The sequence below is a fragment of the Filicampus tigris genome, chromosome 13, assembly GCF_054856515.1.
Source record: "Filicampus tigris isolate MCC_2025a chromosome 13, RoL_Ftig_1.0, whole genome shotgun sequence".
In the NCBI taxonomy this organism is placed as follows: Eukaryota; Metazoa; Chordata; class Actinopteri; order Syngnathiformes; family Syngnathidae; genus Filicampus; species Filicampus tigris.
Window position 1 is genome coordinate 22,464,118 of NC_141229.1, and position 288,358 is coordinate 22,752,475.

The 288,358-nt window shown below is 42.8% G+C and overlaps 3 protein-coding genes, 2 long non-coding RNA genes and 1 pseudogene across 26 annotated transcripts in view; 2 read left to right on the top strand and 4 right to left on the bottom strand.

The window, feature by feature from the left end:
- Positions 1–40,220: 40,220 nt before the first annotated feature.
- Positions 40,221–41,443, bottom strand: LOC147137964 (syncytin-1-like; annotated as a pseudogene).
- A 3,318-nt stretch (positions 41,444–44,761) lies between these two features.
- On the top strand, positions 44,762–163,516 carry ankrd6a (ankyrin repeat domain 6a). 13 transcript variants are annotated; one of them, XR_015089337.1, is made up of 14 exons: positions 44,762–44,909; positions 51,010–51,114; positions 51,210–51,308; positions 80,170–80,268; positions 95,258–95,374; positions 95,469–95,546; positions 100,229–100,327; positions 100,445–100,603; positions 137,254–137,364; positions 137,617–137,769; positions 152,010–152,123; positions 154,645–154,924; positions 156,539–157,326; positions 157,619–157,760. XR_015089337.1 is itself a non-coding variant. In XM_086049756.1 (14 exons), exons 1-14 carry the CDS (start codon positions 44,898–44,900, stop codon positions 160,524–160,526), a joined length of 1,887 nt encoding a protein of 628 aa, XP_085905882.1. In that variant the 5' UTR covers positions 44,762–44,897; the 3' UTR covers positions 160,527–163,515. The 13 variants fall into 13 exon arrangements, 12 of the variants coding, with proteins under 12 accessions (XP_085905882.1, XP_085905884.1, XP_085905883.1 ...); XM_086049756.1 differs by lacking the exon at positions 156,539–157,326 and adding an exon at positions 160,341–163,515 and having other exon boundaries at positions 157,619–157,893; XM_086049758.1 differs by lacking the exon at positions 156,539–157,326 and adding an exon at positions 160,341–163,515 and having other exon boundaries at positions 51,258–51,308; positions 157,619–157,893.
- Positions 128,072–169,186, bottom strand: LOC147137966 (uncharacterized). Of its 2 annotated transcripts, none has more exons than XR_015089340.1 (4): positions 168,598–169,186; positions 160,334–160,522; positions 156,534–157,778; positions 128,072–136,577 (listed from the first exon to the last, which is right to left on the bottom strand). It is a non-coding gene; the product is annotated as an uncharacterized LOC147137966 (long non-coding RNA). The 2 variants fall into 2 exon arrangements; XR_015089341.1 differs by having other exon boundaries at positions 157,559–157,778; positions 168,598–169,163.
- Positions 169,187–181,712: 12,526 nt separating this feature from the next.
- Positions 181,713–188,495, bottom strand: LOC147137967 (uncharacterized). The gene is made up of 4 exons (XR_015089376.1): positions 188,190–188,495; positions 187,353–187,536; positions 183,175–183,524; positions 181,713–182,975 (listed from the first exon to the last, which is right to left on the bottom strand). It is a non-coding gene; the product is annotated as an uncharacterized LOC147137967 (long non-coding RNA).
- A 4,899-nt stretch (positions 188,496–193,394) lies between these two features.
- Positions 193,395–288,358, top strand: part of gja10a (gap junction protein alpha 10 a) — a 150,212-nt gene continuing 55,248 nt past the window's right edge. For 4 of the 7 annotated variants that reach the window (XM_086049777.1, XM_086049775.1, XM_086049776.1 and 1 more), the window contains exons 1-4: positions 193,395–193,562; positions 232,423–233,886; positions 236,378–236,477; positions 254,546–254,645. In XM_086049777.1, the coding sequence (XP_085905903.1) occupies positions 232,462–233,886; positions 236,378–236,416 (1,464 nt within the window). In that variant the 5' untranslated portion in view covers positions 193,395–193,562; positions 232,423–232,461 and the 3' untranslated portion in view covers positions 236,417–236,477; positions 254,546–254,645. Of the gene's footprint in view, positions 193,563–232,422; positions 233,887–236,377; positions 236,478–253,502; positions 253,709–254,545; positions 254,646–277,843; positions 279,070–288,358 lie in introns of those variants that run through there. The other 3 variants (XM_086049774.1, XM_086049773.1, XR_015089339.1) reach the window with 3 other exon arrangements.
- Positions 239,458–288,358, bottom strand: part of LOC147137969 (transcription regulator protein BACH2-like) — a 52,614-nt gene continuing 3,713 nt past the window's right edge. The window contains exons 2-6 of one of the 3 annotated variants that reach the window (XM_086049754.1): positions 277,793–278,069; positions 261,986–263,398; positions 254,522–254,728; positions 244,820–244,864; positions 239,458–243,426 (exon numbers count right to left, since the gene is read on the bottom strand). In XM_086049754.1, the coding sequence (XP_085905880.1) occupies positions 243,322–243,426; positions 244,820–244,864; positions 254,522–254,728; positions 261,986–263,398; positions 277,793–278,053 (2,031 nt within the window). In that variant the 5' untranslated portion in view covers positions 278,054–278,069 and the 3' untranslated portion in view covers positions 239,458–243,321. Of the gene's footprint in view, positions 243,427–243,684; positions 244,865–254,521; positions 254,729–261,985; positions 263,399–277,792; positions 278,070–288,358 lie in introns of those variants that run through there. The other 2 variants (XM_086049755.1, XM_086049753.1) reach the window with 2 other exon arrangements.

Genomic DNA, 288,358 nt, shown 5'->3' on the forward strand with positions numbered 1-288,358 from the left:
TTCCTTCTCATGGAGCTCCTCTGAGAGACGACGAATATCCCTTCTTAGGTCAGAGATTGTCTTATTTGCCTTCTCCAGCAGGCCATTGTGTTCGTCGCTGTCGTCTGAAGGCATTTTAATACACTGGCTCCAAGCTAGCCCCGAGCTAGCCCGTTTCCGTCTCACGCTAGCTGTATGCTAGTCCGCGAGATCAAGCGACCCAGAGATTAACAAAAATTTAAATAAATAAAAAATAAGATAAAAATAGTCTCCAAAAATTAAAAAGAGTAAAAACGCAACGCGCAGGTGAGGTAGATTCGAAGGCGAAAGTGCAGAAGTGCAATCGATACCATCCACGTCCAAACTCTGACGTGGCAGGAGAAACGCAAACGGAAGTGACCAGGGAGACTTCGGAGTGGCTCTCCCCACTCTAGCTAATGTCCCTGACCAAAATGGCTGCCGCACCGGGAGACCTCGGTGTGAGTATTCCCATTGTAGCTTATGTCCCTGACCAAGATGGCCGCTGCACCAGGAAAATGTCGGTTTGAGTATCCCCAGTCTAGATAATGTCCCTGACCAAGATGGCCACCGCACCGGGGAGGCCTCGGGGCGAGTATCCCCAGTCTCGCTAATGTCCCTGACCAAGATGGCCCCAGCACTGGGAAGACCTCGGGGCGAGTATCCCCACTCGAGCCAATGTCCCTGACCAAGATGGCCGCCGCACTGGGGAGACGCCGGAGCAAGTATCCCCGGTCTAACTAATTTACCTGACCAAGTTGGCCGCCGCACCGGGGAGAACTCGGGGCGAGTATCCCTCGTCTAGCTAATGTCCCTTACCAAGAAGGCCGCCGCACAGGGAAGAACTCGGGGCGAGTGTCCCCAATCTATTTAATGTCCCTAACCAAGATGGCCACCGCATCGGGGAAACCTCGGACGAGTATCCCCAGTGTAGCTAATATCCCTGACCAAGATGGCCGCCGCACCGGGGAGACCTCGGGGCGAGTATCCCTAGTCTAGCTAATGTCCCTGACCAAGAAGTCCGCCGCACCGGGGAGACCTCGGGGTGTGTATCCCCAGCCTAGTTAATGTCCCTGACCAAGATGACCACCCCACAGGGGAGACCTCGGGGCGAGTGTCCCCAATCTAGCTAATGTCCCTGATTGAGATAGCCGCTGCACCAGGGAGACCTCGGGGCGGCTATCCCCACTCTAGCTAATGTCCCTGACCAAGATGGCCGCCGCACCGGGAGACCTCGGTGTGAGTACCCCATTGAAGCTTATGTCCCTGACCAAGATGGCCGCTGGACCAAGAAAACGTCGGTTTGAGTATCCCCAGTCTAGATAATGTCCCTGACCAAGATGGCCGCCACACCGGGGAGACCTCGGGGCGAGTATCTCCAGTCTAGCTAATGTCCCTGAACAAGATTACCGCCGCACCAGGGAGACCTCGGGGCGAGTAGCCCCAGTCTAGCTAATGTCCCTGACCAAGATGGCCCCCGCACCGGGGAGGCCTCGGGGCGTGTATCCCCAGTCTAGCTAATGTCCGTGTCCAAGACGGCAGCCGCACCTGGAAGACCTCGGGGCGCGTGACCCCAGTCTAGCTAATGTTCCTAACTAAGATGGCCCCCGCACCTGGGAGACCTCGGGTCGAGTGTCCCCAGTCTAGCTAATGTCCCTGACCAAGATGGTCGCCTCACCAGGAGACCTCGGTGTGAGTATCCCCTCTCTAGCTAGTGTCCCTGACCAAGATGGCCGCTGCACCGGGGGGGCCCTCGGGGCGAGTATCCCCAGTCTCGCTAATGTCCCTGACCAAGATGGCCCCAGCACTGCGAAAACCTCGAGGCGAGTATCCCCACTCGAACCAATGTCCCTGACCAAGATGGCCGCCGCACTGGGGAGACGCCGGAGCAAGTATCCCTGGTCTAGCTAATGTCCCTGACCAAGATGGCCGCTGCACCGGGGAGAACTCGGGGCGAGTATCCCTCGTCTATCTAATGTCCCTAACCAAGATGGCCACCGCACAGGGGAGACCTCGGGGCGAGTGTCCCCAGTCTATCTTATGTCCCTAACCAAGATGGCCACCGCACCGGGGAGACCTCGGATGAGTATACCCAGTGTAGCTAATGTCCCTGACCAAGATGGCCGCCGCACCGGGGAGACCTCCGGGCGAGTATCCCTAGTCTAGCTAATGTCCCTGACCAAGAAGTCCGCCGCACTGGGGAGCCCTCGGGGTGTGTATCCCCAGCATAGCTAATGTCCCTGACCAAGATGGCCACCGCACAGGGGAGACCTCGGGGCGAGTGTCCCCAATCTATCTAATGTCCCTAACCAAGATGGCCACCACACCGGGGAGACCTCGGACGAGTATCCCCAGTGTAGCTAATGTCCCTGACCATGATGGCCGCAGCACCGGGGATACCTCAGTAACGTGTGAAAGCCTTCGCCTTCACGCGTAGATAATGCAATTTCTGGAGAAATTGCGTATGAAGGCGAAGGAAGCTCAAAAGAAACTGCGGAATGCATTGGAATAAAGTTGAATAAAGTTGAAGGATACTGAATAAAGTTGAATCAAGTGGAATGAATTTGAATAAAGTTGAATGAAGTGGAATATAGTCGAATGATGCTGAATAAAGTTGAATTATACTGAATAAAGTGGAATGAACTCTATGAAAAATATTGGAATGAGCAGGAATCAAACCAGCGCTGCCCACTTGGGCACAACTCAGCGTTTGTACCACTGCACCATCAGGGACTTAACTTGAAGGATGTAAATCTGAAATGTTGAATGGGCAAGTGCGACTGAATAGTGAATTTAATGTGTTTTAGGGTTGAATAATTTGAATTTTTGGGAAGTATGAAGTTGAATGAGCTGAATGTTGTGAATTTGAAATCTGAATGGTTTAAATGTGAAGTATTGAATGTGCCATTGGGAATGAATGGTGAATTTTTTGAATGTTTTTTTTAAAACTGTATATCTGAATTTTTGCTGGGTATGAATTGCGGGTGTGTTGAAATGATTAACCAATGTAAGTTGAATGAACTCTATTAGAAATATTTGAAGGGCCAGGAATCGTTCAGCGCTGCCCACTTTACAACTCGGCGTGTTTACCAATACACCATCAGGGACTTAACTGGAAGAAAGTGTAACTGAAATGTTCAATGTGCAAGTGGGACTGAATGGCGAATTTAATGGGCGTTTTAAGGTTGAATAATTTGAATTTTTGGGAAGTATGAATTGCTGGTGTGTTGAAAGGCTTAACCAATGTGAGTTGAATGAGCTGAATCTTGTCATGTCATGTCATGTCATCTTCCAAACCGCTTATCCTATATAGGGTCACGGGGAGTTGCTGGAGCCTATCCCAGCCGTCAACGGGCGAAGGCAGACTAGACCCCGAACTGGTCGCCAGCCAGTCGCAGGGCACACATAGACACTGTCACTAATCGGGAATCGATCCCACGCTGCCCGCACACAACTCAGGCGTGTGTACCACTACACTATCAGCGGACTGAGCTGAATCTTGTGAATTTGAAATATGAATGGTTTAAATGTGAAGTGTTGAATGTGCCATTGGGAATGAATGGTGAATTTTTGAATGGTTTTATTAAGGTTGAATCATTTGAATTTTTGGTTAGTAGGAATTGTGGGTGATGTGAAATGTGAGTTGAATGAGACAGCGGAACCCAGATGGCTTCACTGACCCCACCACCTGAAGTGGTCTTTGACAAAGAAGCTGCATATTCAGGCTGGACCCGCCCCGGCACCCCCTTCCCTGATTTGTCATCAGCAAATACATCTCAATCTGATGAGGTACAACTAATACCATGGTCTGACCATGAGCTCTCAAACAACTCATCAAAGACTGTGACCCCTACTTCCTCACCTTCAAAACCTGGGTCTGTAACCGATGATGACAAACGTCACATGACCTGGCTCGATCCTCCTAAAGGTTGGATCAATACAAACATAGTGTTTTGTATCAAATTGACCATACTCTACCTTCTCAAACGCTTGCTGAGAACCTACCACAAGAGCGGATGCTTTGCTTGTTCCTTAAGTCACATCATCGCAAACACTCATAACTGTCTAGAGCTAGACGAACCTTATTATATGGTTAGACATTACCAACGTATCATTCCGCTCCTTTGTAACGACCATTTTCTGCCTGCTATTCACTACATGTTGAACCTCTGTGACCTCACAACAGATAAAGAAACCGACAAACTCATAGCAGAGACCTTACTCGGAGTGTTAGAGTCTGCTTATAAAATAACAGAGAGAATGACTGAGTTAGGGAACAGACGCAGTGTACAATTGGTTGACGGTAAAAAACGACTTTTGCTGGAGTCTTACCTCAAATAACATGCTTAAAAATGGGTAATGTATTTCAAAAGCTTACGATTCCCCGCTATGGAACCTATCGATGGCTAGATATGTTAGATAGAACCATTCGATACAATCCGAACGTGGTTAAAGATCCCTCGATTGAAAAAATAATGACATTAATGCAAAAAGTGTGTGAAATGCACTTCAAGGTATTTCAAACATCTTGGGATGTTTTTGTCAAACTCGTCATAATGACGAGTGAATCATGTCTATCCGAAACCTTTCAAAACATTTTAGAAAGTTGGGAAAATGAAATGAACTTAGGACACGTGCTCACCATACTCACTCTTTTTAACGATGTCATAAGATATCAACTACACAATCAGCAACCTGTCGATATAATGTGTGAATTGAAGACCTTCGAAAGGATGTTGCAGTCAAAAGTACAACCTTCTTTCTTATACCAGATCAATAGTTTGTATTAAGTGGGTATGAAGGATGTAATGAAACCCTATTGTTTTATTTATCAATATTCATCTTATGTGTATTCATTATGCATGTCTCATTGTTATTATTGCTATATATGTTTATGTAATGCTGTGAACCAATAAAAACATGTTATTGATGTATCTATGGCATTCTGGGGTTTTTTGGTTTTTTTTTTTTGGAGGTTAAGATAACGTGTCTCACATCAAACAACATCATTAAACAAAATGAGTGAGATGTATGAAAAAACCTTACTACGATCCAGCTCATCCAGCCAGTTTTGGAGGGGTAGAATGCCTTCACTTAGCTGTGCAGGAGAAACTGGGTCGAAAAGTAAACCGTGATATAGTCAAGGCTTTTTTATCAGCGCAAGACAAATTTCCCCACTGTGGGATCAATAAAGGCATTCTTATTCTTATTCTTATTCTTACACCTAGCATAAAATAAACCTGCTTGAATTCATTTCCCAAGAAACTGAATTTTTGTATCAAAACCTTTGAATCAATTTCAAGCCGATCTATGTGACATGCAAGCTCTGGAGGAATACAATGATGGGTTTAAATATCTACTCACGGTCATAGATGTGTTTTCAAAGCATGCTTAGGCCCGTGTCTTGAAGAATAAGATGGCCTCAGAGGTAGTTAGAGCCTTCGAATCCGTTCTATTCCTTAGCGGTACCCCTGAAAAGTTACAAACGGATAAGGGGAAGGAAATTTTCAACGTACAATTCCAAAAGCTGATGAAAAAACATCACATTAATCATTTTGCCACCGATAGTGAGTTGAAGGCCTCGGTAGTTGAAAGATTCAATCGAACTTTAAAAACCAGAATGTGGAGATATTTCACAGCAAAAAAACATGCGTTGATATATTGACGTTTTACAGGATCTAGTAGACAGCTACAATGAAAGTTATCAAGTATAAACATGAAACCCAATCAAGTCACTGCTGGGAATACCTTAGAGGTATTTCAAAACCTGTACTGTACCCTGCCCCAAAGGGTCAGCGAAAAATTAAAAATGAAATTTGAAGAAGGAGATCTGGTTAGAATATCTAAATTGAGGGGCATATTTGATAAGAAATATGAGCAACGTTTTACCAATGAATTATTTACGATAGCGGAATGCGTAACACGTTTCCCACCTGTTTATAAACTGAAAGACTATGATGGTGAACCCGTACAGGGTACCTTTTACGCACCCGAACTCCATAAAGTCAAGATATCAAAGGATGAAGTCTTTCATGTGGAGAAGATTGTTAAAAGACGCATAGTCGGCAGACAGAAGCAATTCCTCGTACGTTGGAAGGGGTGGCCTGTGAAATATAACAGTTGGGTACCGGCCTCACAAGTGGTAGATCTATAAAAATGTGATCCGTGCGTGACTTTAGTCATAAGACATCATGGATCCGAATCTTGAAGGAGGATTCTATGTCACCCTGCCCTCTAATTCAAGTTCAGAAGTCTTTATAGATAACATCATACCGCAATACAGAATGAATTTAGCCCACCATATTAATCTGGAAGGGCGTTGGGAGGTGGGGCTGAGTGAAATATCCTACCCTCATACCTGGTTCAACGTACCTGAAGACCATTCATCTTTTGACTATGTGGACACGTGGCAGCATGGACCTCCGAAACCAGGGACTTAGATACCAAGAGACCTAGATGAAGACAAATTCACAATCCAGACGTTGAACTTACCCGAGGGTTATTATGATAATATTGTAAAAACTGGAAATGATGTGGACGCGCTTCACAAGAAACTCCATCCTGATATCCAAGTCGTATACGCCGCTTTAAAGGGGAGATTTTTCTGGTCAGGGAACGGACGTTTTAGGATACGGTTCCACCCCCCTTTAGCTTACAATTTTGGCGCTAAATTAAAAATGAATGGATTAGCTGTGGACCTCATTGGACAGCTACCTCTCACCCGGCCGATATAAAAGCGGGTATGTATCACCTGTATGTTTATACTGATGTAGTACACCACCAGGCGGTAGGTGATGCTTTTGCTCTGCTCTTGAGAACTATACCTATAGAACGGGTATATGGAAACATTGTGTTTAAAGCCTTCAACCCTCTTTATTACATGCCAGTTAGTAGAAGGCATATTGAAGACATAAGAATTGAAATCAAGACGGACCAGAATCTGCCGGTGAGGTTTACTCGATCGAGACACACCCCGATCTCTAGCGTTTTGTCAATTATTATGAGAGTCAAGCGGGTGGTAACCTACCAGGCTTTCATGGACTACCGTTTCAACATGGACCCAGATTGGGATCCGTCTTTGCCAAGTTATTCCGTTTTGTTATGCCATTAATCAGAAAAGGATTTAGCATCTCCAAACCTCATCTGCAGATGGCTGCTAAAAGCATTGCAACGGATGTGGCGGGACGTGTGCTGGAAAGAATACATCATAAAGCTGAACCTCAAGAAGGCTCGGGATTAATGGTTCTGGCACGAAGACCTGCTAAGAGACCCATTGGACAGCATCTGAGACCCCATAAAAAACGCAAGCGCCTCGCTAAAAAGAAATCAGTTGCCAAAATAAGACGTCGAGGAAACAACACGGACATTTTCTCTTAGAAAAAAAAAAAAAAAGGGTACTTCCGACAATGATGGCTCTTTTACATCACAAGTCTGCAGAGTGTACAATGACAGAGTTGTATCTGTTTACCCCACCCATGACCCAACTATCGATCGAACAAAGCCAATACGTAGAAATGATGCCTCTTTCCGCACTTACCGATGATGGTCCTGTTGAGTTCTTTGTCCCCGGGGATGGGTCCAAATACTTGGATCTTTCAGATACATTGCTTCAGTTGCAACTCAAAGTGCTCAACAGGGATGGTACCAATTTACTGGTTGATGGACATGTGGGTATCATTAATTACCCTCTTAATACAATATTCTCTCAAGTAGATGTAACGTTAGGCGATCCAGACCTTTCACCTTGATAGGACCCTTACACGCTGATATATCTTTGGTGAGAGACATCTTCTCAATAATGTGGATTTGAGAATCAAACTCATCAGAACCAACGATAACTTATGTTTTATGAGTCCTCCTGATACGAACTACCGTCTGAAAATCATGGCCGCTTCTCTCTTTGTGAAAAGAGTAACCGTCTCACCGGCCATCTCTCCTGGGCATGCAGCGGCTCTCAACAAAGAAAATGCTTTATATCCTTTGTCGCGAATTAACGTGAAAACGTATTTATCCCCCAACACTCTCAAACCTGTCAACAAGACAACCTTCTCCTCGGACAAACACCCCGTTATGTGGTGTTAGGTCTTGTAAATCACCACGTTTTTGTGGGTAGAAAAGATCTCAATCCTTTTAATTTCTCTCATCAACATTTAGAGTATTTAGCTCTATGTCAAGAAGGTAGGCAGATCCCTGCCAAAGCCTTTCAACCTCAATTTAATGCTGGTAACTCTGTTCGGGAGTTTCACAACCTGTTTACATCGACGGGTAGACATTTGAAAGATTTACCTCTATGCGAGGACTTTTCAGGGGGATACGCTCTGTACGTGTTTAATTTAAATCCCAACGATGATTCGGGGGCTCTATCACCCGTCTCCAGCGGCAGTTTGAGGTTAGAGATGAGATTCAGAGTGCCACTGCCTCATACGACCACCCTCATCATGTATGCTTGCTACAATTAATTCAGAGACAAGTCCTGGTGGATTTTTACTGATGAATGGCAGAGAACTGGAGAACCTCATAAAACGTCTGCAGAGTAAATTATTCGGGGGGGTGTACACCTGAGATGAGATGAAATCTTTACTACCTACAACACCAGTATTCTACATCGTCAACACACATCCACGCAACCTCCCAGGCGAGCACTGGTGGCTCTCACCCTGGAAAAGGATGGAACAAGTACTGGAAACGGATGGAACAAGTACTTTTTTCGACGCTTTTGGTTTTCCGCCTGAATTTGAATATTACCACAGACCATAAACTTTTTCTTGGAAAACCATTCCTATCATATTTTGTACCATAATCGTCGACTACAACATGAACTGTCTATCATATGTGGTCAACATTGTATCTATTACCTGATTCTTAGAGGTTGTGGTTTGTCCTATCAGGATGTATTAGTTTGTTACAATGATGATTTATTAAAAAATGATGCGATGGTATCTCGTTTTGTGAAACAATATCAACAGTTCTTACAAACCCCTTGTAATCTTCAGACATCGTGTTCTTTTCACAAGTTTAAAAAATGCCACTGTTCGTCATCATTTTTCAATATTTTTATTCAATAAGAAACAATCAGAATGTAGAATCGTCTGACGTCTTCATTCTAAAACTAAATGGAATAACCCAACCATTTTACAGAAACGGGTTTTATTTTCCTTCTGGTCGTCCTCTTTTTACCACTGGATGTTGGTGTTCCTAAGTCGTCGTCTGAACTTAATGAACCTTTGAGTTTCAGTCGTCTGTATTGATCATGGGCGTGTGGGTTAACAAAAGTGGTTTCTGGAATATTGAGTTCGTAGAGGGTATGCAGAAACTCTTTCCAACCTCTGGGGGCTCGATCCGTCGTTTTCTTTTTAACGACCACCGTGAGATGTCTGAGTAAATCCGTCATATGTGAACCTTTTACAAGTTTATCTTGAAAGACAAATTCGTGGCGAGGGGTCCAACTTCTTTGACCGTCCTTGAGTTTCCTTAAAACATAGTTGGCATTTTTACGATAACGCAGGGGGATGTTTTGCACGATATCTTGCCAAGGGTCCGCATCCTCACCCGCTATTTTATCTTGAGCGTCATCTCTCACTTCAGCCTTAGAACACTTGGGTGTTGTCAAAACCTCGGGTGGCAGTGTCAAGGTGAGGGTTCATTCTTCCCTTTCTCCTTGCTTAAGAAGCGTTAAATATCGATGCATCAAAGATTCATATTTTTTTATTTTTTCTTATTGAGTCAAAGAACGATCTTCTAAAACCTCCTTCATCTTCAAATCCAGATCCTGTTCAGCCGTCCGTCTGATGTTTGGTTCTGGTTTGCTCAGACGATCCAGTTGTTGGGGTGAAACCAGAAACATTTTATGGGTGGTTCTCAAACTCATTTATTTATCAGTCCGCCCACAAGCACTACCTAAAAGAGGGGCTATGGCTCCCAACAGAGGTAGAATAAATCCACCACGTTGAGTCAATGCAGCACGTTTTTTTCTTCAGAATCGTTTTTTTATGGGCTAGTAATCTGATAATTCTCTTGTGTTTTTTTAATTTCTTATGTTGTGTCGAAGGAAGAGGTATATGTCCTTTCAGCAGGTTGAAAGCGATTTCACAAAGTACCTTGATTGGAGCCGAAGGACCTTTTTTCAATATGTCTTTACGCTTCTTGGACGTGGCATGAATCAGGGTCTTGAGGAGTGGAGCGTTTCTTTTTAAAAGTTTAGACATCTTCGCTTTTAACAATGTTGACGGTCGGCCACTGCCCTGGAAGTACACCAATCCTCAAATGGAATTGTTCTGGGCACTTTGGATGTAAATCAACCAATAAATACCCATGGGCATCTTCAAAACTCTCTAAAAATATTTTTTTCTCGAAGTGAAAATCTGATGAGCCAAAACATTGGTTTCTAATTTATCTCGTGGATTTTTAAACAAGACCATATAGTTACTGTTCAGACTGATAGTACGACTGTATTTAATCTTGATTAAATACATTCTGAGTGAGCATCATGACGCTCATGTTTCTATGATGTCTATACTGTGTAAAGATTTTTACCACTTCTGGATGATCTGAGGCTTGGAAGATGAGATCGTCAAGGATGATCACATGAGTCTGATGTAGTGGAAACAGGTTTTCATCCTCAAAAGAATCAGGAAGTCCTTTGACAAATTTAATCTTTTTATTCACCTTCTTAAGTTCATCATACATGGGTTGATACGAGGTATAAATCCACACAATATCATCACGTGATTACAATCCTCCAAAACACTTTTTACAAAATAGGTCTTCCCACAACCGCTAGGGCCTGAGATCAAGCACGAAAAAGGGACTCTCAATCGTGGGTCAAAATCTACCTGTGCCAATTCCTTTCTCTAATTGCCAAAGGGGAGACTTTTACCGTGCCTTCTTTTAACGTACACGACTCTGAACTTTTTGACGAATGAGGCGTTTTTTAGATGAAACCCCTTTTTGTCACGGATCATAGTGTGCTAAGGTGTTTCCAATGTGCCTGTGTGACCCCGTCTAGTGTCGATGTAACCCTCCACCAGGTCTTTGACGCTGTCGAAATTGATGTGTTGCGAATCGAAAGCTCGTGCATTATGGGCTATAAAGGTTGTGCCTTTATATTGGGGGCTTTTGAAATGTTTGATGAATTGGACGGCACAATCAGGGCCTGCCCAATGTTTTTCCACCCCTTGGAGTGATTTTGTACAGACTAGAAAGGGGATGTGTTTGTTCTCCTGATCCGCGTAAGTTTCAAAATCATAAAAGATGATTTTTTCGCAGGGAGTTTTTTTGGCAAGAGGCTGAATGTAACATTGATGCCGATCGTTAGCTACATCACATTCTTTCAATGATGTTTGACAAGATAGACATTTGACGACTGGACATTCGTGATTTGATGTTTGTCTACCCTTGGCGATGTAGTAAGCAAATCCACATTTGGGAATTTTTTTGTATCTGTTCCAAAAACTGGCAATGTTTTCACCGGGTGTTTTATGTTTGGTGAAACAGCTCATTTGTACAGGTCCTGTTACAGTCTTTACATCGAATAGGATTTGTAGGCTGGCTTTTACACATCGGATCTGTACAAATAGCACAATGACCATTGCATCGATGACCATTTTTGTTTGTATATCCCTTGTAGTAATACCAGCAGAAGTAACTGCTTCCTAGTAAACCCGCTGGTTTTTTTCACACTGTGGAAGTGTTGGTTCTGCAAATACAACACCAAAACATTTGGGGATTTTGGATAGTCCGTCTCAAAATGACTGAATGGCCCATGTTTCCCCTCTTTTCTGTACAGAACCACAATTTTGCCTTTCAAACATGTCTCGAATTTATGTATCATCATTAAATCCAACGGGGATAATTTCATCCAGTCCCACAGCTTTTTAGTACTCGAGTGCGCGTTGATGGGCCGTTTTGTCTATTAAATAGGCTAATGAGGTCGCAAAACACAGTTTAGTGTTTGTGAGATCGGTTGGCATGAACAAGAACTGTCTTTTCTTGTCGATTATTTCATCATCCAGGAGCTCTTATAATTTGCGTTTGTACCCCGCCACCTCTTTCTTCATTTACTATTTGAATGATAAACTCGATGTCTGTGTCCAATAAGACTTCGGAATTGGACTGTACAAGTCGATCAAGCAGATTCTGAAGCGCATTTGTGATCACCTCATTATCACCAGTCACATGAACCGTTTCATGATGTCATACATTATCACCCACCATCTCCATTTGAATCATATCCCCTGGTGCTGTGGCTAACATTGCCTCATCAAGCTGATCATGAATTGAATTCAAGATGTCTGTGTAAAATGAGGCGAAATTAGCCGTATCATCAAGGGATGGTCTATTCAAAGGAATCCTGATTTCTGTATTATTGAAATGTTCACGTATGGTTACCTGGTGCCCACCTGTTTGGAGGTTTGAATCCGCTGATATGGGCGCCATTAATTGGTGTTGATGTATTTGTGAAAGCATGTTCTGTATTGTTGTTAATTGTCATTAATTCTACTTCGTCAGTTTGGATGTATGAATCCTCGGGAGTTCGTAAAATAATTAATGGATAAGAAATATTTCAAATTAAACGGAATTTTAAAAAAAAAGGTTTCAGAAGAAATAAGAACAGGTGTTGTTTGAATTTAATGATTCATCACTAGAAGTATATTTATTAATGTATTCTTAACTCCTTTTGACCTACATGCATACATGGGATGCGATTCTCGTGACAACCAGCAGAGAGAGGTGTTGTATACATTTTTGAAAATCACACTGTGATTCTCGTGACAACCAGCAGAGGAAGGCCTTTTATATATTTTTGAAAATCACACTGTAGTTCTCATGACAACCAGCAGAGGGTAGCATTATATACATTTTTGAAAACCACACTGTGATTCTTGTGACAACCAGCAGATAGAGCCATTTTATAAACTTTACAGTTGACAAGTGCTCACATGCACGCGCATGCGCACAAGATGTACTGATTGCTCTTGCTCCTAAGACACAGACACGCAGCACAAGGAGAGAGGTGGGGGCAAGGGTTGGTATGTGAAGTAAAAAAAAATAATTAATTAATTAAAAAAAATAAACAATGAGAAGAGTGGCCTACTTGATTTTCCCAACCGTTGATGGCTTTAATTGTAAACTAACCTGATGACTGTATGGGGAAACATTCTTACAAGCTGTATTGAAAAAAAAAAGGGGTGCTATTCGCAGTCATTAAAAAAAAAACATAACCAAGCATGCACACATGCACACACATTTTTTCAGTTTCTGACATTCTCCCTTTTCACAATACTTGCTTCTTTTTTTTCACAACAAATAACACTTCATTCAAAATTGTCTTGACAATTTCATAGAAAAGGCGTTCTTGAAAATATATTAATTTACCTGCATGCTGATCTATGATGGAGAATGGCTTCTCATCATCATTATCATCATCATCATCATCATTTTCATTTGCAGGAGAGCATTAGGATGGAGAATTTTCATTTTCCGTAAAATGAAAAATAAATGTAACAAGTCTTGCTTTTTTTTTTATAACAAATAACATTTCATTCAACATTGTCTTGACAATTTTATAGAAAAGACGTTCTTGAAAATATATGAATTTACCTGGATGTTGATCTATGATGGAGAATGGATTCTCATCATCATCATCATTTTCATTTACAGAAGACCATTGAAGTGAAGAATCTCAGTTTTCTTTAGATAATAAAATAACATTTTTGCAAATTCTTCTTTATTACAAACCGTTTGATTTAAACATCAAATAAAACAAAACAGGCGGCACGGTGGTCGACTGGTTAGCACGTCCGCCTCACAGTTCAGAGGTCGTGGGTTCGATCCCGGCTCCGGCCTCCCTGTGTGGAGTTTGCATGTTCTCCCCGTGCGTGGGTTTTCTCCGGGCACTCCGGTTTCCTCCCACATTCCAAAAACATGCATGGTAAGTTGATTGGATACTCTAAATTGCCCCTAGGTGTGATTGTGAGTGCGGATGTTTGTCTCTGTGTGCCCTGCGATTGGCTGGCAACCAGTTCAGGGTGTCCCCCGCCTACTGCCCAAAGACAGCTGGGATAGGCTCCAGCACGCCCCGCGACCCTTGTGAGGAGAAGCGGTACAGATAATGGATGGATGGATAAAACAAAACATAAAACATATTTACCTAGATGATCTATAAGAGATGAAAGGATTTCTCATTTCATATCCACTTGTGTGAAAGTGTCTCTGGTTTGAGTGGCTGTTAAAAAATAATATATACATTTAAAAAAAAAAGTATAAAACTAGTATTATGAATACTCTATAAAATTTGAAGAGAATAATGTATTTTGTATATACACTATATACACTAGAATCAATAGATTCATCATCTAGAAGCCTATCTGTAAAAATATCAGATCTAAGTATATGAAAAAAATGGATTGATTACACACATTTGTTACTCATGAAGCTAGGTAGGGATAGAAGTATTTTAAAATATGTACTTACAGTCCTTTTTTTTCATCAGTGATCTGTTGGTCTCAGAGTTCTTGTCGCGCTTCTTATTCTGTGGAAAGTCTTCTTCGTACATATAGTTGTGATGGACCATAGTGCATCTGACTTCTTAATATTTACGATTTGAAAGGTCAGGGTCATTTTGGATGACTGAATGACAGAGGGCGGCACGGTGGTCGACTGGTTAGCACGTCCGCCTCACAGTTCAGAGGTCGTGGGTTTGATCCCAGTCCCGGCCTCCCTGTGTGGAGTTTGCATGTTCTCCCTGTGCCTGTGTGGGTTTTCTCCGGGTACTCCGGTTTCCTCCCACATTCCAAAAACATGCATGGTAAGTTGATTGGGCTCTCTAAATTGCCCCTAGGTGTGATTGTGAGTGCGGATGTTTGTCTTTGTGTGGCCTGCGATTGGCTGGCGACCAATTCAGGGTGTCTCCCGCCTACTGCCCAAAGACAGCTAGGATAGGCTCCAGCACGCCCCGCGACCCTTGTGAGCATAAGCGGTATAGATAATGGATGGATGGATGAATGACAGAGTTTTCTCACCTATCGCGATGAGTTGAAAAACATATGTATAGGCCTATACCCCACATTTCCTTCAAGGCTAACTTCATAATCAACAACCTGGATGTGAAAGTATGGCCACTGGTGGACAATGAACCTTTTTGTACGATTCACACACGATTTACCTTAGTACATACAAACATGAGTGAGGCCTGTCTGGCTATATTTTAAGGAGACATTTTGCATCCTACCTCAGGGCAAAGGTGGTGTGGGGGTGGACTGGGGGAACCGTTTGTTGAAAGACAGCATAAGAATTAAAATAGAGGCCTTTTTATGAAACAACCGTAAACTTTTCCCAACCTGTGATGGCTTTAATTGTAAACTAACCTAATGATTGTATGGGACACGTTCTTACACGTTATATTAGAAAAGGAACTTTAATTCAGACTCATCCGTTGACACCTTCATTTTTTATGACTTGAAAGGTCAGGGGTTATTTGGAATGATGACTGGTTGGGAGGTCAGCTCCGTATTGGAATGATCAGGAAGCAGATGGGGTACGCTTCAACTATAACACATTTTTGTGATGCATATTATGGTGTAGCACACACACACACGCACACACACCCACACATTCTCATGCACACACACACACACATACACATCCTCGCGCACGCTCATGTTCACAAGATGGTCTGAACCTCTGATTCGATGCCTGCCTGCTTGCCTGCCCTTTTTCTTAGGGGTTAGGGAGAGACTTGAAAAAGGAGGGGACTACGTTGTTCTGATGAAACATAGTATGAGAAAAAAAGCTTTTTCTGAGGCCTGTTTAACTTTCCAAACATGTGTTGCCTTAATTGTAAACTAACCTGATGATTGTATGGAAATCAAGGTACATAAAAAAAAAAAAGGAGGCGCTATTCTCAGAAAATTAAACAAACAAACAGTAGAATAAAAACAGAGCCAAGCATACACTAAGGTGTACGGGTGTAGTTCTGCTGTTTCCTAGGCATATGTGAAGATGACGTGGTATTACGCATTACGTGGATTCAGTGGGCGGGTGTTGTCTTCTTTCCAAATAAATCCTTGATTTTTGATGAGTGTTTGATCCACAGCCTTTACGAATATAAATACATGTTCCTTCAATCATGATGCAGTCACGAAGATGTTTTACTTTCTGTTTAGACCCGAGCATATGTTAGCATGCCCTTAAGATGAGGGGCGGGGGTCTTAAAAAACATGCCTGGACAAATACCCGTGGTGATACAATGATGTTCATGTTACAGGGCCTAAAAACCATGTCTGTACTTGTTCCTCCGTTACTTTGAACGAGGCTGAAGCATGATATCATCTATATCCTTATTTGGACATGCCGGAAGGACCTACAAACATGGCGGCCATCCAAACATGTCTGAAGAGGCCCGGGGTGACATCACCGTTCAAAACATGCCCGGGCATGTTCTTCGTGATCTCCGCTGAGGCGGAAGCATGATGTCATCAATATCCTTATTTGGGCATGCCTACAAACATGGCGACGCAAAATGGCCGACAGGACGTGACGTATGGCAACGTAAAATGGCCAACCGGAAAAAATTATGCATGGCAACATAAAATGGCGGACAGGACGTGACGTATGGCAACATAAAATGGCCGACCGAAAATGAGGTCACTGATTGGGCGTGGCTCGGGGCGAAATTTACGGATTACAAAATGATTTCACTTCCTGGTTGATTTGGACTACAAAATGATGTAAGGTCCTGGTTAAATTGGGACTACAAAGGGGCGGGATTTAAACCAGATATGATGTCATTAAGGGGCGGGACTTATGGCCTACAAAATGATGTCACTTCCTGGTTAATTTGGACTACAAAATGACATAATCGGGGGCTTAAAGCGGATCTGAAGTCATAAAGGGGCGTGGTTAAGGTGGGACTTCCTGTGATATCACACCTGTCAAAAGTTTGAAGAAAGGAGGATAGTCTATTCTATTAGGGGCAAAATAAAAACCAAATTTTAATGGCATGGATTTTTGGAATAATTTGAAATCGAACGGGGTGAATCGGAAGAAGTATGTGGAAGTAATTACAGTTTAAATTTGCCATTGGAAATGAATGGGGTTTTTGGGGATGAAAAAAGTTGAATTTTGGGGGAACCATAAAGGTTAGGGGGGAAAACAATGTTATACATTTTTCGAATGGTTTAAAGTTTGAACGGGGTGAATCGCATGAAGTATGTGGAAGTTACGGCGCGCCAAAAAAGTGGGAAGAATAAGTTGAATAATTAATAAAGTACTAGAATAACATATGTGTTCGCCTTCACACAACGAGAGAATGCAATATCTGGAGAAATTGAAGAAGCTGAATGGAAACCGTGGAATGTGTTGGAATGAAGTTGAATGAAGTAGAATGAAGTTGAATGAAGTTGAATGACCTTGAAAAAAATCAGAAGGGAAAGAAGAAAAGAGGAAGTAAGGAAACAATAAAAAAAGGAAGTCAGGGAAAAAAAGAAGGAAAACAAAGAATGATGGAAGCAAAGGAAGGGAGGAGGCAAGGAACCAAGATAGCAAAGAAAACAGACAAGAAAGAAAAAAGTAAGAATACAAAATACTAGGAAGGAAAGGATGAGGTGAATAAATGAGGAAGAAAGGACACTAGGAAGCAAGGAAGGAAGGAAACAAGGAATCTCACAAAGGAAGGAACCTGGGGATGAGAAATCGGGGTGTCCCGATACTTTTGAACAACATGGCCGCTTCATTAGGGACACCTGGGATGAAAATTCTGGGGGTCCCCAATACTTTTGAACAACATGGCCGCTTCATTAGGGACACCTGGGGATGAAAATTCTTGGTGTCCCAATACTTTTGAAGAACATGGCCGCTTCATTAGGGACACCTGGGGTGAAAATACTGATTGTGCCAATACTTTTGAACAACATGGCCGCTTCATTAGGGACACCTGGGGATGAAAATTCTGGGTGTCCCAATATTTTTGAACAAAATGGCCGCTTCATTAGGGACACCTGGGGATGAAAATTCTGGGTGTCCCAACACTTTTGAAGAACATGGCTGCTTCATTAGGGACACCTGGGGATGAAAATTCTCGGCGCCCCAATACTTTTGAAGAACATGGCCGCTTCATTAGGGACACCTGGGGATGAAAATTCTGATTGTGCTAATACTTTTGAACAACATGGCCACTTCATTAGGGACACCTGGGGATGAAAATTCTGGGTGTCCCAATACTTTTGAACAACATGGCCGCTTCATTAGGGGACACCTGGGGATGAAAATTCTGGGTGTCCCAATACTTTTGAACAAGATGGCCACTTCATTAGGGACACCTGGGGATGAAAATTGTGGGGGTCCCAATACTTTTGAACAACATTGCCGCTTTGTTAGGGGACACTTGGGGATGAAAATTCTGGGTGTCCCAATACTTATGAACAAGATAGCCGCCGCACTGGGGAGATCTCGGGGTGAGTATCCCCAGTCAAGCTAATGTCCCTGCCCAAGATGGCAGCCGTACTTGGAGAGACCTTGGGGTGAGTATCCCCAGTTTAGCTAATGTCACTGCCCAAGATGGCCGCCGCACTGGGGCGACCTCAGGGTGAGTATCCCCAGTCTAGCTAATGTCCCTGCCCAAGATGGCAGCCGCACTTGGAGAGACCTTGGGGTGAGTATCCCCAGTTTAGCTAAAAGTCTCTGTAAAAGATGGCTGCCGCACTGGGGAGACCTCGGGGCAATAACACTGGTCCACTGGAAATGAGTGGTGAAATTGTGTGGTTTTTTTAAGTGTACATGAGTTGAATGTTTGGGAAGTAGGAATTTTTGGGTGTTGAAAAGCTGAATGTCGGTTGAATGAGTTGAATGACTTGAATTTGTGGAAATTGGAATGGTGTAAATGCTAAAAGTTAAATCTGCCAATGGAAATGATTGGTGAATACTTGAATTTTTGTGGGTTTTTTAAGTATGCATGAGTTGAATGTGTGGGAAGTAGGAATTTTGGGGTGTTGAAAAGATGAATGTGAGTTGAATGAGTTGAATGACTTGAAAAGTGTGTAAATGTGAAAAGCTGTATGTGCCAATGGAAATGAATGGTGAATAGTTGAATTATTGTGGGCTTTTTAAGCGTGAAAGAGTTGAATGTGTGGGAAATAGGAATTTGGGGTGTGTTGAAAAGCTTGACCAATATGAGTCGAATGAGATGAATGTTGTGAATTTCAAATTGGAATGATGTAAATGTGAATTGTTGAATATGGCAATGGGAATGAATGGTGGAATTTTGTGGTTTTTTTACAGGTGAATAAGTTGAATTTTTGGGAAGCAGGAATTGTGGGTGTGTTGAAAAGCTTTTCCAACGTGAGTTTAATTAGGTGAATCTTGTGAATTTGAATTTGGAATGGTGGTAATGGGGAAATGTTGAAAGTGCCATTGGAAATGAATGTTTTTTTTCAGGGTGAAAAATGGGAAATATTGGGGAAACAGTAAATTTGGGGAACGTAAAAAAAATACTATCCCAGAAGGCATGAATTTTCTGAATGTTTTGAAACTTGAATGAAGTGAAAAATGTGGAAGGAGTCGCACGCCAAAAAAGTGGAGTGGAATAATAATAATAAACTGTAGGAATAACATGTGTGAAGGCGAAGGATCGGAATAACATATGTGTGAAGGGCTTCGCCTTCACACAATAAAGAATAGGAATATTATGTGTGAAGGCCTTTGCCTTCACACAATAATTAGTTTAAAGCGTAGGAATAACATGTGTGAAGGCCTTTGCCTTTACACAATAAACTATTGGAATACCATATGTGTGAAGGTGAAGGCCTTCACACAATAAAACTCTAAAACACCGCAGGGGCATTGGTCAAACCAAAAGGCATGACTAGATATCCGAAATGACCCAATGGAATCTTGAAGGCCGTTTTCCACTCATCCCTTTCCCTAATCCGAACTAGATGATACGTACTGCATCAATCCAATTTTGAAAAAACAATGGCAGATTGGAGAGGGGCGAAAGCGGAGTCTAGCAACGATAGTGGGTTTTTATTCTTTACCGTGATCTCATTTAGTCCTCAATAGTCTACACGCCTTGTTCTTCTCAATAAAAAATAACCCTGCCCCTAATGTCGACTTGGAGGGCCTAATGAGTCCCTCTGAAAGCAAATTATCAATATATTCCATCAGAGCCTGCTGTTCGGGCTGAGATACTTGATCCCACAGTGGGGACATTTTCAGCGTTACAGCAGCAACAGGTCACACAGAGACGGTGGCATAATGTAGCCGTTAGTGTATAACATTGACAGCAAACATTCAGAATCAAACCTATGTAAATATAAGCAGTAACCATGTGTATGTGTACACACATTTATATACACGCCAACATACATCTACATATAAAGTATGAAGAAACACTCATAGTACAGAGGAAAAATACTGCAAGTGACAGTGCTGCAGTGCTGCATTGAATTATAAGGAACATCATTGTATAAAAATAAAAATACAGTAGTGGGGAATGTTGAGTATTGCACAATATAAACTCAGATGCAGGACTGCACAATTGTACTAATGTCCGCCAGTTTGTAGAGACTACCCAATGTTCTTGTTAAAAAGACAGCAGCAGGCAAGAAGGAGCGGCGGAATCTCTTCTTTGCACAGTGAGGGTGTTACAGTCTGTCGCTTAAGAAGCTGTGGAGTGCTGTTCGAGTGCCCTGGAGGGCGTGGGCCGGGTTATCCATCATTGATGACAGTTTAGCCATCATCCTCCTGTCTCCCACTGAGTCCATCGAGTCCAGGGAGCAGTCCAGGACAGATTTCCGGCCCTCTTGACCAGTTTTTCCAGCCTCTTTTTGTCCCGGGCCGAGACGCCGCCTGCCCAGTAGACCACACCCTGGAAAATGACCGATGCAACCACCGAGTCATAAAAGTTCCTGAGGAGTGTCCCCTGAACCCCAAAGGACCTCAGTCTCCTGAGTAGAAAGAGTCTGCTCAGACCCTTCCTATAGAGAGTGTCTGTGTTGTCGCTCCAGTCCAGTTTATTGTTCAGATGAGCACCCAGGTACTTGTAAGTTGAGACTCTCTCAACATCTGTTCCCCGGATATTCACTGGTGCAGATGCAGGTTCAAACTGGCATATCTGCTCCCCTCAGCAATAGTCATCGAATTGTCAAGAAAACAGCATTTTTACATTTAACCTCCAACAACTTGAGAACAAAAATAAACAATGGGAAAACAATGCTATCTAGTGGGCAAAATGAGACAGCTCACTGAGTGGAATATATATATATATATATATATATATATATATATATATATATATATATATATATATATATATATATATATATATATATATATACATATATATATATATATATATACATATATATATATATATATATATATATATGTATAAAACAAAGGCAGAAATTTGACATAGAAGAAATACATACCTGCAGAAGACAATACAGACACACATCGCTCCCTAAACACGGAAAATACTGTATATGAAACAAATTCTTCCTCAGCGTTGGTCCCATAACAAAACAATATAATTCTTGGAGAAATCCCTGACTTCAGTGAGAAGACCTGCATAAGGTTCAGCAAGCAGCCTGTGACCAACACTCTCTTTGACAAATGGCACACGACTCAAGGCATCGGCAACAATATTCTGCTGACCGGGAACATACTTGATATCAAAGTCATAGCTCGCCAACTTGGCTACCCAGCGTTGCTCACAACAGTCCAGCTTTGGCTTTGTCAGTATGCGTGTCAGTGGGTTGTGACCAGTCCAGATTGTGAATTTGTGGCCTTTCAGCCAGTGACTAAACTTGTCGCAAACTGGCTATAAATTCTAACCAGTGAGCTGGATAATTCTTTTGAGACTGAGACAATGACTTACTGGCAAAAGCAATCGGTCTAGCTCATGTTTCACCTTTTTGGACCTGAGAAAGAACAGCACCGATGCCATCGAGAGATGTATCAGTTGATAGCATAAAAGGGCGTGTGAAATCAGGAAGAGCCAAGACAACACTGTGTATTAGCCTTCAGGTCTTCAAATACTCGCTCCTCTCCAGTGTCCAGTCAGAAGGGCGCAATTTTCTGCTCGGACGTGCATTGCCTATGTGTTTGCCTTTCCCTTTCACACCCTTCAGCACATTAAACAGGGGTTTGGCAATGACAGAGTACCTGGGCACAAAGTGCTGATAGTAGTTCACCATGCCTAAAAAGGATCTCACTGGCTTCTGGGATGGAGTCACACCATCAGACTCCATGAGGTCAGCAGCTTTCATATTTGTGATGTTTTTAACCTTACTGGTTCTGTCGACACACCACTCTCGTCAATCACGTGACCAAGAAACTTAACAGACCTTCTAGGGAAGAAGCACTTTTATTGAGCCAGCTTCAAGTTATAGCTATGGAGTCTCCAAAACACCATTCCTAGTCGTTGCAAGGCAGTTTCCTCGTCAGGTGCCAACACCAACAAATCATCTAAGTAACAGCAGACTCAGATACTTCGGATTTGGTCTCCAAAGATGCTGGTCATCATGCGCATGAAACTCCCGGGGCTGTTGCAAAGCCCTTGTGGCAGATGGTTGTACTCATACAAGCCCATGGGTGTGGTGAAGGCTGAATACTTCCTATCATCCTCGTGGAGTGGCATGTTGTAGAACCCAGAAGTTAAGTTAAAACTTGGACTGATGCAATATGTGTTTTATCACATTCGTCCCAAGGATTAACATCATGTTGTCCTGGAACGAGTGTGTAAAAATTACATTTTACAGCCATATACTTCCATCTCCACGTCAAAAGCACACTTGGACTTCACACTATGTCCACCACATCCGACAAGGATTACATCCTCATCAACTTTTGTCTGGTCCATTTCATTGATGCTACAGGCCATCGAACCGCTATCCAACATTCGACCTAATTTCAGAGTCCCACCCACATCAACATTTGTATAGAAAAGGCTGTCGCTGTTGCCCACTCTATGAATATTTTGATACACGACTTTAGAATCATTACATGAGTCTCTCACATCTGAGTAGACCGTCTCAGCATCGGCCATGTCGTCATCTTGGGAGTTCTTGGTATGACCTTTACTGCCTCCCTCTGAATACAGGTCGGCTAGTTTCCCTGAGACTGGGATGGGGAGGAATTATTAACAGGACAGTTCAGCCTGGTGTGACCAGGGTTGAGGCAAGCAAAGCAGTCTCTCAGACATAGTGTGAAATGGTGGTGTGGCTCGTGTCATCACAAACTTTACAACTTGCTTCTCGTTGACGTCTGTCACAAGGGACACGTTGGAACCGCAAACCACGATTTGGATGAGAAGTATCGCGTTGTTGCATTTTTGCCATCATCTCTTGAAACATATCAACCATACGAGTGAGAAGATTCTCCTCCGACTGTTGGAGATTTTGCGCAACAACTGGAACATAGGCTTGAACTTTATCATGTTGTGACACACCTTGAACAGGGACAGAAGCCGTAGAAAGGCAAGAACCGTGGCACACGTGGTTTTGGGCAGGGAGAGAGAAGGGTGATGGTCCAGGGGTGCAACTCTGCTCAGATGCTGCCAGGCACAATGGTGACGGACTGGGCTGCACGAGCTAATGGTGGTTCTTCAGCTGTGCAGCATGAGAAATTCTGCCCATGGCCCTCAACTCTCTCTGATAATCATCAATCCTCAGCTGAACATCGCGTGAGGTCCACTCATAAATTGGTATACATTTCAAAATGCTAGACAACTCAGGATCGGGGCAATGTTTGACAAACATTAGAGCCATCATTCATTTTCTCAGTGTGCTTCCCTTGTCTGCGTAGGCCTTCAAGAGCAATATCAGCCACTTTGTTTAGCCTCAACCAGTAGTCAACTGGGTTCACCACAGTTGGGCAGAGTAGCATAAAAGTCAGCAAAGGGGAGACATGAAGGTGCATCACTAAAATATTGTAGAAGTACATTGTATATTAGATCAGGCGTCCTTTTGACATCAATAGCAGTATCACTACGGAAAGCAATCTTGACAAGGTCCCTGACCTTGCCCATCAACAGACTCATTATCTCTTCTGCCATTTATGTAGTTGTTGGGCAATAATTTGCTGTATTCTAAAAGTGATCAATGGTTTCATTAAGTGTCACACTTCATTTATTTGCTATTCTTTTTTATGGCTCTGTGAATGTCCGTGGCGTCAGTGCAAAGTTACAAATACCAGCTGATTGTCATCTGTTATTTTACCTGAACCCTCAATCAGGAGGAGCACATAGCGCGTTGGTATGTAGCGATCTCGTTAGCAGCGCATTGAGCCAATAGCACTATGCAGTATGAGTGATGTAGTAGCCCAGGAGTCAGGACAAATAAACACCTTTTTATTCTGTGGTGGAGCAAATCATGCCACATTCCCGCAGGTAATTTAGCAATCTCCCCCATACAGAAGCTGTCTCTGCACAGCTACGCCACAGTGCCGCTTTGGGTCTCATTAATAAAAACCCCCTTGCTACAACAGACAATGCAGAACGAACAAAGTGGGGTCAATTTAGATTAATATTGCACAGAAATAACCCTTGAATATGTCCAATTTTGAGAATGTTCACAAAATTAAAATAGCAAAATATAAAACAAAATATTTACTGGGCTACATCTGACACAGCCTGCTAAAAGCTACAAATACCGAGACAAGAAAAAAAGAGACTAGGCTTGGAGAACCGTGAGCGAGGAGCTTATTATACCTGCACTGTAAAAAAATGTTTGTGAAATTAACATTAATATGCTGTAAAATCCGAGGCAGTAGCTCTAGCCACAGAATCACGTCGGGCAGTCCGTCCCGGGGCCGGACCGGTCGGACCCTCCGGCCCAGCCGAATGCCCATTTTTGGGGCAGACGGTGGGTCTGACAAATTTTTAAAAAGGGCTCAACTAAGCATGGCTGGAAGTGGATTTTAGTCTGGCCCACTAAACGGCCCTCATGCGTGTGATGTGGTCATGAGGCAGCCAAATTTCATCTCAGCCTACTCAGTGAAAGACTTCTGTCAGGGAGGTCCACTTGGAAGACCGAGACAAGCCTTGTTAGAGGACTGTAAAAAGCAACTCAGACCAGCCAAGATTGACTTTTCTTACGCGCGGGACAGTGGAGGCCACTCGAGATGTGAAATTTGTTAAAGTGTAAACCTTGTGATTCAGACCAGTGATTAGTTCGGTGTGCTTATACGTGGTAATAAGAAAAAGGTAACCTCTTAATGGCAACTTAGTAAACGCTGCGCTTATTTTCATCTCATAATTTATCTGGATTCTGGCCGGTGATCGACTAGTTAGCACGTCCACCTCACAGTTCAGAGGTAGTGGGTTCAATCCCGGCCCCAGCCTCCCTGTGTGTAGTTTGCATGTTCTCCCCGTGCCTGCGTGGGTTTTCTCCGGGTACTCCGGTTTCCTCCCACATTCCAAAAACATGCATGGTCAGTTGATTGGACTCTCTAAATGGCCCCTAGGTGTGATTGTGAGTGCGGATGTTTGTTTGTCTCTGTGTGCCCTGCGATTGGCTGGCAACCAATTCAGGGTTTCCCCCGCCTACTGCCCGAAGACAGCTGGGATAGGCTCCAGCACGCCCCGCAACCCTTGTGAGGATAAGCGGTATGGATAATGGATGGATGGAATATTTCTGGGTTAGCCAATTGCATCAAAATAAACAGGGGTGTTCTGTGTAATTGGAAGTTTTGAATTAGCACTTCCCAAATCTCTTTTCGCTCTGTGAGTACTGTTAAGTGTCACCACATCATCATTGACAACATAAGAGGTTGTTTGCTGGACTTCAGTAACATATACACCAGTTCATCATTGTCCCTGTTTTGTCAATCAGGAGCTGTAGATTTCCCAGGATAGAGGTAGACAGCAGTCAACGACTAGGCGATTGTTCATTGTTTGTGTTTTCTTGGTCACGAGGCTGTGTGCCAACTGCCACCAGGCACAGTCGTGCAAGGATGTAAACAGCGGTTGGCTTCCGGCCTGTAGTCTGCTTCATCTTCCTGAGAGAGGTGTGCAAGCACGGAAAACCCTCTCTCCAACTGTGGTCTTTCGACGGTGCGCAGATTAGCGCACTGGGTGCTGAGCCTACTTCGAGGGACTGGCGTCGCTAGGCCCGTCAACAGGGAACCGAAGGAGCTTGCATTGCGACTGGTGGATCCAGCCGTCACGCCCTTCGACCTTTACAGCAGTTGGACTTGCTGCAATCACCTGGAAGGGGCTATCCCAGCATTCACTGTCCCAACGGGGTCGTCTCAGCATCTTTGAGGAAGACCAAATCTCCAATGTGGACCTGACACGTCTGTGGAGCAGAACACACTGGCAAGTCATTTTGCTTATGCATTTCTTTCTGGTCAAACAGCCTTTTCATGTGGACAGGGATAGAAATCCCTGCTACTGGTTGCTCTGGGGCAAGGTCAGGAAGTCTATATGGTCGTCGATACAGAATCTCATATGGAGATAGAGTTTTTCCTCCTGTAGGTACTATCCTCATTCTTGTGGCTACAATGAGAATACAATCTGGCCACTGTCTCTTTGTTTCTTTCATGGTCTTAATGAGTCTGGCTTTGACTGTTCCATTGGTTCATTCCACAAGTCCTGCTGACTGTGGATGGTACACACAATGTCGCTTCAAGTCAATGTTTAACAGTTCACCCACTCTGGTAACTGCTTTGTTCACAAAGTGTGTTCCATTTTCACTTCTGATTCCAGATGGAATTCCAAATGTTAGAATTATGTGTTCACATAATGCCTCTACAACAGTTTTCGCATCATTGTGGGTGCTTGGAAACAGTTCAACCCACTTTGAAAACACGTCAACAATAACAAGACAATATTGTTTCCCTTGTGTTTTGTTCAATTTAATATAATCCATGTGTATTGTGCCTTGTTTTTTTAACAAATTTGCAAAAACGTTTTTGAATAGTGCATAAATCCATGTGTGTGGTAGTGCTGGTGTACCTATGATACCATTTCCTCCTGCTGACACATGACTCAATCCATCCATCCATCCATTATCCATACCGCTTTTCCTCACAAGGGTCGCGGGCCATGCTGGAGCCTATCCCAGCAGTCTTCGGGCAGTAGGCGGGGGACACCCTGAATTGGTTGCCAGCCAATCGCAGGGCACACAGAGACAAACAAACATCCATACTCACACTCACACCTAAGGGCAATTTAGAGTGTCCAATCAACCTACCATGCATGTTTTTGGAATGTGAAAGGAAACCGGAGCACCTCACGCAGGCACGGGGAGAACATGCAAACTCCACACAGGGAGGCCGGAGCCGGGATTGAACCGACGACCTCTGAACTATGAAGCGGACGTGATAACCAGTCGACCACTGTGCCACATGACTCAATCCATGTGTCAGTTTTGTTGCCCACTCATATCAGGATTTAGGTAGCCATGGTTTACTGCCGGCCAATTTCCTATTCCTGTGTAATCTGGTTTTGCCCCCTTGTTTTCCCAATATTGTTGTTCTGTATGTGGTGCTTGTTTTTGTCGCGACTTCAAAATGTCTTGTGTTGTGTTCTGTGTTTCTGCTGCAAAACGTTCGTGTGCTAATGTTGTGTCAACTGGGGAAATCCCCTGGGCCGCTTCCTTAGCAGCTTTATCAGCTAAGCGGTTGCCAATTGTGATTTGGTCATTTCCTGTCAAATGTGCTCCACATTGTACTGCTTCTGGTAGCTGTTGAAGTAATGCCTTGTTGGCGACTTACTTTCCTGTTATGGTTTTGAAGCCTCGGTCTGCCCAGTGTTGACAGAACACATGGACTGAACCCCAGCCGTATTGATGTCTGTCCAAATGGTTACATCCTTCCATTGAAACATTTTGCATGCTTGAATCAATGCTTATAATTCAGCTGATTGTGCTGAGCACATTGACTTCAACGTTCCTTGAAATAAAATCTTGGTCTGGGTTTTAATGGCATATCCCACCCTCTTTGCAGCCGTCTTCCCCTTTGCTAACTGATCCTGTCAACAAAAACACATTCTCCAGTCGGGAGAGGTATGTCTGTTAGGTCTGGTCGGGGTTTGGTGGAAATTTGGACTTGGCTACCATAGTCGTGTGACATGCCATTTACTGGTGTGGGCAGAAGTGTCGCTGGGTTTAATGCGCCACACCTTATGATGTTAATGTGTCCCTGTGATAGGAGAAGCGCGGTGCAGTGTAGGTGTCATGCTGGTGATAAAAATGGCATCTTTGTTTCCAAGAGCAGTACAGAAACTGCATGTGGCACCTTCAAAGTTAAAGGACGGAACAACACCACTTCCGCTCATGCCTCAACCCCAAAAGCTGCAGCCAACACTGCTTGTACACCTTCAGGAGTAGCTCTAGCCACAGGATCACGTTGTTGTTGAAGGGTTTTATTATTAGTTTGTGAAGACATATACATGTATGGCTAGTGAAGGGTTTTATTATTAGTTTGTGAAGATATATAAACGTATTTTAACCATTTATTAATGATTCAAAGTTGTATTACAAATGAGTAGAAGTAGAGCTGTTTCAAGGTTGCAGTATCAGGGGAGCGGATGTATCAGCGGAACACAATGTGTGGGAGGTTTGATGGTACCAGGTGCCGCCAGTGAAAAAACAGGGAGACAAAGGCGAGCCACAGTTTCTCTGAAGGCCCCGGCCTCTTGGAATGCAGATAACTTGGTGTTTTCAGGAGCTACAACCAAGCGAGTCATGTGCACAAGAAAAGGCGTCATCTGAGACGGCGGGGAAAAGAGAACCAATCAGCATCTGAAGAAATATATTGCAGATACCATGTAACTAATGAAATGATAGTGGCTAGTGTTTTTGCTGTGTTTAATTTGCATATTGTTTTCTATAACTGCTCGGGGCAACTCGGGTGTGGTGTTGCTCTCTGATGGCCACAGGAGCGCACAGATCTGTATGGAGAGGGAACCGAGCCCCAAATACTGTATTAGCTTTTGCTGTTAGGAATAAAATCTCGGTGATTCGGCTGATTGGCTTTCTGGTCTTCTCTCTTACGGAACGAGCACGCATAATTGTTAGGTAAGGTGAAGCTAAGGTTAATGTCGGTTCAAATAATAAATATACGGTAAATAATTTGGAGTCAGATAATTAGGGTAGGCGGCACGGTGGTCGACTGGTTAGCACGTCCGCCTCACAGTTCAGAGGTCGTGGGTTCGATCCCGGCTCCGGCCTCCCTGTGTGGAGTTTGCATGTTCTCCCCGTGCCTGCGTGGGTTTTCTCCGGGCACTCCGGTTTCCTCCCACATTCCAAAAACATGCATGGTAAGTTGATTGGATACTCTAAATTGCCCCTAGGTGTGATTGTGAGTGCGGATGTTTGTCTCTGTGTGCCCTGCGATTGGCTGGCAACCAGTTCAGGGTGTCCCCCGCCTACTGCCCAAAGACAGCTGGGATAGGCTCCAGCACGCCCTGCGACCCTTGTGAGGAGAAGCGGTACAGATAATGGATGGATGGATGGATAATTAGGGTAAGTATCGTGATTTAGACCTTAAACCTAACAATTTTCTGGTGACCCCGACGTGATCCTAAGGGATAATTTCGGCGGACTTCAGGACACCAATCGGAGTCTGGGACTCTGTCTCCAAGGTCTGGGACCTTTTGTTGAATTGTGTGACGTGCTGACAGCTGGCCATTGGTGTGACACTTGCTTTCTCGCGAGATCAACGAAAAGGTAAGCAGAATACCTGTTGTCTATTCAAAATTATGCATATTGGCTGATTTATAAATCTGAGGGAAGTGTTGTGTCAATTGTTGGTTTGTCATATTATACGGTAGTGAAGTCTGGGACTTACGTATAATATTTGTGATAGGATTATACGGTAGTGAAGTCTGGGACTTACGTATAACCTTTGTGATAAAAGTGTATGATAGTGAAGTCTGGGACTTGCATACACTGTGTTGAATAGGTCAGGGACCTAATGCTTCGTCGTGGTGGACAACTACAGTGACGACTGTAGTTAAATAACTGGAGTGTAGTGAGATCTCCGGGAGAAGTGAGGCCTCCCAAAAATAAATTGGTGAATACGTAATCCTTCTGTGAGAGAGTTGATTGCTAACATTGATCCAAAATGAGTGACAAAGGGGTAAAGAATGAATGTGATGTTGAAAGTGATAGGGACAGGAATGAATGGGATGAAATAGAAGGAATGTATGCTGAATTGGAAACGCAAATATTGAGTGGAATTGAATGTAACAAAGTTAAAAGAGACAGAATAAAATACCGTCGTGCATTTGCTAACTTGCAGACAGTTAAATTGTTTAGTGTTTTTTCTGCCCCTGGGATTTGGAACGTTTGGCCAAACAATTACGCGAGGAAGTAAAAGCGGCAAGCATTTACCCCTCTTTGGAGTTTGAGCCAAGCGCCCCACTCATGCAGGTTACTCACACTCAACCCCCACCATATGGCAATGCGGGAATGATGGCTCCTGTGGTGATATTGGGTGGCCGTGTGGTGATGGACATTGATGGTGAAAGTGAGCGGGCAGACACTAGTGTGGTTCAATTGATAGAGCAGTCACTGAACAGAGAAAAGAGACGTGTGTTTGCAGGACATGAGGCGGAAAGAAGTAGAGTAATTACGTCTACGCCATCCGCCTCAAAACAGATAACACATGACTCAGTAATAGGAAGTCGAGAAAGAGGTGACAAGGTACCAGAAAGTGTATTGTTGAGAAGTCAAGATAATGATTGGGAGAGTAAGTATGAGGATGTTGGTGGAACATTGAGACAGCAAGAGAACATAATGTTGAAATTGGTGACTGGCCAGGGGTGTTAGGGGAACTCAGCGGCCAGAAGAAAGGACAAGCTGAGACAAGAAGATGAAGATAGTGAGAATGAGGAAGATACACAGATAGCGCAGCAGAGACAGATGTTGAAGGAAGTCAATAGAAGTGAGAAGAAAAGAGAAACAGGGAAAAATGATGACAGGGTGGCTGTGTGTGGCTATGATTTAAGAGGGAAAAAGCATCAGATGATACAAAAAGAAAAGTGTGAGGTCATGTGTCCTATGGTAACTACGGCAAGGGGTGTTCATTATGAGCCTGTGGTGTTACGTGATTTAACGGCAATGATGGAAAAAATGCCCCCACTCCACAAAGGAGGAAAGGCATGGTTGTCTAAATTTTTGGCACTCATCAGTGGACAAAGCTGCGCTCTGGGTGATATTCGTCAAATGTTGGCTGGTGCTTGTTTATTGGTCCAGATTGGGGCACTGGAGGAGGCGGCTGGTACCTCCCATTTGGGGGGGGGACACACCGCTTCCCCATGTGGCAGCTCAGCTTTTCCAACAAATCAAGCTGACTTTTCCTCAGCCAACTGACTTGGCACCTGCAATGTTGCCATATGACCGCAAGATGTCTCCCGCACAGCATTATTTGACATGTGTGGAGAATTGGATTGAGTCTACAGGGAAACACCCTAGTTTCTTCCGCACAGCTATTACAGATGGATTACCTTCAGAGGTCAAAATGACACTGATGAGTGATCCAGATATTTTGGTGTGTCCAGAACAAAGGTTTAAGCGCCATTTGATGCATCATTGCCGTGCATTTTCTGAGGAACAAGCTAAAACTGAAAGTGAAGAAAATAATCTAGCCAAGCAGCTGCTCAAAATGCAGCTAGCTAAAATGCATGGTGAGGCTTAAGCTGAAAAGAGTAAGAAAAAGGAAGTGCAGATGTTTCAAACTCCAGTGGCGGCTGGTAGGGGCCGTGGTCAGTTCCGTGGTGGATACAGGGGAAGGGGAGGGAATACCCTGCCACAGCAACGAGGATTCTACCTGCTGGGGACATGCTTTTTGTGTGGGGATCCAAACCACTGGGCCAGGGAGTGCCCTAACAACGCCAACGGCGGGTCCCATTTTGCCTCCCGCGGAAGAGGGACACATTTGCCCCCACAACCCATCCCACCCAGCGGTCCTGTCCAACCTGGAGGGAACCGTCCATGGCAGGTGCCCCAGCAACCAGGGGCCCAACCACAGGGAGGTCAATACTATCAAAGTATTAATCAGTGGGATGGACAATACGAATAGGGAGGCCTGGGAAGCTCGGGAAGCAGTGGCCAGGCAGAGCCCATGCTTCAACTAACAGTGGCAAATCAACCCGTCGAGATGCTAGTGGACACGGGCGCAACATACTCTTCCATTAATTTGCCACTGCCTAAAGCAGCATTGTCCCCTCGCAGTACAACGCTGGTCGGCTTCTCGGGACAACCACAGACTCTGCCTTTCACAAAACCTCTTGAGACACGAATCAACAAAACTGGACAGCATTTATGGCATGAATACATTCACGCCACAGGAACCCCCATTAATTTAATGGGGAGAGACATGTTGATGGCAGTCAAAGCACAAATTATGTGGGGACCAAAAGGACTTACAGTCACGTTTCCGGACGGGCAGACCATTCAGTGTCAACAGGCGCTGCAAACTCATGGCCAATGGCTAATGGCCCCGCTTCCAGCGGAAAAAAACACTGCAACCATATATTGGGTCCATTTGAATCCAGAGATTCCATTTGGCGGTGGTGTCTTTTCTACTTTCCTCATGTGGAAAACGTGGATTTGTTCCATAGCCCCATATCACCCACCAGTGGATCCCCTGCATTGTACATTGTACTATGACAGGGAGCATGATGATGTCTATAGAGATTCATTTGAAGAAATTGAGGGAAAAATTTGGACGTTGGCCTCTTCATGTATTTTGATTGGTAAGGAAGGCGTAGCAGCAGCTGTTGATTTGGCCCCTGAACAAATGGCATGGTATAAAATGACGTCGGAGGGCGCTCCTCATGTTTCATTGGCAGTGGCACCTGAACATGAACCCCGCCAGTTGGGCCCCATGGTGAAACGATTGCTTCAAAGTACAGATTGGCGTGAGACTCACATCCCACATTTGTTTTGGTCACCATCAAACAAAGCATACAAAATTATGCAAATATGAAAGATGAAGGGAATTTGGAAATGTTGTTGTCAAGGACACATGGCAGAGAGTTTACAGATCACGAACAAGCTGATGAGATGCTAAAATGTTTACCAGAAGAATTGTGGTCCAAAGGCCCTTTTGATGTTGGAGAGTGTCATACTGTTGCCCCCATTCAGTTGCAAATTGATGAAAATCAAATTGTCCGAAGGCCCCAGTATAGATGGCCTAGAGAGGCAGACGAAGGCATGGAAGAAACTTGTGGGCTTGTGGGATGCAGGCGTTTTGGAAGAATCAATTTCACAGTGGAACACCCCATTGAGACCCGTTCAAAAGGCTGACAAAAAGACATATCGAATGGCTCATGATTTGAGACCAGTCAACAATGTCACATTGACCCCAGTGTTACCAGTACCAGATCCTCACAGGATTCTGATAAGTTTAAGTCCCATGTACAAGTGGTTCACAGTGATTGATTTGGCCAATGCGTATTTTTGTGTGCCGTCGGATCCTAACATTCGTCATGTGTTTGCATTTTCTTACAAAGGGTGTAAGTTCCTTCTTGCCTGCTGCTGTCAGACTCTTTAACAAGAACATTGTGTAGTCTCTACAAACTGGCGGTCATTAGTGCAATTGTGCAGTCCTGCACCTGAGCTCGTATCGTGCAATACCCAATATTCCCCACTACTGTAATACCGTGCAATACTCAACATTCCCCACTACTGTTAGTCTAGTTTTATTTTTATCCAATGCTGTTCCTTACATTTCACTACAGCACTGCAGCACTGTCACTTAGAGTATTTTTTCCTCTGTACTATGTACAGGCCGAAATGAGTGTTCCTCATATTTTTTATGTAGATGTAGGTTGGTGTGTATACACATGTGTATATACACATGTTACTGCGTATATCTACATAGGTTTGATTCTAAATGTTTGCCGTCAATGTTATACATTAATGGCCACATTATGCCGCCGCCCCTGTGTGACCTATATCTTTGCTACTGTAACAACGAAAATTTCCCCACTGTGGGATCAATAAAGGCATTCTTATCTTATCTTATCTTAAAAGTTGCAATACACCAGATTGCCACAGGGGTTCAAGAACTCCCCTGGCATTTTCAACCAAGTTTTGAAAGAGCTTCTGGGACCATGCGAGATTCCTGAAGGCTCCATTTTGTTGCAATATGTGGATGATTTATTGATTGCAGCAGCCAGCCAAGAAGCATCTTTGGAAGCTACTAAGAGGCTGTTGACCAAACTACATGAGTTGGGTTTCAAGGTGTCAAAGAAAAAGTTGCAATGTTGTAGACAAAGGGTTACATTTTTGGGAAAAGTGGTGTCCCCCATTGGCCTTGCAATGTCACTAGAACACAGGAATTCCATTCTTCATCACAAACGCCCAACCACAGTCCAGGAAATGTTGTCATTTCTGGGCTTATGCGGATACAGCAGAAATTATATCCCATGTTTTGTGGACAAAACAAGTGTCCTTCGTGACCTTGTCAAAGTGAAAGGGCCACGAAACCTCAAAGCACACTTAAGAGTGGACTGTAGAAGCTACACAGCTTTTTGTGACTTTGATTCAAGAACTCGCCTCAGCGGCTGCTTTGGCGATCCCAAATTATGTCAAGCCATTCCACCTAGATGTGTCAATCACAAGCCAAACAGCGAATGGTATTCTTTACCAAAAAGCACAAGGAGGGAGAGCAGTCTTAATGTACTGTAGCGTCCCATTGGATACTTTTGAGCAAAGACACCCAGAATGCGTTCATTACGCAGCAGGCTTAGGTAAAATTTTACAGAAGGCTGCAAATTTGGTCATGGGACATCCACTGTATGTCCTCACGGAACACTCTGTGTCAGCCTTTGTGGCTTCAGGATCATTTGTATTGACACCATTGCGTCAAACCAGACTGATGAAAATTTTAACAGCACCAAACATCAATTTTGTTCACAATGGTATCAATATGGCAGACCAATTTTTGGTTGGCCCACATGAATGTGCATTAAAAATACAGAACCAGATCAAAGTGAGACCCGATCTTTATGCCGAACCACTTGGCCTAGGGCGAGTTGTAGTCACAGACGGTTGCTGCTGGCGCAATAAGAGTGGTTCTCTCCACGCGGCAGCAGCTGCAGTCGAATGGCGAGATGGTTCTTTCCAGCCACTAGTGACGTAGAAAATAACAGAACGTCCATCTGCCCAAGCGGCAGCAGTACTGGCACTCACTCTGGCGCTCGAACAATGTCAAGGTGAGGCAATCACCATCTATTCGGATTCAGCATATGCAGTTTCAGCCGCCCTTATTGACCTCAAGGGATGGCTCCAAAATGGTTTCATGACTGCCAAAGGCACACCAATTGCCCACCGTGACCTCATGCTCAGATTACATGAGGCCTTGGCGCAACCATTCCAAGTAGTAATTGTTAAAGTCCCCGGACATTCAAAAGCAGACACCACGGTAGCCAAAGGTAATCAGGCGGCTGATTCGCTGGCCAAACAGGTTGCGGGCTACACTGTTGAGGTAGGAATGATGGTCAGTAATGAGGCCATCATTGTTGATGGTGAACATCTAGATGCAGCTTTGCCACTCCCACCCACTTATGATGAACTTTGTCATTTGCAAGAAATGGCGTCTCCTGAACAAAAATCCATGTGGATAGCAGCGAAGGCCGTAAAAAGACCTGATGGGCTGTGGGTTGGCCCGAGAGGCCAGCCCACTCTCCCAGAAGGTGAGTTTATGCAATCCATCTTGGCTGAGGCTCACTCAATTGCACATACTGGGCCTCACCCAATGATGGTGAAATTAAAAAATTGGTCGCACACAAAAATGACAGATGTAGTTTGGAAATACGTTTCAGAGTGCCAGACATGTCAGACATTTAATGCAAGACCAACTTTAAAACCAAAACCAGGTATTTTTCAACCAGCTCCGTGGCCTGGTGCTGAAATTGTGATTGATTTTACTGACATGAGTGAAAGAGTGAATGGCAAGCGTTACCTTTTGGTGATGGTTGATTCCTTCTCCGGGTGGCCTGAGGCCTACCCGTGCGCAAAGGAGGACTCGACCTCTGTCATTAAAGCACTGGTTAACCATTATATCCCAACCCATGGTTTCCCGGCCTTGGTCCGGTCTGATAATGGCACACACTTTAACAACAAAGCCTTGGCCAAGGTAGAAGCCATGTTGGGGCTCCAGCATCGGTTTGGTTGTGTGTACCATCCTCAGAGCCAAGGTAAAGTTGAGCGAATGAACCGTACGTTGAAGGAAAAATTTGCTAAAATAATGTCACAAACCAAAATGACGTGGCTTCAAGCACTGCCACTGGCGCTATTAGCTGTCCGACAGACGGTCAATAAAATGACTGGCTTTGCGCCTTTTGAGCTCCTCACGGGCCGTTTAATGCCAGGACCGGCATCAACATTGGTGCCTCCAGAAGATGTGCCGATGCCAGATTTAACACATGCTGCGTATTGGTCATACCTTAATGCTCTTGTGTCCAGTGTTTCTGCTCAGGTTGTGGAGAAAGCAAAATCATCAGCTGCTGAAGATACCTTGGAATCAGACCTCACCCCATACGTGTATGTGCGAGTCATCTCCAGAAAGTGGACTGAACCAAGGTGGAAAGGCCCATTCCGTGTCCTAGCGAGGACAGCCCACGCAGCGCAGCTTGGTGACAAACGGCAAAAGTGGTATCATTATTCTCAATTGCGTCCTGCTCCTGACTTTAACCCTCAAAAATGAGGGTCCAGTGGTTTGGCCGGGTCGATGACCCGGCCATGAGAGGGAGGGTTAGACCCCCACATTTACAATTTTTTCGCTTTTTGCAAAATCCAGTATATGTAGGAGTAATAGTGAGTGTTGCTTTTGTTTTTGTATGGCTTTTGATGATGATCGACACGGAGGGGACTGACGGGCTATGAGTGACGGAGGACAGCGTTGACCAGGACTATCCTGACTATGCGACCCAGAAGTCGTATCTGACGTACACCTGCAAAGGACAAATGGTGTACAGGGCACCGAAGGGCTCCAAGTGGAGAGCTGACCCAGACAGAAAAAATTATACTTGATTTATCATGCCTGTTGATTTTCAGACTATTGACGATCCCTGGGACGGACCAATGAAGGACTTATTCACTCGACATAGATGTGCATCCCCAGAGTGGATGGACAACAATGACCTGACCTATATTGACGCAATAGGAGTCCCAAGAGGGGTTCCAGATGAGTACAAACTGGTAAATCAGGTGTCAGCAGGATTCGAAAGTGTGTTGGTGTGGATCACTCCCAATAAAAATGTTGACCGAATTAATTATGTTCATTATAATGTACAGCGTTTGGGTAACTACACGCACGAATCATTGGCTGCAGTGCATGAGCAATTGGCTGCCACGTCACTTATGGCGTTCCAAAATCGCATGGCCCTTGATATGATATTAGCAGAAAAACAAGGTGTGTGTGGGATGTTTGGCAACACCTGCTGTACATTTATACCCAATAATACTGCCCCAGGAGGACGACTGACTAGAGCGCTTGAAGGACTACAGACACTCAATAAAAAGATGAAAGAACATTCAGGTGTGGACAATAGTATTTGGGATACTTGGATGAAAATGTTTGGTAGTTGGAAAGGGTTGATTGCTTCCATTTTGCTTGCTGTTGCTATTTTTGCAGCTATTATGGTACTTTGCGGTTGTTGTTGCATTCCATGTATTAGATCTCTCACAGTAAGGTTGATCGAGAAAACTGTGGGTCCCTTGCCTCCGGGTGGACAGTATGTCTTGGTACAACAGGCGGATGCAAGCGTGGGGCCCTCCTATGACATCACTTTAGAAGCGGCGGTGTAAGTACATCCAGCACACAGACATTAATATGTGGTATGGCCTCATAAATGAGGCCATGAGAGGGAGTGTCACCCCCTACCCTCACCCCTAAAAATGTGCGTCTGACCGGTCCGGCTCTGGGATGGGCTGCCCAGCCCTGGTAACAAATGTGCTGTGGGCAGCTTTTAGACCAGATAACACACTAAATGCCATTAGTATTACGATCAGGAGTTGTTTACCTTTGTCAAATAGTTCTGCTGTGGAGTGGGCGCAAATGGACTGAAGCAGCGTGGTTGCCGAATCCATCGTTTCGCCACAACGGTCTGCTGGATGGTGGCTGAGAATTGCATCCAACGAGTCGTACCACTCTTGTTGTTGTGGTCCTTCACTTTGTTATCATCTTGTTTGAGCTTTTTGAGTTTTTCATGGATTTTTTTTCGCCGTGTGCGTGACGTTGAGCTCTGCTAACCTTAACTGGATGAGCAGGTAAACCTTGTCATTTCGCTTTGCTGATTCAAAATTCCGTTGGATGTGTTCATCCGAGTATATGCTCAAAAGAGCACGCACCTCATCATCTGTCCACCTATCGTATTGCTTACGCTCCATTATCACTAACAATATAATGAGAGGGACAGGAAAACAATAGTACCGCACACAGGCAAAAGAAATGGCGATGTTCTCATTGGCGCCAGAGGCCGATTTGAAAAGTCACCCCAAAGTTTGATCTATCAGTCAGCGTTCGTCAGCGCAGCCCGCCCCCGGGAAGAGTTCCTGCTGGCCCATTTTGGCCCTGATATCCGAAAATGGCCCTGGGCCAATTCACTACCCTGATAAATTTTTTGGGTGGAAACAAAAGGTGGAACCACTTTACCAGGGTAAAGTGAAAGGTTCCTCCACAGGGGCAAAGAAAAGGGTCTCTTGTTATTCACCAATTAAAAGAACCTCATTTAATGAATGAAATGAAATAAAATTTATGGTCCCTCAAAGGGAAATTTGTCTTGGGCATATGGTGAAAATTCAACTGCACACATAACAATATTACAGAAAAGACAACAATCCAATATGAAGCATATGATTTGTTTGAGTTCAGAATTATCTCTGGTTAATCAAATCGCTTAGCAAAATTACCATCATGACAAATAACTTTTTTTTGTTTTTGTAATTAACGGGGTTTAATGGGGATGATCACAGTCACATCTCAACCATTCCATTACTGACAATTGTGTAGCAATTGCAGAATACATTATTTTTAGATGTGATAGGGATCTTTTTGGAGATGGAGTGGCTGTTTACATACAAAGCCGCATACCTGCTAAGATTAGAACTGACGATGGATTGTTGCATTATGTTTGGATGGGCATGTTCCTCATCGTAGACCAATAATTATCGGCTGCGTTTATAGGCCACCATCGTCAAATGCATGGTAGGTACAGTAGATAAAGTATAACTTATGCTCACAAATATATCAGAGTTGAGTAAGGGAATATGTATATTGGGAGATTTAAACATTGATTGACAGTCTAAAAACTATTAAATTGACACAGCATTTATTTGTAAATGCACATATTTTATACAAAGAAAGCACCAGAAGGAAGGAGCGACGGGTTTAATTCCTATACAGCTTGGAAGAGAGCTTGTGAGCAGGCATGTGAACACAAAGATGAAGAAAGAACAACTGCTTAGACAACAGCCTCCTACACCTGGCCCAGGGAAAGGGCGACGTGTCAGGTGAACTGTAGATGCAGACGCAATAATGCTACTGTACTTTGTGTTGGATGTTATAAATACACATGTGGCCAATGCAGACGGAAGATGCCATGGCAATGCCAGGTATGTTGTGATCACGCAAACATTGAGTGAAGGTCACTGAAATGCCAGTGACACAAAGAAGGGCATGCCAGGGCATGACATTGACGTCAGGAGCCCAAAATATGCGGGCGGAGGGATCACTGCTGACAGCGGGAAGATTGACTCCTCATTTGATTTGGGTAACAGTATTGACTTTAAATTGGACTTTAATCCCACTTGCAACATGAAGCATAAAGTTGACATTTATGGTGATAGTCGTAATTCAGCCACGGTTCGATCGGCTCATTTTTTTATGATGTGCGTTTATGATGTGACGTCACCTTCGGTGACGTATCCATGAAATGACATCAAAAAAGCCTTGCCTCATCATTTCCCATTAATTATTCCCGTAGACATGTGGAGGCTCAAGGAAAAGATTACCAATGGTCGTTACATAATCACCTTCCTCATCATCAGCACGATCAGCGCCACCACTATCAGCATCGTGCCATAGAGCGGGGGGTAAATTTCATGAATTTTAGAATTTGTAGGGGCGATAGCAGACGAGATGAGTCGGAGAACCATTGCGCGAATGCAGGGAATACAACAACACCCACACAACATAATAATAAATGCAACCACAGTTATAGAAACCAGGATAGAGAAGACCACATGCTGATATTTGCCAAACATGTTTTACCACCACTCGGCCCAGGCGGAGGTGGACACGCCCAAGTGCTCCTTCATCTTTCGGTTCAGGGTGCCCTCAATGGCCCTTGTGAGTGACCCATCCGGGGCTGTGTTGTTAGGAATGAATGTACAACACTGGTCACCAAACATAGCACAAACACCACGTCTTTCAGCCAGGAGCATGTCGACCGCAACGCTGTTCTGGAACACCATGAGTGATGTAGCAGCCAATTGCTCTTTTACGGCAAAGAGGCCCGCTTATGTGTAATTACCCAGCTTCTGTATATCGTAATGGATGTAGTTGATTCGATCCACATTCGTATTAGGTGTGATCCACACAAACACGGATTCCCACCCCGCTGCAATCTGGTTGACCAACTTATACTCGTCTGGAACACTCCTCGGCACGCCAATTGCATCAATGTAGGTCGTATCCCGATCCTACCAAGAAGCATGTTGTCTTCTGAAGAGCAAGGAAGGGGAGTCAAGTGTGTAGGCAGCCAATTTGATATCCCTCTCTCTCAGAAGATGGAAAAATAGACACACGCATCAGCAATGACACGAGCGCACAGAAGCCGGAGGTATTGCGTAAAGAATCGTATAGTTTGTTACCACCACACCACCACCACACATCGCTGCGTGGCAGCAATGCCCCCGTCTGGTACACAACAGTCCTGCACCACGTAGAATTTAGTACTCCCACTTTATTAGTAGTTCCTGTGAGGTTAACGCAAGTAAAATTAGCAACTGTAACATCAGTGGAAAAAATAGGCTTGTCCTTCGTCGGTTTGGTTATAGGATACACAGAGTTCCAAGATGAGCAAACGGTGTTTGGAGTAACCTTAGTCATAACCTCCAGGAGACATTCCTGTGGAATGTATGCTGTAATTACCCTCAACAAGGGTCTAGGACCATACATGCAACACAACTAAAATTAGCAGCTTGTGCTGCAGCCTCCGTTAACAAAAGCCAATTGTTACCTACTTGCGAAACACCAGTGACCGTTAAGAATTTGTCATCAACAGAAAATGTCTCAACTTTATCAAGATGTTCGATTCACAGGGACTTGAACAACTTCTAAGGGGTCAGCCAGAACATAAGACACGCAAACAGTAAGGGTCTGGTCCATGGATGTAGGAGTTTAAATACAACGTAATACAAGGGTCATTGCCATTTTTATCATTGGTGCAACTCCAATTAGTGGTATTTATAGTCACTTGAATACCCATGATGACGTGAGTTAACTTGATATAGGGGCGAAGAATTTTTGCACAACGGTCAGTAGTCCAATCAGTCCAATCCTCCCCCGTTTCCACTACCACAGCAGACCATACTCTAAATCTAGCCAATAAGTACCAAACATATGACGGACCATAACTTTGTGTGTTGCACACATGAGCCTTACCATAAGAATCAAGACCGGAATTTGTCAAAGTAATCAGAGACGGTTTGACAAAAGTCGTAACGTTATTAATTGGGAGGCAAACAATAGTCTCCTTTTCAGGGACAAGGGACAACATCATTTCGAGTGCAAGTAGAGAAGTTCTTATTTTTAGGATACTTATTGTACGTTACCAACCCTAAGTTTGTACCCGGCTCCCCCAGTGACCGTTTAGCACGGGCGAAGCCATCATAATCTGTCATGGTATAATTAATGAATGGTGTTTCTGTGCCGCCAATCCCTGTAGAGAATTTAGTACTATTATCATCGCATATGAAGGGTTTTATTATTAGTTTGTGAAGACATATACATGTATGGCTAGTGAAGGGTTTTATTATTAGTTTGTGAAGATATATAAATGTATGTTAACCATTTATTAATGATTCAAAGCTGTATTACAAATGAGTAAAAGTAGAGCTGTTTCAAGGTTGCAGTATCAGGGGAGCGGATGTATCAGAGGAACACAATGTGTGGGCGGTTTGATGGTACCAGGTGCCGCCAGTGAAAAACAGGGAGACAAAGGTGGGGGCCACAGTTTCTCTGAAGGCCCCGGCCTCTTGGAATGCAGATAACTTGGTGTTTTCAGGAGCTACAACCCAGCCAGTCATGTGCACAAGAAAAGGCGTCATCTGAGACGGCGGGGAAAAGAGAACCAATCAGCATCTGAAGAAATAAATTGCAGATACCATGTAACTAATGAAAGGATAGTGGCTAGTGTTTTTGCTGTGTTTAATTTGCATATTGTTTTCTATAACTGTTCGGGGCAACTCGGGTGTGGTGTCGCTCTCTGATGGCCACAGGAGCGCACAGATCTGTATTGAGAGGGAACCGAGCCCCCGATACTGTATTAGCTTTTGCTGTTAGGAATAAAATCTCGGTGATTCGGCTGAGTGGCTTTCTGGTCTTCTCTCTTACGGAACGAGCACGCATAATTGTTAGGTAAGGTGAAGCTAAGGTTTTAATGTCGGTTCAAATAATGAATATATGGTAAATAATTTGGAGTCAGATAATTAGGGTAAGTATCGTGATTTAGACCTTAAACCTAACACATATAACATGGAAAGGCCACCGAGAAACCATGTGTACAACACTATAGCAGTTGCCGCAAAAATGAGAAAATGTCACTCAGATAAGACTTTGCTCACCTTCCCCTTTGGTGGGTAACTCAGTCGAAATTACCTTCTTACAATGCGTGAGATGTATCCACGTTTTTCTTTCTGCAATTTTTTACGGCGGTTGGCGTGGTTAGCAATACTTGACAAGGACCTTCCCACTTTGGAGACTGCAAATGCTTCCTTTTGTCGGATCAGTACCCAGCTGCCTGGAACAACCAGATCAACCTGTTGGAAAGAAGCAGTCATCTTCGGGCACTTTCAATTCATCTTTTTTTCCAGGGATTTTTGCATGTAATCAGCTAGGTTGTCTTCATTATCCAACCCCCACTGTGTACTAAATATAGGTAACTTATATGGTCTGCCAAACAATGTTTCAAATGGCGTGAGACCTGCGGTACTTGTAATATTGATGTGTAACTTGACCAGGTCTACACATTGTGTCCACGGCCTATGTTTCATCCATGCATTTTTTTCAGTCGGTTCTTAATTGTACCATTCATTATTTCCATCAGTCCTGCACTTTGTGGGTGATAAGAGCAATGTTTTTTTAAATTAATATGGAACATATGCCCTATTTTTTCAATTATTCTATTAACAAAATGTGTTCTGTTATCACTATATATAGTTTCAGGGATGCCGTAGTGTGGTATAATGTCTTTACATAATGCTTTAGCTACTGTCAGTGCATCAGGTTGTTTTGCCGGGAATATTTCTACCCATTTTGAAAAGGCATCAATGATGACCAAACAATAATGTTTCCTTTCACTTTTGTTAAGTTCAATGAAATCCATATGTATTCTCTGGAATACATACGTAGCTTGAGGAAACTGACCGCACTTCGGACGCAAATTTCCTTGCGGATTTTGTCGAGCTAAGGTCAAACAAGCCTTACAAAAAGTTTTTGAAAAGTTAAACCCATAGGTCGTATAATGCCTTTGTACCATGGACACCATCCCCCCAGGAGAGACATGAGAATTCCCATGACTCAACACCGCTGCCCACTTGAAAAGATTTTTGGGCAGGATAGGCTTTTTATCTATGCTGACACAAAACCCCATTATCCAATGTAGCTCGTTTATTTTGCCACATTGTCTGCTGTAAAATGTTGTCTTGTAGCTTACACTCAGCAGTACCCAAAAAGGCCCTGGTAGCTGCTTCTTTCGCTGTTGTGTCTGCAAATGCATTACCTAAGGTGATGTCATCAGTGCCTGTTGTACGCGCACTTACATATCGCAATCTGATGTCGCAACTGAACAGCATTCAATAAGTTTGTCAAAAGTTCAGCATGTGTAACAGGTTTTCCCGTGGACATTATCACACCTCTATTTTTTCAATATTGTTCAAATACATAACACGTACAAAAGACATACTGACTGTCAATATAAAATGTAACAGCTTTTCCTTTCATTTACTTGCATGCCTGTGGAAACCGGGTCAAAATGGCTCTTTGAGTGTAAATGGTTGCCGACCCCTGGTCTAGTGGATACAGTATGGTAATTCATGGGGAACATTGTAAATCACAATCAACACAATTTTCTGTTGATTACAATACAGCTATTCTCTTGGGTCAAGCTAGACAAGTGTGAGCTTGTGTCACTCTGATTTCTAGCTACCAATTTACATACAGAAATGGAAAAAGCAGATGGAGTCAAAGATTCCCATTGGCCATCTCTGACCATAATCCTAAGGGATAAAAAGCTTTTGAGAAAGAATCATCAAAGGCATTCAGGGTTAATAATATGTGTGTGCACGTGCGAGAATGTGCGTAAGCAGGTGTGTGTATGTGGTGAAGATGAGCAATGGATCAGATGACATGCTTTTGTTATAATTTGGCAGCACAGCTGAATTGAAGATGATTAAATGTTTTAACATGACAGTGTGCAAGCATGGATTAAGTATTGGGTAGATGTACATGCAGTGTCCCTGACGCACACTCTCTCTCTAAGCTGTAATACACTACAACAGCTGGCATCCTTTCAGTACACTTTCACAGATGGAGCAGCCATTCAGATGTTGGCGCAACAGTATCATCCTCTTACATAGCACAGCCACTCGCTTTGAAAGGTTTTGGGGAACATTTTTTTAAATGCGCATTTTTTCTACAGCCTAAGGAGAAGTCTGCAGCGTATGGAAGCTAGGGTAAAAGAATTTTAAATAATAAAACGGAACATTGACTTGAGCATGGCTTTCCAAACTGGTTTCCTGAAGTTGTCTTTTCAATTGTCTAAAAACATATACATTAACTCTGTTCATCTAAAATGGCAATTCTGTAGAACTGTTTGACAAGAAAATATTTATTGAGTCAATGTTTCGTCTACTGAGTTTTGTCTTTTTTGATGTCGTATGTTTAAACATGCATACACAGTCAAATGCATGATAATCATGTTTATTTGTCTTTGTTCTTGCTCACTGTTTTCCTAGGTTATATGCAACTGTGTAATGTATTAAAAGATTGGAATTATTTTTTAGTAATAGATGCACAACTGGGGAATTTAACATTGCACACATCTATGTAGAATTCTATAGAAGAATAATTATTTAAATTTGAAGGCATCTTAGCAAAATATTCACAGATGTGTTAACCACTTGCACGCTGTGCTGCCTCCATAAAATAATCATAAATAATAAAAAAGAAACAAGTAGTAAATATATGTACATTTTATTCATTTAGCACTTCTCGCAGAGAGGACTCACAATCCTTTAAAGGCTCAAATATTAATTAGATTACAGAGTAAAAAGAAATATTATTTAGAATTCAGAGTAAAAACAACACAAGAAAAAAACAAATCAAAACAATCAAGTCCTAATGGAATGGCTGCCTTTTTCAACTGTATTTTCTTTCAATGTTTACATTTGACTGGAGAGGCAGCCACAGCTCTGTGACCTTTACTTTTGAATCTTGAGTAAGTAAAAGGCAGACAGTCACCTAAAAGGACAAATAAAATCACCAGAGAACCAAATTTGAGGGAGCCTGACCATTGAGGGCAATCCAACAGTTAAACTTGTGTGCTGAATCCTAAAATCAAGACAGAGCCACTGAATTTAAGGGATCTAGGCAAAAGCCTAGTGGCAGCGTTCTGACCTTGTTGAAGATGGTCTAAAGGACTCAACGATTTTTTCCCCCCAATACCAACACACATTTCCACGTAATGTGGTGTGAAATAGGATTTCCTAGGTCCTAGGCCAGTTAGTATTAGACTTGTGAAAATAAAAATTTAATTAATTAAAATTGATTAATTAATAAAAAACAACAAAATAAGATAAAACTAAAGCTGGGAGCAGCTATAAAGGGCCCTCGCAACCCTGGCCACATTGGGGTACCGGCACATATGAAAACAATAATTATGAAACACCTTTAAACACACAAATTTTGAAGTTGATTGGATCACATCTCTGGCAGGAGTTTCTTAAACTAGGTAAAACCATAAAATGGCAATTACGGGAAAATATTTGAAAACAAATTAAAAATGGTGTGAACTTCCTGTTCGGTTTAGCATGTAGGCTCCAAGAGACTTTTTTTTTGTCGGCAGTTACATACTGTATGTTTCACAATATTCGTAAATCTAGGTGAAACATAGAACCGCGATACTTTGCTGAAAAATTATAGTGAGACATATTTAAAAAAAGAAAGAACGAATACACAATAACACTCTAAAAAATATATAAATCTTCTTGCCAAACCTGACGTGTGTGCAAAGTGTTCGCCCAGGTTTGATCCTGCCAAAAAAGCTTCATTTTTCATTGCAAACAGTGCATCGCCATGTAAACAGTATACAATGAAATAAAAAGCTTCCAACATTGAAGATGATCGGATAAAATCCCTAGGAGGAGTTCATTAAAATATGATCTCTGTAAAAGACCAAAATGGGGCCAAATAACAAAATATTTTTAGAATGGCGGATTTGCTGTGTGTTCCTCTGCCTAGCCGATGTGACTATGTGTGACTCTATGGTCTTAACTGAAATCAACCAATAAGTGTGCCAAGGATGTCATAGAAAAGTGAAGCCAAGTGAAAGCAAGAGAAAAGTGAAGCCAAGTGAAAGCAAGAGAAATAAAATAAAAATAGAATGGAGACAACAACAGGCTGAACGGTATGCTTCCGTTACATTACACAACGCCCCCCCTCAAACACCCGCAAGCCAAGTTGCCTCCGTCGCGTAACGCTGATAAATGTGTCCATATAAATCAAAATAAGAAAATTGTGCGCTTAGTGCACATCATTTACACTGAGCTACGATGGTAACATTTAGCTTACATTCACACATGTAGAATTACAAGAAAGTTACTGTAAAGTTAGGACTGTATGTGAATTTGGGGGGATTCACCGAAGCGCCTCATCCAAACACTCACTCAAATCAAAGAGCACGACCGGACACAGTCATAGGGAACAATGTGGCTTCAGTAGCACTCCAATCCATTCCATAGAGCTCAACAACTAGCTCAATCCCGGCGCGTAAACGACGACGAAGAGGCGCGCATCTGCCGCTAGCCGCTAACAGATAACAGACTCCAAACATCTCTCGTTAGGACCCCTTAGCTGTCCAACAATATGCCCGACATAAATCAACGTAAAGAAAGGACCCATTGGCTGCCCCAAAACATGTCTGGTGTAAAACACACAAGTTAAACAGTAAACAAATGCCTGTATAAACAAAGCACTAATGAGGAATTTACAACAGGTATGTCAGAAAGACTGGGGGGAACCAAAGTTTGGTTCCGCCTTGGTGGGTTTCTTCCGTGTCCACAACACTACAAGGTAATCTAACTTTAAACTCACCAAAAACGGTTGTAGATTGATTAAATAAGTCTTTTATTTATCGCCGACCATGTATAATGTTTTCAAGTCTCCAAAAGTATTTATGTATTCGGTCGTAATTATGTCTTTGTTTTCTCCGCACCGTGTGTGTAAGGCTCTTATTTAACAAAATATTAGAATTTAACTGTTTAAATTATCCATGCATTTTAATAGCGTCAAGGATTTAACTTTATGTTTCTTTATGTGAGTCGCCTTCAGAGATTCTTGTGTTTCATCACCACGAGAATGCTTTGCGTCATCCAAGAGTGGACCAATCGTCATGCACAGGAAACAGAGGATGTGAATTGGTCCATGACCCTCCCTGAACTGATGGCATTTATGGCCATCATCATCTTGCGGGGGGTTAACAAACTTCCATTGATGCAAGAATACTGGTCAGAAGAATAGGGAAAACAAAAAATCATGGATATCATGCTCCGAAAACGATATCAAGACATTATGAAACACCTGCCCTCTGACAACAAAAACACCCGCGGTGAACGAGTGCAGACTGACAAGTTTGCAGCAATTTCCAGTGTGTGGGGAGCTTTTGCCACAAACTGCAACACATCTTACAGCCCTGGTCGATACATCAATCAATCAATCACATTTTATTTATATAGCACTTTTCATACATAAAAATGCAACTCAAAGTGCTTTAAAACATTCAAAGCAAAACATAGAATTATCTTCAATCAAAAGAAAAGATAAATTATTTAAAAGTTGTTGAAAGCCAAACTAAAAAGGTGTGTCTTGAGCTTCCTCTTAAAAATATCAACAGTCTCTGCAGACCTGACATCCTCTGGCAGGCTATTCCAAAGGTGAGGACCAAAACGGCTGAATGCAGCCTCGCCATGCATTTTGGTCCTCACCCTTGGAATAAATAAAAGGCCGGCGCCAGAGGACCTCAGGATCCGCGAGGGCTGGTATGATAAAAGCAAATCAGATAAATAAGATGGCCCAAGACCATTAACACATTTATAAACTAATAAAAGTACTTTAAAATCGATCCTGAAACACGCAGGGAGCCAATGCAACAATTTCAAAACTGGCGTAATGTGCTCCCGCCCTCTGGTTTTCGTCAGCACCCGAGCGGCTGAATTCTGCAGTAGTTGCAGTGGTGAAATGCTCTTTTTCGGGAGGCCAGAGAGCAGGGCATTACAGTAATCTAAACGACAGGAAATAAAGGCATGCATCAGCATTTCCGTGTTAGCCTGAGAGAGAAACGGGCGGACTCTGGCGATATTCTTAAGGTGATAAAAACCAATCTTGGTTACATTTTTAATATGAGGAATAAAACTGAGCTCAGAGTCAAAAATGACGCCAGGTTCTTCACAGAGTGTGAGGGATTAAAAATGTGTAGTTTTGGTAAAAGCTTCTCTCTCTGACCTTCGGGACCGATAACTAAAACCTCAGTCTTGTCCTGATTGAGCTGTAGGAAATTATCTGCCATCCATGACTTGATATCTAAAATGCAATTTAAAAGGGTATCAATGGGTCCTGTGTCATCAGGAGACACGGCAATATACAGCTGCGTGTCATCAGCATAGCTGTGAAAGCTGATGCCGTGTCCCCTGATGACATCCCCGAGGGGAAGCATATAAAGATTAAAAAGTAGGGGGCCTAAAATCGAACCTTGAGGAACCCCACATTTAATTTCATGAGTTTTAGAGGAACAAGTATCCATACTTACAAAGAAATATCGGTCTGTGAGATAGGAATAAAACCAGTCAAAAACAGTACCAGAGATGCCCACTAGATTTTTAAGTCTATTTAATAAAATTTGGTGATCTACTGTATCAAAAGCAGCGCTTAGATCCAGTAGCACCAAGACTGTGAGTTTTCTCACGTCTGCAGTGCACCTAATATCATTTAAAATCCTTAAAAGAGCAGTCTCCGTACTGTGGTTCATCCTAAAACCAGATTGATATTTCTCCAAAATATTATTTGTATTTAAAAAATGATTCAACTGGATGAAAACCAGTTTTTCTAAAATCTTACTTAAAAACGGTAAGTTGGATACGGGTCTGTAATTATTAAAAACGCTCGGGTCAGAACCGCTCTTCTTCAGAAGGGGCTTCACCATCGACGAACAGCTTTTCCCGTCGAAGACCCGCTGCCCATTCCTGCAGTACATCACAACGAAACCGGACAAGTTCAGGATCAAGTTTTGGGTGGCTTGCGACTTGAAATCCAAGTATGTCTGCAATGTCATCCCATATCTTGACAAGGACCCTAGTTGTCCCAATGGAGAGAGACTGTCCGAAAATGTGGTGATGCGGCTCATGGAACCATTCCTGGACAAGGGCAGAAATGTAACAACGGACAATTTCTTCACCTCACTGTCACTTGCCATGAGTTTACAAACGTAATCTTATGACCCACTGTACAAGAAAAAGAAAATGGTAAGTGATACATAGTGATCAGAGCATTTACGTTGTGATGTAAAACACATTTTCTTCATTTCTATAGCTGCTGGCTCTCTGCCCTAACGTACTTCTAGCCAGACTTCTGTAAAAAGATTATGATACACATAAACACTTATTTGGTGTTTTTCCCGACTCTGCACTTCACTTTAGCGGGGGGCCAAAAAGTGGTATCAGAACAACACTGGTATATATGTTTGCGTTGTATTTTGTGTGCGTGTGTGTGTAAAATTACTGTGAAATAAACTATTTTTCTTTCTCTCATTTATTAGGTGTTTTCAACAACTGGTGCCACGCTGACAGTGTATGCTCCCAAAAGGAAGAAGATTGTGTCTATGTCTATGTCTAGATGTGTGGAACATGCAAAACAGAAATGCCGTGGGAATGCGTACAGTGCACTGTCATTCTGTAACACACACATACGCACGCATGCACGCACACAGACACGCACACACACTGCATGAGGAAAAAGTATATTTTTTAATTATATGTGGATGTTTTTTGTTCTGTGTTCAATAAAACTCACAAAAACTCCAATATGTGATGATTTCTTGCAAAGCTGTCGTCTTGGGAACAATGCAAAAAGCAAACAGTGCAAAAGGTGCATGAACAAACCCAACTACTACTGGGAAGCTTACAAAATGTTGGATTCTCTTCCAAAGAAATGGTAAATGAAGTGGTGGGAGGGGGGTGGTTGATTGCATTGCAAAGTAGGGGGTGGCTTCTCAGGTTACTACACTTTAACATAACAATAGCTCGGCTAATCACCTGACACACCCCGTCGCTGGGTTTAAAAATCCGCCATGGAAGCCCTTGGGGGGCTTCAAAAATCCTGGTATTGCTAGTGTTAAAATGACAGGTGGACCGGCCTATAGGCAATTACTATTTGGTCTGGCCGGAGAAAAAGGCAGATAAACAGACCACAATTTTGTAATAAAATGCCCACCTCTGCTATATTTAAGGTTACATGTAATGATGTTGAGGCAAAAAGTGTATTAACTCTCCAATATTTTGACAGCTGCCAGGTTACCAGACAGCATTGCATCGAGCTGCCGTCTTAGGAAATAGTGATGCCATTTCTGCTCTCATTCAAGGTGGCTGTGCACTGGACCTCCAGAACAGAGTGAGTTGTGGACGTTAACTAAGCAACAAACATTTACATTCAGAAGACTGCACATATTTTATGTCCAAATAAATAATTTTCTGGATTTATTTGAGGATGGCAACACTGCTCTGCATGAGGTGTCATGGCATGGTTTTCTTCAGTGTGTGAAACTACTGGTTAAGGCTGGAGCTGATGTACAGGTCAAGAACAAGGTATGATATAGTTATATAGTGATATATAATAGTTATATATCAATACATTTAAAATGCTGTGTCAAATTATTCCATCCGTCCATTTTCTTCCAGTCATCCTATTCAGAGTCACGGGTGAATTGGGCCCTATCCCGGTTGTTTCCAATCAATGACAGGGCACTTACAATCCAGACAAAAAAAGTTTACACTCACTCCAATGAACAAATGAGTCATAATTTAGGTCTTTGCTTAACATAATTTGGGTAAGACATGAAGTACTTCACTCAAATGCACAAACACGGTAGGTTCAGAAAAAGATCATTTAGTGAAATGTTTGCTGGAGAAGCCGAATTGACAAGAGGAGTCTGTCCTAGCAGAAAATGAAGATCATGTCCAGATGATGAGGGACAATTGGAGTGAGGCAGTCAGTAGTCAATCCAATCCAGTTTATTTAAATAGCACATTTCAACAACAATACTGTGACAAAGTGCTGCACATACTATCTGTTTGTGAAATCACAACTAATGAATATATGAAGATATAAAATACATAAACACTGAAAAATGAATACATAAAATACAATTAAAACACACAGAGGAACACACAACTCACGCCGTGTTAAAAGCCAGAGAATAAAAGACGAGACTTAAAACACTCGACTGAGGAGGCCGGTCTAATATGGAGCGGCAGAGCATTCCAGAGTCTGGGGGCAACCATAGAAAAAGCCCTGTACCCCCGGGTTTTAAGGTTCGTCCTCCTCTCCACAAGAGGGTGTGGCCCCCTGACCTCAGTGTGCACACTGGACTGTGAACCTTGATGAGTTTGGGGTCGGTCCATTCAAAGCTTTAAAAACAAATACAATTTTAAAATCTATTCCGAAAAAGTAACTGGAAGCCGGAACTTGGCGAGGAGCCGGCACGGGATCGGGGAGCTGCACCTCAGCCTGCCGCCACAGAGGTTGGGGAGAGCAAGAAACACGAGGGGCCGAGACTACAGGTACCAGGGAAGGTGGACTACACAATACTGGTGATTTGGGACGAGGTGAGGAAGGTGGCGATGAACCAAGTGAATCAAGGTGCAGAAGAGAGCTACATAAAGAAGTGTAACCCTTACCTGGGCGCCGTTGCTGATCCCCCCGTGGAGGCCCACAGTAGATGGCTAATCAAGTGCCCAATTAAGGGTTCGATGAGCGGGATTCAGGGACAGACTCATCGGAAAAGGAACATGACAAAAGCTAAGATAAGACAAGATAATAAGGCCTTTATTGATCCCACAGTGGGGAAATTTTCAATGTTACAGCAGCAAAGATATAGGTCTCACAGAGACGGCGGCATAATGTAGCCATTAATGTATAACATTAATGACAAATATTCAGAATCAAACCTATGTAAATATACGCAGTAACCATGTATATACACACCAACATACATCTTCATATAAAGTATGAAGAAACACTCATATTAGCATGTACATAGTACGTAAGTGACAGTGCTGCAGTGAAATATAAGGAACGGCATTTTATAAAAAGAAAACTGGACAAACAGTAGTGGGGAATGTTGAGCATTGCACGATATAAGCTCAGGTGAAGGACTGCACAATTGCACTAATTTCGCCAATTTGTAGGGACTACACAATGTTCTTGTTAAAGAGTCTGACAGCAGCAGGCAAGAAGGAGCGGTGGAATCTCTCCTTCGCACAGCGAGGGTGTAACAGTCTGTCACTGAAGGAGCTGTGGAGTGCTGTTAGGGTGCCCTGGAGGGTGTGGGCCGGGTTGTCCAGCATTGACGACTGCTTGGCCACCATCCTCCTGTCCCCCACTGAGTCCACAGAGTCCAGGGAGCAGCCCAGGACAGAGCAGTTTGTCCAGCCGCTTCTTGTCCCGGGCCGAGACGCCGCCTGCCCAGGTGACCACTCCCTGGAAAATGACCGAAGCAACCACCGAGTCATAAAAGTTCCTGAGGAGTGTCCCCTGAACCCCAAAAGACACACAGTCCTGTGCCCTCACATACTGTGGCCATACGGTTTGTGAGGTAGTCGTGGATCCATGTGGTGAGGTGGTGGGCCACTCCCGCCCACTCCAGCTTGTCTCCCAATAGGGTGGGCTGGATGGTGTTGAAAGCACTGGAGAAATTAAAGAACATGATCCTCATAGTGCTCCCTGCCTTCTCCAGGTGGGAGAGTGAAGTGCGGAGGAGGTAGATAATGGCATCATCCACATTGATGCCAGGCTGGTATGCGAACTGGAGTGGGTCCATTTAGGAGCTCAGCAGGGCGCGCAGGTGGATGAGGACCAGTTTCTCCAGGGTCTTCATCAGGTGATACGTCAGCACCACTGGTCTGAAGCTGTTGACCTCCTTCGGGTGGGGGGGTCTTTGGCACCGGGACCAGGCAGGATGTTTTCCTCTGCCCAGCTTCAGGCTCAGGTTGAATATGTGCTGGACAATTCCACACAGCTGGTTTGCGCAGGATTTGAGGAAAAGCTGACTGGGTGACGGGAAACAAAAATCGGTGTCTGGTTCAGGTTCTAAATCACAATCAGAGTCTAAAAAAACATGGGGGGAGAGAATAGTGAGATAATCAATCATACTGTGATTGGACAAAATGGAGGAAACAGGGTACCAACACGAAGGGTTTGGGGGTGGCTGGCAGGCTGAGTGGGGTATCATACAGGTCCTGCGGTGTGAAGTCCATTGGCGCCCACCGTGGGCTGGGTCCGGTTGTGGTCGGGAAAAAAACTGTATTAGGCAGTACCAGTCAAAACCCTTTGACCTAAGCCATGATTTGTTGTTTTTTTTTATCAAAGATCATAGTCATAAATATTATATTTGATAGTAATAGTTTCCGGGACATATGGAAGTGCTAAAATTTATCATACACCTTAGGGTTACTATCTTATGTGCAGTAATTAAAAGGTCAAAGTAGTATATGTCAGGGTATGTTTGAACATTATTGGATATATTTATTATGGTTTGTTTTAATAGATAGAATGTATCTTACCTTGGGAAGTAAGAAGGAGGAGAAGGAGGAGGGGGTGAGCGCGCGCCCATGGGGGGAATGTAGAGTGAGAAGGAGGAGGAGGAGGGGGTGAGCGTGCATCCATGGGGGTGAAGGTAGCATCCTTTCACACACACACACTGTAAACAGCAGAGGGTGTCCAGAAAGGTGGGGGTATGTCTTGAAGAGTGGACAGCATGTGTTTTTTCTGTAATATCATAAAAAAAAGGTAACTCCAGGAATTTGAACGTTCAGGATTCTAAACAGGGAGATGTTTCCTTTCACGCATGCACAGGTGGTCTACCCAAGGTAATTAAGCAACGTGTTTTTTCGTAGGCTCATAAAAAAGCTGACTCTGGGGTTTGAACGTAAAATCAGTCAATGTGTTTTATGGGAGGCACAATAGCACGGTTGGGTGTCTTACTAATCAACATGTGCTTTGTCTGTCGGCTCATAAAAAAACTGACACTCCAGGTTTTTTTAAACATAAATTTGACATTGGTTTACGACCGTGAGGGTTATATGTCAGGGCAAGTTGGGGGTATGTCCAGACAAATGGTCAAAGGCTGGGTGTTGGAAGGAAAAAATGAGAAACTCGTACAGAGCTTTTAATCGGGTACAAAGTCTTGAATAATTGTACAATTGTATAGTTTGTATGAGCGATCGATAAAATAATTTAAAAAGCATACCTGTGATTCTAGTGCTGAGGGTTGGTGATAGGGTGTGATGCCTCTAAAGCGCGCTGGTAAAAAAAAACTGTAAAAATTTAAAACACGTGACATACAGAGGTGTTGTTTTAGACTTGAAGTGTACTCGTATAAAAAAAAAAAGCCAGTCATTTTTAAAAAGAACCACGACCTCACCAAGGAGTGAGCACCCCCATGCATATGGCATCGAGACAGACGGACTCTTAAGAAAAAAATATATATTTCAGAGACGTGTGTTACTATCCACGCCAGCTTTTTAGGATCGGCGACTACACCTACGACCCCGCACAAGAGGCAAATGTTCTTAAGATGGCTACAACAACCACCGTTGGAGAATCTAGAGCAGTCCTGGTTGTTACCGGATGGTGCATCATGGGGGTACCGATTCTTATATCAGATAGGTGAGATATCTCTATATATGATACATGAGAATGACACCCCACAGGGCTTTGGATCTCTGAATTCGAACGATTGGGGGGGATATTAGTCAGATGGTCCCAAAGGTCACGACTGATTACAATCAATCAACATCTACATGGTCAGATATTACTTTCACCTGGGTGTCACGTCCACATCCACAACACCACACACAGACTCCATTCAGAGAATGTTAACAATCATGGCAAGAGTAAGATTGTTTTCACAGCCCTTATTTCATAGATCATGGATGGAGATTGTAAGAAGCGTTATCGCAATGAATAATTCATGTCTGGCCGAAAAAATGGAATTGATTTTGAACGAGTGGAATGGTGATATTAAACCAGGACATCTGGCTACCATTCTAACGCTTTTTATCGATTGTGTGATATATTGTCAACAACATGACATACCTGTACACTTGACATGTGGACTAGAGATGTTCAGAAATGCAATCGAGTCAAAAGTAGAGTTTTACCGATGAGGTCTTTACGATATCAGAATGCATCCCGCGTCAGCCCCTGGTCTACAGGCTGAAAGATTACGATAGCGAGCCGCTCGATGGCACATTTTACGGACACGAGTTACAAAGAGTAATCATAACACGAACACGTGCATACCATATTGAGAAAATTATTAAAAAACGTAAGATACACGGTGTAAATCAATCGCTAGTGCGCTGGAAAGGCTGGCCTAGCAAATTTGACAGCTGGCTTCCTACATAAAACATTCTGAACATTTAAAGAGGACTGCGCATGAGCGGGTGACGTATTCAGTATGGCAACCGTTGATGAAAAAGGTTTCTTTGTCACACCAGCATCAAATGCTAGCATTAGCGTATACACAGATAATACGATATCCGAATTCAGAGTAGCGTTGGCACAACACATTAATCTATTAGATAATTGGGAAGTAGGATTAACCAAGATATCATACCCTCAGACGTTACACACTATTCCCATGGATCAGACAGCGTTTTATTACAAATTGCCGGCCTACCCAGGCCCCAAAGCACGAATACCGGCGAGCGAATAAACAGTAGATTATCTTTTACCCCGACAGCTCCATGTAAAACCTGGCGTTCTTAACAACCCGGAAAGATTGGGTCATGATGTACAAGCTCTTTTACAGGCGAAAATCGGTAAAGAGTTTACCGTCCAATCCGATCCACGAGAGTACAAATTTCACTGGTCCGGACCCGATAATCATAAAGTCATGTTCAAGCCCCCTCTAGCGTACATTCTCGGTTTGAAGTCTGGTCAGTGGTTCACTATAAAACAGAGATTAACTCCAGCTCCCTGCTATGTAGATAAAAAGGCAGGTAATTATCATTTCTTCATATACACCGATGTGATTCAACATCAGCTGTCGGAGACGCATTTGCTCTTCTGCTGCGGGCAATACCAATTGCAGGGAAATACGGTGACGTTATATATAAATCGTTTAAGCATACATACTACCTACCTGTGAATAAAAGACATATACATCATATTGGAATCAGCATCAGAACTGACAAGAACAAACCTGTTGATTTTAGATACGGTAAAGTTATCATCGTCCTACACTTCAGACCGCGATAAAAACATGGTTGTGTTCACAACGCATCAAAACCCGAAACGCTTTGTAAATTGTTACGAATCCCAGGCCGGCGGTGCCTTCCCAGGTTTTCATGGCAGCCCCTTACAGTACAGATGTGGCTTAGGATCTGTCATGTCATGTCATCTTCCAAACCGCTTATCCTATACAGGGTCGCGGGGAGTTGCTGGAGCCTATCCCAGCCGTCAATGGGCGAAGGCAGACTACACCCCGAACTGGTCACCAGCCAGTCGCAGGGCACACATAGACACTGTCACTGAGCGGGAATCGATCCCACGCTGCCCGCACACAACTCAGGCGTGTGTACCACTACACTATCAGTGGACCTGGCTTAGGATCTATTTTCGCTAAATTATTCCATTTTGTAGCACCCTTGGTAAAAAAAAAAAAAAGGGTTCACCATGGCCAAACCGCACCTCCAGACAGCCGTAAAAGGCATCGCTGGTGATGTGGCCGGTTGCGTTACTGAAAAAATACAGCGTAAAGACGGCGAGCAGCGTGGATTGGGACTTGTTGTCATAAACCGTAGGTGGATTAAAAGGCCGGTTGGCGTGCGCGTTAGAGCCTTTAAAAAAGGCGACGCGTCGTCAAAAAGGAATCATTACCCGCTAGACTAGGCGGTCGAAGCATTGTGGATATATTCTCTTAAAAATGGCTCTCATACACCATAAATCGCAAGAATACACAGTAAGTGAATTAGATTTGTTTACATCACCGATGACGCAACTGTCCATCGACCAGAGTCAATATATGGAAATACTCCCCCTGGGGGCTATAGTGGATAGTGCGCTTCTGGAATTCTTTCTACCGGGTTTTTCATTCAAATACCTAGATCTCACGGTACGATGCTGCATTTACATTTAAAAATCGTTCATAAGGATGGCTCATACATCCCACCGACCGAACATGTGGGAATAATAAATTACCCATTGAATACCATATTCAGTCATCTGGACGTAACACTAGGAGATAGATTGATATCTCAATCCAGCGCGACACACCCCTCCAGAGCTATGATTGAGACTTTGTTAAACTTTTCCAATGACTCGCTGCATTCACAATTCAGCGCATCTATGTTTACTAAAGACACAAGAGGGCAAATGGATTACATAGCTTTTGAGGGAGCCAACGTCAACATAGGCATGTTGCAAAGAGCGCGTCAAATCGAGGGGTCACGTGACTTTGAAGTGATCGGTCCTTTACACGCTGATATTTTTTTCTGTGAGCGTTATCTTTTAGATAACGTCGATCTAAGGCTGAAATTAACCAGAGCCAACGACGATTTCTGCCTGAGGAGCACAATGGACAACGACGCCTGTCTAAAAATATTAGGAGCCTCACTTTATGTGAAAAAAGTAACTGTTTCCCCACCTGTCGCGTTGGGTCACACGGCAGCACTTCAAAAGGGAAACGCACTCCACCCACTCACCCGTGTGAATGTCAAGACATTTTCTGTTCCATTAAACTCGCGGATCTGTAATCACAACAATATTTTTCTCGGACAGGCTCCTAAGCAAATAGTTCTGGCTATGGTTAAGAAGAGATTCAAACCCTTTCAATTTTGCTCATCACAACATTGAATATCTGGCTCTCACGCAAGAAGGACGACAAATTCCCTCGAAAGCCTTCTAACCCAGATTTAACACCGGAAATGCGACGCGCGAATTCCTCAATTTATACACGGCTACGGGGCATTATATGAAAGATTTACGGCTGTGTATCGATCAAGAGGCCTTTAAACATGGTTACGCCCTCTTCGTAACTTTAACCTGAACCCCGCCGATGATTCAGGAGCTGTTTCACTCGTCACATCGGGTGTTCTGAGGTTGGAGTTACGCTTCAGAGCGCCTCTAAAGCACACCATGACGCTCATAGTTTATGCGTGCTACGATTCCATTCTGGAGATCAACTCGAAAAGAGAAGTGTTGATGGACTATTATTAATACAATGAATGCCGCGGAATTGAATGTCATTACGAAGCATCTACAGGGCGGGTTATTCAGCGGGGTATACGCGTCAGATGAATTGACGGGGGAGAGTGACACACCCCCTAAATACTATATTGTTAACACTCATAGACGTGGCATGCCGGGGGAATATTGGCTGGCTTTAACGATAGAGGGTGATGGCATCGCAACTTTTTTTCACCCTTTTGGATTACCGCCTGACTCCGTTTATTACTCTACGAATATTAAATCATTCCTCGAAAAGCATTCTAACCAAATAATATATCATAATCATTACAGCATGTGTTGTCGGACGCATGCGGTCAACAATGTGTGTATTACTTAAGCCGTCGGGGGTGTGCGTTGACGTGCCCGGAAGTGTTAGTGTTACAGCGACGACGTCATCGACAACGACGCGATGGTTAACCGGATATGTGGAAAAACAACGACGCGACAATCATCGTATGACGCGCGGTGGTCAGATATCACGCCCTTTTCACCATTTTAAAGAATGTAATTGTCTGAAACGCATATCCATCATGTTATTTATTCAATAATAAAAAATAATAAAGTTACAGAGTTATGTGTGTTTTTTATTTTTACATTCTAACACATTCCAACAAATTAATACATCGTCCATTTCAACGGTAAGCCCATCCGCATCCTTTTTCGTGTTCTGGTTCTTTTTACATCCGCATCGGCGTTCGGTTTTCAGACGTTTTAGCTGCTCATGCGTGTTCTGATTTGAGACGGTCGTCTCTGGTATGTTTTGCAGCGAAAGCGTATGCAAAAATTCGCTCCAGCCTATGGGCTAGTACCCCGATACCTTTTTACCAGTAACAACAAGATGTTTGAGTAAATCGGTCATATGCGATCCTTTAATGGTTTTACCATTAAATATAAACTTGTTACGAGTGTTCCAAGCGGTCTCATCGTTTGATCATTTCCTTAAAATATAATCAACTTTTTTAGGGTAACGCGGATTTATGGTGTCCGTAATGTCGTCCCATGAATGCGTCTCCTCTTTTGCATTCTTCATCCCTACGTCCGCAATCTTCGGCATTCCCATGGCGATGGAAGCTGTTTCAGGACCCTCGGCGACGGTGGCTGTTTCAGGACCGGTCGGGGTGATGCTGAGGCGTTCAGCATCCTTTTCCCATCGAAGTCTTAAATAACGATGCAGTAGGGTTTGATACTTTTTACTTTTATCATATTGATTCAAACTCCGATCCTCCAATACTCGTAACATCTCGGCATCCAGATTACGTTCTGAGCTCTCCCCGATGGTCGGCTCGAATCTAGTCATACGCTCTAATTGATGGGGCGCGATTAGGTACATCTTTTGGGTGTTTTTCAAACCCATATCGCTTATGTTTATCTATCTATCAGACTGCCGCCGACTCCCCCCAACATAGCGCCGCTAATATAGGAAGAATGAATCCCCCCTTCTTAACCAGCACAGCGTGTTTATTTTTTAGACTCTTTTTCCTATGGCTAATAGGCGAATATCCCTCTTATGCTTAGCCAGTTTCTTGTATTGCGTTTTCTTTAAAAGGTAAGTGACCTTTTAGAAGATTTAACGCAATCTAGCACAACGCTCTCACCAGACTATCGGGACCGCGTAAAAGTATGTGTTTACGTTTCTTGGGTTTGGCATGAAACAATGATCTGAGCAGAGGGGCGTTTGATTTTAAAAACTTCGACATCGCCGCTAGCTTCTAGATATGTAAACAATAGGCTACTGATTGCGAAGTATACCGGTCTGTAGTCTGTATTGTTCTGGACACTCTGGCGTCAGATCCATCAGTAAAAAACCGTGCGCTTTTTTGGTGGCATCCTCAAAACTTTCTAAAAAGTACTTTTTGTTTGAGGGAAAAATCTGATTAGCCAAAACCGTCGTCTGTAATTTATCACGGGGGGTTTTAAACAGTATAATATAATTACTATTTAGACTAATAGTACGGCTGTATTTCCCCTGATGAAAAACGTTTTGCGTCAGCATAATAACGCTCATATTTTGATAATGTCTGTACTGTGTGAATATTCTCACCACTTCAGGATGGTCAGCCGCTTGGAAGATGACATCGTCCAGAACCACCAGATGGTTCTGATGAGCCGGAAACATTTCATCATCTACAAATGAGTCAGGAAGTCCTTTGACAAATGTAATTTTTTTAATTCATTTTCAGAAGTTCATTGTACATGGGTTGGTACGATGTGTAAATCCACACAATGTTATCGGGTACAATTCTCATCACGTGGTCAGAATCACGCAAAAGTGAAAAAAAAAAGTCTTTCCAGACCCGCTGCGTCCTGAAATAAGGCATGAGAAAGGGTGCTAATCTAGGGTCGAAATCAACTTGATTAAAAGACATTTTCTAATTTTTTTTTCCAAATTTTAAAAAAGAACCTTAATCTCGTCGAAGAGTGTACGCGCCCACATACGCATCCGCTGACGCTTGTTACCGACGTGTGTGCCTGTATGTGTGTGTGTGTGTGTGTGGGTGTGTGTGTGTGTGTGTGTGTGTGTGTTAATATCCAAATGGAAGGCTACGACCGCCTGGAATAAGACGTCGCTTGTCGTACACCACACGCATTTTTTTCATGAATGATGCGTTTTTCAAATGGAGCCCTCTTTTATCACGAACAATGTTGTGTTGAGGCATCTTGATCACCGTTGATTGGGCACCCATTGTGCTGACAAAATCTCCAACCATCTCCTTAACGCTGGCGTAATTGATGTGCTGAGCGCTCTGGTGGGATTGCATGATGCCCTTGACTTTCATCACCGTTTTCCTTCCGATCCTTGTCATGTACGTGAAGCTTGTGGGACCTGCTGAGACAAATTCTTGGATACAGTCACCATCTAGTTCGTCGGTCAGATCGCCTAGATAGTTCCCGAGCGGTAAAATGTGCTCATCCTCTTTCACATGTACACGATGCTATCGGTATCTGTATACAGGACACGTTCCTGAAACAACTCCAAAAAGTCGTACATTTTAGCTTCTGGGAGGGTTTGGTCGCACAGCGTACATTTAGCTTTGTAGCATTTATGTTTAGCTCCATCATCACCCGGCTTAACATAATAAGGCAGATGGCACTTCACACATTTTCTGTAAGTGTCACAGTTACTAGCAGCGTTTGTCATTTTGTCTTGGTTGTTTATGTCTATTAAAGCACTCTGTATTATGACGTTTTGTTACAAAGCTCACAATAGACGGGTTCTGAGCGTTGTTTTTACACATCAGATTGAGACAAATGCCGCAATGCCCTATACACGAGTGTGATTGTCTATTTTCATTACCTTTGTGACAATGTCGGCAGAAATAGGCGTGACCCGTCAACCTTTCGATTTTATGCCATAATAATGACCATCTAACAACCATATGAACAAGGTGTCTTTGCCCGCTCGGGGGTAGTTTGTCTCCAAAAAAGAAAGAGGACGGCAATCGTCATTGCGGTAAACCACAACTATTTTGCGCCTGATGAGTTTTTCGAATTTGTGCACGTCAGACAGATTAACGGGTGTATGACATCCAGACCAACACTCCTGCATAATGACAGCCTGCTGCATCGTCTGATTCAATGTCAGCTCACCGTTTAGCAGATGGGCTGGACATATCGAGAAACACAGTTTATTGTTTTAATATAAACCATATACAGATGTTGTTTTTTTCTCCTTAATAGTTCTGCGTTTGTAGATTGTATTAAACGACGCCGAACACCGACACCATTGTGCATAGCCTGCACAACTTGTACAACCAATTCGAGGTCTGAGTCAAGCATAATCTCTGTATTAGATTGAGCCATGTGCTCCAGCATATCCCCCCTCTGTGATATCATTTGACGCATCGGTTACATCGATTTGCCGATAAACCCGTCCACCTTCACCCACTATTTCGGCTTGAACCCTATCGCCACGTTGCACTACTCTGCTTACCTCAGCCGCTAGTGTGTTTATTTTTTGTGTGTGTAGAATGTTGCGAAATCGGGGTTAGCTACGACCATTGGTGTGTTTAAACACTTCCTAAATTCGATATTGTTGAAATGAGCCCATCCCCCTGCTCAGTATTGTCTAACGAATGATGCGCGCCCCCGTCTGTGGTCTGATGTTGTAAACACCTCGCGCGTTCATATCCCGTAAATGATGGGGTTGTACATCCATATGCACCCCCGCCTGCACTGTACATGCGTGTTATGAACACCCTCATCTCGTGAATGGTGCGGTTGTACATCCGTATGTGACCGTGCAGTAGTGCGCTGTACATGTGTGTTATGAGCTGTTTTGCCTTTATTGTTAAAAGGAGGAATAACCCCTTCATTTATTTCATGAATCATGTTTTTTAGCGGGGTTGGTATTTTGAGCGATTCGTAACTATCATTAAAACAACCCGCGTTTATAGCTTGAATCATGTTTTTTAATGGCGTTGTTACTCTAGGGGATTCTGATCTATCAGGTGATTGATTTTCTGTTATTTCCATATTTAACAGCGCTGGTGTATTTAGAGCCTCGTAGTCTTCCGTTACAATGATTAAGGTGTAAAATATCTACACCAATGAAAAAAAATCCTAATGTGTGTAAAAATGCAATCCCTATTGAAACCCTGCCATTTTCAATAGTAAGCGCATCATATGCATACAACCTCGAAGGCGCTGCCTCTACAGAGGACAGGTTGTCGGATGTGTGCAGCACGTGATGCCGCCTCGCATGTAAGTGGCTCCCTGGTGACGTCTTTGACGGGTTCTTCCACGTCTCGGGCGACTGAGATCTCTGACGTAACTTCCGCAGCGTCGTTTCCGGGTTCCGGTGTTCGGGGTGAGGCCTCTGGACACGCTGGCTTGAGTGGCTGCATGGGTGAAATAATGAACGGTATTAACATTCTTCTTTTTGAAATTTTGTAACTGTCAGTAATCGTGTATTTTACAATGTTACCCACCCCATTCACTTCATAGGAAGAGTTTAGAACAAAAAAAAACACTCATATACACGCGAGCACGTGTCTACTAGCTAGCTAGCTAGCCATGTGTGTCGATAGCATTAGCCTGGTTATTGGTTTGAATAGAAATGTTCTCACCTTTGTTTGTGTGACATTGCTCGTATTCTTCGCCGACGAGCATCAAAACCTGGTCAAATATGTCATCTGGGCCTGATCCAAACGCGTCGTTACGCGCTGGCAAATGTTGGTTAACGAGGGGTGCTGCTGCTGTTGTTAGCAACGCGTCACCGCCATCATTCCTCGGGGGTATGTCACGCTCTTCCTTCGAAGTCCCGTCAGAGTTGCATAAGACGGACCATTGATCAGCGTGCTGATGGAACCGTCATCAATATGCGATGATCCGGGTGTAGACTCATCGTCATCAGCATGTGTTATCGGCTCGTATGTCATTAACCCGCTCCTGTTAATCTCACGATTCGTCGCTTCTTCTATACGTGATGAAAAAGATAAAAATCTTTAGTAAGATAATAATACTTAAAGATATAGTGTAGAAAATAATATACCACCGTAGTATGTCTGTATAAAATATACGTAGCTGTAATCATCAGTCAGTGGCGCTGTTTTTTAGATAGAATAACAACAACTTCATTAGAGGCTGTAAAAATAATAATTGGTATAATATATTAGAGCGTTCTATAATAACTCACGGTGTTTATACACCTCCATGCTTCCAAACATGTCTGTAAGATGTATTAAACAATTTAGTTATAACAATGTCTTGTAGAATGTCAATACATAAAAACAAATAATTACCTTTAGCCATATCATTTTTATCATGAATGAGGGTGGACCGTATAAACTTAACCACGCCCCTATCTCTCTCTCTCTCTCTCTGTCTCTCTCGCTGTCTCTCTCTCTCTCTCTCTCTCTCTCGCTCTCTCCCTCAGGTGTTAAGGTAAATCAAATCAATCTAACATTTTAGTTTAGTCCCTTCACACATTCATACTAGTCTGAATTTTATTCTTAATGTTTTTGAAGTTCATACAAACAAGCTTTTCACAATTTTTCCAGCGTGCTTTAGAGACAAAGTATTCTTGTATACTAAAGTAAAGTAAATTTTTGACCATTTGTCTGGACATGCCCCCAACTTGCCCCGACATATAACCCTCACGGTCGTAAACCAATGTCAAGATAAGATAAGATAAGATAAGAATGCCTTTATTGATCCCACAGTGGGGAAATTTTCATTGTTACAGTAGCAAAGATATAGGTCACACAGGGGCGGCGGCATAATGTGGCCATTAATGTATAACATTGACGGCAAACATTTAGAATCAAACTTATGTAGATATACGCAGTAACATGTGTATATACACATGTGTATACACACCAACCTACATCTACATAAAAAATATGAGGAACACTCATTTCGGCCTGTACATAGTACAGAGGAAAAAATACTCTAAGTGACAGTGCTGCAGTGCTGTAGTGAAATGTAAGGAACAGCATTGGATAAAAATAAAACTAGACTAACAGTAGTGGGGAATGTTGAGTATTGCACGGTATTACAGTAGTGGGGAATATTGGGTATTGCACGATACGAGCTCAGGTGCAGGACTGCACAATTGCACTAATGACCGCCAGTTTGTAGAGACTACACAATGTTCTTGTTAAAGAGTCTGACAGCAGCAGGCAAGAAGGAACGGCGGAATCTCTCCTTTGCACAGCGAGGGTGTAACAGTCTGTCACTGAAGGTGCTGTGGAGTGCTGTTAGGGTGCCCTGGAGGGGGTGGTCCGGGTTGCCCAGCATTGATGACAGCTTGGCCAACATCCTCCTGTCCCCCACCGAGTCCACAGAGTCCAGGGAGCAGCCCAGGACAGAGCCGGCCCTCTTGACCAGTTTGTCCAGCCGCTTCTTGTCCCGGGCCGAGACGCCGCCTGCCCAGGTGACCACTCCCTGGAAGATGACCGATGCAACCACCGAGTCATAAAAGTTCCTGAGGAGTGTCCCCTGAACCCCAAAAGACCTCAGTCTCCTGAGTAGGAAGAGTCTGCTCTGACTCTTCCTATAGAGGGCGTCTGTGTTGTCGCACCAGTCCAGTTTATTGTTCAGATGAACACCCAGGTACTTGTAAGTTGAGACTCTCTCAACATCTGTTCCCCGGATGTTCACTGGTGCAGGTGAAGAGTGCTGGCGCCTACCGAAATCCACCACCATTTCTTTGGATTTCCCCGCATTGATCAGGAGGCGGTTCTGCTGGCACCAGTCCACAAAACCCTGAGTAAGTTCTCTGTACTCCCGATCATCTCCGCCTGTGATGAGGCCGACAATCGCAGAGTCGTCAGAGAACTTCTGCAGGTGACAGGTAGGGGTGTTGTAGTTGAAGTCCGAGGTGTAGAGGGTGAACAGGAAGGGAGCCAAGACAGTTCCCTGTGGGGCCCCCGTGCTGCAGAGGAGCACGTCAGACACACAGTCCTGTGTCCTCACATACTGTGGCCGGTTTGTGAGGTAATCCTGGATCCATGTGGTGAGGTGGTGCGCCACCCCCGCCCGCTCCAGCTTGTCTCCCAGTAGGGTGGGCTGGATGGTGTTGAAAGCACTGGAGAAATCAAAGAACATGATCCTCACAGTGCTCCCCGCCTTCTCCAGGTGGGAGAGTGAAGTGTGGAGGAGGTAGATGATGGCATCATCCACACTGATGCCAGGCTGGTATGCGAACTGGAGTGGGTCCATTGAGGAGCTCACCAGGGGGCGCAGGTGGACAAGGACCAGTCTCTCCAGGGTCTTCATCAGGTGAGACGTCAGCGCCACCGGTCTGAAGCTGTTGAGCTCCTTCGGGTGGGGGGTCTTTGGCACCGGGACCAGGCAGGATGTTTTCCATAGCTGGGGGACCCTGCCCAGCTTCAGGCTCAGGTTGAACATGTGCTGGACAATTCCACACAGCTGGTCTGCGCAGGATTTGAGGAGCTGGGGGCTGATGCCATCTGGACCCGCTGCCTTCCTCGCCTTCATCTTCTTCAGCTGGTTCCTCACCTGAGATGTTGTGAAGGCCAAGGCTGGACAGGAAGGAGTGGTGGCTATCTGGTGTAGCTGGGAGCTGGAGACTGTGGAGAAAAGAGGGGAGGGGGTGACACGCCCAGCAGGAGGAGTAGGTGGAGACTGCAGCAGGAGAGACGGAGTGGAGGCAGGCATCTGATCGAACCTATTGAAAAAGAGATTTAGCTCATTTGCCCACTGCAGGTCCCCCCCAGTCCGGGTCTTGGGTTGTCCGTGGCCTGAGATGGTCTTCAGGCCCCTCCAGACTCCCCTGGCGTTATTCTGCAGCAGCTGCTCCTCCATCCTCTTCCTGTAGGACCTTTTCCCCTCTCTGATCCTCCTCCTCAGCTGGCGCTGCACAGTCCTCCGCTCCTCTATGTTGCCTGACGCAAAAGCCCTCCTCTTCTCCTTCAGGAGAGCTTTTATGTCTGGTGTGATCCAGGGTTTGTTGTTGGAGAAACACCTTACTGTCCTGGTGGGTATGGTGTTCTCCATGCAGAAATTTATATAGTCTGTAACAGTGTCCGTTAGACTACTAATGTCTTCCCCGTGAGCATCGCTGAATACTTCCCACACAGTTGTGCTGAAGCAGTCCTTTAAGGCCTCCTCGGCCTCTCCAGACCATCTCTGAACCGTGCGGGTCACAGCTGGCTGCCTGCGGACCAGAGGTTTGTACACAGACTGGAGAGCCACCAGGTTGTGATCAGCTTTGCCCAGCGGGGGGAGGGGCAGTGATGTGTATGCCTCCTTGGTGTTGGCATAGAAAAGGTCCAGTGTTTTATTGTCTCTGGTGTGGCAGGTGACATACTGTGTGAATGAAGGCAGAGAGGAGGAAGGGGAGGCATGATTGAAGTCACCAGAGATGAGTACCAGGGCATTTGGGTGCTGTGTTTGTAGCCTGCTCACTGCTGCAGTCAAGACATCACAGGCTGTGTCGCTGCTGGCAGCTGGTGGGACGTAGACGGTCACCGCGATCACGTGACTAAACTCTCGCGGGATGTAGAATGGCCTCATGCCAACAGCTAGCAGCTCAATATCCCTGCTGCAAAGCTGCTCCTTAATCGTGATGTGCCCAGGATTACACCATCTATCGTTCACAAACACAGCCAGCCCTCCTCCTTTCCTCTTTCCACTCTCCAGCGTCCTGTCCGCGCGTATGATTTGGAAGCCGTCCAATTCTACGACCGCGTTCGGTGTTAGCGTTGTTAGCCACGACTCCGTGAATAGCATCAGGCTAGCCTCCCGGAAGTCCCTCTCGTGCCGGGTAAGCGCCGCTAGCTCGTCCATCTTGTTGGGGAGCGATCTAACATTCCCCATGATAACAGACGGGAGGACGGGATGGTATCGTCTCCTCCTTTCCCTGCGTTTAACCCCCGCACGAGATCCCCGTCTCTTCCTCCTCAGCTCACGGGGGATATCGGGTCTCGCCCCGGGAGCCGGCGCATGGTTAGCACGGAGTGCTAACAGCTGATTCCGGCTGTAAACAATGGGGGCTCGGCTCCGAGCCAAGTCGCCGGACACGATCGCGCAAAAAATAGCCATCAGCAGCAGCAAGAATACCGCAGTTTGGGTGTCCATTGCTACGCAAGTTACGACTATCAATTATACGAAAAAGGTATGAGGTAGAGTAATTTATGTTTATGTTTATGTTTATGTTATGTTTATGTTAAAAAAAAACCTGGGGTGTTTTTATGAGCCTACAGAAAAAACACATGTTGTTTAGTAAGATACCCAACCGTGCTATTGCGCCGCCAATAAAACACATTTACTGATTGTACGTTCAAATCCCAGAGTCAGATTTTTTATGAGCCTACAAAAAAAACACATGGTGCTTAATTACCTTGGGTAGACCACCTGTGTGTGCGTAAAAGGAAACATCTCCCTGTTTAGAATCCTGAACGTTCAAATTCCTGGAGTCACCTTTTTTTAATGATCTTACAGAAAAAAACACATGCTGTCCACTCTTCAAGACATACCCCCACCCTTCTGGACACCCTCTGCTGTTTACAGTGTGTGTGCATGAAAGGATGCTACCTTCACCCCGATGGATGCACGCTCACCCACTCCTCCTCCTCACTCTACATTCCCCCCATGGGCGCTCGCTCACCCCCTCCTCCTTCTCACTTCCCATGGTAAGATGATACATTTTATCTATTAAAACAAAACATAATACATATATCAAATAATGTTCAAACATACCCTGACATACACTACTTTGACCTTTTGACTACTTCACATAAAATAGTGCCAGCAGGATGTACGATAGTTAAATTTTAGCACTTCCAGATGTCCCGGAAACTATTAAAATCAAATATAATATTTATGACTATGACCTTTGATCAAAAAGCTATAAATCATGGCTTGGATCAAAGGGTTTTGACTGCTACTGCCTAATATCATTTTTTGTCGGGTCAATCTGTCAGGGTTCAGCATGATAAAAAGGCATGGAAGGACCCAAATGCTTGAGGGTGAGGTAGGAGGACAGTTTAAGAGATTTTAATGAATTAGCAAGCGGTGCATGGAAATACAATGGACAGGGTGACGAGGCTTGGCTTTGGAGTCAAGGCTTGATGACGGAGCTTGGCTTGACTCGGCGTGACTTGCTGGACCTGGTTTGGCTTGACTTGGTTGAGAGAGAGGACTTGGCATGGCAAAGAGAGTTGAATGGACGAAATGAAACTCGGTGATACAAACAGTCCTTGATGCTACTAGACACCACAACAAACAGCAACGACAACCGACAGCAACAGACAACAACGACAATGACCCGACTAGGACTGAACAAAAACTAGGAACTTAAATACAAGCATACAGACAAGACAACGAGAAACACCAGGACAAGACACATGAGGTAGGAGGGAGCTGAATGGCTAACACTAGGGAGTGGAATGCACACATGGGAACACAATCACTGATGAGACAGAAACACTGAAAAAAAAAAAAAAACTTAGATCAAACATGACAAAGCTAATGCAAAGGAGCAAGAATTGATGTAATATGATCCCGTTTTTTGGCTCCAGTTAAAAGGCATGCAGCAGAGTTTTGGACTAACTGTAAGCGTGAAAGTTCTTTTTGATAAATATCATAGTAAAAAGCATTACAGTAATCCAGACGAGATGAAATAACAGCATTGCACAACCCACTCAAAATGCTGAAAAGACAAAAGTGGTCAGTGATTGTTCAGGGTGTGTGCTCTCTGTAGTGTTTTGGAGGAGTGCTGAAGGACTTTCAGCATGAGAGTGGAAAAAAGTATACAATAACACTTTTGTCAAACTTTTTTGAGAGGTCTGTAGTCCGGCAGTAAACCGGAAGTGGCGTCATGTTGTAGTCCATAAATCCCACCTCTTTATGACGGCATATCCGGTTTAAATCCCGCCCCTTTTGGGGACATCATTTTGTGGTCCATAATTCCTGCCAAAACCACGCCCCTTTGTCCATAAGCCCCCCTTTAACACATCATTTATGGTTAACCCCCCCTTCCGGCATGCCATAATAAGGGTATGGAAGATCATGCTTCCGCCTCAGCGGAGTTCACGAAGAACATGTCCGGACATGTTTTGAACGGCTGCCATCTTTTCCGGCATGCCCAAATATGGGTATGGATGAGATCATGCTTCCGCCTCGTTCAATCCGTCTACAGACATGTTTTTAGGTGGCAGCCATCTTTTCCGGTATGCCCAAATACAGGTATGGATGAGATCATGCTTCTGCCTCGTTCGAAGTAACAGAGACACATGTACGGACATGTCCTGGCTGCCGCCATGTTTTCCGGCATGACCAAATATAGTTATGGATGACATCGTGCTTCCGCCTCATCCAAGGCATGTACAGACATGTTTTTAGGCAGCCACCATCTTTTCCGGCATGACCAAATAAGGGGAAGGATGAGATCATGCTTCCGCCTGTAACATGAAACTCATTGTATCAACTCAGTATAAGTCCAGGCTTGTTCAGACATGTTTTTAGACCCCTCCCCTCATCTAAGGGGGCGTGACCACACACTTGGGTCCAAACAGAAAGTAAAACAGATCTTCATGAAGGCATCATGATTGAGGGAACATGTATTTCTATTCATAAAGGCTATGGATCAAACGCTCATCAAAAATCAAGGATTTATTTGGGAAGAAGACAACATCCACCCAGGCGGCACGGTGGTCGACTGGTTAGCACGTCCGCCTCACAGTTCAGAGGTCGTGGGTTCGATCCCGGCTCCGGCCTCCCTGTGTGGAGTTTGCATGTTCTCCCCGTGCCTGCGTGGGTTTCCTCCGGGTACTCCGGTTTCCTCCCACATTCCAAAAACATGCATGGTAAGTTGATTGGACTGTCTAAATTGCCCCTAGGTGTGATTGTGAGTGCGAATGTCTGTCTCTGTGTGCCCTGCGATTGGCTGGCAACCAATTCAGGGTGTCCCCCGCCTACTGCCCAAAGACAGCTGGGATAGGCTCCAGCACGCCCCGCGACCCTTGTGAGGAGAAGCGGTACAGATAATGGATGGATGGATGGACAACATCCACCCACTGAATCATTGTCGTAATACCACGTCATCTACAAATGTACCTATGAAACAGCAGCACTACACCTGTGCACCCTTGTGCATGCTTGGTTATGTTTTTTTAATGACTGAGAATCGTAACCCTTATTGTTCTACTACACTTTGTTAGAACGTTTCCCATACAATTGTGAAGTGCCCACTTGATTGAATTCATCTTAGCGCAATACCACGTCATCTACACATGTGCCTATGAAACACCTAAACTACACCTGTGCACCATTGTGCATGCTTGGTTATGTTTTTTAATGATTGAGAATGGCAACCCTTATTGTTCTAATATAGCTTGTTAGGGCATCTTTCATACAATCATCAGGTTACTGTACAATTAAGGCAACACAGGTTGGAAAGTTTAGCAGGATTCATAAAAGGCCTCTTTTTTACTTTCTCACTTCTTGTAACAGAACAAAAATGTAATAACATTCATTTATGTCATCTATACTGTATATATCTATATTTTTTATATACAATACTTTGGTATGATGTTTTATCAACATCCAAGTTCTCCAAGTCAGATCAACTGCACATAGCACGGTTTGTAACTAAATGATGTGTAAATGTTTGACCTGTGTTCTTCAATGGGAATGATTTCCATGTAGAGTTAGTAAATACAGTGCAGCTCAACCTCTGGCTAACAGCACAGCTAGAAAGAAGCTTTTTGAAAGCAAACATGTGTGTGTATGCAGCCCTCCCTTCAGGGGATGTGTGTGCCTGTGTGTGTGTGTGTGTGTTCGTGTGTGCCTGCGTGCAGGGGTGTGCGTGTGTGTATGTGTATGAGCAAGACAGTCGGGGGGAGTAAATCAGAGGAATGTAGATAAACTGTAGCTTACCTGCTATTTTCTTGAGAGGCTTTGTGTATCAAAATGTGTGTCCATTTAGGATGGGTGAGGGGCAATTAGTCTAGAAAAATAAACTCACTTTTTAAAAAATCTTTTTTTTTCAGAACAGTACTGTGGTGTAACAAGTTCCCTACATATTAGGTAAGTGACAAACGGACTCGATTCATTAGTTTGTCTGTAAACAGCGTGCAATGTAACTTGGTGTGTTTTTATTTATTTTTTTTACTTAAAAAAAAAGTCCCCCTCCTCTGTTGCGCGCCTAAGAAGAACGTACCCAAATAGCCTGCTGTTATCAGCAGGCTATTTGGGTACGTTCTTCTTAGGTGCCTTCTCACCCTCCAACCGCCAGCAGCCATGAATGCAGACGTCTGAGGGAGAGTTTAAACCATTATTGTGGAAACTAACTCATATTTAATCACCTACATAAGGTGTTTTACAAATTGTTCAGCTTCAATGTTTGAAAACTTTAACATTTACTAATGTTGACCTTCTTTTCTTTATGATTAATGTAATTACTGTATAGACTCATTTAAACACCTAAATAACGTTTTTTTACAAATTGTTCAGTCTCAACATTTAAAATCATCAACATTTACCTGATTAATCCCTACCATTCTTATTTATGCAATTAATGTGTAGACTCATATTTTATCACCTACATAAGGTTTTTTACAAATTGGTCAGTCTCAACATTTAAAATCATCAACATTTACCTGATTAATCCCTATCCTTCTTATTAATGCAATTAATGTGTCGACTCCTATTTAATCACCTACATAAGGTTTTCTACAAAATGGTCAGCCTCAACGTTTAAAATCATCAACATTTACCTGATGAATCCCTATCATTCTTATTAATGCAATTAATGTGTAGAGTAATTATACAGACTCTGTATTTGATCATTATCTGCTATTGTTGACCTTCTTTATTAATGCAATTATTGTGTAGATTGATACTTAATCACAGACCGTTTCTATGCGTCTGGATGTCTGTCGGGTTACTGCCATTGTGGATGTTGTTTCTTTTCTCGAGCCACAGGGTTGTTGTGGCTTGGTTTGGAGATCTGCTGTTTTATACCTACCGAAAGGGGAGTGGATTACCCGCCTCCTCGCCATAGGCGTGGTTTTCTCGTTAGAGAGAGCAAGTGAGAGATGGACGGGGGTGTGGTTAATTGAAGGGCATTGATGTACCCACCATATGAATTCGTGAGAGCCTCGAGGGGGAAAGTTCAGAAATAACCCAATATGACAGAACTTTAGCCCCTTTCACCGAAACAATATATTGTATAGGTTTTACTTCCTTCTCTGATAAATTAGATGAACTCTCATAACGATTTTAAAAATACCAGCATTCTCAACAAACATTTGTGCTCGTAAAAGTATGCATTTGTCCGCTTAAAATTGTGATAATCATAAAAAGCATGTAAAAAACCTGAGACCCTGAGAGGAACGGTTCTACACTCTCAAATGTAACTCTAAATTAAAAATACTCGATTTAATACATAAATACAAGTTAAACGTAAATCATTGAGCTAAGCATGTTCAAATAATATTGATAATGACATTCACTTCATTCAAAGCGTTCGACTTTTATGATTTGAGTTCAAATAAGATTGATAAAGACATTCACTTCATTCAAAACTTTTAACTTTTATGAATTGACTTCGAATAATGTTGATCATGACATTCACTTAATTTAGTCTGCATACTCACATTGTATTGTTGGTTAGCTTAAAAACAGCATTCAAGTTGACTTTACGTCATAAACTTAGCTTGATACCTTCATTTTTCTTAACATGTGGTTTCCTTTTTAAGGGCCCAACTCATTATACCTTTAACCAAACAATTGAGTGAGACAGGGCATGATTTAAAAACAAACCAACAAATAAGCAAAACTTTCAAATCTATGTGCGTGTCAGAACTGAATAAATTTGACACAATAGAACAAACAATTACTTGCATGTTAAACACATGCTAGGTCCAAACGAATTACACCTAAAGATACTCTTCCTTACATTTCAGATCATCTTTTACCGCCTCACAACAATGTATAACTAACAATTCCAACCAATTTTAAATATCTCAACAAATTGACAAAGTCAATCCCTTTGTTAGACTTGATATTCATTGTTCAAGCAGCTGGTTGGAGATAGACTGGCTAGCTCAGGATGTCTCTGATTTTGCATGTAACTTTACTCCTTGTCGTTTGTTTTCTCATCCTTCCTGCTAAAGTGGATGTGAGGAGGTCATAAAAAAGATAAGCCATTGAATACTCCAGTATGTGGGGGTCTACTCACGTACTGATTCACTGGTGAGGAACTTGTATTTCATGATGTCTGTACATGAATGTACAAATACGAGCTTTAGGCTGAAACAAGAAACAGTATATTGTATAGGTTTTACTTCCTGCTTTGATGAATGAGTTTATATCAATCTCTCGCAATTATTTTTTTAAATACAAGGATTCTAAACAAATAGTTGTGCTAGTAAAAGTATCCACAGAAGTAACAAGTCGGTGTTTAAATGCTGGAGATGTAAGAACACATGAAGGTTAACAATAGCAGATGATCAAATACACAGTATAATAAGTCCAAACATTAATTACGTTATTAATCAAGATAGGGGTTCATCAAGTAAATGTTAATTATATATATAAAAAAAAGTTTTTAAACGTTGATACTGACCAATTTCAAAAAACGTTATGTGATTAAATATTAATCTACACAATAATTGCATTAATAAAGAAGATCAACAATATCAGTTAATGATCAAATACAGAGTCTATATAATTAGTCTACAAATGAATTGCATTAATAAGAATGATAGGGATTCATCAGGTAAATGTTGATGATTTTAAACGTTGAGGCTGACCTTTTTGGAAAAAACCTTATGTATGTGATTAAATATGAGTCGACACAGTTAATCATAAAAAAAAGAAGGTCAACATTAGTAAATGTTAAAGTTTTTAAACATTGAAGCTGAACAATTTGTAAAAAAAACTTATGCAGGTGATTAAATATGAGTTAGTTTCCACAATAATAGTTTAAACTCTCCCTCACACGTCTGCATTTAAGGCACCTTATCAGCAGGCTATTTGGGTACGTTCTTCTTAGGCGCGCAACAGAGGAAGGGGACTTGTTTAAAGTTAAAAAAACATAAAAACACACCAAGTTACATTGCAAACTAATGATTCAAGTCCGTTTGTCACTTACCTAATATGTAGGGAACTTGTTACACCTCAGTACTGTTTTGAAAAAAAAAAGAATACATATTAATCATTCTGATTTTTTAAAAAGTGAGTTTATTTTTCTAGACTAGTTGCCCCTCACCCATCCTAAATGGACACGCATTTTGAAACACAAAGCCTCTCAAGAAAATAGCAGGTAAGCAACCGTTTATCTACATTCCTCTGATTTACTCCCTCCGACTGCCTTGCTCATACACATACACACACCCACACCCCTGCACGCAGGCACACACCAACACACGCACACACACACACAGGCACACACATCCCCTGAAGGGAGGGCTGCATACACACACGTTTGCTTTCAAAAAGCTTCTTTCTAGCTGTGCTGTTAGCCAGAGGCTGAGCTGCACTGTATTGACTAACTCTACATGGATTGAAATCATTCCCATTAAAGAACATAGGTCAAACATTTACACGTCATTTAGTTACAAACCGTGCTATATGCAGTTGATCTAACTTGGAGAACTTGGATGTTGACAAAACATCATACCAAAGTATTGTTTATAAAAAATATAGATATATACAGTATAGATGACATAAATGAATGTTATTCATGAAGAAATAGTCACATCTGAAACAGATACATTGATTTCATAGATTGTTTTTCAGGAATGCATGGATGGCTAAAATCCTAAAGCAAATGGATAATGACGACATAAACTAGTATTCTTTATGAATGCATGGACAGTTAAATCTAAAACAAGATCACATTTAGATGACATAAATTAATGTTATTCAGGAATGCATGGACAGCTAAAATCCTAAAACAATAGATAATGACAGTATATACTAGTATTACCCATGCACGTTAAGTCAGGAGAAACATGTATTGATGACATAAACACATGTTATTCGTGAAGCTAGGTAGGGCTTCAAATATTTTAAAGTACGTACTAACTGTCCATTTTTTTGTGGTCTGTTCACCTCGAGGTCTTTTTTGTCTTTGCGTTGGCGCTCCACTGAGATTTTCTCTCTTCTGTGGAAAGACCTCCTGTGCCACTTCGTTCATATCGTTCATACCTCTGTGAATTTTTTTATTTATTTATTTTTTATCACTTGGTCTATACTCCAACATTTTTTCAAGGCAAACTTCCTAATTACCAACCTGGATGTGAAAGTATAGCCACTGATGAACAAAGGACCTCTTTGAGAACTGTTACCATTCACACACATACATATTGTAGATCGCATACACACACCTAAGAGAACATTGTTTGTCTGTATTTTAGGGTGGCACACACATGGAGGCTCCATCAAAGGAGGGTGGGGGCTACATTTTTGTTCTGTTACAAGAAGTGAGAAAGTAAAAAAGAGGCCTTTTATGAATCCTGCTAAACTTTCCAACCTGTGTTGCCTTAATTGTACAGTAACCTGATGATTGTATGAAAGATGCCCTAACAAGCTATATTAGAACAATAAGGGTTGCTATTCTCAGTCATTAAAAAACATAACCAAGCATGCACAATGGTGCACAGGTGTAGTTCAGGTGTTTCATAGGTACATTTGTAGATGACGTGGTATTACGCTAAGATGAATTCAATCAGGTGGGCACTTAACGATTGTATGGGAAATGTCCTAACATGTTGTATTAGAAAAATAAGAGTTGCCATTCTCAATCATTAAAAAAAACAAAAACATAACCAAGTATGCTAAATGATGCACAGGTGTAGTTTAGGTGTTTCATAGGCACATGTGTAGATGACGTGGTATTGTGCTAAGATGAATTCAATCAAGTGGGCACTTCACAATTGTATGGGAAACGTCCTAACAAAGTGTAGTAGAACAATAAGGGTTACGATTCTCAGTCATTAAAAAAACATAACCAAGCATGCACAAGGGTGCACAGGTGTAAGATAAGATAAGATAAGATAAGAATGACTTTATTGATCCCACAGTGGGGAAATTTTCATTGTTACAGTAGCAAAGATATAGGTCACACAGGGGCGGCGGCATAATGTGGCCATTAATGTATAACGTTGACGGCAAACATTTAGAATCAAACCTATGTAGATATACGCAGTAACATGTGTATATACACATGTGTATACACACCAACCTACATCTACATAAAAAATATGAGGAACACTCATTTCGGCCTGTACATAGTACAGAGGAAAAAATACTCTAAGTGACAGTGCTGCAGTGCTGTAGTGAAATGTAAGGAACAGCATTGGATAAAAATAAAACTAGACTAACAGTAGTGGGGAATGTTGAGTATTGCACGGTATTACAGTAGTGGGGAATATTGGGTATTGCACGATATGAGCTCAGGTGCAGGACTGCACAATTGCATTAATGACCGCCAGTTTGTAGAGACTACACAATGTTCTTGTTAAAGAGTCTGACAGCAGCAGGCAAGAAGGAACGGCGGAATCTCTCCTTTGCACAGCGAGGGTGTAACAGTCTGTCACTGAAGGTGCTGTGGAGTGCTGTTAGGGTGCCCTGGAGGGGGTGGTCCGGGTTGCCCAGCATTGATGACAGCTTGGCCAACATCCTCCTGTCCCCCACCGAGTCCACAGAGTCCAGGGAGCAGCCCAGGACAGAGCCGGCCCTCTTGACCAGTTTGTCCAGCCGCTTCTTGTCCCGGGCCGAGACGCCGCCTGCCCAGGTGACCACTCCCTGGAAGATGACCGATGCAACCACCGAGTCATAAAAGTTCCTGAGGAGTGTCCCCTGAACCCCAAAAGACCTCAGTCTCCTGAGTAGGAAGAGCCTGCTCTGACTCTTCCTATAGAGGGCGTCTGTGTTGTCGCACCAGTCCAGTTTATTGTTCAGATGAACACCCAGGTACTTGTAAGTTGAGACTCTCTCAACATCTGTTCCCCGGATATTCACTGGTGCAGGTGAAGAGTGCTGGCGCCTACCGAAATCCACCACCATTTCTTTGGATTTCCCCGCATTTCCCCGTAGTGCTGCTGTTTCATAGGTACATTTGTAGATGACGTGGTATTACGACAATGATTCAGTGGGCGGGTGTTGTCTTCTTCCCAAATAAATCCTTGATTTTTGATGAGCGTTTGATCCACAGCCTTTATGAATAGAAATACATGTTCCCTCAATCATGATGCCTTCATGAAGATCTGTTTTACTTTCTGTTTGGACCCAAGTGTGTGGTCACGCCCCCTTAGATGAGGGGAGAGGTCTAAAAACATGTCTGAACAAGCCTGGACCGAGTTGATACAATGAGTTTCATGTTACAGGCAGAACCATGATCTCATCCTTCCCATTATTTGGTCATGCCAGAAAAGATGGCGGCTGCCTAAAAACATGTCTGTACATGCCTTGGACAAGGCGGAAGCATGATGTCATCCATAACCATATTTGATCATGCCGGAAACGATGGCGGCAGTCAGGACAGGTCTGTACATGTGTCTCTGTTACTTTGAACGAGGCGGAAGCATGATCTCATCCATGCCCACATTTGGGCATGCCGGAAAAGATGGCGGCAGTCTAAAAACATGTCTGTACACGAATTGAACGAGGCGGAGGCATGATCTCATCCTTACCCATATTTGGTCATGACCGAAAAGATGGCAGCAGCCTAAAACATGTCAAACATGTTCTTCGTGAACTCCGCTGAGGCAGTAGCATGATCTCATCCATACCCATATTTGGGTATGCCGGAAAAGAGGGCGGGCGTTCAAAACATGTCCGCGCATGTTCTTCGTGAACTCCGCTGAGGCGGAAGCATGATCTCATTCATACCCTTATTTGGGCATGCCGGAAGGGGGCGTTAACCATAAATGATGTGTTAAAGGGCGGGGCTAGGTAGTGCCAAAATGGCGGACAGGAAATGATGCATGACAACACAAAATGGCCGACCGGAAACGACGCATGGCAATGTAAAATGGCCGACCGGAAAATACGTATCAGGGCGGGGTTAGGGGTAAAATTACGTTTCCAGACTACAAAGGGGTTAGAGGAGGTATTGGGCGTGGTTAGGGGCGGGACCATACTTAAGAATGATGTCACCAAAAGGGGTGTGGTTAGGGCTTATCAACTACAAAGGGGCGTGGTTAGGGGTGGGGTTTATGTTCTACAAAGGGGCGTGGTTTTGGCGGGAATTATGGACCACAAATGATACAACGTCATAAAGGACGAGACTTATGGACTACAAAATGACGTCACTTCCGGTTTACTTCCGGACTACAAACCTGTCAAAAAAGTTTGATGAAAGTGGTATTGTATTATTTTTTTGAGTGAACATTTAATTGATAATGACTCAATATAATGTATCTAAAGCCAACAGTCTCGAACTTGGGTTTTAAATTTGACAGTGATCTTAAATTGGACCGGCAAATCAGCGCTGTTGTTAGGTCCAGCTTCTTTTACCTTAGACAACTGGCTGGGGTAAAGCCCCTTCTTTCTCACCATCACTTAGAAACAGTAATCCATGCCTTTGTTGTCTAATCTTGGCTGGATTACTGTAATGCACTTTATACTGCTATGGTGCTCTTGAATGTCCTTAGCAAACTGGCCCAAGGAATTTCCTAATTTTTAGACTGGACAAAGTAAGCAAAGAGGTTGGTGGTTTGGGTGCGTTAAACTATTACTATTATATAAACTATTAAGACTAAACTATTATCCTACTATTTTTTTTAATTAATGCAGGCAGGGAACACAGCACTTCATCTGGCCAGCCAGAATGATCATGCTCAGACTGCTCGCCTTCTGCTTCTTGGAGGAGCCACACCAGACACCAAGAACAATGTGAGTTTGTGATTATGTCCTAGGGTTTCCATAAACTTAAAATGGAAGTCAAGTCAGAATTTTCTTTCAAATAATAATGTTCTATGCAGCCCCACTGGTCTAAACAAAGTATTCTTATCAATATTCAGTTTGTGGGGCGGCACATTGGCCGACTGGTTAGCATGTCCGCCTCGCAGTTCAGAGGTCTTGGGTTCGATTCCAGCCCCGACCTTCCTGTGTGGAGTTTGCATGTTCTCCCCGTGCCTGTGTGGGTTTTCTCCGGCTTCTCTACTCTGGTTTCCTCCCACATTCTAAAAACATGCATAGTAGGTTAATTGATCACTCTAGATTGCACCTAAGTGTGATTGTGAGAGTGTATGTTTGTCACTTAGTCGTGCCGCCTCAACATGAATTAAGCAGAAAAATCCACCGAATTTTATCCATCTCAGGGGGCTGCGATTTTGCCTTGTACTGCCGCTGTCGACTGAAAATTACATCACAGTGCCTAAGGACTCATCTTACAAATGTCACATGACCAAACCCAGAAAACAGATGAGTCGTGACGGTCATTACCTAAAATGGCAGTCCCATGAGATGCATATAAAGGAAGAAATATTTCACAAACCCCTGGAAGGGTACTCTGGTTGTAGGCGGAAGGCGCTAAACGAACCGTGAATTTTTTGTAAAATGCCCAGATCTGTTTTCCTCCCTCCTGTGACGTAGACAGCGGAGACGGAAAAAATGACAAGCAAAGCTCCAAAAGGGGCTTGCCAATTTCTCGAAAATCTCATCTCAAAAAAGCCCTTAAATCACAACAGGGGGGTACATTTTGGTATTGATGTAATTTTTACACGCATACCTGTGCCAATGTTCAGCCCATCTAAGTGTCACTTTAACATTAAAGAAAACAAAATAAGGGGAGGCAAATTTATTAGTATACCACATTAAAGTGCTTTACATAAAACATTAAAAGCATTGCAGAATGAGAAACAAAATGTTAAGAAATTACAAAAATAAATTCATCTAAGATAATTAGATTAAAATGATAAAAACCAAGTATCATCCTAGATAAATTAAAAGATAGTGTGCAAATTGGGGATTAAAAAAAGACAATAAAGTATCGATTCATGAGAATACTGCAGTAAACAAAAATGTTTTCAGCCCTGATTTAAATGAACTGACAGTTTGAAAAGACCTCAGGTTTTCCGGGAGTTTGTTCCACAGGTGACGAGCATAGTAACTACCGGTAAATGCTGTGTTGCGGCCCTGGCCGTGTGTGGCTGCTGCCTGGATGTGTATGTGGGATTGAGTGCTCTTGTCACTGCTCGGATATGTGGAGACTCAGGTGAATGACCGGGATTGGCTGAGAGGAGAGGAGTGGCGAGAGTAGAGGCTGAACCTGATTGGCCACAACGGCCGCTAGTTTAAAGACGCTCCGCGGATTGACAGGACTGGCGGTGCATCTGACAGCTGCAGCCCGTTGCTCTCGGCCTCCATCCCCTTGGTGTAGACTTTGCAATTTCTTTAGTGTTTGTGTTAGTAGGTTATAGGTAGTTATTTGTTTCGTATTAGTGAATTCAGGGTGTATCCTTTGTTTTTGCGACTTTTTACCTTTGACCCATTTTTGTTGCAATTTTTGTGACAACTCGACCCATGTTAATAACTTTTGCCTCTGACCTCTTTTTGTTATATTAAACATTGTATATTCACGCATCATTTTTGTTCCGTATATGACTCTTGGGGACTGAAAGTGTCCTTCACTTATGCTACGCACCTAACCCTACACGGGTGCGTAACAGTGTGTACCGTGAGTACTATTGTTTTTTCATTCCCTCTGTGCTTTGGTTGGTGGTTTTGTCATGTTTGATTTGGACGAATTTGCACTACACTCCTCGCTTGATAAGGTAGATCGGTGTACAAAATGTGCTGTTCTACTGTTGATAGCCAATTGCTTTAATATCTTGGTGCCTTTCAATGCCCGGAAGACAGAGATTAAACAACGTGTGGCTCAGAGGTTGGCGGTGGAGGGGAAGATGGTCCCCAAGACGGCTGGCGCTCTTGAGGGTGTTTGGTTTTGTGTGGATGTGGAGGCTGCCACGTCAGCACCAGCCTTCACCGGCGAGGCGGTGGTTGTGGGAGCATAAGCTGCCGCCGCCACCGAGCTAGGCTCGGACCCACAAACTGGCACAAGAATCGAGGATCCTCAGGCTCACTCTGAGGCTATGGGAAGTGGAGCTCCAAACAAAGGCACGTGAGGTAGAGCTTCTGCACCTCTGGGTCCGAGCTCTAGGGCTGGAAAGATCTCCGCAAGTATCCACACCCTTAAGCGCGAATCCTCCCAGCTCAGTGTCAGACCAGTTTGATGTCAGCTGACATATCGCATTGGCGCATACATTCCGGAAATCCGAGGTGGATTCCTATTTCAGTGCTTTTGAGCACATCGCCGCAACCCTCCGGTGGCCAAAGGAGGTGTGGAGTCTGTTGCTGCAATGCAAATTAATAGGCAAGGCACAGGAGGTGTGCGCAAGGTTGTCCATCGAACAAAATTTGGATTATGTGGATGTGAAATCCACCGTGTTAAGGGTTTATGAGTTGATGCCTGAGGCACATCGGCAAAAATTTAATTCCCTTCGCAAATATACCAACCAAACATATTGTCAGGTCCGACAAAAGCAGACAGGAAAAAATGTGGATCCCAAAAACGCAGAATGAGACAAAACCTTTAATTACAAAATCCAAAAATGACCGACAAAGTATGAACAAAGGACGCTGGCGAAAACAAGGCCAGGGAACATCAAATAGGGAACACAAAACGCTCGCACAAGGCAAGGAAATATTGACAACCGAAAAACAAAACGAGATTGCAAAAAACCTCAATAACACGAAACACAAAGCGCTCAGTCAAAGTAACGAGGAACAAAACCTTTATATAACAAAACCTTGCCAGAAAAATCGAGAACAAGATGCGAGAACGTGACGTCTAGAAAACAGAGCTTGGGCTGGGAAGCGAGCAAGGTCAATAATCCGACAAGATGTGGTGGTGAACAGTGTCCTTATAAACCTAGCTGATTATGATACGCCACAGGTGTGCAGCTGAAGGGAACGCCCCCCACTCCAGCTGGGCTGGAACTAACACACAGATAGAGAGAGAGAGAGACAGAGAGCGCCAAGAGCAAAATATGACAGTACCCCCAACCCCCCCCCCCCCCCCCCCCCCCCAACGGACGTCTCTAGGCGGACCATCCGGCTTCGAGGGATGAGCGGCGTAAAAATCACGGACAAGTGAAGGATCCAAGATCCACGAGCGGGGACCCACTGACATTCCTCCGGGCCGTACCTCTCCCAGTCGACCAAGAACTGAACTCAAACGGCCTGATGAACTTGGGCCCAAGTTTGCGGGACGTCCCAGCTAGGTTCAGGTCCCGCGTAGACAGCCATACCTGCTGACCAGGCAGGTAAGCGGGCCCAGGACGTCAGTGCCGGTCAGCAATCACCTTATTACGCTCCGCTGTCCTGGACAGAGACACGCTGGGCTGGACTTCAGGTGGTGCTGGAACGAAGGCAAAGAGACCTGGCTTTCCTGCAACGGAAACAAGGGCGGCTGGAAACCGTAGGCTGCTTTGAACGGCGACCTACCAGTTGCAGAGGACACCAGGGTGTTGTACGAATACTCCACCCAAGGTAAGTACAGGGAACACAATGTGGGTTGATGCAGACAAACACATAAGGGCAGCCTCCAAGTCCTGGTTGGCGCGCTCACGCTGGCCGTTGTTCTGCGAATGATATCCCGATGACAGACTCGCTGACGCCCCAATGGCATGGCAGAATTTCCTCCAGGCTCTGTACACAAACTGGGGGCCACGATCGGACACAATGTCTGTGGGTATTCCATGGAGACGAACAACATGGGTAATCAACAACTTGGCAATTTTGAGGGAGGAAGGAAGCTTGGCCAGAGCCACGAAATGGGCAAACTTGGAAAACCGGTCCACCACGGTGAGGATCACCGACTTGCCTTTAGAGACTGGCAGTCCAGTGGCAAAATCCAGAGAAACGTGAGACCACAGGCGCGACGGGGTTGACAAGGGGTGAAGAAGGCCCGCCGCGGGTTGCCGCGACAATTTTCCACAGGCGCAGGCCGTACACGCTCCTACAAAATCTGTGACATCTTTTTTCAAGTCCGGCCACCAGAACCTTTGCATGATCATGGCCGAGGTGCGATTAACACCCGGGTGGCATGCAACTTTGGACGAATGTCTTCATAGTAATACCTCCTGCCGCAGTCCGGCCGGCACAAAGAGACACCCTGGAGGACACCCCTCCGGCGCTGGAATGTCATGAGCGGCTTCCGAGACCTTCTGTTCAATCTCCCACTGGACGTTCCCAAAATACATGAACCCGGCAAGATTACCTTTTGCCGCGCCTCATCAACTGCGGGGTCGTGGAGACGCGACAAGGCGTCTGGCTTTTGATTGCGAGATCCTTTCCGATAGGTGAGAGTGAAATTGAACCGGGTAAAAAACAGCGCCCACCTGGCTTGAAGGGAGTTCAGGCGCTTTGCAGAGCGAATGTATTCAAGGTTCTTGTGGTCAGTGAATACGGTGAAAGGTTCCTTGGCAACTTCCAGCCAGTGACGGCATTCATGAAGGGCTAAGACAATGGCCAGGAGCTCCCGGTTCCCCACGTCATAGTTGGACTCGGCTGGAGAGAGTTTCCTGGAGAAGAAGGCGCAGGGGTGGAGCCTTTGGTCGACTAGGGCCCGTTGAGAAAGTACTGCCCCTACCCCTTAATTAGAAGCATCAACCTCAATGACAAAAGGGAGATCAGGGTTAGCACGAATAAGCACTGGTGCACTAGTAAATAACTTCTTCAATTCTTTGAACGCTGCATCGGCGCTATCGTTCCACTGAAACTGCACGTTGTTGGATGTTAAACGAGTTAAAGCGGCTGCGACCTAACTGTAGTTTCTAATAAACCTGTAGAAGTTAGCGAAACCAATAAATCTGTAACTGCTTCCTAGAGGTAGGGGTTGGCCAGTCTACCACGGTCCGCGTCTTAACCGGATCAGCTCGCAGTTGTCCCTTTCAAATGATAAACCCCCAAAACGGTACCGATTCCACGTGAAATTCGCATTTCTCGGCTTTAACGTACAGTTGATTCTCCAATAACCGCTGAAGGACCTTACGGACATGTTGTATATGTTCCTGTATATCCTTAGAAAGGATCAGAATATCATCTAGATAGAGGAAGCAGAAGACATTTCGCATATCTCTGAGGACATCATTGATAAAACTCTGATAAACAGCCGGGGCATTTGTCAGCCCGAATGGCATCACTAAATATTCGAAATGACCGAGGGGTGCCTTGAACGCCGTCTTCCACTCGTCACCTTCTCTGATACGGACCAAATGGTAAGCACTGTGCAAGTCTAATTTAGAAAAAATGGTTGCAGACTGCAATGGGGCGAAAGCGAAATCCAAAAACGGAAGTGGGTACTTATTCTTGATCGTGATGTCATTAAGACCGATAATCTACGCACGGTCTTAGTGTCCTGTCTTTTTTATCAATTAAAAAAAAAACAGTACCCGATGGTGAAGTGGACGGACGAATGTGGCCCGCTGTCAGTGCACTGCAGATATAATCCCTCAATGCTGCCTGCTCTGGTTCCGACACTTGATGGAGGCGAGAGCTAGGGAGTGCCAAATTAGGCGCAATGTCAATGGCGCAATCATATGGCCGATGTGGCGGTAAGTTTTGTTTAAGGTTCTTACTGAACACCTCCTTAAGGTCATGATATTTGCGTGGCAAACGATCCAAATTAATTTCCTCCTCCGGCGGTACGACCGATAGTGTGTTCTCCGGCACAGCGGACTTAAGACAAAGAGCATGACAAAAAATTTACGCGTTTCAGCATGGTTACCGGACAGACGGAGCAATACGTCACACGTGACAAATCTGATTTCTGCTAAAGTACGCCCATCAAGATCAGTAACCCTTCTGACCTCGGTCAGCTCTTCCGTTTAGCAACCCAAGGCTTCCACTAAGTCGGGATCAATAAAACAGTCATCTGCCCCTGAATCAAGAAGTGCAGTAACATTAACATTTTTGCCAAGCACACACAATTCACCCCTAAGCTGAAGTCTTTTTGAGTCTGTTGAATCACTGGAAATTCGTCCTATAGAGGCCACAGTATCGGTAGAGTCCGGACCACCCAAAAAGGAAGACTTACGGGAGAGCGGACTTGTAGGACACTTAGCCACACGGTGTCCCGTCTGTCCGCAATAGAAGCAGGCCCCGGATAGTGCACGCCGACTTCTCTCCTCGAGGGGTAGCCTTCCACCACCTAGCTGCATCGGCTCCTCCTGTGTCGTCTTGGATGGCTCGGGGGGTAGCTGGCGTCCTGATGCGGATCCTGACTCCTCCATAGGGACCTGGAGGGCCCGGTGGCTCCCGAAGCCTGAGCTCTGACCCTCATAGTTACGCTCCCGACGATGGTTGCACAGCCGGTTGTCCAACCGAATAGCAAGTGCAATAAGTCCCTTCAGGCTGGTGGTGTCATCTCGTGCGGCCAGTTCGTCTTTAAGTGATGAATTCAGTCCACGACGGAATATGCTACGAAGTGCAGAGTTGTCAAACCCACTCCCAGCCGCAAGAATACGGAAGTGTATGGAATAATCAGCAGCGGATAGGGTTACCTTGAGCGCAATCTAACAACCGACCTACGGCCTACCTTCCCTGTACAGGGTGGTGAAACACTTGGCGAAACTCTTTAACAAAATCAGGGACGGAAGACCGGAGCCCGGGTTTGGCATTGCTCACCACCAAAGCCCACACAGCAGCTCGACCAGACAGGAGACTCATAATAAACGCCACTCGCGAACTATTGGTGGCATAAGTAAGTGGTTGCTCATCAAAAATGAGGGAACATTGATGGAGGAACTGCCCACCAAACCGGGTTCACCGTCATACCCTGTAAATTGGGCTCCCGACATCTGAATATGTCAGGAGGCATCGAGCTTGATGCAGCTTGGAAATCCGAAGAGGGCGTTCCTCGGATGTCGCGCTGCTCAAGCTGGGCACTCAGACTGTCGCACCGCTGAGCCAGCAGTGTCACAGCACCATGGAGTTCCGTGAGCGCTGCTTCCTGCTGTCCCACCAGTCGACCCTGACTGGTAAAGGTTTCCTAATTTTGTCAGACTCTGCGGGATCCATTCTGTCAAGTCCGACAAAAGCGGACAGGAAAAAATGTAGATCCCAAAAACGCAGAATGAGACAAAAGCGTCAAAAAGAAAAATCTTTAATTACAAAATCCAAAAATGACCGACAAAGTATGAACACAGGACGCTGGCGAAAACAAGGCCAGGGAACATCAAATAGGGAACACAAAACGATCGCACAAGGCAGGGAAATATTGACAACTGAAAAACAAAACAGGTTTGCAAAAAACCCCAATAATACGAAACACAAAGCGCTCAGTCAAAGTGACGAAGAACAAAACTTTATATAACAAAACCTTACCGGTAAAATCGAGAACAAGATACGAGAACGTGATGTCTAGAAAACAGAGCTTGGGCTGTGAAGCGAGCAGGGTAAATAATCCGACAAGATGTGGTGGTGAACAGTCTCTTTATAAACCTAGCTGATTATGATATGCCACAGGTGCACAGCTGAAGGGAACGCCCCCCCACTCCAGCTGGGCTGCAACCAACACAGAGAGAGAGAGAGAGAGAGAGAGAGAGAGACAGAGCGCGCCTAGAGCAAAACATGACACGTGGAGTTTGCGTGTGAAGTTATTGCTTTTTGACAAATGGTGTTCAGCAAGTAAAGTTATGGATTTTGCTCATCTCTGAGAATTATTCCTGGTGGAAAAATTAAAAACTTGGCTTCCTGACAAGATTGTCGTTTATTTAAATGAACAAAAAGTTGCTTTAGTCCCGCGGAATTACTCTTTGACCACACAGTGCATGGTCCTCTGCGATGGCTTTGGGAGAAGTACATGTCGGACTTAGCCACCCCAGTGGAAAATATACATCAGTACTTGATTATGTGAGTTCCTTTAGAGAGCAATTGCACGATGTGTGTAAAGCTGCGCGCAGCGAGTTGGCGCGGTCTCAACGGAAAACGAAAAATAAATTCGATAAAAACTGTGTGATGAGGGAGTTTCATACTGGGGACAAGGTGTTGATTTTCTTTCTGATTCCCGTTTCTTCGTTGCAGGCAAGATTTTCTGGCCCTTGCGTGGGGCAGGAGCAATCGAGTGAGACGGATTATGTGGTAGGGACCCGGGATCGGAAGAGGAAAACATGCGTTTGTCACATCAACACGATTAAACCGTATGGCTCTCGTGTGCTCCTGTCCCCCACTGTTAGTCCTGTGTCCATCATTGCACATTTGCCTCCCTCTGGATATTCACCAGAATGTGACGGCCTGCACTTTTCTGATGTAGTCCCTTGTTCACGACTTCAAAACTCGGAGAATTTGAAGGACATTGGAAGTAAACTGTCCCACTTAAGCAACGAAGCCCAAAACGACATATGTAACTTGATAGATAACTACCCATCCCTTTTGTCGGACATATCCCCATGTACTAATGTCCTTTAACATGACACTGATGTGGGTGACCATCCGCCAATCAAGCGACATGCTTGAATCCCACAAAACTAGCTCTTCCTCTCAGGAGGTCGTGTACCAACTGTAAAACGGTTTAGCGGTTCCGAGCTCAAGTGCATGGCGTTCTCCCTGTCTTCTGGTGCCGAAGCCAGATAAGACTCTGCGATTTTGCACCGATTTCAGGAAAGTGAACAACGTTACAAAGCCAGATTCATATCCTCTCCCGCAAATGGAGGATTGTGTTGACCGCGTTGGCGCTGCATAATTCGTTACTGAACTTGACCCATTAAAAGGTTATTGGCAAATTCCTCTTACCCCACGTGCCTCAGAGATTTCCGCTTTTGTAGCCCCTGATAGGCTACGATTGTTTTTTTTTATTAAGACCTGTAAACAGACCATTACAGTAATCTTGTGGAAAAAAGCATGATCAAGTTTTTCTGTTTTGTTGGGACAGAAAGCCTTTAATTGTTAAATGTTTTTCAAGTGGTAATAGGCAGATTTAGTCATAGCGTTTAAGTGGTTAGTACAATTCAGGTCTGAGTCAATAATTACAGTATGATTTCTGGCTTGATTTGTAACTATCAATGACAGAGTTAAGGTGAGCGCTGATCTTGGACCTTTCATTTTTGGGGCCAAAAACAATCACTTCTGTCTTTTCTAGATTGAGTTGGAGAAAATTCTGGTTCATCCACTCATTAATTTGATGATTACACTGTCTTAATGAAAGTGAGGGCCCATAGTCATGCTGCTGAAATGTAAAGTTGCGTGTCATCTGCATGAGTATGATAAAAGATGTTGTGATATTCCACAATCTGAGCAGGGTTCAGCATGTAGCTATTAAATAGAAGTGGTCCAAGAATGGACCCTTGTGGAACCCCGCATATGATCTTTGTTTGCGCAGACCCATGACTACCAATTGAGACAAAGTAGTCCCTATCTTGCAAGTAAGATTTGAACCAATTTAACACAATTCCAGTAAGTCCCACCCACTGTTCTAGTCTGTCAAGCAGTATATTGTGATCATCTGTGTCAAATGCAGCACTGAAATTGAGCAACACCAAGACGTTTTTGAAGGCATCGTTATTCAGATGTACTGTATGTCATTTTAGACTTTAATAAGTTCAGGCTCAGTGCTGTGATTGAAATCCAGACTGATATGCATTAAAGAGATTGTTTTGCATCATAAACCTGTGAATCTGTTGAAAAACAGCCTTTTCGATTATTTTTTCCCAAAAATGGAAGATTTGATATGGGCCTGTAGTTACTAATTGATGCATCCAGGTTAGACTTTTTTAGAAATGGTTTTATTATGGCAGGTTTTAATCAGGAAATCAACTCAAACATTTTTCTCCAGAATATGTTCTATGCAGGCCTACTAGTCTAAACACGGCATTCTGATTAATACTGTGTTGTGCAATATGAGAAATCCACCTGTTTTTAGCTAGCTCAGGGGGTGGCCATTTTGTCACTTCTGTTGAATGAGGATGACATTAAAGTTGCTCAGGGCTCAGATAACGCCCAATCATGGCTCAGCTTCAGAAAACAGGTGAGGCGTGATTGGGCCCCTGAGATGGCTAAAAGTGGGTGCATTTTGCTGCTTAACTTATATTCTACAAACACAATATTAAAGAGACACTTGGATGAGTTTAACTTTGGCACTTATATAATAGGTTTGCACGTAAAAATGACATTTTTGTGATTAGATTTATGACAAATTGGCCCACCCCCTTTTGGAGTTCGTCTTATTTTTTCAGTCTCAGCGGTATACGTCACAAGAGGGAGGCAAGCGTGGTAATATTGCTCACTTTGTCAGTTGTGTTGTCTAAAATGGTGACCGATCTCCACCAAAATGCAAATGCACATTACTCCTCTTGACCACTTCAACCTGCGAAAGTATAAACGTGTTCTGCACAATAGTTTGGCTATATTGACACAAAGCGTGAGCTCATCATGATCACGTCCACAAAATAAAAAATACCGTGGTAATCGCTTCTCCACTTACACGGGCTGACGCAGACAAGAGCATGAATGCGCACACGAACCCCGACTTAACCCCGGTTATATTTCTACATTTAGCTACGCTAAACTCGTGTCAACTCTAAGGAGGCAGACGGCGACTGGCAGCGGGCAAGAAATCAGGCAAGCATGGATATTTATTCACGCCCCTCCTTCCCTCCCTGGCTAACAGTAGGACAACGGCACAACTAGCTTCAGGCCGTTAAAACAAACGGCGTTAGCACAACAACATTAGCTCCTTACTGTACGCCCAGCCTGCTTGTCGCGGGTTTGCCTCCCAAGCAGTCATGTGCGTTGTCCGACATCGCTTGCAGCCGCCAGCTTCGGCCTGTGTGACCTCATCGAACAAGCGTCAATGTTCAGCGAATAAAAACTTCCAGCGAGGAGGTTGACTCCACAGCCGAGTGTGGCCGCATTGTAACCTACCGCTTCGGCTGTTACATTCCAAATTGAACGGCGTCTTTTAGGTTGAAAAACTGGGGCCATTCCTCATCCAAATAAATGTGCACGTCTACTCATTCCCACTTCAGTCTCTGTAAATATCCTGACTGGTGTTTAATGCCTCGCCCGTCCTAACCGTGATCAGCAAAGAAGCAGTGGTTTTTTTTTTTTTAGCAAAGAAGCAGTGTGCGCTCATCCCATCATAAATCTATGTAGCTCCGCTCACTTCCACATTTCCTCATTCTCACATAAAGCAGCCACGGCGAGATTAATCCTTTTGATATGTTGAAGTGGACATTTGTAGGGATGTCCACATAAATTTTGGTGCCAATTGATTACTGTTTTGGGACATTATTAGCAATGAAACTACAATGATTTCCAATGGAGAGTTTGTAATTGGTCAATCCAATGACTCCGACCGAACATGGATAGAACGGTAGAGGGCGCGGCCATTTTCCTCATTTAAAAAGAGGCGTTATTCATGGAGTCACTTATTTCCTTATTTCTCCCATATTTATTGACAAAATAGAAAATGACAACTCTTTTCATTTTCCTGATCAAAGAAAATATAAAATGAACTTGTTAGTGACAACATGGCCATCCCGAACCAAGAATCCCAGAATGCTGTTGTTCAACTAATGTACCTGCATAGAACATATCCTGGAAAAATCTTGGGTTGACTTCCTCTTAAAGGCTAGGGGAAACTGCCCTAATTGAAGTGAATTATTCACTATGATTTACACAGTTGGTGTTGTGCAATCAAAAACCTTTTTGAAAAATTGTGAAGGCAGCATATCAAGACAGCATGTGGTGGATCTTAACTTTAAAACTATTTATTTCAAAGTTGTGTCATCTAAAAGGTTAAGATGTTCAAGATTAACTTGGGAACAAGATGGCACAAGTGACAATCTGATTTTTCTGGAGAGGAAGCCATTTACTTTTCGTCTTATCTGCAATATTTTATCCGTGAAAATGGCTTCAAAGTCATTGCATGACTTGTAGGACGGCAGTTCAGAAGGGACTGATGCTGTAGCGTTTGTCAGTCCGTCTACAACATAAAAACAATGTATGGACATGTTTACTGTCTCAATTGATAACCTCTGAGAAGAATGATTGTCTAGCATTTTTAAATTCCTAGTTGTAGATGTGAAGCCTGTCTTTGTATATTTTGTAATGAGCCTGGAGTTTGGTTTTGCGCCACCTGCACTCTATTTGTCTACATACTCTTTTTTGAGCTTTAACCAGCAGGGCATTTCTCCATGGTGACTTTTTCCTGACTGACTAAACTTCGGTCTTGATTGGGACAATGGAATCCAATAAAGTCAAAACTTCAGAACAGAAAGCATTGACAAGGTCATCACCAGAAGATGAGAGCAGGCTTGGTAATGGTGTAAAAGCCTGAGTGAATAATGTACAGGTGTTTTCATCAATATAACACTTTCTGATTACCTCTGCTTGAACTTTGTTCAAATAAGCAGGGGCTTTTGTTTTAAATAGAACACAGTAATGATCAACCTCTGAAATATTAAAAACTTTGGAAATAATTAGATCCAATATGTGCCTTTGTTGTCCGTTGAATCTGTCACATATTGAGCAAGACCAACATTGTCCAGGAGGTTTCAGAGAACTAACCATAACATGAATGTTAAAATCACCCACTAGAACAACATAATCAAAATCAGAGCACACAATCGACAATAACTTGGCAAAGTCATTAAAAAACTCAGTGTTGTATTTTGGAAGTCAGAAAATATTTATAAATGTTTGGACTGAAGATATTTTATATATTGGACTATATTCAAAATAGTCCGACTTCCCATAGGATATTTTCTTGCATTGGAGGTTGTTACTGAACAAAATGGCTACCCCTTCTCCTTTCTTATGCATTCTGGCTTTACTCATGAAACTGAAGTTAGGAGGGGTTGACTCAATTAGAACTGCTGTACTGTTATCTTGTCCTAACCAATTTTCAATTAAAAACATAAACTCAAACTTGTGCTCTGTAAGAAAATCATTGATTAAAAATGGTTTCCCTGCCAAAGACCTAACATTTAAAAGCGCTAAATTTAATGTGCTAAAAACCCTATGTTCCTCATGTTTTGGAACAGACTGTGACTGACAAGGAATAAGTGTTGAATTTGATCTAGTAAGGATCATTCTGGAAAACCCCCTTCTTTTACCTACATAGAATTCAACTGACAATATAAGAAATAAATCTGCTGATTCACTTTATAAACATTGTTGAGAGCACCACTGCCACTTACTGTAGTGGATGTGCAATAACACATTATTCCAGTATGGAAGAAAAAAAAAAAAAAAAAAGCTTGTTTCCTGTGGTCACACGCGCTTGCCCCACTATTTGAGGGCTTGCTTATAATTCATATTCCACCAACACAATATTAATCAGAATAGAGTGTTTAGATTGGTGGATTGAGTTGTCTTTTAAAAGGTGAATCAATAAGCATTTGAAACTGGAATCAAAATGGGGAACCGGAATCGTTCAAATTCAATGCCCAACGCTACATACTAATATCTTATTGGTTTACTCTTATTTTTTGTTTTAGTGTAGAAATTATGCCATTGCCAACATCAACATCACATCATGAACAATGACACACAAAACATATACACAAACTATGGACAGTAAAACAGAATAAAGGGTATATAAATATTAGTGTTGTTCCAATACCACTTTTTGGCCCCGATACCGATTCCGCTACCTGGCTGTGCAGTATTGGCCGATGCCGATACTGTACCGATACATTGCCGTTTGAAAAAAATCCAAAATAAGCAAATTTTTTTATGTAATTCTAAAGAATTGCACACTCACTTGGATGTAAAATTATTCATATTCTAATCATCACTTGCAAAGTATCTGGAGGAACATATACACTCAAAATACATATGTTGAATAAACAGCCTATTTTTATAGCTCTTCGTGCTTGTGAGAGTGAGGCATGGGATACATACTGTATTCACATGAATGTACATTTGTAATAAAGCAAGGTGCAGCATTTGTACTTCTAAAATATAGTCAGTGATTCTAACCAACCCCCCAATGCGTGACCTCACATTTGTATGCTGCCAGAGGGACAGGCGGTCGAGTGAGTGAGATAACAGAAGTCCGTTATGCGTTTCTAAAAATGGTTAACAACTGTGCTGTTTATGGTTGCTCTAATCGGTCAACTAGAGATTTTATTTTGTGATACCGGCAGTGATTAAAATTAACCGGGGGAAATAACGAAGTTGTTTGAAAGCAGACGCGCACAATGGCTGTCAAATCTTCAACGTGACCACTTAACACCATCACAACATACAAGGTTATGATCTGATGACTATATCAGTTATTGTTTCCTTTTCATTCACGATTTAGTTCGCACTGCTGTTCAACATTAATCTGTTAATTATATAGGTATACAAATTTCATATACGTTACATTATAGAACATTTTGCTGAGCAATGTGTTGTAAACAAACTCGTCTCTTTGTTAGCAGTTAGCAGGCTAGGGCGAACTTGAAAAGCTTTGACGGGTCATAAAGACGAGTTTATCTGGACACAAACCATTTCATGAAAGACGTTTTACAACATGAAACTAGTGATCGATGGACTGTGTCAAACAAAAGCAACATACTTTGCTACAAGACAAAGATCCAGCCGACATGCCCCCAAAATAATTGCAGGCTCTTGATAGCATCAAAGTCCCCCCAAGCAACTGCCTCCAATGTGGCGATGTATGTCCTTATAGCGACCTTTTTCACCAAACTAGACATAAGTAGACCGATGACCAATAACGCCAATAATGGATAAGGCTTCTCCTCGTATTTCCTCGTATTATTCCAGTATCGGTATCGGAACAACACTAATAAATATATAATGCAACAAATGCAAATGTGCACTCATTACTGTGTGTGTGTGTTCTGTTTTGGTTTTTTTTTTACTGTAGAAAGGGGACACAGCTCTACATGTGGCAGCTGCTTTGAGCCATAAGAGGACAGTTCAACTTTTACTGGATTCTGGGGCAGATGGAAAAATAAGAAACAATGTAAAAATAAGAAACGATGTGAAGTGCATCCATATTTTTTATTTTACATTTAGAAAGATGTGCATGTACAGTATGTATGGGTTATGAGCCTTTTCTCTTCCATTCACTCTAGGCAGGTCAATTGGCATTGGACATGGCCAGAAAAAACAGCCACAGGCATGTAGTACTTCTGCTGGCCAAGGATCCTCAGGTTGGTAGTTTCAACATGTTCCTCAACTGCTTAAAGACTAAGTATGAAGTAAGCCGACCATCTTTTGAGTAATACTAACAGCTATAACTATTTTAAGCATACTTTAGTTTTATGACACAACCCACCCAGATGCAACGCGTTGGTTAAGCAACGAGCTTAACAAGGAAAATGCAAATATTCTGCAATCTCCAGTAATCTTCGGCGAGTGACGTTATTTGAAGAGATCGAGTCGCCACTGTACTGCATTGTTGATTGTCCTGTTAACTGCTCTTTGCCGTTGTTATCACGTTTTTTGGCAAAATGGCTCGGTGCTGTGTGACGATGCATTGTTCACATTCAGGCCAACAGTTGTTTGAGCAGCCAAAAGACAACACTAGGGCACGTACTAGGGGTGGGCGAAACTGGGAATGTTGGTATCGATCAGATACCAAGTAAATACAGGGTATTATCGGCCGATACCGATACGATACTTTTTGCTTGGTAATGTTATGATCCCCCTTATTTATTTTGTATTAAATAACTACAATGCAAACTTTAACAGTATAAAAAATAAAATACTTCTTCTACAACAACTGTTTCAGAACAAAAGTCACAAGAGTCAAACCAAAAATAAAGAAATGTAACGAAAATACAAATAACAATGTCAACATGACAACTAAAATGCATTTCATTGCAAAATGTTTTGAAAATAAAGTCAGTAGTTCAAATAGTGTAAACAACACAATGTAAAAACCTTTAACAGTAGAAAAAACATATAATACTTCTGCTACAACTGTTTTAGAACAAAAATCAACAGTCAAACCAAAAAAAGCAGCAACGTAACGAAAATACAAATATAACAATGTCAACTTGACCACTATAATAACTTCCATTGCACAATATTTTGAAAAAAAAGTCATACAACAATACAATGTAAAAACCTTTAACACTATAAAAAATAAAATACTTCTGTGATTTTTTTGGGCTGAAAAGCCTCTGCCAGAGTACGTTGTCTCTGTATCCGCGGGGGTGTTCTGGCTTGGGGATTTCCACCCTCCTCCTTCTCCCTCAACTTCGCTTGCAGCTCGTTGCTCTTTTTAGGGTGAGCTTTTGTGTAAATTCGTGGTGTTACCACAGTAGCGGAGCACTTTATTACACAAACCACACTTGGCACTGTCCTTTTCTGTCGTTGTAAGAAAAAAAGTCCACACCGCGCTCCACTTCTTGTTTGGCTCTATATTGCTTTAGGTTCCGGACGCTCTCTCACTCTCCCGTCGCCCTCTCTGCCAGGGAGGGGCTAAAAGTGTGTCTGAGTCACTCACTCAGGCAGAGACTCAGAGAGTAGCAGGAGGCGGTGGGCGAGAGAGAAATGGGGGGGAGACACGGCGCTTTGAGCTAAGTATCGATCCCAGGACAAAAGTATCGATCCGATCCAAGTACTTGCTTAGTATCGATAATATTGATATTTGGATCGATCCGCCCACCCCTAGTATGTACATGGACCAGTTCTGTTCTCGCAAAGCAAATGGAATTTGCGCTGGTGTTACAGTTTAACTGGCTTCCACATTAACCTGCTCCTGATTCCAGCTGTCGCGGTTCGAGCAATGCCATTCCTATAAATGTCTGCAGATACCTAACTAGCAAAGCTGGGCATCGTCTATCCATCCATAACTTCTGGGCAATATTTCTGGCTGAGCCACATGGTCCCACTCCACCCCTTGTTGGAGGCATCATTTTCATGTCACACGCAGTTGCCGCACAAGCAGACACACTGCCAGGGGGAAAAAAGCAGCATATATATATATATATATATATATATATATATATATATATATATATATATATATATATATATATATATATATATATATATATATATACACACACACACACACACACACACATATACACACCGTATTTTCCGGACTATAAGTCGCTCCGAAGTACAAGTCGCACCAGCCATCCATCCATCCGTTATCTATACCGCTTATCCTCACAAGGGTCGCGGGGCCTGCTGGAGCCTATCCCAGCTGGAGCCTATTCCAGCTGGAGGGGGACACCCTGAATTGGTTGCACATTTTGGGAGGAAATTGTGGGCTTAGTACACATCATTTCCACCGAGCTACGATGCTACATGTACCATACAAGAAAGTTTCAGTAAGATAACTTTAAACCCACCAAAATGATTGTAGATCGCTTAAATAAGTCTTTTATTAATCTCCGACCATGTAGAATGTTTCCAAGTCTCCAAAAGTATTTTCGTATTCGGTCGTAATTATGTCTTCTTCTCCTCTCTGCTGAGTGTGCTCCTCCTTACTTGTGTGGCTAAATGATGCAATACCCCAGCCAGAGCCAGGCAACTGTTTGTGGTTCGTTCTTCTTCAACCATCATCTATAAATAACTTAGACAATTGTGTGTACCGGTAATGACCATGCAACATTTATATAGGAGCTGAATTGTGGCTGATTGTACTGTGTTGTTGGCTGGACATACTAATCGCTATCGCTAATGCTAATCACGGTTGCTAATCGTTAGCATGTCTGCCATCACCCGAAATTTAGACAATTGTGTGTAATGACATTTATATACGAGCTGAATTGTGGATGATGGAGTTTGTTTGTGAATGTTTAGCTGTTTGGATAAGCTGGCTTCCTCGACTAGCAAGGCCTGTTAGTTAAACAAAACATTAGACTGTAACCGTTTGAATTATTCATGCATTTTAATAGCTTTTAGGATGTATCTTATGTTTTTTTATGTTGGTTACAATAACATGTGAAATTATATAGAAGTAATTGTCATGGCTTGTTAGTGCTGACTTGTATTTATGATGGTTTGTCTCCTTCTGCAGGCGCTTTAGCGCTAAAGTGCTTGCAGAGGGAGGCAAAACATAAGTCACAAGTCAGCACTAACAATTCATGACAGTAATGCGTTAACAATTTCACACATAAGTCGCTCCAGAGTATAAATCACACCCCCGGCCAAACTATGAAAAAAAACCTGCAACTTATAGTCCGGAAAATATGGTATGTATGTTTATATGTGTATATTGTTATGACCCCTCCTCGAGTTGGCAAGGAGGAGGGGTCTAACATAGGTGTGAGAGTTGGAAGGGGTAAATGAAAAACATGCACTAACACAAAAGACAACGATTGCAAACAAGGACTGGCTACATCACCAGTAGCTAGCCCAGGGACTGACCATGTCACTCGCAGCCAGCAAACAAAAAACAAACAAGGACTGGATACATCACCAGTAGCCAGCCCAGGGACTGTCTAACACACAAAACCATACAAGGACTGACCCGTCACTTGCAGCCAGCCAAGTCCACCAGCAACCAAGTCCCTCTTAACTGCTTGCTGGCGAATACACCTGAAAGTAATTGCTTTATTTGGTTCTTCTCCCCTGCTCTGATTGGGTGGCTGTACCGGTGATGAAGGCCACCAATCAGGGCAGAGCATGGGAGAGCATCCACCCACATACACACCCACACACACACCCACAAACACCCACACGTACACACACACACACACACAATAACACAACTTAAACGGCCACGACACAACGTGGGCCATAACAATATATATATATATATATTGTGAGAATATATGAGAGGGTGAGAAGTTCGGCCATCCGGGAGGGACTTCGCGTTCCTCCGCGTTGAGAGGAGCCAGTTGAGGTGGCTCAGGCATCTGATTAGGATGCCTCCTGGACTCCTCCCTGGTGAGGTGTTCAGGGCATGTCCCACCGGCCGGAGGCCCCGAGGACGACCTAGGACACACTGGAGAGACTGTCTCCCGGCCTGCCTGGGAACGCCTTGGGATCCCGCCGGAAGAGCTGGAAGATGTGTGTTTTCTCCGGGTACTCCGGTTTCCTCCCATATTCCCAGAACATGCATGGTAGGTTAATTGGTCACCCTAAATTTCCCCTAGGTGTGATTGTGAGTGCGAGTGCCTATTTGTTTATGTCTGTGTGCCTTGGGATTGGATGGCAACCAGTTCAGGGTGTGCGCCACCTCCTGCACGATGACAGCTGGGTTAGGCTCCAGCACGCCCGTGACCCTTTTGTGGATAAGCGGACTGGATAATGGATGGATGGACATATCATATGATGTATAATTTGACCCCTATGTCCACGTCCATTGTTCTGCAGTGTTCGATTCCTTTGAGACGGTTTCTTTCACATTGTGATGTCAAATTTTAGACCCATTTCCAAGCTGCCTTTTATTTTAAAAATTCTGAAAAAATAATAAGATACGCGTATTCTGTATCACCATACTCATCTATGAATGTGCTGTCAGCTCATTGGTCACAGACCAGGGGATGTCCTAGGACCTTGTAAGTTACTGTAAGTTGTCATATAAAGGGAACTGTTGCTCATTAATTCCATTGACATTTTACTGACTCTTTTTGACTCTCACGATATTACGGGACAAAGTGTGTCCCTTTACAACTAATACGGGACATGTACTTAAATGCGTGTTGATCCCGTTTTTCAAGGGACGGTTGACAACCTTAGCTGTGTTCCATTCTACAATGACGCAAAACGCCCTCTTCCACCTGCGAGTCTAGACACAGTTAGACTGCGCTTCGCGCTAGATTGCTCTTGGCAAGAAAATAGGGCCCTTAAAATTGCATTTTGAAAGATTGTCGTTAAAGTTCAAGATCAAAAACAATGATGTAAGACTGGCTGATTTTGTCTTTAGGGACATCGGTATGTGCAAGAAAGAACTGTAAAGAAAATGAAAGAAATTATGGCTGAGCACAGGGCCCAGCCTACTACCAGAAGAGAAACGTCAAATGCAGTAAGAAAACAATGTGTTAACTGTTGAGGAGTGATTATGATAAAAAAAGGTGAAAGTGGTGGATTTAAAATATTTATGGTGACTAAATTTCCTTCCTGCTTGCCTCTGTTGTTCTAGCAAGGAAGTGTTTCGTTGGTGGGGGAAACACACATTAGTGAACCAATAGAGAGCGAGGAAAACAAGATGGATCAGGAGGGGCCTCTGCAAAACCACGTGACACCCACTGTCATCAGCAGGCCCATTAGACCCCACAGAGGAAAAAGGGGCAAAGACCAGGTGGGAAATTTTGACAATTTTGACACTCACTGATTGGCAAATTTTAAAATCTTTCTTCCCATATATTTTAAGCAGTTACATGCACATATGTACAGATATATGTATACTGTTACCATGGACAATGTTACCCTGATTTATGAGTTTAATTTGTTCGGTGGTTGGTTCATACCTCAAATACCGTATTTTCCAGACTATAAGTCGCTCAGGAATACAAGTTGCACCAGCCATAAAATGCATAATAAAGTAGAAAGCCATAAAATGCATAATAAAGTAGAAAAAAACATATATAAGTCGCACTGGAGTATAAGTCGCATTTTGGGAGGACATTTATTTGATGACGGTATTACCGTTTATAGACCTCCCCATCATTCCACTTCTTTTATTACAGAAGTTTCAGATTTCTTATCCATTTTATATTCCAGTTATAACAGGATTTTAATAACCGGCGGTTTTAATGTACACGTGGATGACATCTCGGACCCACTATCCAGAGAATTTTTAAACCTTTGAAAATGCTTGGATTTTAAACAGCACGTCTCGCAGCCAACTCACAAAAGGGGACACACCCTAGATTTGGTCATAACTTATGGCTTGTCTGCCGGCGTATCCTCTATTGTTGACTTGACTGTGTCAGACCACTACTGTGTCTATTTTAACATCACCAGTTTTAACCATCGAGCAGCCCCGGTGAGAACAGTGAAGAAACGCTACCTATCTTCTGAGGTGGCTGCAAATTTTATAGAGATTTTAAAAAGCACTCCTGCTGACATTTTACCTGCACCCTGTGATTTTATTGTTGATAATTTTAACCTAAATTTAAAATCATCATTAGATTCAGTAGTTCCCCCGCGGAGAAACGATGCAATCAAGATATCAAAAAGAAAATGCGGGAGTGCAGAGAGGAGGTGGAGAAAAAGTAATCTTACAGTACACTACGAAATATTATGTGAACAACTAAAATCTACAATAAAACAGTTAAACGGACAAGAACTTCCTATTTCTCAAACCTCATTACAGTTAATAAAAACAACCCCAGAGTTCTCTTCTCCACCTTTGAACTTTTAACTAGCTCTGATTTTAACAAGTCCTCACAGAGACCAACAGACGCTCTCTGTGAGGACTTCGCAGACCACTTCAGAAGTAAAATCGATGACATAAGGTCCAGTCTTTTAGCCCGTCAAAATGCAAGTTTTAATAAACCATGACGATCATATTTACATGAGGAAACACTGGAAAGTTTTGCCCTGGTTGATGCAAGATAAGATATGATAAGATAAGAAGGCCTTTATTGATCCCACAGTGGGGAAATTTTCAGTGTTACAGCAGCAAAGATATAGGTCACACAGGGACGGCCGCATAATGTAGCCATTAATGTATAACATTAACGGCAAACATTCAGGATCAAACCTATGTAAATATACGCAGTAACATGTGTATATACACCTGTATATACACACCAACATACATCTACATTAAAAGTATGAGGAACACTCATTTTAGCCTGTACATGGTACAGAGGAAAAATACTAGTAAGTGACAGTGCTGCAGTGCTGTAGTGAAATGTAAGGAACAGCATTGGATAAAAATAAAACTAGACTAACAGTAGTGGGGAATGTTGAGTATTGCACGGTATTACAGTAGTGGGGAATGTTGGATATTGCACGATATGAGCTCAGGTGCAGGACTGCACAATTGCATTAATGTCCGCCAGTTTGTAGAGACTACACATTGTTCTTGTTAAAGAGTCTGACAGCAGCAGGCAAAAAGGAATGGCGGAATCTATCCTTTGCACAGTGAGGGTGTAACAGTCTGTCACTGAAGGAGCTGTGGAGTGCCTGTTAGGGTGCTCTGGAGGGGGTGGCCCGGGTTGTCCAGCATTGACGACTGCTTGGCCACCATCCTCCTGTCCCCCACTGAGTCCACAAAGTCCAGGGAGCAGCCCAGGACAGAGCCGGCCCTCCTGACCAGTTTGTCCAGTCGCTTCTTGTCCCGGGCCGAGATGACCACTCCCTGGAAAAGGACCGAAGCAACCGCCGAGTCATAAAAGTTCCTGAGGAGTGTCCCCTGAACCCCAAAAGACCTCAGTCTCCTGAGTAGAAAGAGTCTGCTCTGACTCTTCCTATAGAGGGCGTCTATGTTATCGCTCCAGTCCAGTTTATTGTTCAGATGAACACCCAGGTACTTGTAAGTTGAGACTCTCTCAACATCTGTTCTCCGGATATTCACTGGTGCAGATGCAGATTCAAGCTGGCATATCTGCTCCCCTCAGCAATAGTCATCGAATTGTCAAGAAAACAGCATTTTTACATTTAACTTCTAACAACTTGAGAACAAATATAAACAATGGGAAAACAACGCTATCGAATGAACAAAATATTCACTGGTGCAGGTGCAGAGTGATGTGCCTACAGAAATCCACCACCATCTCTTTGGATTTCCCCGCATTGATCAGGATGGGGTTCTGCTGGGACCAGTCCACAAAACCCTGAGTAAGTTGTCTGTACTCCTGATCATCTCCGCCTGTGATGAGGCAGACAATCGCAGAGTCCTCAGTGAACTTCTGCAGGTGACAGGTAGGGGTGCTGTAGTTGAAGTCCGAGGTGTAGAGGGCGAACAGGAAGGGAGTCAAGACAGTTGCCTGCGGGGCCCCATGATGCAGAGGAGCACGTCAGACACACAGTCCTGTGCCCTCACATACTGTGGCCATACGGTTTGTGAGGTAGTCGCTGATCCATGTGGTGAGATCGTGGGCCACTACCGCCCCCTCCAGCTTGTCTCCCAATAGGTGGGCTGGATGGTGTTGAAAGCACTGGAGAAATTAAAGAACATGATCCTCACAGTGCTCCTCGCCTTCTCCAGGTGGGAGAGTGAAGTGGAGGTAGATGATGGCATCATCCACACTGATGCCGGGCTGGTATGCGAACTGGAGTGGGTCCATTGAGGAGCTCAGCAGGGCGCGCAGGTGGACGAGGAGGTCTTCATCAGGTGATACATCAGCACCACTAGTCTGAAGCTGTTGAGCTCCTTCGGGTGGGGGGGGGTCTTTGGCACCGGGACCAGGCAGGATGTTTTCCTCTGCCCAGCTTCAGGCTCAGGTTGAACATGTGCTGGACAATTCCACACAGCTGGTCTGCGCAGGATTTGAGGAGCTGGGGGCTGATGCCATCTGGACCCGCTGCCTTCCTCGCTGGATCTTCTTCAGCTGGTTCTTCATCTGAGACGTTGTGAAGGCCAAGGCTGGGCAGGAGGGAGTGGTGGCTATCTGGTGTAGCTGGGAGCTGGAGACTGTGGAGAAAAGGGGAGGGGGGGTGACACACCCAGCAGGAGGAGTAGGTGGAGGCTGCAGCAGGAGAGACTGAGTGGGGGCAGGCATCTGATCGAACCTATTGAAAAAGAGTTCAGCTCATTTGCCCACTGCAGGTCCCCCCCAGTCCGGGTCTTGGGTTGTCCGTGGCCTGAGATGGTCTTCAGGCCCCTCCAGACTCCCCTGGCATTATTCTGCAGCAGCTGCTCCTCCATCCTCTTCCTGTAGGACCTTTTCCCCTCTCTGATCCTCAGCTGGTGCTGCACAGTCTTCCGCTCCTCTATGTTGCCTGACGCAAAAGCCCTCCTCTTCTCCTTCAGGAGAGCTTTTATGTCTGGTGTGATCCAGGGTTTGTTGTTGGAGAAACGCCTTACTGGCCTGGTGGGTATGGTGTTCTCCATGCAGAAATGCATATAGTCTGTAACAGTGTCCGTTAGACCACTAATGTCTTCCCCGTGAGCATCGCTGAATACTTCCCACACAGTTGTGCTGAAGCAGTCCTTTAAGGCCTCGCCAGACCATCTCTGAACCGTGCGGGTCACAGCTGGCTGCCTGCGGACCAGAGGTTTGTACACAGACTGGAGAGCCACCAGGTTGTGATCAGCTTTGCCCAGCGGGGGGAGGGGCAGTGATGTGTATGCCTCCTTGGTGTTGGCATAGAAAAGGTCCAGTGTTTTATTGTCTCTGGTGTGGCAGGTGACATACTGTGTGAATGAAGGCAGAGAGGAGGAAGGGGAGGCATGATTGAAGTCACCAGACATGAGTATCAGGGCATTTGGGTGCTGTGTTTGTAGCCTGCTCACTGCTGCAGTCAAGACATCACAGGCTGTGTCGCCGCTGGCAGCGAGGGGAACGTAGACGGTCACCGCGATCACATGACTAAACTCTCGCGGGATGTAAAATGGCCTCATGCCAATAGCTAGCAGCTCAATATCCCTGCTGCAAAGCTGCTCCTTGATCGTGATGTGCCCAGGATTACACCATCTATCGTTCACAAACACAGCCAGCCCTCCTCCTTTCCTCTTTCCACTCTCCAGCGTCCTGTCCGCGCGTATGATTTGGAAGCCGTCCAATTCTACGACCGCGTTCGGCGTTAGCGCTGTTAGCCACGACTCCGTGAATAGCATCAGGCTAGCCTCCCGGAGGTCCCTCTCATGCCGGGTAAGCGCCGCTAGCTCGTCCATCTTGTTGGGGAGAGATCTAACATTCCCCATGATAACAGATGGGAGGATGGGATGGTATCGTCTCCTCCTTTCCCGGCGTTTAACCCCCGCACGAGATCCCCGTCTCTTCCTCCTCAGCTCACGGGGGATATCGAGTCTCGCCCCGGGAGCCGGCGCAGGGTTAGCACGGAGTGCTAACAGCTGATTCCGGCTGTAAACAATGGGGGCGCAGCTCCGAGCCAAGTCGCCGTACAGGATCGCGCAAAAAATAGCCACAAGCAACAGCAAGAATACCGCAACAAAAATACACGAAAAGGCTCGCCGGTGAGCCGGAGCTGATGTAGCGGGCTGCCACTCGCGCAGCGCCGAAACCGGAAATGACACTTGGTCGAGTTTCATCCCAGGTAAATCCTACAACCTGCCTTTTGGATCCAATTCCCACATTTCTTTTTAAGACATTTTATGGATTCTTTGAGTAACAGATTTTAAATATAGTCAATTGCTCTCTTCAGACGGGCGTCTTCCCCACTGCCATTAAAACGGCGGTGGTGAGGCCCCTTCTGAAGAAGTGCAATTCTGACCCCAGTGTTTTAATAATTACAGACCTGTATCCAATTTACCATTTTTAAGTAAGATTTTAGAAAAACTGGTTTTCCTCCAGTTAAATCGTTTTTTAAATTCAAATAATATTTTAGAGGAATATCAATCTGGTTTTAGGATGAACCACAGTACTGAGACTGCTCTTTTAAGGATTTTAAATGATATAAGGTGCACTGCAGACATGAGAAAACTCACAGTCTTGGTGCTACTGGATATAAGCGCTGCTTTTGATACAGTAGATCACCAAATTTTATTAAATAGCCATTTCTGGTACTGTTTTTAACTGCTTTTATTCCTACCTCACTGACCAATATTTCTTTGTAAGTGTGGATACTTGTTCCTCCAGAACCCATGAAATTAAATGTGGGTTTCCCCAAGGTTCGATTTTAGGCCCCCTACTTTTTAATCTTTATATGCTTCCCCTTGGGGATGTCATCAGGGGACACGGCATCAGCTTTCATATAGCTATGCTGATGACACACAGCTGTATATTGCCGTGTCCCCTGATGACTCAGGACCCATTGATACCCTTTTAAATTGCATTTTAGATATTAAGTCATGAATGGCAGACAATTTCCTACAGCTCAATCAGGACAAAACTGAGGTTTTAGTTATCCGTCCTGAAGGTCAGAGAGAGAAACTTTTACCAAAACTTCAAGTTTTGAATCCCTCACATTGTGTGAAGAACTTGGGCGTAATTTTTTTATTCTGAGCTCAGTTTTATTCCTCATATTAAAAATGTACCTAAGATTGTTTTTTATCACCTTAAGAATATCGCCAGAGTCCGCCCATTTCCCTCTCAGGCTAACACGGAAGTACTGATGCATGCTTTTATTTCCTGTCATTTAAATTACTGTAATGCCCTGCTCTCTGGCCTCCCCAAAAAGACTATTTCACCATTACAACTACTGCAGAATTCAGCTGCTCGGGTGCTGACGAGAACCAGAGGGCGGGAGCACATTACACCAGTTTTAAAATTGTTGTATTGGCTCCCCGTGTGTTTCAGGATCGATTTTAAGGTACTTTTATTAGTTTATAAATTTGTTATTGGTCTTGGGCCATCTTATTTATCTGATTTGCTTTTATCATACCAACCCTCGTGGATCCTGAGGTCCTCTGGCACTGGCCTTTTAATTTTTCCAAGGGTGAGGACCAAAACGCATGGCGAGGCTGCATTCAGCCATTTTGGTCCTCACCTTTGGAATACCCTGCCAGAGGACGTCAGGTCCGCAGAGACTGTTGATATTTTTAAGAGGAAGCTCAAGACACACCTTTTTAGTTTGGCTTTTAAGTCATTTTAAGTAATTTATCTTTTCTTTTGACTGAGGATTATTCTTTTCTTATCTTACTGATTTTAGTTCTTGGACTATATTACTGTTTTGTTTTTTAGTTTTGTTGTTCTCTGTTGTTGTTAGCTTTTAGCTCCAGTGTTTCCTCATGGGGGGGGCCTCCGCGTTGGGGGGGTGGCTGCCCTTCACGCAGGGGCCGTCTTCGCAGGGGCTCCTTGGGTCCTGGTGTCCGGGGGCCTCTACACTTTGTGTTGAGGTCCACCCGGCTGATCCGAGCCGGGGGTCTCTGTGGTGGTAGCACCCCTGTGGCCCTGGGCTGTCATTCCCCTCGTGGATGAGCTCCCCTTGGGTAGCCTTCCCTCATATGGTTTCTCTGTGCCTTGTCATATCTTTCTAACACACCTTATCAGGTTGTGTGCTTTGTGTGTACGTGTGTGTGTGTGTGTGTGTGTGGAGGGGTGTGGGGGGGGGCTGATGTGCTGGTGGAAATATGTTTTCGGGTTTGTTGGGAGGGTCTTCTTTTTATGTTGTGTTTTGGATGTTTTACAGCACTTTGAGTTGCATTTTTATGTCTGAAAAGTGCTATATAAATGAAATGTGATAGATTGATTGATTGATCAAATCCAACACCAAGAACGGACATGTCAATTTAAATGACAATCAATTTAAAATAAAAATACAATAGAGACAACAACAGGCTGAACGGTATGCTTACGTTACATTACACAACGCCCCCCTCCACTCCCTGGAAGCCAAGTTGTCGCCGTCGCGTAACGCTAATAAATGTGTCCATATAAATCAAAATAATAAAATTGTACACACGTAGAGAAAGAAAGTTACGGTAATGTTGCGGAGTTAGGACTGTATGTGAATTTGGGGGGATTCACCGGAGCGCCTCATCCACACAGTCACTCGAATCAAAGAGCGTGACCGGACACAGTGATAGGGAACAACGTGGCTTTAATAGCACTCCAATCCATTCCACAGAGCTCAACAACTAGCTCAATCCCGGTGCCTACACGACGACGAAGAGGCGCGCATCTGCTGCTAACATCTAACAGACTCGAAACGTCTCTCGTTGGGACCCCTTTTAGCTGTCCAACAAAATTCCCAACATAAATCAATGTAAAGAAAGGACCCATGTGTGTAAAACAAACAAATTAAACAGTAAACCAACGCCTGCATAACCGAAGCACTAATGAGGAATTTACAACAGGTAAGATAACTTTAAACTCACCAAAACGGTTGTCGATGGATTTGATCGCTTTGAAAGTGTGTGTTACGCAAGTCACGCACGGGTTTACATGTTTTTTTTTTTTTTTAAAGAATTTCTTTGGCCGTTCAATGCGTCAATCACCAGCTTAGCACGTTTGGTTATGACTGCAAACACAATTGACGAATTGTCCATATGCAGGGGTGGTACTACTTACGCATTTAATTTGTTCATTGGCTGTTGTTGAACTCCTGACATTTGTTTATTGGATCAAGTAAGCAATCAATAAAACATAAGGTCCATCCTATGTTTTGAAATCTTGTGTTTAAAGCCACCGAAGGATGTGCATCTCAGGCTTGTTGTGGACTATCTATATTACTGGAATACTTTAACTGGACCCTTGTCGACGTAATATGATCATTGATGATGGATTATGAAATTGTGTCCGAACATTAATAAGGCTGAAATATTGAGTTCCTTATTTATTGTGGGTTAGCGATTGTTTGACTTAAATGCTCGCCGAGCCTGCAGATATGATTGTATATTATAATTTTTGGTATGATTCGAATCTGCGGAAGCGCAGTTTTCTAACCATATATAACATACTTGGGAATGCTTTGAAGTTGTTCTGTATATAGTGAATTCCCCGCAGGCACCCGTGTGCCGATGGACCTGCAATAACATGTGAAACGAATGTGTTAATAATTTAACATATAAGTCACACCCCCGGCCAAACTATGAAAAAAAACAACAAAAAAAAAACGCGACTTATAGTCCAGAAAATACGGTAATTTTGAAAAAATGGAGATGAGTGTTTCACCTAAAGCCCGCCCCGCCCCCCCCAAAAAAACATGTTTGTTTACTAAGAAAATTAGCATTCTACAGTCGTGTACCGTTTAAAAGCATAGCGACTGTACAACATTACACAGAAGAATAAAATGAACAAAACAATTTTTACATCATGATTTCATGCTTTAATTCAATAACCATTGTGAATATCCTTCTAGTGTGAGCAACTTGGCCCAAAGGGGGTAGTATAAGACATACATACATATAGTACACAAAGATTTGATGATAAAACAAGACTGTCCCAACTAAGCTGCTGTAATAGTCATTTTTGAAAGAGCACAAACATATATACCTATGATTTTTGTTTCATGCTCTGTCTGCATATGCTGTGTTAAGTTTGTGTTAAAACATCAGTTGTTTAAAGGTTTGTAACAACTGACACTGATGCTAATTGTGCTAGCCTCTCCCTCAATGTTCCCGCTAAGCTTTTAGCGAGTATGGCGATGGTCATGTGTTTGCAATTTGAATGAGTTCAGGCAGCCTGAGCTGCCTTAGTCAGCAATGCAAGAAACTCAGCTCAACTTTATTTACCGTTATATAGCACTTTAAAACAACGATTGCTGCATACAAAGTGTACATGGAGCAAACATGAATCATACAAAAGCAAACGGTGAAACAGTAAATTCATAACTCATACAAACAAATATTTTTTTTTTAATCAATATAACATATGGCTGGCTCAGTCAAACATAATAAGAGCTTCCCGCCCCGCTTGAACCTCAGATCAACTTTGAGAAAAGGTGTCAAAACTTGTATATTTCAGTGTATGAGTCAAGGATCACACTCTTAATGAGTAAAGAACTAGTTTATTAAAAAAAAAAAAACAGAGTGAATGCACTTCCGTGTTAGTCATCCCGCAAGCCCAAAAGATACGGCGGCCCTGATAAATGATCTAACGGCTTAAATTAGTCTCCTAATATTTACCATCAAAACAGTTAATATTAATGTTTAGAATCATTTAAAAAGCAGGAATTTTGGAACATTCTTATTTCTTTAAAATCCTTCTTGCGGATTACTGTATTATCTAACAAGTTAAGCATCTCAACACTTACTGTAATTAGGTAACATCATTTAATCGACCTTTTAAACCATTTTTATACTCACATACTGTCATCACTCACGTCACTCTCTACTTGATCATAGTTTTGATATTATAAGATAGCAAATATTGTAGCCAAAATGTATTAACAATAGGACTGTGAAAGTGAAAGCTATAACTTTGGAGATTAATTTAAATTTTATAAAGCGTTAAAAAAGAATTAACTCACTTAACCCAGTTTTATTTACTTTCTGTGGCAGCTGACCTCTACTCACTTTGCAGCCAAACTTAGAGAGTCTCTGTCACAAAGACAAAGACGGACTGTTACGGAGTTACTTTAAAAAGTTGCTCAACGGAGAAATTCATTGGAGAAATCCAAAATAATTTGTCCATTTTGCAAAGCCAAATTCAAATACCATATTAGTTGTACTTCTTTGGTGTATCGTTCAACAGTTGTATTTTACTGGAAAAGAATCGTCTTTGATTCAAAATATACTTTTAATTCTTTCCACATTAATTTTACTCAATATCTATTCCAAGCTTCATAAAACAATTCAGTAGAAAAATGTGATTAATCGCAACCAATTATGAAACATTTTGTGATTAATTTGATTTTTAAAAATCAATCGGTTAACACAGTTCCCATTTACTTACATTGATTTCTGTCAATTTTAGCCGATTCACAACATGAAACGTTGTATAAATCATTAACCAGTTGTTACAAACTAGGGCTGATTTTATTCATGTCACAACTCTATTCAATGATATGCTCGATTTTGATATACAGGTGGTTTGACTTTTTGTAACATACATACATCATGTAACATGTTATGATCTCATGTTTTGGACAGGTGTGATACTGGGTTGGCGACCGTGTGCATGTCTAATGTTCACATGGTCAAAGGAATGCTCAGGGGGTTTGTGTGAATGTACAGATGAATGGAAAACTGAGGAAAATTGAGCATGAACACCCTAGGAATGAGGGAACATTGATGTCTATGTATATAGGGCACACAGCACACGCAGAGTGGGCAGAATATACACTGGTTTCTTCTCAGCACTCACTTCACAAGACCCATTGTTTTATATTAATCAATCAATCACATTTTATTTATATAGCACTTTTCATACATAAAAATGCGACTCAAAGTGCTTTAAAACATTCAAAGCAAAACATAGATAATTAGAAAAAAAAAAAAAATCCGTTCATGCCTTCCCTCCCAACAAACCCAAGACAGATATCCATTAGTACATCAGCAATCATTCACAGACACCCACACCCAAAGTGCACAACCTGATAAAATGTGTTAAAAAGACATGACAAGGCACAGAGAAACCATATGAGGAAAGGGTACCCAAGGCTAGCTCTCCGCGCCGAGGGGAATGACAGCCCATGGCCACAGGGGCGCCACCACCATAGAGGCCCGGATTAGACAGGTGGACCCCACACAAAGCACAAAGTGTAGAGGCCGCCGGCCACCCAGAGCCAAGGAGTCCCTGCGATGACAGCCCTCGCGGGAAGGGCAGCCACCCCTCCCTCAAAGCGGAGGCTCCCCCATGAGGAAACACTGGAGCTAAAAGCTGACAACGGCAGAGAGCAACAAAACTAAAAGACAGAACAGTAGTATAGTCTAAGAACAAGAATCAGTAAGATAAGATAAAATAAAATAAATAATAATAATCTTCAATCAAAAGAAAAGATAAATTATTTAAAAGTTGTTGAAAGCCAAACTAAAAAGGTGTGTCTTGAGCTTCCTCTTAAAAATATCAACAGTCTCTGCAGACCTGACGTCCTTTGGCAGGCTATTCCAAAGGTGAGGACCAAAATGGCTGAATGCAGCCTCGCCATGCATTTTGGTCCTCACCCTTGGAATAAATAAAAGGCCGGCGCCAGAGGACCTCAGGATCCGCGAGGGTTGGTATGATAAAAGCAAATCAGATAAATAAGATGGCCCAAGACCATTAACACATTTATAAACTAATAAAAGTACCTTAAAATCGATCCTGAAACACACGGGGAGCCAATGCAACAATTTCAAAACCGGCATAATGTGCTCCCGCCCTCTGGTTCTCGTCAGCACCCGAGCGGCTGAATTCTGCAGTAGTTGCAGTGGTGAAATGCTCTTTTTCGGGAGGCCAGAGAGCAGGGCATTACAGTAATCGAAACGACAGGAAATAAAAGCATGCATCAGCACTTCCGTGTTAGCCTGAGAGAGAAACGGGTGGACTCTGGCGATATTCTTACGGTGATTACAAACAATCTTGGTTACATTTTTAATATGAGGAATAAAACTGAGCTCAGAGTCAAAAATGACGCCAAGGTTCTTCACACAATGTGAGGGATTAAAAATGTGTAGTTTTGGTAAAAGCTTCTCTCTCTGAAACTTCGGGACCGATAACTAAAACCTCAGTTTTGTCCTGATTGAGCTGTAGGAAATTATCTGCCATCCATGACTTGATATCTAAAATGCAATTTAAAAGGGTATCAATGGGTCCTGTGTCATCAGGAGACACGGCAATATACTTGCGTGTCATCAGCATAGCTGTGAAAGCTGATACCGTGTCCCCTGATGACATCCCCGAGGGGAAGCATATAAAGATTAAAAAGTAGGGGGCCTAAAATCGAACCTTGGGGAACCCCACATTTAATTTCATGGGTTTTGGAGGAACAAGTATCCATACTTACAAAGAAATATCGGTCTGTGAGATAGGACTAAAACCAGTTAAAAACAGTACCAGAGATGCCCACTAGATTTTTAAGTCTATTTAATAAAATTTGGTGATCTACTGTATCAAAAGCAGCGCTTAGATCCAGTAGCACCAAGACTGTGAGTTTTCTCACGTCTGCAGTGCACCTAATATCATTTAAAATCCTTAAAAGAGCAGTCTCCGTACTGTGGTTCATCCTAAAACCAGATTGATATTTCTCCAAAATATTATTTGTATTTAAAAAATGATTCAATTGGATGAAAACCAGTTTTTCTAAAATCTTACTTAAAAACGGTAAGTTGGATACAGGTCTGTAATTATTAAAAACGCTCGGTGTTATAAATTCCTCATTACTGCTTTGTTTGCACATGCATTGTTTGCTGTTTAATTTGTGTGCTTTAGTATCAGGCATGTTTCGGGCAGCTACTGGGTCCTCTTTGTTTTCGTTGATTTAAGTCGGGCATATTGTTGGACAGAAAAAGGGTCCTATCGAGCCCGTGGTCCGTTAGCCGTTAGCGATTAGCGGCGAACTCGTGCGGTTTTTGCGGTCGTGTGTATGCGCCGTGATGAGCGAGCTGTTGTGTTCTGTGAAGTGGATTGAAGTGCGATTAAAGCCAATTGTTCTCTGCCATCGTGTCCGGCCACGCTTTTGACTCGAGCGACTGTTTGGATGAGGTGCTCCTGCGAATCTCCCTAAATTCACCGACAGTCCTAGCTCTCCGCAACATTGGTCCTTCGAGCCGGATTGCCTCACCCATCAGCAAAATGGACGCGATGAGAACAAGAGTGACTGATGACAAAGCAACAGTAAGGCCACGGCAGCTACCATCTTATCTTCAGGATTATCGGGTCAGCCTTCCTCATTCTCTTATTCCTCATACTGCTTCTCAACATGACAATATAAATGCCAGTGCACAGCGGCTGCAGTCACTCAGCCTACAGACCAGGTCTGTTAGTCAAGATGGCCAGCTATTCCCAGCACTCGGGCGCCCGTTTTGTCATTTGCCAACAACAGCAGCTAATAGGATGAATGAGTGGAATACAGCACCACAAGTTAGCACACCTCCTAACTTGCCGACGATGTATGGAAGGCCCCCATCTCCTGCTTTAAGTGAATGCGACCTGCAAAGTCACTGCTCCACAGATTACTCTCTCGGTGAGCCCGACTTTCCCGCTTCACAGCAACTAGGACAAGTTCACTCAAGTTGTTACCGTGACCAAATTACCATGCTAACTCAGTCCCTTCCAGCAACATTAACATCCACAACGCAAGTTAGTGCAGCTCCCAAGCAGCCACTTCCCACGATAACAAGCATATTACAGCCACCAGTGTCTACGTTATACCAACCCACCTATCAAATAATGTATCCAACGGTGACAGCCGCAAGCATCCAGTATAGCAGCCCAGCTCCACAGATATCAATTCAATACCAGCCTAGGCAGGCAGTCCCCGCCTATCCAGCATATCAGCCGTCTTCAGCTGTGATAACGCCAACTTGTCGACCCCTGGCTCTATCTGCGCCATATTACCAGATTTCACACCCCCCTCCTGCACTGCCACAACCTCTGTACCAGTCTTCAGCAGCTGTAACTACGCAGCCGGCGTTTCAGCAGCAAAGTCACCAGTCAGGTCCACCTCTACAACCTGTCTACCACCCGATGCACATTATGGCCAATCCAGCTCCGCAAGTGCACAATGCCTCTCTGCCACAGCACACCATGCCGCAATCCTCAAGCAGTTTCTTCCTGCCAAAGCAGCCTGTTCCTGTACCTGAGTTGCCAAAGTTGGTTCGTGACAGCGAGAGGGAGTTCACCGACCTCAAGATGGCGCTAGATCACCTCCTTGAGCCCCATACAGAGCTTTCAGAGCACTACAAGTACCGTGTACTCATGGAGCACTTGGTCCTGGATGAAGCTAAGCTAATAGCTCAGTCCTGCCGGCATTATGCCCAACCTTACACTGCTGCGATGGAGGCATTACAGCGCCAGTATGGACAACCTCATCAACTCGCACAGAGTGAGATCGCTGCAATTCTAAATTCCCCTGATGTTAAATCAGGAGATGTAACAGGCTTCCAAAACTTCTCCCTCAGCGTTAACTTGCTAGTAGGAATGCTGACATCATTGGAGGGACCGGATGGGACACAAACAAAGTCGACTGGTCATGTTGACAGACTGCTTAGTAAGCTGCCAAAACACATGAGAGACAGTTTTGTAGAGCACCTCCAATCACAAGGCCGTCTCAACACAAACCAACTCAACCCTTACAACCACAGGGACCTCTCTAACTGGCTGAAAGTCAAGGCAGAAGCGCAAAGGCTTTCGGCTAAAATGGCACAGCGCCACCGTCCCGGAGAGCCCCATGCATCCAAAGGGGAAAGATACGCTCCTGCTTCCAAGCATCGAGTAAAATCTGTGTCTGTGTACCATGGCTCCGATACCACCAAACCTGATGACAGTCATCCTACAGAGGCGAACCGTTCTGCTACCAGTTCACCAAAGTCCAAGAAGTTATGCCTCTTCTGCAAGAGTACTGAACACTATTTGTCACAGTGCACCGACATCGTACAGCACCCAACAGAGGAAGTCAAAAAGTGGCTCAAACGTAGTAAGCGCTGTTGTAAGTGTGGAAGGACTAATCATCTACCTGAGGCTTGTACCTTGAAGAAGCCATGTAGAGAGTGCCAAGAGATTCATCTAAGTGTTCTTCACGATGTGGCCAAGTCGGACTCACTTGTCTACCTCGTCACTCCACGCGGCCAAGCAGCATTCGGCGACGGCAAGCAGGGAAGGAAGGTGTACCTTAAGGTGGTCCCCATCACAATAAGTAATGGACGCAGATCGGTGCGGACACATGCCATTCTGGATGATGGGGCTGAACGAACGATAATCCTACAGGATGCTGCTCAGAGGCTAGGCCTCAAGGGTCAAACAGAGACCCTCACTTTAAGGACAGTTCGCCAAGACGTCGTCCACCTTACTGGTGAGTCTGTCTCATTCCATGTAGCCCCACTATCACATTCAAAGGAGCGCTACCTCATTGAAGATGCTTATACAGCAGGCCAATTAGCTTTAGCGGATCAGTCCTATCCCAAAGCTCTTCTACAGAAACGGTACCGCCATCTTCGTGGTCTCCCCCTCCCAGACTTTAGCGGGGCGCAACCACTGCTACTGATTGGTCGGACTATACACATTTGATCACCGCTAAAGAGCCGGTGAGATTTGGTCCAAAGGGCAGCCCGACAGCAATCCATACTGCCCTCGGGTGGGCACTACAAGGTCCGGACACTCTGGCGTCTACTAATGTTGCTTCATGTTATCTCACCTCGCTCATGCCAGCATCAGATGACCTCTACCAACATGTTGAACGCCTTTGGCAGCTAGACGTCCTCCCATTCCGTAACGAGAAGCTAGCAGCACGATCCCGCAGGGACCAGGAAGCCCTAAACATCCTTGAAACCCGCACCGAACGGGTCAAGGTGGGTGACATGCTTCGCTACGCCACATCACTACTTCGTGTCAAAGGTGCCCCGTCACTCAATACCACCCTCGAAGCAGTATTGCCCCTCCTTTGGAGAACTGAGCGGCGCCTACAAAGAAACCCATCTCTAGCTACTCAATATGAGGCAGAGATTCAAAGACTCATAAGTGGAGCATATGTTGTCAAGCTCAGTGAAGATGAGATTCAGCGATCTGATGAGTCATGGTTCATACCTCATCATCTCGTCCACCACAATGGCAAGGCCCGTCTGGTGTGGGACTGCTCCTTCATCCACAATGGCCTCTCACTCAATGAACAGCTCCTGGCAGGTCCCACCCTCGGTCCATCTCTCATCGGTGTCCTCCTGAGATTTCGTCAGTATGCGGTGGCCATCAGCGGGGATATTCGAGCAATGTTCCACCAGGTCCGCCTCCTGCCTGATGATCAGCCACTTCTGAGATTCATTTGGAGGAATCTGCAACGTGACCGGCAACCTGATGTCTACCAGTGGAATGTCCTGCCATTTGGGACGACTAGCAGCCCCTGCTGCGCCACCTTTGCACTACAAAGACATGCTAAAGACCACATAGAAGGTAATGAAGACATTCTGCAGTCCATCGAACAGTGCTTCTATGTGGACAACTGCCTGCAGAGTCTCTCAACAACTGAGGCAGCAAAGCTTCTCATTGACAAGTTACGGCAGGTCCTCGCTTCATGCGGGTTCGAGATTCGGCAATGGGCGAGTAACATTTCAGCAGTTGTGGCTCATTTACCATCTTCGGCCCGCTCAGAGAGCACAGAGCGGTGGCTTGCAGAGAAGAGCCCTGACTCTCAAGAGCCAGCACTCGGTTTACGGTGGCATTGTCCAACTGACCAACTGGGGTTCCGAGCCAAACCTTCCGAGAGCCACCCACTCACGATGCGACACGTTTATAAAGTGCTAGCCCGCCAATACGACCACCTTGGCATCATCATTCCCTACACAACAAGGGCAAAGGTTCTTGTTCAGAAATTGTGGTCGAAGAAGAGGAGCTGGGATGATCCAAACCTACCTTCTGAGATCATTGCAGCCTGGTCGAACTGGGAGAGTGAGCTTCCTGAACTGGCAAAGGTGTGCATTCCCCGAACATACGCTCCATTGGAAGTCGCCACTGATGCCACGGAATATACACTCCACGTTTTCTGTGATGCCTCGGAGCAGGCGTATGGCTCAGTCGCCTATCTTGCCACAAAAATTAACGACCAAATCCATGTCTCCTTCGTCATGGCCAGGTCTAGAGTAGCCCCGAAGCGCCAACAGTCGATGCCACGTCTGGAACTCTGCGCAGCCCTAACAGGAGCTCAGTTGTCTTCACTGATCCATCGAGAGCTCACTATCCACATCAAAGAGACCTATCTCTGGACCGAGTCAACTACAGTCCTGACTTGGCTGACATCTGAGTCTTGCAGGTTCAAGGTATTTGTTGGGACCAGGGTCTCTGAAATCCAAGACCTGACTGCTTCCCACGCCTGGCGGTACGTGAACACTACGAACAATCCGGCCGACGACTTGACGAGGGGTAAGACCCTGATGGAGCTGGTCAAGCCAAACCGTTGGATCCAAGGCCCTGTATTCCTTCGCTCTCCACCACGCAATTGGCCTCAAGCCCCAGACTCAGTTAACCCTGTCGACTCCCTGGAGCTCAAGCAGAGCGTTTTCTGTGGCCTTGTGCAGATCTGCCCTCCAGATATGGTTCCTGACATTGCACAGTTCAGCACCTGGGTTGACTTGTTGGAAGCCACACAACAGTTGTTTCACGGGGCGGCTGTAGATTCGTCAGACCCTTCTTCTACTACACGCCAGGCAGAGGTCCACCTATTCAAGTCCAGCCAAGCCGAGAGCTTCCCTGATGATGTCAAGCGCCTCACATCGGGTAAGCCTGTCTCTCCCAGCAGCAGGTTGAGCTCACTAGCACCAGAGTTGGACCCTGAATCCGGTCTTATTCGAGTTGGAGGACGACTCAGGCATATCGAGTCCGGTCCTACTGACATTCACCCAGTCGTGCTTGATCCCAGCCATGCTGTTACAAGACTCCTCATCAAAGACACGGATGCTCGTTTACTCCACCCAGGTGCAGGCAGAGTCTTCGCCGAACTCAGGCGGCAGTACTGGATTTTACGTGGGAGACAGGCTGTGAGAAAATATCAACGAACCTGCCCAGAGTACACCAAATGGAGGGGAAAACCGTCAGTCCCAATGATGGCAGACCTTCCTCCAGCCCGCCTTAGGCTCTGGAAGCCCCCTTTCTACTCGACAGGAGTTGACTGTTTTGGCCCTTACCTGGTCAAAGTTGGTCGCCGAAGTGAAAAGCGATGGGGAGTAATCTTCAAGTGCCTGACAACACGTTGTGTTCACCTTGATCTGCTGGTGGGCCTTGACACAGACAGTTTCCTTCTGGCACTGAGAAGGTTCATAGCTCGAAGAGGAACTCCTGCTGAGATGCTCTCAGACCGAGGAACAAACTTCCGAGGGGCCGAGAGAGAAATCAAACAGGCGTTCGCATCTATGGTCCCAGAGCTTCAGGAGGGACTGTCTAAGAACCAGATTCAGTTCCGCTTTAATCCGCCAGCAGCACCCCATTTTGGTGGTGTCTGGGAACGTGAAGTACAATCAGTCAAGAGTGCCCTTGTGGTCGTTGTTGGATCACAGTCCCTTCAGGAAGATGTCCTTCTCACCCTTCTAATTGAAGTTGAGAGTATCCTTAATGCCAAGCCCTTAGGCTATGTTTCATCAGACGTTGCCGACCCGGACCCAGTGACTCCGAACATGCTGCTCATGGGGCGGCGGGACGCCTCCTTACCTCAAGTATCCTACGCTCCGGACACACTCACAAAGAGACGATGGCGCCACTGTCAGATGATGGTGGACCACTTTTGGACCCAATTCATACGTCACTACCTACCCTCGATGCAAGCCAGGCAGAAGTGGCGTTGCCCCACTGATGACATCGTTCAGGACGCAGTTGTGATGATCGTCGATCCCCAGTTTCCATGAGCGCAGTGGCCGATCAGGAGAGTCGGTAAGTTGGTGGAGAGTGCTGATGGACGTGTTCGGTCTGCTGAGGTTCGAATCGGAGAGAAGACCTACCTACGGCCAGTGGCACGGCTGGTTCAGTTACCAGCGATTCCAGATGTGGACAATGTTGTTCCAGGGACTCCCGCAGCACCTTCGGACATTTAGTATCCTTTACATAATAGCTGAGCTATTCTGGGGGCGGCTGTTATAAATTCCTCATTACTGCTTTGTTTGCACATGCATTGTTTGCTGTTTAATTTGTGTGCTTTAGCATCAGGCATGTTTCGGGCAGCTAATGGGTCCTCTTTGTTTTCGTTGATTTAAGTCGGGCATATTGTTGGACAGAAAAAGGGTCCTATCGAGCCCGTGGTCCGTTAGCCGTTAGCGATTAGCGGCGAACTCGTGCGTTTTTTGCGGTCGTGTGTATGCGCCGTGATGAGCGAGCTGTTGTGTTCTGTGAAGTGGATTGAAGTGCGATTAAAGCCAATTGTTCTCTGCCATCGTGTCCGGCCACGCTTTTGACTCGAGCGACTGTTTGGATGAGGTGCTCCTGCGAATCTCCCTAAATTCACCGACAGTCCTAGCTCTCCGCAACACTCGGGTCAGAATTGCTCTTCTTCAGAAGGGGCTTCACCACAGCCGTTTTAAAGGTAGCGGGGAAGACGCCCGTCTGAAGAGAGCAATTGACTATATTCAAAATTTGTTCCTCAAAAAATCCATAAAATGTCTTAAAAAGAAATGTGGGAATTGGATCCAAAAGGCAGGTTGTTGGGTTTACCTGGGAGAAAACTCGAACAAGTGTCCTTGCATCAACCAGGGCAAAACTTTCCAGTGTTTCCTCATGTAAATATGATCGTCATGGTTTATTAAAACTTGCATTTTGACAGGCTAAAAGACTGGATCTTATGTCATCGATTTTACTTCTGAAGTGGTCTGCAAAGTCCTCACAGAGAGCGTCTGTTGGTCTCTGTGGGGACTTATTAAAATCAGAACTAGTTAAAAGGTGGAGAAGAGAACTCTGGGGTTGTTTTTATTGACTGTAATGAGGTTTGAGAAATAGGAAGATCTTGCCAGTTTGACTGCTTTATTGTAGGATTTCAGTTGTTCGCATAAAATTTCATAGTGTACTGTAAGATTACTTTTTCTCCACCTCCTCTCTGCACTCCTGCATTTTCTCTTTGATGTTTTGATAGCATTGTTTCTCCACGGGGTACAGTCTTTGTTTTTGTTGTTTTAATTAAAAGTGGAGCTACTGAATCTAATGATGATTTAAGATGTAGGTTAAAATTGTCAACAATAAGATCACAGGGTGCAGGTAAAATGTCAGCAGGAGTGCTTTTTAAGATCTCGATAAAATTTGCAGCCACCTCAGAAGATAGGTAGCGTTTCTTCACTGTTCTCACCGGGACTGCTAGATGGTTAAAACCGGCGATGTTAAAATAGACACAGTAGTGGTCTGACACTGCCAAGTCAACAACAGAGGACACACCAGCAGACAAGCCATAGGTTATAACCAAATCCAGGGTGTGTCCTCTGTTGTGAGTTGGCTGCGTGCTTGTTTAAAATCCAAGCAGTTTAAAAGGTTTAAAAAATCTCTGGATAGTGGGTCCGAGATGTTGTCCATGTGTATATTAAAATCGCCAGTTATTAAAATCCTGTTATAACTGGAATATAAAATGGATAAGAATTCTGAAATTCTGTAATAAAAGAAGTGGAATGATGGGGAGGTCTATAAACGGTAATGCAGAGAATAGGGGGACTGCTAAAAACAAAGGCATGGTGTTCAAACGATAAATAGCTGCTAAAAATGATATCCTTTGATAAAAGAGTATTAATAAAAATTGATGCAGTCCCGCCTCCTCTTTTGCCATCCCTTGTAGAAAATAAAAAGTTAAAATTCGGTGGGCAAGCCTCGGTGAGAGCAACTGGAGCATCTGTACCAAGCCATGTCTCAGACAAAAGTATACCATGTAAATTATTGTCTAAAATCAGGTCATTTATGATAAAAGTTTTGTTTAAAAGGGAGCGCACGTTCAGCACGGCCAGATTAATTATTGTGCTGGACGTGCGCTCATGGTGGTATGAATGAGCAGTATTAACATATACTAGATTACCACTGTTAAAACCACGTTGTTTGTGTGTGCATGGGAAGCGTCTGCCGGTGATGGTTTCAATGGGAAAGTTGTCCGATAGTAGTAATGATAATGAGGGCCTGCAGGGGAAGCTACTGAGAGTGGTGGTACTGTGAGCAGCTGGTATTGGCCTGTAGGTGATGGTAGTGACATTGTCATTGCAGCGTTTATGAGTAGAAGAAGAAATATGATTGGTAAACAAGAGTCAGCTGGGAGTGGAATTGGTTACGACATGGTGGATGTTAGCGGCTAAAATCTTGCTACCAAGAGAGTTCGGATGAACACCATCCGGCTGGTAAAAAGACGGGCGATTCCAGAATAGGTTAAAATTGTCAATAAAAGCAAAGTCAAGGTGATCAAAAGTGCGTAGGAGACACGTGTTCAAGCTTAAAAGGCGGCTGAAGCGCTCGACTCCGCGAGACAATGCCGGCAAAATGCCACTCACCCAGACCGACAGACCGCAGGTTCTTAACAAGGCAAAGAGGGCGTGAAAGTCTCTCTTCGTCTGCTCACACTGTCGGCGTATTGTCTCGTTTGTCCCTACGTGAACGATGAGCCGGGTTATGGATGATGGCAGAGAGTCAAGAACACCCGGCAGGATGTTAAGTATGTCCATGACTTTTGCTCCGGGAAAACAGCGGGTGACGGAGCCGGGATAGTGAGTACGTCTAATGGTGCTGTCACCAATTATAACGGTGGTCGGTGGGTGAGGTGAGGAGGGAACGCCAAGGGACTCACCGCCGGTGGGAGATTCACGACCCCACTGTCCAGGATGGCTCCGCCGAGGCCAAGTGATGACGGTGGATGACACCGGTGAGTGTCGCCGATGATGCTGGTGATGTCGACCACTTGTGTACCGGGACACCGCGTCCCGGAGCAGCCCGACGCGTGAGTGGACGGCCAGGTCACCGGCGGACCCGCCCAACATGGGGTTCCCGGCCGAGGTCGTCGCCGTGGGTGGCGGGGAATCCGAGGGAGCCCCTGGGAGCACAGCCCCAGCGTCGGACGCAGTGATGGGAACAGGAGACTCACTCGCCAGGGCGGCGAACCGATTCCCCAGGACCAGTTGGGGGCGGTGGGGTGGCTCCCCGGCCCTCCGGCCGCAGGACACCACCTGGACCCAGGTGTCACTCTGCAGCGGTGTCGAGCAGGATGGACCCGGGCAGGCAATCGGATCCCACCTCGTCGTGTCCGAGAGGCCAGCCGCCTCAGCCGTCATTGTCGCCGACAGGATTTCACGAGCGTGCTTCCTCATGACCACCGCAAAGAGTTCGGGGAAACGGGTCGCGAAGCAAGAGATGACCGATTCCTTCTCATGGAGCTCCTCTGAGAGACGACGAATATCCCTTCTTATGTCAGAGATTGTTTTATTTGCCTTCTCCATTGTGTTCATCACTGTCGTCTGAAGGCATTTTAATACACTAACACCAAGCTAGCCCCAAACTAGCCTGTTTCCGTCGCAAGCTAGCTGTATGCTAGTCAGCGAGATCAAGCGACCCAGAGATTCACAAAAATTAAAAAAAAAAAAAAAAATTAAAATATGATAAAAATAGTCTCCAAAAATAAAAAAAAAGTAAAAACGCAACGCGCAGGTGAGGTAGACTCGAAGGAGAAAGTGCAGAAGTGCAATCGTTACCATCCACGTCCAAGCTAAATTTTCTGTACCCCCCCAAAAAAATCTGAAAATGCACGCTCAAAACAGGACAGTCACCAGGTCTTTCACACATTATGCAGTTCACAGGGCTAGAAGCTCGCTCGTATGTCAAATTTTTGCCAGTAATACCTCACACTCGAAAGTGAAGGTCTGCGGTGTATCGCTATTGTTGCAGTAGTATACTCCATGAGATTTATTAAACTTAATTTCTTTTTTTAATGACATCACAACTGCTCAGGGCTCAGGTATACGACCAATCACAGCTGACCTGTTTTCTGAAGCTGAGCCATGATTGGTTGTTACCTGAGCCCTGAGCAGTTGTGATGTCATTTTCAGTCGACAAAAGTAACAAAATGGAGGGAGCCAGAGATGGCTAAAAATGAGTAACCCTAACCCTAACTCTTATTCTACAAACGGACTATTCATCCGTTTGCTTAAACTAGTGGGCTTGCATAGAACATTTTCTTGAAAAGAATATGTTTGGGTTGACTTCCTCTTTAAGAAGCCCAGATTCAGAATCCAGTTTCGTACAGATCTGACTACTTTGGAAAGAAACTTCACATGGATCAGAATGAGAATCTTGTGGTGTTTGGGGTTACCCATGTTGTAGCCAATGATGGATTCAGTGGGAAATTATTTGCTCATTCTGCCAGGGCAATTAAAATCTAATCGCATTTTGCTTCGTGAACGAGCTCATTCTAGGGCCAATGAACAGTTTTTGAATGCCAATTCATTTTTGTTCAAGTGACAGGTTTTCTTGTTAGACTACAAGGAGAAAACCCGGCTAAAAGGAGCCTTATTTAGGTGGGAAAGGCCATTATTTGGCAACCTCGGCTACCAACAGTTGCATGGCGCATACGTCATCAAAATGTCATGTGTGGTTCGAGGGGGAAAAAAACAAAGAAAGCTCATTTACGCACAGCAGAGCGTTATGACCAGCCCCACTACCCGTCTTAGTAAACAATAAGCTATCCTTCTATAATAATATTCAATAATGTTATGAGGGGGGAAAAAAATACAGACTTCAATTACATCAACAGCAAACCTGAAATGCCACGTTGCTTTAAAGCAGGCAACGACAAATTGAACTAGTTCATTTTTGAAACAATAAACTTTTATTCAAATTGAGCTCCAACTAAATTTACTTGTCATGTATGAATAACTTTTTAAGTATATAGCAGAGTTGACTACAAAATAAGGGTCTATTTGACACATCAATTTGCAGGATGAAGTGGTCAAGTTCTGTGTCTCAGCTCTGGCATGCCAGGTCACCAGTGTAAAAATTGTATTTTAACAACAAACTTCTACAGCAGGATAAAAAAATGTGCATGTATAAGAATTATATTTTAATAACAATTAACTGCCTCAGCAGGACGATTAGAACTCTAGTGCAAAACCTAACCAGGGAGATTCTATTAAGACTGAACAATATCAACATGGCATAACCCAAGATGATTACAACAGGTCAACTTAAGAGAGGAAAAATGCATTATATTGATTTAAAGTTCCCATATTGTGCTATTTTAAGCTTTTCACCGTTAACTATTGGCATATATATGATTGTCACCCTCGTACTAGTACGCCAAGACAGCAGCAACATGTCCAGTATTAACAATGCCAACGCTGAGGGACTATTTGAACATCATGTCTGTGCAATAAATCTAACACCAAAAAATGGCAAATGCACATACAGAAGAAATACATTTAAGAACTTCTGAACATGTTGAACATAAAACTTTTGATCCTGAAAATAATCTAGATCCAGATAACCATTTCTATACAAATACTAATATTGGATGTGAGTATTATACCGATGATCAGTTAAATGAAAACATAAAAATGGACAATGCTCTCTCAATTATACATTTTAACAGCAGAAGTCTCTATAAAAATTTCACCAAAATTAAAGAATACTTGAGTAGAATAAAGACATTCCAAATAATAGCCATATCTGAAACGTGGCTTGATGATGAAAAAATAAGCAATATGCAAATGGAAGGATATGAACTGTTCACAATGAATAGAAAGAATAGGAGAGGTGGCGGTGTCGCAATCTATGTTAACAAAAAATCTGAGATGTAATATAATTGAAGGTTTGACTTATTCTATGGAAAATATTATGGAGTGTTTAATTGAGATTCATATTAAAAAAATCATCCAACATAATCATAAGCTGTGTCTATAGAACACCAGGATCTTGCCTTGACACTTTCAATAAAAAAATAGCGGACATGTTTAGCGATTTTAATGATAAAAAACTGCGACAATTTTGTGGGGACTTAAATGTTAATTTATTAAATCCGAATGGCCTCCAAAAAACAATTGACTTTATTAACACAGTGTACAGCAATTGTCTTCTTCCGGTAATTATAAAACCTAGTAGATACAGCCACACTAATAGATAATATATTCATTAATAAAATTGACTATGAAATAGTAAGTGATCTACTTCTAAATGATATAAGTGATCACTTGCCTGTCTTTGCAATTATTCACAATTATTTCAACAAAAAAATAAAACAAGTAATTTATACATCAGAAACACGACTTAGAACCGAACGTACCATTACTGCCTTAAAAATTGACCTAGAAAATCAAAATTGGGCAGAGACTTACTCAAAGGAAGACCCTAATCTTGCGTACCAAGCATTTCTGTCAATTATAACTTCCCTATACGATAAACATTGTCCATTAAAAACAGTAACCAGGAAGCGTCAAAGCCTTGAGTAAACCATGGATGACACAGGGCATACTGAATGCATGTAAAAAGAAAAACCTGCTATACACACATTTTTTAAATTTAAGAACAAAAGATGCTCTGCTTAAGTATAAAAAATATAAAAATAAATTAGTAAACATCATGAGAACTAGCAAGAGACAATATTATCAAGCACTATTAGAATAGAACAGGAGTAACACACAAGAAACATGGAGAATATGAAATCATATATTAAGAAATGGCTTCAAAAAATATAACTTTGTATATATGTAAAATAAGCGTTTTTAGTTTAGTTTTTATATGGATTATGCTCAGGTATATGTATGTATGTATTTATGAATAACCCACTTTAGTATTAATAGAACATGTTTTCCAATATTTTATAGTGAACAAGGGGTAGGACTCGACAAGTTTTTTACTTCTTCCTACTCCCCTTGAACATATAAACTTTACTGAATTAAGAGAAGTGCTGACCCTTTATTTAGATTTTTTGTTTTGGTTTTGTGTTTCCTTTGTGTTTTTCATGTTGTTTATATGTTCAATAAAATCAATCAATCATTTGTATATTACCTTTGGCTCAATGGCGATCTAATTTCTTATGAAATATGAGTTATATTGGTGGCTATTTTTCTAACCCAGAAGTAAGACGCCTGTCCCACTAAACCCTGCCTCTCCCTTTCAAGACATTGTCCTAAAACCAGCTGCTATGCGCATGGCCCACGGAACAGTAAATTTGTAATAAAGTTGGAAGAACATATTTGTGCAGCCCTACGCCATAGCACCACAGAGACCCCAACGCAGGAGTTTCTGATTGGTAAATAAAAAGCTTAATGCCTTTTGATGTTTAATTTTCATTAAAACCTGACAGTCATGTTGCTGCTCTTATTTGCACGTGTATATTTGGAAATTGCCAAACAATGTCCACAGAAGAAGAGAACATTTGCTGTCAGGAAATTCCAAATGTAGCTTTTCTGTCTTTACCATAGCAAGCATTCAATACTAAAATGCATTCAGAAGTCCTCTTTCTGGCATATAAATGGCGTAACAAGTACGTTTATTTTTTATACAGCAAAATACATCTGACATATTGTGCTTGACAACAAAGCTAACATGAGTACATTAATGCTAATAATATGTCATCATTTAGGTAGTGTTTTGATTACTTATAGCTCTGGCCTCTCCATTGGGTTTGATTGTGGAAATTGTCCCAGTTTTAAACCGGAAGTCAACCCAAACATATTTTTTTCAAGAATATGTTCCCAGCAGGCCCACTAGTTCAAACGCGACATTCTGATTAATTTTGCATTTGTGGAATATAAGTTAAGACGAAAAATGCACTCGTTTTTAGCCATCTCTGGGGGGACGGCCATTTTGTCTTCTTTCGACGAAAATGACATCACAACAACAACGACCAATCACGGCTCAGATTCAGAAAGCAGGTCAGCCGATAAAGATCCATGCTTGCCTGATTGCTTGCCCACTGCCAGTCGCCGCCTGCCTCCTGAGAGTTGACACGAGTTTAGCGTCGGTGTTCGTGTGCGCATTCATGCTCTTGTCCGCTTCAGCCTGTGTAAGTGGAGAAGCAATCGCCACGGTATTTTTGATTTTGTGGAGGTGATCATGATGAGATCACGTTTTATGTCAAAAAATACAAATTATTGTGCACTTTTATACTTTCACAGGTTAAAGTGGACAAGAGTGTAATGTGCATTTGCATTTTGGTGGCGATCGGTCGCCGTTTTAGACAACAGAACTAACAAAGCGAGCAATATTACCACGCTTGGCTCCCTCCCGTGACGTAGACAGCTGAGACCAAAAAAAAAACAAACCCAGCACCAAAAATGGGCGGGTCAATTTTTCGTAAATCTAATCAGAAAAAAAAGCCCTTAATCACTACACAGTCTTTTGAGGGGGGCATTTTAGTACTAATGTCATTTTTACATGCAAACCTATGATATAAGTGCCAATGTTAAGCTCATCCAAGTGTCCCTTTAAATCAGTTATCCGTTATTTATGTTTAATCATGTGCAACAGTCCAAATTAAGTAACTCCAAAGCACCCCCCCCCCAGTTGATGCAAATGATTGAAGCACTGTTCTATACAATAAGTGAAAAAGTGATGATAAAAGAATAGAGTGGTTTTGTGTTTTGTCCTCTAGAGTTGCGAGTGGTAAATGCAGGAGAGTTGCTTGAAGGAAACTTCCCAGCCACCCCCCGCCCACTCAAACGCCGACCCCCATCCACAACATCACACTGCACCAATATGTGATTTTGCAAACAAAAACTTAATTTATCCCACAAGGGCACTTTAAAAACACGAGCAGCGTCTTTATAAAAGGACAGACAAAACATTAGGAAACATGTTGCACATGAAGTGAAAAATCTATAAATGTAATCTGGACGATTAACGTTGAAGTGAAATTGGGCGAATGGATGTGTCAGAGACATGATCTTGAATTCACAACCTCACCGTCCTGTATCGCTGAATTTTCTTCCCAAAATGTGCATACGGTTGGGGTAAAGCGTCCATACATGTGCACACCTTTTCCCCTTAATTTTTTTTGATAGGTCACATACTTTGCGCAGGAAGTTGCGTATGCATTTTTCAGGCCCGTTTTGTGCGTACGCAGCATTGATAAGTGAGACCCCTGGCCAATCCACTTTGGTACTGGCCAAGGTTCACCAGGCAGTCCTCTGGGAAATGACAATCAGACAAACTGCTGCTGGATGATCCGTCGCATGCTCCCAAAAATAAATTACAACCATTTCTGCTGAATAGTTTCGTCTTTAGGAAAACCGAACAAACTCCTAAACTTCTCATAGCCAAACACACATTTTCTCAACTCAACTCAACTGTATTTATAAAGCACTTTAAGACAACCACCGCTGTATACCAAGTGTTGTACATGGATCAAAAGTAAGTCATACAACAACAAACAATAAAACAAATTAATAATGAAGACAGTAAAAACCACAAAAACCGTAAAACCAAAACCAAGTCTTATTCTGAGTCAAAAGCCAAAGAATAAAAATGAGTTTTAAAAATGGGAAGCAAGAGGGCTTTCCTAACGTTGTTTGAACATGTTTGTTATGGACAATCCTTGACGAGCACAGAAGTCCAATAATAGAACACCACTCGGGTTCTGATCAAGGGGGTCGTTCCTCCCAATCACGCCCCTCCAGGTCTCATTATCATTGCCCATGTGAGCATTGAAGTCCCCCAGCAGAACGATGGAGTCCCCAGAAGAAGCGCTCTCCAGCACAAGAGCTCTAAAAAGTGTGGGTACTCTGAGCTGCTGTTTGGTGCATAGGCACAAACAACAGTCAGGATCTATCCCCCTACCCGAAGGCGGAGGGAGACTACCCTCTCATCACCGGGGTGAACCCCAAAGTACAGGCACCGAGTCACTGACCGGGTCAGTAAATATGCCCACACCTGCTGTGCGCCTCTCACCGTGGACAACTCCAGAGTGGAAGAGAGTCCAATCGCTCTCGAGAGTACTGGTACCAGAGTCCAGGCTGTGTGAGGAGGCAAGCCAGACTGTCAACAGGAACTTCCCTGCCTGAGAGATGATATTCCATGTCCCTAGAGCTAGTTTCTGTAGCCAGGTATTGAACCACCAAGGTCTCCGCCCACCTCACATAGCACCTGAACCCTTTGGCCCCTCCCACAGCTGGTGAGCCAATGGAAAGGGCAACCCACGTTGCCTCTTCGGGCAGAGTCCGGCCGGGTCCCATGGGTGCAGGCCACCAGGCGCTTGCCAAAAGGCCCACTTCCAGGCCTGGCTTCAGAGGATCACCCCGGTGACCCACGTCCGGGAAACCTAAGTCCATTTTTGGTATTCATCATAAGGGGTTTCATGAACGGTGCTTTGTCTGGTCCCTCATCTTGGACCTGTTTGCCATGAGTGACCCTACCAGGGGCATAACCCCCCGGACGACTTAGCTCCTAAGATCATTGGGACACACAAACTCCTCCATCACAGTAAAGGCCTAGATAGAACAAAACAGTTGGCCAACAGTGACACACGCTTACCCCCTGTGGGGTCCGGCCGGCTGTCGGCACGTCACGCTGGAAAAATACACCGATGCAACGACAGACAGCGACGCTGACCATTATTAGTAACTTCTGCATATGCATAAGATATAATACCCTTCTATACCATCGGCGGCGTAGTCACTATTTCTTATTGTTAGAAAAATCTAACCGGAAAGCTGTTGCCCGGGGGCGGATTATAAAAACGTAAACAATGCATTCAGCTATATTCTTCACTCACGATGAACTCCGACGCAAAGTAAACCCTCACGTCCTTTGACACGGTATTGTGAAAAACTTAAATTGTCAGCCCTCGCTCTTGTATTTGTAAGAAGATTAAGGCAGCGAAGTCGTGCTCAGTGTTTATCCGCATTTATCACTTCCCGTTGGTGCTCCGAGTGCTGATTTGCTAGCTAGAAGCCAATCAGAGTGACCAAATGTCACGACTGGTGACGGCGATTCAACATAAGTAAACGCCCCCCAGGCGCTTACAGACGAATTACGACACTACGACCGTGGCCACTACACCAATCAGATGGCGCATTCAGACGCCACGACGCTTCACGACCTCAGACGTCGGTTTGGTCTATCCAGGCCTTAATATGACTTCTCACGGATGATATGAATGTTATTTTTTGTATTTAAAAGCTCAAAAGAATAAGAACCGGTCATGCCTAAAATTTAACAATGTACTTCTTGTGGCCTCTGAATCAAGGATTTCATTACCCTATCAGTGAGGGTAATACCCTCCTCACTTTCCAAAGATTCACTCACTTTTGCAGTGATGCCCTCAACAGTTGCTTCTGATTCCGAGAAGCGTATCATCACTGTTCTTGATGTTGCCAGTTTGGATTAACCTACAGACAGGCACGTTAATTCATTTCTGGTTGAGTGGACGCTGGCATGATATGCTGCCTCTGCTCACTGGCCATTTGTACAACTTTCTTGTTTTTGTTTTATCGGATTTAAATACCTCAAAGACCCTTTTTACTGATTACTTTCCATCTTTGTGTTTGAGCAATCCCTCTTCCCCCGCTCAGTCATCGAAAACACAGTCGCTGATGTGTTTTCTGTTCGGGTGGTTAAGGTTATCTTACCTGCCGAAGGGTAACGTCTAAATGCCATGTGGACCCGCAAGTTGGTCTGTTTTATGTATCTGGCTGTTCCTGTTCTGTTACCAACCTGTGAAATCACTACTTCAATACACTGCCGCTGAACTCCGCTGGACTTTCCGGTACCTGCCCGAGAATGAGTCGTCACCGCAGGTGCTCTTCCATCACCCAGACATCGCTTGTCTACCCCGTAGGTGATACATTCACCATGGGTCTTGGCGGAATTTCCACCACAACTCCTCAATGATAATTAAATCCATCTGGTCCACCTCTGCCACCCTTCTAGTAAACCCCGAACAGACCACTGACCACAGTGTTTTAGCCAACCTGACTGGGTTGGCTAACACTGCTGTCAGGCACGACAATGCAATGGTCTGCTTCGGCTTACTTTCGCTCACTCATGAGCAAGGGCCACCTCATAAAGAAGCTCCTCACCGACCAAAAACTGGATTTGACCGAAACATGGCAGCACCCTAATGACTTTTCACATCTGAATTAATCCACCCTATCTGGCTTTGTTTACATCTCTCGTTCCTGTGTTAATGGCCGCGGAGGAGGTCTCGCAATAATTCACAGTGAGAAATGGAAAGCACTTCTGGTATGTGTGACTGCATTCAATTCATTTGAATGCTCTGCTTTGTTGCTGTCTGGCCCCATTCCCACCATTGAGTCCACTTGTTGTAAAGTAAAATTGTATTGTATTGTTGCCGTAATCTACCGACTGCCCAAATCACACTGTAACTTTTTTAATTACTTCTCCACTCGACTACCCCAGCTATTGACCCTTTCACCCAATGTGCTTCCACTAGGAGACTTTAATATTCACATTGAAAATAATATTCTGGCCCTCACCAGAGACTTTCTATCATCCCTGGATATTTTTGTTTTTGTCAATTTGCTGATTTTCCAACACATTCCAAATGTCATAAATTGAGTCTTATCTTCTGTTTTGGTCTCACCCCTCAATTTTTTTTTCTGATGAACTCAATGCAACAGACCACTTCCTCCTCACATTCAACATTGCCCTCTGCTTGTCTGCCATCAAGTCCCGCCGCACAATCTCATTCTGTAAAATAAAGCACGTAGATATTGAAACACTGTGCTCTAACTTTGACAAAATCATAAAGCTCTGTACAAAGATTCCATTGCTCAAACCAAAACAACTTGTTTCTTGTCTCATCTCTTCAAATGCTGGCAATACCAAATAATTTTTTCATTCTTTAACAATATCTACCAGCCACCCAACTTTCTACCCCCACACCACACATGTACTCAACTAAGACCTCCATAATGCACTTTTTTATTGATAAAATTAAAAAGTATCCACCAACCACTGCACGTAAATCCACTCTCTCTTCCCAAACCTGAACCCATACCCACCTGCCAGTCCCTCTCCACTTTTGCACTTCCCATTTCTTCTGAACTCACAGAACTCATCCACAAATCCATGCACTCAACCTGCCTGCCCGATTCACTCTTTACAACCTGGTCAAATCCTGACTTTTCTCACATCTCTGCCATTATTAACTCTTTTCTCTCCACCGGCATTGTACCATCATTATTAAAAACTGCAGCTGTCATTCCTATTATGAGGAAACCCAGGTCAGACCCCAACAACTACAATAACCTCCGCCCTAACTCCAAACTACCATTCATCTCAAAAGCCCAAGAAAAAGTAGTCACCGCTAAACTACATTTCCATCCAACCAACAATTACCTTTACGAGCCTTTTCAGTCTGGTTTCCGTCCCCTCCACATCACTGAAACAGCTCTACTAAAAAACACCTCTGATCTCCTCACTGCAGCTGACTCTGGTTCACTTTCCATCCTCATCCTCCTTGACTTGAGTGCGTCTTTGGCACCATCTCACATAACCTCCTCCTCAATAGACTCTTCTAGTGGCATCACTCATACCGCTCTAGACTGCTTCCATTAATTCCTCAAAGACCTCACTCAGTTTATCCAGCTAAAGTCCTTTTCATCATGTCCCCCAGTCACTTAAGGTGTGACCCAAGACTCTGTCTTGGGTACCCTACTATTCATTATTTACCTCCTCCCCCTTGGCACCATTTCCCAAAAATTTACTATCTTCTTTCATTGCTTTGCGGATGACATTCAGCGCTATTTCCGGCGCAAACCAAGCATTTCTCTCTCTCCCTCCTCTCTATCAGAAATCAACTCCTGCTACACCTATAATTTCATGAAGCTGAACAGCAGCAAAACAGAAGTTCTTCATTTTAATACAAAATCTACTGTATATTATCAAAAATCAATACTATCAAAAGTTGGCAGTTTTCCCATTTGACAAATGCACAGCCAGTAAGAAGCAAGACAAAAACTATTTGTTTACTTTCAGCATAGACTCCAGAATAGTGGATGATGGTGTTGTGATGACGTGGTGCATGAGCCCAATAACGACAGATGAGGACACTGCGGTAGACTCGCATATTGCACAATAACTAAGCGTCAAGAAAAATGTATGTTGCTTAATATGTCAGAGAACTGCAATCACTAATCAGCAAAACATACTATATGTGAACAGTTCTACTTATGCCCACATCAACCTGAAATAACCATGAAACCATAAAATCTGCAATATCGGGGTGATCATTCTAATATTTTCAGAGGTTGATGTGTGCATAAGTAGAGATGTCAACAGAAATTTTGGAGATGATTGATCACAGTTTTCGGACATCAGGCAATTTTTAGGTTTCGTACATTACTCGTTTACACTGTCACTGGCACAATCAAAGTACGGGAAGTAAGGACCGACATATTACATTGGGGTCTGCAAATAAAGAGCCTTTTGAATCTGTTTCATAAAGGATGATGTCTATGTACTGTAAATATTGTCAATGATAATACCAGCAGTTGTCGTACGGGCCGCCATTCAAGATGATTGACTGGGAGTGGCAGTGCTGGGCAAATAGAGTACAGTACCATCAAATATATGCAGCAAAGTGAGTACTATCTATAGGTTTCCCTTTATGTCTGAGGTCTGGGTACAGGTCTGGTTGTTCCCAGTTCTCTACAATGTTTTGTCTATTCGTTTGTGTAAATCTGCTGTAGTCCTATTTGTTTATGTTTTACAAGTCATATCAAGTATCGTGAATAAGGCACCGATCATACAGGGAGAAAATAGCCCATGTTAGGAGTTCCAGTACTCCACAATCCCGGAGCACCCACCACAAGACTCCCTTGTTGGACACGGTTAAACTCTTTCTCGAGGCACATGTGGACTGGTTAGGATAACTCCCATGCACAGTCTAGGAACCTGCAGAGGGTTTATATCACCTTCTGTTCCTACTGTATCAAAGCATTGTTCAACCCATCCTCCTGTACTGCTCCACATATTTCTTTACCATGCTCTCTGTCACCAACCGCACCAAACTCACACCCATCACAAACACAGCAGCTAAAATCATCGGCCTACCCACACCCAACCTCTCAGACTTAAACAACAGGTCCATCATCCGAATGGCGAACTCAATAGTACAGGACACTATTCACCCACTACACCAATATATCATTCCCCTACCCTCAGGGCGTAGATACAGGTCCATAAAATTTAGGAGGGCTCGCCTGGAGAAAAGCCTGATCACTACTGCCATTTCCGCCCTAAACAGTAGACTACGCTGACCAGGCTACAATGTAGTGGCAGCGTTGGGATAATAACTGTTGTGTGTCATGTTTTGTTTTTGTTTGCTGTATTGTCTGTGATGTGTGGCGTTTGTTGTGTCTTTGTGTGCAGTCTGTGGAGGCGAATTTCCCCTCGGGGACCAATAAATAAATCTAATCTAATAAATCTGGTCCGCTGTCCCACAGCCAGAAACAAAACCACACTGTTCTTCCTGAAGCTGATGGTCAACTTCCGATTAACGCTCCTCTATTGAACATCTGCATAGACCTTACCAGGGTGGCACATCCTTTGGTCCCCTTTCTTAAAAAGGGAAACCACTACCCTGTCTGCCAATCCAGAATCATAGATGTCCACAGGCGTTGCAGAGGCAAACAAGGCAGCCTCACAACATCCAGAGCTTTTTAGCAATTCCGTGTGGATCTGAGCCACCCCTGGGGCCCTGCTACAAGAAGCTTTTTAACCACAATAGACTAGTATGCACACACCATTTCCGCCTTCGGGGTATGGTGATGTGCTAATGTTCAGTTATTAGGCTAGCGATAATGACGGCATCAAACTTAAACATATATTCGCTGTCTTGCTAAAATTATGCCAGTTTACCATAAACGACATGTATTACCTTTCTAAATACTCCAGTGTTCAAGGTGTTGGCAGAGCAGCTGTATGGCTCATTGGGTATCACCCCTGACTTCGGGCAATCCCAGTCAGGGTGAATGGTAGCATCCAGTTGGGTCCCTCGGCATGACTGTTTACGCCATTTGCCAGCCACTGTCATAGGTTGTTTGCATCAAGAAGGTATCCGGTGAAAAAATTGTGCCAAGCACATCGTGCGAGTAACTCGCCGTGGCGACCCCCGACTAAAATAGGGAGTAAGCCAAAAGTCAAACAACATCCAACTGTCAGCAGAGCGATTAAAGCATCTATATCTGACTTAATGGGTCATTAGCAGTTTTACAGTGTGTGCAGGTCTGTGTGTACAAAAGACTTGCACTGCTTTTTTGAGATTCTCAATTCAAATTTGTTTATGGATCACAAAATCAACCAAAACTGTAGCCACGTTTTGTACAGAAATAGTGAATAGATAAAAATAGGATAGAAAGCCTATCTTGCCATTGTATGGTGCAGATGCAGAAAACTGGAGGTTATGATAACAAAAACGCAACCAATAATAATAATAATAATAATGACAAGCATAATACAGTACTACTTGTGCTAGCTGCAGGATCTGTATAAATGTTCCCACGGCTTGAGAGTTTCACCCCTGTGACCAGAGCTTCGGGAAGGTAGCAGCCAATCACGGCGCCTTGCTTGGCAGTGAGCCAAGCGGGCAGAAAGGGAGAGAATGACACAGAGTTGCTGTTTGGTGGATAACAGTATATCATAACAGTCAGGATCCACCCCCCCAACCCTAATTAGCTCCCCCCCAAAAAATAAAAGGGAGGCTACACTCTGGAGTGAATCCCAAAGTACAAGCAACAAGTCAGGTGGCAATTTGTATGACAACAACTGTTCGGCACTTGTCACCAGGGGGCAACTACAGAGTTGAAAAAGTCCAACCCCTCCCAAGGATTGGTTATGGAACCCAAGATGTGCACTTGACCGGGGGTCCCGGACACCAGATGAGAGGTCGCTGGCGGGGCAAGACCGGTGGCCATCCTGTAGGCCAGACGAGCAGATTCAGGTGCGCCCATTCTGGAGGTGATGGCGGCCGCAGGACACGAAGTGGCAAAACAGGCTTAGGTGCCATCCGCAGGGCTTGTGCCGGCGCAGCAGGAACAGGCTCGGGAGTTGGCCACAGGGTTCGCGCCGCCGGAACAGGAACAGGCTTGGGAGGCGGCCACAGGGTTCGCACCACCAGAACAGGAACAGGCGGCTGCAGGGCTCACGCCGGCGGAATAGGAACAGGCTCGGGTGGCAGCCACAGGGCTTGAACCACCGGAACAGGACGGTAGATGGTAGGAGCGAGCTGATTGACAAACACTGGGATGAGAAGCACAGATGGACCCAATTACTTAACGAGACAGACAAAGACAAAGTAACACAAGGAAAAACATGAGACGAAAGTCAAATACCAAACTCAAAGACAAACCATGCCAATTATTCATTTTGCTTGAATGTTCTACTCTCAACATACAGTATGAATCGGGGGAAATTCAAAAGGGGCCGCGCCACCACAGTTTCTCCCCTGTGCTATGACACTAAATCAACCTTTCTTTTTTTCAGTTTCAATAGTGACATGTTTACAGACCGAGCGTCGGAGTGAGGCGCCGCTGCGGCTCATTCAGGCTTCTTCCCCTTCTCTTCCAGCTCTGGGGGGAAACATTCAGATTGAAAACGCTCAGCCTCTCCAGCTCTGCAATTCCCTTAATTTCACTTGCAGGAAGAAGAGCTCTGAAGCTTCTTCCTTATTCTTTCTTTCTACTGTTCGTAAATAGGTATAGCACTGCACAATGTCACAGCGCCTCCTCCCTTCCCAGGCGTTGTGTAAAACAAGGATGTGTACGTGTGGCGAACATCTGTGTTTTTTCTTTTTGGCAATCTTCGGCTGGACCAACATGCTTGGCGGGCCTGATCTGGCCCCCGGGCTGCCAGTTGAATAGCACTGTTTTAGTTTGTTTTTTAATCCACTTCTTTTTTTCACCTTTTTTTATTGCAGGATTTTCACTTAAAAAAGGATCCAATCACTAGAGACAATTTATTGACTCACTATGGAAATTGTTTCCAGCTTTATACTTTGTACCGTGACACAGATGGAAACATTCAACAGGTTAGTTTTTTTTTGTTTTTTTTTTTAAACAGGAGGTACTGTTTAGGAGTACAGATATTACCTATGCCCCACCACCCCCCAAAAAAAGATAAAGACAAATCTAAAGTGCTTTGAGCAATTCTTGATACATCAACTGCCTTAATGTAAAACAATGTAATGGTATATCTGCTGATGACATATGCTGTGTAAGGAAAACTTTGCTGATTAATGTACAGTTTGTGGCTTATTTTAACTATGAACCATTCTCTCCAGGCACCAGCAAATGGCTGCCATTGCAGGCCCAAGATTAAAAAGATAGAAGAGAAACTGAAGGGCACACAAGAGGAGCTGAGACTGCACATCCTGAACATGCACGAACAGGTTGACAGCAGGCTGCGCAAGATGGACCGCGAGAGCAAACACCAGGTCTGCTTTTATTAATTCATACATAAATAGCTACTACAAACCCATTTCCAATGATGTTGGATGTTGTGTTAAACAATAATAAAAACAGAATACAGTGATTTGCAAATCATGTTCAACCTCTATTTAATTGAATATATGATAAAGACAAGATATTTAAAGTTCAAAGTGATTAACTTTATTGTTTTTATCAAATAATAATTAAGTTTGAATTTTGTGGCTGCAACATGATCCCAAAAGCTAGGACAGGGTCATATTTACCACTGCGTTACATCACCTTTTCCTTTAAGAACATTCAAAAAACGTTGTATGTATTTTTTTTTTCATCACAAAAAGTTTTATGTACTGTAATGACAACTTGTCTTTAACTTGAATACTTAATGTGTCATAGGCTGTTGCTGCTGAGTGTTTAAAGATTTCAGTGTTTACAAAATTAAGAGATCTTTATTGTTAGTGTATTTTTTATTCTGGTGTAATTTCTTAGAATGTCACCCAAGCGGTTCGCTTTTATTTTATTTTTCAAAAAACAAAATGTACCATTTACTTGTCATTTGTACCGAAAATATACCGAACCGAAGTTTCCAAAAAAACGAATTTCGGTATATACATATATATTAGGGTAGATCACATTTCAGTTCGGTTTCTGTATGTGTGTGTACATACATTGACATGTAGGCCTGCACAGAATATATTTCATGATAAAAAAATTTGGGTTGACGTCCATTTTAAATGATCACTAAATTTTGTGTAATTTCTGTAGTGGCCAGGCAATCCAGAAGCACGTTGCTGAAACCACTTTCATGTCAGGCATGGGTTATCTCCCATCCCACCCAAAACTTGAGGAGCTGTCAAGATGCTCTTGGAACACTGAAAGTAAAAAAAACAAAAAACAAAAAAAAAAAACACTGATGAGCTTCATAAGCGCATGCTATAGTAAAAAGTAGTTATCATAAAATACATTATAGTCTATTTACACCACTCATATTTCCTATAATACAATACAGTTCATCTTTATTTATATAGTGCACAATTAACTCTTTGTACTGAAAAAATAAAATTGAGTAAATTCAAGACCATTTTTTCAATGTAGTAGTTACACAGTACTGCAAATTTTCCCACTATGCAAATTATCATTAATTCATACTAATAATAGCAAGTGCTCTTCTGTAATAGAAATAATGTCGGACAATAATGCAGGATGACTACAGATGCCCCTCTTTTGGCATTTACCCCCTAAAATTCTAAAAAGTGATTTTTTATTTTTTCAATTTTAGGATAATTGGTTTGGATAATGGATGGGATCATGTTATTCTTGGATAATGTATCTTGCTGACAAACTTCTGTTCCACACCAAAAAACCATTACGGTATCAATAATCTACTCAAAATAAGAGGAAATGTGAGTATGTACTTCAGGGCTGTAGAATTTTCAACTTGCTCCCCTGAAACTCCAGGTGATGGGCCACTGTGCTTCTAGTTAAAAAAAGTTAGGCTGCGGAACAGAATGGTGTTGTCCACTTTAGCTTTCTTCTTACCATGTTAAATTCTAATGTTAATTTCACGTCAAGTGCTTACTCATTGCAGTCACTGGCGCTATTTGACACTTACAGCAAGTACTTTGAAGTGCTGTGATTACACCGGGTTTACTACTTTGTGTACATTTAGCCTTCTGCATAACTCGAATAAATATTATGAAGTCAATGCGCACACACACCGTAACTACTACCGAGTGCATAATCCTTTGTGTACCTAGAACCGCCCCCCAGCTCCTGCTTCCAAGTGTACGAGTACAAATTGCCAGTCTGCACAAGTACAAATCTGTTTTAGCGAGATATTTGGTGCAAAAGTCACGTGTTCGTACAGCAACAGCAAAACCACTCGTGACTCCTAGTGGCGACTTCTTCAACTACAAGTTGCCATTCATACAGGTACAAATCAGTATTTCCCCACAAGTAAACATTCAATTTTGCTTCAAGTACAAAATTAATTTCCACAACTACAAATCATTTTTCGTACCAAGGAGTATTTTATTTTTTCTACATGTACAAGTTAACATTTCTACAGCTACATTTTTTTTGTTTTTACAAATACCATTTTTTTTTGTGCAGATACAAATTATTTCACACATCTTCACGTTGTTTTCTCTAAGGATACAAATTTATTTTCCTTGTTACAACTACACATTTCCTTACTTTTGCACCAAATTTACCTCCATAAGGATCCCATATGTGGATGAAGGTGCAGCATTACTACGCAGAGAATTAAATGGGAGATCAGACCGAGCAGTGATGTTTTAGCATTTCCAGAAAATAATCTTTTTGAGCGCTACCATTTCATGTGACAGTCCATCATCTACATACACTACATAAGTTTGTTGAATATTTACTCAATTTTATTTCTTTAACGTGGTTGCACGTAATCATCTGAATCCAGATACATCTTGTAAGTAGACTATACATCTACTGTACTTAAAAAATGTATATGGTTCCAGATTATTTTATTTTGTGCAACCACCTGACAAAATATAATTTAGTGAATTCAACCATCATTTATTTCAGTGTACCCCCATGAGATTATGCTTAACTGTTTGAACGATGTTTTTAAATATCATTAGCTGTTAAGTGCACTTCCTCCTCGCGAGATTGCACCTAAATGACAAAAATTAATAGGCGGAAGCAAGCACTTTTCCTCTGTTAAATTATTATGATTGCAAAGGACTTAAAACCTCCTCATACATTGATCCAAACAGCACTGATCCACCACGCCCTTCCCTTGTTCCCATGGTGACTCGGCCAATCTGGGCTCCATTCATGCTGTCTTTTCATGGTTGCAGTGCATGCATTTAGCTCCGGGTGAAGTTACTTTGAGTTGAGCAATCTGAAATCAGCTGCTCTGGACCCGGAAAATCAGAGTGTCCTAGCTCAGCGTAGGTCAACCCAGAATTCAGAATTAGACTCAGTGTTTGATGAACCTCCTTCCTGAAATGGACCCCCGATGTCCTCTGGCAGGCTATTCCATAGCTGTGGACCAAAATGACTGAATGCAGCGTCACCTTGTGTTTTGGTTCTCACCCTAGGTATAATAAAAATTTCGGTGCCAGCAGCTGCAGTTGGGGAGGAGGATCTTGTTTTGAGGATGAGGAAGCCTTTATTAGCTTCTTTTGCATTCATACATATGTTTTTTTTTTGTTTGTTTTTTTACATGAGAGTACAACATTTAAGTATTTTCTTGCACGAGTGTGTATCGTCAATGATTAAGTTTAAATGACAGTTAGCATCGATATAAGAAGCATGCAATTGTCCATCAAGTTGGTCCTGTTGGTGACAGAGTTCAGAGATCCTGCCGTGGTTGTTGTTTTCTGTCATCAGTCTGGACTCTTCTTGATGTCTTGTCTTTGCTGTTGTTGCTGTCTCGCCCTCGTCAGGGTCAGATGCGGCCAGCAGTTCAGGTATGAAGCTGCCTTTGGATGGCGGTTGCGCCAATACTCCTCGGTTGATGGGTAAGTGTGGTATGGTGTGGTAGGTGCAGTAAGGTGCGTTGTTTGGAGTGTGATTGGGACCTATGATGTTGGAGGTCAAAGGCATGTTGATTGCCAGTTGTTCTGGAGCTGTTCCTACGTATAGTTCCATAGTGATGAGTACTTGCGCTGTGGTTTTGATGAGGTTGTTGCTGGAGTCGAACAGCGACATCATTTTTATGAACCAGTTCGGTATGGGTGACATCCACTGTTGTTCCATGAGTCCCGGCCTGATTATGGGGTATTTGTTCCAGTTCCTGCCTGTGGCTGAAGGGTTGGTGTCCGTCTGAGACACCCATCTGTCCAGGTGACTGGCAGTGTTACGTTGGCCCATTTCATTGAATCCAAGGAGAAATTAAAATATGATAGTTTAGTCATTAATATACTATGATTTACAGTGTCAAATGATTTACTGTGTCAAATGCTTTACGCAAGTCAAGAAACACTTCTCCTCTCACACCACCTGCATCTAATTTTGATTTCATTTTTTCCAATAGATAGCAGATGGCTGTCTCCGTATAATGTTTTTTTCTGAAGCCAAACTGCATTTCATTTAGAGAATATGGACTGTTATTCAAATGCCTAATGAGTTGTTCAGCCATTAATTTTTCAACTATTTTGGAGATTACAGGGAGAATACTTATTGGTCTATAGTTAGTTATTATTGTTTAAAAATAGGAGTAATGACTGCAGACTCCCAGGAAACAGGGAAGGTACCTTCATTTATCGATTGATTAATAATACTAGTAATTGGAGCAATAAGAGGTTGTTTTAAGAGTTTTTACTGACACAGTATCCATATGAAATGCATCTCTAGCTCTGGAATTCTTTAGACCACATATGATTCTGTCAACGTCTCGATGTGTCACTTCGTCCGGATTGAAAACTGCAACAGTGGTGTTTACAGTCCTATTTCTTTGTGTTGGGTAAGAATATTTATGAGTCCGACTCTTTACAGAATCTATGAAGTGTGTGTCTAGGGCTGTTGCAATCTCATTTGAATATTGGGTCATATTTTCCTTTAGCTGAACTTCCTTAAAGTGTCTATTTACAGCATTCTGTCCTATTAATTCCTCTATGTTTGTACATATCTCTTTAGCATTGCCTCTTGCATTACTTATGGCATCAATGAAGAACTTTGCATTCATAAGTTCTTTAGTGACTTTATTTCGAAGGGAATATTTGCCAATCATGTGTTGTTTTTGTCTTTAGGGCTATTTGCAGTGCATGATTCCGCTGTTTCATTAGTGACCAAATTTCACAATTTAGCCAAGGAAGATAATCACCCAGCTAGCTGTGGTGGTAATCCAGCTAGCAGTGGTGGTATCCCAGCTAGTAGTGGTGGTGGTGGTAGCCTAGTTAGCAGTGGTAATGGCCCAACTAGCAACGGTGATGGCAAAGCTAGTAGTGATGGTAGCCCAGCTAGCAGTGGGGGAGGCCCAGCTGACCTGGCTTTGTAGGGGGGTATCCATAGCAGTGGAGGAGGCCCAGCCAGTGGTGGTTGAAGCCCATCTTGGCATGGTGACAGGGCCCTCTGTAGTAGTAGCCCAGTGTAAGAATAATGATGCATATCATGATTCATGTGTTAGATTTTTCATTATTAGGCTTGTAAGCTTTATTAGCTTGTGGGTTTACTTTAGCTTTTTCCATATGTAGGCCCAACTTGCTTGGTGTGCTTTGCTTCCATATATGTATGATAAGGCCCCCCCCCCCCCCCCCCCACACACACACTACTTTCCGTGATAAAACACTCTTTAAAGTGTGACTGTGTAAACTGTGTGAATGGATAAAAACAGGATTGTAAGTGAAAACATTGTGTGGACGCAATAGGCAAGAATACTCCGCCACTTGTGGTAGAAACTTCAGTATCAGTTGCTCTGCAGTTGCTATGGTCCTTTTATGCTTTGTCCTTTATGACGTCATATAGGCTTGAAGTCTTACGTTTAAATCTTTGAGTTACACTGACACATTGTCAGTACATCAAACCTTCTTGGAGTGAGGATGCACTCTCTTCTTGTCCTGATCTCTGTTGTTACTTTGTATTTTTCTTGATAAAGACTTTTTACTCTTCAACTTCCGTGTCATATCTACGAATGGGTCCAAATCCCGATCCACACATGACAGAATGTACCCAGCAGACTCAGACACAATCCCTCAAGCTAAAGACATCACCACCTGCACCTAAACATCCCTCCACCTCCACTCAGGTAGTGATTGTCTCACCGGGTGCTGCTTTGCCTTTTCACTGGGAACCTCTCGTGTCGCTCCTTCACGATGGGTCGATCAAGCCGTCGCAAGTCACGGTCTGCCTTCAACCGCCCTCAGCCTGCTGACCACCCCCAAACCCTTTGAGTAAACTCTGTCTTTTCTTCCATGTCTCTCTCAACTTTGCCACCTACTTGTCCTAATTTTGTACAGTTCCCTTCTAGTTTAAGCCAATGTTTTGTTTTTAGTCTCTGATTTTTCTGACTGTGAAGATGGCCATGATTTGGTTAATCTCCTTTCTGATTTTGATTCTAACATTGATTTTGGGCTTCCTGCTTTTTCAAGCCCTCCTCAGTTTTTGTACGATGATGATCCCTTAGTTTCCGATTCAGATTTTGACACTGATTTTGGTCTTCCGGGTCCCTTCCCAAGTCACTATTCAAGCCCTTGTCAATTTTTGTCACGTTTTTTCTGATGATGATTCCTTAGTGTCCACTCCAGAACACTTTCCATCAGACCCTAGCTTTTGCGCCCGGTTGTCCATTTACACGGGACACCCGCGGGGTGGCCAACGTAGACGTCGGAGTACAGGTTCTGGTTCCTCCTGTAAGTCCGCTTTTTCCACGTTGTGTCATTCCGAACCTGTACCCCTAGTGTCCACCACTGAACTCTTCCCTTCAGACCCTACTTTGGGTGCCCGGTTGGCCATTCAAACAGGACCCCCGCGGGGTGGCCAACGTAGGCGTCCAAGTAGAGTTTCTGGTTCCTCCTCAGCTTTGTCCAAGTCACATAATTACGAACCTTTACCAAGCCACTACACTCCCCACCTTTTTCGACACCTCATTTACTGCGTATTTCTTCACCTAGTCCCGTTCATCCCGTTTCTTGTAGTTTACATTCCTCACTATCTGTACTCCCAATCCCTCGTGTCTCGCGTGCGTCCCAACCTCTATGGTGGGAGGCTGATGAGGCAGGGCCCCTTCCCGGCACCTCAGCAAATGCAGGCCACGTCGCGATGCCTCAGCAGTGCCAGAACCCCTTTCCATGCCTTCTTCCCGGCACCTCGGCAACTACAGGCTCTCATGCCGGCTCCTCTGCAGTCCCAATCCCTCTTCCCGGCACCTCGGTAGCTACAGGCTCCCATTACTTACTTTGTATTTTTCTTGATAAAGACTTTTTACTCTTCAACTTCCGTGTCATATCTGCGAATGGATCCAAATCCCAATCCACACATGACAATATGACTTTGCTGGCCATCTTAAAAAAGAAAATAATAATAATAATATTAATTATATATATATATATATATATATATATATATATATATATATATAATTAATATTATTATTATTATTTATTATTATTATTATATATATACCCCCCGTGAGCCGTCACCTTATCGTGGTGGAGGGGTTTGCGCGCCCCAATGATCCTAGGAGCTACGTTGTCTGGGGCTTTATGCCCCTGGTAGGGTCACCCATGGCAAACAGGTCCTAGGTGAGGGACCAGACTAAGCACGGCTCAAAATGACCCCTTATGATGAGAAAAATTAACGGACCACGTTTTCCCTCGCCCGGACGCAGGTCACCGGGGCCCCCTTCTGGAGCCAGGCCTGGAGGTGGGGCTCGACGGCGAGCGCCTGGTGGCCGGGCCTGCACCCATGGGGCCCGGCCGGGCTCAGCCCGAAAAGGATACGTGGGTCCCCCTTCCCATGGGCTCACCACTGGTGGGAGGGGCCAAAGGGGTCGGGTGCCGTGTGAGCTGGGCGGCGGCGGAAGACGGGGACCTTGGCGGTCCGATCCCCGGCAGCAAAAACTAGCTCTTGGGACATGGAATGTCACCTCTCTGGCAGGGAAGGAGCCTGAGCTGGTGTGTGAGGCTGAGAGGTTCCGATTAGATATAGTCGGGCTCACCTCCACGCACAGCTTGGGTTCTGGTCCCAGTCCTCTCGAGAGGGGTTGGACACTCTTCCACTCTGGAGTTGCCCAGGGTGAGAGGCGCCGAGCAGGTGTGGGCATACTTATTGCCCCCCGGCTTGGCGCCTGTACATTGGGGTTTACCCCGGTGGACGAGAGGGTAGCCTCCCTCCGCCTGAGGGTGGGGGGACGGGTCCTGACTGTTGTTTGTGCTTATGCACCAAACGGCAGCGCAGAGTACCCACCCTTTTTGGAGTCCTTGGAGGGTGTGCTGGAGGGCGCTCCACCTGGGCACTCCATCGTTCTGCTGGGGGACTTCAATGCTCACGTGGGCAATGACAGTGAGACCGGGAGAGGTGTGATTGGGAGGAACGGCCCCCCCGATCTGAACCCGAGTGGTGTTCGGTTACTGGACTTCTGTAACCCGGGTGTGGGAGGAGTTCGGGGAGGCCATGGAAAATGACTTCCGGACGGCTTCGAGGAAATTCTGGTCCACCATCCGGCGTCTCAGGAGGGGGAAGCAGTGCACCATTAACACTGTTTATAGTGGAGATGGGGTGCTGCTGACCTCAACTCGGGACGTTGTGGGTCGGTGGGGAGAGTACTTCGAAGACCTCCTCAATTCCACCGACACGCCTTCCACTGAGGAAGCAGAGCCTGGAGACTCTGAGGTGGGCTCTCCTATCTCTGGGGTTGAAGTCACCGAGGTAGTCAAAAAGCTCCTCGGTGGCAAAGCCCCGGGGGTGGATGAGATCCGCCCGGAGTTCATAAAGGCTCTGGATGTTGAGGGGCTGTCATGGTTGACACGTCTCTTCAACATCGCGTGGACATCGGGGACAGTGCCTCTGGATTGGCAGACCGGGGTGGTGGTCCCCCTTTTTAAGAAGGGGGACCGGAGGGTGTGCTCCAATTACAGAGGGATCACACTCCTCAGCCTCCCCGGCAAGGTCTATTCAGGGGTGCTGGAGAGGAGGGTCCGTCGGAAGGTCGAATCCCGGATTCAGGAGGAGCAATGTGGTTTTCGTCCTGGCCGTGGAACAGTGGACCAGCTCTACACCCTCAGCAGGGTCCTCGAGGGTGCATGGGAGTTTGCCCAACCGGTCTACATGTGTTTTGTGGACTTGGAGAAGGCGTTCGACCGTGTCCCTCGGGGAGTTCTGTGGGGGGTGCTTCGGGAGTACGGGCTACCGAGCCCCCTGATAAGGGCTGTCCGGTCCCTGTACCACCGATGCCAGAGTTTGGTCCGAATTGCCGGCAGTAAGTCGGATTCGTTTCCTGTGGGGGTTGGACTCCGCCAAGGCTGCCCTTTGTCACCGATTCTGTTCATAACCTTTATGGACAGAATTTCTAGGCGCAGCCGAGGTGTCGAGGGGGTCCGGTTTGGTGGCCTCAGTATTGCATCTCTGCTTTTTGCAGATGATGTAGTACTGTTGGCTTCTTCAAGCCGCGATCTCCAACTCTCGCTGGAGCGGTTCGCAGCCGAGTGTGAAACGGTCGGAATGAAGGTCAGCACCTCCAAATCTGAGACCATGGTCCTCAGTCGGAAAAGGGTGGCGTGCCCTCTCCAGGTCGGGGATGAGATTCTGCCCCAAGTGGAGGAGTTCAAGTATCTTGGGGTCTTGTTCACGAGTGAGGGTAAGATGGAACGGGAGATCGACAGGCGGATCGGTGCAGCGTCTGCTGTGATGCGGACCCTGTATCGGTCTGTCGTGGTGAAGAAGGAGCTTAGCCGAAAGGCGAAGCTCTCAATTTACCGGTCGATCTACGTTCCTACTCTCACCTATGGTCATGAGCTGTGGGTCATGACCGAAAGAACAAGATCTCGGATACAAGCGGCCGAAATGGGTTTCCTTCGCAGGGTGTCCGGGCTCTCCCTTAGAGATAGGGTGAGAAGTTCGGCCATCCGGGAGGGACTCAGAGTCGAGCCGCTGCTCCTCCGCGTCGAGAGGAGCCAGTTGAGGTGGCTCGGGCATCTGATTAGGATGCCTCCTGGACGCCTCCCTAGTGAGGTGTTCCGGGCATGTCCCACCGGCAGGAGACCCCGAGGACGACCCAGAACACGCTGGAGAGACTATGTCTCCCGGCTTGCCTGGGAACGCCTTGGGATCCTTCCGGAAGAGCTGGAGGATGTTGCTGGGGAGAGGGAAGTCTGGGCTTCCCTGCTGAAGCTGCTGCCTCCGCGACCCGACTTCGGATAAGCGGGAGATAATGGATGGATGGATATATATATATATATATATATATATATATATATATATATATATATATATATATATATATATATATATATATATATAAAATAACAATAATAATAATGATAATAAACCTGCAGGATTAAATAAATCTAACACATGAATCATGATATACATTATTATTCTTACACCCAGCTAGCCCTGGTTGTAGCCTAGGTGGCTGTAGTGGTGACCAAATTAGCTGCGTTTGTGTCTCATCAAAACAATCCGTGCAAAGGAACTGGGGCCCAGGATTTAGTTCAACATCGAAAGCCAGAAGCAATATCATCAAGAGATGAATAATTCCCATAAGGGAACAAGTAGAAACTGATTGTTTGTCTTTACCTGTTGGTGGCCTAGCGTGGCAATAGTCCAGTACACTTTCATACAGAGCATGTTGGCTCCATTTGGTTTGAGACGGGGTCAAATCAACCCTTATTTTCGGACAAGTCAGACTCAGAAGAAGATATAAAGTTACAAAGACAATAAACAGACCTGTTGAAGGCAAAATCCAATGTCCTTTTTATATTTACATGACTTTTCGTGCAAACCCACAACATCTGCCAGTCTTTGTGTCTGCCCCTTGGCGGCCATTTTGCTCTGTTCATAGTTTGCTGTGAATCCGTTTACATTTTATGTGTTGCGTGTGTGTGGTTGTGCGGTATACGCCGTGTTTGTAGATGGATAACATAAACCTGGCGCCGTTTGTGTGCCCCTCACTGTACCAGAATTGGTAGTATGAAACATCCGCGGGCTCTTCCCACTCTGTCTCGTAGTTGTTGTCTGTGTAGCACAGCGCATAGATGGTGTTGTTGAACATGGTGATGGTCGTGTTACCCTGAATGGCGGTTTGCTCTGTTATCGACATCGATAGGTCTTGCCAGCTGGTTGTGAATGTCCAGGATTTGCTGCAAACGTTCTTGCAATATGCTCGCAGCTGATGCTTCTGCCGCACCTCTAATAAAAGCAGCGGCGTCTTGTTTCGCTGAGACGAATTTCCACAGCGGTCTGTTAGTGGTCACTAGGATGGGTGTCCTGGCCAACCTGATAGGATCTCTGACTTGTGCTGAACTTCTGTCGGCGTGCTCTCGAATATCAGTTTGCACATGTCTATGTTGACTGCGGTGATGAGAGGTTCCTCCCATGCCACGATATCTTTTCCACAGCACCCTGAGAAGCTGAAGGTGTTTTTGTTGTGCGCTTCTGCGTAGTTGTACAGTTTCAGCAGAGGCCTGATGAACAATGTTTTTCCTTGCTTGGCCCATGCAGCACCAGCGTGTTTTTTTTCGGGTGCAGCTGCAAGGTCCACATCTTGAAGCTTTCGTCGAACTCGTCCGTGTCAATGTTCTGGAACCTCAAGTACCGGTGGATGCATGCTGGAGTCGGCGTGCCACTCCGTAGGTTCTGCAGCAGGTTCAGTTTCTTGTGAGTCGTCAGGTAGTACAGCCTGCAGTTGTGTATGACTGCCTGCAGGTTGGATTTGTGCAGATGATTTTCTATGATCTCCGGAGCTCTCTCCAGCATCTCCTGTAAGGTCAACGCGTTGTAGTTGTTCATGATGTGCATGATGTCCTTGGTCATCGGGTTTTTTATGTTCTCCTCCGACTGCCAGCACACCAACGGGCTGTAGGTCGTGATGGTCGACGCCTCCAACAGCAGCTCGCTGTCCATGCAGACATGCGCTGTTTGGAGATGTATCGGAGAAGAGCAGGCAACGATCTCACTTACTGGCTTTTGAAGCACCCAGCATTGTGGAAGCACTGATTGAAGGTACGTTTTATATTGTCCAACCGTTTGGAAGTCGACATGAGCATGTGGTAGTGGAGCACGTTGCCTTCTGACTTCGCTCTGACTCGCTTGATACGAGCCATAGTTGCGAATTGTCTTCAAGCCATTCGAAAAGGGTACTCACGCTTTGGATGGTGGTCACGATGGTGTTGAAGGTGTGTATCATCACCTGCATTTTCAATTTCATGTACTCGTTGTAGTTGGCTTGCCTGCACGCCGCTTTGAAGTCCTCCTATACGTCATCCGAGCAGTAGACGGTCTGGAGCATTACTGTGTGCTCTCTCCAGTCTTGTTCTGGTCCTCGTAGAGCTGAAAGGCTTCGTTCTCCTCCTTCCCCTTCAGCAGGATCGTTGACGTGGGCGACGATTGCATCGCTCCCGTCTGGTCTTTGTGGTCCCTGCCGCTGTTGTTCAGGTCTTGGAAGTATCTCTCGAAATCTGGGACCCTGTCGTAATTTTCCAGTTTCCTGAGCTCCAGCAGCTCCTACAGGTCCATGGAAGTCTCCGGGAACCTGGTCAGCATCACCATCCGGTTCAGGGTCCCCAGGCGGCCCTTCACCGCCGTTTTCAGTCTGAACCTCGTGCAGTGGAAGATCAGTCTCTCTTGAGTCAGCAGAAATTGCAAGCTGTGGTATTTGGCCAGCAAAAGTTTCTTTTCGTTGGTAAGTATCCTCTTTCGACGTATTGGATCCTTCTCCGGCGTCTCGATCAGGATCTTGCTCTCGCTCATACTCACTTTGCTGTTGCTGTTGTTGGCCTGCTTGCTCGCCTTCCTGCTGTTCTTCTGTCCTTGGTCTTTTTGGTGTGAGCTTCTTCTGTATGGCAAAATGTCTCTTCTGTGCCTTGCGTCTGTCCATCTAGTTGTGAGAAAACTGGAGAGTTGTTTTTGTGCTCTCTTCTTTTTATACTCTTGGTAGCCCCGCCCTGCTGCACATCTGTAAGCTATTGAGCCTGCTTATATAAGTCTTTATATAATTTGTTTTTGTCTGTGGTTTTAGTAAGGTACTCCTCCTTCATTCCCAACCTCAACCTCACTTAACCTTGCCAGCCCTGTCACGTGGCACAGTACGCGTTGACAATGGCTGCATAGCGGTTGTACTTGTTTATAACAGGCAGAAGAGGGCTGCCAATCAGGTAGGAGCAGGTGGAAATCTCCAGCACACACACAGATTAACGGCCACGAAATATGGTGGGCCGTAACAGAAGTTATTATCTGAATGATGCTTTGCCCTTGATTCACTTTGGTGGCCAGGAGGAATTTATTTGGCAGACAATAGCCATTTTTTAATGGGTTTTCAACCACAACACCCTCCCGATGGTGGTGAGGCAATAGTTGCTATTTCACTTCTCATCCCCTCTCCTAGCTTCCAGTTTAACGCCTCGATCCTGCTTCGGAACCACTGCCTCCCCCATCATCCTGCCTCCCCCTGCAGTCACTTAGCAGGTCTTACTATATTTATGTTTGTGTATGTGTGTGTGAGTGAGTGACTGCCTAACATCCAATGGGAGGTCATTCTAAAGGGAAGGACCAGCAGCCGAAAAGGCGCGATCCCCTCTGAGACTCTGCTTGGTCCTCTGCACTTCGAGCAGTGCCTGGTCCGCAGACCTGAGGCTGCGGGAAGGTGCATAAGAGTGGAGGAGCTCGGAGAGGTACGCCGGGACGAGGCCATTTTATGATTTATAGACAAATAGGAGAATCTTAAATCGAACCCTGAAATGCACTGGGAAGCAGTGAAGGGAGGCCAGAATTGGTGTTATGTGCTCCATCTTCCGAACTCCAGTTAGTAGGCGGGCAGCAGTATTTTGGACCAACTGGAGACGTTTAAGAGAGGACTGGCTGACTCCAAAATAAAGTGCATTACAGTAATCTAGCTGAGATGTAACAAAGGCATGGATGACTGTTTCTAAATGCTGATGGGAAAGGAGGAGGGGCTTTACCTTAGCCAGCTGTCTAAGGTGAAAGAAGCTGGACCTTACAACAACGCTGATTTGCTGGTCCAATTTAAGATCACTGTCCATTTTAAAACCCGAGTTTAAGACTGTTGGCTTTAGATATGAAGCCAAGGGGCCCAGGTCAACAAGGTGGGATGTAAACGAGCCACTGGGACCGAACACCATAACTTCTGTTTTGTTTTCGTTGAAATTTAGGAAATTCGTTGACATCCAGTCTTTGATGTCCTCTAGGCAGTACAAAAGAGGTCTTATCGAGAATGCGTCTTTTTTGCTCAGCAGGATATAGATTTGACAGTCGTAACCATTTGAATCCTATGTAATAAAGAAGCATATAATAACCAGTAAGGGTCGCTGGTGTAGTGGTACACTCGCCTGAGTTGTGTGCGGTCAGCGTGGGATCGGTTCCCACTCAGTGACTGTGTCTGTGTGTGTGCCCTGCGACTGACTGGTGACCAGTTCAGGGTGTAGTCCGCCTTTCACCCATAGTCAGCTGGGATAGGCTTCAGCACCTACCCGCGACCATGTACAGGATAAGCGGTGTGGAAGATCACATGGAAGAAGATAATAACCAGTAAAGTTAAGGATGACTTATATATTTCAAAAGACCAAAAAATGTTTTTATGATTTTGTTATAGATGAAAGTGTTGGATATGCTAAATCAAGAAAGGGCAGCATCAGAGAGGAACAACATGATGCACAGGATTGAGCAGGTGATTGCACAAGGCAAAGAGGAAACCCTCATTGCTCAGGTACAGAGTATACTAAGTATTGTTAAAGTACATTTACACAGCCCAATCTATCACTTAGACGCACAAACAACCCAACGTGTTTGTGATTATGCATATTAGCATTTTATGGCAATCCTCACATACCATGCATTATCCCCACAAGCAGCACGTTTGATTGTTAGTGCATTGAGAAAGTGATTTATGCTCTAATGTACAAATTACTCTTATTATTTTATTATTTATTGATGTAAAGTAAGTTAAGACCAATAAATACAATTTAAAGGTGAAGTCAACCCAAACATATTTTTTTCAAGAATAGGTTCTATGCAAACCCACAAGTTGCAAAAGGGCATTCTGATAAATATTGCATTTGTGGAATAAGAGTTAATCCACACGTTTTTAGCAATCTCTGCGGGCGGCCATTTTGTGACTTCTGTCAACTTAAAATGACATCACAACTAGTGTTGTTCCGATACCGATACTGGTATCGGGTCGTTTCCCGATACCGCATTAAAACGCTGGTATTGGATAGGGTGGTACTAACAAATAAAACGCCGATGCCGGTTATTGATACTGGTATCATCATTTGAACGCAGCGCGCATATTTGAGAGCCGCATGCTGAAGGAAAATACGAGGAGAAGCCTTATCCATTATTGGCGTTATTGGTCATCGGTCTACTTATGTCTAGTTTGGTGAAAAAGGTCACTTTAAGGACATAAATCGACACATTGGAGGCAGTTGCTTGGGGGGACTTTGATGCTATCAAGACCTGCAATTATTTTGGGGGCATGGCGGCTGGATCTTTGTCTCCAAGTATGTTGCTTTTGTTTGACACAGTGCATCGATCACTAGTTTAATGGTGTAAAACGTCTTTCATGAAATGGTTTGTGTCCAGATAAACTCGTCTCTACGACCCGTCGAAGCTTTTCGAGCTCGCCCTAGCTTGCTAACTGCTAAGAAAGAGACGAGTTTGTTTACAACACATCGCTCAGCAAAATGTTCTATAATGTTCCATCAACATATATCAAATGTGTATACCTATATAATTAACAGATTAATGCTGAACAGCAGTGCGAACTAAATCTTGAATGAAAAGAAAACAATAACTGATAGTCATCAGATCATAACCTTGTATGTTGTGATGGTGTTAAGTGGTCACGTTGAAGATTTGACAGCCATTGTGCGCATCCGCTTTCAAACAACTTGGCTTTTGCCTCCGGTTAATTTGAATCAGGGCGGCACGGTGGTCGACTGGTTAGCACGTCCGCCTCACAGTTCAGAGGTTGTGGGTTCGATCCCGGCTCCGGCCTCCCTGTGTGGAGTTTGCATGTTCTTGCCTGCGTGGGTTTTCTCCGGGTACTCCGGTTTCCTACCACATTCCCAAAACATGCATGGTAAGTTGATTGGACTCTCTAAATTGCCCCTAAGTGTGATTGTGAGTGCGGATGTTTGTCTCTGTGTGCCCTGCGATTGGCTAGCAACCAATTCAGGGTGTCCCCCGCCTACTGCCCGAAGACAGCTGGGATAGGCTCCAGCACGCCCCGCGACCCTTGTGAGGATAAGCAGTATCAATAATGGATGGATAATTTGAATCACTGCCGGTATCACAAAATAAAATCTCTAGTTGACCGATTAGAGCAACCATAAACAGCACAGGGGTTAACCATTTTTAGAAACACATAACGGACTTCTGTTATCTCACTCACTTGAAAGCCTGCCCTCTGGCAGCATACAAATGTGACGTCACTCATTGGGGTTAGAATCACTGAATATATTTTAGAAGTACAAATCCTGCACCTTGCTTTATTACAAATGTACATTCATGTGAATACAGTATGTATCCCATGTCTCACTCTCACAAGCACGAAGAGCTATGAAAATAGGCTGATTATATACCATATATACAACATATGTATTTGGTGTGTATATGTTACTACAGATACTTTGCAAGTGATGATTTAAATATGAATAATTTTACATCCAAGTGAGTGTGCAATTATTTAGAATTACAAAAAAAAAAGCGCTTATTTTAAATTTTTTTCAAACGGCGAGGCATCGGTATCGGCCGATACTGCACAGCCAGGTAGCGGAATCAGTATCGGGGCCAAAAAGTGGTATCGGAACAACACTAATCACAACTGCTCAGGGCTCAGGTAACGACCAATCACGGCTGACCTGTTTTCTGAAGCTGAGCCGTGATTGGTCGTTAACCTGAGCCCTGAGCAGTTGCGATGTCATTTTCAGTCGACAGAAGTGACAAAATGGCTGCCCCCTGAGATGGCTAAAAGGGTGGATTTTGCTGCTTAACTCATACTACGTAATATTAATCAGAATGCCGTGTTTCTACTAGTGGGCCTGCTGGGAACATATTCTTAAATATATTATAAATGTATTATATATAAATTCTTAATAAAAATATGTTCGGGTTGATTTCCGCTTTAAGTAAAAATGACAATTACATTTATGTATTGTAATTTAGTTATATGCCTTTGTTCTGAATAGATTTCATCATTTGAAAAAAAAAATCCTTTTGTCAAACAGAAAACAATGAATTGTGATCTGAAGAGGTGGTGTATGGCCCAGATGCCAATATCAGTTGAATCCCAGCATTATGAAGTACTTCCCTCCTCGCCTGCGGAGCAGTCAGACACTGGACTGGAATCCACTCCCTTGCTCTCTGTAGTATCTGCAGATAGCAGCACATCTCTGGCTACTTACGTCAACATTCGTCCAGCCAAATCTACCCAGAGTCTGGGAGGAGACCAACAGAAGCTGGTTGGGAGTGGGAAATACTTTGAAATAAAGACAAATTGGTCACCTGGTAAGTAGGGGTAAGCTACAGTTTTTCTCCTTTGGTTTGGCTCATTTGTTTTTATTATTTAAGTTTTAAACACCTTCATTGCAAGATCTACGTTCATAGTGCAAATAGAGTACAGTCAACATGATTTTCTTTTCTTTTTTAATGTACCGTATTTTCCGGACTATAAGCCGCAACTTTTTTCCTAGGTTTTCAATCATGCGGCTTATAGACCAGTGCAGCTATTCTGTGGATTTTTCTTCCACCTGTAGGGACGGTCTAACCGGAATTATAATACAGTACAATACAATTGCCATGAACAGGCTGTGACTACAAGTGGAGAAGTTCAACAGGCAAGGGCGCTATGCACTAGGTCAGGGGTGCTCAATACGTCAATCGCGATCTACCAGTCGATCGCAAAGGTAGTATTGGTAGATCGCATTTGTAATGGCCGCCATCTGTATTTTAAAATACGATGCCTTTAAGATAAGATAAGATAAGATAAGAATGCCTTTATTGATCCCACAGTGGGAAATTTTCATTGTTACAGTAGCAAAGATATAGGTCACACAGGGGCGGCGGCATAATGTGGCCATTAATGTATAACATTGACGGCAAACATTTAGGATCAAACCTATGTAGATATACGCAGTAACATGTGTATATACACATGTATATACACACCAACCTACATCTACATAAAAAATATGAGGAACACTCATTTCGGGATGTACATAGTACAGAGGAAAAAATACTCTATATTGGGTATTGCACGATATGAGCTCAGGTGCAGGACTGCACAATTGCACTAATGTCCGCCAGTTTGTAGAGACTACACAATGTTCTTGTTAAAGAGTCTGACAGCAGCAGGCAAGAAGGAACGGCGGAATCTCTCCTTTGCACAGCGAGGGTGTAACAGTCTGTCACTGAAGGTGCTGTGGTGTGAAAATGTCATACCGGAGGTTGTGTCTTAGAGAATCTCAGTACACTTTACGCAGAGACTTAAAAGTACTTACTTTTTCTTCGTCATTCCTCGTTGTTTTCCCAAAGCCAAGTGAATATACAAAGTTAATATAACAAGTTTGTTGAAGCATCACATTTTTGACGGTAAGGATTATCGCTGGGAGAAGACTACCGTTGGTTGAAAGCAGGCCACAGTGGTCAGTACTATTTTGCGTTGTCAATCGTGATTAGCCTTGACGCTAAGCAAAGCTATCTTTGTCTCATATGTAATATGTTGGTTTACGTTGTATGTCTTAACTTTTAGTTCTACGGTGTGTTGGCGTTTTACAGCGTTTTGCTGAGCAATAAACATCTGTAAATGCATTTGGGGCTCCTGACGTCAATGTCAGATGTATGTGACCTGGAGGCTCTGACTGCTGCCGCATTGCAAAAAAAAAATAATTGTAATACGTGGTAACATTTTGATTATCTGAAAACATCAAAAATTGTATGAGCAAAACATAAAACTGGGTCCAGCCATCCAAGTATTTAGCCTATTTTTTTACCATTAAGATCTCTTATTAAATAGGTAGCAGAAGGGGAAGTAAACAAAGAGGAAGCTGAGCGAGGCAGGAGACAGCTGAGACTAACCCATTGCAATGTATTTCCATCCATTTTTTTTTACACTTACCCAAGGTCAGGTTGCGGGGACAGCAGCTTCAGCGGGGAAGCCTAGAATTCCTTCTCTCTGGCCGCTTCATCCTTCTCCAGGGTATCCTGAGGCATTCCCAGTCCAGCCAAGAGAAATTGTCTCTCTAGCATGTCCTGGGCTAGTGACATGCATGGAGAGAATTCCAGTAGGACATGCCCGGAACAGTTCACAAGGGAAGCATCCGGAAGGCATCAAACCAGATGCCCGATCCACTTCAGCTGGCTTCCCTCTATGCGGAGGAGCAGTGGTTCCACTTTGAACTCCTCCCTGGTGAACGCGCTTCCCACCCTGCATCCAAGGGGGAGTCCAGACACTCTGCAGAAGAAACTAATTTCTGCCACTTGCACCCGCTCTTATTTCGGTCACGACTTACAGCTCATGGCCGTGGGTGAAGGTAGCTCAACTGGTAAATTGAGAGCTGTGCCTTTTGGCTCAGCTCCTTCTTCTCCTTCTTCCATGGTGAGCCCATGGAAAAGGGGGCCCACATTACCTTTAGTTCTGCACCCGCCCTGGCCCCATGGGTGCAGGCCCGGCAAACATGTACTCGAACCCCACCTCTGTGACCTGCGTAGGGGACCCCGGTGACCCGTGTCCGGGCAAGGGCAAAACCGTCCAAACGTTGGACTCATCATTAGGGGTCATTAGAGCCGTGCTTTGTCTGGACCCTCACCTAGGACCTGTTTGCCATGGGTGACACTGCTAGGGGCATAAAGCTCCAGACAACTTGGCTCCTAGTATCATTGGGACACACAGACTTTTCCAGCACGATAAGGTGACAGCTTAGGGAGAGGCAAAGTAACTCTGAATTCAAATTTTTATTTTTCAATTAAAACCAGTTCTTTTCTACAGTTCAAGTTTTTTTTTTTCTACAGGTTTCACACCCTCAGGCTACATAAGAGTTAAATTGTTGAATAGCTAAATAAAATGTGACATCACAGTGAAGTTAGTCAAGCTTTTGATAATAACCAGACATAAAATACCAGAAGTCTTTTTTAGAGATGTACCTGTCATTCCCTTGTAACTATTGTCTTTTTGTTTTCCCTGATTCTTAAATCTGCCGCCAGATGACTATGAGCATAAAGCCTTCTCCTCCAAACATAGCCGACATGCTTTTGGATTCCTTGTGGATTCTCATGACCTCTGCTGCCAGACTCCAGGAGTGCAAGACTGTGGCCAGAGCTTCTCAGGCAGCAGTAGGCAGTCCAGCGTAAGTGTCCAGGGCCCCTTCAGCATTCATCGGCAGAGAACAGACAGACACATCGGAGAATTAATAAGTGACTGCAAGTGTGCACAGATACAAGCAGACGAGAAAGAAAGAAATCATCGGCATGCAATGGAGGTAATTGATTTCAAGCTACTGTGCTAGCATCAGGATAAGGATGTTCTGTACAACAAAATGGTTTAGTAAAATAACGACAAAACGTCAATAATAACTTACAAATCAAAATAAATATTTATATAGTAATTCCTATATTATGAACAATTTTTGTAATTGTCAAATAATTGAGGAGATTCCTCTCAAAAATGACATGGTTTATTTAACCCAGGGGTGCTCAATACGTCGATCGCGATCCACCAGTCGATTGCAAAGGTCGTACTGTATTGGTAGATCGCATGACATTTGTAATGGCTGCCATTTGTATTTTGAATTACGATGCATTTATTTTGAAAATGTCGGAAGTTGCGTCTTACAGAATTTCTGTACGCTTTACGCAGAGTAGGGTTGGGCGATACTGGGAACTTTGGTATCGATCCGATACCGATACGATACTGATTCTTTTTGCTTGGAAATGTTATGATCCCGCTTGAGTTTGTATCTTCGATCCCGGCTCCGGCCTTCCTGTGTGGAGTTTGCATGTTCTCCCCTTGCCTGCGTGGGTTTTCTCCGGGTACTCCGGTTTCCTCCCACATTCCAAAAACATGCATGGTAAGTTGATTGGGCTCTCTAAATTGCCCCTAGGTGTGATTGTGAGTGCGGATGTTTGTCTCTGTGTGTACTGCGATTCGCTGGCAACGAATTCAGGGTGTCCCCCGCCTACTGCCTGAAGACCGCTGGGATAGGCTCCAGCACGCCCCGCAACCCTTGTGAGGATAAGCGGTATCGATAATGGATGGATGGATACTACAACTGTTGCAGAACAAAAGTCAAGAGAATCAAACCAAAGAAAGCAGCAATGTAACGAAAATACAACTATAACAATGTCAAGTTGACAACTATAGTACCTTCCATTGCACAATATTTTGAAAATAAAGTCATAAAGTGCAAATAGAGTAAACAATACAATGTAAAAACCTTTAACACTATAACAAGTAAAATACTACAACAGCTATTGTTGATTTTTTGGACTGAAAAGCCCCTGCCAGAGTACATTGTCTCTGTGTCCGCGGGGGTGTTCTGGCTTGGGGATCCCCCCCTCTTCCCTCAGCTTCTTTGCTTGCAGCTCATTGCTCTCTTTATGGTGAGCGTTTGTGGAAATTTGTGGTGTTACCACAATAGCGGAGCACTTTATTACACAAATCACACTTGGCACTGTCCTTTTCTGATGTTGTGAAAAAAAGTCCACACCGCACTCCGCTTCTTGTTTGGCTCTATATTGCTTTAGGTTCCGGCCGCTCTCTCACTCTCCCGTCGCCCTCTCTGCCAGGGAGGGGCTAAAAGTGTGCCTGAGTCACTCACTCAGGTAGAGACTCAGAGAGTAGCAGGAGGCTCTGGGCGAGAGAGAGTGGGGGGTCGGCGGGGTGGGGGAGTGGCGTTTTGACCTAAGTATCAAAATCCCAGGACAATAGTATCGATCCGAACCAAGAACTTGCTTAGTATCGATAATATCAATATTTGGATCAATCCATGCGTGTTGCTTAATTTTTCCTCGTCATTCCTCGTTGTTTTGCCAAAGCAGAGTAAATATACAAAGCTAATATAACAAGTTTGTTGAAGCGTCACATTTTTGACATTAAGGATTATCTCTGGGAGAAGACTGCCGTTGGTTGAAAGCAGGCCAAAGTGGTCAGCACTATTTTGCATTGTCTATAGTGATTAGCTTTGATGCTAAGCAATGCTATCTTTGTCATAAATACAATATGTTGTATGTCTGAACTTTTAATTCTACGGTGTGTTGGCGTTTTGATGAGCTATAAACATCTGTAAAAGGAACTGGAGTCTCGCATGCAATCAATGGACGGCATAACATAAAAAAATAGACGTTCAATTATGTTGTGTTGTGCAACATTGGAGCATGCGATTATGCAAGGTACATCAACATACATGGTAAATAAAGAATCCTCAATATTTTTTAAAATAAATATATGTTTTGCATTTTTGTAGTGGGTAGGACCTACCCACTACAAATATTCAAACGTACTCTACCTGGAAGGTAGATAATTTTGACTTGGTCATTTTATAAGTAGCTCGCATGCTGAAAATGTGAGAGCACCCCTGATGTAACCTATTGCAAAATGTGTTGTCAATCTATACACTGATTGAAAATCAGCAAATACATGAGAAGCACTTGTAGCAAATACATGAGAAGCACTTCAATAGCTGACCATCATGCATGAAGGGGTTAAATTATAATCATCATCACTGTTATAAATTAATACCATTACTATTATTGTCATTAGTATTATTGCTATTATTAATTGATTTTTTTTACACATAACAGTAAGATACAGTTTTATTCCAAAATGAAAAATTACTAATTTACATTACCACTTTCTCCTTGCTCTAAAACGAGATTACATACCAGAATCTGATGCTAACTGCTAACTGTGCTATTACTTGCCTGCCAGGTGACACACCAGTTTTTTGAGACGGTGTCCATTCAGTTGCAGCGTTGGTATGAAAGGAAGGTCTTTGAAGTGGAGGAGCAGACAAAGATCAGAATGGAGCAGGAGAGACAGGAGCTACTGCATCACATCAGCGTATTAGAGGAGGAGCTCCAGAGGTTGAAAACTGGCAAGAATGCAGAAACCTGAAAAAAAATATATATATATTTGTGTCTATACCAACACCATCAATCCATTTTGATTTAATGTAATCTGTTTAGGGTTCTCTGGTGCCTATCCCAGCTAAGTTAAAGATAGGGATACACCTTGGACTAATCATAAGACAATTTTGGATGGTTAGGGTAAGCAAGCCTATCCCAGAAAGAAACACAGAAAGAAAATGCAAACCCCATACAGAAAGGACAGATCCAAACCCAGTACAGTTCTACATATTAAGAGTTTAATTTGTTTCATGACCTAGCTCATAACTCAATGTAGTTGTATATCATATAAGTCTTCACTTTTGTCATGAATTAAAATCCATTCCTGCCCCCCCGAAACACACTTGTTTTTGTTAAAAAATTTTTAGTAAAGAAACAAATTGGACACTAAATACAATAGAAACACAATAAAAGATCATGTAAAGAATTAAACTGATTTCATACTGTTCATTGGGACAAGCCAAGTCCCAACAACAGCTGTAGTGTTGTGTTGTGTAGTGTAGTGTCCGAGTAAGTGTATGGAACATTTCCAGATTGTCTTCGTGTTAGTGTTGCATGTGAGTTTTGGCTTACTGTTGCTCCTACAGAGTATTGTCATGTTGGGTTACACTTGTGTTGTAATGCAGAGGTGTCAAACTTAATGCACGCAGGCCACAACCAGCCTATCAGGGGTCCCATCTGGTCCATGGGGATATATAACACATGAACTGCAATGTTTCAATAAAAGTGACTGTTGTTCCTAATTTTATCCACTGACGACCACCCAAATAACATTCTCAAATTTACTGAAGGTTGCTCAGGATTTAACGCCTGATATTGATGCACTTGGTTAGGCTAAAACAGGAGTGTCAAAGTCAAATGGACGGAGGGCCAAATAAAAAAAATTGCGACAAGCCAAGGGCCGGACTGATAGAATGTTCATTGAAATTGTTTAAAATGTCCAGATTGGATCGGGTCCTTCGCGCCTGCTGAAGATGTCACGCTTTATATATCTGTAATATATTTCTTTGCCTCTATGTTTGTCACCCCCCCTGACTGTTGTGCTTATATGTTCAGAGTTACTAAATAAAAAATAAAATAAAGTACATTACTGCTACTTTTGTGAGGCAGCTCGTACGTCACTTCCGCTTACGACCCAAGAAGAAGCCGCTGCCCGTCTTGTGAAACAAGATCAGTGGAACGTTTGCGTTTCTTCTGCCAAACTGCCCCCACCGCCCCCAACTGGTCCTGGGGAATCGGTTCGCCGCCCTGGCGAGTGAGTCTCCTGTTCCCATCACTGCACTACAGCAGTCGGAGACACCGACTGCTGCGTCCGACGCTGGGGCTGTGCTCCCAGGGGCTCCCTCGGATTCCCCGCCACCCACGGCGACGACCTCGGCCGAGAACCCCATGTTGGGCGGGTCCGCCGGTGACACGGCCGTCCACTCACGCGTCGGGCTGCTCCGGGACGCGGTGTCCCGGTACAAGGGTGGTCGTCATCACCAGCATCATCGGCGACACTCATCGGTGTCATCCACCGTCTTCACTCGGCCTCGGCGGAGCCATCCTGGACAGTGGGGTCGTGAATCTCCCGCCGGTGGTGAGTCCCTTGGCGTTCCCTCCTCACGTCACCCACCGACCACCGTTATAATTGGCGACAGCACCATTAGACGTACTCACTATCCCGGCTGCGTCACCCGCTGTTTTCCCGGAGCGAAAGTCGTGGACATAGTTAACATCCTGCCGGGTGTTCTTGACTCTCTGCCATCATCCATTACCCGGCTCATCGTTCACGTTGGGACAAACGAGATAATACGCCGACAGTCTGAGCAGACGAAGAGAGACTTTCACGCCCTCTTTGCCTTGTTAAGAACCTGCGGTCTGTCGGTCTGGGTGAGTGGCATTTTGCTGGCATTGTCTCGCGGAGCCGAGCGCTTCAGCCGCCTTTTAAGCTTGAACACGTGGCTCCTACGCACTTGTGGCCACCTTGACTTTGCTTTTATTGACAATTTTAACCTATTCTGGAATCGCCCGTCTTTTTACCAGCCGGATGGTGTTCATCCGAACTCTCTTGGTAGCAAGATTTTAGCCGCTAACATCCACCATGTCGTAACCAATTCCACTCCCAGCTGACTCTTGTTTACCAATCATATTTCTTCTTCTACTCATAAACGCTGCAATGACAATGTCACTACCATCACTTACAGGCCAATACCAGCTGCTCACAGTACCACCACCCTCACTAGCTCCCCCTGCAGGCCCTCATTATCATTACCACTATCGGACAACTTTCCCATTGAAACCATCACCGGCAGACGCTTCCCTTGCACACACAAACAACGTGGTTTTAACAGTGGTAATCTAGTATATGTTAATACTGCTCATTCGTACCACCATGAGCGCACGTCCAGCACAATAATTAATCTGGCCGTGCTGAACGTTCGCTCCCTTTTAAACAAAACTTTTATCATAAACGACCTGATTTTAGACAATAATTTACATGGTATACTTTTGTCTGAGACATGGCTTGGTACAGATGCTCCAGTTGCTCTCAACGAGGCTTGCCCACCGAATTTTAACTTTTTATTTTCTACAAGGGATGGCAAAAGAGGAGGCGGGACTGCATCAATTTTTATTAATACTCTTTTATCAAAGGATATCATTTTTAGCAGCTATTTATCGTTTGAACACCATGCCTTTGTTTTTAGCAGTCCCCCTATTCTCTGCATTACCGTTTATAGACCTCCCCATCATTCCACTTCTTTTATTACAGAATTTCAGAATTCTTATCCATTTTATATTCCAGTTATAACAGGATTTTAATAACTGGCGATTTTAATATACACATGGACAACATCTCGGACCCACTATCCAGAGATTTTTTAAACCTTTTAAACTGCTTGGATTTTAAACAAGCACGTCTTGCAGCCAACTCACAACAGAGGACACACCCTGGATTTGGTTATAACCTATGGCTTGTCTGCTGGTGTGTCCTCTGTTGTTGACTTGGCAGTGTCAGACCACTACTGTGTCTATTTTAACATCGCCAGTTTTAACCATCTAGCAGTCCCGGTCAGAACAGTGAAGAAACGCTACCTATCTTCTGAGGTGGCTGCAAATTTTATCGAGATCTTAAAAAGCACTCCTGCTGACATTTTACCTGCACCCTGTGATCTTATTGTTGACAATTTTAACCTACATCTTAAATCATCATTAGATTCAGTAGCTCCACTTTTAATTAAAACAACAAAAACAAAGACTGTACCCCCGTGGAGAAACAATGCTATCAAAATATCAAAGAGAAAATGCAGGAGTGCAGAGAGGAGGTGGAGAAAAAGTAAACTTACAGTACACTATGAAATTTTATGCGAACAACTGAAATCCTACAATAAAATAGTAAAAGTGGCAAGATCTTCCTATTTCTCAAACCTCATTACAGTCAATAAAAACAACCCCAGGGTTCTCTTCTCCACCTTTGAACTTTTAACTAGTTCTGATTTTAATAAGTCCCCACAGAGACCAACAGATGCTCTCTGTGAGGACTTTGCAGACCACTTCAGAAGTAAAATCGATGACATAAGATCCAGTCTTTTAGCCCGTCAAAACACAAGTTTTAATAAACCCGGACAATCATATTTACATGAGGAAACACTGGAAAATTTTGCCCTGGTTGATGCAAGGACACTTGTTCGAGTTTTCTCCCAGGTAAACCCAACAACCTGCCTTTTGGATCCAATTCCCACATTTCTTTTTAAGACATTTTATGGATTTTTTGAAGAACAAATTTTAAATATAGTCAATTGCTCTCTTCAGACAGGCGTCTTCCCCGCTGCCTTTAAAACGGCGGTGGTGAAGCCCCTTCTGAAGAAGAGCGGTTCTGACCCGAGCGTTTTTAATAATTACAGACCCGTATCCAACTTACCGTTTTTAAGTAAGATTTTAGAAAAACTGGTTTTCATCCAGTTGAATCATTTTTTAAATACAAATAATATTTTGGAGAAATATCAATCTGGTTTTAGGATGAACCACAGTACGGAGACTGCTCTTTTAAGGATTTTAAATGATATTAGGTGCACTGCAGACGTGAGAAAACTCACAGTCTTGGTGCTACTGGATCTAAGCGCTGCTTTTGATACAGTAGATCACCAAATTTTATTACATAGACTTAAAAATCTAGTGGGCATCTCTGGTACTGTTTTTGACTGGTTTTATTCCTATCTCACAGACCGATATTTCTTTGTAAGTATGGATACTTGTTCCTCTAAAACTCATGAAATTAAATGTGGGGTTCCTCAAGGTTCGATTTAAGGCCCCCTACTTTTTAATCTTTATATGCTTCTTCTCGGGGATGTCATCAGGGGACACGGCATCAGCTTTCACAGCTATGCTGATGACACGCAGCTGTATATTGCCGTGTCTCCTGATGACACAGGACCCATTGATACCCTTTTAAATTCCATTTTAGATATCAAGTCATGGATGACAGATAATTTCCTACAGCTCAATCAGGACAAGACTGAGGTTTTAGTTATCGGTCCCGAAGGTCAGAGAGCTTTTACCAAAACTACACATTTTTAATCCCTCACACTGTGTGAAGAACCTTGGCGTCATTTTTGACTCTGAGCTCAGTTTTATTCCTCATATTAAAAATGTAACCAAGATTGTTTTTTATCACCTTAAGAATATCGCCAGAGTCCGCCCGTTTCTCTCTCAGGCTAACACGGAAGTGCTGATGCATGCCTTTATTTCCTGTCGTTTAGATTACTGTAATGCCCTGCTCTCTGGCCTCCCGAAAAAGAGCATTTCACCACTGCAACTACTGCAGAATTCAGCCGCTCGGGTGCTGACGAGAACCAGAGGGCGGGAGCACATTACGCCAGTTTTGAAATTGCTGCATTGGCTCCCTGTGTGTTTCAGGATCGATTTTAAAGTACTTTTATTAGTTTATAAATGTGTTAATGGTCTTGGGCCATCTTATTTATCTGATTTGCTTTTATCATACCAGCCCTCGCGGATCCTGAGGTCCTCTGGCGCGGGCCTTTTATTTATTCCAAGGGTGAGGACCAAACTGCATGGCGAGGCTGCATTCAGCCGTTTTGGTCCTCACCTTTGGAATAGCCTGCCAGAGGATGTCAGGTCTGCAGAGACTGTTGATATTTTTAAGAGGAAGCTCAAGACACACCTTTTTAGTTTGGCTTTCAACAACTTTTAAATAATTTATCTTTTCTTTTGATTGAAGATAATAATAATGTTTTGCTTTGAATGTTTTAAAGCACTTTGAGTTGCATTCTTATGTATGAAAAGTGCTATATAAATAAAATGTGATTGATTGATTGATTGATTGGAAACACTTTTCTGGTTGACTCGGGCTGCAAGATTGTATGAACTGTACATAATGTGAAGTAAAGCAGAGAAGATCATATGATTGGTATGATGTCTCCAGCTGACTCTGTTTTAGAGTGGCAAGGTATGGATGTAGGTGCTCCTGTCAGAGAACACAGGCCCGTATTCCACTTGACACGTCTATTTACTGTGGTCTGCAACAACACAAAGAATAACCTAGCAACATCATACAATGCATATCCATTAGTTAACAATATGCCTAAACATTACAATTCACTGTATTAAGCAATTAAACAGCCAAACAATACATAGAGTAACAATACACATCCACACGTTTCATCACTAGGATAGTAATAGTAAGCCGAAATAACTAACTAGTGTTCATCAACGTGACATCACTCACGAGAACATATCTAGGCTATTATGTACAGCAGTTTCCTGACACGAACCTAAATGATTAAACTCACCTTTTAACATTTACACACAACAACAAACGTGGTGAACATGGGAAATCTGCAACTACTGCGCTTGCTGGCACGAACAAACTACTAGCTAGCTGTGTCGAAGAAGGAGAAAGAAAATAAACCACGTCTCTCGCTATCAACACTTAGCACTCGGGGAGCATTCAATGCCTGCTCACAGTGTGGGACATCTCAGTACTACATTGAAACTCAATGAAAATATCAAATGCCAATAATTACTAATAATAAAACAAGAGATTTCTAACATAAAGTATTTCTTAATAAAGTGTGTTTTACTCCGAATAACTTTTCACCACAATCCGATTCTGAAAGCCACAAAAGGTGACATGAAGTCTTAAGCCGGCATGTAGACAACCGAAGGATAATCCTCGCAAAAGTAGCGGTAATGTTTGTTATAACAACAGCCAGGGGGTGGCAAACATAGATGCAAAGAAATATGCTACAGAAATAGTGTAACGAATTGGGTTATCTGTGTTGTGGTCGAATTTGTGTCTTGCCAAGTTGTGTTGTTTCCGAGGTTAATGAATGCATCGTGCGGCTCGCTTGATGGGAGGGCATGGGAGCGACAATAGCGGAGGACGAAGAGGAGAGCATGACTGAACGGTTGTCGTACTGTATTGGCGTTAGCTGCGGCCCACAGTAGCCGGTTGGACTAATAAAATGTGATAATTAAACTACGTCTGTGTTCTTGGAAGACGCTACAATATATTTTAAAGTGTTACGTCATCAGCAGGCGCGAAGGACCCGATCACTTCTGCTACCCACACCGGCTTGCTGCGGGCCAGATCTAATAATAAAGCAATATCCTCCCAGGGGCCGTAGAAAACCTTCTTGCGGGACGTGGCCTGCGGGCCTTGACTTTGACAAATGTGGGCTAAAAGATGCCAGGTTTCAGGAGTATTCATTTCAGAAGTGTCATTTATATGAAGTAAGGTACTACTTGTACTTCATATAAAGACCGTGCCACCTCTATACTGTGAATAATACAGTTCTGTAAAAATGAATACCTCCTGTAGAAATATTTTAAGACACTAAATATTACAAAATATCACTTAAACAGTTTTCATTTCAAAGGAGGTTGGGTGGGTGGAACCCTTTCATTTGATTTTTTTTTTCATGCACTGCCACAGCTTGTTTATATATATATATATATATATATATATATATATATATATATATATATATATCGTTCATTGAACGATCTAAATCTATATGAATGTCTTTATATTAGCCAACATGTTAACCAAAAACCATAATGGGAATTACACATCGCATAATCAGTTAAAAGTCTCAGAGTCAGTGTGCTCTGATCTGAGTATGGGACCAGCTGGAGAAGATCAGCCCCATAGGCAGGGCCAGCCAGGGAGGAGACCAGCCCACATTATGTTTAGATTTTGAAGACAGTATAAACGTGAGGGCTGTATGTTAGACCGTGCCACTTTTCTGCCCTCCCCCGTCTTGGGTGAGAGCATTTGCGAGGATGGAAAGGCTGCCCAGATCTGATTATTGTATGATTCCTGAACTTCAGAGATGGAAAAGAAAACTGACGAGAAAATTCAATCGACTTGTGTGAGCCTTTATTTACATTGGATACCTTCTTGAAAGATAAAACGAACACGAATTGAGTAAGTAGTTGTTTTGTAAATTTCTAATTGGGCTTATAGACTTGAGACCTACAAAACATTTCACCAATATTTACAGGGCAGGAGAACAATTACACCTTCTCTCTGAAAATTTCCCACTTTTTGTTTTGTGTGATGAGTCACTTGAGGTTGTAAAGATTTTCAGATCAATGTGGAAATGTATGTACAATTAAAGTTATTTTACAAACCCTAATTTCAACGAAGTTTGGACATTGTGTAACTGCTAATAATAACAGAATACAGTGATCCCTCATTCATTGCGGTTAATGGGGGGACAGAACCCGCCACGATAAGTGAAACCCGCAAAGTAGAGTCGGACTTATGATTATGATTATTATGATTATTATTTTATATGATATTTATTGTACAGTTTTATTTTGGGGGATTTGCGCCTCTGTTACGCTATTGCGAACCCCAACATGGTTCCCACACTTCTAAATACTTGTTAAACAATCAATTTAACTATAAAAATGCAAAATGAAGAATATAAATACCAAGCTTGCAGGCTGTGATCAAAATTTAGCTTCGACCGACCGCGGCAGCTGACGAGCACGACGGAACGTTCGCTAAAAACTACGTCAAAGTTTGAATTTTTATCATAAAATTGACTTACCTTAACTAGAATGCCACAGTGTAATTTATCCAATCCTGCACTTTAAAACGCTTGTCCCCGTCGTGAAAAGTGAAAGTAAAAGTGGCCGCTTCTTCTTTTTCCCTCATTCTTCTTCGCCTGCTTTTTCTTCTTCTTCTTCTCCTCCTACTTCATTTAAAAAACGAAGAAGAAGCATGCATCAACTTTATCTTTGCACAACAACATCAATAAAGTCCTTTGGATAAAATGCAACGTAGGATTGTAGTCACAGTAAGCTGTTTTAAGGCAACCTAAGACAAAAGTAACAAACACTTTATTTGGCGATGTCTTAAGTCGTCCGTGCCTCTGGCCGGTCGGGACTGCGCTCACGAATTATAAACACAGCTCATGTACTGTACTATCCGATTTTTACAAAACTTTATTAGAGCAAACACATCATTACAAATATGGAGGAGAAATTATCCAGCTTGACTCTGACTAAATCAACGGCACATTTGAATAGTGGACGAGACTAAGCGAGAGGCTGCGATGACGCGCACCGAGTCAGCTCACGTACAGTACAGTGTGTGGAAAAAGTAAATCCACTTGTGCTCTTGTTGGTCGATCTCGCGCTGGGAACCAGACACCGCCTTTTATGAGGGCCTGCAGGTATGTACAAAGCCTCCGAGTCAACTCATATCTTTGACACAATGCGTCTTTCTGCAATATAGCTCCCGATATGGCTGTGTTGTTTCATTTAATTTATGATTGCTTCTGAAAAATCCGCAATGCACTGAGGGTGCGAAAGTTGAAGCGCGAAGTAGCGAGGGATCACTGTACTATGATCTGCAAATCTCTTCCAATCTATAATCAGTTGAATACACTGTGAAGACAAGATGTTTAATGTTCAGAATGATTAATGTTTTTGTTTATTGCAAATATTCATTTTTTTAAATGTCATGCTAAGTAAGGATCTAAATGTTGAATGCATATCTAACTTAAATCAATCATTAATGTCTATCTTAAATATAAATGCAGATATACAAACCCAAATTCCAATGAAGTTGTGATGTGTAAAACAAAAATAAAACATAACAGAATTATTTGCCAAACCTTTTCAACGTTTTCACTTGATTACACTGCAAAGACAAGATATTTAACATTCAACTGATGAACATTAGCTTTTTTATTTAGTATGTTTGTTTTGTTTTTTGCAAATATTCTCTCATTTTTAATTTGATGCCTGTAATATGTTTCAAAAAAGCTGGTACACGAGCAACAAAAGACTGGGAAAGTGGAGGAATGATCAATACACACCAGTTTGGAACATTACACAGGTGGACAGGTTAGTTGGAAATGGGTGAGTGTCATGTTTGGGTATAAAAGGAGCATCCCCGAAAGGCTCAGTTAGCTACACACAAGGACTGGGGTGTGTTTCACCTCAACAGTGTGAGCTAATAGCCCAAGAGTTCAAAGGAACACAAAAAAGATGATTATTCACATAGGGAGCATACTCTGGGTCTAAAGAAGCGCGTTGGAAAAAAACAATAAAAATTTAAAACATGTGACATACAGAGGTGTGGTTTATAGACTTGAAGGGTACTCGTATAAAAAAGCCAGTCATTTTTACAAAGAACCACGACCTCATTAAGGAATGTGCACCCCCACGCACACGGCATCGAGACAGACGGACTCTAAGAAAAAAAAAAAGATTTCAGAGACGTGTGTAAACATCCACACCAGCTATTTAGGATCGGCAACAACACCTATGGCCCCACACAAGAGGCAGATGTTCTTAAGACGGCTACAACAACCACCGCTGGAGAATCTAGAGCAGTCCTGGCCTTTGCCGGATGGTGCTTCATGGGGGTACCGATTCTTATATCAGATAGGTGAGATATCTCTATATATGATACATGAGAATGACACCCTACAGCCGCTGGGCTTCGGATCTCTGAATTCGAACGATTGGGGGGTTATTAGTCAGATGGCCCCAAAGGTCATGACTGATTACAATCAATCAACATCTACATGGTCAGATATTAATTTCACCTGGGTGTCACGCGTCGGGCCAAATGGTCGTTGGTTTTTCAGACTGAAGATAACGCGTGACGAGTTCACACAGAGCAAGGGTGACAATGCTATTCTTACTCTTGATGTCTTTAACAGTGAATGCGGGGTATCGAGACAGCTGTTAAAAGTGCCTTTAACAGAATGGGAGAGGAGGATAGAAGCGTGTGCTAATGATATTTCTGAACTTTTTCTATCAAGTCGTATGTGGGTTAACATTATCGGAGTTAAAAAAAACCCTAACATTTAATTAATCTATAACACAGATCAGACTCCCACCCCTGCTGTACCCAAGCCCCTACCTACACCCTCTCTCACTCCCGCCAACTACAACTACGCCGCCAGCCCCTCCCTTCTCACACACACACACGCACACACCCACACACACACTCTCTCTCTCTCTCTCTATGACACCATACATGGGTAAACAAACCAATAGTAAGCAAGAGGAGTGTCTAATACAGCATCACTTCCGCCTGCAGTAGTATAATAAAAAACGTGCGCCCGATCTGTATTAAGAAAAACTGTCTCACCATGATGCCAACCACAAAGACTTCTGCCAAACGCCGCCTGGGAACCTCGTGGACTCCTCTAAGCCGTCAGCATGGACGACCGCTGGAGGCCAAAGTGACTGTATCAAGAGGAGATCAAAGTGATTATTATCCACCGCCGATCGTGATAACATCCAGCCCTGAACACAGCGATGAGGGTTGGCTCTCTGTGAAAATATACAGCTGTGTTAAGCAGGTGATTGGATATTTGCTTAATGATGTTCTGAGGAAACATTGTAAATCCATTTGTACAGGATGTGAAGTAGATCATCCTAGTCAAACGAGGCATAGTTGTCTTTTTATATCAATCAATCAATCAATCACATTTTATTTATATAGCACTTTTCATACATAAAAATGCAACTCAAAGTGCTTTAAAACATTCAAAGCAAAACATAGAATTATCTTCAATCAAAAGAAAAGATAAATTATTTAAAAGTTGTTGAAAGCCAAACTAAAAAGGTGTGTCTTGAGCTTCCTCTTAAAAATATCAACAGTCTCTGCAGACCTGACATCCTCTGGCAGGCTATTCCAAAGGTGAGGACCAAAATGGCTGAATGCAGCCTCGCCATGCATTTTGGTCCTCACCCTTGGAATAAATAAAAGGCCGGCGCCAGAGGACCTCAGGATCCGCGAGGGCTGGTATGATAAAAGCAAATCAGATAAATAAGATGGCCCAAGACCATTAACACATTTATAAACTAATAAAAGTACTTTAAAATCGATCCTGAAACACACAGGGAGCCAATGCAGCAATTTCAAAACTGGCGTAATGTGCTCCCGCCCTCTGGTTCTCATCAGCACCCGAGCGGCTGAATTCTGCAGTAGTTGCAGTGGTGAAATGCTCTTTTTCGGGAGGCCAGAGAGCAGGGCATTACAGTAATCTAAACGACAGGAAATAAAGGCATGCATCAGCACTTCCGTGTTAGCCTGAGAGAGAAACGGGCGGACTCTGGCGATATTCTTAAGGTGATAAAAACCAATCTTGGTTACATTTTTAATATGAGGAATAAAACTGAGCTCAGAGTCAAAAATGACGCCAAGGTTCTTCACACAGTGTGAGGGATTAAAAATGTGTAGTTTTGGTAAAAGCTTCTCTCTCTGACCTTCGGGACCGATAACTAAGACCTCAGTCTTGTCCTCATTGAGCTGTAGGAAATTATCTGCCATCCATGACTTGATATCTAAAATGCAATTTAAAAGGGTATCAATGGGTCCTGTGTCATCAGGAGACACGGCAATATACAGCTGCGTGTCATCAGCATAGCTGTGAAAGCTGATGCCGTGTCCCCTGATGACATCCCCGAGGGGAAGCATATAAAGATTAAAAAGTAAGGGGCCTAAAATCGAACCTTGAGGAACCCCACATTTAATTTCATGAGTTTTAGAGGAACAAGTATCCATACTTACAAAGAAATATCGGTCTGTGAGATAGGAATAAAACCAGTCAAAAACAGTACCAGAGATGCCCACTAGATTTTTAAGTCTATTTAATAAAATTTGGTGATCTACTGTATCAAAAGCAGCGCTTAGATCCAGTAGCACCAAGACTGTGAGTTTTCTCACGTCTGCAGTGCACCTAATATCATTTAAGATCCTTAAAAGAGCAGTCTCCGTACTGTGGTTCATCCTAAAACCAGATTGATATTTCTCCAAAATATTATTTGTATTTAAAAAATGATTCAACTGGATGAAAACCAGTTTTTCTAAAATCTTACTTAAAAACGGTAAGTTGGATACGGGTCTGTAGTTATTAAAAACGCTCGGGTCAGAACCGCTCTTCTTCAGAAGGGGCTTCACCACCGCCGTTTTAAAGGCAGCTGGGAAGACGCCTGTCTGAAGAGAGCAATTGACTATATTTAAAATTTGTTCTTCAAAAAATCCATAAAATGTCTTAAAAAGAAATGTGGGAATTGGATCCAAAAGGCAGGTTGTTGGGTTTACCTGGGAGAAAACTCGAACAAGTGTCCTTGCATCAACCAGGGCAAAACTTTCCAGTGTTTCCTCATGTAAATATGATTGTCCGGGTTTATTAAAACTTGTGTTTTGACGGGCTAAAAGACTGGATCTTATGTCATCGATTTTACTTCTGAAGTGGTCTGCAAAGTCCTCACAGAGAGCATCTGTTGGTCTCTGTGGGGACTTATTAAAATCAGAACTAGTTAAAAGTTCAAAGGTGGAGAAGAGAACCCTGGGGTTGTTTTTATTGACTGTAATGAGGTTTGAGAAATAGGAAGATCTTGCCAGTTTTACTGTTTTATTGTAAGATTTCAGTTGTTCGCATAAAATTTCATAGTGTACTGTAAGTTTACTTTTTCTCCACCTCCTCTCTGCACTCCTGCATTTTCTCTTTGATATTTTGATAGCATTGTTTCTCCACGGGGGTACAGTCTTTGTTTTTGTTGTTTTAATTAAAAGTGGAGCTACTGAATCTAATGATGATTTAAGATGTAGGTTAAAATTGTCAACAATAAGATCACAGGGTGCAGGTAAAATGTCAGCAGGAGTGTTTTTTAAGATCTCGATAAAATTTGCTGCCACCTCAGAAGATAGGTAGCGTTTCTTCACTGTTCTGACCGGGACTGCTAGATGGTTAAAACTGGCGATGTTAAAATAGACACAGTAGTGGTCTGACACTGCCAAGTCAACAACAGAGGACACACCAGAGGAAGTTGAATATTTACTTGATGCGCACTTTAGCGAGGTTATCCCGAAATTATGCAATGTTAACCTGCTGCCAACCATACATCATATGTTAGAACTCTTCAACCTCTCAGCTGAACCTCACCATCTTAAGACCCTCGTGGAGATCATTTTGATTGAGCTGGGGGAGCATGAGTGTAATATTTTCAAGAAAATTGAACAAGACCGCCAACATTTTTCATGAAGGTATTACATTTAAGGAGACCACCATTCAACTTCGAATGCAGTGCTGTTACGGATAACAATGGGTAATATTTACAGGAAACTATCCATCCGGTATTACTATAAAATTCACGATTGGTCAGAAATTCTGTGACGGGTCATAGAGTGTTCATCCACAACACCACACACAGACTCCATTCAGAGAATGTTAACAATTATGGCAAGAGTAAGATCATTTTCACAGCCCTTATTTCATAGATCATGGATGGATATTGTAAGAAGCGTTATCGCAATGAATAATTTGTTTCTGGCCGAAAAAATGGAATTGATTTTGAACGAGTGTAATGGTGATATTAAACCTGGACATCTGGCTACCATTATAACGCTTTTTATCGATTGTGTGATATATTGTCAGCAACATGACATACCTGTACACTTGACATGTGAACTAGAGATGTTCAAAAATGCAATGGAGTCAAAAGTACCGCCGGATGTGTTATACAGCATAGTCAGTTATATTAATTCATAGGATTTGTGTGCTATATTAATTCTTAGTTAGGATTTGTTTTTCTAAACAACATTTTTCAACAAGACCTGTGATCATTTTATTTTGAATGTATTTCTCTACAACCATATAATCATTTTATTTTGAATGTATTTTTCTTCAAGACCTGCGATCATTTTGAATGTGCTTTTATTCTGAATGTATTTTGCTACAACCTTGTAATCATTTTATTCTGAATGTATTTTTCTACAAAGTCTGATCATTTTGAATGTGTTTTTATTCTGAATGTATTTTTCTACACAGCGTCTGAATGTATTTTTCAACAACCTTATAATCAATAAAAAAAAAAAACATTACACGAGTCTGAATCACTAATTAACCGGCGTACGCATTATTATCTATCTTATAAGATATCCAGCCATGGCAACAGAGACGCATGTCCAAAATATATTACGATGTCAAACATCCTGTTAGTTACGGAGGTGTCAACCGTTTGCGTATGGGTGTGGAGCGGGTCACAGGTAAAAAATTAAACCCCGTTAAAGTTAAAGAATATTTAGCGTGTGAAGACGCGAACACACAGCACAAGCCAGCCAGAATTATAATATAATATAGTATTTGTAAGGGGTCCTATGAGACAATTTCAGGCAGATTTATGTGACATGCAGGCGTTATCCTAATTCAATGATGGATACAAACATCTACTCACGGTCATCGATGTGTTTTCAAAACGGCCGTACGCCCGTGTCTTTAAAAATAAGACCGGAATTCAAGTCACAAAGGCTTTAGAATCTGTTTTAACAGAGAGTGGAACGCCATTGAGGTTGCAAACCGACAAAGAGAAAGAATTTTTCAGTAAACATTTTCATAAACTGATGAAAAAACACAACATAGATCATTTTACCACATTCAACGATCTGAAGGCACAGACTGTGGAAAGATTCAACTGAACATTAAAAACAAGGATATGGAGATTTTCACCGGTTTGAATACGCGTCGTTACATCGATGTGCTTCCAGACTTGATCAAAAGTTACAACGATAGTTATCACAGCAGTATCAAAATGACGCCGAACCAGGTCACATCTGAAAATAAACAAAGCGTCTTTCATAACCTTTACGGCAAAACACCGGAGGAGAAGAAAAATGCGTTTCAAAAAAGGCGACACCGTGTGCATTTCAAAATCACGGGCTGTATTTGATAAAAAATATGAGCAGTTTTACCGATGAGGTCTTAACAATATCTGAATGCATCCCGCATCAGCCCCCCGTCTACAGGCTGAAAGATTACGATAGTGAGGCGCTCGTTGGCTCATTTTACGAAAACGAGTTATAAAGAGTAATCATAACACGAACACGAGCATACCATACCAATACGATATCCGAATTCAGAGTAGCGTTGGCACAACACATTAATCTAGAAGGTAATTGGGAAGTAGGATTAACCAAGATATCCTACCCGCAGACGTTACACACTATAACCACGGATCTGACAGCATTTTATTACAAATTACCGCCCTACACAGACCCTGAAGCACGAATACCGGCGAGCAAAGAAACGGTAGATCATCTTTTACCCCGACAGCTATGTAAAACCCGGTGTTATTAACGATGTGGAAAGATTGGGTCGTGATATACAAACTCTTTTACAGGTGAAAATCAATAAAGAGTTTACCTTGCAATATGATCAGCGAGAGTACAAATTTCACTGGTCCGGACCCGATAATCATAAAGTCATGTTCAAGCCCCCTCTAGCGTACATTCTCGGTATGAACTCTGGTCAGTGGTTCACTATCAAGCAGAGATTAACTCCAGGTCCTCACCCTATTGATAAAAAGGCAGGTAATTATCATTTCTTCATATACACCGATGTGATTCAACAGTGCAGTTGGCGACGCATTCGCTCCTCTCTTTTTCCTATCGGCCAATAGGCGAATATCCCTCATATGCTTAGCCAGTTTATTGTATTGCGTCTGCTTTGAAGGTAAGTGACCTTTTAAAAGATTTAACGCAATCCAGCACAACGCTCTCACCAGACTATTGGGACCGCGTAAAAGTATGTGTTTACGTTCCTTGGGTTTGGCATGAAACAATGATCTGAGCAGAGGGGCATTTGATTTTAAAAGCTTCGACATCGCAGCTAGCTTCTAGATATGTAAACAATAGGCCACTGATTGCTAAGTATACCTGTCCATAGTCCGTATTGTTCTGGACACTGGCGTCAGATCCACCAGTAAATACTTTTTTGGTGGCATCCTCAAAACTTTCTAAAAAGTACTTTTTGTTTGAGGGAAAAATCTGATTAGCCAAAACCGTCGTCTGTAACTTGTCATGGGTTTTTTCAAACATCCATCCATCCATTATCGATACCGCTTATCCTCACAAGGGTCGCGGGTCATGCTGGAGCCTATCCCAGCTGTCTTCGGGCAGTAGGCGGGGGACACCCTGAATTGGTTGCCAGCCAATCGCAGGGCACACAGAGACAAACATCCGCACTCACAATCACACCTAGGGGCAATTTAGAGTATCCGATCAACTTACCATGCATGTTTGCGGGAGGAAACCGGAGAACCCGGAGAAAACCCATGCAGGCACGGGGAGAACATGCAAACTCCACACAGGGAGGCTGGAGCCGGGATCAAACCCACGACCTCTGAACTGTGAGGTGGACGTGCTAACCAGTCGACCCCCGTGTCGCCCGGTTTTTAAATAGTATAATATAATTACTATTTAGATTAAGAGTACGGCTGTATTTCCCCTGATGAAAAACGTTTTGCGTCAGCATAATAACGCTCATTTTTCGATGAAGTCTGTACTGAGTGAATATTCTTACCACTTCAGGATGGTCAGCCGCTTGGAAGATGACATCGTCGAGAACCACCAGATGGCTCTGATGAGCCGGGTACATTTCATCATCATCAAATGAGTCAGGAAGTCCTTTGACAAATGTAATTTTTTTATTCATTTCCTGAAGTTCATCGTACATGGGTTGATACGATGTGTAAATCCACACAATGTTACCGGGTACATTTCTCATCACATGGTCAGAATCACGTAAAAGTGCTTTCACAAGAAAAGTCTTTCCATACCCGCTGGGTCCTGAGTAAGCCTGAATAAGGCATGAGTAGGGAGTTGCTAATCTAGGGTCGAAATCAACCTTGATTAAAAGACATTTTCTTTTCCAAATTTTTAAAACGAACCTTAATCTCATCAAAGTGTACGCGCCCACTTACGCATCCGGTGACGGCTTGTTACCCGGCAAATGTGTGGGTGTGCATGTGTGTGCATGTGGGTGTGCGTGTGTGTGTGCGTGTGTTAATATCCGAATGGAAGGCTACGACCGCCGGGGATGAGACGTCGCTTGTCATACACCACACGCATTTTTTTCATGAATGATGCGTTTTTCAGATGGAACCCTCCTTTATCACGGACAATGTAGTGTTGAGGTGTCTCGATCACGGTTGATTGGGCACCCATTGTGCTGACATCATCTCCAACCTTCTCCTTAACGCTGGCGTAATTGATGTGCTGAGCGCTCTGCTGGGATTGCATGATCCCCTTGACTTTCATCACCGCTTTCCCTCCGATCCTTGTCATGTACGCGTAGCTTTTGGGACCTGCTGAGACAAATTCTTGAATACAGTCACCATCCAGTTCGTCGGTCAGATCGCCTAGATAGTCCCCGAGCGGTAAAATGTGCTCATCCTCTTTCACATTGTAGATGATGCTATCAGTATCTGTATACAGGACACAGTCCTGTAACTCCAAAAAGTCATACATTTTTAGACGCGCATAAGCTGTTGTGTAACACGCGGCGGGAATGTTTGATGTTTTGGACGTAGGGGGTTCTGTGTTATGCATGTAGCTGTACTGTATCATTGATCTTTTTTCATCGATAAAATGGAAACATTTGATATCGTACAACCCCGAAAAAAGCATCATGAAAAATTAATTCGTATCAGTTACAATTCATATTATCACGCTGCGCAAGCTTCCCCCAGAGTCCGTTCATCTCTAATTTGGACACTTGTCTCTTACCATGATTTAATTCAATTTTGGAGGGTCCAATCGAATACATTGATGAGTCAGGTAGTCATTGATGTATCGTTCACGGCCCTCCTGATCAATGACGTGCGCGGGGTACCCCGACGCTTCCTGCTTCCCTTTGAGAAATGTGTTCATGTATTCTTTAAAAATATTATCGTCTGCAGTGTCATAATGCCATACCTCGTAAAACCTAGATTGAGAGCGTTGTTGAATTCAGAGGTCGTCCAGACGCCCAATAATGCCCTCTGCTCGTCGTCGTGCATACAGGCTATTTCCTGATTGTTAATTTCTGCACATTTGCGACAAAATCCATCCATCCATCCATCCATTATCTGTACCGCTTATCCTCACAAGGGTCGCGGGGCGTGCTGGAGCCTATCCCAGCTGTCTTTGGGCAGTAGGCGGGGGACACCCTGAATTGGTTGCCAGCCAATCGCAGGGCACACAGAGACAAACATCCGCACTCACAATCACACCTAGGGGCAATTTAGAGTATCCGATCAATTTACCATGCATGTTTTCGGAATGTGGGAGGAAACCGGAGTACCCAGAGAAAACCCACGCAAGCACGGGGAGAGCATGCAAACTCCACACAGGGAGGCCGGAGCCGGGATCGAACCCACGACCTCTGAACTGTGAGGCGGACGTGCTAACCAGTCGACGACCGTGCCGCCCTTGCGACAAAATGTAAACGTTAATTTACCTTTAGAGGTTCTGTGCGGCAGTAGAGGAAAATAGAGCCCTCTTGGCGGATTAACGACGGCTTTGATGAACCCAAAATATGTGCGTGGTTCGGCAAAATCAGGATGAATGACAGTCTGATGACCCACAGGATACGCGCATGTGCTGTTGATAAAGGGACACAGGGAGGTGACATCAACGTACAATACTTTCTCATCGGGTTCAGCCATGTAATACAATACATAAGCCCTTGTCCGCCCCCCAAAGAGGTCCTGGCGCGTTTTTTGAGGCTATGGGAATTTAGAATCGCGTAAGAAATCTTGCACCTCTGGAATTGTTTTTTCCATACGAACCCATTGATGTTCTCAGATAACATCGACTCGTAGTCCGTGTTTGTCTCTCAGCTTCTGTATTTTTCTTTCAGTAGTGTCATACTTTTCCCAAAAGGGTCGTTTTGTTGTGGGGTATATTTCACTCGGGTCAAAACATTCAGGACAGCCGTGGTGATAACAACCCATATATTACAGGCCGATGCTATGGTGATAGAGGTGAACGGATCTGTACCCGTCGCATTGATGAATTCCTCTCTAAATTTCTCACAACCCTGCATTAAGAGATCGACGTCGTTTCTGCAATACATTAACGTATCCTTTGAAAAATCAAAGACTCGTCTCGCTAGCTTTAGCGTACCAATCGTAAAACTCTGCATGCTGAGGCGGTGGCAAGCGTTCAACGTCGTAGTATTGAGGATCAGGATACAGGTCTACGTAGTTTAGGTGTTTCAGCGAGTTAAATTTGTGAGGAAAATAACCCTTAGACATATCCGCGAATCCTAACGCTTTTGGCATAGCGCTTAGCGGCATGGTTAGGAATGCCAGTGAGTCGATATACCTCATCCTTCGATCAAGGTCTGTGAGACAAGACTTTGCTACCCTGCATTAAAATGCCCACTTTAACATCCATATCTATCATTTTGTTTAACAGAATGTAGGAATCAAATCCTCTAGCATTATGCACAATAAAGATTGCCTTTTGAAATCGGGGCATTCTGTAATAGTTAATAAATCGTTCTACACAGTCAGTGCCGTACCCGTATTTAACCTCCTTCTTCGATTTTGTGCACAACAGGTACGGTTTGTGCTTACCATCGGTGTCTACAAATGTTTGGAAATCGCAGTAGATTATCTGTTTGCATGGCGGCTCGGCTTTTATGGGCTCGATGTAACACATACGCGGATTTAATAACGCCTCCCCCGCTTCAGGGAGGGTTTGATCGCACAGTGTACATTTAGCTTTGTAGCATTTATGTTTAGCTCATGACCTCCCGGCTTAACATAATAATGCAGATGGCACTTTACACATTTTCTGTAAGTGTCACATTTACTAGCAGCGATTGTCAATCAGTCATTATGTCTGGGTTCTTTATGTCTATTAAAGCACTCTGTATTATGACATGTTTTGCTACAAAGCTCACAATAGACGGGTTCTGCGCATTGTTGTTTACACATTGGATCGAGGCAAATGCAGCAATGCCCTTTACAAGAATGTGATTGTCTATTTTCATAACCTTTGTAACAATGTCTGCAGAAATAGGTGTGACCCGTGAACCTTTCGATCGATTTTATGCCGTAATAATGACCGTCTTAACAACCATATGAACAATTTGTCTTTGTCCGCTCGGGGGTAGTTTGTCTCAAAAAAAGAAAGAGGACGGCATTCGTCCTCGCGGTAAACCACAACTATTTTGCGCTTGATGAGTTTTTCAAATTTGTGCACGTCAGACAGAGTAACGGATGTATGACAGCTCAGACCCACACTTTCCTGCATAATGACAGCCTGCTGCATCGCCTGATTCAATGTCAGCTCACCGTTTAGCAGATGGGCTAGGCATATCGAGAAACATAGTTTATTGTTTTTATCATAAACTATGTACAGATGTTGTTTTTTCCTCCTTAATAGTTCCGCGTTTGGAGATTGTAATAAACAACGCCGAACACCGGCACCACCGCACATCGCATGCACAACTTGTACAACCAGTTCGAGGTCTGTGTTGAGCATAATCTCTGTATTAGACTGAGCCATGTGCTCCAGCATATCCTCCACCGCCTCTGTGATATCATTCAACGCATCAGTTACATCGATTTGTCGATGAACCCGCCCACCTTCACCAACTATTTCGGCTTGAACCCTATCGCCACGTTGCACTACTCTGCTTACCTCAGCCGCTAGTGTGTTTGTTATTTTCTGTGTGTGTAGAATGTTGCAAAATCGGGGTTAGCTACTGTCATGGGAGAAACCCGCCAACGGTTCGACTGGAGTCTGACCAAGACAAGTCGGAAATATGAAGACAAAACAACACAGACACCCAAGGATGAGTTTTACTGGCCAGGAGAGATGAACGACAGCAATCTGGTTCAGATCTCTGTCGTCCTCCTCTTACCTGAGCCTTTTATACTTGATCCATTTATTGAGAATCACAATGTCAACAGCATTATAATCGAGATACAAAATAACAGAGCACAACATGTGAATTTATTTGATTATAGCTAGATGTGTGTTTGTCTAACCACATCCCGTCCCTTTCCTTGATGTCACTCCCTTATCTATCCTAGTCACCCCGACCTTGGTTAGGTCACAACATCCCCAATGTTGTACTTTATTTCAGTAAACACACAGCCTACTTCTACCCCGAATATGATGAAACATTACATTTGATAATAATGAACCAACAAGACTTAACTGAAGTCTGAATATGATTGCAGAATATATGGAATATGGATGCATAATGATACAAGACATGAATACATGAATGCATGATTAAATGAATGAGTACATAAATCCCTTCACAGCTACCCCCATTGGTGTGTTTGGATGCTTCCTAAATTCGATATTGTTGAAATGAGGTCGCCGCGTTATTAAAAGCCCATCCCCCTGCTCAGTAGTGTCTGACGAATGATGCGTGCCCCCTGCCTGTGGTCCGATGTTGTAAACACCTCTCGCGTTCGTATCGCGTGAATGATGGGGTTGTACATCCATATGCATCACCGCATTAGTGCTCTGTATGTGCGTGTTATGAACACCCTGTGAATGGTGTGGTTGTACATCCATATGTGACCGTATGTTACAACCCTTGTTTCACCTGTATCGTTAAAAGAAGGAATAACACCTTCATTTATTTCATGAATCATGTTTTTTAGCGGGGTTGGTATTTTGTGCAATTCGTAACTATCATTAAAGCAACCCACGTTTATAGCTTGAATCACGTTTTTTAATGGCGTACTTTAGGAGATTCTGATCTATCGGGTGATTGATTTTCGGTTATTTCCATATTTAACGGCGGTGGTGTATTTAGAGCCTTGTAGTCTTCCATTACAATGATTAAGGTGTAAAATATCTACATGAATGAGAAAAAAATCTTAATGCGTGTGTAAAAATGTAATCCCTATTGAAACCCCGCCATTTTCAATAGTAAGCGCATCATATGCAAACAACCTCGAAGTCACAACCTTTCTGTATACAGAGGACATGTTGTCGGGTGTGTGCGGCACGTGATACCGCCTCGCCTGTAGGTGGCTCTCTGGTGTCGTCTTTGACGGATCCTTCCACATCTCGGGTGACAGAGATCTCCGACGTAACTCCCGCAGCGTCGTTTCCGGGTTCCGTTGTTCAGGGTGTGGCCTCTGACCACGTTAGCGTGAGCGGCTGCATGGGTGAAATAATGGTCGGTATTACCATTCTTTTTCTTTTGACGTTGGCAGTAATAGTGTATTTTACAATGTTACCCACCCCATGCACTCATAGGGAGAGTTTAGAACAGAAAAACACTCATACACACGCGAGCACGTGTATGCTAGCTAGCTTGCATTAGCCTGGTTATTGATTTGAATAGAAATGTTCTCACCATTGTTTGTATGACGTTGCTCGTATTCTTCCCCAACAAGCATCAGAGCGTGGTCAGATTTGTCATCTGGGCCTGATCCAAGCGCTTCGTCGTTACGCGCTGGCAAATGTTGGTTAACGAGGGGTGCTGCTGCTGTTGTTAGCGATGCATCTCCATCATCATTCCTCGGGAGCGTGTCGCATTCTTCCCTCGAAGTCCCTTCAGGCTTGCATAAGGCTTGATCAGCGCGCTAATGGAGTCGTCATCAATATGCGACGGCCCGGCTGTCGACTCGTCATCAACAAGCGTTATAGGCTCGTATGTCGGCAGCCCGATCCTGTTTATTTCGCGATTCGTCGCCTCTTCGAAGTCTATACATGATGAAAAAAGATAAAAATGTTTAATAAGATAACAATACTTAAAGATACAGAGTAGAAAAGAATATACCACCGTAGTCTGTCTGTGTAAAATATACGTAGCTGTAATCATAAGTCAGTGGCGCTGTTTTTTAGATGGAACAACAACTGTATTAGAGGCTGTAAAAAAAAAAATTGGCATAATATATTTGAGCGTTCTAAAATAACTCACGGCGTTTATACACCTCTATGCTTCCAAACATGTCTGTAAGATATATATAAGCAATTTAGTTATAACATTGACATGTAGAATGTCAATAAAAGCAAATAATTACATTTAGCCATCTACGTTGTACACCGCATGCGATCTTTTTCAGGAATGAGGTGGGTCTATACAAACGTTCCTGCGACCGGTAACCACGCCCCTATCTCTCTCTCCCTGTCTCTCTCTCTCTCTCTCTCTCCCTCTCTGTCTCTGTCTCTCCATCAGTGGTCAGGTTAATCAAATCAATCTAACATTTTAGTTTAGTCCTTTCACACATTCACACTAGTCTGAATTTTATTTCTAATGTTTTTGAAGTTCATACAAACACGCTTTTCACAGTTTTTTTCAGCGAGCTTTAGAGGCAGAGTATTCTCCCATCGTAAATAATCATCACACCCTATCACCAACCCTCAGCATCAGAATCACAGGTATGCTTTTTAAATTATTTCATAGATCACTCATACAAACTATATAATTGTACAATTATTCGAGACTTTGTACCTGATTAAAAGCTCTGTATCAGTTTCTAATTTTCTCCTTCCAGCACCCAGCCTTTGACCATTTGTCTAGACATGCCCCCTACTCGCCCCGACATGTAACCCTCACGGTCGTAAACCAATGTCAAATTTATGGTTTAAAAAAACCCGGGGTGTCAGCTTTTTTATGACCTTACAGAAAAAAACACATGTTGTTTTAGTAAGATACCCTCCCATAAAACACATTGACTGATTTTACGTTCAAATCCCAGAGTCTGTTTTTTTACCCGTCTACAGAAAAACACATGTTGCTTAATTACCACGGGTAGACCACCTGTGCGTGCGTGAAAGGAAACATCTTCCTGTTTAGAATCCTGAACGCTCAAATTCCTGGAGTCACCTTTTTTTTATGATCTTACAGAAAAAAAACACATGCTGTCTACTCTTCAAGACATACCCCCACCCTTCTGGACACCCTCTGCTGCTGTTTACAGTGTGTGTGCGTGAAAGGATGCTATCTTCACCCCCATGGATGCACGCTCACCCCCTCCTCCTCCTCCTTTTCACTCTACATTCCCCCCATGGGCGCGCGCTCACCCGCTTCTCCTCCTCTTTATGATTATGCATTCTATCTATTAAAACAAAACATAATACACATATCAAATGATGTTCAAACATACCCTGACATATACTACTTTGACCTTTTAACTACTTCACATAAAATAATGACCCCAGGATGTACAATAGTTAAATTTTAGCACTTACAGATGTCCGGAAACTATTAAAATCAAATGTAATATTTGTAACTATGACCTTTGATCAAAAAAGCCATGAATCATGGCTTAGATCAAAGGGTTTTGACTGTTACAGAATCGGAATACTTTTTCACCCACCACCAAAAATTAAGCGTCCAACATTCGATTACAGGAACACATGATTCAAATGACATTTTCCTTCACTTCACGTGTGTATAAACATTAATAGTGCAAATATCAATGGCATCTGTTTCCCTGAAAAAAGGTTTAAGCCAATTGAAGTGGGAAATCAACCCAAACACATTTTTTCCAAGAATATGTTCCCAGCAGGCCCACTAGTTCAAACACAGCATTCTGAAAAATATTGTGTTTGTGGAACATGAGTTAAGCAGCAAAATTTAACCCTTTTTAACCATCTCAGGGGGCGGCCATTTTGGCACTTTTGTCGACTGAAATTGACATCACAACTGCTTAAGGCTCAGGTACCGACCAATCCCGGTTCAGATTAGAAAACAGGTCAGCCACATTTAATTTGAGCGTTACGCGACGGAGACAACTTCCGGGGGGTGGGGGTTGGTTGCCAGGTTGCCGCGGCACGGTCCAAAGCGGCCCGCGGCCTGCACTAGAGGGCAGACTATGCCTGTGAGAATAATACTGCATGGAGCGAACACACGTGAAAAAGAGCACTCCAGTGTTCTGCAGGCTTTAGCAGGCAGTCTTGCTTTTTAAAATATCCCAACTTTAAGTGGCCAGCATAGTAGGTTGTTAATTACGTTGCGGGTATGGTTGTGTCCCCCGGAAATGATGACATAAAATGACATAAATGACACAAAGTGACGTCACATGCCATCTTTGCCACACGCCTGTCTGCCTGTGCACTGTGCATGAGAGGGGTCGTCAGGTAGCAAGGAAGTTAAGCCCAGGAAAATCACAATGTAAGTGCACAGGGTTAGTCAGTTTCTGTCTTTGTATTTTATTGTACCTGACTTTGTGGGGCATATGTTTGATTGCCGAGTACAGTTGGTTGAGATCAGGGCAAAGAGAGGTTCGCACACTTGGTAGGCGAAGCGATGTATGTGGCAGTTGGTGGCGTGTTGGTTGGTTCTACTATGTAAAATCGATTAACAATTGAATTGTAATGTATGTTTTTATATGGCAAATGTAATATTAATTGTATTTTGTATGTCTTAGTTTCAAGGTGTTCGAGATGGAAGAAATAAAGTTTTGCACCTGTAGAACGCAACGCCTTCTTTTTAGTGATGCCAAGGGCAGCTACACCAACACAACACGTCAGCCATCACTTGACCCGGTTAGGGAAGATTAGAGGGACGGACGAAAACCTACCTCCATCCTCTCTTTGTCCGTCCTTTTTAAAAGTGTTCTCGTCCTCCGTCCGTCCGTCCGTGGGCAGTTGGACGGACCATTCCGTCCCTGGGACGGAATGCCCACCTCTGCACAAATATCCACTTTATGCTTCATGTTTCAAGTGGGATTGAATTAAAGTTAAATATAAAGCCAGTAGCGATACTTAAAACAACTTTGCACATTCACCGACAATCAAGCAGTCTGTGTCCCCGCATGATGACTTCAAAGGACGGATATATGCGACCCGGCCATTCAGACTGCAGTCGCGCATTGCAAAAAATTGGATACGTATCCGATTTAGGACCACATATGAAAACAACCCAGGTCAGATTTGAAAAAAAAAGCAGAATTGTGCCATTCAGGGTCACGTTTCCCTGTTGTGTGAACATGGCAAAAACGCAAAATCCTTCTGGGCTTTTATTTTAAAAGTCGTGCTTTTATTTCATGTACACATGTAGACGCTAGTAGAAGCAAGGTAGCAAGCGCTAGAGCTACAACTTGTGTCTGCAGTGTTGCCAACATAGCGACGTTTTCGCTATATTTAGTGACAAACAAAAAGACTAGCAAAAATGACAACAGTGGTGGGAAAAACTGGAGGGAAAAGAGCCAAGACAATTTGATCTGCTAATACTGAATGCAAATATACAGCTTCATATACTTTATGCGTTGGGTATTTTATAGGAATGGGCAAGCTTGAGTGACAAAGGCCTACCAAAGCCGAAACTCGTAGGAATTTTTCTCCAACTGGAATTTTCTCCCTAAAATAAAGACCTTTTATAATTCAAAATAACTTTGAGTGCCTCAGTTTCCAGTTTTTTTAAGTCCTGTGTTGATCCCTCGACTGAAGAGCACCAAGGAGACATTTTTGAGAAAACTAAAAACATCTGAGAAGCACTCCTATATGCTTTGATTGCTTGAACACAGAATTATTTATTTACTTTGTGATCTTAACATTCTAAAGGAGAGTGGACATTGTTAATACCTTTACTTCTGAAGTGAGACTGCAGTGTTCTCGAAGCCAGCTGAGTCCCTACACAACGTGTGGGTAATATGTCGGACTGGCAGGCAACACTCCTTGAGAGGGGGTGAACAATGACCTGTTGAACCGCTGCTACTTGAATGGGGGACTGCTGAGCAGATGATTGGACTGATTGAGTTGTGCTGGCCTGTTACCAAAACATTTAATAAAACAACAGATTAGCTACAAATATAAAAAGCACAAAAACTGTGTTGATCGCTCAACCGTCTTGTTTGACTTGCCACAATATGTACATTGCTGGAAGGAAAAGTCAGGAATTCATCATTTTAGCACGCCAACTTAGTTTTTGATAACAGACAAAAACAATGTCGACAGCAGCACGAGATTCGAAAATACATTCGCAAATAAGCATCTCGCTTCAAGGATTGGGAAGAGACATTGATAAAGCTAAATTACAAATAGCATTTGTTTATAACTGTAAAGAGTTTCACAACACGTGTTATATATCGATGTTACAATAACCGGACTGTTAGCTGCGAAGCTAACATATGTGATTACTACAGCACAGTACTTTTAGCTTACACAAAGAAAAGCTGCTATGAATGATGATACGCCAATGTCCAACAGCAGCACGACATTCATAAATTCATTAGTAAATAAGCATCTCACTTCAAGGATTGGAAAGAGACATTGATGAAGCTAAATTACAACTAGCATTCGTTTATAACTGTAAGATATAATCGATGTTATAGTAACCGGGCTGATAGCCGCAAAGCTAACGATTCAAACAAGTCCACAATATATCACATCTGAAGGAAATTACTCCGAAAATAGACTTACTTGGACAGGGTTATTTCCAGTTCCAGAGAGAGTTGGTATTGATCCTGGGCAAAGCCAAAGATGTCCAGCGAATCCACATTTGTATTGTCTCAAATTGCTGAAACAGTCATCAGCAAAATGTTTGCCACAAGCTAACACACATTTTGGGAGGTCTTTGGGCAAATTCAATTTATAAATAAACCTCAACCACAAGCCTTTCTGTAGCTCGGATGTAGGGAGAAGAAAAAGGTTTTTGTTGTCCTTTGTGCACTCTGGTACAGAGCAGCTCCGATGGGCTTTTCTGGCTTCCACGTTGTCCTGCTGTAACTGCGCAATTGTGTCGGCTGAGGAAGGAGTTCGCGCTGAGTGAGGGACGTACTAACAAAAAGGGCGGGTTAGTGTGTGGTGTTAGTGACATATATAACGGGAGGCTGCTGAAACGGCCCGTTTGTCAGTGCTGATTGAGCTATGTTGATACAAACGGCCATAGGAAAGGGACACATGGATAGTTTCTCTCACAACTTTGGACACTTATTCAGGTTGGGGAAATACATATTTATGACTAAAAATCATAACAAAAAGAGATTTTCATATTAGTGGGCCTTTAATGACTGCTTATCATTTTGTTTAAAATGTTCTATTTGTAACAATACATACTATATACAGACATAGCAATTTCTTGAAACAAGAAAATGTACTTTTTCTAAATACAGCTAAACAAGTTCGTTAAGTAGAAGCACCTGTGACTCAAGCCCAACTGTGGCAGGGTTTGTACTTTCTGAGCATATTACTTTTAGGAGGGGCCGCGGCTCTAGGGATAGAGCGGGTTGTCCAGTAAACAGAGGGTCGGTCGGTTGTTTGAATCTCTGTGTGAGTCATCTGTCTTCGTCTCCTTGGGCAAGACACTTCACCTACTTTGCCTCTAGTGTCACTCACACTGGTGTGTGGCTGGGTGTTAATGTTTGGTCCGCACCAGGGCAGCTGTGGCTACATACGTTGTTTACCACCTCCAGAGCATGAATAATGTACCTATTGAAAGCATCTTTGAGTGTCCAGAAATGCACTATTAATCTGATATCTTATTATTTCTGGACCCGGATTTTTCATCCCTGCCAGGTTCTCATGTTGCCTCTTTGCAAAACTAATTGTCCTGTTTTAGAGTATTGTAACTTAGTATGCATTAAGTAAACTGGAGGCAGGTTAATTTTGAAAAAATAAATAAATAAATAAAATCCCCACTTACTTTATTTTTGTTGTTGTTGTTTTTTGCTAGACACTCCTGGTGTAGGTGCAGCATGAACCTACAGATTTTCCCGCCTTTGTTGCTCAGCCGCTGGGCGGAGTTTATGAGAAAACAACCATTGGTTGTGTAACCCAATTATCCTGGTGTGACATCTAGTATTTGGCCTCAGCAACAACAGCAGTAGCATCTGAAGGGAAAATCAAATCGATGCTCCATTGACTCTGTCAGCACACAATGGAAACCCAATTAAAGGCCCTCTAGGCACAGCTGGTCATTTTATGGAACCAGCATGGGTCTCAAATCAAGCCAGTAATAGCTACTACTGCCTTACTTTCATGGAGTCTGTAGACCTACGCTGCACAGGATACGGTGACAATTACTTGTGTGTGCTAATTTATACAAGTAGGTTTGTTTGGAGGAGAGATTGTTTGTTAGAAAATGACAAAAATGTGGAGAAATAATTTCACGAATGTGAAAAGCTGGATCTCGATGTGATTGTTCATAAACCCTACATTTCTACAAGCAAGCAGGCAAGGCAGGAGTCTATCAATCAATCAATCAATCACATTTTATTTATATAGCACTTTTCATACATAAAAATGCAACTCAAAGTGCTTTAAAACATTCAAAGCAAAACATAGAATTATCTTCAATCAAAAGAAAAGATAAATTATTTAAAAGTTGTTGAAAGCCAAACTAAAAAGGTGTGTCTTGAGCTTCCTCTTAAAAATATCAACAGTCTCTGCAGACCTGACAACCTCTGGCAGGCTATTCCAAAGGTGAGGACCAAAATGGCTGAATGCAGCCTCGCCATGCATTTTGGTCCTCACCCTTGGAATAAATAAAAGGCCGGCGCCAGAGGACCTCAGGATCCGCGAGGGCTGGTATGATAAAAGCAAATCAGATAACTAAGATGGCTCAAGACCATTAACACATTTATAAACTAATAAAAGTACTTTAAAATCGATCCTGAAACACACAGGGAGCCAATGCAGCAATTTCAAAACTGGCGTAATGTGCTCCCGCCCTCTGGTTCTCGTCAGCACCCGAGCGGCTGAATTCTGCAGTAGTTGCAGTGGTGAAATGCTCTTTTTCGGGAGGCCAGAGAGCAGGGCATTACAGTAATCTAAACGACAGGAAATAAAGGCATGCATCAGCACTTCCGTGTTAGCCTGAGAGAGAAACGGGCGGACTCTGACGATATTCTTAAGGTGATAAAAACCAATCTTGGTTACATTTTTAATATGAGGAATAAAACTGAGCTCAGAGTAAAAAATGACGCCAAGGTTCTTCACACAGTGTGAGGGATTAAAAATGTGTAGTTTTGGTAAAAGCTTCTCTCTCTGACCTTCGGGACCGATAACTAAAACCTCAGTCTTGTCCTCATTGAGCTGTAGGAAATTATCTGCCATCCATGACTTGATATCTAAAATGCAATTTAAAAGGGTATCAATGGGTCCTGTGTCATCAGGAGACACGGCAATATACAGCTGCGTGTCATCAGCATAGCTGTGAAAGCTGATGCCGTGTCCCCTGATGACATCCCCGAGGGGAAGCATATAAAGATTAAAAAGTAAGGGGCCTAAAATCGAACCTTGTCTAGAGATGATGTCTAAATAAATAGTACCAAAAAAAAAAAAGAATACAAAAAAAAACAGCAAACGGATGTAGTTCATAGCAGGGTCAACAAATACCAAAAAGAGAACACCATACTATGAAAATGATGAACTGGAACAGACACACCACCATGGAGGACCTGAGACGCATGACGCGTGTGTGTGGAGCGGGATGTGTGTTCGTGTAGGTTTATATGTTGGGATAGAAGGAGTGGGTTTTTGTAAATTTTGTTCCTATTTAATTGAAATTTGAAGGAAACAACAAAATCTCTTTTCCAGGCTGAATATGAAAACCAAAAGATAAGCAAAACATATTCAAACATTTCCTGTAAACTATATGGGTGTAACGGTAAGCTAAATCACATTTGCGGTTTGGTTTCTTGGAAATTTCGGTTCGGTATATTTTTGGCACAAAAAACATTTTTCTTTTTTTTAAATATGTTTATATTGAAAATATGACAAGCAAATGGTGCATTTTTTAAGAATAAATAAATAAAAGCGAACCATTCGGGTGATGTTCTAAGAAATTACACCAGAATAAAAAATACACTAACAATAAAGATCTCTAGATTTTGTAAATTATTAAGATGGAAAGATAATTATCATTAACTGAATCTTTAAACACTCAGCAGCAACAGCCTATGACACATCTAAGTATTCAAGTTGTCATTACAGTACATATATACACTTTTTGTGATGAAAAAAAAAATGCATAAAATAACAGTTACAATTATTGCTAACTATATTAAAACTCTTTTTATAATGAAATACAGTAACTTTCAAGTGTTTATGTAATTATTTACACTTTTTAGGCATTGAAATCTTTGAATGTTCAGCCGCATATTGTAACGAATTGGGTTATCTGTGTTGTGGTCGGATTTGTGTTTTGCTGAGTTGAAATGTTACCGAGGTTCCTGAATGTACGGTTAGTGAGAGGAGCAGCGGAGAACGAAGGGGAGAGCTGTTGTACTTTGTTTTTGGCTAAAAAGACTGCTTGCTTCCTCGTCTAAGAAACATCCAAAGTCGGATATTCGTTATTATGTTAGACGTGTTACCTGCAATATAGTCGCCAATCTCACGTAGCAATGTTGGCACACAACTTTGGGTCGTATACACGTACCTTTCCCCATCTGCGGTTTTTACAGGAAAACCAGAATATTCCCAAACAGGAGACCGCAGTGTACGTGGGGACCTTCGAGTTGTCGGCTTATTTGCGTATGCGACAATAATGCCATTTATCCATGCATTTATGATTTATCACGGCTTCTGGCGTCCTGGCTCCTCTTTAGTGCCACCGCCTTCCTCGCCCGTATGCAACAGTCAATTGCGCCCATGCGTAAGCTCGCGCTAGTAATAAAAACTGATCAGAAACGGTACGCAAAGTGGACCAAACCGAACATGCCATACCGAAACACATTAATACACCCACGTGTACCATTATACCCTTAGTCAACTGGAACGCTTAAAATGCTGCTTTTATCCCATCTTGTGTTTGAAGAAATTTAGAAGGGAAAAAAAGTTCAAATTGAAAATAATGACAGCAGATTTTCAAAACACACGCACACTATTTGACATAAATATATTCTATTATTATTAAGTTTACATCAAAATAAAGCAAATTTAGAAAACAATGACGCAACCGTGAGAATCTATTGTAATTGTGTTAGTTTAGTGTTTTCTATTTACAAACAGTGCATATTGCATCATTGGCTCATGATGATACAGATCCCAATACTTGGGTTGCGATCCGATAAGTATTGCGTATATTTTTAAAAAACTGAGGCATGTGTTTCCAAAGTGCCATTTGACATTTATTCAAGTGTCCCGATTGAAAAGTGCATAAACTGTTCCAGTAACTGTTCCTGATACACAGGAGTGCAATAAATAAAACTCCATTCACAAAGCTCAACTTTAAGGACCTCAAATTCCAAAAGTGGGTTATAGAAGGTGCAAAACAAAACATAAGGTATCGAAAGTATCGATACATCCTCAACGTATCGATACTTGGTATCGGCCTGGAAAAATGATATTTTTATGATATTTTTTCCTAGCCCAAATTATTAATAAGAACATCATCATGCTTCAAGAAATGGTCTCATCTTGGACACCTTAATTGATCTAATTTCAAACTTTGTCAATGTTCTGGCTATTAGATAAGATTTCTACTGCATGTGATAGATGAACCTTAAACAATCACAGCTCTCTGTCAGAGAGGGTGATATTGATGGCACTGGTTGGAGTTGGCACTGCTGGCGTGTGAAATGGGAGGGGGATGGGGACATTGTCCCGTCGGGATGCAATCAATTCACACATCCTGTGAGCCCAGTAACACGTAACAAGGGAGAGCACTCCCAGCCTGCAGCCTGCCATCACAAACACATACACAGCGAGCAGGGAGCAAAATATTGCGGATTATAACTTGAAATCAACAAAAGTTGACCTCCATGTGGTAGCCAGACTGATGCAGTGCATTTCTTGGATATTTAAATGATCATCATGAGGTACAGCAAGAGGCAAAAAGGATCCCATAGATTTGTGAGTATTCTTTAAAAAATATTAGTGACAGTCGTTTACTGATAAGTCACACAGATAGACATGATTTTACAACTGATCATTTTATAGTGTAGTTTATTTTATGTATTAAGGGCCCTGGCCCCAAAACTAAATAAATACCAATTGCAAATGTTGGAAATAGAGACATTCTGACAAAAATGCAAACCAAACAGTTCTGTTAGTTTGAATCTGACGTATTCAAACAACTGGATTTTCTACAAGAGAGAAACTTTGATGATGTCCAGTACATTCGATAAAAACAATAAAAAGTAACAATACGCAGTAGTTCTGACTTTGTGTGTGGGGTGGGGAGTTTCATCAGAGCTCCGGTTTTTCAGTGTGGATTTCAGTGTCCAAGTTTAGAGTCAATGAAGACTCCAAATTGTCTGTAAGTGTGTATGTGGGTGTGAATGCTTGTTAGTCTATATGAGGTAACCATTCTAGGGTCTTGAACCCGAAGTCAGCTGGGATTGACCCCACCACATATGTGGCCCTAATGAGGATAAACAGTACAATACAAACAAAACTACAAAGTTTGCTTCTTCAAATTGTTTATTCATTATACAAGTTGGTACCTGATCTTTATGATATCTTCTGATGTATGGAAGTGTCTGTTTAAGAGATCTTCACTTCCCTACAAATGTATTGGAATAGTGTGGCCAATTCATTTATGTATTGCGAAAAGATGACATCAAAAGATGAAAATCAGACAAGAGACCAACATTTGAACTTTTTTATCTCGGGACTGATACATAATTTAGAAGATAGCACCTTCTGTTTCAACCCAGCCATTTTTCATGTAAACAAAAATATTGGGTTGTTACTGACAGATGTGTTTTGTTGTCCTGGTGTGTCCTATTACATTTCTTTATTCAGTGAATAAATAGCCACAGGTTTTCCCGTCAATACCATTTATCAAAATGTAATATGACATTTACACACATATTTTCTGTTGTACACATGTGTCTATCTGTCTGTCTGTCTGTCTGTCTGTCTATCTATCCATCTATCCATCTATCCATCCATCCATCCATCCATCTGTCTTGTTAGTTTATTATCAACTAGAGAATACAATTTCTGGAGAAATTGCGTGTGAAAGCAAAGGAAGCTGAATGAAAAATGCGGAATTCGTTTGAAAGAAGTTGAATAATACTGAATGAAGTGGAATAAAGTTGAATGAAAAGAAATGAATTGAAATGAAGTAGAATTAAGTAGAATGAAGTTGAATGATACTGAATGAAGTTGAATGACCTATGAAAAACTGTGGAACGCGTTGAAATGATACTGAATGAAGTTGAATGACCTCAAACTATAGATAATAGCCTGGGATGTGGAGGACAAAAAATCAGGAAGAAAAGACTTCCGGTTCAATTTTGGGTCATTTGGGTCACTTCCGGTTCATTTCCGGGTCATTTGGGTCACTTCCGCTCCATTTCCGGGTAATTTGGGTCACTTCCAGTTAATTTCCTGGACATTTGGGTTACTTCCGGTCCATTTTCGGGTCATTTGGGTCACTTCGGGTTCATTTCCGGGTCATTAGGGGTCACTTCCTGATGAAAAGGGTCACTTCCTGTTGATTTTGGGTCCTCCCCCAAGATTGCCGCCGCATTGGAGGGACCTCGGCGTGAGTATCCCCAGTCTAGTTAATGTCCCTGCCCAAGATGGCCACCGCACTGGGGAGACCTCGGGGTGAGTATCCCCAGTCGAGCTAATGTCCATTCCCAAGATGTCCGCCGCACCGAGGAGACCTCGGGGTGAGAACAGTATCCCCAGTCAAGCTAATGTCCTTGTCCAAGATGGCCAACACACTGGGGAGACCTAACGGTGAGTATCCCCCAGTCTACCTAATGTCCCTGCCCAAAATGGCCGCCCACTTGGAAGACCTCGGGGTGAGTGTCCCCAGTCAAGCTCATGTCCTTGCCCAAGATGGCCGCCGCACTGGGGAAACCTCTGGGTGAGTATCCCCAGTCTAGCTAATGTCCCTGTCCAAGATGGCCGCCGCACTGGGGCAATCTCAGGGTGTGTATCCCCGGTCTAGCTAATGTCCCTGTCCAACATAGCCGCCGCACTCGGGAGACCTCGGGGTTAGTCTCAACCGTCTAGCTAATATCCCTGTCCAAGATGGCCGCCGCACTGTGGCGACCACGGGGTGAGTATCCCCAGTCTAGCTAATGTCCCTGCCCAAAATGGCCGCATGTCCAAGATGGCCACCGCACTTGGAAGACCTCGGGGTGAGTATCCCCAGTCAAGCTAATATCCCTGCCCAAGATGGCCGCCGCACTGTGGAGACCTCGGAGTGAGTTTCCCCAGTCTAGCTAATGTCCCTGCCCAAGATGGCCGCCTGTCCAAGATGGCCGCCGCACTGGGGAGACCTTGGGGTGAGTATCCCCAGTCTGGCTAATGTCCCTGTAGGAATTTGTGTTGAAAAGCTTGACCAAAATGAGTTAAATGAGATGAATGTTGTGAATTTCAAATTGGAATGATTTAAATTTGAATTGTTGAATATGGAAATGGGAATGAATGGCGAAATTTTGTGGGTTTTTTATGGGCGAATAAGTTGAATTTTTGGGAAGTAGGAATTGTGAGTGTGTTGAATATCTTTTCCAATGTGAGTTGAATGAGTTGAATCTTGTGAATTTGAAACTGGAATGGTGGAAATGGGAAATATTGAAAGTGCCATTGGAAATGAATGGGTTTTTTGGGGGTGAAAAAGGGGAAATATTGGGGAAACGGTAAATTTGGGGAACGTAAAAAACACTACCCCGGAAGGCATGAATTTTCTGAATGTTTTGAAACTTGAATGAAGTGAATCGGATGAAAAATGTGGAAGGAGTCGCATGCCAAAAAAGTGGAGTGGAATAATAAAAATAACTAGAGAATGCAATTTCTGGAGAAATTGCGTGTGAAGGCGAAGGAAGCTGAATGAAAACTACGGAATGCGTTGGAATGAAATTGAATGAAGTTGAATGTAGTTGAACGAAGTTGAATGAGACTGAATTAAATTGAATGTTACTGAAGGAAGTTGAATGATCATTTGGGTCACTTCTGGTCCATTTCCTGGTCATTTGGACCACTTCCGGGCCATTTACGGGTCATTTGGGACACTTCCGATTAATTTGGGTCACTTCCGGTCCATTTCCGGGTCATTTGGGTCACTTCCAGTCCATTTACGGGTCATTTGGGTCACTTCGTGTTCAGTTCCGGGTCATTTGGGTTCACTTCCTGTTGAATATGAGTCACTTCCTGTTGATTTTGGGTCCTCCCCCAAGATGGCCGCCGCATTGGAGAGACCTCGAGGTGAGTATCCCCAGTCTACCTAATGTCCCTGACCAAGATGGCCACCAGGCTGGGGAGACCTCGGGGTGAGTATCCCCAGTCTAACTAATGTCCCTAACCAAGATGGCCGCCGCACTGGGGAGACCTCGGGGTAAGTATCCTCAGTCTAGCTAATGTGCCTACCCAAGATGGCCACCGCACTGGGGAGACCTCGGGGTGAGTATCCCCAGTCTAGCTAATGTCCTTGTCCAAGATGGCCGCCGCACTGGGGAGACCTCAGGGTGAGTATCCCCAGTCTAGCTAATGTCCCTGTCCAAAATGGCCGCCGCACTGGGGAGACCTTGGGGTGAGTATCCCCAGTCTAGCTAATGTCCCTGCACAAGATGGCCGCCACACTTTCTGAGACCTCGGGGTGAGTATCCCCAGTCTAGCTAATGCCCCTGCCGAAGATGGCCACTGCACTGGGTAGACCTCGGGGTGAGTATCAACAGTCTAGCTAATGTCCCTGTCCAAGATGTCCGCCGCACTGGGGAGACCTTGGGGTGAGTATCCCCAGTCTAGCTAATGTCCCTGCACAAGATGGCGAGCGCACTGGGGAGACCACGGGGTGATCTTCCCCAGTCTAGCTAATGTGCCTGCCCAAGATGGCCGCCGCACTGGGGAGACCTCGGGGTGAGTATCCCCAGTCTAGCTAATGTCCCTGCCCAAGATGGCCGCCGCACTGGGGAAACCTCGTAGTGAGTTTCCCTAGTCTAGCTAATGTTCCTGTTCAAGATGGCCACCGCACTTGGCAGACCTCGGGGTGAGTATCCCCAGTCTATCTAATGTCCCTGCCCAAGATTGCCGCCGCACTGGGGAAACCAAGGGGCAATAATACCGGTCCACTGGAAATGAATGGTGAACTTGTGTGGCTTTTTTAAGTGTGAATGAGTTGAATGTGTGGAAATAGGATTTTTGGGGGTGTTGAAAAGCTGAATGTTAGCTGAATGAGTTGAATGACTTGAATTTGTGGAAATTGGAATGGTGTAAATGTGAAAAGTAAAATGTGCCAATGGAAATGAATGGTGAATAGTTGAATTTGTGTGGGTATTTTTTTAAGGGTGAATGAGTTGAATGTGTGTGAAATAGGAATTTGGGGTGCGTTGAAAAAGTTGACCAAAATGAGTTGAATGAGATGAATTTTGTGAATTTCAAATTGGAATGATGTAAATGTGAATTGTTGAATATGGCAATGGTGGAATTTTGTGGGGTTTTTACGGGTGAATAAGTTGAATTTTTGGGAAGTAAGAATTGTGCGTGTGTTGAAAAGCTTTACCAATGTGAGTTGAATGATTTGAATCTTGTGAATTTTGAATTGGAATGGTGGAAATGGGAAATGTCGAAAGTCCCATTGGAAATGAATGGTCTTTTTTTGGGTGAAAAGTGGAAAATATTGGGGAAACGGTAAATTTGGGGAACAAAAAAAAATACTACACTGGAAGGCATGAATTTTCGGAATGTTTTGAAACTTGACTGAAGTGAATCGGGTGAAAAATGTGGAAGGAGTCGCACGCCAAAAAAGTGGAGTGGAATAATAATAATAACTAGAGAATGCAATTTCTGGAGAAATTACGTGTGAAGGCAAAGGAAGCTGAATGAAAACTACGGAATGCGTTGGAATAAAGTAGAATGAAGTTGAATGTAGTTGAATGAAGTTGTATGATACTGAATTAAGTTGAATGATACTGAATTAAGTTGAATGATCCTGAATTTAAGTGGAATGAAGTTGAAATTGAAATTGAAAAGGAATTAATTGAAATGAAGTAGAAATAAGTGGGATGAAGTTGATATGAATGAAGTTGAATGTAGTTGAATGATACTGAATTAAGTTGAATGATACTGAATTCAGTGGATTGAAATTGAATGAAAATGATTTAATTGAATTTAAGTAAAATTAAGTGGAATGAAGTTTGATACTGAATGAAGGTGAATGATATTGAATAAAGTTGAATGATACTGAATGAAGTTGAATAAAGTGGAATGAAGTTGAATGAAGTTGAATGATACTGATTGAAGTTGAATGAAGTTGAATGACCTCAAATTATAGAGAATAGCCTCGAATGAGGAGAACATAAAAATAAGAAGGGAAGAAAAGACTTTCGGTTCATTTCCGGGTCCGTTGGGTCACTTCCGGTCCATTTCTGGGTCACTCCCGGTCTATTTCTGTGGCATTTGGGCCACTTCCGGTTCATTTTCGGTTCATTTGGGTCACTTCCGGTTCATTTCCAGGTCATTTAGACCACTTCCGGTCCATTTCCGGGTAATTTGGGTCACATCCGGTCCATTTATGGATCATTTGGGTCACTTCCGGTCCATTACTGGGTCGTTTGGGCCACGTCCGGTTCATTTGGGTCACATCCAGTCCAATTCCGGCTCATTTGGGTCACTTCCGGTCCATTTCTGGGTCATTTCCTGTTCATTTCCGGGTCATTTGGGTCACTTCCTGTTAAATATGGGTCACTTGCTGTTGATTTTGGGTCCACCCCTTAGATGGCCGCCGCATTGGAAAGACTTCGGGGTGAGTATACCCAGTCTACCTTATGTCCCTGCCCAAGATGGCCACCGCACTAGGGAGACCTCGGGATGAGTATCCCCAGTCTAGCTAATGTGCCTGACCAAGATGGCCGCCGCATTTGGGAGACCTCGGGGTGAGTATCCCCAGTCTAGCTAATGTCCCTGACCAAGATGGCCACCGCACCGGGGAGACCTCTGGGTGAGTATCCCCAGTCTTGCTGATGTCACTGACCAAGATGTCTGCCGCACCGGGGAGACCTCGGGGTGAGAATCCCCAGTCTAGCTAATGTCCCTGACCAATTGGCCGCGACACCGGGGAGACGTCGGGGTGAGTGTCCCCAGTCTAGCTAATGACCCTGTCCAAGATGGCCACCGCACCGGGGAGACCTCGGGGTGAGTATCCCCAGTCTTGCTAATTTCCCTGTCCAAGATGGCTGCCGCACTGTGGAGACCTCGGAGTGAGTTTCCCCAGTCTAGCTAATGTCCCTGCCCAAGATGGCCGCCTGTCCAAGATGGCCGCCGCACTGGGGAAACCTTGGGGTGAGTATCCCCAGTCTGGCTAATGTCCCTGTAGGAATTTGTGTTGAAAAGCTTGACCAAAATGAGTTAAATGAGATGAATGTTGTGAATTTCAAATTGGAATGATTTAAATTTGAATTGTTGAATATGGAAATGGGAATGAATGGCGAAATTTTGTGGGTTTTTTATGGGCGAATAAGTTGAATTTTTGGGAAGTAGGAATTGTGAGTGTGTTGAATATCTTTTCCAATGTGAGTTGAATGAGTTGAATCTTGTGAATTTGAAACTGGAATGGTGGAAATGGGAAATATTGAAAGTGCCATTGGAAATGAATGGGTTTTTTGGGGGTGAAAAAGGGGAAATATTGGGGAAACGGTAAATTTGGGGAACGTAAAAAACACTACCCCGGAAGGCATGAATTTTTTGAATGTTTTGAAACTTGAATGAAGTGAATCGGATGAAAAATGTGGAAGGAGTCGCATGCCAAAAAAGTGGAGTGGAATAATAAAAATAACTAGAGAATGCAATTTCTGGAGAAATTGCGTGTGAAGGCGAAGGAAGCTGAATGAAAACTACGGAATGCGTTGGAATGAAATTGAATGAAGTTGAATGTAGTTGAACGAAGTTGAATGAGACTGAATTAAATTGAATGTTACTGAAGGAAGTTGAATGATCATTTGGGTCACTTCTGGTCCATTTCCTGGTCATTTGGACCACTTCCGGGCCATTTACGGGTCATTTGGGTGTCACTGACCAAGATGTCTGCCGCACCGGGGAGACCTCGGGGTGAGAATCCCCAGTCTAGCTAATGTCCCTGACCAATTGGCCGCCACACCGGGGAGGCGTCGGGGTGAGTGTCCCCAGTCTAGCTAATGACCCTGTCCAAGATGGCCACCGCACCGGGGAGACCTCGGGGTGAGTATCCCCAGTCTTGCTAATTTCCCTGTCCAAGATGGCCGCCGCACCGGGGAGACCTCGGGGTGAGTATCCCCAGTCTAGCTAATGTCCCTGTCCAAGATGGCCACGGCACCGGGGAGACCTCGGGTTGAGTACACCCAGTCTAGCTAATGTCCCTGTCCAAGATGGCCACCGCACCAAGGAGACCTCAGGGTGAGTATCCCCAGTCTTGCTAATGTCCCTGTCCAAAATGGCCACCGTACCGGGGAAACCTCGGGGTGAGTATCCCCAGTCTTGCTAATTTCCCTGTCCAAGATGACCACCGCACCAAGGAGACCTCGAGGTGAGTATCCCCAGTCTTGCTAATGTCCCTGTCCAAGATGGCCACCGCACCGGGGAGACCTAGGGGTGAGTATCCCCAGTCGAGCTAATGTCCATGTTCAAGATGGCCACTGCACTTGGCAGACCTCGGCGTGAGTATCCCCAGTCTATCTAATGTCTCTGCCCAAGATTGCCGCCGCACTGGGAAGACCAAGGGGTGAATATCCCCAGTCTAGCTAATGTCCCTTCCCAAGATGGCCCATTACTGGGGAGACCTCGGGGTGAGTATCCCCAGTCCAGCTAATGTCTGTGACCAAGATGGCCGCCGCACCGGGGAGACCTCGGGGTGAATATCCCCAGTCTCGCTAATGTCCCTGTCCAAGATGACCGCCGCACTGGGGAGACCTCGGGGTGAGAACAGTATCCTCAGTGTACCACTACACAATCAGTGACCCGCAAATGAATGGTGAATTTTTATGTTTTTTTTAAGTGTGAATCAGTTGAATGTGTGAGAAATAAGAATTTTGGTGGTGTTTGAAAAGCTGAATGTGAGCTCGGTGGGCGGCACGGTGGTCGACTAGTTAGCACGTCCGCCTCACAGTTCAGAGGTTGTGGGTTTCATCCTGGCTCCGGCCTCCCTGTGTGGAGTTTGCATGTTCTGCCCGTGCCTGCGTGGGTTTTCTCCGGGTACTCTGGTTTCCTCCCACATTCCAAAAACATGCATGGTAAGTTGATTGGACTCTCTAAATTGCCCCTAGATGTGATTGTGAGTGTGGATGTTTGTCTCTGTGTGCCCTGCGATTGGCTGGCAACCATTTCAGAGTGTCCCCCACCTACTGCCCGAAGACAGGATAGGCTCCAGCACGCCCCGCGACCCTTGTGAGGATAAGCGGTATCGATAATGGATGGATGGATGGATGGAATGGTGTAAATGCTAAAAGTTAAATCTGCCAATGGAAATGAATGGTGAATAGTTGAATTTTTGTTGGGTTTTTAAGTGTGAATGAGTTGAATGCGTGGGAAGTAGGAATTTTGGGTGTGTTGAAAAGCTAATTGTGAGCTGAATGAGTTGAATGACTTGAATTTGTGGAAATCGGAATGGTGTAAATGCCCAAAGTTAAATCTATTGAAAGAAATGAATGGTGAATAGTTGAAATTTTGTGGGTTTTTGAAGTGTGAATGAATTGAATATGTGGGAAGTAGGAATTTTGAGGTTGTTGAAAAGCTGAATGTGAGCTGAATGAGTTGAATGACTTGAATTTGTGGAAATTGGGAAGGTGTAAATCTGAAAAGGTCAATCTTCCAATGGAAATGAATGGTTAATAGTGGAATTTGGGTGGGGTTTTTAACGGTGAATGAGTTGAATGTGTGGGAAATAGGAATTTTGGGGGTGTTGAAAAGCTGAATGTGAGATGAATGAGTTGAATGACTTGAATTTGTGGAAATTGGAATGTTGTAAATGTGAAAAGTAAAATGTGCCAATGGAAATGAATGGTGAATAGTTGAATTTGTGTGGTTTTTTTTTTAAGGGTGAATGAGTTGAATGTGTGGGAAATAAGAATTTGGGGTGTGTTGAAAAGCTTGACCAATATGAGTTGAATGAGATTAATGTTGTGAATTTCAAATTGGAATGATGTAAATGTGAATAGTTGAATATGGCAATGGGAATGAATGGTGGAATTTTGTGGGGTTTTTTACGGGTGAATAATTTGAATGTGTGGGAAGTAGGAATTTTGGGTGTGTTGAAAAGTTTACCAATGTGAGTTGAATTACTTGAATGTTGTGAATTTGAAATTGAATTAATTAAATGTTAAAATTTGAATGTCAATGGAAATTAATGGTGAATAGTTGAATTATTGTGGGTTTTCTAAGGGTGAATAAGTTGAATTTTGGGGAAGTAGGAATTGTGGGTGTGTTGAAAAGCTTTATCGATGTGAGTTGAATGAGTTGAATCTTGTGAATTTGAAATTGGAATGGTATAAATGTGAAATGTTGAATGTCCCATTAGAAATGAATGGGGTTTTTTTTCGGGTGAAAAACTTGAAATTGTGAAAAATGTGAAAATTTTTGAAACAAGAAAAAATACTACCCAAGATGGCATGAATATTCTGAATGTTTTGAAACTTGAATGAAGTGAATCGGGTGAAAAATGTGGAAGGAGATGCACGCCAAAAACTGGAAGGAATAATAATAACTAGAGAATGCAATTTCTGGGGAAATTGTGTGTGAAGTCGAAGGAAGCTGAAAAGGAATTGCAGAATGCTTTGGAATGAAGTTGAATGAAGTTGAGTAAAGTTGAATGATACTAACCAAGGTGACTAAAGTAGAATGAAGTTGAATAAAGTGGAATAAAATCGAATGATGCTGAATAAAGTTGAATGAGACTGAATAAAGTTGAATGATACTGAATAAAGTTGAATGAGACATAATAAAGTTGAATAAAGAAGAATGAAATTGAATGAACTCAATGAGTAATGTTGGATTGAGCAGGAATCAAAACAGCACTGCCCACTTACAACTTGGCGTTTGTACCACTACACCATCAAGGACTTACCTGGAAAGTGGGACTGAATGGCGAATGGGTTTTTGGGGGTGAAAAAAGTTGGGGGAACCATAAAAGTTAGGGGGGGAAACAAAAAAGAACCTCAATGTCATGAATTTTTGGAATAGTTTAAAGTTTGAATGGGGTGAATCGGATGACGTATGCGGAAGTGTTGAGTATATGCATTAATATTACCTGCAAAGCCATGTTAGTGTTTACATTTGACAATAGCAGGCGTGCGTGCTTGCGTGCACTAAACAAGAGGTTCTGAGCATGCGCAAAATAAAGCAGTGTTGTTGTGATCAATGACCATGGTGGATGTTTTGTCACTTTTCTCCTGTGAGTAATAACAAGTAGCTGACCATTTTTGTGACTGTGACAACGCAAGACTGCTGCGGGAATGTCTAGCGCTACAGGTTATGGGCCCAGTCAAGCTGGTCAAAAGTGGTTGAGACTTTTATTCGACGGTGACGAGAAAAGTTACGAGCTATGGGAAACGAGATTCCTCGCGTACACGGAGCTGCGCTGCCTCGGACAAGTGCTCCTGGAGGCGCCGGAGATTGACCCGGAGGACGAAGAAGCTCTCGTTGAGGACGAACGAAAGAATGGAGAGGCATATGCGGAGCTTGTGAAGTGTTTGGACAACAAACGTTTCTCGCTGGTCATGAGAGACGCGAAGTGTGATGGGCGCAAGGCACTGGAGATTCTTCGAGAACACTACGCCGGAAAAGATAAACCCCGCGTTCTGAGTTTAAGATAAGAATGCCTTTATTGATCCCACAGTGGGGACATTTTCAGTGTTACAGCAGCAAAGATATAGGTCACACAGGGACGGCGGCATAATGTAGCCATTAATGTATAACATTGACGGCAAACATTCAGCATCAAACCTATGTAAATATACGCAGTAACGTGTATATACACATGTATATACACACCAACATACATCTACATAAAAAGTATGAGGAACACTCAGTTTATATTGTGAACTGTCCTCGCTCCACAAAGCCAGCAAGGAAACGGTAACGGATTGCATTATTCGGGCAGAGACTATATTTACGTCACTGAGGAGAGCAGACGAACACATTAGTGATGGGCTGCAAATAGCCATGGTAGTAAAGGGGCTACCTGAATCATTCAAGCCATTCGTCGGTTGTGAGCAAGTTATCACAACACCTAGCAGAACCAAAACAACAACATTGGACTGCAGCCAAACACCTATTGAGGTACTTAAAGGGTACTATCAGTCAGGAGCTACATTTCTGAAAATGTGAAAAAAGGCCTACAGCTTGAAGCATATAGTGATGCTGATTGGGCAACAGACAAAAGATGATAGAAGAAGCACAACTGGATACTGTTTCAGTTTAAATGGGAATGGTCCAGTAATATCATGGAAGAGTAGAAAACAGCCAATGGTCGCACTATCAACCTGCGAAGCTGAATATATGGCACTAGCAGCCACTGATCAGGAAAGTATGCACCTTGTACAACTACTGAAAGGGATAAATAACAGTGATCAGCATGAACCAGTCAAGATCTATGAGGATAATCAGGGAGCAATAGCTCTGTCAAAAAACCCAGTATGCAGACAAAGGAGCAAACATGTGGATGTAAAATACCATTTTGTACAGTCTGCACACATAGATGGGAAAATATCCATAGAGTACTGCCCTACTCTAAATATGGTAGCTGATGTCCTTAATAAACCCGTGACAAAAGCAAAATTGGAAAAGTTCAAAGGATATTTGTTTGGAGAATAAAAATAAACAAAGAGGAATGCCAATTTGAGTTTATTGTATTTTGGGGTTAAATATGAATATTTGTGTTTATGTTCACCACTACAGAAAGCTATAAACATGTCTTTGAGTGGGAGTGTTGAGTATATTCATTAATATTACCTGCAAAGCCGTGTTAGTGTTTACATTTGACAATAGCAGACGTGCGTGCCTGCGTGAACTAAACAAGTGGTTCTGAGCATGCGCAAAATAAAGCAGTGTTGTTGAGCTCACTGACCATGGTGGATGTTTTGTCACTTTTCTCCCGTGAATAATAACAAGTAGCTGACCACTTTTGTGACTGCGACAACGCGAGACTGCTGCGAGAATGTCTAGCGCTACAGGAAGTAGTTGATGTTTGAATTGTGCCATGGAAATGAATGTTTTTTTTGGGGGTGAAAAAGTTCAATTTTGGGGGAACCGTAAATGTTAGGGGTGTAAACAAAAGGTTGAAAAGCTTAATGATTTAAATGAGTTGAATGACTTGAATTTTTGGAAACTGGAATGGTGTAAATGTGAAATGTTGAATGTGCCATTAAGAATGAATGGGATATTTTGGGCTTGAAGACGGGAAATATTGGGGGAACCCTAAATGTTAGGGGCGAAAAAAATACAAGGTGTGATGGCATGAATTTTTGGAATAATTTGAAATTCGAACGGAGTGAATCGGAAGAAGTATGTGAAAGTAGTTGATGTTTGAATTGTGCCATTAGAAATGAATGATGCCATTGGAAATGAATGGGTTTTTTTGGGGTGAAAAAAGTTTAATTTTGGGGAAACCGTAGATGTTAGGGGTGAAAACAAAAAGGAGCAACCGTGGGATGAAGTTTTGAAATAGTTTAAAGTTAGAACGGGGTGAATCGGATGAAGTATGTGGAAGTAGCGGGACGCCAAAGTTTTGGAGTGGCAAAAATTAAGCAATAGCGTAGTAACACTAGAATATGCCATTTCTGGAGAAATTGCGTGTGAAGGCAAAGGAAGCTGAATGAAAACTACGGAATGCGTTGGAATGAAGTTGAATGAAATTGAATGTAGTTGAATGATACTGAATTAAGTTGAATGATACTGAATTAAATTGAATAATACCGAACGAAGTTGAATGATTCTGAATTAAGTGGAATGAAGTCGGATGTAATTGAATGAAAAGGAATTAATTGAAATTAAGTAAAAATAAATCGGATGAAGTTGATTTGAATGACGTTGAATGTAGTTGAATGAAATTGAATGATACTGAATTAAGTTGAATGATACTGAATTAAGTTGAATGATACTGAATTAAGTGGAATGAAATTGAATGAAAAGTAATGAATTGAAATGATGTAGAATTAAGTGGAATGAAGGTGAATGATACTGAATAAAGTTGAATGATACTGAATGAAGTTGAATAAAGTGGAATGAAGTTGAATCAAGTTGAATGACACCGAATGAAGTTGAATGATACTGAATGAAGTTGAATTACCTTAAATTATATAGAATGGCCTTGAATGAGGAGGACATTAAAAAAAGAAGGGAAGAAAAGACTTCCGGTTCATTTCCGGGTCGTATGGGTCACTTCTAGTCCATTTCCGGGTCAGTTGGGTCTCTTCCGGTCCATTTCCGGGTCATTTGGACCACTTCCGGTCCATTTCCTAGTTATTTGGAAAACTTCCGGTCCATTTCCGGGTCATTTGGGTTACTTCCGGTCCATTTTTGGGTCATTTGGGTCACTTCCTGTTAATTTCCGGGTCATTTGGGGTCACTTCCTGTTGAATATGGGTCACTTCCTGTTGATTTTGGGTCCTCCCCCAAGATGGCCGCCGCATTGGAGAGATTTCGGGGTGAGTATCCCCAGTCTACCTTATGTCCCTGTCCAAGATGGCCACGCACCGGGGAGACCTCGGAGTGAGTATCCCCAGTCTACCTAATGTCTCTGACCAAGATGGCCGCCGCACTTGGGAGACCTCGGGGTGAGTATCCCCAGTCTAGCTAATGTCCCTGGCCAAGATGGCCGCCGCACCGGGCAGACCTCAGAGTGATTATCCCCGGTCTAGCTAATATCCCTGTCCAAGATGGCCACGCACCGGGGAGACCTCGGAGTGAGTATCCCCAGTCTACCTAATGTCTCTGACCAAGATGGCTGCCGCACTTGGAAGACCTTGGGGTGAGTATCCCCAGTCTAGCGAATGTTCCTGTCCAAGATGGCTGCCGCACTGGGGAGACCTTGGTTTGATTATCCCCAGTCTAGCTAATGTCCCTGTCCAAGATGGTCGCCGCACCGGGGAGACCTTGAGGTGATTATTCCCAGTCAAGCTAATGTCCCTGACCAAGATGGCCGCCGCACCGGGGAGACCACGGGGTGATTATCCCCAGTCTAGCTAATGTCCCTGTCCAAGATGGCTGCCGCACCGGGAAGACCTTGGGGTGAGTATCCCGTGTCTAGCAAATGTCCCTGACCAAGATGGCCGCCGCACTTGGGAGACCTCGGGGTGAGTATCCCCAGTCTAGCTAATGTCCCTGTCCAAGATGGCCACCGCACCGGGGAGACCTCGGGGTGATTATACCCAGTCTAGCTAATGTCCCAGACCAAGATGGCCGCTGCACGAGGAGACCTCAGGGTGAGTATCCCCAGTCTAGCTAATGTCCCTGTCCAAGATGGCCACGCACCGGGGAAACCTCGGAGTGAGTATCCCCAGTCTAGCTAATGTCCCTTCTCAAGATGGCCGCCGCACTGGGGAGACCTCGGAATGAGTATCCCCATTCTATCTAATGTCCCTGACCAAGATGGCGGCTGCACCGTGGAGACCTCGGGGTGAGTATCCCCAGTCTAGATAATGTCCCTGCCCAAGATGGCCGCCGCACTGGGGAGACCAACGGGCACAAACACTGGTCCACTGGAAATGAATGGTGAACTTGTGTGGCTTTTTTAAGTGTGAATGAGTTGAATGTGTGGGGAGTATGAATTTGGGGGGTGTTGAAAAGCTGAATGTGAGTTGAATGAGTTGAATGACTTGAATTAGTGGAAATTGGGAAGGTGTAAATGTGAAAAGTTGAACGTTCCAATGGAAATGAATGGTGATTAGTTGATTTTTTGTGGGTTTTTGAAGTGTGAATGAGTTATTCTGTGGGAGGTAGGAATTTTGGGGGTGTTGAAAATCTGAATGTGAGCTGAAACAGTTGAATGACTTGAATTTGTAGAAATTGGAATGGTGTAAATGCGAAAAGTTAAATCTGCCAATGGAAATTAATGGTGATTAGTTGAATTTTTGTGGGGTTTTTCAACGGTGAATGAGTTGAATGTGTGGGAAATAAGAATTTTGGTGGTGTTTGAAAAGCTGAATGTGAGCTCGGTGGGCGGGCTCGGGGTGTGTATCTCCAGTCAAGCTAATGTCCCTGTCCAAAATGGGCTCCACATTTGGGAGATCTCGGGGTGAGTATCCCCAGTCTAACTAATGTCCCTTTCCAAGATGGCCGCCGCACTGGGGAGATCAAGGGGCAATAACACTGGTCCACTTGAAATGAATGGTGAAATTGTGTGTGTTTTTTTCAAGTGTGAATAAGTTGAATGTGTGGGAAGTAGGAATTTTGGGGGTATTGAAAAGCTGAATGTAAGTTGAATGAGTTGAATGACTTGAATTTGTGGAAATTGGAATGGTGTAAATGTGAAAAGTTGAATGTGCCAATGGAAATGAATGGTGAATAGTTGAATTTTTGTGGGTTTTTTTAGGCTGAATGAGTTGAATGTGTGGGAAATACGAATTTGGGGTGCGTTGAAAAGCTTGACCAATATGAGTTGAATGAGATTAATGTTGTGGATTTCAAATTGGAATGATGTAAATTTAAATTGTTGAATATGGCAATGGGAATGAATGGTGGAATTTTGTGTTTTTTTTTTTACGGGTGAACAAGTTGAATGTGTGGGAAGTAGGAATTTTGGGTGTGTTGAAAAGTTTATCAATGTGAGTCGAATGACTTGAATGGTGTGAATTTGAAATTGGATTGGTATAAATGTTAAAATTTGAATGTGTCAATGGAAATGAATGGTGAATAGCTGAATTTTTGTGAGTGTCAGGTTCACACCAAGTGAGACATTAGTAAACAATGCACACTATGAGGAGAGAAGACACTCGACAACAATATTGTCTTTTTGCAAGGAAAGCGCAGGCAAGTGTACGATTACAGTTCCTTAAACCCTCTGCCCGGCTCCCGCCCCTCCTCTCTTTTTATTTTCTTCGGAGTCCCTGATTACAAAGGTGTTCCAGCTCTAAGGGAAAGGGGAGCGAAAGCAGCTGGAGCAATATGAACTTGTTTTGTCTTTGTGTGTGTGTGCGTGTGTGTGTGTTAATATAAAGCTAAACCTACAAAGCTAACAATCTTAATTATGAAAAATCCAACACATGAATAATAAAATACATTATTATTTTTACATTCCCCCCTGTTTTCATATAATATAAAGCTAAACCTACAAAGCTAACAATCCTAATCATGAAAAATCTAACACATGAATCAGTATATACATTATTCTTCTTACATTCCCCTCTGTTTTTCTTACATTTGCACAGTCCATTGTCATTGTTTTATTCTGTCCCAAGGACTCAGCGTCTTACCACAGGACGCATAAGAGCATTGTTCCTATTTCGCGGCTGCGTCCTACTCACATTCCACTTTCTTTACAAGCAACTTCGACTCACACGATTAAAACAAGTTTATAATACTGAAAAAATACCTTGGAATAATTATAAGAGTAAATATGGTATAACCTATGAACAATTATTCTATCATTCCCTCCTGTTTATCACATATTTGCTCAAACCCTTCGTCCAATTTCATTCACCCATTATTATGAAAACAAATATATTTACCCGTCTTACTTCTTATGACAACAAAATATTTACCCTCAGAAGCACCATTAATCTGTATTCATAGTCACCTAAATCCGGAAACGAATCAGCCATGTAACAATGTACGCCATCATCATCATCACCTTTAATGTCACGATCCAGTAAAGAATACAATTGAGCCATTTGGTTCCAAATGGGGGGGAGTGCTGTTGTCATCAATCTGTTAAGGAGAGAGCGCAGACAAGGAATACAACAAATAACATCCACACAAGGTCAAGAAGCTGCAAAAACAGCGATTGATACCGAAATTGAGGACACCAGAGCTTCGCATTTTCCCAAGGCATTCATCCAGGAGTCCCACATGGAGCGTGGGACAGAGTGTTCCTTCATCCTGCCATTCAAGGGATCAGGATCCCTCTACGGCCTTGGTGAGGCTGCCATCTGCAGCTGTGTTGTTGGGAGCGAATGTGCAGAACTGCTCTCCGATAATAGCACATTCTCCTCTCTCAACCGACAACACGTCAACAACCGTTGTGTTTTGGAACGCCATAAGCGAGGTGGCTGATAGCTGTTCATGCACAGCTTCAAACCCACTCTGTGTCCAATTGCCCAATTTTTGTACGTTGCAATGGATGTAGTTGAAACTGTCTAAGTTATTGCTATGTTTTTAACACCACCAATATAAGGAAGGACTCAAATTCTGCTGTTATCTGATTCACTAATAATTTGTACGCACACTGAACCCCACATGGAACAGCAATGGCATCAATGCATGTTGGATCATCTTGGTTTTGCCAATTTACGGCTCTTTTCTGATGTTGCCAATGTTTTGCCATGGCAGTGGATCATTTAGTTGTTAACTCTTGTACAGGCATGGGATGTACAGACACAAGTAATAACAAAGTCACCAGAGCACAAAGGTCTGTTACATTCATGGGTAAAAAAAATTTCAAACAGTCGAGCATCTCCGCACCACCACCAGCTGTCTTGGCTCCAATCATCTTTCTATCTTCAAGAGGGAGAGGTTACCAGCACTTCACCTCTCTATGTGGTGCAACTAAAAGTGTTCTCTTCCTGTACTTGATCAAATGTGTGTGTCGCACAATGCTGTTGTGCCAGTTCCCTCTCCTGCCCCTTCAGCAAAGGCAAGGGAAGGACAGCCCACCTTTGGTTCAGATCGCATCTCATACTCCCGTCGACGTAAGAGGGAGCCTGGATAGTCAGTGACTCTGTGCGATGGCCAGGCCTTGTGACTCCACAACTCCAAAACAGCTGGGGGAGACCCAAGTCCTACAGCAGTCAAGGTTGTCAACACCACTTGGAATGGCCTTCCCATTGCGTCCTGGACCAACACTTGGGGTTTCACAAGGTCTCATGGGAGGCTGGCCTTCTTGCAGGGGTAGAGATTCATCTGGCATTTCATGAGACAGTTTCACTTCCTCATCGTAAAGCATAAACATTTTCCTCATATAGTTCAGTCAATGTCTTCCGTTTGCCCAGGACATAATGGGTTATTTATAATGGGTTACATAAATACTCTTCCATACAGAATTTCAAACGGACAGTCTTTTATTTTCTCTCTGTTTTTTTTTAATCTTCTTACAGTGCAGCTCGTTCTTTTCACCAGTCATGCACTTTAACTGGATAACCAAAAGATTTGTCCCGTTATTCAACAATCTTTACAAAATGACTTCCATTATCACTCTAAATCATTTGTGGTATACCGTAGTGATATATTTACACAATGTCCTTGTCGCCGTAGTAGCGCAATTTCAACCCGGTTTGAAAACACATTAATTAGCATTAGGCAATATTAATCCTATTTTGTTCAGTCGAATAATAAAATCCCACCTAAAGGATACTGTGCTTGTATGTGTGACTTGTATAAAACACACTAAGTAGCATTTCCTTATGAATTACGGTTTATACAAGTCACATCGACATCAATATGCAGCAAAGCGATGTTCCACAATATATACCATCCTTCCCCCCTGAAGAGACGTGACAAGGCCCACGACTCTTAATTGCTACCCACGTAAACAGGCCTTATGGAAGGATGGGGTCACCTTCTTTACTACATATGATTCAACATTTCCTATTACCCCGTTATTTTTCCAAAATGTTCACTCACTATTTTGCATGTCTGTCAGTATTGCGTCGTCGAGTGGCGTGTTATCATCTGGTATTTGGTCTTCTGAAAGTACGCCATAAATGCCAACAGATGTTCCTTCCGTGTGTGTGTGTGTGTGTGTGTGGGTGTGTGTGTGTGGGTGTGTTTTCTCATTACTGTTTGAGAAAAATGTAACCTTCTTTTGCTATCCCGTTTGCGTACATGTTGTCTAAGTCTTATTCCATCATAAAAAGTACTGGCCATGTCTTTCACGTGTACACATTGTCTAAGCGTTATTTTATTATGAAAAGTACTTCCCGTTATATTAATGCATTATCTCTGTCTATTTTCTGCTGTACCATTAATTATTCCCACCAATCCAGCACTTCGAGGGTGTTAAGCACCAAGATTCTCAGATCAATGTGAACCATCACTCCTATTTTGTCCACACTCTGGTCAACAAAACGGGTATCACCATCATTGTACGTTTTTTAGAAATGCCATATCTGGGGATGATATCCCTGCAAAGTGCTTTTGCCACCGTCAACGCGTCTGAATGTTTGGTATAGGGAATAGTTCTAGCCATTTTGAAAAAACATCTATGATGACCAAACAATAGTTTTCCCCTTACTTTGGTTCAATTAAAAAAAAATAATAATAATAAATAAACATATGAATAAGATGAAATGGATAATGTGGTAAAGTGTTACTTGGTCTCAAGTTATCTAGTATACTGTGTCTTGCACATGACAAGCATGCCCTACAAGCATGCCCTACAGAAAGTATTGGAATCAGAATCAAAGTCAAAAGTCGTATAATGTTGACTCATTAAGATCATTCAACTCAGCAGCCCATCCGTATGGATATTTAGGTAAAATAAGTCATCTGTTTGGCCATACATAACATAACTGCTAACACATGCGTTTATCCTGTAGCTGGGTCTGTAGCTGTCTTAACTGCAAATGCGTTCCCATGGGACACACTGTCTGTGCCTGATGTGTGTGTTGCACACTTGCAGACGGCCAGAGTGTGTGTGCCAGCTGTATTGCGTCTAAAAGCTTTAATAAGAGTTCTGCACGCATAACTGGCTTTCCCGTTGATGTTACCATGCCTCTAATTCTCCCAATACCATGCAAAGGTTATTGCGAGTGTGGCAAACGCGAGAACTGGAGTTATTTCTGCCAACTCCTGGACTGTAAAAATCAAGGAGTTCTTTATTAAAAAAAAATAAAAAATATGGAAACTCGTTGCCTTAGAAATGATAAGTAAACGTAACTTGAACTCTTTACGTGTAAACAAGCTATCAATACTGAGTGCACAGTACTACCACCAACTTAATTATTTTGACTTTATAGTGCTAAATGGTTAAAAGGGCTAACACTTGTATAGCGTGCTTCTCACAGTGTACCTCATTTACTTCCTGATAATGAATGGATGGATGGATTTTATATTTAAAAACCGGTATGCCAACAAGGATATATCAGCTATTACATGCAATAAATGTTTTTGTAACAGGAAAACAATAAAAATGTGAAGTTCCAATGGGATAGATAGCATTTCACCATAAAAAAAATCCAGAAGTTCTAAATATTTAATTTGTTGTAGACATGTAAACTCAAGACAACTGAGTAAATTAATTTCTTTGTCAGGAATTACTAACAACTTAATTAAAATGAGTGTTTAGAACAAATTATCAAAAAGTGAGTTATTTCAACACAATACTTCTGAGTAATATGAATGTTTGTGTTTACAGTGTGGCAATCATGTCTTCCTCCATTTTCAGGAAGGAGTAACAATGTGGCTGGGTTTAACATGTTGTCTCAATACATACAAGGTAAATGTCTCGGTAGTGATAAAAAGATCATGGTCCTTTGTTAAAACAATGCAGAGACTGCACGTGGTACTCTCAAAATCACAACCAAAACAATGGTTGCACTTAAAAAACAACAACTGGAAACTGAGGCACCATTGCTGCACTTGTTTGTACAGCAATGGATGCTGCAAGAACTGCTCTTCCACAGTGTGGCAATGCACCGTCCAATTTGAAAGAAAAAATATGCCATTAGTTTCGTTTTGTCTCGATCTTGCCGCACCAAAACTGAGGTCGAAAAATGACCTTTACAATCCATCAACTGAATAAGGGGTCGCCATAATTTAAGATAATGCTGTGCTTAACACTAAAATTTACTTTATTTCACAAAAAACGTTCCTGCTTCATTGGTCTACCTTAAAGGTGATTTGAAGTCTTCACTATTACATTTTTTCACCAATGATTCCTGCATAATTTGGAACCCAGATTCAGCAACAATTTGTTAGACCTAAAAAAAATGACTGATGTTTTGGAGCCTGGAGAATTGCATTTTGTTTTTGTTTTTTTCTATTCCCCACTACAATTATACTCCCAGCACTAAGATTGCGTCCCAAATATTTGACTTGTTGTATCTACATTCGTAGTTTATTTTTGCTTACTTTGTGCTCTTCTTCAGCCAAATGTTATAATAATGAACAAGAATTGTTCCGCCTTGTCGCAGGGTCAGACAAGAGAGGAGCAGAGAGCCCAGGTGCCCCTCCCTGATGTCTGCGCCGCCGCTCAAGTCACATTATCTTCGTTTCTTACTTTTTGCCCATTAAACGCTTCTGCTATATGATTGATACCTGTAACACGGCTACTTTATGCGTAATTAACTCAAACATTAAAAACGTGTTCAGCTATGGATGCGACTAAATATTGCATCTTATCAGGATCCTGTTTTTCAACAAACTTCCAATCCTTACATTGCATTTTATTATTTAAATTTACTACCTATTTTCCCATTGTACAGACAATTTGGTCCAGCTTGCAATCACTTAGGGTGTTCTAAAAACTGGATTTTTATCAGTAGGACAGCAATTCAAATTTCCTGTTGTGGTCATTCTCACTACAACCTTTTCAGGTGGAGAATTCTTGCTTCTGCATCAACACCAGTCTGCTGTTCATTATCCTACTACATATACTACTAATTATACTATACTAATTATATGGAATAAAATACCTAGTGGTATTTTAATTCGCAATCACTCTGTTCACTTACACATTTCACACAGGGTTTCACAACCGATTTGCACAAACATACACACACCCAGAATTCAAGTGTACACAGGCCTTCGCCATCCTTTTTTATTATTCATTCATTCATTCCTTATCCATACCGCTTATCCTCACAAGGGTCGCGGGCATGCTGGAGCCTATCTCAGCTGTCTTTTGGGCAGTAGGCGGGGGACCCCCTGAATTGGTTGCCAGCCAATCGCAGGGCACACAGAGACAAACATCCGCACTCACAATCACACCTAGGGGCAATTTAGACAGTCCAATCAACTTATCATGCATGTTTATGGAATGTGGGAGGAAACCGGAGTACCCGGAGGAAACCCACGCAGGCACGGGGAGAACATGCAAACTCCACGCAGGGAGGCCGGAGCCGGGATCGAACCCACGACCTCTGAACTGTGAGGCGGACGTGCTAACCAGTCGACCACCGTGCCGCCACTTTTTTATTATTATTATTATTATTAGTAGTAGTAGTAGTATTATTGTTATTTTCTTTTTTTAAGCTGGCCAGCAAAGTCATATTTTGTTATCCAAAAGTTTAAGTGTTGTATTTTGGAAGGACAAATGTCCAATCTTTGCATGCGAGAGGATCACTTTTATCACTGATTTTACTGTTAGTTTTCCCCCATTCTTTTGATGAAGAGTCAGTTTTATGACACTTAGGGTGTCCTACACTGACCTTTACCTTAAAACAGGGTGACAAACAACACAGTGTGTGGCAATCCTCAAGCTTCTACCACAAGTAAGAATAAGAATAAGAATAAGAATGCCTTTATTGATCCCACAGTGGGGAAATTTTCATTGTTACAGTAGCAAAGATATAGGTCACACAGGGGCGGCGGCATAATGTGGCCATTAATGTATAACATTGACGGCAAACATTTAGAATCAAACCTATGTAGATATACGCAGTAACGTGTATATACACATGTGTATACACACCAACCTACATCTACATAAAAAATATGAGGAACACTCATTTCGGCCTGTACATAGTACAGAGGAAAAAATACTCTAAGTGACAGTGCTGCAGTGCTGTAGTGAAATGTAAGGAACAGCATTGGATAAAAATAAAACTAGACTAACAGTAGTGGGGAATGTTGAGTATTGCACGGTATTACAGTAGTGGGGAATATTGGGTATTGCACGATACGAGCTCAGGTGCAGGACTGCACAATTGCACTAATGACCGCCAGTTTGTAGAGACTACACAATGTTCTTGTTAAAGAGTCTGACAGCAGCAGGCAAGAAGGAACGGCGGAATCTCTCCTTTGCACAGCGAGGGTGTAACAGTCTGTCACTGAAGGTGCTGTGGAGTGCTGTTAGGGTGCCCTGGAGGGGGTGGTCCGGGTTGCCCAGCATTGATGACAGCTTGGCCAACATCCTCCTGTCCCCCACCGAGTCCACAGAGTCCAGGGAGCAGCCCAGGACAGAGCCGGCCCTCTTGACCAGTTTGTCCAGCCGCTTCTTGTCCCGGGCCGAGACGCCGCCTGCCCAGGTGACCACTCCCTGGAAGATGACCGATGCAACCACCGAGTCATAAAAGTTCCTGAGGAGTGTCCCCTGAACCCCAAAAGACCTCAGTCTCCTGAGGAGGAAGAGTCTGCTCTGACTCTTCCTATAGAGGGCGTCTGTGTTGTCGCACCAGTCCAGTTTATTGTTCAGATGAACACCCAGGTACTTGTAAGTTGAGACTCCCTCAACATCTGTTCCCCGGATGTTCACTGGTGCAGGTGAAGAGTGCTGGCGCCTACCGAAATCCACCACCATTTCTTTGGATTTCCCCGCATTGATCAGGAGGCGGTTCTGCTGGCACCAGTCCACAAAACCCTGAGTAAGTTCTCTGTACTCCCGATCATCTCCGCCTGTGATGAGGCCGACAATCGCAGAGTCGTCAGAGAACTTCTGCAGGTGACAGGTAGGGGTGTTGTAGTTGAAGTCCGAGGTGTAGAGGGTGAACAGGAAGGGAGCCAAGACAGTTCCCTGTGGGGCCCCCGTGCTGCAGAGGAGCACGTCAGACACACAGTCCTGTGTCCTCACATACTGTGGCCGGTTTGTGAGGTAGTCCTGGATCCATGTGGTGAGGTGGTGCGCCACCCCCGCCCGCTCCAGCTTGTCTCCCAGTAGGGTGGGCTGGATGGTGTTGAAAGCACTGGAGAAATCAAAGAACATGATCCTCACAGTGCTCCCCGCCTTCTCCAGGTGGGAGAGTGAAGTGTGGAGGAGGTAGATGATGGCATCATCCACACTGATGCCAGGCTGGTATGCGAACTGGAGTGGGTCCATTGAGGAGCTCACCAGGGGGCGCAGGTGGACAAGGACCAGTCTCTCCAGGGTCTTCATCAGGTGAGACGTCAGCGCCACCGGTCTGAAGCTGTTGAGCTCCTTCGGGTGGGGAGTCTTTGGCACCGGGACCAGGCAGGATGTTTTCCATAGCTGGGGGACCCTGCCCAGCTTCAGGCTCAGGTTGAACATGTGCTGGACAATTCCACACAGCTGGTCTGCGCAGGATTTGAGGAGCTGGGGGCTGATGCCATCTGGACCCGCTGCCTTCCTCGCCTTCATCTTCTTCAGCTGGTTCCTCACCTGAGATGTTGTGAAGGCCAAGGCTGGACAGGAAGGAGTGGTGGCTATCTGGTGTAGCTGGGAGCTGGAGACTGTGGAGAAAAGAGGGGAGGGGGTGACACGCCCAGCAGGAGGAGTAGGTGGAGACTGCAGCAGGAGAGACGGAGTGGAGGCAGGCATCTGATCGAACCTATTGAAAAAGAGATTTAGCTCATTTGCCCACTGCAGGTCCCCCCCAGTCCGGGTCTTGGGTTGTCCGTGGCCTGAGATGGTCTTCAGGCCCCTCCAGACTCCCCTGGCGTTATTCTGCAGCAGCTGCTCCTCCATCCTCTTCCTGTAGGACCTTTTCCCCTCTCTGATCCTCCTCCTCAGCTGGCGCTGCACAGTCCTCCGCTCCTCTATGTTGCCTGACGCAAAAGCCCTCCTCTTCTCCTTCAGGAGAGCTTTTATGTCTGGTGTGATCCAGGGTTTGTTGTTGGAGAAACACCTTACTGTCCTGGTGGGTATGGTGTTCTCCATGCAGAAATTTATATAGTCTGTAACAGTGTCCGTTAGACTACTAATGTCTTCCCCGTGAGCATCGCTGAAAACTTCCCACACAGTTGTGCTGAAGCAGTCCTTTAAGGCCTCCTCGGCCTCTCCAGACCATCTCTGAACCGTGCGGGTCACAGCTGGCTGCCTGCGGACCAGAGGTTTGTACACAGACTGGAGAGCCACCAGGTTGTGATCAGCTTTGCCCAGCGGGGGGAGGGGCAGTGATGTGTATGCCTCCTTGGTGTTGGCATAGAAAAGGTCCAGTGTTTTATTGTCTCTGGTGTGGCAGGTGACATACTGTGTGAATGAAGGCAGAGAGGAGGAAGGGGAGGCATGATTGAAGTCACCAGAGATGAGTACCAGGGCATTTGGGTGCTGTGTTTGTAGCCTGCTCACTGCTGCAGTCAAGACATCACAGGCTGTGTCGCTGCTGGCAGCTGGTGGGACGTAGACAGTCACCGCGATCACGTGACTAAACTCTCGCGGGATGTAGAATGGCCTCATGCCAACAGCTAGCAGCTCAATATCCCTGCTGCAAAGCTGCTCCTTAATCGTGATGTGCCCAGGATTACACCATCTATCGTTCACAAACACAGCCAGCCCTCCTCCTTTCCTCTTTCCACTCTCCAGCGTCCTGTCCGCGCGTATGATTTGGAAGCCGTCCAATTCTACGACCGCGTTCGGCGTTAGCGTTGTTAGCCACGACTCCGTGAATAGCATCAGGCTAGCCTCCCGGAAGTCCCTCTCGTGCCGGGTAAGCGCCGCTAGCTCGTCCATCTTGTTGGGGAGCGATCTAACATTCCCCATGATAACAGACGGGAGGACGGGATGGTATCGTCTCCTCCTTTCCCTGCGTTTAACCCCCGCACGAGATCCCCGTCTCTTCCTCCTCAGCTCACGGGGGATATCGGGTCTCGCCCCGGGAGCCGGCGCATGGTTAGCACGGAGTGCTAACAGCTGATTCCGGCTGTAAACAATGGGGGCTCGGCTCCGAGCCAAGTCGCCGGACACGATCGCGCAAAAAATAGCCATCAGCAGCAGCAAGAATACCGCAGTTTGGGTGTCCATTGCTACGCAAGTTACGACTATCAATTATACCAAAAAAGTATGAGGTAGAGTAATATTAAAGAACAAAAACACACGAAAAGGCTCACCGATGAGCCGGAGCTACTGTAGCGGGCTGCCACTCGCGCGGCGCCGGAAGTCCGAAAGTGGCGGAGGATTCTTGCCTATTGCGTCCACACAAAGTTGTCACTTACAGTCCTGTTTATATCCACTCACACAGTTTACACAGTCACACTTTTAGCAGCATTTTTCACGGAGTTTAAGTACATACAGGACACCGTCCCCCTTACAGTTTTATAGACTTACTCTGTCTTTTACCTTGACATTGACTAGCATTCTCAAGGCTTACACAGTTTTAAAGACTTACTCTGTCTCACAGTTTTATAAACTAACTCTTGTCGTACAGATTTATAGACTAACTCTGTCTCACAGTTTTATAGACTAACTCTGTCTTACAGTTTTATAGACTCACTCTGTCTTACCACTTGACCAGGGACTAGTATTGTCAAGGTTGTTTTTTTTACCAGCGCGCAATTCACTCATACACGAGTGTTGTGAGTTTCCTACTCACCGAGAGATGTCTTCACTCCTCCGGCTTCCCGTCAGCCTTAAGTTCCCCGAAGTGGAGCCAGAGACCAGTCCCACAAAGGGTCTTAGAGCCGTGGCTATGGACTTTACCTAGAGGTTGACTCGACAGCTGAAAACCTTCCGGGATATAGGGATCTGGCTCGAAGGACCAATTAAATGTCAGGTTCACACCAAGTGAGACATTAGTAAACAATGCACACAATGAGGAGAGGAGACACTCGACAACAATATTGTCTTATTACTTGCAAGGAGAGTGCAGGGAAGTGTACGATTACAGTTCCTAAAACCCTCTGCCTGGCTCCCACGCCTTGTCTCTTTTTATTTTCTTCGGAGTCCCTGATTACAAAGGTGTTCCAGCCATAAGGGAAAGGGGAGCGAAAGCAGCTGGAACACTATGAACTTGTTTTGGCTATGTGTGTGTGTGTTTTGTAGGCCTTATTATTCTTACAGTGAGTTTTTCAAGGGTGAATAAGTTGAGTAAGTAGGAATTGTAGGTGTGGTGAATAGCTTTTCCAATGTGAATTGAATGAGTTGAATCTTGTGAATTTGAAGTTATAATTGTGTAAATGTGATATGTTGAATGTGCCATTGGAAATGAATGGGGTTTTTTTGGGTGAAAATTTGAAATGGTATACATTTTGAAAATTTGTGAAACAGGAAAAAATACTACCCAAGAAATGCATGAATATTCTGAATGTTTTGAAACTTGAATGAAGTGAATCGGGTGAAAAATGTGGAAGGAGATGCACGCCAAAAAAGTGGTCGGAATAAAAAGGAATAATAATAATAAAGAATAGGAATAACATGTGTGAAGGCCTTCGCCTTCACACAACTAGAGAATGCAATTTCTGGAGAAATTGTGTTTGAAGGCAAAGGAAGCTGAATGGAATCCGTGGAATGCGTTGGAATGAAGTTGAATGAAGTTGAATGACCTTGAAAAAAATCAGAAAAGAGGAAGTAAGGAAACAATGAAAGAAGGAAATCAGGGAAAAAAAGGAGGAAAACAAAGAATCATGGACTCAAAGGAAGGGTGCAAGGAAGCAACCAAGAACACAATCAAGAAAGAAAACAAAGTAAGAATACAAAATAGTAGGAAGGAAAGGTTGAGGCGAAGAAATGAGGAAGAAAGGACACTAGTAATCAAGGAAGGAAGGAAACAAGGAATCTCGGTAAGGAAGGAACCTGGGGATGAGAAATTGGGGTGTCCCAATACTTTTGAACAACATAGCCGCATCATTATGGACACCTGGGGATGAAAAATCGGGGTGTCCCAATACTTTTGAACAACATGGCCACTTCATTAGGGACACCTGAGGATGAAAATTTTGGGTGTCCCAATAATTTTGAACAACATGCCCAAGATGGAGGCCACACTGGGGAGACTTCGGGGTGAGTATCCCCAGTCTAGCTAATGTCCCTGCCCAAGATGGCCGCCGCACTGGGGAGACCTCGGGGTGAGTATCTTCAGTCAAGCTAATGTCCCTGTCCAAGATGGCCGCCGCATTGGGGAGACCTCGGGGTGAGTATCCCCAGTCTAGCTAATGTCCCTGTCCAAGATGGCTGCCGCACTGGGGAGACCTCGGGGTGAGTATCCCCAGTCTAGCTAATGTCCCTGTCCAAGATGGCCGCCGTATTGGGGAGACCTCGGGGTGAGTATCCCCAGTCTAGCTAATGTCCCTGTTCAAGATGGTCGCCGCACTGGGGAGACCTCGGGGTGAGTATCCCCAGTCAAGCTAATGTCCCTGTCCAAGATGGCCGCCGCACTGTGGAGACCTCGGGGTGAGTATCCCCAGTCTAGCTAATGTCCCTGTCCAAGATGGCCGCCGCATTGGGGAGACCTTGCGGTGAGTATCCCCGGTCAAGCTAATGACCCTGTCCAAGATGGCCGCCGCACTGTGGAGACCTCGGGGTGAGTATCCCCAGTCTAGCTAACGTCCCTGTCCAAGATGGCCGCCGCATTGGGAAGACCTCGGGGTAAGTATCCCCAGTCTAGCTAATGTCCCTGTCCAAGATGGCCGCCACACTGGGGAGACCTCGGGGTGAGTATCTCCAGTCAAGCTAATGTCCCTGTCCAAGATGGCCGCCGCACTGTGGAGACCTCGGGGTGAGTATCCCCAGTCTAGCTAATGTCCCTGCCCAAAATGGGCTCCGCATTGGGGAGACCTCGGGGTGAGTATCCCCAGTCTCACTAATGTCGCTTTCCAAGATGGCCGCCGCACTGGGGAGATCAACAGGCAATAACACTGCTCCACTTGAAATGAATGGTGAAATTGTGTGAGTTTTTTTTAAGTGTGAATGAGTTGAATGTGTGGGAAGTAGGAATTTTGGGGGTGTTGAAAAGCTGAATGTAAGTTGAATGAGTTGAATGACTTGAATTTGTGGAAATTGGGGAGGTGTAAATGAGAAAAGTTGAATGTGCAAATGGAAATGAATGGTGAATAGTTGAATTGTTTTTTTTTTAAGGGTGAATGAGTTGAATGTGTGGGAAATAAGAATTTGGGGTGTGTTGAAAAGCATGACCAATATGAGTTGAATGAGATGAATGTTGGGAATTTCAAATTGGAATGATGTAAATGTGAATTGTTGAATATGGCAATGGGAATGAATGGTGGAATTTTATGTTTTTTTTACGGGTGAATAAGTAGAATTTTTGGGAAGTAGGAATTGTGCGTGTGTTGAAAATCTTTACCAATGTAAGTTGAATGAATTGAATCTTGTGATTTTTAAATTGGAATGGTGGAAATTGGAAATGTTGAAAGTGGCATTGGAAATGAATGGTTTTTTTTGGGGTGTAAAGTGTGAAATATTGGGGAAACGGTGAATTTGGGGAACGAAAAAAAATACTACCCGGGAGCATGAATTTTCTGAATGTTTTGAAACTTGAATGAAGTGAATCGGGTGAAAAATGTGGAAGGAGTCACACACCAAAAATGTGTTAAAAGTGTAATAATAATAATAATAATAATAATAATAACTATAGGAATAACGTGTGAAGGCCTTCGCCTTCACACAATAAAGAATAGGAATAACATGTGTGAAGGCCTTCGCCTTCATCCAACTAGAGAATGCAATATCGGGAGACATTGCGTGTGAAGGCAAAAGAAGCTAAATGGAAACAGTGGAATGCATTGGAATGAAGTTGAATGACCTTGAAAAAAATCAGAAGGTAAACAAGAAAAGAGGAAGAAGGAGCAACAGCTTTTCACGAAAAATCACTAATATCATATTTTATCATCAGGAAGGTCTACAGAGTCTTCTGAGCAAGGAGAAAAAGATCAAAGAAAAAAACATGTATTTCCTTCAGCCAGTAGGTGGCGCTACCACTACGATGAAAAATAAGTTCGTAGATGTCTTCAGCTCTTGGCTATCACCAAATATGAAAAATTTCAAGAAATTTGGATGATCTGAGTCAAGTAAAAACTGTATTTATTGTCACGATGAATAATTGGATTTTGCGGCACCGTCAAGGCCACGCTCTTCACCAAAGAGTCACAATATTCGGCATAGAGCAAGATCAATGTCTTGAGGCCTTTCTGACAAATTTTTAGTCGGATTCGTTCAACGGGCTCCGTGCAGTAAATAGAAATGTAAAAAATGACAATTTTTGTCGCCACTAGGTGGCGCTATATGTATAATGGAATATCATTATATAGATGTCTTCAGGTCGCGACTCTTTACGTAAAGGTGAAGTTTGGGATTTTTTGGAGCATGCGCAGGGGAGTTTATCTCCTGTATGGCAAAGGAAAAAATTTACAAATTTGATGCCCCTCCCCCGTCATATAGTTCATCGAAAACTCAAACAAATTTTCCGAGTGTTTTCCCCACGTCTTAAGATGATATATACGAAGTTTGAAGTCAATTGGAATAATCCTCCGGGACATGGGTGCAAAAGTATGCACCCTGTAAACGTACAAAAATGGTCAAAAATTGGACATTCAAAAATTCATAGCTCACTCCCTGTACACTTTATGGCTGTAATGAACTTCTTTGTACGTCTCGGGGTGCTACACGTGCCTGCCAATTTTCGTAGGAATAGGTCAAACAGGCTGGAATTCTATTTTCTTTTCCTACTCTAGGTGGCGCAACAGAGCCATTTCTTTTGCGTCGGTTATGGCGACTTTAAAATATCACATTTTTCGCCAGGCCCGATGAGACTGCAAAGTTTGGTGAGTTTTCGTGCATGTTTAGGGGTTGAAAAATTCTATCATTTGGTCAGAAAAATAACAAATAATAATAATAACTAGAGCTGCAAGCAGCTATAAAGGGCCCTCGCAGCCCTGGCAACATTGGGGTACCGGCACGTCGGGATGCTCGCACATCGGAATTGAATAATCAAAATTATCATGTGGATGGAGTTACAGCAGTTTTTAGTAGTCAAGGTGAGTCCAAACTTTAAAGTAAATTCAAAATGGCGGACTTCCTCTTAGGTTTAGCATATAGCATCAAGAGGCTTCTTTTGTAGGTCTCTTTCTGTTTTATATACTAACAAATTTTGGTGGATGTAGGTGAAGGGTGCAACCGGGGCCAGTTTTTATACATTTTCGAGGGGGCAGTAGCGAGCCATCTTTTAAATATTGCACAATTGAATAATTAATTATTGATTAATTTACCAGGCCTTCTACCTGTGCAAAGTTTCATGAGTTTTCGTGTATGTTTACATTCTCAATATCAGCATTGTGTTATTGGCAAACTGCGTTACCATGGCAACACATTTTTGCGTAAAAATCTCAAACGTCGTGTTTTAACATCATGAAGGCCAAAACACTGTTCCGAGCAAATATGAAGGAGATCTGGCTAACCTGCCAGGAGAGAAACATGAAAGAATAAAACATGTACTTAATTTAGCCAGTAGGTGGCGCTCCCACTACGATAAAAAGTTAGTTCGTAGATGTCTTCAGGTGTGGACTCTCATCAAATGTGTGACATTTGGACACGATATTATCATGTGGATCACATTACAGCTGCTTTTAAAGTCAAAAGTCAATGTGATGCCGAATTGTAAAGTAAATTCAAAATGGCAGACTTCCTGTTAGGTTTAGCACATAGCTCCAGGAGACTTATTTGTTGGTGTTGACCTGTTAGATATACCAGCAATTTTTTGTAGATATATGTGAAACGTACAACCGGGGCTGATTTAAAAAAAAAACTCTAGGGGGCGCTAGCGAGCCATTTTTTAAACAATTGCGACTTAAAACAACAAAAAAAGATGATTACCCCAGGCCTGATGTGTGTGCAGAGTTTCGTGAGATTTCATGCATGTTTAGACCCTCAAAATCAGCGTAGTTTTATTTGCAAACTGCCCGTTACCATGGCGACAGCTTTTTACGAAAAATCACAAATATCGTATTTTAACATCAGGAAGGTCTACAGAGTCTTCCGAGCAATTCTGAGGTCGACCTGGTTAACCTGCGAGGAGGAAAATATCAAAGAATAAAACATGTACTTCCTTTAGCCAGTAGGTTGCGCTACCACTACGATGAAAGATAAGTTCGGAGATGTCTTCAGGATTGGACTTTTATCAAATGTCAGTAGATTTTTAGAAGGAATTATCATGTGCGTCAAGTTCCAGCAGCTATTTTAATCAGAGCAAATTCATACTTTAAACTTAATTCAAAATGGCCGACTTCCTGTTTGGTTTAGCATATGGCTCCAATAGACTTTTTTGTAGGCCTTGAACTGTTACATATACCACCAGATTTTCGTCGACCTTGGTGAAAAGTACAACCAGGGCTGAATTTTAAAAAATTTCTAGGGGACGCTAGCGAGCCATTTCTTACAAATCGCACTAAAAAATAAAAAATATATTGATGATTTCACCAGGCCTGATGTATGTGCAAAGTTTCGTGAGATTCCGAGCATGTTCAGACCCTCAAAATGAGCGTTGTTTTTTGGAGAACTGCGTGTTGCCATGGCAACAGCTTTTCACAAAAAAACACAAATATCATATTTTAATATCAGGAAGGTCTAGAGAGTCTTACGAGAAATTCTGAGGTCGACCTGGTTAATCTGCGAGGAGAAAAAGATCAAAGACAAAAACATTTATTTCCTTCAGCCAGTAGGTGGCGCTACCACTACGATGAAAAATAAGTTCGTAGATGTCTTCAGCTCTTGGCTATCATCAAATATAAAAAATTTCGAGAAATTTGGATGATAAAACTGTATTTATTGTGTCATCATGTGTCATCTTCCAAACCGCTTATCCTATACAGGGTCGCGGGGAGGTGCTGGAGCCTATCCCAGCTGTCAACGGGCGAAGGCAGACTACACCCCGAATTGGTCGCCAGCCAGTCGCAGGGCACACACAGACACCGTCACTGAGCGGGAATCGATCCCACGCTGCCCGCACACAACTCAGGCGTGTGTACCACTACACTATCAGTGACTCCCTGTATTTATTGTCACGTTGAAAAATCAGATTTTGCAGCATCGTCAAGGCTACGCCCTTCACCAAAAAGTCACATCAATCTCTTGAGGCCTTTCTGACAAATTTTCAGTCGGATTTGTTTAACGGGCTCTGTGCAGTAAATAGAAATGTAAAAAATGAACATTTTTGTCACCACTAGGTGGCGCTATATGTATAATGGAATATCATTGTATAGATGTCTTCAAGTCGCGACTCTTAATGTACAGGTGAAGTTTGGGATTTTTTTGAGCATGTGCAGGGGATTTACGGTTTTTCTCCTGTATGGGTAAGGAAAAAATTTACGCCAAATTTGATGCCTCTCCCCCGTCATATACTTTATTGAAAACTCCCCCAAAAAAAATCCCAGTGTTTGCCCCAGGTCTTAAGATGATATATCCGAAGTTTGAAGTCAATTGGAATAATCTTCCGGGAAATAGGTGCAAAAGTATGCACCCTATAAACATGCAAAAATGGTCCAAAATTGGACATTCAAAAATGTATAGCTCACTTCTTGTACACTTTAGACTATGGCTGTAAGGGACTTTTTTGCACGTCTCGGGGTGCTACACGTGCCTGCCAATTTTCGTAGGCCTAGGTCAAACAGGCTGGAATTGTATTTTGTTTTCCTACTCGCAACAGAGCTATTTCTTTTGTGTCGTTTACGGCGACTTTAAAATATCAAATTTTTCGCCAAGCCCGATAAGACTGCAAAGTTTGATGAGTTTTCGTGCATGTTAAGGGGTTCAAAAATGCGATCATTTGGTCAGAAAAATAACAAATAATAATAATCATAATAATTTCTACAAAAACAATAGGGTCCTTGCAGCTTTCGCTGCTCGGGCCCTAATAATAATCATAATTTCTACAAAAAACAATCGGGTCCTTGCAGCTTTTGCTGCTCGGGCCCTAGTAATCATAATAATTTCTACAAAAACAATAGGGTCCTTGCAGCTTTCGCTGCTCGCGCCCTAATAATAATAATTTCTACAAAAACAATAGGGACCTCGCAGCGGTCGCTCCTCAGGCCCTAATAATAATACTATTTCTACAAAAACAATAGGGACCTTGCAGCGGTCGCTGCTTGGGCCCAAACAATAATAATAATTTCTACAAAAACAATACGGTCCTTGCAGCTTTCGCTGTTCGTGCCCTAATGATGTAAATGTGAATTGTTGAATATGGCAATGGGAATGAATTATGGAATTTTGTGGGTTTTTTTATGGGTGTATAAGTTGAATGTGTGTGAAGTAGGAATTTTGAAAAGTTGAAAAGTTCACCAATGTGAGTTGAATGACTTGAATGTTGTGAATTTGAAATTGGATTGGTCATGTCATCTTCCAAACCGCTTATCCTATAGAGGGTAGCGGGGAGGTGCTGGAGCCTATCCCAGCCATCAACGGGCGAAGGCTGACTACAGGGGAAACATTGGATTGGTGTAAATGTTAAAAGTTGAGTGTGTCAATGGAAATGAATGGTGAATAGTTGAATAGTTGAATTTTTGTGAGTTTTCTAAGGGTGAATAAGTTGAATTTTTGGGAAGTAGGAATTGTGGGTGTGTTGAAAAGCTTTTATCAATGTGAGTTGAACGACTTGAATGTTGTGAATTTGAAATTGGATTGGTGTAAATGTGAAATGTTGAATGTGCCTTCGCCTTCACACAATAACAAGGTATCCTGAATTATTTTTGCGTTCTTAAATCCTAAATGGCCATATTAGACATTAAGAGTTTTTTTTAATGGGCAAAAGTGTTTTATAAAATGAATTAAGTCAAAGTTCTAATCTTTTTTTTTTCCTTTTTCTTTTGCTAATCCGAAACACAATCCGATCTCTGACTCAAAATCCGTGACCGATCTGAACCGTAACTTATGTGATCCGTTGAACCACTAGTGAGGACAAAGTCAATCTCCTGGTACTAATGTGAGTAACCCATGAAAAAAATGATGTGCACCCCTGTTAATATGGGAATGTTCATGGGAATGTCAGCATTGTATGGACAAACAACATATAATAATTTTGGGGTGGAATAAACAAGTACAATTGATTGACAAATATGTTAAATAGATTAATAATACATAAAAAGTAATAAATTGATGAATATAGATAAAGAATACACACACAGCCTTACATTAACTACAAGTTCAAACAGATATGCATCATTTTTACTGTACAGGCAGTCGATATACTACACTTAAACTATAAATATAATAAAGAGTAAGTGGACAAATACGTGAAAATGTTCTGCTGAACTGATTAAAGGTGAGCTCATTTTAAGCCTCAACTATGACAGTTGTCAAAGACGTGTCTGCCAAGGCAGAAAGCTCTTTGGCCTTGGCAACACAGTGACTATTCTGATTGGATAACAATAGAATCTTCTAAATTATAGATTAATAAAAATATATTATATATGGGCCATTCTACTGAATTGGTTCAAATTCAGAGTTGGAAAATGTGTGAAATTTGTATTTTATTTCAGAAAAACTTTTATTGTATTCATGTTGCACCATATCTAAGGGGCACAAATATAGTAAAAGTACAGTCAATTTTCAAATAGTATTTTCTAGCTTTTCCCTAATATCTTGCCTGTCCCTAAAATAAGTTACTACCGAAACACACAATTACAGAATAATAAAAATAATTCTACTAGCCGATTCATTTTTTTTTTCCATTCCCCCCTCTTCAGACTATTTTTATAAATTAATATATATGGTTTTGATATCAAAACCAATCAAAATGAATTTTTAAAAGAATTTAATATGACTTTTTCCGAAATAAATCTACATTTGTATGCTATTTTTCATTGTAAAATGTAGAAAGTTGATCATATTGACTTCAAAAGTCATCATTAATTAAAACAAACATACCCTTAAACAATCATTATCAAAATTGTTAGTTGATTATTCAATACTTTTTATTTTTGTTAAAACATCAGTTTTTTCGGTAGTGACTACAACATTTCAGTAGTGACCATGTTGTTGCTGCTGTTGCAGTAATACTTTTTGTGAATGTAGCATTGTAATCACTTAACTAGTTTGGCTATATTTTAACTTTTACTTTAACTGTAACACATATGAATTAATTGCAAATATCACTACTTTATCTTGAGGATCAATACTTAAAATTGAGCACTATGGATCGGAATATCTTTATTTTGGTATCGATACGCCCATCCCTCGTTGAAGGCAGTCAGGTCGGTCGTCCCCGCCGATTAGGTGTCCCTTATTTATTTTTCAGGGATTTGGTAACCCTAGTCAAAAATGACCGGGTGAGGTTGTTTTCTTTAAATATCTTCGTATGAAAAATCGTTAGCATTTCATGTTCCAGGTATTCCTCCAAAAACATGTTTTTGATATAATGCCATTCATATTTTTAACTTAGCTTTTACACCTTTTAAGAAATTAGTTTTTGTATTACTACCCCAAGCTTCCATAAGTGGGTCAAAAATTACCCGCATGCATTTTCTATGGAATCCAATGGGAACTATTGATTTTTATCAACTATAGCTGTCAGAAATAAATGAACTGTGAACCACATAGACTATATCAAAAGTTTCACCCTTCAGGAAGATCGTTTCACACAAGAGCTGACATGTGAAAGTATTATCTTCATATAATATTGTGTGTGTCTTTCATGATTGTTGATATTATTATTTATCAAAATTACCCTACTTTATAAGTAGCTAACACTAACTAGCTAACTAAGATCGCTAACATTAGTATATGCATTGTGTTAATGTTAGTGTGTGAGCGTGTCATTCATGATTGTTGTGTTAAAGAGTATGTTATTATTGTTTATCAACATATTAGCCTACTTCATAACTAGTGTATATGTAAAAACGTTTTCTGGCCGTGCTGAGAAAGCAGGTGGTGCTGATGTATCATAACTAGAGTTAGCCAACATTACTATATGCAGTGTGTGTTTGTGTGTGTGAGTATTATTAATTTAGCTACATATCTTTGATATCAATTGATCTATTGGACACATTACTTTTATGTTTCCTCATCCAATGTGTCATGGCTGCTAAATACAGAGCTGAAATTGTCCTAAAGATGCTGGATGATTGAGGCCAGTAACGGGGTTGGACTCTTGAGTCTGAAATTTCTGATGATGTGGACCCAGACTATTGTCCAGGTGGAAGTAGAAATACAACTGAACAGAATCAATCTGATTCAGAAAATATCTCTTATATGTCCTCTGAAGAAGAAAGTGTCCAAATCATGTCCAACAGAATGAGTCGGAAGGGCTTTTACTGGAGCGAGTTACCTCCGACCCAGTGCAGAACACAGAGCCACAACACCCTCAGAAGTCAATCAGGGCCTGCACAAGGGCTTAGCACCACTGCCTCACCAAAAGATGCACGGGAGTTCTTTATCACTGATGATATAATATAAGAGGTGATGAAGTGCACAAACTTGGAAGGATGTAGAGTAGCAACAGCTAGAGGAAAATAATGGAAAAATTACCATGGAAAAAATGATGAATTCATGACCTTCATTGGATTGACCCTGCTTGCAGGAAGTGAGAAGAACTAGGATATATCAGTCTGTGAGCTATTTGGGAGTTCTCTACATATTCCCACGTACAAAGCCTCTATGGCTATTGGAAGATTTGCAGACATTCACCATACCTTGCGCTTGGATGATCAGAGGACCAGAGCCTTCTCACTGGAAACAGACCATATGGCAGCCATCCGCAATGTATGGGACCTATTCCTGGTCAACTTCAAAAATCGATTTATCCCCAGTGATTGTGTCACTCTGGATGACCAGCTTGTGCCATTCAGGGGTAGGTGTAAATTTCTACAGTACATGCCAAGCAAGCCTGCCAATTACGGCCTAAAGATCCTCTGGGTTTGTGATGCAATAGATGGTATAGTTTAGACGGGGAGAGAACCAAAGGAAGAAGCTCAGAAGAATCTCGGGGAAAACATCAGTTGTGTAGTAGATTTAGAAACGGTTGCAACATCAAAAATGTTTAAAAAGGGAAAAAATGAAGATATTTCAAACATGAAATCATTGTTGTGTGGTCCTAAATATAATACTAAATATTATACAAGTGATTATTCTTAACCAAAATGACAAAAATGGCATAAAAACACATTGATTCTAATATGGGTCATTTTTGACCCACTTAATGGAAGAGTGTAGGGTCCAGTCACTTGTGCATCTAAGCGTTAATGATAACATACAATGGGAAACTCCATATTGACATGGGCTAACAATAATGTCTGTGCCAGTATTGTTAACCTTTAAGCAACAAACATCTGAACACAAACTGTACAGCACAACATATAGATAGATTATATAACAATACTTACAGGGATATATTATTTATCCTCTGCAAAGAAAAATATTTTATTCATAGTAATCGAAACCTTAAAACATGCCATTTAAGAAACAATGATGGCATTTTCATTTTATCTAAATTACGTCCTGTAGATGGCATCCTCCTGTACGAATTCATTCAAAAATTCCATTTTTTTGGATCACCCTGTATTTATTGCTTTTTGAGGGGGAGCCTGGAACAAATTAATGACAATTTCATTTATTGAGTGTGTTTTGAGTTATGAGAGTGGTCCAGGAAAAAAACTCCTATCTCAAGGACACTGTATTGACTTGCACATGTAGTTGATAGATTTGCATCTTTGGATCTGGAAAATCCATAAATTCATGATGTTAACAGTTAGGGTACAATGTCAATAGGTGATTTTTGATGGGAGTGCTACGTGGTATGGGCAAACATACCAAGACTGTATAATGGCTGATTAAGAGCTCTATCCTTTGTCTCCCCAGCTTAAAGACATGTGGCAATAAAGTGGTGAGAACCTGACGATGGGTGACTGGAACCTACTGGGCAGCATTCTGGAAGAAGTCCACATTCATTCAACAATCGTGGGCAAGATCTGGCTTACCATTCTCTTCATTTTCCGCATGCTAATCCTGGGGGCAGCTGCTGAGGATGTATGGGATGATGAGCAGTCTGAATTTGTCTGCAACACTGACCAACCAGGTTGCAAGGCAGTCTGCTATGATCGTGCCTTCCCCATCTCGCTTGTTCGCTTCTGGGTCTTGCAGGTCATCTTTGTCTCTGCACCCTCACTGGTCTACATGGGCCATGCCCTCTACTGCATCCGAGCACTGGAGAAGGAGCGCCATAGGAAAAGGATACAGCTGAAGGAAGAGATGGATGAAGCAGAATTGCCATTGGATGAACATAAACGAATAGAGAGAGAGCTGAGGAAGCTGGACGAACAGCGAAAGGTAAAAAAGGCACCTCTACGAGGATCCCTCTTGAGGACTTACATCATTCATATCCTTACACGCTCCATGGTGGAGGTGTTCTTCATCCTTGGACAATACATTCTTTACGGTGTCCAACTTGACCCGCTGTATAAATGTGAAAGGATGCCTTGCCCCAACAGTGTAGACTGTTACATCTCTAGGCCAACAGAGAAGACCATCTTTATGGTTTTCATGATAGCAATTGCTGGTGTCTCACTTATCCTCAACATTCTGGAAATATCCCACCTAGGCATTAGGAAAATCAAAACGGCCCTCTCTGGAGATAGGTACATAGAAGATGACAGCTTAATTTTCAAGTCCAAGAGAAAGGTATCATTGTCACATCATTGTGTGATGAGCCATGTGTCACCTTACAATGGACCTTTGACTCAGACCTTCAACGTAATACCAGAAGAAGACGTAAAGCCTCCTCATTACTCCAGGCTCAAAATGAGCCATGAGGCTCCAAGGAACAACAGCATGGCTCATCTGGGGCACACTCAGGCCAACTACATCTGCCCCCAACCCAGAATACAATACCAATCAACCCACAACTGTGTCATTTCCCAAACTCATCAAGGTTCAGAGGTACCAACAGCTATAGTGGATAGCCATCGTGGTTTGGAAACGGTGCCATCCAAAGCAGAGGGAAGTGCATCAAGCCCTTGCAAGGATAGCCACCAGAGAGAACATAGTGATGCCAGCCATTTAAAGGTTCTTCTGTGTAATAGTACTAGAAGACCGTCTTCTACTAATAACTCTGAGAATGATCGCAGGGACTCAGTGGCGAGTGAGGTCCTTCTACCCAAACCTAGAAAAACCAGCTTCATGTTCAGACCACCATCTGAAAGTTTGTCATCAATCAGTCGTTCAACAAGTTCCTCCTTACATTCTTCAGAGGAATCAGATGAACTGGGCTCACTGCAGGGGGACACGCACATGATACCGCCTGCCGCGGGGCGAAGAATGTCAATGGCAAGTAACAAAAGACCACAAATATAGCATGTTTAACCCAAATATTTGAATATAAATGCCAGGTGTGTTATTTAGAGTTTTAGAGCATGTATATGAATGAAATGAAAACGTCTCTAACTGGAATGTTTAACAGGAACAACTTTTACTGAACTTAAAGATTACAAATCAAGGAGCTAGAGGGAGAAACACAGTTAATTTAAACGTAGCTCAACATAAAGGAGGCTGGATTAATTTATTTAAATGAGTGATTAGCTGAAAGACAACGAAGAAAAAGTGGCATAACTTGGGGCTGGGGCAGCAGGGAGATGGCCCTGAGGCGGCCTTTACCCCTGGCACTACAAAGAGCATTAGGACAATGCTGAGAAGCAAAAACAACAGCAACAAAAGAACAGTCGTATTTTAGTTATGTTTGAGAATTATGAAATATTTTTTAGATAAAAGTAATAGGAGAATATTTATTAAACTACATTCTTCATATTACATTAATTAAATACAAATTAATATCCTGTAAAGTGAATTCTGAAATCCTGTAAAGTGAATTCTGAGATTTGTTCCCCAGAATAATTCACATTTGTCACCAGCATTGTAGGGTCTGTAAAAATGATGATAATCAGGGTTGGGAGGGTCACTTTTAAAATGTATTCCGTGACAGTTACTAGTTAGCCTACCTGTTCCAAAATGTAGTTCAGTTAGTAGTTTTAACGTAATCTAAGTACCATAATATTAAAGGAACAATAAATAAATAAAAATATCACTACTATATATATATATATATATATATATATATATGAACTGGGCTCACTGCATATATATATATATAGAGAGAGAGAGAGAGAGAGAGAGAATTAATTAGCAAGTCGGACGATGTTGCAAGCATCAAATTCAAAATTAGTGTATACTGTAGTTGCAATAAACAAAAACACAATGCATTAGTTTGAATATTAAATATCCTTTCTTTCTGCAATCAATCGAATATAGATTGAAAAGAACCTGCAAATAGTTTTACAGAATGTCCCAACTTCACTGGAATTGGGGTTTGTACTTGGTATTTTGGCTCATACACAAAAGATTGTTATCAGGATCAGAACTTGTGTTAATGTTTGCGTCTGTTTCAAAGAAAGAACCACATGGATTGGGATGTCGCTATCGACAGCTTCCAACACAAGTCACTATTTATGAAGTTGTTAAGCCTGTATCTCACTGAGAGGTGAGGGTTGGTGAGTGTTCGTGCATGACCCGAATGTTGATTTTTTTTTTTATATCAGGGTTCGTTCAAGGTCGCAAACACTGGCAAAGATGTTCGTCAACAGTTTTAATGGTCGCAAACAGCTTTTCTTGTAGCGAGGACAAGAAAAATGTTTTCAAAACTGTTGTAAGAGAGCCATGTTACAGTTCTGATGGTGGATTTGCAATCCTTAATCTCATATTATCTCTGTAGATATTGTAAAACCTAGTATACACATTATTTTGCTGTTGTTTTAGAAAATGTATTTTAAAGGGGATCAGTCACTGTACAATGGAAGAAGGCGATAACAACATTAAAAACATTTTTACTATGATTTTGTACATATTAAGTCAAAATTGCAAAAATGCTATATATTATCTTAAGATAGTTTCAGTATAAATTGCAAAAACTGCAATATAAACAGTGGTGCACATACATTTTTTGGGTCGTCATCACATGAGCACCAGAGGTTGTTGTTTGGTGCTCATCCCCCCCCCCCCCCCCAACCAATCGACCACATTGAAGACGTGCGGTAAACCTGGGCAAGCTTAAATTAATATTTAACACAATTGAGCTGCATAGCCTGTTAAAAAAATTAGCCACCTCTGACTTGCCTTGGTTAAGCACACTTCACTAGGGCAGCGTTCCAGTGGCCAATCTTTTTTGCATCACGGACCGCAAGGACGTATTTTGACGGATCGTTGGAGCCCTGCACTGCAACACGGAGATATCCTTTTCGCCGGTTGCCTCTCCTACGACCCGTTTGACCACTTTCTAATAACAGTGATTGTAGTCATTAGCGCCAGAACTAGCCTCGTCAAGCCAGTCGGCACCACAACGGTTGTTCATATGCTATGCAACGTGCTGCGAGAGTCAACTTCAAAATAAAATTGCAACATGTAGGACTGTACATGGATATCAATGCCTCACTTAACTTTTATATTGAAGTTGGCCCTTGGAAGCAATAATTTAGCAACTAGTTGTGTCGGCTGACTTGACTTTTGACTTGAGGTCAGTTTGACCGCAGACAAGCTAACTAACTAAGCTCCATTATTCTCGTGCATAAAAGCGCGGTGGCAACCTTGAACTGGAGCGCATTATCCAATTTGCAGTGCTCATGCGCACTTATGTGCACCCCTGATTATAAAATTCAATAGGGTAATTGAATGTGGCTTGACATTTGGAAAGTTTATCTCGGTTTAAAGACAGTGTTGAAATTCTTTGCAGGGAATCAATACATAAATAACTGTCTTTTTTCTTCCATAGAGTGTGTTTCTGGACATTTCATCTATCATGAAGAAGTAAAGAGACAGGGTCAACATCCTGACCACAGAAATTGTGTTCAACACCTCACTAACATCACAAAGTGGGTATCAAAGATTCATCCATCAACAGTGATGCACAACTCAAGTTGCATGGGTCTCAAAGCGTACCTGAGTCATGTTGAGGCTGCGCCTACACATTTGAAAACAGTTGTTATTTTGGATAAGAAGCACCTTAAACTGCTTGTATGTGGGCACGAAGCAGGATTGTATTTTTGTTTTCCTCTGGAGACTCTCTGTGTTGACTTTTTGAACAAACAACACAAACATTGCGGATTTCGAAGCACATTCCTAAAGATGTTTGATTGCTTCTGTAGCATGGACTATTTTTATAAATGAGACTTAATTATAAACCCTTTGTAATTCTGTATAACTATTTACACATGGTCGCCCCATAATAACTTATTAAAATAAACGCTTCTTAATGGCTTCACAAATGGCAAAGGCATTACAAACCACACACTACACCATAATTATCATGCTTTTTGTTTTATTTCTCAACAAAAAATTGCCTTGACAAAAAAGTTGGTTCGTCTTTAAAACATGTTTTCATATCAAATAAATGTGACATGTTGCACATTTACAAAAAAAAAAAATCTAAACTAAACGTGGTGTTTGGACATTCAGAGGTACAAAATCAAATCAATAACGCAGAATCTGCATATAACAGTCATGTTGTAGGTACTCAAAAAAGAACATGTAAAAATGTACCACCAAAATCTACAAATACAATAATGTTAGCACTGTAAAAAGTTAGAAACAACCCCACAGAAACTACATGTCTATCATACAGTTCTTACCCACAAAAAGAGGTATGCTGAATTATCCAGGTAGATATGTTTTTAAGTCAGTTCAACTGAGGTTTCCGGAAATCTCCAAAGCCACAATCCGAGAAATAAGTGAAGCTGTTTGCAGCTGGAATGGACCCAGATTCATATACTTAATTTCTATTCCACCAGTCGGTTTGTCACCACCAAGAGAAAGGCATAAGACATAGCAAACATTTGAAGAGTGTCATAATTATGGTGTGAGCTGCATTCAGAGGTGTTAGCAGTTACCAGTAAAATCTATTATGTAGTCTGACATTATATCATTATTGATATGGCACACCACAGTAAAAATAAATAAAGTCAATACTGCACTTTTTAAAGACGAAGTCAACCCAAACATTTTTTTTCAAGAATATGTTCTATGCATACCCACTAGTGGGAACAAGGCATTCTGATTAATACTGCGTTTGTGGAATATGAGTTAATCCACCCGCTTTTAGATCTCAGGGGCGGCCATTTCGTCACTGAAAATTACATTACAGTTGCTCAGGGGTCAGGTAACGATCAATCACAGCTCACCTGTTTGCTGAGTCTGAACCATGATGAGTCATTATTATCTCAGCCTGAGCAACTGTGATGTCATTTTCAGTCGGCAGAAGTGACAAAATGGCCGCCCCCTGAGAAGGCTAAAAACGGGTGGATTTTGCTGCTTAACTCATATTCCACAAACGCAATATTAATCAGAATGTCTTGTTTCAACTAGTGCGCCTGCACAGAACATATTCTTGAAAAAAAAATGTTTGGGTTGACTTCCACTTCAAGCAATGAATCTCAAATGAAACCAAAATCAACCATTTATTGTCAAGGCTTGTTTGAGCATAATTATAAAAACTGTTGGTGCGCCTGGTCCCCTAGATCATTGTTCAAAACACCTTATTAACATGAATGCACACAGAGGGCCATGCAAGTGTTTTGTTGTGTGATTTACAATATTGTTTACAATTTTGTAGCAACAGTTACTCTTTCATGGTAGTACAATTTGATTTAATAATCAATTGAGAATCGATGGATGGCAACACGCAAGTCAGTTGTACAGCAAATGAGAAAATACATGACTGTGGTTGCTTCTCTATCAACACCTCTGAGTGCATCATCAATTCACTGATTGCATTATAACAGAAAGGGAATCAAAGAATACAGAGTTCAGAGCAGGCATTGAAACAATTCATGGCATTTTCTGACTGCGAAAACAGTACAAGAATGTGAACCTTATTATTTCATGAGCACAAACGTCATTTTGATATTTTATCAAGTGCAATTTTATTTCATTATTCTTGAGCTCAGTAACAGACCTGTAAAGTTATTACTACATTGGTTGTAGCATCGCAATTGTCATCTCTATGGAGAAACAAAATCGTCAAAATTAAATAAATATAATAAGTAAAAATGAAAACAATCATCCCATCATTATTACATTTATTATAATGTTTTATTTATTTATTTTTTTAACTTTTTGCGTAAAAAACTCCACCAACAAAAAGCAGAAGTTGATGGTAATGTATTGATCCATTATCTACCACTTATTCTCCCATCCATGGGCAAGAGATGGGGTACAATCTGGACAGATCACCAACTATTCTCATTGTACGGTAATTAAAAGTCAGAATTGCATTTTTATGTGAAGCACAAGTACTTCATTTGGATCGACTGATTTGATTATTTATTTACGATTGAACAAATTTGATTATTTATTTACGATTGAACAATTTTGTTCTCCACATCTACATAAGGGAAGATATATACAATAGTGGCAGTTTCCCTTTTTCTGGTGGCCATCGCTCAGGCATACAAGCAGTTCATGAGTATCATGAAGCAATTGACATGAAATCATATCTTAACCTTCCTGGTTAGCCTGGCCTTTGCAGGAGAAAGAAAACATAGCTGCACTTAATTGTCAGATTTTACTTACAAAATTCATCAACATTTAGCTAACTTACTGTTAAGAAAAGAAAATGCTTTTCTATTTAACTTAATAATTGGGTCTTAACAATACCTTTACAAAACAAAAAGAAAACGCAGTACAGTAAAATTGTAAACATGCTCACTCGTCTTAAGAAAAATATTACAACTTGCACGTAAGTACACATGTGACTAGTAAATAAAGATGTGTCATTCTGTGAAATTATTAACTATAATAACTTTGAGAAAATCATCCCTAACCCCTGGTCCCCTCCCACCCCCCACCCTCTCCCAAACTATGTCAGTTCACCTACACCAGGGGTGTCCAACCCCAGTCCTCCAGGGCACCTATCCAGCATGCTTTAGAGGTCTCCCTTCTCAAACACGTGATTCAAAGTATCAAGATTGCGGTCAGGCTTCTCAGTGCTTGCTGATGAGCGGATCAGTTGACTTTTGGTGTGTTGGATGAGGAAGACGTCTAAAACATGCTGGATAGGGGTCTTTGAGGACAGGGGTTGAACACCCCTGACCTACATCAGACCCAAACCCCAAATAAATAAAGTTCACATTTAGGAAGTAAATGATACAGTATGATATGAAGCTTCTCAGTATCTACTGTGAAAAAAACAATCCACAATTTGAAAAGGGAAAACCATGAGCTTTACAGGGTCTTACCAGAGACTTGGTAACAGTTCATTCTGCCTGTCGTGTTAAGCAGAATGCTTTCATTTAGTCAGTATGTACAACTGCTTCAATGACGGCCATTCAATGTGGGCTAAATATGCTCCTCTGCATAGCTGCGTGGGCAGCAGCAAAATGTTGGCTGCAGCAACACTCACCCTTGCCACGTGCCTCCCCATTGACTTTTCAACAGCAGATGAATTTGGCATTAGCCTCACTCGATAATGCACCACTGTTTGTTTTCAGCTTTGAACTTCACAACATACACTATTTGGGATAAAGATTCATATATTGACATCAATACTTTTGTTTTGTGTCCCCACAAATGTATGATGTGTGAATTGGATGACATAATCATTTGTCATCCAGATTGTGTTGCAAACTCTTTCAGTAACGGCTCTTTGCCAAAAATCACAAGTTGGATTGGTACAAACATAACATTATTAACAGAGACATGACAATAAGTTCAGGTTTAAAAGAGTTATGACTTGTATTAAGATGATCATGTTGTCTTTTTTGCATTTGTAACGCTTGCTATGTCTTAACAAAACTACTGTCCATCTCTCAAGTATGCAATTGTGAGTTTTCATGAATGGGAAAGAGCCCAAATCATTGACAGACTGGCGATATTTTGGTTTGAGTACATTTGTTGAATTGGCATCTTGCTAGGAATGAAACGGCAGTGACAAAAGACTATAAGAAGTTGTGTTGTAGACATGAACATGTAAAGTAACTTGTTCAATATTTTCATCACTTGTTACATTTAGCATATTCCTGCTCTTATCGGACAAGCTTGACTATAGACAATCTTTTGCACCATTCCAACACCAGGGATCCTGGTACTTACCGCTCTAAAAACTCTCTCTAAATTGCATATGCCTGGAGTGAGAAGAAGGACAAATACGTTTGGATATGAAATGTGTTGTGGAAATGTGAACACATTTGATCATTGAAATTTGATCTTAACACATCTCAAAGTAATTTGCTGCGTTCATGTGTCATTTTCAGCTAAATGAGCAAATAAAACATCTTCAACTCAAAATGTTACCAGCATCAAACTAATTTTGGACTTAATTGTTTATATTCTTGGAAACACAGTATTTGCTTCAATATTTGAAAAATTTGCTGCAGACAATGACGGTTAATTCCAGTACTTTGTTTCTCCATGTGTGTTTGTTTTTTTAAATCAAGGATTTATCCAACAATTGAATCACAACCATCACAACAACAAATGTAATGTTTAAGTGCCAACCAAATTGAGCATTATTACTTTTATAAAAGCTGATACACTTCCTGCACTGGATTGTTTGATGCAGCACCACTTAGTGTGTAGCCGCTCAGTAGAAATTTCCGATTTTGTGGATCGTAAGCATTTGTACAGTGCATATGTACCTCACAAAAGGGAGTATACCCTTCACATTTTGGTAAATGTTTTATGATATTCTTTCATGTGACAAAGACATGAAGAAATGACACTTTTCTTGACTTGTGAAGTTGATCTTCCTGCAACACAAATATATTTGCATGTGAAATTCCACCGCCCATGGAGCTGACAGCACACCTGTCTACTGCTGATTGGCTTGTGAAACAGACTTCATGCAAAGATGCATGATGATTGGATTGGATTCTGTCTGACCTCTAAATCAGTCAAGTCAAGCATTGGTTGCTAGCTTGTGATTATGCCACAGTATGTGCCAACGTGTGTGTTGAAGGCTTCTCTCCACTGTTCGTCCTACAAACAAATTTTGGTTCCCAAATTTAATACACCTGCTCCTTATCCACACCTGAGACGTTGGAACAAGTCAACTGACACATAGCAGGTGAGATGGTTGATTTGGCCCAATTTGGACATTTTCACTTGGAGGTGTACTCACTTTTGTTGCCAGTGGTTTAAGCATTATTAGCTGTGTAAAAGTTATTTTGAAGGGGAAGTAAACTTACACAGTCAAGGTGAGCACTGATTAGTTTTCTTTATAGCAAAGTGTAGTTTCTTCAGGGTTGTGTCATGAACATACATAATGAAATAATGTGTATAAAGTGTGAGAAGTGAAGTCACTTTTGTGAGATACTTTAAATGAATGAATCCCTCAGGAAACACTTCTGCATATTGCGGAAGATGGATTGTAGAAATATTAAGATCGGCATGGTCTTTAATCAGTGTGGAGTCCTATTTTTAGGATTAAGACTTTAAGTGCCATTGTTGTGCATTTGCTCAATACCAGTGCTAAGTTGACCTCTTGGAAGTGCTTGGCAGTGCTCCTGTCCGGACAAAAAGGAAAATAAAGATTTCGACACATCCATCGTGTGCTACACAACAAATGGAGTTTGATACAGCAACGTTGCATAATGAGAGTTCATTTCACTGTTTCGTGTAATGTAAACACATCAAATGTATGCATACCTTTAATAACACTGAGTGTCAGCCAAGTCGAGATGTATTGTCCCCATAGGAAAGTTATACAAAGTTTAATCATTTGATGCATTACGTACTGTATGAGTAGAAGCTTTTGGGAAGGTCACTGTATAAAATAAAATAGACACGCATGTGTATTTATGGTCTATTTGTTTTAGTTCCACGATGGTGGAAGCAGTAACGTCACCCTTTAACCTTTGTGGTGTAGAAATCATTCATGTGCAAAAGCCAAACATTTTTAAGAACACATGAAACTTCGAGATCAGGATGTAGAGTTTTGTGATACGGATTTTAAAAGTGTGGGACGGAATAAAATAGCTTGGGTCTCTCCAACCTCCCGACATGCACATTCTATAGGCCAGATTTACGAAATCTTTACGCATGCAAAAATGCAAACTTGAGGAAGCTGATCTACGAACCAGGTGTACCTAAGATGGCATCTGCTGAATGTGCAAATCGCTGCTCAGTTCATTTGAAATGTTCTGGGAAATAGATGAATGTGGCACACACACATCAAACGTATGACAAATTGTGATGGGTGCTTTTGTGTCTTTAAAGAGGAAGCCAACACAAAAAATTCTTAACAAGAATATGCTCTGTGCAGTCCCACCGGTCTAAACACGGCATTCTGATTGTTTGTGGAATACTAGTTAAGCAGCAAAATCCATTTATTTTTATCCATGTCAGTGGCGGCCATTTTGTCACTACTGTCGACTGAGAATGACATCACAGTTGACCACAGGGCTCAGATAACATCATGGCTCAGCTGTTTTCGAAAGCTGAGCCGTGATTGGTTGTTAGAAGAGCCCTGAGCAACTTTGATGTCATTCTCAGTCAATAGCAAGTGGCAAAATGGCCGCCCCCTGAGACGGACAAAAACAGATGGATTTTACTGCTTAACTCATGTTCCACAAACACAATATTAATCAGAATGTGTGTGTGTAGACTAGTGGAGTTACATAGAATATTACATTGTAAAGAATTTCAGAGCTGAGCATTTTACAAAAATTTCACGGTCCGTTTATCGCCTTCTGTCTGCAGCCGGGGTAGCCTTCCGCTGTCTGTCTATCCGCCTTTTCGTCTGGCTGGACCAACTAGTAAGGCTGGTCTGCCTGTCATTTTAAACGGGCTTCCGCACGCGGAGGTTGACTTCATCTTTAAATAAGACATCTGAAAGGCAGGTGCAAAAAAAAAAAAAGTCAATAAATGTTTTGTTTTTAACCTCCCACTCGATTAAGGTGTGTTTCACACATATAAAACCCGTTTTAAACAACACTGATCAACTTTTAACAAAAAAAAAGAAGGGAGACTTGAGCTAAGCGAAATTAGCCCCATCCAACCACAACATCCCAGATATCCAAAATGAAAAATGAAAAAGAAAATGGTGTGAAAAGTATGATTAACACAGTGACTGTGCACAACTTCCAATGGTCTTTTGACAAGGCTGTCATTTCAATGTCTGTATTTCTTGAAAAATAGGACAAACAAAAAAGAGCCCTATTCCCACCATGCAGCACAGCACGGTCAGTTAGGCTTAGTTTGGTGTGGTACACAATCTGTTATGTATATATTGTCCAAAGAAGAAACCTACCAGATTTAATACCCTTTTTTTGAAAGGGCACCAACCACAGACTGTACCTAAAGGGTGCCTTTTCTTGTAATAAACTGCCACTGCAAATACGAAATCAAAATGCTTTGTGTCCTCCTCGGTTTGCAATTATTTGGGCTGGCCACTATTTACAGTATGTGGCTGTATAAACTCACTTGAGCATCCAGAGCCCAACAGAGATGCAGATGGTCAATCAAATGAGAAAAGGTAACTTGAAGTTTCACCAGGGTTAGCAGTGTGTTTTCTGCAATCAAGTTGCCAGATTTGCTGTAAGACCGCAAACAAAAGGTCAAATGCATGTTCAACATGTGAAAAAGGTCTTGGGTGAACATTCTGAGAAATTCCTGAGTTGAACCTCCTGCAATGCACGTAGGAGGGAGGGAAGCTGACAGGAAGAAACAGTCAAGATGAGACGGACAAAGAGACAGAAAAAGCTGCCAGTATGTTTTTGAACCAATCTGGAAAATACCTGCGGAGCAGTATTGCTGAGCGGACAATTTTAATGTCCGTTCAAAAACATCCTTTCAATATTTCTAAGGACAGGTATGAACTCTTTTCGACTACTGAACTTTAAGTGTCGTCATGTCTCTTCTGTTCTTCTGTTGTGCATTTCTTAATCATTTCCTGACAGAAATCCACAGTTACGGCGGGACTGAATATTTCCTCTGTTGATTCAAACATGAGTGGGCCTTTCGGGTTCCCCTGACCAGAGGGCTCCGCCCCCGGCTGCCCGTCCTCCAGCTCCCCTGAATTGGGAGCGCCATCTGACATGCTGACAACTTGCTTTCTTTGAGGTGATTTTGGGTGGTATGAAGCCTCATCAACGGGTGCAGATGCTTGGTTGGACATGAGGTCAATACTGGTGGAGACAGGAGGTGAATGGCTGTCTTGCACGTCTCTGCAGACTTGCTGGGAAAGGAAGGAGAGGTTCTGCCACAGCTCAGACATACACACCTTCAGTTGATTGCGCTCACTCAGCAGTTTTTCTTTCTCGCACACCTGTGGAGGAACAATACAGTCAACTAGAGAATGCAATTTCTGGAGAAATTACATGTGAAGGAACCTGAATGAAAACCGCGGAATGCGTTGGAATGAAGTTGAATGTAGTTGAACGAAGTTGAATGATACTGAATTAAGTGTGAAGTGTGAATGAAATTGAATGAAAAGGAATTAATTGAAATGAAGTACTAGTGAAATGAAGTTGAATGATACTGAATGAAGTTGAATGAACTATAAAAAACTGTGGAATTTGTTGAAATGATACTGAATGTAGTTGAATGAAGTGGAGTGACCTCAAATGATATAGAATAGCCTGGAATGAGGAGGACATTAAAAAATCAGAAGGGAAGAAAGAAAAGAGAAGTAAGTAAAAAAAAATAAGAAGGCAAACAAGGATGGAATGGCCAAGGATCGAACCCAAAACCTCTGGTTGGGAAACGAACACTCTACCACTGAGCCATGCCAGCCCCAACGTGAGAATGTGAGTTGAATGAGCTGAATGTTGTCAATTTGAAATTGGAATGGTGTAAATGTTGAATGTGCCATTACTGAATGTGACGGGTACTTGAGGGTCACGTCGGGGTCACTTCCAGTTCATTTGGGGTAACTTCCGGCTCACGTGTCACTTCTGGGTCACGTCCGGTTCATTTCCGGGTCATTTGGGTCACTTCCGGTCCATTTCCGGGTAATTTGGCTCACTTCCAGTTCACTTCCGGTTTATTTGGCTCACTTTCGGTTTATTTCCGGGTCATTTGGGTCACTTCCAGTTCATTTCCGGGTCATTTGGGTCACTTCCGGTCCATTTCCGGGTCATTTGGGTCACTTCCGGTTCATTTCCGGGTAATTTGGGTCAATTCCGGTTCATTTCCAGGTCATTTGGGTCACTTCCACGTCACTAGGGGTCACTGTCCAAGATGGACGCCGCACTGGGGAGACCTTGAGGTGAGTATCCCCAGTCTAGCTAATGTCCCTGTCCAAGATGGTCGCCACACTAAGGGAGACCTCGGGGTGAATATCCCCAGTCTAAGTAATGTCTCTGTCCAAGATGTCCCTCGGGGTGAGTATCCCCAGTCTAGCTAGTGTCCCTGTCCAAGATAGCCGCCGCACTGGGGAGACCTCGGGGTGAATATCCCCAGTCTAGCTAATGTCCCTGTCCAAGATGGCCGCCGCACTGGGGAGACCTCAGGGTGAGTATCCCCAGTCGAGCTAATGTCCCTGACCAAGATGGCCGCCGCACTGGGGAGACCTCGGGGTGCGTATGCCCAGTCTAGCTAATGTCCCTACCCAAGATGGCCGCCGCACTGGGGAAACCTCTGGGTGAGTATCCCCAGTCTAGCTAATGTCCCTGTCCAAGATGGCCACAAAATGAATGGTTAATAGTGGAGTTTTTTTTTTTTTTTTTTAAGGGTGGATGAGTTAAATGTGTGGGAAGTAGGAAATTTGGGGGTGTTGAAACACTGAATGTGAGCTGAATGACTTGAATTTGTGGAAATTGGGAAGGTGTAAATGTGAAAAGTTGAATGTTCCAATGGAAATGAATGGTTAATAGTGGATTTTTTTTTATTTTTATTTTTATTTTTATTTTTTTTTAAGGGTGAACGAGTTGAATGTGTGGGAAATAGGAATATGGGGTGTGTTGAAAAGCTTTTACCAATATGAGTTGAATGAGATGAATGTTGGGAATTTCAAATTGGAATGATGTAAATGTGAATTGTTGAATATGGCAATGGGAATGAATGGTGGAATTTTGTGTTGTTTTTTTTTACGGCGGATAAGTTGAATTTTTGGGATATAGGTATTGTGGGTGAGTTGAATCTTGTGAATTTTAAATTGGAATGGTGCAAATGCAAAATGTTGAAAGTGCTATTGGAAATGAATGAAAATCAGAAGGGAAACAAGAAAAGAGGAAGTAAGGAAAAAAATGAAAAAAGGTTCTCAGGGAAAAAAAGAAGGAAAACAAAGAATGATGCAATAAAAGGAAGGGAGGAAGCAAGGAACCAAGATGGCAAGGAAAACAGGCAAGAAAGAAAAAAAGTAAGAATACAAAATACTAGGAAGGAAAGGATGAGGCAAAGAAATGATGAAGAAAGGACACAAGGAAGGAAGGAAAAAGGAAATCTCACGAAGGAAGGAACATTGGGATGAGAAATCGGGGTGTCCCAATACTATTTGAACATGGCCGCTTCATTCGGGATAACTGGGGATGAAAAATAGGGGTGTCCCAACACTTTTGAACAACATGGCCGCTTCATTTTGGGACACCTGGGGATGACATTTTTGAGTGTCGTAATACTTTTGAACAACATGGCCGCTTCATTAGGGACCCCTTGGGGATGAAAATACTGGGTGTCCCAATACTTTTGAACAACATGGCCGCTTCATTAGGGAAACCTGGGGATGAAAATACTGGTGTCCCAATACTTTTGAACAACATGGCCGCTTCATTAAGGAAACCTGGGGATGAAAATACTGGTGTCCCAATACTTTTGAACGACACTGCCGCTTCATTAGGGACACCAGGGTATGAAAATTGTGGGTGTCCCAATACTTTTGAACAACATGGCTGCTTCATTAGGGACACCTGGGGATGAAAAATCAGGGTGTCCCAATACTTTTGAAAACATGGCCGCTTCATTAGGGACACCTGGGGTTGAAAATTCTGCATGTCCCAATACATTAGAACAACATGGCCGCTTCATTAGGGACACCTAGGGATGAAAATTCTGGGTATCCTAATACTTTTGAACAACATGGGCGCTTCTTTAGGGACACATGGAGATGGATTTTCTGAGTGTCCCAATACTTTTGAATAACATGCCCAAGATGGCCGCCGCACTGGGGAGACCTCTGGGTGAGTATCCCCAGTCTAGCTAATGTCCCTGTCCAAGATGGCTGCCACCTTGGGGAGACCTCGGGGTAAGTATCCCCAGTCAAGCTAATGTCCCTGTCCAAGATATGCGCCGCACTGGGGAGACCTCGGGGTGGGTATCCCCAGTCTTGCTAATGTCCCTGTCCAAGATGGCCGCCGCACTGGGGAGACCTTAGGGTGAGTAACCCAATTCTAGCTAATGTCCCTGTCCCAGATGGCCGCCACACTGGGGAGGCCAAGAGGCAATAACACTGGTCCACTGGAAATGAATGGTGATTTTTTGTCTGTTTTTTAAGTGTGAATCGGTTGAATGTGTGGAAAGTATGAATTTTGGGGGTGTTGAAAAGCTGAATGTGAGATGAATGAGTTGAATGACTTGAATTTGAGGAAATTGGAATGGTGTAAATGCGAAAAATTATATCTGCCAATGTGAATCAATGGTGAATAGTTGAATTTTTGTGGGTTTTTTAAGTGTGAATGAGTTGAGTGTGTGGGAAACAGAATTTTGAGGTGTGTTGAAAAGCTTGACCAATATGAGTTGAATGAGACGAATGTTGTGAATTTCAAATTGGAATGATGTAAATGTGAATTGTTGAATATGGCAATAAGAATGAATGGTGGAATTATGTGGGTTTTTTTACGGCTGAATAAGTTGAATTATTTGGAAGTAGGAATTTTGGGTGTGTTGAAAAGTTTACCAATGTGAGTTGAATGACTTGAATGCTGTGAATTTGAAATTGGATTAGAGTAAATGTTAAAAGTTGAATGTGTCAATCAAAACGAATGGTGAATATTTGAATAGTTGAATTTCCGTGGGTTTTCTAAGGGTGAATAAGTTGAATTTTTGGGAAGTGGGAATTGTGGGTGTGTTGAAAAGCTTTATCGATGTGAGTTGAATGAGTTGAATCTTGTGAATTTGAAATTGGAATGGTGGAAATGGGAAATGTTGAAAGTGCCATTGGAAATGAATGGGGTTTTTTGGGGGTGAAAAACTGTGGGTGAAATTGTGAAAAATTTGTGAAACAAGAAAAAATACTAACCAAGAAGGCATGAATATTGTGAATGTTTTGAAACTTGAATTAAGTGAATCGGGTGAAAAATGCACGCCCAAAAAGTGGTCGGAATAAAAAGGAATAATAATAATAACTAGAGCTGTAAGCAGCTATCAAGGGCCCTCACAGCCCTGGCAACGTTGGGGTACCAGCACATTGGGATGGTTGCACATCGGAATTTAATAATCGAAATTATCACGTGGAAAAAGTTAAAGCAGCTTTTGTAGTCAAGGTGAGTCCAAACTTTAAAGATAATTCAAAATGGCGGACTTCCTCTTAGGTTTATTATATGGCACCGCAAGGCTTTTTTGTAGGTCTCTTTCTGTTATATATATACTCGCAAATTTCCGTACATGTTGATGAAGCGTGAAACCAGGGCCATTTTTTAAACATTTTCTAGGGGGCGGTGGCGAGCCATCTTTGAAAGATTGCACAATTGAATAATTCATTATTGATTAATTTACCAGGCCTTCTTTGTGTGCTAAGTTTCATGAGTTTTCGTGCATGTTTACATTCTCAAAATCAGCATTGTGTTATTGCCTAACTGCATTACCATGGCAACACCTTTTCACGAAAAATCTCAAACTTTGTGTTTTAACATCATGAAGGCCTAAACACTCTTCCGAACAAATATGAAGTCGACCCGGTTAACCTGCTCGGATAGAAACATCAAAGAAAAAAAAAAGAAGTATTTCCTTCAGCCACTAGGTGGCGCTACCACTACGATGAAAAATAAGTTCGTAGATGTCTTCAGCCTTTGGCTATCATCTATTATGAAAAATTTCGAGAAGTTCTGAGTCAAGTTAAAACTATATTTATTGTTACATTGAATAGTCAGACTTTGCGACACCGTCAAGTCCACGCCCTTCGCCGAAAAGTCACAATATTCGGCGTAGCGCAAGATCAACGTTTTGAGGCCTTTCTGACAAATTTTCAGTCGGATTCGTTCAACGGGCTCCGTGCAGTAAATAGAAATGTAAAAAAAAAAAAAAAAAAAATTCTCACCACTAGGTGGCGCTATATGTATAATGGAATATTATCATATAGATGGCTTCAGGTCGCGACTCTTTACGTAAAGTTTAAATTTGGGAATTTTTGGCGCTTGTGCAGGGGAGTTATTAAGGTTTTTCTCCTGTATGGCGAAGGGAAAAAATTACGCCAAATTTGATGCCCCACCCTCGTCATATAGTTTATCGAAATCTCAAAAAAATGTTCCAAGTTGTTGCCCCATGTTTTAAGATGATATATCCGAAGGTTGAAATCAATCGGATGAATCCTTTGGGACATGGGTGCAAAGGTATGCACCCTGTAATTGTCCAAAAATGGTCCAAAATTGGACATTCAAAAATTCATAGCTCACTTCATCTACATGTTAGACTATGGCTGTAATGGACTTTTTTGTATGTTTTGGGTGGCTCCACGTGCTTGCCAATTTTCGTAGGCCTAGGGCAAACGGGTTGGAATTCTATTTTGTTTTCCTACTCAAGGTGGTGCTACAGAGCCATTTCGTGTGCCAGGCCTGATGTATGTGCAAAGTTTCGTGAGATTTTGAGCAAGTTCAGACCCTCAAAATGAGTGTTGTTTTTTGTCTTCAGCCCTTGGCTATCATCAAATATGAAAAAGGTTGAGAAATTTGGATGATCTAAGTCAAGTTAAAACTGTATTCATTGTCACGTTGAATAATCTGAATTTGCAGCACCGTCAAGGCCACGCCCTTGGCTGAAAAGGCGCAATATTTGGCGTAGAGTAAGATCAGCATGTTGACAAATTTTCAGTCAGATTTGTTCAACGGGCTCTGTGCAGTAAATAGAAATGTAAAAAATGACAATTTTTGTCACCACTAAGTGGTGTATAATGGAATATTATCATATAGATGTCTTCAAGTCGCGACTCTTTACATACAGGTTAAGTTTGGGATTTTTTGGAGCATGTGAAGGGGAGTTATTCAGGTTTTTCGCCAAATTTGATGCCCCGCCCCCGTCATATAGTTTATCGAAAACTCAAAAAAAAATTCCCAGTTGTTGCCCCAGGACTTAAGATGATATAGTTTGAAGTAAATTGGAATAATCTTCTGGGACATGAGTGCAAAATTATGCACCCTGTAAACGTGCAAAAATGGTCCAAAATTGGACATTCAAAAATTCATAGCTCACTTCCTGTACACTTTAGGCTATGGCTGTAATGGACTTTTTTGTACGTCTCGGGGTGGCACCTGTGCCTGCCAATTTTTGTAGGCCTAGGTCAAACTGGCTGGAATTCTACTTTGTTTTCCTACTCTAGGTGGCGCAACAGAGCCATTTCTTTTGCGTCATTTACAGCGACTTTAAAATATCAAATTTTTCGCCAGGCCCGATGAGACTGCAAAGTTTGGTGAATTTTCGTGCATGTTTAGGGGTTCAAAAATGCGATAATTTGGTCAGAAAAATAACAACAACAAATAATAATAATAATTATAATAATAATAATAATAATAATAATAATTTCTACAAAAACAATTGGGTCCTTGCAGCTTTCGCTGCTCGGGCCCTAATAATAATTTCTACAAAAACAATAGGGTCCTTGCAGCTTTTGCTGCTCGGGCCCTAATAATAATAATAATAATAATAATAATTTCTACAAAAACAATAGGGACATCGCAGCGGTCACTGCTCGGGCCCTAATAATAATAATAATAATAATTTATACAAAAACAATAGGGACCTCGGAGCAGTCGCTGCTCGGGCCCTTATAATAATAAAGAATAGGAATAACATATGTGTGAAGGCCTTCTCCTTCACACAATAATAATAAACTATAGGAATAACATATGTGTGAAGGCCTTCACCTTCACACAATTAAAAGACAGTATCGATGTATAAAAAAGCGTCTATCAATAATTGGTGAAATTAAACAATACAAGCATGGTTGGAAGGGTTACTTTTAAAATGGATTACCTGTTTATTAAATGAAATTAGCAGAGCTGGGCATTCCGCCTATGTGACGGACTGGTCTCTACATCCGCTTATAGGCCTTGATACACCAAAACGACGCTCACCAACAGTGACAGAGGCTTACCCCCTGAGGCGTACGGCCGGCTGTCGGCACATCACGCTGGAGGGATACAGCGCAACGACAGACAGCGACGCTGACCATTAAAGTACCTTCTGCGCATGCATAAGATGTAATACCCTTCCATACCATTGCCGGCGGTGTTCACCATTTCTCATGGTTAGAAAACTTCAACTGGAAAGCTGTTGGCCGGGGGCGGATTATATAGATAGATAGATAGATAGATAGATAGATAGATACACACTTGTGAAATGGTAAAATAGTGTGTTGCTTATGAAATTCATGCAGTCCATCCATATTTCAGAAAGTTTTATTTATTTATTAAATGAACACATTTTGAACTCTTACAAAAAAAGCGCAGAATCGAAGGTCTCTTTCTAATGAATTAAAAAGCTAAACTTAAATTAGCCATCTAGTAAACAAATAGCCTGAATTTAAAAATACAATGGAAAAAGCACTATTTCACTGAACAATGAAAATAAATATTTGCAAAATACTACCAGACTATTTATTTTATCTGGTTAATGGAACTTCTGCTCCTGAAACTTTGCACACATGCAGCGTCTGCAAATCAGGGCAGGGAAGTCTTTTTCATCTTCACGCAGGACTGTAAGCTGCCGTCTTTTTTTGGTGTAAGCGTTCATATTACGTTATAAATGCGACCTCGGTCTCTTTTCTTGTGTGAACATAATTGCGCCCCTAAAGCGACCCGCATCCGCAGAAGAAGAGATGGTCGACATCACTCATGACGTTGTGTTTACGGAAGTAAATGTGGCGCAGCGTGTCGGGGCATTTCGACAGTGGAGCGATTCGGTTATAGGTAGAAATACAGTATTTGGGGGAAATGATGAGGCGAGGCTTTTTCGAGCTCATTTCATGGAGACGTCACGTTATAACCGCGCTTAAAAAATGAGCCGATCGAGCCGTGACTGAATTACTATACCAAAAAATGAATCACCATAAATGTCCACTTTGTGCTTCATGTTTCAAATGGGATTAAAGTCAAATATAAAGTCGATACTGTTACTCAAAACAACTACAGAGTCGCTGTCAGCAATGATCACTTCACCCGAGCGGAGTGCATTTTGGGCTCCTAACGTCAATGTCGGATGTATGCGACCTTCAGACTGCGGTCTGCAAAAAAATCAGACAGGTATCCAATCTAGGAGTCTTCTGATTCCCAACATGCCACCACATCATAAATGTGAAGCGCTGATGACACAAACTAGAAATCTCAATACAACTGTTTTACGGAACGATTCACCACTCTTGACTGTTCCGTAGCTCCGACTACATGTGGTTCGAAAGCTTTTGGTAGCACATATATGTTGGGATATGATGATTCATCGATGACTGATTTTAAATCAATTTAAACTGCTTAAAATATGAATCGATGTAAAAAATAAAAGAATTGATTTGCAATGCCATGTTCACCAAAACCGCTCTTCTCATGTCTCTGTTGTAAACTAATTACTTACGTATAGTGTGTAAATTACTTGACTTGACACTTGGGCTGCCAAGATTAGTCGACTAACACGACGAAGTCGCTGATCAAAATCATAGACAATTAATTTTAATAGTCGGCGCGTTGTTTATATGTTTAATTTGGTGCTGTCTTTTTCTCTCGAAAATGCCTCGTCTCCCACTGACTGTCTGCCTGTCTGCAACTCTCATGCGCAGTAGTGGTAATCCGGATCATCCATGATGTAAAACAGAAGAACTGTGTGGGGAATCAGTGTCAAAGCTAAGCCGCGTTAGCGTTAGCAACAGAGTCCGAAAGTACGGGCTCATTTCACAAAATGACTTAATACGATGTAAAGCTCCCTTTCATAGCAGCACGGTGGTGATAAACAAGCATCTAAAAAGGAAGTACCGGTACGTTGTGGCTGACGGCCGATTTAATTTCTGATATTGGGACAATAGTGTCTGGAAGCTAGCTGGAGTTAGCAACAAAGGCTACTGTGTGCATCTGATGGCATGCATGTCCTGGTGTGGTACACTAACATATTGTAGCATTTACTATGGATTATGAAGGCATTAGTCAGCAAACTCACGTGTATTAAAAACCAAAGCAGTTTTTGTATGCCCACGGTTGACATCGAACAGCAAGAGAACATGTGCTGCCTCACGGTCACTCACACCACGCACCGAGTGTTGCGTTTATGAACTTGGACCTTCTCAGCACTTAAAGTAACACAATATGTCCTATTTTCCACGAGCCCTTAATGGCAACACCTAACAATAAAATATATAACATACCTAGGCCGTTAGCATATATGAATTTACAGTACAAAAAAAATATGTTCCTCCTTAAGTTGTTTTTTCCCCATTCCAGGTTCATACCACATTTTGAATGTGTAGATCAAATTATGCATACTAGAGAGATTTATGGGTAGTTTCATAGTATTAGTGCAACTCAACATAGCGGTTTACAGATTTGGTTCCATTTTAAAATGACTTGCTACTGCTGTGGTACCCTCAAATGCACTGCTTTTACAGATTGGGAGAACACTTTTACTTTTTGGACCAAGAAAAAGTACAGTTACATGTTGAAACGCCAAAATAAGTATGAGTGTAAAATTTTACTTTGAGGAACAGAACATCACATCTGCTGTACCGTTATTTCTGTTTGGGTAAAGAAGGTGTTTTCTGTATGATGAATAACGTGTCAATGTTGTTTGAGCATACCAACTTGCGGATCTCGCTCTCCAGGTTCTGGATGCAGTCCAGCTTCCTCTTGCGACAGCGCTGGGCAGCAATGCGGTTTTTACTGCGACGACGAATGTCATGAATGAACTCCAGCTGCTCTGAGGTCAGTTTGTGCATCTTGATGAGAATCTGGAAGTCATTGCGTGGCAAGTTGGTGATCTGGTCCACGGGAAAGGGTAGCTTTACCTAAATGCAAAAATAATTGAATGTTATCAACTATATGTTAGGACTATAAAATAGCAGTAATCCATGACTTAATCACTGTTGAAATAATTGAATCTGGTAAAGTGCAAAAAGCATCTGACAATGTCAACTTTGATGCAAATGAAGCCCTGCTGCCCTGCCCACCAGCTGTCCTGATTACCATCCTATGTATTGCCAAGTGACCAACTAGAGGGCAATGTTGTCTAATATCCACAAGATGATGCTGTGGATCTACTGATTGGTATGTGGCTGTATTTTTTCTGCTGTATACGGTTTGTGAATGACTGGGTTAGAGTCCATGAACGTTGTTTTGTTTTGTATTTTCATACAGTTTAATGAGTATCCTTTCACCAAAACAGTAAGTGTTCAGGATGAAATCAGAGGATTTGGACTTAATAATGGAATGGTTCAAAAATGTTTCATTTACTTTCCATTTTGTGTGCAATAAGCTTGCTGGTAAAAGCGCTTTACTGAATTTTTGTGTTCAGCATCGCCATTGTGCTTTTAATTACCTAGCTACTTATGCCTTTCTGCCATTCGGTTTTACCTCAACCAGAATCGGACATGGTGGTTATATATTAATTAAATCATTTATTTATTTATACGTTGTTTTGTTTTTGGGCTACTTTGGAGAAAATCAAGAAATTCTGGATGATAATTTAGACATAAAGTTTGGTTTACCCCAGAAAATGTACCCCCCTCTCCCTCACCCCCTCACGCTCACACACAGAAGCACACACACACGCTTAGGAAGTTATGGCTACGTCCCTATCCCTTTATGGGATTGTCAGATCTGACAGCAAAACAATGTCCACCTTAGCGGTCGTTCAGTATTGACCAGTCAATAATTTAATAAAGTCCCTTGAGCATCTTATATGTTTTTCTCTCTGCACACTTTGTTATTGTTTTGATTATATTTACGCTAAGATGCAGTTGTGGTTTCATCAACTGTTTTATTTCCCTGTTTAAATACATCAGATTTTTTTGTTATCAGAGCAATCCATGTTTTTCCTTGTAAAACAGTGAACAGCACAACAATGTCAAAGGGCTAAAATGTGCAAGTACTGTATAGCGATAGGCTTATACTATCCTTTACATTGTATATTTCTATATATAGCTGCATGTGTCTCAACCGCCACATAATAAGGTTGGGATGACAGAGTGAGCAGTCGATGGTCATAAATCCCCCGTTCAGCCAATCTCAAAATGTTACTCTGTAGAGTGGACCTCTTTCCATTTGTGACACTGCTATTTATAAACTATAACTGGGCCAGATCTAAAAAGCAGGTTTTGCTGAATATTAATAACAACATCCATCCATCCATTTTCCAAATTACTTATCCTCGCAGAAACTGATAAATTACCAAAATTGTGTTTAAAAATTCGGATTGTTTTTTTCCTAGGTTGAAAAGTTCTCAAGTGCATGTTTTTATATTGCAGGAAAGGAAAGAATAGATAGCAAGACATTAGATTGGGCCATCAAGACAGATTTTGATAAAGACTACAGATTACAATCTTTTGACGTAATTGTAAGTACAGCAATTGCAGAATATATTTATATTGACAGCTTTGATTGATGACTTGGATCACATAAAATTAAGTAGTGTTGTTGGTCTCACAAACAAGCCAATCATGGTAGACAGTAGAGGACACAGATGGCACACATTTGACTTGCGGTACCTAGCAGCCCCACTTTGGTGCATGTACTTGTTCAATATATGAGACAACTAGGTCAGGGTAAAGAAGTGGGACAGCCTTGGCAACACACACACGCACACACACACACACACCCACACACACGAGTGAGATGAAGAGTAAGACTTATTTGAACTATAAAATTCGCTGTGGAAATTTTAAATCGGCATGCTGTTTGTTTGGAAGTCCGAAAACCACCTTTGTGAATGAATTACTGTGTTGCAAGTTGGGCGTGCCTTGTCGAACTATTCAAAACTTTGGCCTCTCAACAAAATTGAAAGTCTTACAATGGCCCACTGTTCTACGACTGTTGCTAAAATGTTTATAGTTAGTGAGCTAACATAGCAAGATCAAACCCTTGGTAGAAAACACACAAAGACAAATTGAAAATATATATATTTTTGCCCTATGGTCAGGTGTGAACAAAAATAGCTCAAATGGTGATATGTTAACATTTAGCAAGATAGTAACTTCAGAAGAGAAAGCTAACAGCAGACAGTGAAACCCCACTTCGCAGGGAATAGGGAGCAATCTCAAATAAAACATCCATCCATCCATCCATTATCTATACCGCTTATCCTCACAAGGGTCGCGGGGCATGCTGGAGCCTATCCCAGCTGTCTTCGGGCAGTAGGCGGGGGACACCCCGAATTGGTTGCCAGCCAATCGCAGGGCACACAGAGACAAACATCCGCACTCACAATCATACCTAGGGGCAATTTAGAGAGTCCATTCAACTTACCATGCATGTTTTTGGAATGTGGGAGGAAACCAGAGTTCCCGGAGAAAACCCACGCAGGCACGGGGAGAACATGCAAACTCCACACAGGGAGGCCGGAGCCGGGATCGAACCCACGACCTCTGAACTGTGAGGCGGGCGTGCTAACCAGTCGACGCCCTCAAATAAAACAGTTAAAATGAAATTTACATTTCTTTTTTTGGGGTATTTTTTGTTTCATTGCTGTCTCTTGCAACTGTGGGAACATTTGTTTAAATAAAAATATGTCAAATAATGATTATTATTCATAGAACGTGTCCCAAAACATGCACGCAGCCATGTTACCATAACCCTGGTAGAAGAAAGCAGTGAATCACATAATACACTGGATTTGAGATCACCAAACAGCTTTCCAAAAGAATGGGTAGACCAAAGGTATGTCCTCTCTTGTATTTTTCAAATTTTTATAACATAAATAGACTGAATGTCTCACGCTACCCTCTGACATTTTTTTCTTTACTTATTTACATCAGTGAATGTCTCCTCTTAGTCCGCAGTAACAGATAGATAAACAGCTAGCTTCTACTCCTGAGAGAAAGCTAAAATTTGTCCAGATTTGCAACCCTGTTACCTGCACCACTGATACTGTGAGTTGAGTGACAGAGTTGCACTACATTAACAGGGTTGCCAAATGTCCTCCAATTCTGGAATGACCCATAAACAAGATAAAGATGCCCAGCTTCTTAGCAGCAATTAGATGCAGTCAGGGGCTTCTCCTGTTGGGCCGATGGCCAGGGGACAAAATAAATAAATAAATATGTAACAAAAGGGGAAAGAACTGTAGCGTCATGGACAACAACTCAGTTGGCCACTAGGAATAGGATCAGGAGAAGACTCCCTCATATTTCTTCCAACCACAAACTCCTCTCCTCAGACGGATAACAAGCCTGTAAGTACAGCATCACCTGCATTTTAAATCGATGACAGTGGCCATTGAGCTACAGTATATAGCACTGAGTGACTGACTGTTACTTATGGTCACAATAAGTTTACACCAAAAGTAGCAGTGCTTTAATACATGGCTACAAACAACAGCTCTGTAACTACATTACAGCCTACATTTACAAAATAACAAATGTACGGTATCAATAAACACAAGTGTTGATTTTAATTGCATCAGAGCAGTGTAGGAATCCTGCTTCAAATGACCATGGTGAAGCCATGATAACGCAAACACCTACTAAATCTGCAGAAAATGCCACAAAGTGATTTATTCCTTAAGTGTCTTAAGCATTGACTAATTGGTGTGCATGCTCTTGCGTCAGAAGTGAGTTTGTCGCGTAGTGTGTGCACGCACACTGGGGAAATCTGCTCTGGGCCCTGTGCAGTTTATGTGTCCCCAGCCCCATATTGGTGTGGATGATGCTGTCACCGTTCTTCTCTATAGTGCTCAATCACTCCGAGATAGTAGCACGTACTGCGAGAGTCCTGTTCTTGGACTTCTCCATGGAATTCAATACCATCCTACCTTTTTCTGTTCAGTGAGAAGCTGCTTTGGATGGATAGCATCTCCTAGCTCATGGAATACAGTACTCATCGAACAGGCCACAGTTTGTGCTCTTGTGTACCTTATCAGTGGTTGTGGTCATACAGTAGATGTTGGGGTACCATAGAGGATTTTCTGGTCTTCATTTCTGTTTGCCTTGTACACCTCAGACTTAAAATACAACTCTGGATAATGCCACCTGCAGAAGTGCTTGGTGGGGTGTATTGAAAATGGACAGGAGTTGGAGTACAGAGAGCTGTTGGACAACCTGGTGGATTTGTGCAGTTCAAATCATCTAGTCCTCAACAAAACTAAGACAGTAGTTGTGGACTGTAGGAAGACCAGACCCACCACCCAGCCTATTACCAGAACATGGGAGGACATAAAGATGGTGCTGCAGCACATGTACTTCGGAGTACACTTGAAAGGGAAGTCAACTCAAACATATCGTTTTCAAGAATATGTTTTATGCAGGCCCACTAGTTGAAACAAGGTATTCTGATTATTATTGCGTTTGTGGAATAAGAGTTAATCCACCCGTTTTGAGCCCTCTTTGGGGGCGGCCATTTTGTCACGTCTGTCGACTGAAAATGACATCACAGTTGCTCAAGGCTCAGATAACGACCAATCACAGCTCACCTGTTTTCTGAAGCTGAGCCATGGTTGCTTGTTATCTAAGCCCTGAGCATTAGGGCTCAGTCATTTCTTTTCTGTCATTTTTGGTTGACAGAAGTGACAAAATGGCTGCCCCCTGAGATGGCCAAAAATGGGTGGATTTTGCGGCCATTTTGTCACTGAAAATTACATCACAGTTGCTCAGGGGTCAGGTAACGCTCAATCACAGCTCATTTGTTTGTGGAGTCTGAGCCATGATGAGTCATCATTATCTGAGCCTGAGCAACTGTGGTGTCATTTTCAGTCGACAGAAGTGACAAAATGGCTGCCCCCTGAGAAGGCTAAAAACGGGTGGATTTTGCTGCTTAAATCATATTTCACAAACGTAATATTACTCAGAATGCCATGTTTAGAGGATAGTGGGCCTGCATAGATTATATTCTTGAAAAATATATGTTTAGGTTGACTTCCACTTCAAACAACTGACTATAATGAAATAGATGGAAGTTGTGTACAAGAAATGTATGAAAAAACTATATTTTTGAGGAAGCTCAAATCCTTCAACGTATGCAGACAGGTGTCTGTGCCATCCACTTAGAGTAGCTGTTCTCTAATGTAGGAGCAGCATTGGCACCAGGAAGCAAAAAGAATCAATAAATTCATCCATCCATCCATCCATTATCTGTACCGCTTATCCTCACAAGGGTCGCGGGGCGTGCTGGAGCCTATCCCAGCTGTCTTTGGGCAGTAGGCGGGGGACACCCTGAATTGGTTGCCAGCCAATCGCAGGGCACACAGAGACAAACATCCGCACTCACAATCACACCTAGGGGCAATTTAGAGTATCCAATCAACTTACCATGCATGTTTTTGGAATGTGGGAGGAAACCGGAGTACCCGGAGAAAACCCACGCAGGCACGGGGAGAACATGCAAACTCCACACAGGGAGGCCGGAGCCGGGCTCGAACCCACGACCTCTGAACTGTGAGGCGGACGTGCTAACCAGTCGACCACCGTGCCGCCTCAATAAATTCATTAAAAAGGCAATTGACGCTATGCGACTAAAGAACGTATAAGGTGTGAACGTTTGCAAGTGTTGGCAAATCTTCACGTCAGGGTTCGTTCAAAGGTTGCAAACCTTCTCCAGAGGTTCACCAGATGTTCACCAACATGTTCTTTAAGTACAGGCGAACATCTGTAGAAAGTTGAACGCTAACAAACCCTGACAAGTACGCAGCATTGATTACCTTTGCATAACACTCACAAACGTCCCCCCCTGGAAATGCTTTAATACGTGAGGGACCATTGAGCAAACTTCTCTCCTCATGATGGCCGTTCATACCCTCTTTGTGACACTGTGAGGCAGCACAAGAGCTCTATCTTAAGGCCTCTTTATTCTCCCGTGTACATGTGGGCGACAACAGCCGCATTGCACGACGCGTTGTGCTATGCGACATGCCTGCAACGTATGGCGCAAACACGTCATAAATTGCTGCGCGTTGAATGCAGCGCACATTCTCTCTCGTGATTGGTCCGTTAAGTCACATGCTGCGATGAGTACTGAAGCTCAATTCCGATAAATATGTTTTATTCTAAAAAAAGAAACCCAATTTGAATTTCTACTGAGGAACTACTTTATTGATGCAGTTTAAAGCGAAAGTCTTTACAATAATATGTTCTATGCAGCCGCACTAGTCTCAACGCCGCATTCGGATTGATATTATGTTTGTGGAATATGAGTTAAACAGCAAAATCCACCCGTTTTTGGCCATCTCGGGGGGCAGCCATTTTGCAATTCGCTGTCGACTAAAAATGACATCACAGTTGTTCAGGGCTCAGTTAACATCCAATAACAGCTGACCTGTTTTCTGAAGATGAGGCGGCAATATTAATCAGAATGCCGTGTTTAGACTAGTGGGGGTGAATAAAACATAATGTATTATTGTTAAGAAACTTTTTGACTTGACTTCCACTTTACAATAATTAAGAATGGCTGGTTTGTCAGCTACAGTAAGTGTATGTTTCACTATGCTCAGCGGTTTCATCGCAAATGAGGATTTGACTACTTTCCCAAACTTTATAGGATCATTTAGGTTAGGTGAGGTATGTGTAGTTTTACTTTTACCAACATAAAAATCAGAGATGCTTTTTAAACAAGGGAAGTAAAGTGATTTCTGAGCTGTCTGAATGTCAGCCAGTCATCCTGGGATTTCAATTTTCTGGCCGTAACTCAGGCATTACCGCTTGCTTTAAGGAGACAGGACAACTCTGTAGAGAACCAAGGATTATATCTACCCTTCACACTAATTTACGAAGAAGGGCAGGTTTATTTATCATAACACCAAAAGCATCATAAAACTATTTCCAGGCCAACTCTTTATTAAAAAATGAGACCTTGGACCAATAAAAGTGCCATACATAAACCATGATGAAACCCCTGCTCACAAAAATGTTTATAACGACATTTTAGACTGTGTGGCCTTGCTTTTGAAATCTTAGCTCACCTGACAGTGGCCAAATACAATGATTGTGCATATCATTGGTAAAAATCCCCAGAATCTGAATATTTATGAGGATTAAAGTACACGTTTCAATGCAAAGAAAATCAAGGAAAAACATAACAGTTTTTACAGTATTTAATAGAAGAGAGTAAGACACACAAACCTCAGGTCCAGATACTCTGATGCCACTTTCACTGTCTCCCTCTGAGTAAGACCCTGACTCGTCGCTGGAGTTTCCCCCACTGGCACCAAATCCCTGCTCAGTTTTGATCTTAGTGCAACCCTGAGAAAAGACCTGTCGACTGTGCAGGTCCCTAGGCTCGTCCCTGCCCGCTAGGCACTGAGATAGTCCAGAGATGCAGCCAGAGTGTGGGGATAGGGAGAAGTCAAATTGTTGAAGATTGGAAGGTGGGCTGCCACCTCCTCCATCCTCTGCATATGAGAATGAAGAATGGGAGCTGGGAGTCTGAGTTAGGGGCTCAGAGGGGACAGGGGAATAGTTTGATGTCTTGACAGGAGCACGACAGTTTGTAATCAGACATGAGCTGCTAGAAGAGGTTGTGTCAATCTGCATCAAGCCTGGGATCTTCTCACAGAACTTTTCATCCCTGTAATGGCTCATCATTTGATGATGATCACTTACTGCTGAAGAGAAAATCACACTGCGTCTGTCCAGCTCCCCTTCGTGTTTGGATGAGGAGGCTTTAGGCATGGGCCCGTCAATGTTGCTCAGTGCTGCTGGTGCATCTGCAGTGCCGGTTTTGAGGTTCACCATTGCTTCCCTTTTGTCCTTATTTCTGTGTTTGACTAGTTCCCTGTAGTGGTTGAGGGACAGTCTGTTGGAGAGCAGCTGCTCTATGGTGGTGCTTGGCATGCTGCTAAGATCCAGCCCTCCTCTTTGGAGGTAGGAGCGCAGGCAGGACGACGGTGAGCCCCCGCTTGGAGAATGCTCAACTGCTACAGAAACCCCTTCTACCTCTAATTCCATCTCTAGCACCTCTTCCGTAGACAAATCTTGGTTGCATCCCCGCCGATCATCTCCTTCATCCTCAAAGATGGGTTCCTCTTTGATACTGGAGGGGCTAATAAGTGTTTGTGCAACATCACTGCAGTCTGTGAGCTGTGAGCTCACTGGGCTGGTGGAGGTATGGTTGGCCAAGACGATGTCATCATCATCATCCTCATCCCCGTCATCATCATCGCCATCGTGAGTTTCACTGTTGTGCAGATACGGATATTTCCTGTATTCAGCGCATTGAGAAAGGTCAGTAGGAAGTGGCTTTGTGGTTGCTATGTTGCTGGTGTGCTGCCTGCTGTCTGTAGAATTGTCTGTGTATATTGTCTCCGAAAAGACAGTGTTAGTGGCCGTGTCATTATCGTATTCCTTCTTGCCATTACTGGTCAGTTTACTGTCATTCTGTAGCTGGGCTTGAAGAAACCGGAAACAAGAATCCTCCAAATTGTGAACACCCAGGAAGTCAGCGCACAGGATTACCTCATGGATGTTCTCTCGGCTTAAAACAAGCTTGGCTGTGTAGGCAAACTGGAGCAGTGGGGCAAAGCCCTTTGCAGTAACCTGTAGGGACAACAATTGGAGTAGATGTGACATCTATTATGTATGTACAGTCAACTTTTTCACAACTGTTAACATTGTTCAATCAAATAACACCAGCAGCAAAACCAAAGTGCAAACAACATGCTTGCTAAAATCATATTTCATATTTAACAGTTTAAATGCAAACAGTTGGATGATAAACAAACAGAACCCTTTGGAATTACCATAACTGGATTTCTGCATAAATTGGTCATAAAATGTGATCTATATCACTGGTTCCCAACCTTTTTTTGTCTAGTGTACCCCAAACCTTTTTGTCATTCCGTGAGTACCCCCGACTCATACATATTGATAATGCTCCAAAAGTAGAAAAAAAGAGTTGCATTACAATTGATTATTAAATTAAAGACATTTTATTTAGTCTCCCTAATTTGAATAGTTAATTCTCAGGCATTGTTGACAAAAATAAATATAAAACACATTTTTGTTTACAAATAAGTAATATACATTTAAAAATACTAAATAAAACTAAAACTATGTAACTTAGAACACTGACCACAAAAAGCTGAGCTCCTTTGAATAACTACCCTTTAAAGAGACATTTAAACTTTAAATATCAGGAACAAAACATTCGTCTAATAATCAGATCCACTATAGCAGCTTTACTCGCTTTTTATCAGTCATCTGAGCTTTAACTCATTCACTGCCATTGACAAATTTACTTGTCTTTTCACAGTCCAGCCATTCAATCCCAGGAACTTATTTATATTTTTTTCAAACGTTAGGGTAAAACAGTGTCTGAAAATGATTGGCAGTGAATGAGTCAATGAGACACTTGACACTATGATTTGGTGCAGCTACGCCACAGGTTATTGTCACCTGGGGGAAACTAGTTGCAGCACACATATACCATTTTTTGACGGGTTCATTAGTGAAGATTTACATAGGATTTACTCATCTTGTAAATAACAACAGTTTCGCATCACAGTTTGCCAGGCAAAATTTGCATTTTGCGCCTCTAACAAAAACATTGAACAACAACAACTGCGAATGGGCCAGCATTTATGTGGCAAAATGAAGAGCTGCAAAACGTTATGGAAACCATTGAGTGAACGCGAACTTGTTACACCTGTAACACGTCAAAATTGTTCAGAATATTTGAAAAATAAAATGATGAGAGTGGCTGCCACAACGGAGGGGCTGGTTTTCTCTCTGTGCCGGGCTTGGGAAGCGGAGAGTGCGGCATTCCCAACATGTCCCTTATAACAGATCGAGGAACATCTTGAAAGATCAAACCAGGCTGCATCCGGTCTGCACACGATCTGCCTTGACGTAAATGCGTCGGGAGGTCGTCGTTAACATAATTGAAATGGCACCCACCAGAGGTTATCTGTGCCGGAAGAACTCGTTTCAAACTATTTCTAACTTGTTTGTATCAAGCTGTTGCTTTAATAAAAGTGTTAGAACAATCGCAAGTACTATTCTACATACAAAAAAACCCTCCATCCTGATAAATCATGTGATGTTTACATCGGTCTACGCATCACATCGCTGTAACTCAGCTGTTCTGATTAACATAGTGGAACATGTAAATGGCAGACCGGAATAGATTACATCACATGAAAACAGGTGACCAGAGATCATCAGTTGGATTCATTTCAATCGGAATGATAAACAATTCTCCATGTAAACCCGGCCCAGCACAAGGCCGGTGAGTTGTGTAATGTAATTGTGTGAAGGCGAAGGCCTTCACACATGTTATTCTACACCATTCAATTTTCTTTTTTGGCGTGCTTCTACTTCCATAGTTTTCACCCGATTCTCGCCATTCCAACTTTAATGGATTCCAAAAATTCACGGCTTCCGGGGGTCCGTTTATTTCCCCCACTAACTTTTGTGGTTCCCCCAAAATTCCCTGTTTTTCACCCCCAAAAAAAAACATTCATTTTCAATGGCAAATTCAAAGTTCTACTACTTCCACATACTTCATCCGATTCACCCCGTTCGAATATCAAATTATTCGAAAAATTCATGCCATCGGAATTTCCTTTTTTTTTTGCCCCTAACATTTACGGTTCACCCAAAATTAACTATTTTTCACCCCAAAAAAACCCATTCATTTCCAATGGGACATTCAACACTTCCCCATCTGCTGTGCTGGTCGATTCCCGCTCATTCCACACATTTTCATAGAGGTCATTCAACGTCATTCAACTTACATTACACATCACACACAATTCCTACTTCCCCAAAATTCAAATTATTCAACCTTTAAATGCATTAGAAAAAAAATCAATTCCCAATGGCACATTCACAACCTTCAGCTGATTAAACTCATACTCCAATATCAGAGGCTGCATGGCTCAGTGGTAGAGTGGTCGTTTCCCAAGCAGGAGGTCATGGGATCGAACCTGTCCGCTCCCTCCCTATTTCAATTTTTTTCCTGACTTCCTTCTTTCATTAACTCACATTCGACATCACCCACAATCCCTTCCTCCTGAAAATTCTAATTAGTCAACATTAAATTAAAAAAAACATTACAAAATTCATTGGCGGCACGGTGGTCGACTGGTTAGCACGTCCGCCTCACAGTTCAGAGGTCGTGGGTTCGATCCCGGCTCCGGCCTCCCTGTGTGGAGTTTGCATGTTCTCCCCGTGCCTGCGTGGGTTTTCTCCGGGCACTCCGGTTTCCTCCCACATTCCAAAAACATGCATGGTAAGTTGATTGGATACTCTAAATTGCCCCTAGGTGTGATTGTGAGTGCGGATGTTTGTCTCTGTGTGCCCTGCGATTGGCTGGCAACCTATTCAGGGTGTCCCCCGCCTACTGCCCAAAGACAGCTGGGATAGGCTCCAGCACGCCCCGCGACCCTTGTGAGGAGAAGCGGTACAGATAATGGATGGATGGATTACAAAATTCACCATTCATTCCCAATGGCAAATTCAAATGCAACAAGTCACCACACCAGAGTCATCCCCAGGTGGCCCTAATTAAGCACCATTCCCAATGGCACGTGCAGACCCTTCAGCTCATTAAACCTATGTTCCAATACTGGAGGCTGCATGGCTCAGTGGTAGAGTGGTTGTTTCCCAACCAGGAGGTTGTGGGTTCAATCCCCAGCCATTGTTTCATGTTTTTTCTTGACTTCCTTCTTTCATTGTTAACTCACATTTGACATCGCCCACAATTCCTACTTCCCCAAAATTCAAATTATTCAACATTAAAAAAAACAATTCGCCATTCAGTCCCACTTGCACATTAAACATTTCGGTTTTACATTCTTTAAGTTAAGTCCCTGATGGTGTAGTGGTACACACGCCAAGTTGTGAGTGGGCAGCGCTGGTTCGATTCCTGCTTATTCCAATATTTTTCATAGAGTTCATTCCACTTTATTCAACTTTATTCAGTATCATTCAAATGTATTCAGTATCATTCAACTATATTCAGCACCATTCAACTTTATTCCACTTTATTCAACTTCATTCAGTATCATTCCTTTATTCAACTTCATTCAACTTCATTCCAATGTATTCCGCAGTTTCGTTTCAGCTTTCTTCGCCTTCATACGCAATTTCTCCAGAAATTGCCTTCTCTAGTTCTTCTTCTATTTTATTCCTCGCACGTTTGGCATTCTTCTACTTTCAAATTTTAAACCGATTCTTGCCATTCCAACTTCAATATATTAAAAAAATTCACGCCAGCCACAAGGTACTTTTTTTTCGCCGACAAAATTTACGGTTTCCCCAAAATTCGCAGTTTTTCACCCCAAAAAAACATTCATTTTCAGTGACACATTCAAAATTTCCCATTTCCATCATTCCAATTTCAAATTCACACGATTCAACTCATTCAACTCACATTGGTAAAGCTATTCAACACACCCATGTCATCTTCCAAACCGCTTATCCTATATAGGGTCGCGGGGAGTTGCTGGAGCCTATCCCAGCCGTCAATGGGCGAAGGCAGACTACACCCCGAACTGGTCGCCAGCCAGTCGCAGGGCACACATAGACACTGTCACTGAGCGGGAATCGATCCCACGCTGCCCGCACACAACTCAGGCGTGTGTACCACTACACTATCAGCGGACTTTATTCAACACACCCAAAATTCCTATTTCGCACACATTCAACTCATTCACCCTTAAAAAACCCACAAAAAATCAACTATTCACCATTCATTTTCACTGGCAAATTCACGTTTTCACAGTTACACCATTCCAATTTCCACAAATTCATGTCATTCAACTCATTCAACTCACATTCAGCTTTTAAACACCCCCCAAATTCCTACTTCCCACACATTAAAACTCATTCACCCTTAAAAAAAAAGCACACAAAAATTCAACAATTCACCATTCATTTCCATTGGCACATTCAACTTTTCACAGTTACACCATTCCAATTTCCACAAATTCATGTCATTCAACTCATTCCGCTCACATTGAGCTTTTCAACACCCCCAAAATTCCTACTCCCCACACATTCGACTCATTCACCCTTAAAAACCCCACGATATTCCACTATTAACCCTCAATTTCCTTTGGAAAATTTGACTTTTCACATTTACACCTTCCCAATTTCCACAAATTCAAGTCATTCAACTCATATTCAGCTTTTCAACATCCCCAAAATTCCTACTTCCCACACATTCAACTCATTCACCCTTAAAAACCCTTTTAAACAGCACGTCTTGCAGCCAACTCACAACAGGGGACACACCCTGGATTTGGTTATAACCTATGGCTTGTCTGCTGGTGTGTCCTCTGTTGTTGACTTGGCAGTGTCAGACCACTACTGTGTCTATTTTAACATCGCCAGTTTTCACCATCTAGCAGTCCCGGTTAGAACAGTGAAGAAACGCTACCTATCTTCTGAGGTGCCTGCAAATTTTATCGAGATCTTAAAAAGCACTCCTGCTGACATTTTACCTGCACCCTGTGATCTTATTGTTGACAATTTTAACCTACATCTTAAATCATCATTAGATTCAGTAGCTCCACTTTTAATTAAAACAACAAAAACAAAGACTGTACCCCCGTGGAGAAACAATGCTATCAAAATATCAAAGAGAAAATGCAGGAGTGCAGAGAGGAGGTGGAGAAAAAGTAAACTTACAGTACACTATGAAATTTTATGCGAACAACTGAAATCCTACAATAAAACAGTCAAACTGGCAAGATCTTCCTATTTCTCAAACCTCATTACAGTCAATAAAAACAACCCCAGAGTTCTCTTCTCCACCTTTGAACTTTTAACTAGTTCTGATTTTAATAAGTCCCAACAGAGACCAACAGACGCTCTCTGTGAGGACTTTGCAGACCACTTCAGAAGTAAAATCGATGACATAAGATCCAGTCTTTTAGCCTGTCAAAACACAAGTTTTAATAAACCCGGACAATCATATTTACATGAGGAAACACTCGAAAGTTTTGCCCTGGTTGATGCAGGGACACTTGTTCGAGTTTTCTCCCAGGTAAACCCAACAACCTGCCTTTTGGATCCAATTCCCACATTTCTTTTTAAGACATTTTATGGATTTTTTGAGGAACAAATTTTAAATATAGTTAATTGCTCTCTTCAGACGGGCGTCTTCCCCGCTGCCTTTAAAACGGCGCTGGTGAAGCCCCTTCTGAAGAAGAGCAATTCTGACCCGAGCGTTTTTAATAATTACAGACCTGTATCCAACTTACCGTTTTTAAGTAAGATTTTAGAAAAACTGGTTTTCATCCAGTTGAATCATTTTTTAAATACAAATAATATTTTGGAGAAATATCAATCTGGTTTTAGGATGAACCACAGTACGGAGACTGATCTTTTAAGGAATTTAAATGATATTAGGTGCACTGCAGATGTGAGAAAACTCACAGTCTTGGTGCTACTGGATCTAAGCGCTGCTTTTGATACAGTAGATCACCAAATTTTATTGAATAGACTTAAAAATCTAGTGGGCATCTCTGGTACTGTTTTTGACTGGTTTTATTCCTATCTCACAGACCGATATTTCTTTGTAAGTATGGATACTTGTTCCTCCAAAACCCATGAAATTAAATGTGGGATTCCTCAAGGTTCGATTTTAGGCCCCCTACTTTTTAATCTTTATATGCTTCCCATTGGGGATGTCATCAGGGGACACGGCATCAGCTTTCAAAGCTATGCTGATGACACGCAGCTGTATATTGCCGTGTCTCCTGATGACACAGGACCCATTGATACCCTTTTAAATTGCATTTTAGATATCAAGTCATGGATGGCGGATAATTTCCTACAGCTCAATCAGGACAAAACTGAGGTTTTAGTTATCGGTCCCGAAGGACAGAGAGAGAAGCTTTTACCAAAACTACACATTTTTAATCCCTCACATTGTGTGAAGAACCTTGGCGGCATTTTTGACTCTGAGCTCAGTTTTATTCCTCATATTAAAAATGTAACCAAGATTGTTTTTTATCACCTTAAGAATATCGCCAGAGTCCGCCCGTTTCTCTCTCAGGCTAACACGGAAGTGCTGATGCATGCTTTTATTTCCTGTCGTTTAGATTACTGTAATGCCCTGCTCTCTGGCCTCCCGAAAAAGAGCATTTCACCACTGCAACTACTGCAGAATTCAGCCGCTCGGGTGCTGATGAGAACCAGAGGGCGGGAGCACATTACGCCAGTTTTGAAATTGCTGCATTGGCTCCCTGTGTGCCCACTAGATTTTTAAGTCTATTTAATAAAATTTGGTGATCTACTGTATCAAAAGCAGCGCTTAGATCCAGTAGCACCAAGATTGTGAGTTTTCTCACGTCTGCAGTGCACCTAATATCATGGTTCATCCTAAAACCAGATTGATATTTCTCCAAATTATTATTTGTATTTAAAAAATGATTCAACTGGATGAAAACCAGTTTTTCTAAAATCTTACTTCAAATCGGAAAGTTGGATACAGGTCTACCCCACATAGTCACCCCGAGGTCTCCCCAGTGCGGCGGCCATCTTGGGTAGGGACATTAGCTAGACTGGGGATAATCGCCCGGAGGTCTCCCCAGTGTGGCGGCCATCTTGGTCAGGGAAATTAGCTAGACTGGGGAATACTCACCCCGAGGTCTCCGCAGTGTGGCAGCACTCTTGGTCAGATACATTAGTTAGACTGGGGATGCTCACCTCGAGGTCTCCGCAGTGCAGCGGCCATCTTGGTCTGGGGCATTAGCTAGACTGGTGATTCTCAACCCGAGGTCTCCCCAGTGCGGCGGGCATCTTGGTCAGGGACAATAACTAGACTGGGGATACTTGCCCCGAGGTCTCCCCAATGCGGCGGCCATCTTTGACAGGGACATTTGCTAGACTGGGGATACTCATCCCGAGGTCTCCGCAGTGCGATGACCATCTTGGACAGGAACATTTCCTGGACTGGGATACTCACCCCGCGGTCTCCGCAGTGCGACGGCCATCTTGATCAGGGACATTACCTAGACTGCTGATACTCACCCCGAGCCTCCCCAGTGCGGCGGCCATCTTGGGCAGGAACATTAGGTAGACTGGGGATACTCACCCCGAGGTCTCCCCAATGCGGCGGCCATCTTGGGGGAGGACCCAAAATCAACAGGAAGTGACCCAAATGACCCGAGAATGGACCGGAAGGGACCCAAATGACCCGGAAATGGACCGGAAGTGACCCAAATGACCCGGAAACTGACCGGAAGTGACCCCAATAAGCTGGAATTGGACCGGAAGTGACCCAAATGACCTAGAAATGAACCAAAAGTGACTCAAATGTCCCGGAAATTACCTAAATGAACCGGAAGTGACCCAAATGACCCAGAAATTAACCAGAAGTGACCCAAATGACCCAGAAATGAACCGGAAGTTACCCAAAGGACCCGGAAATGAACCGCAAGTGACCAGAATGACCCGAAAATGAACCAGAAGTGACCTAAATGACCCGGAAGTGACCCATAAGTGACCCAAATGAAGTGACCTGGAAGTTAAGTGTTTCCTTCCTCTTTTCTTGCTCCCCTTCTGTTTTTCTGTCCTCAGTCCAGGCCATTGTACATCATTCGAGATCATTCAACTTCATTCAATTACATTCCACTTCATTCAGTATTATTAAACTTAATTCCACTTCATTCAACTTCATTCATCATTCAACTTATATTGGTTCAGCTTTTCAACACGCCTGCAATTCATACTTCCCAAAAATTCAAATTTTTCAACCTTAAAAAAAACATTTTTCATAGAGTTCATTCAACTTCATCCGCTGATAGTGTAGTGGTACACACGCCTGAGTTGTGTGCGGGCAGCGTGGGATCGATTCCCGCTCAGTGACAGTGTCTATGTGTGCCCTGCGACTGGCTGGCGACCAGTTCGGGGTGTAGTCTGCCTTCGCCCATTGACGGCTGGGATAGGCTCCAGCAACTCCCCGCGACCCTATATAGGATAAGCGGTTTGGAAGATGACATGACATGACATTCAACTTCAACCCACTTTATTCAACTTTATTTAGTATTGTTCTACTTTATTCAGTATCATTCAACTGTATTCAGTATCATTCAACTTTATTACACTTTATTCAACTTCATTCGGAAGTTTCTTTTCAGCTTCCCCCGCCTTCACACGCAATTTCTCCAGAAATTGCATATTCTAGTCTTACTGTGCTATTGCTTCATTTTTGCCACTCCAAAACTTTGGCGTTCCGTTACTTCCACATACTTCATCCGATTCACCCTGTTCAAATTTTAAACTATTCCAAAAATTCATGCCATTGAGGCCATTTTTTGTTTTCAACCCTTACTTACGGTTCCCCCAAAATTAAACCTTTTTCACCCCAAAAAAACCCATTCATTTCCAATGGCACATTCAATCTGTAACTGCTTCCACATACTTCATCCAATTCATCTCGTTCAGATTTCAAAATATTCCAAAAATTCATGCCATCAAAACTTCTACTTTTTTACCCCTAACATTTACGGTTCCCCCAAAATTAAACTTTTCTCACCCCAAAAATCCCATTAATTTCCAATTGCACATTCAACACTTCAACATTGGATCCGTTGGATCGATTCCCACTCATTCCACAATTTTTCAGAGGTCATTCAACTTCATTCAGCTCATTCAACTCACATTGGTTAAGCTTTTCAACACACCTGCAATTCATGCTTCCGAAAAATTCAAATTATTCCACCTTAAAACCCATTAAAAAATTCACCATTCAGTCCCACTTGCAATTTCAACATTTTAATTTTTCAGTATCATTCAACTTCATTTCAATGCATTCCGCAGTTTCTTTTCAGCTTCCTTCGCCTTCACACGCAATTTCTCCGGAAATTGCATTCTCTAGTTCAGATCACTTTGCTATTGAAATTGACAGCTTAAATGATCTTACTAATATTGATTGATCGACTGCAATTTTTGATACTGTTTCTCACCAACTACAAAGTGTGAAATTTACTCAGCTAAATAAAGTCCCTAAAGTCCTTCTTGAGGATTACTACAGAACAAGTGAATCATCTAAACACTAACTGTAATTGATGAGAAATTTAAACATTTAAAATAGTTAAGCTTTTCAACTGTTCAGTATCTTAGGGCCTATCACACTTCCAAAAATTGTATTAGTATAACGAATATGTGTCCTAGTTAGCTGGCCTAAACGCACAGCCATGAACCTACTCTACCCTCTTGCATTACAGAATGGTAGCTGCGTAAGTGTACACGTTTGAAATTGCCCCACTGAAAATGTGTCTAGACAAAAAATATATAGTTTACCGCTATGCAGTGTGATTTCAAGAAATAGAAACTAAGGCTGTCATAAATTAGAATCAATTATCATATCGATCATTACATCGATTACTCAAGTAATCGTAGGTTGTCTCACTTCTTTTAAAAATCACAAACATGGCCACTGTGGGTCGTAGCCGACTACAAAACAGAACAACAACGAATGAAGCCCTCTCTAACGCCCTTTTACTCCACTGGTGTCGCGCACACCCCTCCCTTCCCGTGCGTCGGGTGATGCATTCAAAAAGAAAACAGCAAAAAACAGCATTACCCAGCCAAAATAGAACATGATGTGGAACCACCAACACATTACATTACATTACATTACAGTAACAATAAAAGATCCAGCCGCGACTGAAACGCTTGCCTGCTCTTTCTTTTTCGTTCACACTTCCCAGAATAATCCCATCACTTTAGACTTGGAGTACCTAAATCCGGTCCTTGAGGGCCACTTTCCCCCATGTTTTAGTTGTCTCCCTCCTCCAGCACACCTGATTCCAATTATCAGCAGAGCTTGCTGATGAGCTGATCATTTGAGTCGGTGTGATGGAGGAGGGAGACATTTCAAACATGCAGGCTAGCAGCCATCCAGGACCAGATTTTGACACCCTTGCTTTACACTCACAATCGTCACTGCTCAGCTCTTAGAGATGACACACGTGCAGCTAGCTACGTTAAAATAAGATAAAATAAGATAGCTGGAAGCACGTCCGCCTCACAGTTCAGAGGTCGTGGGTTCGATCCTGGCTCCGGCCTCCCTGTGTGGAGTTTGCATGTTCTCCCCGTGCCTGCGTGGGTTTCCTCTGGGCACTCCGGTTTCCTCCCACATTCCAAAAACATGCATGGTAAGTTGATTGGACTGTCTAAATTGCCCCTAGGTGTGATTGTGAGTGTGGATGTTTGTCTCTGTGTGCCCTGCGATTGGCTGGCAACCAATTCAGGGTGTCCCCTGCCTACTGCCCAAAGACAGCTGGGATAGGCTCCAGCACGCCCGCGACCCTTGTGAGGATAAGCGGTATGGATAATGAATGAATGAATGAAAGATAGCTGGAGAGGCTTTAATGCACTGAGTGGTCACGACAATTCAGTGCAAGATGCTTGGCCCCCGTTAAGTAGTGATGGGGCGTACTGTGACAAGGATTAAGCTTATTCAGTGTTAATTAACTCCCCAGAAGGAAGTCAACCCAAACATTTTTTTTTCCAGAATATTTTCTATGCAGACCCACTAGTCCAAACAGGGCATTCTGATTAATATTGCGTTTGTAGAATATGAGAAATCCACCCGTTTTTAGCTAGCTCAGGGGGCAGCCATTTTGTCACTTCTGTTGACTGAAGATGACATCGAAGTTGCTCAGGGTTCAGATAACGACCAATCGTGGCTCAGCTTCAGAAAACAGGTGAGCCATTTTCGTTTGCCTCCATCCAGCAGGCAATGAGCCAATCTTCCTCCTGATGGATCTCTAACCCATCCTTTAAGTTTACAGCAACAGCGCATCCGGTTTGACTTTGCTTTCTGTTGGATGAGGAAGAACTGAGTAAACTACGGCCTAGTATGATTCGGCACAGGAACTTTTCACCTGTGCACACAGCAACATGGTGTCTCCCTTCACATTTCTTACAAGATACATTTTTGGTTTTACAGTATTTTGCAATGCATTTCGGAACTAAACACACAAAACACCTCCCCGTTTTTTTTTAAATCCGTCCTTTCTGTCTGCCATGCAAAAATTCAAATCTTGTCTGAAGATTGCATGACTGTCCCAAGCCAGTGTAAAGGTGGAGGTTTGGGTGGTGGGCCAGCACCACACCCGTGTAAAACAACCAACCTACTACAGAAACAGCAAGAAGAAATCCAAACAACAACCACACATCAACAAAGGCAACCCCAAATTTTTGACAAGATGGAGACAAACCAGCAATGGCTCTCAATCGCTGATTCCTACCCATATTGTCTGCGCAAAATAGATTACAAGAGTTGCAACATGGAATGTAAGGACCAGTGAAAACTGAAAGAAGAATTGGCAGGCCATGTAGTACTGAGAATGAAGGGAAATTGACATGCCTTGACAGCCCTGAAATGGATCCTAGAAGGCAAGAGAAAGCCGGGGCAGCCTAAGAAGACCTGGCGAGCTACTTTCAAAGATCTGAAAGAAATGAAAGTCAAAAGGCTGACATGCAATTGGTTGCAATAAAGAGGATAAAATGGAGAAAACTTGCTGCCCAATGCGCCACAATGCGCCACTGACGCTGGAAGGACTAAGGTCTAAGGACTTTTACAAAACAAACTGTTGTTTGTTTTGTCTGTGGCTTGTGGTATGCAGTACAACTGCAGATTGGATGTTGGTCCTTCTTAGTTTGAAATCATTCATTTTCTGCTTGCATGGCAGGTTCTCAACTTTCTGGAGTGTGTATGCACTTGTCACTTGTACTGCTCTGCTTTGGACCTCTTTCTGTAAGAATGAGACTATTTCAGACACCTTCCACAACTATAATCATCTTCAACAAGATTGGGCATAATAGGCTTCCATAGGTCTCTGACACTACACCTAATGACTCCAGACTTCTGATTTAAATCTCACATTCATCATACACAGTGGCTCAAAGCATCCACATCAGATGATCTTTTAACATGCATTAGATTCAACAACTTTCACATATGAGAACATGTCACCATTTCCTTTCTCCCAAATATTTTTTTCAGCAGCTCAATTGCAGCATCAAACTTTACATTTGTTATGATCAGTCCTCCTACAATGGTTGCAGCTTGTCCTGTGAGACAGGCTTTCAAATAAGTGACCTTCTCTCTATTGCACAGTGCATCATCGAATAGCTGCGTCATATTGATTCCAAACCTCTTGCCATAAATTGGCATCGACATCATGTTTATTGAAAATCAACTTTGACAACTTTACCCATACTTTCTGTCCAAATACACTTGCTGAATTAGTCCCTTACTCTTTGTGGTGACGTAATTTGGGTCATGTCATCCTTCTTCCTTATCATGCGCTGTGCACGGCTTTTAGAGAGAATGATTAAATCCTTATATTCCTCTGATATATCAATTTCCTCCAAGTCTCCAAGTCATCCAGTGAAGTTACAAACTCAATTAACTCTGCTCCTTCGAGGATAACATCTCCATCAATTGATCGATGTATGGTTCTGCTTCCGACATTTCGAAGTCAATGCACCACTAATCGTACTCCACTTTAGTTTAATCCTTTGTGCATCGTGATGACAATCCTCCTTCGCCGTTGTGGTCGTGTGCTCTCTTGTTGTGGCTTCTCTCCAGGGTTTCAGCACAGAAAAATGTATTAATTCCACTCTTTGCAAAGACAGGACATCCGCTTTTCTTTGTTCGCTGTCTTTAATTTCAATTTCTTCTTTTCACTGTCACACTTACATGCGCGTTCTTGCTTTCTCGCTCTTATGTGTCTAATGACCGGTACTAGCAAGTGTACAATTAAAATAACTATGGGAAATGTTGCTGTTCTACTTATGTAACCCAACTAATTTCCATCTATTTACAAATGAATATGCATCATCAAATATAAATTCTTAATCCCTCTAAATCTACAAATCAACAAAAATACAATTCCAATAACACACAAAAGAAGTTACAAAGGACTTTTGAAAATCAAAATTTGATGCCCCGCCTGTTATAACTGGTATGTATCAGTTGCTCTGCAGTTGCTTTGGAACTTTTATGCTTTGTCCTTTATGATGTCATATAGGCTTTGAAGTCTTACAGTTTAAGTCTTTGAGTTACACACTGACACATTGTCAGTATGTCAAACCTTCTTGGAGTGAGGATGCACTCGCTTCCGTCCTGATCTCTGTTAATGTTACTTTGTATTTTTCTTGATAAAGACCTTTTACTCTTCAACTTCCGTGTCATATCTGCGAATGGGTCCAAATCCCGATCCACACATGACACCGCCCTCGTCATATAGTAATTTTGTTTTTTTTTCCTGCTCCTGTCCCATGTGTTGAGATGGTACAGCCCAAGTTTGAAGTCAATTGGTTTAAATGTGCAACAATGGTCCAAAATTGTACTTTCAAATACATATAGCTCAACTTCCTGTACATTTTAGGGTCTGGCTACCAGAGACTTTTTTTTTGTATGGCTGAAGGTGCTACATGTGCCTTCCCAATTTTTGTAGCCCTGCGTCAAAAATACCACGTTAGGACTATGTTAAACCTCTGTAGGGGGCGCTGCAATTTTTTGTACTCATGTATGTAAACTTTAAAATATAGTTTTTTTTTCACCATGTGTGTGTTGTCAAAGTTTGGTGAATTTTCGTTCAATGTTTAGGGTCTCAAAAATGCGATTGTTTGCGGAGAATAAAAATAATTAATAAAGAAACAATAGGGACCTCGCAGCAGTCGCTGCTCAACCTAATAAAGAACCGAGAACTAAAATTGAAAATAATAAATAATTGTATTTATTTATTTATTTTTAACTCTTCACATGCCGGTGAGGCTCTGCCTTTCCTTCCTTCCCCAACTGCACTTCACCCATCTCTGTTTGACGGATTGAGGTTAGAACTGTAAACAACACCAAACTTATCCATCCAGGCTAACTTAAGGCCCTGGTCCAGCCATTTTTTTGTAAAACTGATAAGGAGGTGTGTTTCAATACTTTTGCTGATACGTCAAGTTTACCTTGTCGGGGAGGTTAATGATGGGTTCCCCTGGTGGTCCATTGTATCCCAGCAGGGCTTGCAGGAAGTAGCGGCTACTAGCAGCGAGGATGGCCCTGTGTGCTCGCACCTCTCTGCCCTCCACCAACACAGTGACATCACACAGGATGCCCTGTCTCTGCTGCTCCTCAAGGCTCAACAACACATTGGCACAGTGGACTTTGGACTCGTACACATATACAGGCACTACTGCCTCACCCTCCTGCTTGTCACCTGCCGACATCACTTCCAGTGGCACCCTGGATAAAAGATAGCAGAAGAATAAGGGTTAAGCACAATTTATAGTTGTACTGCATATCACAACATTTTTTTGTCTTGTTTTCCCAAATTAAAGCAAATCATACACACTGTACTTCATTTATACTGATTGTGGGAGTTTATTAGTGTATTATTAGACATGAAATAAAGGTAAACATACTTGGTCACATACAATATCCAATGCACAGTGAAATTTATGTTTAATTCAGTCATCTCTGATGAGCAGTGGGCAGTCACCATACTAGAGTACCTTGGTCGTAACTACTGGTTTGGAGTGTCACTATTATTATGTTATGATATTGTTATGTTTATTTTCAACATGCAAATGATGTACATGAACAAGCCAAAAAATTACAAATAAATAAAAACAATATTAACACAAAAAGTACAACACAGAGACAAAACACAATTTGACCAAATGTCCGAAAAGAGGTGGGAAGAAAATATATAAATCACTGAACGCTTTGAGTCCTGAATACATCAAGGAAATGCTGATTCAGCGCTCCGAGATCTGCAGACTTGGGTCAGTAACTGAAACCCAGAGTTCAAAGTAAACACGGTGAAGCTGTATTTAGTTGTTATGTTTCATGTAAATGGAATAAGCTGCCAACAGAAGTGAAGTCAGCCCTGGGTGTAAATGTTTTAAAATTCTGATTAAAAACCTTTATGCCTTACCTTTCATTAAGGTCTTCTAATCATTTTTAATAATCTTTCTTTTTTTTTAGTAATTTTAGAAACCTTTTTATTTTTTTAATTTACTTAACTTTTAAAATGTTTGAAATGTCTAAAGTTTTCTGCTAATGTGTTTAAACGTTGTCATTGTATGTTCGCTTAGTAATTTTGGTGAGCTACTTTTCTTTGCTTAGCTTCTGAATGTCGTCAATTGTTTTGTTTGTAAATGCTTTTAGGTGTTGTGCCTTTGCTTGTGTGAAGCACATTGAGTTGCCCTGTGTGTGAAATTTGCTATATAAATAAAGCTGCCTTGCCTACTAACCAACAGGTTCAAACTGGAGTGCTTATTTGCCCTATCAAATCTATGGTTATGTGATCTGATGAGTCCGCTATATGCGGAACGTCAAGTAACCAAACACTTTATGGCTGGTGTCTTTGAATAGAAGTTACAGTATATCATTTATTTATACAACTATGACATATGTAAACAGCAGAGCTGGGCACTTGACCCTTTTTTGCCCGTCCGGCTGCGACCCTCCACCCTTGAGCCATATTCATAAACATTGTCGGGGGGTCCGACCGGTCCGGCCCAGGGACGGAGTATCATGGTCTCAAATTTGGAGGTGCCAATTCATTCCAACCGAGGATTTATAACTAGTCCACTGTTCCACACACAGGTCGAAAACCACATCGCTTCACCTAAAACAAAGACTCAACTTCTCGATGGACGACCCACTCCAGCACCCCTGAATAGACCTTACCAGGGAGGCTGAGGAGCAATGTTCCCTCAAAGCTGTTTGCTGAGCAATTGCGCACTGCTCTCACCCTCCCAGCGCACACAATGGTGTGCGCCGTCCTCACGAGGGTCGCTGCCGTGCTGGAGCCTATCCCAGCCCTCTTCGGGTAGTAGGTGGGGTACATCCTGAACCGGTTGCCAACCAATTGCAGGGCACATATAGACGAACCATTCATACTCACAGTCACACCTAGGGACAATTTAGAGCGTTCCATTAACCTACCTTGCATGTTTTGGGAATGTGGGAGGAAACGTGAGTACCCGGAGAAAATCCACGCAGGCAAGGGGAAAACATGCAAACTCCACACTGGAAGGAAGCCTGGATACAAATGTGGACCTCTGCACTGTGAGGCAGATGTGCTATAACCATTCACCATCACTTTACATGAATATAAAAAAATAGGGATGTAACAAAAACTGGTTTTAACCTGAAAACCGTTTTTTGATTTAAAAGGTGCTAGTGCATCGAATCGAATCAAATCGTTCCATTTTGAAATCTATCGAGAGACATGTTGAATCGTCTTTTATTGGCGAGATATTATCTTAGAAGGAATTGCCACATTTACAGTACTGACAAATTCATTCAAATGTGTGTAAAATAACAAAAAAGTAATTGCATCATACACTATTGAACTAGGGCGGCACGGTGGTCGACTGGTTAGCACGTCCGCCTCACAGTTCAGAGGTCGTGGGTTCGATCCCGGCTCCGGCCTCCCTGTGTGGAGTTTGCATGTTCTCCCCGTGCCTGCGTGGGTTTTCTCCGGGCACTCCGGTTTCCTCCCACATTCCAAAAACATGCACGGTAAGTTGATTGGATACTCTAAATTGGCCCTAGGTGTGATTGTGAGTGCGGATGTTTGTCTCTGTGTGCCCTGCGATTGGCTGGCAACCAGTTCAGGGTGTCCCCCGCCTACTGCCCAAAGACAGCTGGGATAGGCTCCAGCATGCCCCGCGACCCTTGTGAGGAGAAGCGGTACAGATAATGGATGGATGGACTATTGAACTAAGCCATGCTATACCGAATCGAATCCTAATCTCACTGAGTTGATCCGAACCAAATCGTTCCACTTTCAAATTGAACTGTCCTTGAATGTTTTCGCACCTAACATCGAAAACCGTATAAAATCGTCTTTTGTGGAGAGATGCACACCCCTAATAAAAAATGTAAAATAGCAATAATACAACAACAAAACCAGCGAAAGCAATACATTAAAACACACATTTAATGATCCTAAAATATATACAGTAGACACCGGAAAACAGCAGAGAAGTGTCAAAGTGTCAAAAGCCAAACAATAAAAACGTGTCTTCAAATGAGTTTTAAAAATGGACAGAGAGGGGGCTTAACTAACATTTAAAGGGACACTTGGATGATCTTAACATTGGCACTTATACAATAGGTTTGCATGTAAAAATGACATCAGTACTAAAATCCCCCCAAGACTCTGTAGTGATTTAAGGGCTTTTTTTGTGATTAGATTTACAACAAATCGGCCTGCCCCCTTTTTAGAGCTCAGCTTGTTATTTTTTCGGCCTCAGCGGTCTACGTCATGGGAGGGAATCAAGCGCGGTAATATTGCTCGCTTTGTCAGTTCTGTTGTCTAAAATGGTAAATGCATTTACCAAAATGCAAATGCACATTACTACTCTTGTCCACTTCAACCTGTGAAAGTATCAACGTGTTCAGCACAATAATTTGGATCTATTGACATCAAACGTGAGCTCATCGTGATCACCTTTACAAAATAAAAAATACCGTGGTGATCGCTTCTCCAATTACACAGGCTGAAGCGGACAAGAGCATGAATGCGCACACGAACGCCGACTGGTTATATTTCTGACATTTAGCTATGCTAAACTCGTGTCAACTCTCAGGAGGCAGACGGCGGCTGGGAGTGAGCAGCAGGCAGCCATCAGACAAGCACTGATCTTCATCCCTCCCCGTCTAACAGTAGTATAACGGCACGGCTAATAGCAACAACTAGCTTCAGGCCGTTAAAACAAAAGGCGTTAGCACAACAACATTAGCTCCTTACTGTCCGTCCAGCCTGCGTCAATCTTCATGTCGCGGTGTTGCCTCCCAAGCAGTAGCGTGCATTGTCCCGATACCGCACAGCTTCGGCGAGCTAAGACCTCATCGAACACCGGGGGCTGTCTTGAATGTGCGCATCATCGCGGGGCAGCATGTGCTTTCAGCCGAGTGTGGCCACATTGGAACGCACCATTTCGGCTGTTACATTCCAAATTGGACGGCGTGGTGTAGGTCGAAAAACTGGGGCCATTCCAAATAAATGTGCACGTCTACTCATTCTCACTTCAGTCCCTGTAAATATCCTGACTGGTGTTTAATGTCTCGCCCGTCCTAACCGTGATCAGCAAAGAGTGTTTTTTATTTTTTAGCAAAGAAGCAGTGTGTGATCGTCCCAGCATAAATCTATATAGCTCTGCTCACTTCCACATTTCCTCATCCTCATATAAATCAGCCACGGAGAGGTTAATCCTTTTGGACTGTCTGTATATGCGTGTGGATGGGGCGAGTTTTGTATTTTTTTTCTCTTTTGTCCTACTTTTTTCCATCCCTGGCCCGATTATGTCTTACTTTCATCTCGGAGATCTTTGGTGTATACTATCTATTGCTCATACATTTACAGTATTGAGCATGTATGTATGAATGAGTATTTGAGAAGACTGTATGTGCACTTTGCAGGTAAGCCAGGGGGCACTAGGAGGTGGTAAAGCTCTCTCTGGAACACCAATAGCGCCGCCATAGCAGCCCTAGGAAATGTTCAGATTTGTTTATTTACGTTACTACTAAGAATGGGATGGTAGGCTACTTGGGAAAATTTGGTATACTTTGCATGATACTGTACAATACGACCATATGGACCAAGGTTTTTCAGTTTTTGCTTTGACATGGGCGCTTTGCCTGTTGAGCGAGCATTTGCCCAGTGGCAGTTGCTTCAACTAAGCTTCAGAAAACAGGTGAGCTGTGATTGGTCATTACCTGAGCCCTGAGCAACTGTGATGTCATTTTCAGTTAACGGAAAGTGACAAAATGACCGCCCCCTGAGATAAAAACATGGAATTTTGCTGCTTAACTCATAATCCACAAACACAATTTTAATCAGAATACCATGTTTAGACTCGTGGAGACATATAGAACATGTTATTGTCAAGAACATTTTTGGGTTGACTTTCTATTCAAGCTGTCAGATATTGTACCTGATTTCAAAAGGAGGGACAATGTGGCTTAAATTATATAATTCACCAGTTCTACATGGATTTTTTTTTTATTACAACTGAAACGAATCCGACCAAACATATCTGTTCCCTTGTTTGCATGTTCCATTCCCTTCATCAGATAAACTGTTTTACAACGGTGTGACGTGTACATTGATGTAAAACTCGCATGATTTATCAATATGTTCATTAATCTATTTAGCACAGTAACGGCGATTGTTTTAACACTTTTAATAAGCAACGGTTTGTTAAAAAAACATGAAACAAGTTCTCCCATCACAGAAAAGCTCTGATAAGATGATGCCAGGAGGAAAAAACGAAGGCAAGGTTTATTTATATAGCACATTTCATACACATGCTAACTCAATGTGCTTTACATGAATAATGTACGGTATTTAAAAACATAAAGTAAAATGTTTTAAAACAAAGTACTGAAATAAAACACAGCTCACTAAAATTATTAAAAGAACATAGAGTGCAAGAAAAATATTATTTAAAAATAAATTATTCAAAGTCCTTTCAGATCTTAGTCACAAGCATGAGAAAGCAGTTTTTTATGTGTGATAGGCTAAGAATTCAAGATAGCTTGCAACCCTTTTGGGGATGACAAATAGTTATGCTGCCGTGGTTGCGATAAACATAGAAATACTGCATGACAATCATCAAAATGAAAACAAGGCAACAGAGGAGATTAGATCTAAAAACAGATGCATAAACCACATTTTTAACAAGCCAGGGCAAATTTTTCTGCGAGGAGTGCAAAACTGACCTCACACGAAAATGCCGTTATGGAAAATGGCAGAAACAAGCAAGTTGTCACATACCAACATGCAACTCTTCACTTTGGATATGTTCTTTAGCTGGTAGAGGGCTGTTTTAGTGATTCACTTGCTGTGATTGCTCAAAGTCGGATCCAGATCTATGAGTTTCTTATTTTTCTTAAAGTAGTGAACGCAAACATTTTTTTTTCTAGAATATGTCCTATGCAAGCCCGCTAATTAAAACAGGGCATTCTGATAAATATTGTGTTTGTGGAATGAGTGTTAATCCACTCGTTTTTAGCCATCTCTGGGGACGGCCATTTTGTCTTCTGTCGACTGAAAATGACATTGCAACTGCTCACAATGACCAATCATCGGAACAATGATTGGAACAATGATTGGTCCCCCAGAGATGGCTAAAACGAGTGCATTTTGCTGCTTAACTTACATTCCACACACGCAAAATCAATCAGAATGCCATGTTTTAACTGATTCAACAAGGCACAATTTGCCCAAGAGACAAGAAAAAACAATGACCAACAGAGGGAGACATCTTACAAACGTCTTGAAACGTTGCCATGCTCTTAAAAGATGCAGTACTGTGCAGTACAGGAAAGAGCTTACAGCAAACCACACACACATCTCTCGCCAGTCTCTGCTTTGTTTGCTCTTGTACAGTCAAGTCACCGCCTGCCTCTCTCCACTTCTGTACTTCTGGTAGCATATAACAAAAATAGGAGCATTCAAAAACTTCATCTTTACCTTATCTTATCTTTATGTGACAGGAGGCAGACTGGGCTATTTAGAGATAAATCAACAAAATGTAACCAACTGAGTTACTGTATGTGTTATTGTCGTGTGTAACTGTAGGAGGGCTTTGAACGAGCCATGTAATCTCTTCTGTTGTGTCTAGTGCTGATTTTCAGAGTATTTGAACCCTTTGCTGCTGCTGTCATGTGTGGGAGCAAACTGAGATTCACAACTGTGACTTCAGAGCTGTAATCCCAAAGTATAACAATACATACTGTAGACGGCAGAGCTGGGCAGTCTATCCCGGGGCCGGAACGGTCCGTCCCTCTGTCCCGGACGGATGCCCATTTTTGGGACGGAGGACGGGGGGGCGACAAGTTTTAAAAAGGGGTCGGACTAAGCAAGGGTGGAGGTGGATTTTATCCGGCCTACTAATCGTCCCTCATGTATGTGATGTGGACACAAGGCGGCCAAAGTTAATCTCAACCAACTCCGCGAAATGGGCAAACGAAAAATTTAGTTTTTTGGTAAAAATTAATAATTTTTATGAATAACAACGGAGGGACGAGGCCAGAAGGGCACCCAGAGGCTGCGCATGGTGGACGGACCGGCAAAAAAGGGTCAAGTGCCCAGCTCTGGTAATTTTACTAAAATTTCCCAGTCCGTTTATCGAGTCCACCAGCATCCGGGGTACCCTTCCACCGTCTGTCTATCCGCCTTTTTGTCCGTCCGGAACAAAGAGTAATCGCCTATAGGCTGGCCCGCCTGTCATTTTAAATGGGCTACCGTTTGCGTTTCTGTCTACAAACTTCAACCAACTTCCACTCGCACCCGCCCACTTCTCTAATATGCATAATTTGAGCTACACATTTAAAGTGTAATATGCATTTTACGAGGTATTTTCAAGAGAAAAACAGCGCCAATTAGGTAAGTATGTAAATAAACGACGCGTCGACTATTAAAATTAATTGTCGCGGATTTTGATCGGCTACGTTGTTGTCTTAGTCGACTAATCTTGCCACCCCTAGTCTCAAATCAAGTAATGTACGCAATGTGTGTATGCAGTTTGTTTACAGCAGCGACATGAGAAAGCGGCTATGGTAAACATGACTTTGCAAATCGATTCTTTTTTTTTTTTTTTTTACATCGTATTGTGGCAGAATATCAAGGAATCTAAGAATGCGGCATCTGTGTGAAAATAGCAGAAAAGTCACAGATATCAAATTCTTCCTCTAGATGGGGTGGGGTGGTCAGAGAATGACCAGGGGTGGCCTGGCCACCACATACTGTAGTTCCGCCCCTGGCACTAGATAGCTACTCATGCAAACCAATGTGCTCCCAAAGGGGGAGACTCTTGCTCGATGCCTAACTTCTTTCACTGGGTGCTGTTAAAAATTAAAATAAAATCAGGGAAAGCAAAATGGGGGAAAACACTTTAACGCTACATCTCCACAACTGAGTATTACACAGTTCTCAATCTGCAGGTTTTCAGCAATTATCTTCAAACATGTCTAATGTAATTAGAAACAAATCTTTGAATTCACTTTAAACAACTTGGACTTTAAAACAAACGCATCAGTAACACATACATATAAAACAACATACCATCATCATAACAACAACAACAGTACTCACTATTCTCTCTGCACAATGGAAATAATTGCTGGAGGTTCGCTTCCAATTTAGCTTGGTGTCGACTTTTCTTTGACATCATAGGCAAGGTGAGTTAATTTGTATAACACCATTCACACACAAGCAACAAGATAATGATTAAAACCAAGATCAGATTAAAACACGAAAACAGCTCAACTCCAGCTGTGTCACACCACTGCCAGGCTGAGGCGCGCTCACTTAAGAAGCCTTTTTGATTATGCTACGCTCCGACTCGGTTGTGAGCGCTTCTAGCGGTGCGATTCAATTAAAGTCGAAGTAGTTCGCGCGGTTGGGTGCGGTTGATGCGTTTGGAGTGGTGGGACTGCAAAGGCACCGCAAATCCGCACATTCGCCAAATTTAAAAAAAAAGTAACTTTGTTTGCGTGTCAGTCGTGGCAGCCAATCAGCTTCAGGAACAAACTACGAGTCCTGTATAGGCGAGTTTGGTGTTGAGATTTGAGAACAATGGTGTTGAAATATTCACTGCGGTCTGAAACAAGTGGAAGTACTCTTTTCTCGGCTCACTGAAATGCTGTGCAATAGTTGTCTACCAAGCAACGTCATGCCCCTCCCCTTCTCCTACGATGCGCGCGAATGAAGCGCCTGCGTCTGGTAAACGCACACGGTCAAATTCCAGCAAGTAAAGCAAAGCCCAGCCTGAAATATGTTTGTACTCCAGAGGTGCCAGACCAGATAATTAACTTTTGGGTATTTTCCTTTTTTTACCAAGAATCCCCCCATCTCCTGTAGAGAACATATAATGAATTTTTATCAGCGTTTTCCGAGATATTTTTTGGGGTCTGTGGAAAAAACAAAAAAAAAAGGTTTGCAGCCCCCCTGAGATATCCTTGGCCGCCCATGGCCCCCCAAGGAAAAATCCTAGCTCCGCCAATGAAAGCAAGGCAGAACACTCACCCTGCGGCTCTGACTGTGCACTATTGAAGTGTCTGTGGGAAAGACTCTGAGCCCTAATTTGCTCCGAGTGAGATTTCATCAGCACTTCATTATTAGTGTGTATAAATGCGTGCGTGAATGGTGATTGTGTGAATAATAGTGCTCTACACTGTACCTGGACAGGCACTCCATTTACCAATTATGTGTAATAAGCATATGAAATGGATTTTTTGCAAAAAAAGTTTATTTTTTTGTAAGTGATTAATTAAATTTACATTATTTACTATGTAGAATAAAACAATGCGAACAAACAATCATTCAAGGCCCAGATTGTATTCCAGTACAGTATTTGTTTAGCTGCCAAATCAATGTTCCTCAGACACTATAATGCTCCCTGAGCTAAACAACAGCTTTAGCTCTAGTTTGAGCTTAGCGACTCCTGCCTAGACAATGTCGTTTTTAAGCAGGGTCCAAAACAACTGACCATCATCTCACCATCTGCTCCATGTCTGCACCAATCACTGCCAACCATGCCAGATGGTTTGCCAGATCTGAGGCAAGGTTACACACCAGATAAAGAAGAAGCGCCAACACTGCAAGGAGATTGCTCATTAACATGACAGAGGTTGCTTAGTTTATGGCTATGACGTATACACAATAACATCCACAGTATGCAGTACTGAAGGAAATAGCATAATAGCATTTTAATAATGTTCTGTTTGTTCTATACATATCTATACACATATACAGGTACAGTATACTGTATGTGCACACACATTTACGTGTGCATACAGTATATATATATATATATATATATATATATATATATATATATATATATATATATATATATATATATATATATATATATATACACAGTAAGTATTCACTAGTAAGGAATCATATTTGCATTGTTCCATCTTCCCTGACACTGTAACAGAATGTCCTTATGTGGGAAACGACTACGGTACATGTAACAACACAAGCAATATAATGCAAAAAAATCATCCATCCATCCATTATCGATACCGCTTATCCTCACAAGGGTCGCGGGGCGCGCTGGAGCCTATCCCAGCTGTCTTCGGGGCAGTAGGCGGGGGACACCCTGAATTGGTAGCCAGCCAATCGCAGGGCACACAAAGACAAACATCCACACTCACAATCACACCCAGGGGCAATTTAGAGAGGCCAATCAACTTACCATGCATGTTTTTGGAATGTAGGAGGAAACCGAAGTACCCGGAGAAAACCCACGCAGGCACGGGGAGAACATGCAAACTCCACACACGGAGGCCGGAGCCAGGATCGAACCCACGACCTCTGAACTGTGAGGCGGATGTGCTAACCAGTCGTCCACCGTGCCGCCACAAAAAAATCATTTTCCCCAAAATTTTTATTCAACAAAAACTGCACTATAAAGTACAGGTATATGAACAAAATACAGTACAGTATAACAGTATAACAAATCCTAATACTGTTGAAAAAAATACTTTAACACCAATGC

What these genes read in the sequence shown, in the direction of transcription:
- ankrd6a (XM_086049756.1), top strand. An exon ending in CACCAGACACCAAGAACAAT is followed by an intron (nt 80,269 to 95,257) that starts GTGAGTTTGTGA and finishes TTTTTACTGTAG; the next exon opens with AAAGGGGACACAGCTCTACA. An exon ending in ATGTAAAAATAAGAAACGAT is followed by an intron (nt 95,375 to 95,468) that starts GTGAAGTGCATC and finishes CATTCACTCTAG; the next exon opens with GCAGGTCAATTGGCATTGGA.